Here is a 285,752-nt window from a genome sequence, read left to right as displayed (position 1 = left end):
CAACATAGCTGGGATGATAGGTATGCATCAACCATACCCAAGTGAGATGGGATTTCTCTAACTTTTTGCCAGGGTTGACCTTGAGCTACAATCCTCCAGTTTCTGCCTCCTGAGTATCTGGGATTCCAGGCATGAGTCACCATGCCCAACCTTTCTATGTGGTTTGTGATGCCACCACGTGGCCCCATTCTGGGCTTAAGAACTCTATCTCCTCTTGAACCCCTGTACAGTAACTTTCTGTACTTGTGTTAGGATCCTTAGTCCCTCTATCTCTAGTGTCACCAATTCCCTATATTAGATTCCCTTTGCCTGAAAGAGCTAGAAGACTTTGTTTTCCTGGATGGACCTTTACTGACGTCCAATGTGACTCTAGAGCTACAATATGAACCTTTTCACTCGAGAAGACAGACTCAGACTTAGATAACTTTTGCTAGGTTACAAAAGTAATGAAGTATAAAGAGCCCACAGAAATTTGGAAAACAAGAAAAACAAGAAAATGTCTTTTTAGATATAAAACATACCTTGAAGCTATAGAAATAAAAACAATATAGTGCTGATGCAAATATCAGTGGACTTAATCAATGGAACACAATAAAATCCAGAAACAACCATGGCAGTAGAAGCATATTCTACTTGCTATTGGGGGGCATTTCAAATACAAGGGGAAATGCTGCTAGAGAGACTAATTGACCTACTGATTTGAAGAAAGACTTTAGAATAAACTTCAGATGGGTTGAGTTGCTAAACCATATGAAAATAGTAGAAATAAGCTGGACGCCAGTGGCTCATACCTGTAATTCTAGTTACTCGGGAGGCAGAGATCAGGAGGCGCGTGGTTCAAAGCCAGCCCCAGCAAATAGTTTGAGAGACCCTATCTCAAAAAAAAAAAAAAAAAAAATCACAAAAAAGGGCTGGTGGAGTGGTTGAAGGTGAAGGCCCTGAGTTCAAGCCCCAGTACAACAAAAACAAAACAAAACACACAAAAAAAGGAAGACTGAAAACACAAAAACCATGAAGAATAAAGCCAACAGATTTACACTATACATAAAACTTGAAAATGTTAAAATGCTTAGTAAGGAAACGAATTCAAAGCTGTAGAGAAATTTTGGGTTCGCTGGCTTTGTTTGGACCCCCAAGGCAGTTTGAAAATGAAGAAGGAAACTGGAACTTGGTTTCCTGGGTGCTCTCCTCGTTCCCCGAATGAGAGAAACTATACCTTTACCCCTCCACCAGTTCAAGGCACAAGAAGCCACCTCCCAAAGGCGGCAAGATCCTGCCTGCTTCCTCATGGGTGGTTTTCTCTGGGTCTACAGCTGCCAAATAAGATAAATATAAGCCAAACGTGTTTAGAAAGTGTACTGTTTTGAAAGAAAGTTTACTTTGCCTACTTACTTGGCTCATGAATGCTTGGGGCAGAGCAAGGAGGACAGAACAAAGAAGGTTGTGAATAACTGAGAAGTTGGGCAATGGGCATGAAATCTGTGTGGCAAAGAGAAATCACCAGAGCAGCAGGACAGCATTTGCTACTTAATTACTTTCTATAAAAAAGGGAAAAAAAGATGAAGTTTTTTGTCTTACAGAAAACTTTAGTACAGACAGGCTTTGCTTACTTTGCTCCTCTCATTATATGCTGAGTCTTTGAACAGTTTAAATTATTTTGTTTCCAGTTTGGTTACCTTTTTCCACAGTTTTTGGTTTTTGTTTGTTTGTCTTTTTTTTTTTTTTTTTTGAGGTAGGGTTTCACAATGTAGCCCAAGCTGGCCTTGTACTGAAAATCCTGCTTCAGATTCCCAAGTGCTGGGATTGCAGGCATGTAGCATCATGCCTGGCATATTTTTCCTGTATTTTTAAAATTACAGCTTATATTATTTAAATGATTACAGTAAAAAAGTATAAGTCCACATACAGGAAGTTTCTTGTCCAATTGCTTTGGGTTTTTTGATAGTTTCTGTTTGATTATTCTTTTCTTGTCCAATTGTTAATTGGACACCTGGCCCTAACTCAAGACATTAGTAACCTTTGTGTCTTTATTTGATGTAGCTGTTCAAATAAATAAGATTTATTTTTGTTGAGAAAAAAAATGAACGAGAGTGCCGTAGATCTACGCAAAGAATATCCACAATGCTTTTACAAATAAAGACAAAAAGCAATAACTTCCAGAGCATTTATAAAATAGGGTCTCTGTACAAAATAGAAAACTCAAAAGAAATTTATACACGACATGTATTTATGTGAGCTAAAAGGCCTCGAAAGACCCTTGATATGCCATGAGCAGTAGCTACGTTGGGGAGTGGGAAATGAGGAGGGAAGGGGGAAGAAACTCTTAGATTATTCGTGTCTATATTAATTTCTTCTTCAAGAAACACATGCTACTATGTAGTTTTTCATTCCAATGAGAAAATGGAGACATAGCTAGTGAGGCACAGAGCCAGGATGGCATGGGAGCTGCCTGATCATCCTGGCTCTCTGGTCATGGAGAAGATGGTGTGGTCACTACAGGAGAGCACACACACTGTGACAGAAGAGTCTCTGAGGCTGGTGCTGGGAATGATTCATCAGGCAGGTGGAAAAGGAGAAGAATATTCCAGGAAATGGAAGCTATTCCAGGAGTGGGATATGGGGTGGGGAAGGATGGCCATCAAGGTATGAGGGACACTATTGGGGTAGAGGCTGGGGGTGGGGTAATTCCCAGGGACTGGAGAGAAGGGGCAGAAAAAGCAGGTGTGCAAGGGCAGTGGACTGAGACCCCAGTGTGGTGGTGGGGGGGAGGGGTTTGAGAAGCCAGTGCTTTGAGAGATGATCTAAATCAGAGATTCCCAAAAGATTCCTAGGACCCTCCCAGGAGATCTGTGAGTTCAAAAGTATTTTCATAATAATACAAAATTTTTATTTATTTTCATGAGTGGGCAGTGGAGTTTTCCAGAGGCTGTGTGATTTTTTGATGACATAATCATTCTGAAATTTTTTTAAAATGAATTAATTTGTTTCTCTTTGGTGGTACTAGGGTTTGAAGTCAGAACCTTGAGCCACACCCCTGGCCTTTTCTGCTGTAGTAATTTTTCAAATTCAGTTTCAATTTTATGCTTGGACTGTGTTCCTCCTATTTACAGTTCCTGCTTATCTGGGATGACAGGCCTGTGCTGTCATTCTAGATTTTTATTGGTAGAGATGGGGTCTCACTAACTGTTTGCCCAGGCTGGCTTAGCCAGGATCCTCTGGATCTCTGCCCTGCCTCCCGAGTAGCTAGGATTACAGGCTTGAGCCACCACGCCTGGCTATGAATTAATATGTTTAACATTTCCTAGCTTGGATTTCTAAACAGCACATAGTGATGGATATAACTCATGGAAACAGAACTCTTTGGAATCCTTGATTATTTTTAAGCCTCAAAAAACCTTGAGAACCACTGAATAGAGAGTAGTAACAGTGGGAACGAAGAGGAGGGCAGTGTGGCAGCTAGAGAGATTTCCAAGTCAGTCCTTGAGAGGACATCTACTTTATCTTGCTGCGTATGGTGAAATACAAGAGAACAGGGATAAGTGGAAGAAAGGATTGTTTTCAAAGGAGCCAGGACTTACTGGTTTAAAAGATTCTGATGCTAAAATGAAGAAATAGCTTCTGGGAAAAATTTAAGTCCAAAGCACCATTAGGAAGACAGTGGTATAGAGATAAGCAAAAGTTTGTTACTATACACTTTATTTTGTGCGTGTGTATGTTTTGCTTTTTGTGTGTGTGTGTGGAACTGGGATTTGAACTCAAGTCTTTGTGCTTGATAGACAGGTACTCCTACTGCTTTGAGTCATGCCTTCAGCCCTTTCTCTTTTTAAACAGTGCTAGTGATGAAACTCAGGGTCTTGCATGCTAGGTAAGTGCTCTACCACTTGAGCTATGTCTCTAACCCTAATTGCTCCTCAAGTAGAACTAGTGATTAGATTCTAATGAGTAGAATATTATGATGTCAGTGTGAGATAACAAACATTCACTTTGCCATTTAAAGTGTTTTCTTTCTTCCTTCCTTCCTTCCTTTCTTTCTTTCTTTCTTTGTGACAGGGTCTCACTATGCCTATATATCCCAGGCTGGCCTAAAACTCACGACCCTCCTGTCTCTGCTTCCCAAGTGCTGGGATAGCAAGCTGGGTCACTCTGTGTCTGGCTCTTACTTTTTTCTTTTTTTTTTTCAGATAGGTCTTGTGCTTTTACTAGGGTGTTGGACGACATTCCTCCTATCTCTGCTTCTGAGGTGGGACCACAAGTATGTCCGGCTTCCCTTTCTTTTAAAGGAAATATTCTCAGCCTTGTGTCAGGAGATCTCTGAGAGTCCTGAGAGCTAACATACTTGTGAGTGTATGTTGTGTGTGTATGTATGTGTGAGTGTACGAGAGTATGTATCTGTGTGTGAGTGTGTGAGTATGTGTGTATGTGTGAATATATGTCATTTATCCAGAAAGAAAATCTAAAGTGTTCATTACATTCTAGAGAGGATGTAATTTTTTTTTGGTGGGGGGAGCAGAGATTTATTAGGACACCATAAAGAGAAGAGACAAATGGCAGGCAGCTATACAAAGGAGAGTAGTGCCTCTGCATTCTCTGAGTGATGACCCATTAAAAGTTGAGAACTGGTGATGTAAAAGTAGTAGATAAATGACTTGAAGAGGGAGAAAGGCCAAACACCACAGCTGAGCAATAGTCCACCAGGAAACTGCTTTGTGGGGGAATGACATGGCTTTAGGCATGATGCAAAGATTATCAGAATTTGGGCCCATGTAAGTTACTAAAACTACAGAAAATTCAAGTTTCTTTCTTCTTTTTTTTTTTTTTTGGTGGGGGGAAGTACTGGAACTGGAACTCAGGGCCCATCACTTGCTGGGCAGGCTCTCTACCACTTGAGCCATTCTGCCAGTCTGTTTGTGTTGGATATTTTCACTATGGGGCTTTGAAAACTATTTGGCCAAGCTGACTTTGAACCACAATCTTTCTGATCTTTCTCTGCCTCCCAAGTAGCTAAGATTACAGGTGTGAGCCACCAGTGCTGGACTTTTCTTTTCTTTATTATTATTTTTTTTAATGACAAGGTCTCACTGTGTAGCCCAAGCTGGCCTTAAACTCTCCTGCCTCAGTCTCTCAAGCACTGGGACTGAAACCGGAGATATGAACCAGAGGCCAGCTTCAGGGGTTCCACATATCAGATCTGGCCACTCACCCCAATATGCCAAATAAAGAGACAAGTAGTGGTGAAGGGCAGAGAAAGGAGGCTATCTCTCAGCAGGGGAACACTGCAGGAAGACCCCCATCTTCAGGATACACACGTGAGCTTTTGGTTTAAGTAGAGGAAGAATTGGGGCAGGGGGTGAGATGTATGGATAATTAAACATTATCTCAGTTCCAGTTTTGCAAGGAGTTCTGCCTGGAGAAGTTGTTATCTCTGCCATCAATAGAGGGGAGCAATCTGATTCCCATGAGATGATTATTCCTGCTCCAGGGTACAGCATCATCATCATAGATAACTGGGGGGAGGTCTGTCCTGGCCAGGTTCTGCTATCCCTTCTCTTGGGGATAATTTCATTTCCTCGTCATAAAGATGTTATTGATCAGTCCTGTCCTTCCTAGAACCCAAGGTGATTGCAGAAGAGAGACTCAGAGTGAAGGAGACAGATGCAGTAGAGGCAGGGATGCCTAGCTTTTCTCCTGCTTTTAGTTAACTCATGGGCCCAACTAAAGAGTCAATGTTTTTTAGCAAAAGCAGTTTCTAAGTACCTGTTACAGGATGACAGGCGTGCACCACCATACCTGACTGAGAAGTCAAGTTTCTGAGACCTTTCCACCAAACATCTACCCATGTTGTGGTGAAGAGAAAAAGTGTGAGGTGCGGCTGATATCTTGCAGTTCCCCTTCTCATTATACAGTAGGTGACAGAACCTACTTGGAAGTATTAGAAATTTATAAGGGAATTTGTGCCAAAGGCAGAGCTGGGTGTGGAAAATGGACTGGAATCAGGAACCAGGCTTTCTTTCTTTCTTTTTTCCTTTTTTTCAGTACTGGGTTTGAACTCAGGGCCTCATGCATGCTAGACAGGCACGCACTCTACTACTTGAGCTACTCTGCCAGTACAAGGACCCAGTGGCCAAGTGTTTTATGCAAGGTAAGAATGATGACTGCCACGTGGCCTATGAAAACAGGAACTTTCCCTTACCAAAGATTTCATTTGGGGAGAAAGACCTAGAAAATCATATGATCTCTACATTAATGAAAACACTATTGATAATAAGATTAAGAAGATTTAGTTGGGAAAATCCTAACAATACTTCCTCCAAATTCTATGCCAGCTTTTGCTCTCAATTGCCAAGTGTGAATTTTCCAATGTAATATCTTCAAGAAACATGACAAGTTTAAATATAACCATTCCACTTGTAGCGCTTATCTCTGAATTCTGTTTTATGTTCTCAAAATGGTTAAAAACAAGTAATATCCTTTAAAAAAATGTCCATTAATCTCTCAACTGCTTGCTACTTAATAGCTAGGAGCTTGACCAAGCTATATGATCCCATAAAACCTTGGACTATTTGGGAGCCAGTAAGAAGATAAAATCCAACAGATGTGAGTTTAGATTAGCTGTGACCTAATAGTTGGTAAGCTAGTTAACATTTCTAAACCTACATGTGCTCACTTGTAAAAGGGGAATGCAAAATTCATTCAACAAATACGTTTTAAATGTTTACCATGTTTCAGGCACTGTTCTAGGCACCATGGATACAGGAGAAACAAAACAGATATGCTCCCTACTCCCATGGAATTTATCACAAGGCATGGAGACTGGACAAAAGATTACACAATTAAGTAGTTAATTCTGATTGCAATGAGGCCTCCTACCTCAGCGGATGGGAGGATTAAATGAGTCAATGTGCAGCCAGGCAAATTCAAAACTGGTGTTATACTACTATTCATAAAAGTTAAATGGGCAATTGTAGTCTTACTAGCAGTCCTAGACAGCTTGCAAGTGTGTTGAGTATTAGCTCCTCTTTTATTTTTTGCAGGTATTTAAATGTAGACATAGCAGTCCTCGCATTGTGACTCAGGCGTATGTCTCTCATCAGCAAGTTTCCTCCCCTCCATTTTGGGGACGTGGTTTTACCAATCTAAGAAGAGAAGCTAAACTTTTTCATTGTTGTCAGGAAAAACAGCGTAGGCTGGGAATATAGCTCAGTGGTAGAGTTCTTGTCTAAGACCTGGATTTGATCTCCAGCAGAAAGGAGAGAGAGAGAGAGAGAAGAAAGAAAGAAAAGAAAGAGAGAAGGGGAGGGAAGAGAGGGAGGGAGGAATGAAGGAGAAAGAAGAAAGAAAGGGAAGGAAAGGCAGGGAGGAAGGAATGGGAGAAAGGGAGAGAAGGAAAGGGAGGAAGGGAGGGAAGGAAAGCAAGAAAGAAGAAATGAAAGAAAGAAATGTTAACACCTCTTCCTGGTTTAAAACTTTCACAGCAACTCATTGCTCTCAGATCAAAGTCCAAATTGCCTCCCAGGCATAGGAAGATTCTGTTGACCTATCTTGGCATATGAGTCACTCCCATCCCTGTATATACACCAAGCTAGACATAGGGCTCTTTTATGGATTAAAGCCTCAGGACCCAGCTCAAAATATATTCTAGCACCAACAGATCCAGAGTTTCTGAGTGGGGGAAATACCTGACCTTCTTCCACTGGGTCTCCCTCTTTCCCTCTGAGAATCCTCAGACCTAGACAGAGGTGAACTTGGGGCTTCATCTCAAGCTTTTTCCTCCCATCGCTATTGCATCACCCTGCTTTACAGATGCCTCTCAGAACAGTGCACCAGCCATTTTTCCTTACCAGGGTTTTACAAATAAACCATGTTGGAAATCACAAAGCTTCCTGATGTTTCATGGACTCACTTTCTTCAGTGTTGTTTGGGAACCCAAGCTCCATAATGCCAGGTGCCCAATACTTTCTCATGTTGTGCAGGTGAATTACTTAAATCTCTGAGGAGAGGGTCACAGAAAGATGGGAATAGAAGGAAGGGAAAAAACAATTTTTACTTCTCTCCCACCCTTAAAATCCTCCAAAAGCCAGGCACTGGTAGATCACCCCTGTAATCCTAGCTACTCAGGAGGCAGAGATCAGGAGGATTGAGGCCGAAGTCAGCCCAGGTAAGACCCTATCTCAAAACTACCCATCAGAAAAAGGGGCTGGTAGAGTGGCTCAAATGATAGAGCACCTGCCTAGCAATTATGAAGCTCTGAATTCAAACCCCAGTGTGGCCAAACAAACAAAAAATCCTCCAAGGAAAAAAGAAAAAGAAAGAACTCCATCTTTTAAAAGATGAAGAAAAAAAAGAGCCATCACTCCATCTTTTTTTGTGAGAAATTATGCTATCAAAAGCATGTGCTTAATATATATATACAGTTCGGCTAATAAGGAAAATAAATAAATGTTCCTATTGTTCAGCTTTAAAGCAATGGAATTTAATGGTTCCTTAGAAGGCTTCTGGGTAACCGCCCTTCTCAGTGACCTTCTGGAGGTAATCACTATTTCAAATTTGACTTAATCCTGTCTTCTTTTTCTTTAGTTTCCCAAACAAAACACTTCAATTTGAGGGCTTTGCTTTGTGTGTGTGATTTACTTATTTATTTATTTGGTGGGACTGGGGTTTGAACTCAGGGCTTCACCCTTGCAAAGCAAACACTCTACTGCATGAGCCACATCTCCAGTCCATTTTGCTCTGGTTATTTTGGAGATGGGTCTCTTGAACTATTTTGCCCTGTACGTTGAACAGTGCACTAACCATTTTTTTCCCAATCTTAGCCCCCCAGGTACCTAGGATTACATAAGATTACAGGTGTGAATGACTGGCACTTGGTTTGATTTTTTTTTTTTTTTTTTTTTTTTGATACAGAGCCCCTCTCTAGCTCAAGCTGGCCTGGAACTTGTGATTCCCTTACCTCTTTAGTGCTGAGTTACAGGTGTGTACCACCACACTAGGCTTTTGAATTTTGTATAAATGAAATTACCTAGTACCTATTTTTATGTTACTTTTTTCACTCAATTTTTTTTTTTAAGTAGTGAGGTTTGAACTCAGGGCCTACACCTTGAGCCACTCCACCAGCCCTTTTTTGTGACAGGTTCTTCTGAGACAAAGTCTCAAGAACTCTTTGCCTGTGGTGGCTTCTAACCTCGATCATCCTGATCGCTGCCTCCTGAGTAGCTAGGATTACAGACGTGAGCCACAGGTGTCTGGCAATTGTTTGTTTTTAAGACCCCTCTACTACTGAGTACATTTATAGTTTCACCATTTTCATTGGTGAATTGTGTTTCTTTTGTGAATATGTGACACAGTATATACCCAACCTCCTGGCAACAATTTGAACATTTCCACCTTTTTGCTATTACAGACAATGCTAACTGTTCTTCCACCTGCCCCAACTTCAGTGAGACAATGAAACAACTCCAAACTGTCAAGTAAAGATAAAGACACTAAGCCAGGCATGGTGGCCTGTGAACATGATCCCAGTATCTGGGAGGCAGAGGCAGAAAGATCATGCGTTAGAGGTCAGCCTGGGCTACATAGCAAGGTCTTTATTTATTTATAATAATAAATAAAATAGTAAATATTTAAAAAGACAAGGACACTGTTCTGAAAATCCCAACTTAACGAGTCTATTGTTTGCAAGCATCTGGAATGAAGGTTACTCATCTGCATAGAAGCCAACAGGGCTGGGAGTGGGGGAGGCAGAAATACCAGAGAAGCCATGTATAGATGCCATGTTAACTGTCTACATCCCAGCCTCCCAGCTGAAGGCCTGCTTTTGGTGAGGGGGACTGAGGAAGACAGAATGAGGGGACAGTAATGATCAGAAAGTCTGTCTTAGGGACTGTAGCCAAACTGATCTCCGACAACCTGAAAACTGGAGAGCTATGGCCTCAGACAGGAGAAAGCACATTTGGTGAGAGGGCATTTGAAGAAAATAGTTACTTTAAATCTGTGATCTAGCCAGGTATTGTGGTGCATGGTTATAATCCCAGTACTCAGGAAGCTAAGGCAGGAGGATCTTGACTTAGAGGTCAGCCTGAGCTACATAGTGAGACCTAGCATCAGTTTAATTATAATAGTAAGTTACTGGAACACTACAAGTGTCCCCAAATATCATGCCTATGGGATACAATACAAAACACAATTAATGTGAGAGAATTTTTTTTTTTTGAGACAAAGTCTTGCCATGTAGCTCAAACTCCCCATCTTCCTGCCTTAACCACCCAAGTACTGGGATTTACAACTGCGTACCACCGTGCCCAATCAAAAATACATTTATTGACATAAAAACATCTTTAAACTATATGACATGAAGAAAGCAGATTGCAAAACAATATGAACACAATAATCTCATTTTAATGAAAAGGTATGTATCTCTTTGTCTATATGAATAAATGCCAAAATGTTAACCATGAGGCAAAAAACAAAAAATAAAAAGCCCTAAATGGCAGAATCACCGACCAGTTTCCCTTACTGACTCCTAGATCTTAAGTGGTCCCCATCTCCACAAAACTTGAGAGACACATAAGCATAAAGCAAGTGAAAAACATGCATCAGAAAAGGGATTACTGCCAGGTGCCAGTGGCTCACACCTGTAATTCTAGCTACTTGGGAGGCTGAGATGGGGAGGACTGAGGTTCAAGGCTAGCCCAGAGAGACCCCCATCTCCAAAATAACCAAAGCAAAATGGACTGAAGATGTGGCTAAGTGATAGAGCACCTGCTTTGCAAGTGCAAAGACCTGGGTTCAAACCCCAGTCTCACCAAACAAACAAACAAAAGGGTTACTTCAGGAAAGAGTCCAACAAATAGTTCTGCAAGATTTCAATGACAGATGAAAATGATAGAAGTACAAAAGATAAAGTAGAGAATACGATCAATGGAACAGAAAAAAATATTTACAGATGTTATAGAAGAAAACTTTCCTGAAGTAAAGATTTAAATCTACAAATTGAAAAAACAGGGCATATCTCAGGGAAAAACTGGTATTGATTGACCATAGCAAAGATTGCTAGTTTTTGTCCAGTATTCATTCTCTCTTCTTTCATAGTAGAAGAATATTTCTAGCTGGAGATATGTATTATTGTCAAACCTGAGTCCAAAAACCTTGGGGAAGTAAACCATTGGTCCAGTTTGAGTCAGGTGTTTCCTCTAGAAAATTAATTTTGACAAGAGGAGTAAAGTGTTATGATTGGTTTAGGAGTAGAATCCTGTCCCAACCAGGACTAATAGTGTGGTAGGCATAAAGATTTGACAAACAGGGCTGCTCCCATAGTCACCGAGATAGGGAAGGGTAGTCTGTAGAAATGGGTCTCTGGGTGTGGGGATGTAGCTCACTGACAGAGCACTTGCATAGCATGTTCAAGACCCTAGGTTTGAGCATTAGCACCAGAAGAAAAGAAGTGAGTCTCTGGACAGATATCCCTTAGGATTTACTACAGCTAGAAAATAGTAGGTTGAAATCTAGGGGCTGGATACTAAATCAATGTCTCTGTCTATTCGCCAGATCTTCTTGGTCAGACATAAAGTCAGAAATAAGGAGGAGGGGACAGGAAGTCCTGGGGCAGGACCTGGGTATCCACAGGAACCTTCTGATTCTTACTGCTACTGAATTAGACAGGAAAGAGATAGGGCTTCTCTGTGACTATATGTAGGATACTATTTAAGAGTCTAAATCGGAGACCTGTATGAAAGGGAGGCCTAGGCTCAACTGCTCCCCTGCCTGGCACTCTATATCTCCCTCCATAATAGGGCCAGGATGAAAGCTATTTGGAACCTCAGAGAACCATACATGAATCTGGTCAAAATCACCCTCTCTTGGGAGTTTATTTTGGCTACATGGGGTGGACAGAAATGTTCCCAAATGTCTGATCCTCAGTCTTCTGCTCTTTTATCTCAACAGAGTCAGCAGTTACATCTATGTGAGTTTCTCAGAACCCTCCACCCCAACTTAACTTCCCTTGTGACCTTCAGTTCCAGAGCATTCCAGATGGTTCCACTCTGTCTCACAAAAGCTGGCTCCAAAGCTAAATACTCCAAATTGACCTTATCCTTTTTCTACCTCTTAGGCTTGAAACCTGGGAAATATTTTCAACTCCTTCTCCCTTGGCACAGGTACCTGGTTAGTCACAATGGCACAGTCACCAGCTGTTGCTAATAGCCTTCACATTCATCCTATTGTGTCTGACTGAGAGATGGCTGTGGGTGTAAACCTGACACATAGATCTGGCAGAACGTAACTCCACCAGGAATAGACTGACATCAATATAGAAGACTGATCTATGTGTGATGTGAAGCCAAAAGGACCAACAGGAGAGGATGGGGGGAATGTACTCAAGAGCAATGCCAGATTCCCAGAGTAACAGTAGATCAGACACACAAGGCAAGAGTAAGAACTGAATCCAGACTGGGGGATATGGATCAAGTGGTAGAGCGCCTGCCTAGCAAGTGCAAGACCCTGAGTTCAAACTCCAGTACCACCAAAAAATATTTAAAAAACAAAAATAAAAGAATTGAAAGCATCCAAAAGCTAAGGTGGGGACAGAGCTCTGGCTGACTTTATTGTAATTGTTGATGTTGTTGTTAATCATTATTATTATTGTTTTGCAGTGCTGGGGATTAAACCCATGGCTTGCCACATGATAGATGAGCGCTCTACCACTTGAGCCCCTCTGATTAGCTTCTACAGATAAAATTTTGCTTGCTAATTGTGGTGGTAGTATTCCCCATGGAAAGACCCCAGTCTGTGTTTTCTCACATATGTAGTAGCCAGGCTTCATGGAAATGTGTGCCCATGGCATTGCTTCCACTCTAGCTTGAGATCATCCCTTATTTGCCTGAAATTTGGAAAATCTTTCACTAGTCTCCCTACCAGATATCAGACCATTACACATTTGACCCCAGAGCCTTCAAGGAGGAATAACCAACATTTATTGCACAACTGCTACACTAGCCAGGCCTTTTGTGCATTTATCACATTTATCCTGGCAGCTGAGACAGGTTGTAAATCTGATGTTTATTGGGCTTTGTTGGATTTTGCTTTATTTTCATGAACTACTAACTCATTTGATACTGGATTGACCCTGTGAAGTAGTCAGAACCCTACTTGATGGATAATAAGACTAGGACCAAGAGGGGTTAAACTGACCACCCAAAGTCACTCACATCCTCTTTACTCAAGGCATAGTCCATCAGTGTCACCAGAGAGTTTGCTAAAAATGCAGGATCTCTAGCTCATCCTTGACCCACTGAACCAGACTCTGCATTTAAACAAGAGCCCCAGGAGATCCACACATTAAAGCTGGTCCAGGTAGCTGTTGTATTAGAAACTGGCCTTACATAGCTGAGTCTGCCTTGATCAACAATATTTGACACAAACACTCCTAGGTTACTTGCAACTCTGAGTCAAATTCAGCCATTGGCAGGGAGTGAAGCTAATAGAATCGAGGACTCGGTGGTGAGAGAAGAATAGAAAAGGGGAATTAAGTCAGGAGGTTGTGCTGTGTGCCAACTGCTGTAGCTCCAGGCATTGGATGCCCTGGAGTTGACAGTGATTGAGGAGCAAATCATGGGAAAACATCAAGGAAAATGACATCCCTGTATGTGGAGGCAAGCAAGCTAGTGTGGTGTGACCAATAAGGACTGAAGAAGGTTCAGTCCACTGGGAGTGGTGGTCCATCCTGAGTGGAGAAAGAGTGAAGGCAAAAGGAGTTAAGTAGGCCTGAGGTATCGAGGGTTCTACACACCAGGCAGGTGAGTACAGGCTTGCTCTGGTGGGCAGTAGAAAGTCTACAGAGGGTCTTGGAGAAGCATCCTATGCTCATTCCTCCACCCTATTTTTCTCTCCAGTCCTTCCTTCCCAGGGAAACATCTGTGTTGACAATCTTCCTTAGGACATAGCAGTTTATAGGTCTATACCCAGTCAAGTCTCTACATCCAGAATTGAGCCCAGCAATTCCTTCTCTCTGAGTCTCCATAAAGCCACCACTTTTACCCAGTCACTTGGCCACTCACCTGGGAAGTGCTCTCTAGCTCCTGTCTTTCTTATGACCTCCACATTCTATTATTTCTGCCTCTGAGTTGTCTCTAGTATGAGCCTTTCATCACCCCTCCATCCTTTCCCTATACTGATGTCTCCACTTAGCCCACACTCACGAATAAGGGCAGGCTTCCTTTGTGTTAATACAAATTCCTCAGCTCTAGCTGTTGTTCATAGCCCTCCACACCTTCCTCTCACCTTATCTTTCCTTTCACTTTCCCAGATGTTCTGGTGAAGATAGCCACTCCCCCTACCTCCCTGCATCCACTCTGTCTCTCAGATTCTCCTTGCTCATTTATGCTTGTCTGTGTCCTCTGCCTAGGGAGACCTCCTCTCTGTGTTCCTTCTGACCAAAGTTCTTTCTGTGCTTCACTTCTCTGTGTTGGCATTAGAACCAAGGATTTGTAACTCTGGGCCTGAATTATAATGACTACCTCTCTTATGCACAAATGTCATAGAAAAGACTGGAATAAAATAAGGTTACACTAACTACAGCTACTATGAATTCTAGGTGATTGGCAATTTTTTCTTTCTACTTTTAAACCTATTTTCCTATTCTCTCTGCTGAGCATGAATCATGATGCAATTATACAAAGAACATAAACTTTATTATGTTTTTTAAAGAACAGATTTAAGCTAGGAGAGGCTCAAGTTCAGGAAGCTATTCAAGAAGGGAGCTATTGGACCAGTTCAGGTGAAGAGTGATTCACCTCAAGGCTGACCTTGAGAGGATAGAGAGGTGGAAAGTTCCATGGTCACATGTCATGGTTAATTCAGACCTGGGCTTGAATTCCAGTTTTGCCTCTCACTCTGTGACCTTAGGAAAATTAGTTAACCTTTTGAGTTTCTACGTTTAATAGTTATGTGACTCTAGGAAATGAATTTAGCTTCTTTGGACTTCATTCATACACCAGCTTTAATATCTACTAAACTATGTGCCAGGGACCATTTACATGCTGAACTCTAGCAGTAAATAATTCAGACAAATTCTCCTTCCTCACAGAGTTTTATGTTCCAGAGGGAGGCAGATAACAACCAGGAAAAATGTGATATTTTGCTTTATTTATTTTTACTTGATGCATAATAATTATACATATTTATGGGGTTAGTGTGATATTCAACACATTTACATAATGTGTAATGAGCAAATCAGAGTAATTAGCATACCAGTCTTCTCAGATATTGTGGGAAAATCCAAGTGGAATGTCCAGATTTCATTTCCTGAGCCATGACTTGCCTCACGTTACATTCGCCTTTTCCTTATCCTTCTCCTTGCTTAGGAATCTCCTCTCTGACTCCACCCAGGAAGCCCCCTGACTTTTACCTGTTTTTCCTCCAGCAGCACAGCCCTTCTGTCCTCTCAAGTCAACAGCCCTCCAGTTCATGGACCTATCTCCCTTCTCTGGGAGGTGGTCCCTCATCCTTCAGATGGCCTCACACCCACCCTAGAACGGAGCCCGAATTCACGAAATAATCATAGCAGCCACTTTCTGTTCTGTGTAATAAATAAGTCTCTCCCTTGTCGTTGCCTCACTATCAGGCTCAGTCCATCCCTCAGAAGACCCTGTCCCTTCTTATCTGTTTCCTGAGACCCTAACCCTTCTGGGCACTATGACTTTTAAAGAGAGACCTGCTTTATTAAAGTTAGATTTCACACATAAGACAGAATAGGAGAATAGACAAGGGCTCGACCAGAAAAATACCATGGATCATAGAAGTGGGAGTGAGAAGGAGTTGGAGAAAAAGGGAGTCACAAAGAACTGCACATTTTCCATTTCTGGGAGGAATGGTCTCTTTTTGCCATCCAGTTGTAATTTGCAACACTTTATTCAGTTCATAGGCAAGGAACAGAATGTTTCACCATAGGACGATCCCATCCCTGGGGAGCTTGCCCTTGGCCTTGGCCTTCTGAACAAAGACATTAACTAACCAACTGTGCAGAAAAAAATTAATGAGGCTTAGGACCTGTGGGTTAATTTTGGTGGTCATGGATCCAGGATCCAGGATCCAGGTTAAAGACAGGGTCTTGGAGGTGGGAGGGTACCCAGATGGTTTGGCAGAACAGCAAACCGTTTCTCTCAATCCAGCCAGCATCTTTGGCCCTTGAGAGGCCCAGCTCAGAGTCAGCTCACAAGGTGGGACAGAACAAGAGTCTTGACTCTGTCCTTAAGCTGTCCATAAATGGTTGTAGCAAGATATTCAAAAATTTGAGATCATTTACAAAGCAAAGTGATATTAGGGGGATATAGGAAAACTGGGGGTGCCCCAGTGTGTAAACAGGGGTCGCTTTAGCCTCTTGACTCGTAACTTCCTGTCTAAGAAACGAGGCTAATGCCATCTGTCATCTTTATGCTTGAGGCATCCAGTAAAGTAACAAGTGAAGGGGAAGAAGGGGAGAAAGACCTCCATGGGCCCACAGTGGTCACTTCCTGTCTGATCTCAAAGAATACTCAAAGCACAGGCCTTTAGACTTCCTCACCCCAGCGTAAAAGCTAAGCAGGACATGGCCTTGCTCTGTGAGCTCAATGATTGCTCACTTACCTCTAGAAAGATGCATGACTGATGACTCTACTGGCCTCTGTGGAGGACAATAGGAGAGCTGTGGAACAAGTGTGGGAAGGAGAATTGTTTTTCTCTGTATTATACTCCTTTGTACCTTTTTAATGTAACACCATGTGATTGTACCATCTAATAACAAATAATAAAAGAGATTCAGGTAGTTCTAGGGGTTGGTTCAAGGTAGGGCAGAGCTAGTTGGGTTTTCTTCTTTATGTGTTCTTTCTCTGACCCTGAGGGACCAGCAAAAGGATAGGCAAGTAGAAAGAGCTTGGAGTACCCGGCAAGTTTGGCCGCAGGGCTGGGGCATCTCATCTTTATCTTTCCAATGAAACTCCAGCTCTACCACAGGCTTCTTGCCAGGCCCAAGGGCCTGAGACTGAGAGGGGCAGATGTGGTTGGCACAGGCTGTCCCCTCCAGTACGGGCCACTGTGCCCACAGGTATGGGCAGCCTGAGCTCACCAGTCTCTGAATTTGCACTAGCTGCCAGAACTGCTGGGGTGGGGGGAAGTTAAGTATATGGACACCCAGAGAGGATTGGATCTGGCTAGAGAAAAGGCACATCCCAGGTTAAACTGGGCAGAGTAGGAAGGCCTCATCCAACCCCAATGTTAGCAGCAAGGCTAGGGTGGCCACTGCCACTGGTTGTTAGCCAAAACTGGAAGCACTAGTCCTGAAGCCAGCCTCAGCCCCCAGATGGCAGTTCCAACCCTACTGGTGCCAACCAGCGCTCAGTATAACCAGTGTGTTTTTGTCTAAGCAAGCAACTCCAGTGTTCCTCATATTCTCCCTGTGGATCCTCCCCAAAATGTCTCCAGTCCCTGACAGGCAGACCCCAAGGTGCCTTTACCCCAAATCCACTCCCAGCCTCCTCCACTCACTCCCCACTGCCCATGAGAAACTCATTTCTCTGCTGGCTTTTAAATAGCTCTCTGGTGACAGGCAAACCTGCAGCTGGAGCCTGCTTCCTGCTCAGTACATGCTTGTGGGGTGTAACTAAGGCAACATGAGGAAGTGGGAAGACCCTATGGGTGTGATCCCTGATTCTGCCACTTCAACTTCCTGGGCCTCAGCCTCTCCTACGTCACAGCATCATTACTAGGATCCCCGGAAGCACAGATTAATCATGAGCACACTCTGTAAGATGAGACAGACACACATACAAAACCTACCATGTTGCTATTATTGAGCTCTTAGTAAACAGATGAATGGATCCTGGTTCCAAGCTGGTGACACCTTGAGGGTCCTTAGTGTGTGGTATTGGCCCCAGCAATCCTACTTTGGGCCTGGGCATCAAAGTGACAGGGAGGGCAGGTAGAGGGAAGTCTATCTTTTAATTGGGAGACGGAGGAAGGTCTTGAATTTCCCAGGGGACAGGAAGTAGGTTAGGGTGGACAGAACTTCAGGGTCAGAGCCTGAGGGGTTCTTAAGCTGTCCGTTTCTATCCTGGGGACACTGTTCTAGGGTTCTCTATGCAGGGAGATGGTGTTGACTTAGAAATGCCTAGTGTCCAAGCAAGGCCCTCTTCCAGATCCTTAGGTAGCCCTGCTCTACTTCCAGAAGGAACAGTGCTGAAAGGGGGCAGTGACTAGGTGCATTTGCTAGTGCAGGTAAAGTGAAAGACTCCTAGTTCTGGGGACAGGCTGAGCTCATCCACTCTGGACCTTGCATCAGCTGCAGGGCTGGCTGCCAGGCCCTGGAAATTAGGCAGAAGCTCCCTAGGAGCCACTCAGCCTTGCCTCTCACTTTCATGGAGAAGACAGCAAAGAGGTGCAGACAAGCCAGGGACTTTTCAGCTCCTCTATTTCCAGGTCACTCCACTGCTCAGCTCTCAACTACCCAGGAAGTAAACAGCCTATGATTAAGGCCAGGCACAGCTGAGGGCCCTGGAGATCACCTAGCCTGCCAGAGGTCTGCGTGTGGAAGCCTTCCTAAAGCAGGTGATGTCTCCTAGGTAGATCTAGGATCTTTGCGGCTGGTTCCTTTCTAACCCACGATACCACTGTAAAACTGATGTCCTTTGAGTTACGGATGTAGCTCCGTGGTAGAGCACTTGCCAGCCAACATGCACAAGGCCCTGGGTTCATTCCCTAGCACGGGGCAAAAAACCAAAAACTACCAACAAGAGCAGGTTCTACAGACACAGGCAGCAAGGACTTCAGGGAGGTTTCTAGGGTAGCGTCGGTTTATCACTGTTGCAGCTCAGGACGGATTATGACAGCAGATTCACAGGAGGGATACCTGGTTTTGTTCTCTCTGGAATCCAGCCCCGGCATTTGAGATTTATAGCCACCCCCTGATACCTCCTCTGTCCCTGGATGCTCTTGGGTGCAAAAGAATATGTGTATGGGAGAGAAAGGAATCTGTTCTAAGTGCAAATGCACTGACAATTCCCCTTTAGCGGCCCTCTTTCTGGAGCTTCTCAACAGGGGTGTCAAGTTCAGGGGTGAGATGTGAGCACCCTCAAGGGTGGCATGGCCTCTGGAGGGCACCCACCAGTCCTCCTCACACCCCAGTTTGAGCTTTCTTGCCAGAGGTATTGCTGTCCTGTGGTTTCCTGAGAGCAGAGCCGAGGGCAACAGCAAAGGAGGTTGGAGCAGACACAGGATAGGGAATAAGAACACAGGACTCAGGAGTCTGAGGCCCTCCATCCCGGCTCAGTCCTCTCTTAGTGCTTCTGGTCTCTCCTGACCTGTTTCCAAGTCTCCTTTCCAGCTCAGGCCTTACCTAGAGCTGAAGAGGTGCTAGAGGAAGGATATGCCCCTCCCCCCACGCACGGACTCCCTGCCCAGCCTCAGTATCCTCAGCTATAGCATGAGGAGACGGGACCAGGTGGGGAGGGGGCTCTCCAGTTCAGGTGTTCTAGAAGTCTATGACCTTATTCTTTGGTCAAAACACCCATCTCTTTCCATGCCCTTTCCCCACCCAGCCCTCACCTTGGACTGTGTGGTGCTGTTTTGCTTCTCATCTCTGAGCTTCTGATCTTTAATCTCAGGGCTGTATAGAGACTGGGTCAATCTCAGGACAATTATTAAGCTTTCTGAAACCCACATTTTCCTTGAAGAGACTGTATCTCCTCGGTTATCATTTAATCCAGAGTGAATTGTGGAGGGTGCTTACTCCTCAAGAGCGCCTAGGAAGGCAAACCTTATGGAACTGAGCAGGGAGAGACGAGTGGGGGGCACAGCAGGAGGTGGAGGCAGCCCTTGTTATAAGACAGCAATGATCCCAGACCTGACCTTAGGGTCCTTAGAGACTAGAAGTGTGCACATGGCTCCAGGCCCCAGGTCTGGTAATACTGGGGTTTGAAAGGCCCTTGAGGGTCATCTAGATCAACCACTCTGCTCCCTTCACCCCATTTTAAAGATAAGGAAACTGAAGCCAGCAAAACCAAGTGACCAGAAAGGAAGTACAGTCAGCCTTCTATATCCTGAACATCCAGGAGAATTTAGATCAAAAGCACTTTAGCAGGGTGCCAGTGGCTCACATCTGTAATGCCAGCTACTCAGGAGACAGAGATCAGGAGGCTCGTGAAAAACCCATCACAAAAAAGGGCTGGCTGAGTGGCTCAAAGTGTAGGCCCTGAGTTCAAACACCAGTGCCACAAAATAAAAAAAAAAAAAAAAGAACTTTAAATCAACCTCAGTATCCCCACAAATTGTCACTACCTCCATAAATACAGCAGGACCACAGTCCCTCAGAGGGTCATGTCGGCAGGAACTCTACCAGGGACCCTTGGGCCAGAACTTGAACTTGCTCCATGCGAGCAGAACCACAGTGGATGGATAGGTAGCTCCTATCACAGCCTTGGCATATGCAGAGAATTCTGGGATTATTAATTCTATAAAGACACGAATGTGTCCAGCCCTATCCTGGTGTAAAAGAGCTAGTTTTCAAGTCACCTGACTAGAGGGTCCTTAGAGACTAGAAGTGAAGATGGGGAGGTGCAGGGGACCCTCCAGCAGGTCTAGAGGAGAAACAAGATGCCAGTTTCTTGCTTGGCATACGGCAAACTAGAATATGTAGTATTTGTTTATGATAGATCCAGAGCCAGTCAAAAAAAGCCTGAATTCTGTAGGATTTTTTTTTCTTTTTTTTCTATGGGACTGGGGTTTGAACTCAGGTCTTCATGCTTGCAAAGCAAGAAGTCTGAATTCTGGCTCTAACACTAACTGCTCTGGGTTTCCAACAAACTCTGAAGATCGCCCAAAACTTCAAGGACAAGTGCCCAGTGGCAAGAATCTTCTGTAAAAAGATTAGAAACCATACTCCCACCAGCTTAACTCAACAAGAAAATTTGGTTCGGGCTCATGTTTTACGGTATGGGGCAGAGCCTCCTTTCCATCAGCACCACCTGAGGGCCCTGGAAACTGCCTCTGAGATGGAAGAGGACTAGGAGCTGGAGAGAAAAATATCAGGATTGAAGACCTCAGTGGCTGAAGGAAGAGGAAGACAGCACTGGAAATGATCCAGGCAGCCGAAACAGATAGACCCTGTGTAACATTTTTACTGCACGAGGAGGACCATGCCCTAGGAGTCTCTCTGTGATACAGAATCATGAAGAACCGGAAGTTGTCACAAAATGGCCCATCCTTCAGAGAGCAAGTTATGCTTTCAGACTCGAGGTGCTCTTTCAGCTATCAAGCCATTTCAGAAAGGCCTGAATGACCTCTTGAATGTCTGTCAACCTGTGCTTGACAAATTTGAGGCCAGGAGAAAGGACTCTAAGAATCAAAAAGCAAGCAGAAATGAATCCAGGGGTGGGGGAGAGGAAAAAAAACTGAATCCACATTTTAGACCCTTCTGTAGGAAATAAGAAGGACTAGTATTATGACCACTCAGAACCCAGAATTAGAAGTTTGTGATTACAGCCCGGTGCTCATATCTGTAATCATAGCTACTTGGAGGCTAAGATCAGGAGGTTTGAGGAGGTTCGAGGCCAGCCCAGGCAAATAGTTGGCAAGACCCCATCTTCAAAATAACCAGAGCAAAATGGACTGGAGTTGTGACTCAAGTGGTAGGGTGCCAACTTTGCAAAGCCCTGACTGAGTTCAAACCCCAGTCCCCACCCACACACACAAAAAAGCTTGTCCTTCAAAAGGATGTGCTTCGAGCTATTGATCCATTACCACTGTTGGAATCCTTGCAAGAACCTGTGTATTTGCCTAATAAATTCCCCCTTTTATCTATTTTTTTAAAGGAAATTTGTAGCTCACACAGCTGGGAGAGGCACTAAAGTAAAGCCAAGACCCAACATCTTCAATACTCTCTTTGTCCCTACCTGACCTCTGCAGACAGGCTGTAGCCACATGGTGGGGAAGGTGGCCATTTGGTGTCCAAATTCAGGTTTGAAAAAAGGGCTTCTTTCTTTCAACTCAATAGATCTATTTGAGAAGGTTCTGATGGGCTTTGTTTGATCCTGGCAGACCTGGGTCACATGCCTGGTCCTATAGTGAAGGAAGTGGATTGTTTACCAGAAGGGATTTGAAAACCAGGTGGACAAATAAAACAGTAATTATTATGGTACCTGCAATGGGTTCACATGTTGGGGAGGGGTGGCTGGCAGGCAGTATGAGGGGGATGAGCCCTTAAAAATGTGGCTGTCTAGTCATAGATATGATCATTATCAGGTACCCTTTGGCTTCTACCATATGTCAGGCTAAGTAATGTTTTCTACATCATTTCTCTGTCTCACAACAACCCTAAGACAGGTATTATTAGCTCTATTTTCAAGGTGAGGAGAGCTGGGTTATAGCTCAGTGGTAGAGTGCTTGCCCCATGCATGAGGCATTGGGTTCATAGTCTCAGCACTAAAAGAAAAATAAAATAAAATAAAATAAACCTGATCTAGATTCAAGCCAGGGACAGTGGTAAACACCTGTATCCCAGCAACTTGAGAGGCTGAGGCCAGAGAATCTGAGTTTGAGCTCAACCTAGGCAAAAATAAAATAAAATAAAATAGAAATAAAAATATTTAAAAATAAAAAATAAGCCAGGCATGGTGGTACACTCCTGTAATCCCAGCACTCAGGAGGCTGATGGAGAAGGACAGTGAGTTCAAGATTAGCCTGCTACACAGTGAGACTGAAACACTGTCTCAAAAAAAAAAAACCCCAAAAGACATAAGTAAACAGATAATAAATAAATAAAAGCAAAGACACTGAGGTTAAGATGTCTCAGGAAGTAAGTAACCCAACCAGCATAAAACTCAGGTCCTTGTGCAGATGTTTTTGTCCAAAGTCAGTCTGCCTCTTCCCAGACCACACTCTGAGCCTGGCAGGTGTGGTGTGGCCTGGGATGTACTCATGGCTTTCATGCCTTTCCCAAGGGCACATTCCTATAGGCCCTTGGAGACAGATAAACCAGGGTCTGTCATACGTGGGCTTCTTCACCAAATGGCAATTCTAAGGCTTGATCCCCTCCCTTTCCCCCCATTGGTGGTAACCCTCCTTGGAATTCTCTAGTCTGGCCTGGTGACTGGAGGAAATGTGGATGGGGTGCTTAGAAGGACACTGGCATGGTAAAAGGTCATGAGGCATCCTCTCACCTGAACTGCAGAAATAGTTGCAACCCTTAACTGTCCTCCCTACTGCCGCTGCCCCTCCAGCCAGTCTGCATGACACAGCTAGAGGTGTGCTCCTAAAATGCCATCCCTCCTGCATCTCAGCCCTGCTCACACCTTCCCCACTGCCCACACTCCTTGCCCTGCCTCTCAGACTCCTCCGACCTAGCCCCTGCCATCTTCCCCAGCTCTCTCTCACTGTAGACCCCACACTTGGACAGACAAGAGGCTTGGAACAATATAATGGCCACTAGCCACATGCGACTGTATACATTTAAGTTCATTTAAAAGTAATTAAATTATTAACAAATCAGTTCCTCAAAACCTCTCGGGCTCCTGCCTTGGACAACACAATATTTCTATCATCACAGAAAATCCTATTGGACAGCACTGCTCCAGACTTTTCTCTTAACAAAGGAAGCCCTGATTATCAGCTTAAAGGAACCCAGGACAGTCTTGACCTATTTGGTGAATCTTTCAACAAATATTCACTCCCTACAGTAATCAGGGCCTTAAATACACAACAGTAGGCAGGTTGGTCCTGGGTGTGAACAGGCAGTTTTGATGGGGAGGAGATGGAGAGAGCCAGACTGGTGGGGGAGGCTCCCTGGAAAAGGGGACATCTCTGTACCTACTTTATAGGTGAGGAGATGCTAGGCCAGCTATGAGGCATGCTCTTTTCTGCCATCTAGGGCCCTAATTTCATACTGTCCCTACAGCTTGGACTGCTACTCTCTTTTTCCTCAAAGAAGAATGGAGGATAGTTCCTTGAAAAGAGTCTCCCAGATAGGACAAGCAGAGTCCCCATAGGGCCACTAACAAAATCTGAGGCAGTGACCTCATCTTGGGGGCTAGATAAATTCAGAGCTCAGTAAAAACAGGCAGTAGGGCCTTTATATCCTTTTTGGGAGGCCCCTTCAGGGAAATGGAGCCTACAAAGATGGTGGGGGTTGCAGGGTCTGAGTGTAGTGCGCCCTGAGGCCCACCCCAAGATGCCAAGCTCCCCACCCACCCCAAGAAGAGAAGCCACTCCTGACGACGGCCTAGAGGGAGCCGTGCCAGGCTAACAGGGCTGACGGAGAGTCTTGGGGTCTCCGGTCTTCCAGCTTCCGCCAGGGCCTTCCGATGCTAGTCCCCTCCTCTCTCAAGTACGCTCTGGTGTTCATCTACCCGATCCATGCCAGCTCCCTGGCCGCATCTCCTGCCTCTTCCTGGCGCCGGGGCCCGAAGTGGCCTCCCTGTTGGGTCTTTGTCAGTGGCAACTAATTGCCCTGAATTCAGCGCATGTTTGTTTGGAAGAGGGGAGCTAGAGTGCTGCCCAGCAGGCACTTCTTACGTGGAAGGCCTCACTTAACGCCTCCTAACCGGAGGTCGATGATTATGCGGGACAATTATCTCCCCACCTATTACACAGGAGGAAATTACGGCTTGGAGCGCGCAATCTGCCAGAGCCAGCAATGACGAACGCGACCGTGAACGCGCTACAGCCCAGCCTGGACCCCGCCCCGCACTTGGATTTCACCGCGTCCTCGGTGTCCTCCCTCCCCAGCTCCCTAAGGCCACCCGCGCCTCCCTGCCCCGCCAGATTCCGGGGTCGCGGAAGATAGCCGGGGGTGTGGGGGTGCGGGGCGGGGCGGGGCGGGCTGGGCGACCCGGGCTGTCGGTGCCAGCCCCCACGCAAGGCGGCCGCAGAGCTGCCCTTTGTTTCCCGGCGCCCGGGACTTCTGCGGAGTCACGGTCACATGGTGCTTCCGGCACGGGGTGTTCCAGGCGCCGCGCCAGGGCCTGGAGACGCCCCCGCCCCTCGCCGCAGCCTCCCTCACTCGGAGCCCCCCTGCCCCAGCGCGCCCTCCCGGCCCACACCCTGCCGGTCCCGCCGCCTAAAACCTCCGGTTCGCGAGGCCTCTCCAAGTCCCCGGCCCCACGCGACATGGCTCGACCACCAGCTGTCTCCTCTGTTCAGCCTTTCCGAGTTTCTTCCCACGGAATGGTCAGCTCCGGTTGTTTCCTGGGGTCCGCTTTCTCCCCTACTCTAGACAATACCAAGTGCTCAAAATCAGGTTTCTCTCTCTCTCCGAGGACCCCTGTACAGTAACTAAGTGGGGATCGAGTTGTTAATGAACTTATTCTCATTTAAAGGGGTAGCAGAGACAGCCTTGAGCCTCTGTGCCAACGAGCAAAACAAAAGAAAAGCCAGCGACTGCCCTGACTTCATCCTTTTGGGCACAGAACATTTAAGGACAAAAGCCCCAACAGGAGTCCCTTTCTGCTGTGGCCTAGCCCATGGTCACTTCTGGCGGGTCTGCACTGTGACACTGGAGAATCATGGAGCCTCCTGGGGACCATCTCAGTTTTTCTTAGCAGATTCAAGAATTCATCCGACAAAATGTTTATTAAAAGTGTGCTGTGCTGATGTGTTGATGAAAGCCTGTGATCCCAACTATTCAGGAGACAGATACAGGAGGATGGCAGTTGGAGGCTAGCCCAGGCAAAGCAGGAGACCCTGTCTGAAAAATAAACTGAAAAGATAAATGAAAATAAAAAGCAAAAGGGCTGGGGGCATGGCTCAAGTGGTTAGAGTGCTTGGTAGCTAATGTGAGGCCCTGAGTTCAATCTCCAGGAAGGGAGGAAAAGAGGGAGGGAGAGAAGAAAGGAAAGGAGGGAAGCAAGGAAGGGGGGAAGGGAGGGAGGGTGAGAGAGAGAGAAAAAGAGAAAGAAAGACAGACAGCAGGGCAACACCATCCCTTAAAGGAAATCAAGAGGTCTTTTCAGATCCCAAGAGAAGGCAACAGATTCCCTTTGCTATCCAAGCAGCATCCTGGAGTCCCTTGCTGCTTGGCTTTCCTGAGAAGGTCAACTTCTTCAGGCTGCTGTATCCCTTCATCCAGGACAATCTGGAGGTCTTATTAGACAGAGCAAACACTGCCATTCTTAAAGCTGGCAGTGTCCCAGTCTTGGAGATGCAGCAGGAAGGGATGGTAGGAAGGGTTCTGGTGTGTATCCGGTAGAGTCCCAGGATCCTTTCTTTCTCTGGGCACCCTTCCCTGTGCCTCTCATCTGGGGCCAGAAGGGACTGGAGTGATGGAGACTGGCAGGAGAGGAGAGGGCAGCCCAAGGTGGTAGCCAGGTGATAAAGGAGCACACTGTGGACCAAAGGTGGTTGTGTAGGTTGCTGCAGCCTCAGGGCTTGGTGGGAAAGAGCAGGCAGGTGAGTTCTCGGCTACCACTGTGTCTGTCCACGAGGGGCAAGGGGTGCCTCACATAGTGCTGGACCATGGCGACCACGGAAGAGAAGAGCTGCACAAAGGAGGAAAGGCATCCGTGAGTCCTTTGAGTTTCACACTGCCAGCAACTTGCTGAGGCAACTGTGTGGCCCAGTGAGAGGGCTTGTGGACATTTTTCTAGATATTTTCCTGCTCGGTTGCCCCATGAAGCTTCATTCTGCTGCCTAAGTCCAAGCCTCTCGCAACTTCCCTGTGACTGCATTGTGGGCATGCTGTTGGTCAGCCTCAGGTTTCCTGGGGCAGATAAAAATATCATTAGGGCTGTGCCTTTTCTCTGGTCCTCTGATGTGAAGAACTGAGTGGTAGGTGACTGATTCTAGTCTGCACTCCAGCAAATGCCAGGTGCAAAGTAGAGTCCTTGGGGCAGTAGGTGGGAGTCTGGACTCTCTGGATCCTGCTCTCCTCCCAGCTGATCTCATTATAGGTACAAATGCTCCCACCTCCACCCTGTACAGACTGAGCCATGGCAGGTGGAACAGGACAGGCTTCTTCTCAAAGTGCCAGGTGTCTGAGATGCAGTTCAGGGCTCAGCCTCTGTCATTTCTACCTACATTGGGAACATGCAGACTATGCTTTCCCTAGACACATACTCTTGGCTAGCGTCAGAACATGGCACTCTATACCCTCCTTGTCTGTTTGGCCCCTTCTTCTTCCAGAACCCACCTCTTTATGGTTCTTGCCCTCTCGACCCAGGGCATAGTGCCGTCCACCATCTACCTGCTGGATGGGAATGTTGAAGACCCGGCCTCGGAGGAACACAGCCAGGGTGAAGGGCTGGGAGCCATGAGGCCCTGCGCTGGGGCGCACTGTGTAAGCCCCATCCTGTGGAGAGACCCCAGCCATAAAACTCATCTTCCAACTACTCAACCCAGCTCTGACCCATGATGTCCAAAACCTCCTTGGGCCTCCTACTTCTGCCAGCTGTCACCCACAGCCTGTGAGCAGGAGAGAAATCAGAGAAGGCCCAGGGTTCCGTGGCTGCCTACCTTTTGGAAGTGGAGTAGAGCTTTCTCAACAGCTTGACGGTCACAGTTCCCTGAGTACCAAGGCTGAGCCAGCAGGCTGCCATCCTACACACACACACACACACACACACACACACACACACACACACAGAGAGAGAGAGAGAGAGAGAGAGAGAGAGAGAGAGCTCAGAGATGTGTCAGGTGCAGTTATTTGCGTTCATCCATCAGTCCCAGACTGAACCCTATAAGCAGAAGAAAGAGGTGGTGCCCGTTTGCCACAAGGGTGCCTGGGCGAGGACTCACAGACTCTGCTCCCCCCAGCCCTCATCCTCAGCCTGCTTCCAGCTCCTGCTCACCTCAGCAGCTGAGCTGCTCCCAGTGGGGGCTGTTAGAGAAAATGATGGTCTCCTTCCTGTTGAAAGAAGCAGATTATAGAACTGGGGCTGAGGTGGGGTTGGGCAAAGGTTTCCAGGGAACAAGTTACAGGGGCAGGAGCAGAGGCAGGGGGTGTATGGAGGCCTGAAGCCCAAATGAGGGCATCCAGTGCTCCCACTATTTTCTAGGTCTGGCACCCTGGTAAGACCTACCAGCCAGGCCTTGTGTGACTTCCAAGTGAGATGTGATCTTGGGGCCCAGATAGGGAGCTTCCCTATTTGGTGCAGACCCTGGAAAATGTTCAAGAAATTCCTTTCAGGCCTGATGGTGGCTGGAGTCAGAGCTGTAGGGACTCCCTCCAGCAAAGTGGACCTGGGGGGCTGGGAGGGAGTCTGTGGCCTGCAAGGCTGAGTTAGGTAGGGGTGAGGTCTTAGCAGGACCTCCTGTATCATGCTGGAGATGCATGTACTTACCTTTAGAGTTGCTATCCACTGTTCCCTGGAAAACAGGAGGTCTGGTGAGAGGAGAGCTGACCCTGCAGGTCCCTGCCCAGGGCCTAAAATCCCACCCTGGGCCTCCCTCTGGCCCCTCACAGCTCACTTCCCCCTTGACCACTAGCCTCTTACATTGTGATCTTCTTGGGGAGCCATGGTGGGCCTGCAGGAAGCAAATTGGGGAACAGAGCTCAGGGTGTTTATCGCCTTCAGGAGAAAGAACCCAGTGAATCCAGAATCCCAAGATGGCCCTGCCACCACCCAAGCAACCCTGAGACAATGCAAGGAGGTCCCATCCCATAGTTAAGGCTGGAGTAGCTTGATGGGTGCTCTCTCCCACTCTCTTGCAGTCTCTTTCTCATGTCAGAGCATGTGCATCTGGTGGAGCACCCACCTGGGCACCACAGATGTCCTTGGCAGAGGAACTGGATACATCAGGGGTTTAGTCAAAGCTGGGGCTGAAATAGAGAAGACAGGCTGGGCTTGGCCTGGTACCAGGCAGGGAAAGTCAGGCTGGTTAGGGAGGGGCTGAGAACAGCTGCCACACCTCTGTGGCCTGGGTTCTGTGGGAGTGCTTCCAACCAGAAGGAGATGCCATCCTGGCCACAGCAGCTGAGAAGCTCCACCTAGCCCTTGGTCTAAGGGGGTAGCCTCCCTAGTAGGTGCTGGGTGGGTCAATCAACCTGGATCAAAGGCAGAAGTGAAGATGTCCCTGTGAGTGTGTATTGCTAAGGATGTGGGAGAGAGAAGGGAGATGGGAACAGAGAATGCATCTGTGCTGTGGGCAGCTGATAGCCTCAGGGACACAATGGTCTGGAAGGAAGGAAGGCACTCACCTGGATCAGGCTCACACTCCACGTAGATGTCCTCATTAGGGTTCTTTGCAGGGCCTGGAAACTAAGGTAGGGAGTGGTGTATGTGACTATGGGTTTGAAGGCCTTTGCCTCAAGCAGTGGAGGGCAGGACAGAGAAGGAGTCATGAATTGGGGGCGGTGTGGCTCTGGGCACCTCACTCTCTTCCTTACCTCCTCTTTTTGGGAGCCAGCATGGATGATTAAAACTGCTCCTCTGCCTGGGAGAGGGCATCCCATCCCATAAGCACCTTCCCCTTCAGAGGCACCCAAGAGGTATCCATCAAGGAATGTCAGTGTCAAGGAAGAGCCCTGGGTTGTACCTTAAGGACAACTGGTTTACACCTGCTCTGGGCCTTTCCCCTGGGCTGCATGGATCTTTCAGGCCTCCCCAGCCCCCCCCCAACCCCTGCCAGATTTTAGCCAGAACTCTAACATGTGAGGTAGGGGATAGGGGTGGCTCACCACTCTAGACAGTGCACCCAGCCCTGCAAGGAGAAGGAGAGGGCAGACAGTCAGAGCAGCTGGGAGGAGGGGGCTGGAGTAGGGGTCCTTAGACCCAGCTTTGAAGTCCCAGGAGGAAGGTATCTGCACAACCCTGTGGTGTCACCTGACTTGACTTGCCAGGCGTTGCTCCAGATAACTTTGGACCAGGCCAAACTCAAAGCCACCCTCAAGGTCATGAGAATTTACCAGCTACTGAGCACAGTAAAACAGAATGTGCCTCAGGTCAGCAGTTTGACCTTGGGCTGGGAAAGGCTACCTCTCAGCCTGTTTCAGACAGGAATACTTCCTGAAGTCCTGCCCTGTACTGGCAGCCCAGGGTTCTGGGGGTCTTAATCCTAGGGCACTGACCATACAGGCAGGTCTCAGTCATAGTTTGGATGAAATCAGAGTGGTGGCCCAAGGGTCATCCCCCTTTGATGGAGGATGGGGCTCAGTTGTCTCAATCTGAGGCCCTTCTGACCTCTTCATTCTGAGGTGCCCCTCACCTGACCCAGAGATCACACCCAGTGCAGAACAGGGTTTGGGGGTCAGGGCCTTTCTTTAGTGCCTTTTTGGGCACAGCAGTCCATGTCTCTGGACTCCATCTCCTCATTTATTCACTGGAGGTGATGTGACCTAGACTGCATGCCTGCTTGGCAAGTGAAAAAGGAGGTACAGCCACAAGAATGCAATAGACCTGAAAAGCATGAGCCCAATTCGAGGCAAGCTCAACTGTACCCCAAAGTGGTGGGGACTCCCCTCCCAGGGTGGAGCCTCAGAAGAGAGGAAGTCCCCCATACCTCGCCTCCCAAAGACATGTGCCTGTTTCACAGCCAGCTGCTGGTTCATTGCTGCCTTTACCTGTGGGCACAACGGGGCTGGTAAGGGAGAAGGGAAACTGAGGCAAGGGAAGTACAAGGATGCTAGGATTCCATGGGATAGAGATATGTGTACCTACACAGCTTTAAAAATCACAACAGCATGCAAGGCAATGCACCAAAGGGATCACACTTCTCTCAGCCTCTGCTCTGTAGTCCTTCTTTGTTGTGAATCTCTCCCTGCTTTTCTTTTTATTCCAGTAAAGTATAGAATGAGAGTGGTGGCTTTCAAAGTCCATAACAGGGATCACAGTGGGAATAGGAGCTGGCTCTGACTCTCCTTCACACTCTGGGCAGGGAGGGGTCCTCAAGCCCAGAGTACAGGGGAGGACAGTGGAGCCTGGCCCCCTCCACTGATCAGGTGGAAGAGTCCAGTCAAGTTGATGTGGAAGGGCGAAAGGACCAGCCAGGCAAGTTGGAGCAGCTACAGCCAGTTACATGGCTCTGGCTTCCAATGCATCTGACATTTGAGTTTTACGGGACCTCTTGAATGCAAATGTGGGAGATCTGACAAATGAGATGCCTCGAAGATTTACTCACCGGGACATGGTAGCCTAGGGTGGGGTGAGTTGTCAGGAGGCCTCTTGCAGGGGCTGGCAGTGGCTTGGATGGATCCTGGGAGCCAGAGCAATCTGGAAAAGACCCAGTGTGTTTTGGGTTGGGGGTTGGGAGTTCCTCCTGTGTAGGTTCCCATTTTTCTCCCGCTCCCCAACTAGCTTTCATTTCCTGCTCCCTCCTTTACTCCTCTCTGCTTATTGGCTTCCTGACAGCCCCGTCTCCATGGCAGCCAGAGGCAGCCAGCTTCCCTGCCCCCACCCAGTGGAGCCCAAGAACTGTGAGGTTGGGATGCCCACCAGAGGGGATGTGCTGAGATGTTAGAGGAGGGAAGGAGAGGCCCCAGGGACCTGGTTGGGCCTCCTGTTTTCCTGCTGTTGCCTAGGTTACACTGCCCACCCCCAGGCTCCTCTCCCCTCCTCATTCTCCTTCTTTCTCTTCTCCCTTCCTCCCTCTTTTCCTCTATCCTTCTCTCTGCCCAGTCTAGTGGCCCCAGTGACTGCCAGCTGAGGCCTCTCCTCCCTGTTCCTGCACAAGCAAAGGGAGGAAAGATGAGGCCTGAGTTTTCTCCTCTTGTGGTGGCCTCCTGCCCTACCCAGGCCTCAACCACCCTGCCTCCCACTTCCCAGCCCTCACCTAGGTACAAGGAGGCCTCCTCAGTGTCAGAGAGGTGCACAGGGGTCAGACTGAAGGGCAGAGCCCCACAGGGGGGCAGCTCATATTTATCCTCCTCTTCTTCCTCCTCCTGGGCCTTCAAGAAGGGATGCTAGGCACAGGAGAGATGGAGGGCAGAACATGTCCAGGATACTAATGGCTTCTGCCTCCCCCTTCCCAACCCCAGCCTCAGCAGCTGGACTTACCCTGTTTCTCCAGGTCCTTGAAGTAGGCAAGGGAGATGGGGCATCTTCTCTCCAAGCAGGGGCATCTGGACAGACAGACTGACCTCACCTCCTCCCAGCCCATCCTCCTCTAGCACAATACCTTGCTCTCTCCCCAATAAAATAAACCATCTGTACTTGGGAGTGGGCGTCAATCCTTCAACTGGAGCCCATTCATGATGGACATTTCTAGCACTGCAGCAGGGCCAATGAAGTAGGCACTGTGGAGTCAAGGGGGCCTCCTAGCTGCCTGGTCCACCTATGCCAGTGTCCTTCCGGTTCTGCCTGGCATCCCCGATTTTGACCAAGACAGGTGGGAGAGTTAGACCCCAGTAAGCAAGCAGTCCTGGGCTATGGTGGCAGGTGTGTGGAGCCACTTAGGGGAGACCCCACTTGTGGGGGACCCTGGTCTGCTGTGCCCCCTTGGCCCACTGTGTCACTTACCTATGCCTCGGGGAGGTGGAAGGGGTGGTCCCAACCTGCAAGCAGACTCTACTCAACTCTGCCCAGAAGGATCTTAAGTTTGTGTCAGCCAGACACTGCACTCCAGAACATTCACTTCCATAACTGAATGTCCCCCAAGAGTTGTATGACATGGTGGCCCTGGGTCCAGGGCAGCAGGACAAGGAGGTCAGGGCAGAGCATTGGTACATAGGGAAGCTGGGAGTGGGGCAGCCCCAGTGCTGACGGGGTGGAAGCAAATGAATGAGTGCATAGAGGTAGGGGGAGGGGAGATTGGCAGAGCCAGCTCTACACCTAGAACAGTTGTGCCAGCAAAGCAAGGGTGGGGTGAGAGGTGGGGGGACAAGAGAAAAGGGCAGAAGAAAGAGGAGCCCAAGTACTCACCGGGCCTTGGTCCCAATGAGCTTGTCCTGGAAAGAACCAGAAAGCAGGAGAGGGGATGGTCAGTACTGCTGGAATGCCTGTTCCTGCCCAGAGTCCTGGGTCCCTGGGGACAGGCAGGTTTGTGTGCCTAGAGCAGCCCTGGGACCAAGTCTCACCATGGCAAGGGTAGATGAGCTCTGCTTCCCCAGAGCCCAGGATCTGCCACAAAAGGGCTAGGGACAGGGGCCCTATTGTTTCTTATCCCCAGGTATCAATATTATTTGCATCTCCTGAATACCAGGAAGGTGGACCTACATGGCCTCCCACCCCAAATGGACTTCATCCAGGACACTCCCAGGCAGGGCCCAGCCCCAGCTCTCCCTCCCAAGACTGTAGTCTAGCCCCTCTCCCCGCCTTCCCTCCCCCTCCCCTCCAAGGAAGTGGAGCTAAGCTCGGTCAAGGTTAAAAGGCATTCTTCAGCTCTCTGGTCAGTCACCTTTCCAAATTCACATATATTACCTTAAGGGATAGATCTCTTGCAGACACTTTTATTAACCCTTACTCTTACTGGTCTATGACCAAAGAAATAAAGGATAGTGAGAAGCTCAGAGGCTCTCATAGTTAGCAGGACAGCATCAGTTTTTGATGGCTGTGTTTACTCATTCCTTGGGAATTTATCGAACATCCTCTATATAGGAGACACTATTCCAGGTGATGAAGATACTGTAGAAAAACTAAACAGACATTCCACGAATATTTCCTCATTGTTTTTGCAAAGTAACTTTATGATGCAAGTACTAGTTTTATCTCTGCTTTTCAAACAAAAAAAACCAGAGTGTATTAGTTTGGACTTACTATAACAATAGCACAGACTGGCTGGCTTAAACAACAGGCATTTTATTTCCTCACAGTTCTGGAGGATAGAAGCCCAAGATCAAGGTGTCATTGGGGTTGGTTTCTGGTGTGGCCTCTCTTCCTGGCTTGGAGACCGCTGCCTCTCCCCATGTCCTCACATGGCCTCTTGTTTGCTCACGTACAGAGAACAAGCTCTAGTATCACTCCTTCTTCTTATAAAGACACCAGTAGTACCACTGGATTCGGGCCCCACTCTTATGACCCGTTTAACCTTAATTGCCTCCTTAGAGGCCTTACTTCCTGTTACAGCCACATTGGAAACTAGAGATATGTTGAATATGAATTGGGGGTGCGTGTGTGGCACAATTCAGTCTGTAACACTGAGGCTCAAAGAAGTTGAACTTTCCCAAGGTCATACAACTGGTAAGTGTTGGAGGTGGGACTCAGCCTGAGCTGACTCGGAATCTGTGTGCTAACCACTGAGCTTCATAATACTTAATCTCAAAGGGAATCTGGACCCTCCTTTCTTACGATGGAATTAGACTCATCAGTATTTGAGGGCTTCCTTAAAGGGTTCAGGACTTCCAGGTGTTCTATCATCCAAGTGAATTTTGGAACACTGGCTTCTGAGAAGAGTTGGAATAAAAGCAAGGGCAGGGTCTGGTGTCTGACTGTTTAAACCAGGAAATGGGGAAACACAGATCATATCATGCATGCTAGAACTTCAAGGGCTCTGTAGTTTTCTTGAGTTTATTATTTTGGTGATACTCTGGCTTTTGGCATAAAGGTGAAATAAAGGTCGGTGCTTATATCTTTGGAGGACGTCAGGCTTGGGGTACTGGAGACAAAGCCCCAGGTTTGAAGCTAGCCAGAACCTTAAGAAAAAAAGACCAGTTGATTCCTGGGACCTGCAGGTAAATGGACCCTTAGGAAGCCACGAAGTGTGGAGTGGTTTAACAGAGAGCCTAGGGGGTACAGTGGGAAAAGTGGACAAAACTAAAACAAAGAAACAATTGTCACCCAAGGTTAGGGACTCACTCCTTGTCCTTCACTCCCCAGTTAACCTTTCTTCCACATTTGGACTACAAGGCAGGGGCAACCTCCTCTACCCAAGGGACCGCCTATAGGATCAGTGTCTGCAGCTCAGAGTGAGCAGAAAGTTCTGGACACTATCCCATTGCAAACCCCAAACTGAGCAAGTTTCCCAGCATACGCTGCCCTGGCCTCACCCACCTTCTTCTGTTCAAAGTTTTGCATAGGCAAATACTGAGGCCTGGGCAAATGAAAGGGAACAGGTGGAGAATGGAGTCTGTGCCATCTTGGCAGGGGCACTGGCTGCACAGATCTGGGAGGAGGGAAGGAAGGAGGCTGCTTCAATGGCCTTATCAGTCGGCACTGCAGGACTGGGCCTCTTGCTAATCACAGGCAGACTTGACCATCCTCTTTCTCCATCTTTGGCACAGGATTGTTGGTGCACACTGTAGCTATTCCCTCAGGACGAATTCCTAGAAATGGAATTGCTAGACAGTCACATTTTGAAGGTTTAATGCACATCAACCTGCAGCACTGGAGTATCCATTTTATAGGCCTTCCAGAGGACAAAATGATTCTTCAAAATTTTCAGATCTCAGCCACTGAGCTCCATGAGAACAAGCAATAATTTACAGGCCCTGGATAGTCTAATTCACCCTTTGCCCCATTTACCTGATCATAAGAATTGCTACAGGGTTTGTTAAGCATCTTAGATCCCAGCACCTGGGAGACTGAGGCAGGAGGACTGAGAGTTCAATGCCACCTCTCAGTGGTAGAGCACTTGCCTAACATATACAGGACTCTGATTTTTTTTTTTGTAATTTTTTTATTATAAATTTTTTACTAGGATATATTTGTTATACAGGGCAGGAGGACTCTGGGTTTGATCCTCAGAGTCCTTTTTTTTTAAAAAAAAAAATCTTAAATCCCTAGACTCTACCCAAGATTGTAAGAATTGAAGGGGCTTGGGAGTCTACTATTATTATTACTATGGCAGTTTGAACTCAGGGCCTTGCACTTGCTAACAAGCTCACTACCACTTGAGTCCTGACCCCAGCCCTTTTAGCTTTAGTTACCTTTCTCTTTTTCTTTCTTTCTTCCTCTCTCTTTCTTTCCTTCCTTCCTTTCTTTCACTCTCTCTCTCATTCCTTCTTTCTTTCTTCTTCTTCTTTTTTTTTTTTTTTTGGTGGTACTGGGGTTTGAACTCAGGGTTTCATGTTTACTAGACAGGTGCTCTACCACTTGAACCACACCTCTAGCCCTAGTTATTTTTCAAATAGGGTCTTGTGTTTTTGCCCAGGCCTGAACTGCAATCCTATTTATGCCTCCTAAGTAGCTGGGATAATAGGCACTTGCCACCATGACCAGCTTTATTGGTTGAGATGTGTGCAGTCTTGATGACTTTTGCCCTGGCTGACCTTGAGCCAAGATCCTCCCAATCTCTATCTCCCTAGTAGCTGGGATTACAGGTGTACAGGGGGTCTATATTATTTTAAACAGTCACTCTAGATCCATCTTGTGTTAAGTGACATTTGAGAAACACTACTCTAAAGGAAACATTCTGAGATGTGACTTTTCCTAGGACATTTTTAAAGTCACACATAGCCCTTACTCACTGGGAACAAAGGAGTCCCCAGCAAAGGAAAAGTGTGATGCAGACCTTGCCCTGGCGAGGCTACTCAGAGTGATGGAAAGGGCAACCCTGAGGACATGCTCAGCTCACTGGGCTTCTACTGTGTAAATGGGGACGGTGACAAAGTATTTCCCACTGGGGGAGGGAAAGGGTTTCTGACAGGGCCACAGTCCTTGTGAATCTGTGCATAGGACCTCATTAATGGACTCCAAGTGCTGCTCAAGGTCACCTCCCTCCTGCCTACCCTCCAACTAGGCCCAGGACCCCACAGCAGGTAGTGCCCTTCTCCTAGCTATGGAAAATTTGTAATTAATTGCTCTTCAGCCTGAACGAGCTAAAATTGGTTTTCCTTACTTTCAATAATGAATCCTAATCCAGAGATGAACTGCAACATCAAGGAAATGCCCTCTGCAGTGGATATCAAGAAGCCCAAAGACCAAGCCCTGAGATGGGCGTCTCCTGGGAAGATGGGACCAGGTAGAACCCAGTGTCACACCTTTACTTCTAGACTCTCAGGACCTTCTTATTGTTTATTTATTTTTTTGGCGGTATTGGAGTTTGAACTCAGCACTCTCAAGACTTTTTAATGACAAGCCCAAATTATTTTTATCATTTAAAAGGCTAACCAATGCCAAGCGCCAATGGCTCATGCCTGTAATCCTAGCTACTCAGGAGGCAGAGATCAGGAGGATCACAGTTCGAAGACAGACTGGGCAAATAGTTTGGGAAAAAACCCATCACAAAAATAGGGCTGGTGGAGTGGCTCAAGGTGAAGGCCCTAAGTTCAAACTCCAGTACCACAAAAAAGAAAGAAAGAAAAAAGAAGGCTAACCAATAAAGGCCAGGTGCTGGTGGCTCACACCCATAATCCTAGCTACTCAGGACGCAGAGATCAGGAGGATCATGGTTCAAAGCAAGACCCTATCTTGAAAAATCCCTTCACAAAAAAGGGCTAGTGGAGTGGCTCAAGGCATAGGCCCTGAGTTCAAGCCCCAGTACCATGAAAAAAAAAAAAGCTAACCAATAAAAACAGAAAAAAATAAATAAAAAAGAGGGAGAGAAAGGTTACCAAGGTTTCCAATAGGAGGAAGCACAGAGAGGGAGGAAGAGATGTTCCAGGAGAAGACAGAGTCCTGGGAGTGGAAGGCCAGGTCAAGACCAGGTCAGATGAGGGGTCACCATGGGACAACCAAGGAATTCAGGGTGGAAAGGCAAACCCCCAAAGGGTACTGATAATGCAATGATTCTTCTCCCAGGGGAATGGGAATTCATAGAGGAAAGCAGACATTTAAGTGGGGTAGAAAGAGGGAAAGGAGAACTTTCTGAACATGAGGTTAGTGCCAAGTGGGTGGCATGGGAGGAGATCTGACCATGCTGGGGGTTAAGGGGACAGGAAGAGGAAAGCTGGGGGTGGAGAAGGAACCTGTAAGGGAAAGGAGCACTGAGTCCTCAAGATAGCTTTACCATTCCCCAGCATTACTAAAAAAAAAAAAAAAAGTAAAGAAGATAAGTGGCATTAATGTCACTTCAGCCGTCTCATAGTGGAAAAACGTAGTTTAACCTAGACCGGATCCCTCACTCTTCAAGTGAGGAAACTGAGGCCCAGAACAGTTCAGAGATTTCCTCTCCAGAGTGTCAGGTGTCAATGTAAAATAACAACTTTACTTTACAGCAACAACAGTGTATGATAAAGTTAAGGTTAAATATAATCTAAGAGTTGCCTAAAAGATTTTTAGGGTCATGTCAAACTAAAATCAAATCCTCTATGTCTATGAAATAACAAGGTTATCTTAATATTGTTCAGCTCTGAGTAACATCTACAAAAAACCATTACAGAGAAAGATTTTATCAAAGAAATTATTTGTGATTTCTGCTGATCTTGTCAAGCTTTAAGTACTACTAAATCAGAGTTCATTTACATATTTGCTATGTGTCTTAAATGACCACCTTGTAACAGTGTTATGTTATACTTTATCTAAATGTGGTACAAACATTTAAAAGGTTAAAAGTATCAATTTATATAAAATAATGAGCTAAAGCTCTCTTTTATCCAAGAGTGTTACATTTAAATCCTGACAGCCCCTGCCTCCCACAGGTCATCTACCTAGGTGTGGCCTTAAAGGGACAGACTCACTCACTGAGTCATAAATGCATCAGCCTAATCTTCTGTTTCCCAACCCCCATACCATAACACAGCTTAGAGCTTTCCTGGCAGTTACAGGATTTTGCAGAATTTAGATCCCTAGGTATGCAGTCCCTGAACAGACACCTTTTATGTTCCTCCTAATATTCCTATTTGGGTCTTAGATAATGTATGGCCACCCATTTCTCTTAGAAAAACTTGCCTCCAACAGACTCTGCTCCTCTGGCTGGCTACCTGCCTTCTCAGGAAACTTCTCAGAGAGCATACAGACCAGATCCTGCCCCACCCTATAACAATTTCTGTTAAACCAGGGCATCTTCTTCTCCAAAAAGGATATTCTACCCTCTCCATTGGGACTTCGATGGACCAGCCCTCATCTGGTCATTCTCATGACACCCACTGCTGTCAAGCTCAATGGGCTCCCCCAATGGCTACACCTCTCAAGAAACAATTAGAAAAAAGGAGAAGGGCATTGGAGGACTCTTGAAATTGTCTAGGGAACAACATTTCACAGTGGTTCTCCTGGCCAATGCCCATCCTGATGCCTATGTTCTTGCTCTCCTATTCTTAAGCTTCCTCCCTTGTATCACACACATGTCTCTATTGCTAATCAAAAATTTAACCAGTTGTACCTTCAGGGATACCAACCTCTCCAAAACGCCAGGATAGTTGGCTGATACCCACCATGCAGAGGTCAGAGGATTGGCCCAAGACTCTTTATGACCTGTGGCTACAAGGGACCTTCATCAACTTCAGAGAAGAGGAAATCTTCATTTTTGGAGCCTGGGTGTACACCATCATGAGGCTCAGCACCCCAACATTGTTTGCCAACTGACCCTCCCTTCCCCTACGCCACCCCTTGCCAGCTCGAAGAAGCCAGAGCGAACACAACGCCCCCCTTCCTTAACAAACAAAAAAGGGAGGAATGTTGGCAGTAATGGCACCGATAGGTTTCAGTTCTTACTGCACCCTTAAGCTCCTGTTTTCCAGGGTCACGGTCCTGCCTCCCAGGGTCACAGTCCAGCCTCAAGTCTAGCTTGAATCCTCCTTCTGCCCCGACCTCCAATCAGCATGAACCATAAGATCCTAACTAATCAGAACATGCTGAGTCCCACTGAGGGGTATTTAAGCCCCTGCCCCTCTCTCCCTCTCTCTCTTGGCTCTCTGCTTTCTCCCTCTCCCACCCGGCAATAAAGAATCTCTTGGCCAGAAAAAAAAAAAAAAAAAAAAAGATAGCTTTACCAGAACAGGTGGTCGAGTTAAAGGCTCTAGATGTTCCAGGTGGAGGCCCTGAGGCCTATTGAACTCTGTGGTTGGGTTTAGGGACTACTGGAGGGAGGTGCCCTGCCTCAGGGAGAGAAGGGGCTGTCCCAGGCTGGTGGATGAGAATTTGGTTTAGTGGAGAAGCGGGGAGCCTAGCTACTCAGGAGGTGATTTGAAGCCAGTCCAGGGCAAATAGTTTAAGAGACTATCATGAAAATACTCAACACAAAAAAGGGCTGGAGGAGTGGCTCAAGTGGTAGAGCCTAGCAAGTGTGAGGCCCTGGGTTCAAACCCCAGTATCCCGCTGGCAGAGCAGTTCAAACAGTAGAGTGCCTGCCTAGCAAGCTCTAGGCCCTGAGTTCAAGCCTCAGTTCCACCAAAATCAAACAAGCAACTACAAAAAAACACAACAAAAAGTTTGGCTTAGCTTCAGCTGGCACCAGCTGGCACCAGCCTCTCTTTCACACCTCTGCCATCTGTAGTGGGGAATGAATAGACTGACAGCTCCCTCCGGGGTCTCTGCCCCCGTCCTTCCCTGGTGTATGATCATTTATTGTTGCAGTTTCAGAGATCTAGGACACACTCAGCCTCCCTCTGCCCTGAAGGAGAGAGGACACAGTGTAGAGTGGAGTTTATCCCTCTGTTTTTCTTGTGAGCAGGTCCCTAGCTTTGGTCAGACTTGCCAAGTGTTGGTAGAGCTAAGAGTTCAGGCTGGCTTTCACTGGCCTCTAGGATAAAGTGCTTAAGCTGGCACCACCCTGCTTCCCTGTGCCCTGCAGGGTGGTGTACCTCAGTGCCACTCACCTGCCCTGCTCTGTTCCAGAACCTTTGCTCATAGTAGATCTGGCTGTGTTGCAGCTCTGCTGAAAGCGCTCTAGTGGCTCCCCAGGGATCCTTGAATGAAAACCACTTGTTGCTTTGTAAGACTGGGCCCTACCTATTTCTCCAGCCCCAGCGCCTCCATTGCTTCTCCAGGAATCATGAACACTGGAGCATTAGCCTTCCCCATACGACTGGGGCCAAGGTAGCCCATTCTGCATCCTTGGATTTAGGGAAATTTGAGTAGGAAGAAATTGACAGTCTTACCCAGTCCTTACAGAATACAACAGAGGGCTTAATACGTGGCAAAATATAGATGAAAAGAAAGACAAAGGAAGGGAGGAAGGAAGGAAGGAAAAAGACAAAACTAAAAAGGACTCTTTTTTATGCATACCACACTCCAAAAATTTTACTAACCAAAAAACCAAAAAGATGACCCTCCTTCTCCCATAGCCCAACCCTATTCCCTCCACTTCTTGTTCTGCAAATCCCTTCCCTCTCTCTTCTCCTTCTATGTAGCCCAGGCTAGCCTCAAAATTTTTATCTTCCTACCTCAGTCTCCCAAGTGCTGAGAAGCCTGGCTGAGGTCGAGGGTAGGGGAAATTGAACAACACATGGCTTCTCCAACCCTTTCAGCCTCACAGCCTCCTTTTTTTTTTTTTTATCTGGGAGCCATGTACTTGCCATTCCTCTGTGGGAACACTGCCTCCTTCCCCACCTTGCTGCAGGCCACAGTTGAGGGGAACCTTTTCTCAGTGAGAGGTCCCAGGCCAGGGCACCCCTCCAGCCCTACTCTCCTGATTCCAGTGGAAATTGAGTCTACACGTTTATTTCAGAGCTAGACTGCAGACACCCCCTCTCAACTATAAGCGCTATAAATGGGCAGCTCCCATGTCTGTGAGTTTCACAGCCAAATCCCAAGTGCCTGTCCTACAGCTTGGCACACAGCAGGCCTTCGATCAATATTTGTCATAGCTGCATATTCAAATCTCACTCATTCTTCACCACCTGCAGAAAGCCCTTCTCTCTGTAAACAGACTTGATCTCTTTGAAAGGCCCAAGTCTTGCTCCTTTCCTGCCCATATGTCACCAATTACCAGGCCTAGATGAAAGGCACAGTAAGGGCCCTTCCCTGACTATCTGCTGAAAACAACCTACTTGTCTAAATGCAGAGTGACCAAGGACTGACTTCTCTGGATACCTTTGATTGACCTTCCCCACCCCACTGGGTCCTTTCCTCTACCTTCCAGAGGGAGTGACTATCCTCCCCCCTTCCCAGGCACTACACCCTCCCCATTCTCCCACTGATGTCCCACAGGCCTGCTTAGACTTCCTCCTTTGGCTCAGAGCCTGGCAGCATCTTCTGTTCTTCCCTCTTCCTTTCTCACAGGACTGGTAAGGGGAGAAGGTTCAGAAAATCAGCCTAACTTTCTACCCTTCCCCTTAAGGGAGACAGGCACTGAGGCTCACGGATGTTTGTCCATCTCCACATCCTTCCTCCATAGGCGGAGGGCCCTGAGATCATCCTCTCTACCTTTCACCAACGGAAAAGCCAAGACCATAGAGTAGATAGACACTGGGCCTCAGGCCAAAAGCCATTTGATTACGTACAGAGGGCCACAACCCACAAGTCCCCTCACTCCCAGTCACTACAGGGACTTAAACAGTCGTTCCACAGGGAAAGGGCGCCTCCTGGTGGTGAGGATAAGCATGGCAATCTGTTACTCAACTCCCAGGACCCTGAGGCTGACCAAGGAAGGGGCATCCGCCAGAGGTCCAGGCCTTAATTACCAGGAAGATAAAACAGAGGAAAGCTCCTTAAAACGAAAGAACCCAACATCTTCTACTCCTTACCCTTGGCAACATTTCCTGAAATGACTTAGTAACACTGCCTCGTGACTAACCGCACCCTGTCATTTGGATCTTCAGGAAGCAGGGACAGGCATTAAATGGCTTTTGACACATGGCAAGTCACACAGGCTGTAATGACACAGCAGTCAGGTGCTAAGCCCTGGAATGCAGAAGCTTGCAATTTAATAGTAAGATTTCCAGCCCCTCCACGTCCTGTGGGGCCAGCATAAGCACCCTGTAGCACAGATCAAAGTCTCTCTGCAGAGCTTGCACAGCACTGCCTGCAGAATGCCAGCTCCAAGCCTCTCCATCCAAGAATGTAGATCCTGTGCGTGACTCTGAAGATTGAGTTCGCAGCAAGTGATGAATGACTGCCTCCAGGTTGTAAGAAAACACTTCTATAACTGAACACCTTTTAGAGACTTTCAGACCTTTCCTGTGGCCTGGTTAGCCAGCTTCTGTGGAAATTCATCAGCTTCTACTCAAATCAGGAAACTGAATGAAGGAGTAGTTTTAAATAATAGTGGTCTTCTCTTGGTGAAGTATTTTATGTTAAGATGAAAATGTTACCACCAAGCCAGGCACCAGTGACTCACACCTGTAATCCTAGCTACCCAGGAGGCAGAGATCAGGAGGATTTCAGTTTGAAGCCAGCTCAGGCAAATAGTTCTTGAGACATATTTTGAAAAAACCCTTCACAAAAAAGGGCCGACAGAGTGGCTCAAGGTGAAGGCCCTGAGTTCAAACCCCAGTACCGCAAGAAAAAGGAAAAAGTATAAAATCTAGGAAAAGATAGACTGTGACAGTCAAATGATGTCTTGATTTTTTTTCTAAACAAGAACATTATTTTTAATACTAAACATGGGAGATGTTTCTTAACAAACGTGATGGAAAGATTAATGTTGTATATTGTCTTCTCTCTCTCTCCAGCATATATTAATTGTACAAAGGAATTTCATTGTGATATTTCCATACATGTGTATAATGTACTGTGATCAAATTTGCCCTGTTATTCTTTTTTACTCCCACCTTCTTCCAGGTCGTCTCATTTTATGTACAAAGCAGATCTGATCTTTATCTTCCTCAAATCCTGTACTTGTAGTTGTTCTTTTTTAAAGTTTCTTAAATATTTCATGTCTTTCAAAATGTTTAAGACCAGCCTGGGCAAATAGTTCTAGAGACCCCCATCTCCAAAATAACCAAAGCAAAATGGACTGAAGGTGTGGCTCAAGAGGTAGAGCACCTGCTTTGCAAGTGCAAAACCCTGATTTAAACCCCATTCCCACCAAGAAAAAAAAAATGTTTAAAATGTGGAGCCAGGCATGGTGGCACATACCTGTAATTCCAGCACTAGGGAGACTGAGGCAGAAGCATCAGAAGTTTGAGGCCAGTGTGGGCTACATAAGCAAGACTTTGTCTCAAAAAAACCCAAAAACAAATACGTGAGCTGAGGATATAGCTCAGTGGGAGAATGCCTGTCTAACGTGTAAGGCCCTGAGTTCAATCCTCAGCAACACACACACACACACACACACACACACACACACACACACAAGCTCGCGCAAAGCCACTTAAAACGTGGTCTATACACAGAACATTCCAAATGGTTAAAAGTAATGTGAGAGTATTATAACCTAAAATATTTCTTCATGCCACAAGTACTTGGGCTCTTGAAGTAGCTCATGTGGTAGAGCACTTGGCATGAGGCCGTAAGTTCAAACCCCAGTACTGCCAAAAAAAATAAGTACTTTACTTTGATGTACGTTTTATTTCATTTGGGACACTTTTAGAAAGATACTTCATGTTTGTAATAATCATTGAAGAGTTGGGAAATACAATTTCTGTTTAATTCATCACTTTTTATAGCAAAACAATATTTTTTTCATAGTGAAAGAATGGGCTATTTATTATTATTTTTTTTTTTTTTTTTTTGCAGTACTGGGGTTTGGAACTTAGGGCCTATACCTTGAACCACTCCACCAGCCCATTTTTTGTGATGGGATTTTTTTTTTTGAGATAGGGTCTCACAAACTATTTGCCTGGGCTAGTTTGGAACCTTGTTCCTCCTGATCTCTGCCTCCTGAGTAGCTAGGATTATAGGCGTGAACCACCAGTGCCTGGCTAAGGAATGTACTCTTTGAGACCAGGGGCTGAGACAGTGGCTGCCCCCAAGTTTTTATGGTACCTATCTCTTCTAAGGGCAGAAGGCTACTTAACAAAAGGCTGATTGTCTTAATAGTAAGACTCAGAAAATCAAGTCTCCAAGGAATTTCCAGATGCAAATGGGCATGCTTAGAGACAGTTAATATGAACCTCACCTTTGCTATCACGAGAATGTGGGGAAACTACTCTTTTTGATTTGGGAGTAGGAGTTGCTCCTAATTGTTTCCAGATTAAATGGAATATTTCTAGGAAAGAAGGTCTCCACCTAACTACAGAAGACTGAAATCTTACCGACATTAGAGCATCATGGATATGTCTTCATAACCATTGTATTTTCCTGTCTACCTTGATGATCAAGTATGCAGCAGTATATACCCAGATCCCCAAAGTCTAAAAGCTGAAAATGGGGTTGGAGACAGAAAGTCCAAAGTGTTCCTTGCCACTGTGGTGTCACTGCTCCCGATACAGGTGTAACCTGAGTCTCCACTTGGGAGCCAGAAATCAGCTGAGAAGAGGCCTCTGGAGAGAGGCTACCCTGGTCACGGAGAGTGGATGAAGTGGGGCCTCAGCATTGCTCATCCCACCCAGCCGACCGATTTGCACTGAAGGGTTTGGGTAAGTCCCTTCTGTAGCCCCGCAGAAGCTCCTTCGGCAACCTGGGAAGTTAGGACAAGAATTGTGACACTGATGCCTACTTGTGAGCAGAATCATTTGAGACAGAGGATGCTAAATACGAGTGCCTTGCTTATTATCTTCTAGTAGCTTCCATCTTTCACTTTGGTTCTGCCACGTAACGGTGATGCCTGGGTGCAAAAGCTCAACAGCCCCAGACCTAGACCCTGGGATGTGAAGGACTCAGGCTTTTCCTGGGCTCCTCCAGGAGACCTATAGGCCACAGGGGGACTCCACCTCAGGGTCTGAGTTGCTTCTCGCTCTAGGGCAGGAAATTTGCTCCAGGAGATGGAGGAAGAGTCAGGGATGCGCACTCTGCGGTCCTACTGACTGTAGGTCCAAACCCGCATCCCGCCCCAGTCCGTTCTTTCCCCAGTAGCCCCAGCCTGGTCGGGAAGAAGGGATGGAACTCAGATTTGCAGAGGGTTCGGACCGGCGGCTCCAAGGTCAAGCCGTGCGTGCAGGGACGGGGAGCCACGCCTGCAAGGAGACAAAACCCTGTTCTTCTGTGGGCAGCCTCACCGGGATAACAGGATCCCACCAAGCGTGACTTCGTTACCCCCAGAGATCAGCAACCGAGGCCCTGCCCCGCGGTCCGCTGCCTGCCGGGACATGTAGTTTGTAGGGGCGGGGCCAGAACGACAGGCACGCGCGCGTGTGCGTACGTGCGTGCTCGCGTGCGAGTGTGTCCCGAGGTGTGCCGTAGCGTTCCCGTCGTTTTGACATCACCTCCGAGGACCCTAAATCCTGGGTGTAGCGGACGATCGCAGGCCGCGGCTCCCGAGGCCCCGCCCTGCGGCCCGCTACCTGCTGGGAATTGTAGTTCGCAGGCGCTCGGCCCTGAGTGGGGGGAGTGGCAGCACTCGGGGCCCGGCGTGGTGCTCTACGCTGTCCTGGTTTTTTAGCAGTCCCTGGGTCTGTGCGAATGTGCTTGGCGAACCTGGATCCTTTACGCCAGCCCGGCCATGTGGCTGCTTGCGCCTGTAGGATAAAGCTCTAGATGGCAAATTTAGGCACCAAGGGGGGAGCGTCCTGGCCGGTGTCCACCCCCTTGGCGAGTGAGGACTTGGCCAGAGGGTCCAGGGTCCTTTTCTTTCTTGAGTGTGCAATCAGTGGTGTCTCAAAATATTGAACAGGCCTGCGCAAGTCTGTGCACATTGAGACTGAATGCCTTACAGGGTTGACTGATAAAACCTTTGTTTTGTTGAGACAGGGTCTTGCTATGTAGCTGGCCTGAAACTTGAGATCCTCCTGTTCAGCCTCCCGAACGCTGGGATCACAGGCAAGAGTCATAACCGCCAGCCTAAAAACATCTTTATTTGTTAACTCTACAGAGGTGAACCCAGGGAGGAAGTCTGTCCTGCCCAAGAAAACATATGGGCAACTCTGGCCCACAGTTTGCTTTGAAAATCAAGAAAATGAAATTGTGTGTGTGTGTGTGTGTGTGTGTATCTGGGGAGGGGGTATTTAGTAACTTAAAGCCAAGGTATGAGTGAGGTGTTATCAGAATCTGAACTGGGGGCTCTGAAGAAAAGGCCCTGGGTCTTCTCTGGCCTCACTTTAAAAGGGAAGGTACAAGCTGGGAGCTGGGGGTGGTGAGCACCTTTAACCCCAGCACATGGGAGGTTGAAGCAGGAGGATCTCAAGTTTAAGACAGTCTGAGCAACACAGTGAGACCCTGTCTCAAAAAAAAAAAAAAAAACGGAGGGGAGAGGTACACTTAGTATACTTATGTGAGAAGCTAGGGGATAGGTTCATAGGCCTTCACACATTTTTTAACAAATGGGGTACAAATGGATCAGTGATGGCCTTATCACTCAAAGTTATAAAGACCTTTTTACAAAGCTCTTTTGTATTTTTGCTTGTTGACAGCTTTATTGAGATATAAATTACATTCCATATAATCCACCCAATTAAAGTGAAAAGCTCAATATTTTAGTATATTCAGAGTTGTGTAACCATCACTACAATCTAATTTCAGAACAATTTTCATTACCCAACTATAAACCTGTACTCATTAGCAACCACCCCTCCCACACCTCTACCTCTCAATCCTTCTATCCCTAGGTACCCATTAATCTACCTTCTATTTCTATAGATTTGCCTGTTTTGGCCATTTCATATAAATGGAGTTATATGATGTGTGGTCCCTTGTGACTGCCTTCTTTTAGCAGAATGTTTTCAAAATTCATATAGTTTGTGGCCTGCATCAGTTCTCTGCACTATTTTCATGAGTTTATAATCATTTTTTACTATTTTGAAATTTGTTTCTTTTTTAATTGTCTAAAACTTTTTTTTAAAGCAAGGTATAACTGGTTGCATGCTAAAGGACTCAAAGCAGGCACTAGGGGAACAGGGTGAGCTCTACCACTGGGTTCCCTAGGCAACCTCTGCCACCTCCTAAGTGGTTCATGAAGCAGGTTATTTTCACCTCACTTCATTTCTGTTTCCTCATTTTATAATGATCATAGTAAGAGGATGTACTTAAGAAAGTAAATGGGAGGATTAAATAAAATCATATGGAATGTACTGCATGCACTCAATATCTGAGTGCATAATACCTAACATAAAACCTAATAGTATTAGCTGTTATGGTGGTGTTGAGGACCTCCTGTGACCCTGGCTGTAAAGGGGTAAACCTGTCCTCTGGGGGACCAACCCCTCCCATCCTAGTCACACAGTATTCTTCCCAGACTCCAATGCTCCTCCTGAGCTCCCCCACCCCCTAGCCTGCCCACTCATGCTGTATGGGACAGTCCCACTTTCCCAAGAGGTCGCCAAAGAATTCCAGATGTTACTGTCCTGGTTGCCTCTGAATCCCCAGCAGTGAATTAGGGAAAACAAAACAAGCCAGGTGCTGGTAGCTCGTGCCTGTAATCCTAGTTACTCAGGAAACAGAGACCAGGAGAACTTCAGTTTCAAGCTAGCCTGGGCAAATAGTCCTTGGGACCCTAACTCAAAACTACCCAACACAAAACAGGGCTGGTGGAGAGGCTCAAGTGGTAAAGTGCCTATCTAGTATATGAGCATGAGGCCCTGAGTTCAAACCCCAGTATCACGACCAAAAAAGTCGAAAAACTTTCCGAATCTTTAGCTTTATTAATAAAATATGGCCATCTAGATGCTAGATATCCAACCATTGCTCAGGGCCTCTGAAATGATGCTGCAAAAGTCATTGGCATCAAGTTTAATGCCAGCATCCTGAGTCAATACCTTTCAAGGAATATTTTGGAGAATTTTGTTTGGCTGCATTAGGGTTTGAACTGAGAGCTTACTAGGCAGGTCCTCTACAGTTTGAGCCACCCCTTTAGCCCCATTTTGGGGAATTTTGAGTAGAAACTGTTAAGTATTGCCACACATCCCTCACAATAAGGAAAGGCAGCAGCTCAGCCTGCGCTACACCTCTGTAATGGAGTTAGAGGAGCCATAGGAACTCTCCTAGTCTAGGGTCTTCATCTTAAAGATGGAAAACTAAAACACAGAGAGGACCAAAGCCAGGCCAATAGAAATCAGGTCAGAAACTTGTCAGGAGCCAGGCGCCAGTGGCTCACGCCTGCAATCAAGCTACTCAGAAGGCAGAGATCAGGAGGATTGTGGTTCGAAGCCAGCTGGGGCAAATAGTTCACAAGACCCTATCTCGAGAAAACCCATCACAAAGAAAGGGCTGGCGGAGTGGCTCAAGGTGTAAGGCCCTGAGTTCAAACCCTAATACCGCAAAAAAAAGTCTTGCTAGGGAGACACTTTTGCCTTTCCAGAAAACTCTCAGCACTGGAAGTCAGTCCATACCCTGTGCCCCTGGGCATGAAGCAGAAAGATGGCTGTCTCGGGTAAGCCAGAGCCCAACACTCAGTGATTGGTGCCGGATGCCTCTCCCCCCCTCTCTTGATTTATCAGCCAGATATTTGTTCTACAAGTAGGAGTTTATTAATAATAATGGCAATAACACATGTCCAGGCCTGCATTCTTTTCAAAGAGCCTTGCTTCATAGGAGGTGTCTGTCCTTGCTTCATAGGTGAGCAAGTTGTGATAAAAGGCTAAGGCTTAAGTGATTATCTCAGGAGCCAGAGGCTGGGGCAGTACTAGAATAGAATATGAAATTGTTTGGTTTTTTTTATTTTTTGGTGGTACAGGGGTTTGAACTCAGGGCCTTGTATAGTGCCTCTACTTGAGCCACACACCCAGCACTTTTCGCTTTAAGAATTTTTCAAATAGGGTCTCGCTTTCATGCTGGGGCCTTCCTGGACCTCATTCCTCTTATTTACACTTCCCACCTAGCTGGAATGACAGACATGTACCATCATGCCCAGCTTAGTTCAGATGGGTTCTTGGGAACTTTTTTGCAAGGCTGGTTTAGAACTGCTGTCCTAATCTCCGCCTCCTGAGTAACTAGGTGAGCCACCACACCCTGGGAACGTGGAATTTTGCTCTCTAATCTGTTAACATATTCAGTAAAAAAATTTGAGTGTCATTTACCTGTGGGTGCTGAGGTTACAAGATGACTTGAGCCAGGCGCTTGCGGCTCACATCTGCAATCATAGCTGCTCAGGAGGCAGAGATCAGGAGGATAGCGTTCCAAACGTTCCAAAGCCGTTCCCGGGCAAATAGATCCTACCTTGAAAAAAACCCATCATAAAAAAAGGGCTGGTGGAGTGGCTCAAGTGCTAAGAGTGCCTGCCTAGCAAGTGTGAGGACCTGGGTTCAAACCCTAGTGCTGCCCAAAAAAAAGGATGATTTGACATGGTCCCAGGGCTGGATGTAACTAACAGTGTGGTGGAGGAGGCACATGTGTGGCCCATGATAACCCACAGTAGTGAGGTAACTTTCTGAGGTGGAAGTGTTTTGTACCTTGGTAGGTATGAGGGTTACACAGGTGTTGTGTCTGTCAAAACTATCAAACTGTGAATATGATTTGTGCGTTTCGCTGTAAATTTGGCCTAAAAAGTATAAAAACTGGACATGTTTTGGGAGAATCATGTCTAGCAGAGCCTTGGTGAGGCCCAGTTGTCTAGAGGTAGGCTAGGTTACCCATGGATACAAATCCACCTTTGCTAGTGGGGTGTGACGAAAAAGCGTTCCCTTAGGTAGTTGTAGGCAGTGGTTTGTCTGGATGCCTGGAGGCCTGGGGTGCACTGAGGAGGAAGCGTCAGAGGTGGAGTATGTACGGGAGTCTGCAGGGTGAGCAGAGGTGGTCAAAGCAGACAGGCCCAGAATTCAAACTCCAGTCCCACCAGGAAAAAACAGTATGGCAGACAAGCAGGAGAAGTATGGTTTCTAGCATTCTTCCATGGAATGTGGCTGCAGAGGTTGTCCAGAGGGCAAGGGGCAGACAGAGCCAGGGCTGGAGCTGTTTCAAGCCTCTCAGTGAGCCTCAGAGAAACTTATTCTGGCTGGAAATCCTGCAAGAAACGCAAAAGGCCTCGTACCACCCTGTCATGTGCCTTAGCTTCATTCTGATGTTGTCAGCTGACATCTTGGTGGATTTCCCCAGGCAGAAGTGTCTTAGCAAAAGTGTCTACCATTTGCTGTCTGGCCCATTTCCTCAAAGTCCAGCTTCCTGGTGCCCACAGAGACTGGTGTCCACAGAGAAGGGTGAGATGGTGCAGGTCAGACTAGCCTGGGTTAGAATCCTGATTCTGCTACTGAATTAGCAGCGTGACCCTGGAGGAGTGACTTGCCCTCTCTGACCCTTCTTGAGACTTGTAGGTCTATTAAGCAAGCATCCTGGTGGTAGATGAAGGAGATCACATTCAAAGCACCAAACGCGAGGTCAGTGCTCCAGGTCCAGTAGCTGATGGCAGCACGACTGAGGCAAAGGACCTCTGGACTGGATGGGGAGTGGACGCTGCAATCCTGCCCTAAGTTTTCGCATAGCATGTTGTCCTTAGCTCCCCTCTCCCCTTTGTGTCCCCAATGCTAGGTCTCTTTTGGTCTCAGAATTGCCCCGAGGGTAGATCCCGGAGGCCGGCCCCTCCCTCTGACTCACGGCCGCCGTCCGGGCCGCTCACCTCCCGCCAGAGCAGAGCACGGCGCGGTCAGGCAAGTAGCGCGCTATGGTCACCGCGGTGTGGTCACGGCCGCCCGGGCCCCTAAGGTTGGGGGCTTAGCGGGTCCCCGGACGCCTGCTCCCTCCTTCTCCCTCCCCGAGGCAGCAATCGGGGACGCACCTTCCCCGGATTCCGGGAGAGGGCGGGGCCGGCTCAAGAAGGTCTTTCTTACTCCTTTTGGGACAAGCTCCAAGCAGGCCTGCTTTGGGGGACCGAAGGGCTAGGGAGTCCGTGAGTCTTACAAAAAGAAAAACCAAGTTCTAGAGTCCTGTTTCCAGGTACTTTGTTAATATGTGCATTGTTTGAGCTCCCAGCCGCGGGGGACCTGTAGGCTGCCTGCCCTGCCTTCTCTTCTGACTGTTCCTTTGTCAACCTTTCCCTCTTTTTGTTTTCTTCTTCTGGTGACAAGGCCTCCTTTGGAAAGACTCGAGTGTAGGGAACAGTGATTCTCATTCATCTTTGTCTCCTGGGTGGGTGCACAGGGTCGGCAACCTAAGAGTCACCCAGGTTCTGCACTGATGTGACCAGAATTAGCAACCTGGGAGGACTCAGGATGGAGAGGGTAGGAGAAGAGGGGTGAATTGCACTTTAACTTTCTGCCCCTTGCAGCTGTCCACTGAGCAGGGATTGCTACCCCAGGAGCTGTCCTTAGTAAACTCTCATTGCTAAGATCAAACTAAAGAGAGGAGAAAGAAATGTACACTTATTGAGCATCTAGTGTTTACTCATTAATCATAGGATCTCATTTATCTGTATGCTCATTTTACAGACTGGCCACAAGGAGGCCCCCAGGAAGTTGAGTCCCTGGCCTGAGGAAGCACAGTTGGTAAATACCCAAGCTGTGCAACTCTTAAACTTGCTACCAACTTATCTGGATAGCCTATAGTTCTCGTGGTTCTTGCTGGGATTTCAACAGAGATTACCCTGTTTTTAAGACTGTCAGTTGGAGCTGGGCATGGTGGTCCATGCCTGTAATACCAAGGCTGAGGAGAGAGGATAGATAGTTAAATGTCAACCTGGGCAAATGTAGCCAGACCCTGGTTGGGAGAGGGTGGGCAGGGGCAGTGTGGTGGTAATTAGAGATTACATCTATAATCCCAGCTACTTTGGAGGTGGAGGTAAGAGGATTGTGGTTCCAGGCCATCAGGCAAAAACACAGACCCTATCTGAAAAACAAACTAAAAGCAGAGAGGACTGGGGCATGGTTCTTTAAGTGACCTTGCTTAGCAGACACAAGGCTGTGAGTTCAAGCCAAAAGAAAAGAAAAGAAAAGAAAAAAAGGTTGCTCTCAGTTGACTATGGAGACACTTGTATGCTAGCCACAGGCTGTGTTCTTTGAGGAAAACTTTTGTTTTCTGGGGTGCTTTTTTTGTTTTTTGGTGAGATTGGGGTATGAACTCAGGGCTTTGTGCTTGCAAAGTAGGCGCTCTACCATATGAGCCACACCTTGGGAAGAATTTTTGACAAGCTTGTAATCCCAGCGTTTAGCAGGCAAAGGCAGGAGGAGCTCAAGTTTGAGGCCAGTCTGGGCTTCGTAGCAAGACCCTATCTCAAAATAACTCAACCAAACAAAAACACATCCATCCTGTAGTCTGTTTTCTTCTGGCTTCCCCCTCAGTCAAATAACCTTGGTTTCAAGGTTGACTAATTGGGAAGGCTTGCTCAAGATTTTTCATCCACCACTGCTAGGGCTGGAGTCTCAATCCTAACACAGAGCCCTGTCTGGAACTAGATGTTGACTGACACTTTTCTAGGACAGGCCATCCTGGCAGCGAGCCATTTGTGTATGACTACATAACTAAATGCTCACTTTCTCCTGGAGCTTTACTCAGATTCTGCTCTTCCTTCCCCATGGTTTCAGAAGGGAATGGGGGGGGAGGGGGCTTAAGTGATAGAGTACCTGCCAAGCAAGCTCCAGGCCCTGAGTTCAAGCTCCAGTGACACCAAAAAAAAAAAAAAAAAACCCTGGCTTTCTGGCCTTCTGCTGCCTGTGCGACTATGGGCAGTCACCTGTGCTTCCAGGGCCCGTTACCTCTGCAGAGCCAGCAAGTTGGACCAGACTGGCTGTGACCATGATGTAGGAGGGATGGTTGCCCTGGTCCAGCCGGAACCATGCTATTTCTATTGCCGTTCCTCAGCGTGCCCAGTGCCCAGACTGTGTGACAGCGGGCATGTGGTGAATGAGGAGCTGACAGGAAATGCTAAGAATGTGTCAGGGCCTTAGCCACTCCCTCAGAACTAAGATTTTAAAAAAAAGATTCATTCATGGCAAGGAGAAAGAGAAGTCAGGGGGAGGAGGAAAAAGTGATGCAGAGCCAGTGACCCCACCCAGGAAATGTGACTAACCCAGCAGCAACAGGAGCTGTGCAGACGTCTTCTGCCGGATCTGGTGAGTGGGAAACAGGGCTTTTCTTGTAAATTCCAGACTCAGCGATGCTGTCCAGGGTCTGCCCTGCCTGATACCACTGGGCTGAGGCTGGGGCCGACCTCTAACCTCCCTGTGGGCATTTGTGAAGAGTGGGGCTGGCAGAACCCCATGGAGCCCCAAGCCTGCTCTTCTATGTCAAGGCTGGTCTCCCAGCCCTGTGCCTCGCCATGGGTGGGGCAGGTGGGTGGGGCAGCCCAGAAGAAAGAGGGAAGTAAGGAGCTGGGGTGGGGCAGGATGGGAAGAAGAGCCAAAGAAGCAGAAGTAGGAGGACTGTCAGAGGTGAAAATAGGAGGTGGCCCTTGGAAGGGGGTGGCAAGGATTCTCTTGGGGAGACAGGTTAGGCCTTGTGTCAGGGTCTTAGAAACTGAGCCAGAAAGAGTGCCCCCAGTCTACTGCTGGGCAGCCTTCTGCCAGGCCTTAGGTGCCTTACTTGACTCCTGTCCTGCAGCTGCCCAGGAGGTTGAGTGGGCTCCAAGTGGCTTATGCTATAGCTACAGGTGGAGAGACTTGTGGGCTGGAATTCATTCTGACAGACACTGAAGGCCCTCAGCCAGCCTGGCAGTGAATTCAGATTTGGTAGTTCTAGTCCCCAAAACAGCACTATGGCGGGACTAGCCAACTGGACTCGAGGGGTTTGGGAAGAGGAGGAGGCAGGCCTAGACATCCAAATTCAAACACAGGAAGCACATTCAACTAGCCCTCAGCAGAAGGTCTGTCTAGGACAGGGAAGGGGGGAGGTGGAGGTGTACCTGAGGTAGAGTAGGAGGTCTCCTTGTTGTTGGGAGAAGGAACACTGGCCTGGAGTGCCCAGAGGCGCCTCTGGATGCCTCCTGAGGAACATAGGCTGGGAGGACCTGGTGGTTTCTAGTGTGGACACTTCAGGAGAAGGATGGGTACTGTTTTATGTCTCACTGAGGGGCAGACAGGGATTGCAATATGAAGGGACTTATGGGGGAGGTCAGTGGAGTCAGGGCTTGAGGAAGGCAAAGATACAACTGGTACCTTGCAAGATTGGGTCACTGTCACAGGATTGGGTCACTGCCAGCTGTTAAGCATTTCCTTAAAGGTGTGCATAACAAGTGACTCCGTCACCAGACCCCTACTATGTCCTCAGAGACAAACGGAATCAGGGCCAGGACAGCCAGCAGGGTACACATCCTTCTTCAGCCCCACAGCAGTCTGATGGGACCCATCAATCTGCTTTCTGCCTTGAGGCTGTTCCAGGCCATGCCAGCCTGCTGAAATCATGGCCTGTGCCTTAGATTCATTCCATCTGCTCTAATCATTGGAGCCCAGAAAGTCCAGTTAGTCAAACTCAGCCTTTGAGCACCCACAGGATATCAGGCAGTGAGAGGTTCAGCTAGATGCAGAGATACAAAATCCAGCTCCTGCTCCAAAGGCCCTTATAGTCTAGGGGTGACAGCGGGTGCCTAACTCTCCACACTATTGGCCGAGGGGGAAAAGGTAACATCTTCAACAGAAGTGGAGATCTAGAAGGGGGCTTCGATGTTGCTCAGTGGTAGAGCACTAACCTATCATTGACAAGGTACTAGGTTTGATTCCGAATACTGCAAAAAAAAAAAAAAATAGAGAAGGAGGGAAGAGGGGGAGGGAGAGAAAGGGAGAAGGAGAGAGAATATAGAAGAGGCTGCCTTGTGAAGTTGGTGAGTTTCCTATCACCAGAAGCATTCAAGAAGAGGATGGACCTGCCTAGCAAGCGTGAGACCCTGAGTTCAAAAAGAAAGAAGAGGATGGTGAGCAGTGTGGTGCTCTAGAAGAGATTCTGTGCTGTATGTGTGTTGGGAAGCAGATCTGAATCAGGACTAGATCAACACTGTTTCTTTCTAATGCTGACATCTGTGATTCTCTGACCTTCCTCTCCTGGGGAGAGTTTGCAGGTTCATTGGGTGTGAACGCTCCCCACTTCACTGCACCCTCCAGCGAGGTCATGAGGCATAAGCTGTTTCTTATCTCTGTGCATCCCCTCCCCCTAGGCTTGCTCAGTGTGGAGCCTGGAGCACAGACTTTGAATGAAACTGAATAACCTCTGTGTAGGCTGCCTGAGGAGTGCACAGGGGCATCAGGTGTCCCTGTTCTGGTTTAGACATCAAGCAGTCAGCCTACAAGTCTGGGCTGAAGTGCATGCTCCCAGCTGAGAGCACTGAAAGAACTCCCACAGGAGGCTTAGGTTACAGGATGGTCTGCAAGATTCCTTGGGCAGCAGGAGCTTGGTGTGGGCCTACAGGGATGGTGGAACTTTGATGGAGTGAGGCTGAAGGTGTGGGCTTGGGCGAAAGAACTGGGATGAGGAGGCTAGAATGAGAGGCCAGATGTCAGGCTGGACCCTTCATCAGGAGAGCCTGGAACAGGGTGGGAATGCAGGGATCTGGTGGGGCAGCAGGAGCTTCAGTACTGTTCTGAAACTTCTCAAACACTGGTGCCCAGGCTGATTTTTTAGCATCGAGAGGTTTAAAAGCCCTGTGGATGATTTCCAACGTGCCAAGGATTCAATGGTTATTCTGACAGAATCCACTGGCAGTATCGTGATCCCTTCAGATATATACTCAGCCCCACTCCAGACCTGTGGAAGTCAACTCTCCAGGCCTGGGGTGTGGGCAGTGTTACCAGTGATACTTGATAAAGCACAGTAAAGAAGACTATAGGGACCATCGCCATAGGTGTAGAGACCTCAGCATCAGGGTCTTGCATTGAGAAAGGAGACTGGGCTTAGCCCTGAATACAACATGGCCATGTGGGGAATTTATAGCAAGAGGAGCAGGATGAGGGTCACGGAATGGAAAATTACTGAAAGGAAACACGCCCACATGTAAGGGAGGTTCTGTCCAAACCGACCTAACAGGATTCTTGCTGAAGGCTAGCCAGGATGATCAGCCATCACCTGGGGGATGGTGGAGGACAAGAAAGCTGATCAGAATCGAGGAAGACTGAAAGTGGAGGGTGGGGACTTCTGACTATCCTGACTCTTTGGCTAAAACTGGATTTTACAAGGAAGTGCACAGATGGACCTAAAAGAAGGCTCAAAAGCAGTTTGGCCAAAGGATCTTGTCAACACCTACATTTGAAGGTAATTCTAACAGGCAGCCAGAACTATGAAGGAGCTGCCAAACCCCTTTCATCAGAACCCTGCAGTGGCTGGGGGAGAGCAAGGGAGTGGTCTGATTTTGAGCCTGCTGATTTCTCATTTCAATAATACAGAAAGAAAAATAGCAAAGCTGACAGTTGACTCACTCCATCTCTCGTTCCTTAGCTCTCCCCACTGGCTTGGGCTAGCTGGGGTTTGGAGTAGCCACGTCACCACTTCCCACCTGAGTCCCAGGCTGGGCTGCCTGCACAGGGGATGTGGGTATTACCACGTGACCCTGTGTGGGCTGGAGAAGCCTTAATTCCCTCCCAAACTCTCTCTCACTGCCTCCCAGCCTCAGGGAAGTGTGATGCCAAAAACCACCCTCCACTATCTTGTAGGTTGGTAGTAGAAAAGGCAAGTGGTAATTTACGTGGCCTTCCACATCCGTTACCATCGCTATGCCTCCCCCTCCTTTTTCCTTACTCAGACTCAACACCACTCTCCCAGCCACCCTCTAGACAGTCTCTTCTCCCTTTCTGCAGTCTCAGTCTCCAACCATGCCCTCAGTTTCCCCAGACCCTAACTGCACCACGGGAGAGGGGGGCCCCTCATAAAAACTCAGAGGTATTTATACCAAACTTTCCGATCTTGTGTTTAGTGACTCCTGCATTTTAAACCCGGCAAAAGAAACCAGCTAGCAATGGGAACTTAGGCAAGACAGTGAGTGACGCTGTAGTGTCTTCATTTTCTGATTTTTTAAAAAGATGGTGTATGTGTGTTTGTAGTACTGGGATTTGAACTCAGGGCCTACACTTTGAGCCACTCCACCAGCCCTTTTTTGTGATGGTTTTTTTGGAGATAGGGTCTTGCAAACTATTTGCCTGTGCTGGTTTTGAACCGCGATCCTCCTAATCTCTGCTTCCTGAGTAGTTAGAATTACAGGCGTGAGCCACAGGTGCCTGGCTGTACTTTTTTTTTTTTGGTGGCACTGGGGTTTGAACTCAGGGCCTCACGCTTGCTAGGCAAGCACTCTACCATCTGAGCCACTCCACAAGCCAATTTTGTTTTTAAATGCTTGACTTTAATTTTCCTTCACCCCACTATGTTCTGCCCCACTAACCTTCAGATAAAGACGACTTTCATCATATTGGCATTGGAGAAGAGTGGCACACACCGAAGTGATAGCTGATGCCTGGGAATGAGAGAAATTCCCTAGAGAGGGAGATTGGGACTGGAACAGCCATTAAGTAGAATATTTGCTGAAAGTTTTTTAAAAATTTTATTTTAGTTTTAGTAGATGCCATTTACTGGTTAAGGAAGTCTCTCCCATTCTTAGTTTGCTAAGAAATTTTTTTCCCATGACAGCGTCTTGTCCAGGCTGGCATGGAGCTCTGTAGCCAGGCTAGCCTCAAACTCATAATCTTCCTGCCTCAGCCTCCTGAGTGCTGGGATTACATATGTGTGCCACCACCGCTAGCTTTGTTTTGTTTTTTTTTTCAAAGAATCAGAAATGGTTGTAGAATTTTGCTAAAAGTTTTTTTCTTGCATCTATTGAAATTACATATATGTATGTGTATATATATACACACACACATACATATATGTATGCTTCACACATGTATGCTTGCTTATAGGCTAGATTACATTGGTTGAGTTTCAGATGTTAAACCAACTTTGCATTCCCAGCATAAACCTCTTTAAGTCATCATGCTTATCATTTTTTATATATGATTGAATTCTATTTGCTAGAATTTCACTAAATTTTATTTGTGTCTATGTTCATAAGAGATATTTGATCTGTAATTTTCTTTGCATATAGTACATTTATCTGGTTTTGTCATCAGGACAATGCTGGCAGCATAGGATGAATTGGGAAGTATTCTTTCCTCTTCTATATTCTGAAAGAATTTGTATGGAATTAGTATTATGTCTTCCTTAAATTTCTGGTAAAAATAATTTCTCATTGAGTTTAACAATGAGGCCATGTGGGCTAAGATTTTTTTTTTTTTGAGGGGAAAGTTTTTTTTACTATGAACTCAAACAATCTTTTTTTCAGTGTTAAAGCTGAACCCAAGACCTCATGCATACTAGACAAGTGTTCTGCCAGAGTCACACCCCTCAACTCCAAATTTCTTTCTCTTTCTCTCTCTCTCTCTCTTTTTGGCAGCACTGGGGTTTGAACTCAGGGCCTCATGCTTGCTAGGCAGATGCTTTACCTCCTGAGCCACTTCACTAGCCTTTTTTTGTGTTGGGTATTTTTCAAGATAGGGTCTTTTGAACTATTTACCAGGGGCTGGCTTCAAACTATGATCCTCCTGATCTCTGCCTCATGAGTAGCTAGGATTATAGGAGTGAGCCACCAGTGCCAGGCTCCAAATTTCTTTAATATATTAGAAATATCTTTAAGGTATTGGGGTGTCATGAGAGAGACAACACAACTCAGAAATCAATAGGCAAAGCAAAATTTACTTCTGCAGAAGGGTGTGCACTGACAGAGTCTGGGAAGCAAGCACACTGAGCAGGAAGACCACTTGGGTTTTATCTCTAACACAATGCTGCCCCTCCCCTGGATTGGGTAGGCTTTGGGTTCACAGTCTACTCCGTTGGCTAATTGGAAAGGGGACAGGTGGGGAGGGGGCTTTGAAGACAAAGAAGTTTAAAAGTTCAGGGAAGCAATAACTGTTTTAGGTTATCAGCTCTGGAAGCAGGGCATCTAGTAGAATTTTGAGGATGCTGAGGATAATAATCCTTTGCTCATACTAGAAAGCTTCATCAGGTTAAGCAGAGTCCATGAAGCAAGTATATGGGAAGCGAGTTACTGAGGCAGTTATTACTAATCAAATCTTTCGACAGAAAAGACCCACCCTGAGCTAATCCTTACAAATAGATATTAGAATTATTCATGTGGAGGGGTAATGGAAATGCCCTATTGAAGGTTTGATATTTGGGTCTATAAAATAAATTGACAATAGACAGATTGGCAGGAGGAAAGGCATACTCATTTATTACTAGCAAGTGCATGGGAGCAGGCTAGATGGTTGAATGTGGTACTGGGGTTTGAACTTAGGGCCTCACGCTTGCTAGGCTCTACCAGTTGAACCACTCTGCCAGCCTTAGATGGTTGAATTTGAATTTCTTTTTTTTTTTTTATGGTGGTGAGAGGCAAACCCAAGATCAGATGGGTATTCTACCACTGAACTATATCCCTAACCCCCAGCTGAAATTTTAATAGCTGGTGAGGCTGAGGGGAGGAAACACATGGCAACAAGGCTGACTAAATGTAAATAAAGCCTCTTGTGTAAAGACCTCAGAAGAATAGACTGGAAAAAGTGTCAAACCTTTTCTTCTAAGCTAGCACTGTCTGATTAGTGATTAATGAGATGCCAGGAAGGGGGTTCTTGAGAATTGCATTCCTACTGAAGAAATTCCTCTTAGTCAGATAAGGGAACTTTTTTTTGCTTTCCCTGCAGTACTGGAGTTTGAACTCAGGGCTTCACACTTGCAAAACAAGTACTCTATCACTTGAGCCACTTCTGCAGTCCATTTTGCTCTGGTAATTTTGGATGGGGTCTCATAAACTATTTGCCTGGGCTGACCTTGAATCAGGATCCTCCAGATCTCAGCTCCTAAGTAGCTAGGATTACAGGTGTGAGCCACTGGTGCCTGGCTTCTATTTTCTTTTTTTATGGTGGCAGTTTAAGTCATTGATTTTGAACTTTTCTAATATAAGCAGTTATTCCTTAGAGAGCTACACCCCAACCTTGTGCAATACCCAGGTTGAGGGTGGATGACAGGTGTGGCTGAGAGGTCATGACAAGGAGAAGACACTGACCTAGGAGTCAGAGAGATCCGGTTTCTACAAGCCACTCACTAGCTGTGTGATCTTGGACTTAGAGCTGTGTCTCATTTTCTTTGCCTGTATAATGGAACCAAGGACAGTCTCCTTCTGGGCTCCCAGAGATGAAGGAGTTGATGAATAAGACAGTACTTGGCTACCTGGAAGGGCATCCCCAGACCAATGTGAGAGATGGCTGTTATGACCTCCGTAATAATAATGGCTTCTCTCTTTCTAGATCTGAAAACAGCATGTACACACCCATCCCCCAGAGGTAGGTCATGTGCCCCATCCCTGTGACCTCCTTCCCATCTTCATTTCCAAGGGTTGCCCCTCCCTCCTCATTGCTCTCATCCCCCAACCTCAGTCTCCAGGCCTGCTCAGGTCTCTGTGCTTGAGCCCACTCTTCATAGGTCTTGGCCACGATTAACCCATCACCACCATCCCTTCCCCAGCCGCTCCCCATTCCCAACCTCAGTACAAGATCCTGGTCTGCACATATGGCGGGTGGAGAAGCTGAAGCCGGTGCCTGTAGCACGCGAAAACCAGGGTATCTTCTTCTCGGGGGACTCCTACCTAGTGCTGCACAATGGTCCAGAAGAGCTTTCTCATCTGCATCTATGGATAGGTAAAGGGGTTGGGGTGGATGGGAGGTCTGGCCTGGGCAGGGCTGGAGGCTGACATGGGCCTCAAGGGCTTTGCTCTGCCACCTCCCACCTGTTCATAGGCCAGCAGTCATCCCGGGATGAGCAGGGGGCCTGTGCTGTGCTGGCTGTGCATCTCAATACTCTGCTTGGGGAGCGGCCTGTGCAACACCGTGAGGTGCAGGGCAATGAGTCTGACCTCTTCATGAGCTACTTCCCACGTGGCCTCAAGTACCAGGTGAGGGCCTCCCCCACCCCTGTGCGTTACTCTCAGAGCCAACCCCCTGTGTGGCTCCTTCGTATCCTGCAGTAGGCCCTGGGCACACTTGGGGCTGGGTCTGCCAATGGGACGGGTTGCAGAGGGCTCTGGGTCTCCCATCAGCCCGCTCAGACGGGTCTTCTGGGCTGCAGGAAGGCGGTGTGGAGTCAGCATTTCACAAGACTGCCTCAGGGGCCGCCCCAGCTGCTATCAGGAAACTCTACCAGGTGAAGGGGAAGAAGAACATCCGTGCCACTGAGCAAGCGCTAAGCTGGGACAGCTTCAACACCGGGGACTGCTTCATCCTAGACCTTGGCCAGGTGGGTAGGTGGCCCAGACTGAAGCTGGCACCATACTTTTAGGGGTCAGGGCCAGGAGGCTGGGAAAGAAGGGGGCGGGGACTGAGAAGCTGTATGCCCATTCCAAGGTTGACCGTCCAGCCACGAGAAGACATCTCTATACAAGTCAGCCCTTAGCATCAGCAACGGATCATTTACAGCCTCCCTACCCCCATCACCAGAATCCACAATCCTCAGGTCTCTTATGTGAAATGGTATAGCATTTGCACATAACCTATGTCCTTCCTCCCATATACTTTAATCATCTCCAGATGACCTATAATACCTTCTATGATGTAAATGCTGTGTAAATAGTTGTTATACTGTATTGTTTAGGGAGTAATGACAAGAAAAAAGTCTGTATGTGTTCAGTACATATGCCATTTTTTTTCTGGATATTTTTGATTCTCAGTTGGTTGAATCTGGTCTAATAAATACAGAGGCTGACTGTATTTGTGAGGACAGAACCAGCCTCTCTCGGATACCTAGCCATTACTTCTAAGACTCTGGAGCTTACTTCCTGTTCTCTTAGAAACCTTCATAGCTCTGAGTTAGCTCCTGCCAGATCATTGGTTAATTTATTCACTTAGCTCATTCAGTGAATCTGTAATGCTCCTCTGAGCCAGCATGGGGACCATAAAAGCTCACCATGGAGAGGTCACTTGCTGTAACTCATGGCGGGACATGAAGTGGGGCAGCAGCCATAGACTGGGGTTGCCCAAGACAGGAAGGGGCCTTTTAGCCTGAATCATAGTTAGTTGTCCCAGGGAGGTGCCATGTGACTAGACCTTTATGGGACTAGTACCATTTCAGGTAAGGGAAGGCACCCTCACCTCACCTCCAGGTGACCCATGGCACCAAGGTGGGGCAGGATGCAGACATGCATGTGGACAGCAGGGAAGAGTGTAGTGAGAGTGAAATCCAGGGCGGGAACAGGAGCAGTGGTAGTGAAATGGCTGAAAATGGTGAGTCCCGGTGCATTGAATGGCAGGCTGGAGTCTGGCTGCAGATTTGAGAAGGAAGATCAGTCCAGAAGATGTAGTGAGGACTAGAAGTGGTGAGATGAGGCAAGGAGACAGGGAATAGACCTTGCCAATTGTTACCAGTTTAGGAGATACTGATTTCAAGAATAGCATTCACCCATTCACCCATTCATTCATGCCTTTGTTCACTTGCTCACTCACTCACTCACTCATTCACTCAAAACGTACTTTGTGCCTAAAAATGTGCCAGCTCTATTTTAACAGTGGGCATATAATAGGGAACAAAGCAAAATAACACATCCCTGCCCTAAAGCAAGGGGAGAGTGGGGCCCTTCCTCTGAGCTGGGGCAGGACAAAGACAGCTGTCCGTGACCAGGCTCCTTGCTTCCCTGCTTCCCTGCAGAACATCTTTGCCTGGTGTGGCGGAAAATCCAACATCCTGGAGCGCAACAAGGCGAGAGACCTGGCCCTGGCCATCCGGGACAGTGAGCGGCAGGGCAAAGCCCAAGTGGAGATCATCACTGATGGGGAGGAGCCTGCGGAGATGATCCAGGTTAGGGGACATTGGGGTGAGCAGCTGGGAGCCTCTGCTTGGAAGTTGCCAAGAGAGGCAGTGATAAGCTGGAAGGGATAGAATGGAGTGGGGATGAGTGTGGCCTGTGGAGGATGACAGGAGCTGCCTGGGGCACTACTCAGTGTTGTGACTTGCTCACAGGGTATCTTTGTGTGATGGAGCATAAGGGGCCCCTCTGGATGGATATAGCCTTGGGACAAGCAGCCTGACTGTGGGTGGGCTGGACCCAGTCCTTGCTCACTATGGCTGGGTGCCCTAGTGCAGGACACAGTGTGCCCCACAAGAGCACGTTGAAAAAGTGTGGGTCAGTTTTAGAGTTTGAATGGTAATCCAGTAGCAGTTGGAGAAAAAATCAGTCAGTGTTTGGGTCTGTGTTCTATAATTGATTCATGTAACAATGAATATTGTTGAAAAGAAATCTAATTTCTTAGATTAGAAATCTAGTCAGAAAAAAAAAAAAAGAAAAAAGGACTGGTGGAGTGGCTCAAGTGGTAGAGCATCTGCCTAGCAAGCCTTGTAAACATGAGGCCGAGTCCAAGCCCCAGTACTGCCAAAAAAAAAAAAGAAAAGAAAGAAAAAGAAATCTAATCTGCATGTGATAGTTTGGTTTGGAAAGTTTTAGGGTGAGAATTCCACTAAACCTGGTCTGCTCTGGCACCTGTAGGTTCTGGGTCCCAAGCCTGCTCTGAAGGAGGGCAACCCGGAAGAAGACCTCACAGCTGACCAGTCGAATGCCCAGGCCTCAGCTCTGTATAAGGTGGGCACTCCAGACCTGCCCTGGGACCAGCCAGGGATGGTGTACAGAGCAGCTGGGGCTGTGGGGCTGAAGAAGGAGGAGGCTTTGGGAAGGTTGGGCCAAGACCCAAGGAAGTTCATGCAGGGCTTGGAGGAGAGGATGGTGGGAAGTGGGTGCATGGCAGGGTCCCCCGAGGAGATAAATACCACTTCACTCCCCACCTCCTCTTGGTGAAGGTTTGAAGCCAGTGTGAGCTTTTCTTGAGTCTGAACATTTATTTGTAATTTGGAGCCTATCATTCTCAAATGGGATTAGGTCCTTTGTACTAAGGTGATGGTGACAGAGGCGATGGGCAGGAGTGGAGCACCCCGGGTTTGCTTTTAAATACTTTGCTCCTCTGTCAGCTTCTCAGGACTGGGCTGAGGCTCCCAGGAGAGGCAGGCCTGGGCAGCAACCCATTCCTTGCGTTGAGGTGAAGGCTGGTGTGTGTGGGGTTCAGAGCTAGTATGGCCCTTCCTCCCCAGGTCTCTGATGCCACTGGACAGATGAACCTGACCAAGGTGGCCGACTCTAGTCCCTTTGCCTCCGACCTACTGATACCTGATGACTGCTTCGTGCTAGACAATGGGCTCTGTGGCAAAATCTACATCTGGAAGGGTACGTGTGGCTCCTCTGCACCACCCAGACCTCAGCAGGCTAACCACTGCAGGGCTCAGCCTGGCACACAGTTTCCTCTTTGCCATTTCCACCGTTTTTTTTTTTTTTTAATGTGTCTCTTTTTTTTTTTTTTTTTTTTAATTCATTGTGCATACAAGGCTTGGGTCATTTCTCCCCCCTGCCTCCACCCCCTCCCTTACCACCCACTCCGTCCCCTCCCTCTCCCCCCTACCCCCTCAATACCCAGCAGAAACTATTTTGCCCTTATTTCTAATTTTGTTGTAGAGAGAATATAAGCAATAATAGGAAGGAACAAGGGTTTTTGCCAGTTTAAAGTCTGGGCTGTGATTCTGAAACTGCAGCCAGCCTGGAATCCTGAGAGCCTGTTCTGACATTGCTGGGCCCTGCCTGAGAGAGTCAGATTCACCAAGTCTGGAGAGGGGCCTGAGCATGCTTGAATCCAACAAGTTCCCAGGGATGCCTGTAAGGTCCCAGGGGCCCCACTTTGAGACCACTGTCCTGGCCAGTCCTAGGCCTTCAGGGCTCTGGGACCCCCGATCCCAAGATTCTGTTTTAGGTGTAACAGAGACAAGTTTTAGATAAATTAGTTGTCATTTTATGCAGTGTGGGGAGAATGTGAAGAACTTGTTTTTTGGAGCGATTATATCAGCTAGAAAGAGAAGAATCCTGCCCAGTTTGCTTTGACCATTGGAAAATGTTGTGACCTTGGAGCCTGGTCACTTTTCTGTGATTGTCTTTTCTTGACTGTGTCTTAACTTCCTGACCAGATTATAAACTTCTGAAAAGCAAGAACTGTATTTGTCTGAGGGTTTTTGTTTTGTTTTGTTTTTGTGGTACTGGGGTTTGAACTCAGGGCCTACACCTTGAGCTACTTCTCCAGACTTTTTTTGCGGAGGGATTTTACAAAACAGGGCTTCGATAACTTTTTGCCCCTGCTGGCTTAGAACTGTGATGCTCCTAATCTCTGCCTCATGAGTAGCTAGGATTACAAGCATGGGTCACTGGCACACAGTTGAGGGTTTTGATGAAACAGTGTGGGGTTTTTTTTGTTTTGTTTTATTTCATTTTGTGGTGATACTGGGGTTTAAACTTGGGACCTCACGCTTGCTGTGCTCTACCACTTGAGTCACTCTGACAGCCTTTTTTTGTGTTGCATATTTCTGAGATAGGGTCTTGTGAACTGTTTTTCCAGGCTGGCTTCAAACTGTGGGTAAAATAGGGGGGCCTGGAACAGCAAGTGCTATGGGCGGGTAGCTAAAGGTCAAGAAATCTTAATTCTTAGAGTGAGATAGGCCCTGTGCTGGGGTTGCCTTTTCTCTCCTGTGGAGGGGGCTCACTTTCTGGAGCCAGTGCCAATCATGGAGGGGTTTCCAGAGGCCCAGGGAAGTGTCTGTAACCCCCAAGCAAGGAATCATCACAGAAAGAGAAAGCAGAGGAGAAACAGGAAACATGGAAGGCCAGGGAAAGAAGTGCCTGATGGGTTGGGTGCGGCTGGTTAATTGGTTAATTCACAGAGGAAGGACCCAGCATAGTGTTTTTAGATCCATTGTAGTTGACTGGAATTCCATAGCCTGGATAGGGAGCCAATCACTGCTCACAGCAGTGGAAAAATGCCTTCACCTGGAGCACAATTTGCACTTGAGGGACTGCCGGCGTGGATGGATTCCATGGAGTCATTTTTCTAAGTGCTTTGTTAGCACAACCATTAGGCCAATGTTGGCTTGCTGGCATTATGAGTCAGTTCACCTCAGGAAGAAATTGTACCCTTTGTCTTATTTAATTTTACGAAAGCAAACAAACAAAAGGTTTGCTAATAGCATAGTGTTATCTATAAGACTGCAGACACAAGAGGTGAGGGGTCCTGAGAAGGAGGGTCCCTGGCCTTACAGTGGGGTACTATGGAGAAAACCTGTCCTCTCTGAAATCTTCCTGGAGTCCTGGTCAGAGTAGAGGGGTTTACTGATTAGGTCCAGGCAGAAGGGAAGTTTTGTCTTAGTTTGGTTGGAGCTGTCAGTTTAAAAAGTCTTAAGCAACTGACTTTGTAACGGCATTTTTGGGAACTCCTAGTCCACTTATGCTAAGTTGTGGACCTTCTCTTAACTTTCCTGAAGAAAAATGAGATAGAGTCTAAAGAGGGTCCCTTCTTTTTTTAAAAATCTCCTTCCTGTGATCCAGGGCGAAAAGCTAATGAGAAGGAACGGCAGGCGGCCCTCCAAGTGGCCGAGGGTTTCATCTCCCGCATGCAGTATGCCCCAAACACTCAGGTGAGGACACACCCACATCCTCAAACCTTACCCCTGGGGCCCCTCCTGTGCCTCCTACCCCCTCAGACTGGACAAGAGGAGCAGGAGCGCCTCTGCTCACACTTTTGGTGGGAAGGCCCATTTCAATCCTTCATCATTTAAAAACACATCCTGTTTTCAAAGAGGATGTTGAGCAGCTCCTGAAGAGCCTGGAGAGCTTGGATGGCTTGTTTCTCCTCTTGGCGACAGTCCCTGGCTGCTACCACCACTTCTAGCCCCGGCATGGAGGCTCCACAAGTCACTCCTGCAGAGTTCATCTGTAATTGTTGGCACCTGCCAAACTCTACATCCAAGTCCTTGGAGCAGTCTGTTTGCTCAGCCTGTGTCCCTGTGACCTTGTGTCTTGTCTCTTGGCTTATTTGGAGGAGCATCTCTGGCCTGAACTACCTGTGGACTCAGGCCTGGGGTGCCACATCTTCCTCCCTGGCAGAGACAGAAATGTCAACCTTGTCAGCCATACTTCTCTCCCGCTATCCTGCAGGTGGAGATTCTGCCCCAGGGCCGTGAGAGTCCCATCTTCAAGCAATTCTTCAAGGACTGGAAATGAGGGAAAACATGTCTCTGTCCATGCTTCTCTGCTCTACACGCCCCCCACCCCCCCACCCCCGACCCCACCGGCCCCATGCCTCCTGCCTGTTCTTTCCTCCTCTGGCCACCTGGTCATTGCTGAGGTGTCCTCTGCAGATGTTTAATAAAGAAAACAAGTGCCTTCCCCAGCTCTCTTCCCAGGCTGCCTGCCCTGGGCTGACTCACTGTTCACCTGCTCATCCCCATGCTGGGGCCAAGTAGGACATAGATGACAATCCCACAGTCTATGAGGGACCAGCACTGGCTTTGCATGACCAAGGCAGAAGGGCCATGAGTCCCAGGGGGGCTGGCAGATACTGCTGTGAGCCAAACAGGGAGGTGGCATACTGCCGGGTCTCAGGATTGCTTTCGGCTGGGGTTCAGTTGGGTCTCACATTCCCAGCCACGAGAAGGTTGAGCAATGGCTCAGGATGCCATCTCTACTCAAGCTAGCATTTCCTCACACTCCCTAACAGTCCCCTGCAAGACAGCGCCCATTGATCATGCTCCCTGAGCAAGAGGACAACTGCGCACCATACACAAAAGTCTGGCTGGTCCCTCACAGGCACATTGTGTTTGCTGATGGGCCCAGGGCCAGAGAGTTAAGGAGTGGGGAGAAGGGAATAGCCAGAAAGAGGCTCCATTCTAGAGGGCATGACAAGGGTGTGGTGTGTGCCCAGGTGAGCCTGGACCAGAGGCTGCCTGAGACCTAGCAGGACCGCAACCACTCTAGCCACCCTGCATCCTAAAAGCTACTGTGGCTTCCGACACTGGATTCTTCTGTCCCCCACAAAACCCAAAAAGTCCAATCAAGTTCATCTTGCTGGTTTTGTGCCAAGAAGCAGAGAGAAATGAGCTCCCCTTCCTGTCCTCTCCACAGACCCAGCCTTTGCCTGACAATCTGCACAGGAGCTTGTGCCTAGGATGGTTTTTAAGAGGGGAGATGGTAAAGGGTACACCCAAATCAGTAGTTCTGACAGTTTTAGATTTATGGAGTATTTTAAGTCTCCCATGGAAGGCCTAGGCTTTTTCCCAAGAAAAAAAAAAAAATTAAGATTTTTTTCATAAGTTTCAGAGGGTCCATATCCCCACCCTAAACCAGGCCATTGATAGAACTGCACTGGGCACAGACAGCTCACACCTGTAATCCTAGCTACTTGGGAGGCTGAGATAGGGAGACTCATGGTTTGAAGCCAACACAGGCAGAGTCCAGGAGATTCCGTCTCCAAAATAACTAGCGCAAAATGGACTGGAAGCAGTAGAGCACCTGATTTAGAAGTGCGGAAGCCCTGAGTTCAAACCCCAGTCCCCGCTCCAAAAAAAAATTCCTGGATGGGCTGGTGGCATGGCTCAAGTGGCGGCACACCTGCCTAGCAGGCACAAGGCCTTCAGTTCAAAAACTAGTGCCACCAAAAAAAAAAAAAAAAAAAAATCTGGTCTCTCCCGAGGCCTAGAGCTGGAAGCACTCTGGTCTGGAGGAAAGGCTGCTGCCTCTCTTACGGGCAAGGGCCCTGGTCAGTCAGAGGCTCCCAGGATCCAGATGGCCTGGTCCCTGATGTGCTGGGGGCTGTGCACTCAGCCTGCTTAATTAGCCTCACTGGTTCAGAGCAAGCAAAAGGACAGCCAGGAAGGAACCATCCAACCTGACACTTGTTCCAGAGTGGAGCCTGGTGGGGAGGGGGGTTAAGGGAGGGGTACATGGCATAAACAATGTATATACATGTAAGTAAATCTAAAAGCAATAAAAGGAGAAAGAAAAAAATTGGGAGAAACATTAAAAAATAAACAACCCCCAAAACCACAAAGTGGAGCCTGAGCTGCCTTCCAACTGTGCCTGCCTTCCAGCACCTATTGTGGGCAGTGTCCTTCCTGCCATCTCTGCTGGTCAGCTGAGGACTGGGGCTGGAGGAAGTTGTGGGAACAAAGCATTAGCTGAGATCCAGCAAACATGACACAAGGCAAAATGTAGGGTTTGTAACCAGCTGCACTGGAGGCATCCTGCTGACAGTATTCTGGGAATTCCTTCCATACTTGGGTGGACATCTGTTGTCCCCAGCTCTGAGAGAGGTCCTATCTCCAGTGGGTCAGGCCTGGAGAAGCCTGCAGGGGCTAGACAATGGTCTTCCATAGCTCCACTTGAGGGAGGGCTCTCACCTGCCCCCATGCCCTAGATCTGGTGCCCCGGTCTGGTATTCAGGGGAAGCAACAGAGCCAGGCTTGCCTAGAAGCAAACGTAGGAAAAACCTCGTATGGACACCACATTAGTCAACCTTAATGAGCCAGGGTCACCTTGTCCACAGGCTAGGGCTCACAAGGAGTCTCCAGGCCTGCAAGTGCAGCTACAGTGAGGATGAACTCCTATGAACTTAGCTGGACTTCAGCCAGGCATCTTCTTCCTCCTGTGGAGGCCAAAGCACTAACCCCTTCCCCCAACCTAGTCCTGGACAATAGGGCTGCAAGAAGGCCCTGCAACACTTGTCTTGGAAAAACACTGAAGACTCTTAAACTAGAACAATGACTTTATTCTAAAACTGCTGGTGTGTAAGTGAATCCTTCCTTCAACCAGGCCAGAAAACCCATCCTCGAGGGAAGCGCACAGCCTCCACAGGAGGCGGCTCCAGCTTGGTTAGGATGGAGCAGTCACGGAGATACCTAGCCTAGTCTAGCTGAGAGCCCGTTTCTAGATAGTAATCAATAGAGGGAGGAAAGAGGTGAGAGGGAGAAGAAGGTTGGAGAAGTGTGAGACCAGGAAGCCCAGAAGACTCTGATTTTGATGATGGCTGGGGGCAAGGGCCCACCCAGCCAAAGTCAGTGGCTTCCTCTAGGTTGTGCTGCCCCCTGCTGGCTGCAGCCATTGCTATTTTTCCCCATCAAATTTCTATCAGACACCTGGGCCTGACTGCTGTTAGGGAGTTGGACTTCTGGCTGCTTCTACTTGGGAATCTACTTCTGTGTGGGGTTATGGGAATGTTCAGATAGGGATGTCCCACCTCATGATCCATTTGCTCCCAGTGAGATTCCTGGAATCCAACCTTGTGGACTGGACCCACGCAGGGAATGAGGCAAGACACTCCTTGCTCAGAGGTAGGTCCACAGGAAGGAGGTCAAGTGTAGCCATCCAGAATGTTCCATGCTGGTGAGGATACTTGGTTCTCTCCATCCGGGTCTAGGTGCTTCCTAGCCAGGGTGCTCAGGGCATAGCTTGCCACACATTCTGAAAGCCCCTGTGGTCCTGCTGTCAAGTCTATCTCTGAGGTTGGTCAGATCAACCCTGAGCTGAGGTGAGCTGGGTGAGGCTGCAGGTCACACACACCTATGAAGGTGAGATCCTTTGAGTGAGGACCCTGTGGCCCAGAGCACTTCTGTGGCCCCAACAAGGAGGCCTGTCCCTTTGACACCCGGGCCAGGTAGATCTCCAGGGTCTTGAGTAGTCGCCGTGGGCTCTTCTTGGCCAATGCTTCCAAGTCTGGAACAGAGAAGATTGGGAAACTGAAGGGTTAAGGAGTTTGGGTGGCCCATAGTCAGGACCTGAAGCCCACAAGCTCTAGTGAGCACTCCAACCTCTCTCCTATGGAGACAAAGGTGGAAGAGTGACCTAGGATGGAGAAGCCATCAGAGAGGAGGCTGAGCAACCAGACAGAGCCCAGGGACCAAACTCTACCTTGTTTAGGTTGATCTCAACTCTGAAGAGTCTCAATCCAACTGCTGGATCCCAGCTTCAAGTTTTTGATTCAGAAAATAATTATCAGAAGTATAAGGCCAGAAAGGGAGGGAAATGGTAGTAGAGAAAGGAGAATTGGCAGGCTCCAGGGGGTAGGCTGGATAGGGGCCAGAAGGGTGAAATGCAGCCCAGAACAGTCTAACAACCATCCTGGAGTCTCTGACCCTGGGGCAGAGGATTCAGGGGTCTTGGCCATCCCAGGAGAAAGAGCATACCTTTGAGGACAAAGCCTGAGTCTAAGATGGTTTTCTGCTGTGTCCTCCAGATCTGTGCGAGGCGGAGGAAAGTTGCAGCATAGAAGCTGTTCACCACTGGGATGACCCTTTGCTGCCGATTACACTCCCTATAGGACAAGAGAGATGACCTGCTCAACCACAGATGAAGGCTGACACCTTGGTGCCCTCCTGTCCTCCCTTCCCAGTGCTCTAGGGGAGCCAGCCCAAATCCAGAAGGGCTTCACTTTTCCCCAGGCAGCCTTGCATCTGGGTCAGGTGGGGAAGGAGAGTTGGGCCAGGGAGACAGGTGCTCTGGGACTCTCTCACCAGCAGGTGAGAGAGAGTTGTGGAGAATGAAGCTGGAGTGAACTGCCCGGCTATGCTGGGTAACTCTAACAAACTGGTAGCTGGGGACTTACCTGGAGAGACACTCCTCCCTCAAGGCTTGGATGGCGATCCGAGTGATGTTCACCGACATCAAACAGAAAGGGAATTGCTGGAATGGGTGGCGAGCAGTGGGTCAGGGGCCACCCCCGCTCTTGCCTTGTGTATTTTCTCTCATTGGCAGTCTAGTGTGGTCTGCAGGCGATCCCAGTGCAGAGGCAGTAGGTGATAGTGCTTTTGCTTCTTCCCCTCTTACAGAGGAGGAAGTTCAGGCTCAGTGGCCTTAAGTAGCTTTCCTAGGGCTGAGGTTATTTGCTCCACAGCTGGCATCCATGACCCTGAGTTAGCTCCCCCCACCCCCTTCTTTAACATCTCCACCCCTTATTGTTCTGGGCCTTCAGCTCCTTGCTGCTTATGGACCACATTACCCCTGGGGCTGGGCTCAACACAGGGCATACGGCTCAGTTCTAAGACTCTACAGGTTCTTAATTTCTGCTCGCCTTCCAGCCTGCAGTTATCTGGCTGCTCGTGAGCACCTCATCCAAAAGCAGACAAAGAAAATGCCAGATAGGTAGAAAGGCAGCCTTGACCTGCTGCTGCATTCCACCTCACGATAGCACAAATGCCCAAGAACCTGAGGATGCGGAGGGAGAACCCCCCTGGGGCCCACCTCAATGCTTTATTTTTAGAGGGGCACACTCCTTCCTATTATTTACTGACAATAAAACCAGCCATGCACAATTTCTAAATGGAAAGGAGCTTTTCCTGGGGAACCTGCAGGTGTGACCTGTTGCTTTCCCCTGTGGCACATACACAAAGACATCCAATGAGAGGGACATGTAGGTCATGGCATGCTTTGTGTAGAACAAAGCCGAAGTCTATTTATACCACCTGCTTCACACGAGAAGACTCCATTACAATCCGACATAGAGCTATCCTGTCCCATATCCCCATGGCTAGGACATGGAGCCACTTAAGCTTAAATGAATTAAGAATTAAACTAAAAATCCACCTCCTTAGCTGTAGCTGGGCATCTTTGTGTTTCTACTGAACATTTCACTTGCAGAGCTCAGTAGTCACATGTGCCTCGTGACTACTGTCCCAGACAGTGCATTTCTAACAGACAGAACATTTCCAGATTTAGAATGAATCTGTCACTGCACAAAGTTCTGACTCCACAGAGACTCATCTCAGGGTCTTCCATGACTTCTGGATTCCAGACCTTGGCATGGTTGCTGCTAGCTTTGTGTCTTAGAAAAGGTCACCAGCTTTGAGACTCAAACTTCCCATCTCTCAAAATCAAAAGAGGGCTGGGCACTGGTGGCTCACGCCTATAATCCTAGCTACTCAGGAAGCAGAGAACAGGAGGATCTCGGTTCAAAGCCAGCCCGGGCAAATAGTTCTCAAGACCCTATCTCAAAAATCCATCACAAAAAGGGGGAGGGGGGAGCTGGTGGAGTGGCTCAAGGAGTAGGCCCTGAGTTCAGGCCCCAGTACCACAAAAAAAAAAAAAAAAAAATCAAAAGGGAAATAAAGTTTGAGTGCTGTGAGAAAAGAGTTAATATGGCAGCAGAATGTCTTCTGCTGCTACAGTTTTTTTCCCTGCTATCCTTAGAAAGTCTTGCTTACAAGTTAGCCCATAGCTGGTATCTGGGAATTGAATTTTGAGGTGGTTCCCACCATTTTCTAACTGATAAGGGTGGCTCATTTTTTCTGAACTGCTTGAGTAAACAAGGTTTATGCTGAAGACCTGCTTTCCCTCTGTGATTCTGGAATTTTGGTATGTGCTGAGCACAGCATGACAAGATCCTAATAAAAACTCTGGGGGTGTAGGGGGATGGCTCAAGTGGCAGAGTAACTGCCTAGCAAGTATAGGCCTTGAGTTCAATCCCCAGTAATGTCACAAAACAAAAAAATCAATTCTCAGATTTGGGCCGACAGAGTGGCTGATGTGGTAGAGTGACTGCCTAGCAAGTGTGAGGTTCTGAGTTCAAACTCTAGTACCAACAACAACAAAAAATCCTGGCACTAAATCTCCAATGAGCTTCCCTCACTGGCAACCTTTATGCAAGTCACACAATTCAATGCTGAAAGAATACAGTGCATCTTGTGTAATTCTTGTGGGAAAGGACTTTTTTTTCTTTTTCTTTTTTGTGATACTGGGGTTTGAACTCAAGAGCCTCACGCTTGCTAGGCACGCGCTCTACCATTTGAGCCACTCCACCAACCCTTTTATTGTTTTGGGTATTTTTGAGATAGGGTTTCACTTTTTTTGCCTGTACTGGCCTCAAACCATGATTCTCCTGATCTCTGCCTCCCAAGCTAGGATTATAGGCGTGAGCCACCAGTCACCAACACCTGGCCACCAGCCTTTTTTTCTTATTTTTTGAAACAGGATCGAGTCCTCCTAGTACATCACCCCATCTGGGCTAGTCTTCGGATCCAACACTAGTGCTCTGGGTGAACTCAAACACTCATCATTACAAAAACTCTGCGAGACAGGTTTCAGTATGTACATTTTACATTGCTATTGTCTCACTATTCACCTCACAGATTGCTGTGGGCATTCATTAAGATCACATACGCACCACACTAAGCATGGCCCTGGCCCAAGTAGGTGTAAGCAAATGCCCACCATTATTATCCTTGCCACAAGATGGGTAGCTGGAGGTGTGACTCAAGGGGCAGAAGGCCTGCCTAGCAAGCACAAGGCCCTGTCTTCAAACTTTAGTACCATAGGGCAGGAGGAAGATGGGTAACTGACGTCAGCAGCAACGAATTTATGCCCTCAAATATACATAATCATTATCTATTTCATTATCATATATACTTGCATGACAGCAGTGCTTCCCTTGATTTCTTTCAGCCTGAAAATAAATATGGGAACAAGAATATGGTAGCAACATAATTTCAGAAAATCTAAACCTAGTGTTCATCCACTCTTGGGAACATTCTTATAAAGCCCACTTATGAAAAAAAGCAGGGAAAAGTCAGAGTTTAGATATATAAAACTGCCGAAGGATCTCTTTCCTTCACTTTTTCTTAGACCTAAAAAGTGTTGCCTAGAGCTAAAATACTGCCTAGGGCTGTGTTTAGGGACTCAGAGACATCAAAGAAAATGAGGCCTGGTGATTTTTGTGTTTCCATCTAAAATTTCAAGTTCAGCATGGTGGTACACACCGGTAATCCCTGCTACTTGGAAGAATGAGGCAAGAGGATCAAAAGTTCAAGGACAGCCTGGGCAACTTAGTGAGACCCTATCTTCAAATAGAAAAAGAAAAAAAAAAAAAAAAAAAAAAGGCTGGGCATGTTAGCTCAGTGGTAGAAAGCTTGCCTAGCATGCACAGGCCCTGGGTTGATCCCCAGAACCAAAAAAAAAAATAAAATTTTATTTGTTTTCATGCCTTTCTTTTGGGCTTAATTTTTTTTTTTTTTTTTTTGGTGACACTGAGGTTTGAACTCAGGGCTTCATGTTTGCTAGGCAGGCCCTCTTACCACTTGGGTCACTCTGCCCCTTTTGGGCTTAATTTTTATTTACTTATTTATTTTTTGCAGGGCTGGGAATTGAACCCAGGACCTTGCATATGCTAAGTAAGCACTTTACCACCAGTGCTTACAACCCAGCCCATGGCTTTTTGAGACAGGGCTTTACTATGTAGCCCAGGCTACCTCAAACCTCCTGAGTACTGGGATTACAGGTATGCACTACCATGCCTGACTTAACTATCTTTGAATACCAAAGCAGGAAAACCAGAGAATCTTTGCAGCTGCTGCTGACCTGTCCTCACTCATGAAAATTCCAATTTGGGAGTTGTGGGGAGGCAGCTGCACCTGCCCCAGATGACTTTGGAGTGAGCTGCTGGCTGGGAATCACTGTGTATAGGGCCCACCACATGTGGACTCTAGGCCCCTCCACCATTTTTGAGCTCTGGCTTTGTGCAGAATCAATTTAGCTCTCTGATCCACACATTCCTCTGCTGGAAAAGGCACCATGGCTGCCCTATCTCTCACATTCTGTCATGTTGGCTGAATGAAATGCTGTATGGAAACTTCTTGAAAAGCTATACAAACCATTGTCTGTGAGTACTCATTATCATGAGGTGCTTCCTTGTCTCCCCGCAAGGAGCCTGCTATGCCCTGCCTCTCTCAGTGTGACAGTCCTGCTGCACTGCTTCTCAGGAAAGCATGGCTGAAGCACTTCCCCCCAGCTGGGATGCACGGAGTCTGAGGTCTCCCAGCACTTGTAGGTTTTGGCCAACTTCCCTTTAGTAGGTGGCACTGCAGGTACCAAAACTTCAGCTCTCTTTTTAGGAGAGAACAGGAGTGGTTGCTAGTTGGGCTGTGTCCCCCGACTGTCACTCTGCTCTCAGACTGCACCCGTGTTTTGGAGACACATAAAGGCTAGACAGCAAGTTTTACGTTGAAACAAGGGAATTAGCAGCCGGGTGTGGTGGCAGACGCCTGTTGTCCCAGCTATTCAGGAGGCCAAGGCAGGAGGATCCTAGGAGTTTGGGACCAGCCTGGCAATAGAGCAAGACTTCCTCACAAAAAAAGAAAGAAAAGTTAATGGGTGAAAGTTTGAGGATAAACAGGACGATATCTGCATAGTCTTAAAGTAACTTTCCTTAGGTAGTTATTAATCACAAGGGGGAAATCATAGTTTTATAATGGAGAAACCCAACCAACACCATCTTAACCACTTAACCAAGCGATCAAGGTTTAACATCACTGGGAATAAGACATGGACAATATGGGCACGTTGGTATGAGGTCCCGAGAAGGTTATGACACTTCTGCAATGCTGTTCTTGCCTGAAATGCATAACCTCAATCTAAATTTAGGAAACCATCAGACAAACCCAAACTGAGGGACATTCTAAAATAACTGAGCAGCCTCCTCAAACATATCAAAGTCATGAAAGACAAGGAAGAACTGAAGAACTATTTACATGTTGGAAGAGACTAGGGAGACAGGAGAATCAGGTTCAGGAGACTAACAGGAGAAAAATCAATGAAACCTGAATCAAGGGTGTAGTTTAGTTAATCATTTCTTAGTTTTGATAACTACTATGGCCACACCAGATTATTACTGGAAAAGCTGCGAGAATGAAATGTGGGAGCTCGCTGAACTACTTTTGCAACTATTCTATAAATCTAAAATTGCTTTAGAATAAAAAGTTTAAGTGCACTGAGCAAAGTCTATGTCTTTGTAAGACAAGGTGACCCAGTGGCTAGGGGTGTAGGCAGAGTCTTCTCAAACACACACCCTTTCTTTTGTTCCAACATTCAGCTTTATTGCTCCCATTTATTTATCTCAAATGTGTCAGGGCCAATCTCGTTTTGTTCTTTGTACCTCTTCAAGTGGTCTCTAGACTCATCCCCCGACTCCTAGGCACTGCAATCCAAGGCTGATAAAATCTGTAACTGGTGGTTTGACTCCATCTTTCACCCTGTCCCAACTTCCAAAATTGTGCCACTGTGTTCCTAGCACAATGGTAGCACTCACTATGTAATGCTGAGGTGTAACAGTAATGCTGCCATTATCAACAAATGTCTTATGAATAAATATTCAACTGTCCTCTGCGAGGACAGTTTCCGGGCAGTGCTGTCAAGTGCTGATGGCTTTTTCTCCCACAGCCCTCCTACTGCTGGGCCTGGAGGAGGGGAGATATGCTGTGCTTTCAGACCATTCTCCCCACCCCTCCCTAGCTGCCTTCAGCTTTGATTTTTCATGTGATAGCATCTTCCCATTCCCTCTTAACCCCAATCTAAACCAAGGCCTGATGTCCCTAATCCCCACTGAAAACCTTCCCATTGAGATGCCCTGGAATACATCTCACCTGAGCCTCTCACCATTCAGTGCCATCTGACCCAGTGGTCAAGGCCTGCTCTGCATGCTTTCTTCCTATGCCTTCCAACCCGGATCTCTTCTGGGCTCCTCTTACTTTCCTTCCCCCTCATCTCCTCCCACCTAGTGCTGCAGCAGCTCAGACTATACTCATTCCCCAGGCTCTCACTACAGTTTCATGACTGGTTCTCACAATCCCTTGCAGGGTTCTCAGAATCCCTTAAAGGCTGTATCACAGCACAGGATTTCGGGCCCCACTGAGTTTCTGATTCATGGGGTCTGGAAAGGGGCCCTATAAAATGCTTTTCTTTTTTCTTTTCTTTGAGACAGGATCTTGGTAAATAGCCCAGGCTGGTCTTGAATTCAAAAACCTACTGCATGGGAGATAGTGGAGTGTATCAAGTGGTAGAGTGCCTGCTGAGCAAGCATGAAGTCCTGAGTTCAAACCACAGTGCCACCAAAAAAACAAAAAACAAAAAACTCCTGCCTCAGACACCCAAGTGCTGGGATTACAGGAGTGTGCTACCACATCTGTCTCAGAATGTGCATTTTTAACAAGTTCCCAGGTGATGTTGATGCTGCTGGCCCAGGGATAGTCAGATCAGCCACTGATCTATGTGCTGACAATTCCCCAATTCTAATCTTGAGCTCAGAACTTTCTCCCTAATTCCATACTTACAAATCTAGTTGCTTATCAATATCTCCACTTGGAAGTCTGACAGACCTCTTAAAATACATATGGCAAAACTGAACCCCCAAACTTTCTCTTTCTTTTTAATTGGTGGTATTTCTTTCCAGTTGCTCAGACTAAAAATTTATCATTGACTCTTTTCGTTGTCCTAAACTTATGTACAATTATCAGAAAAACATGCTGGCTCTACTCTCTCGAAGCCACACACTGGGGATTCTACATTCAGAATGTGATCACTTTGCATCATGTCTGAAAACACCCTGGTCCAAGCCACTATCACCTCTAACTTGGCTTATTATGAAGGCCCTCCTTAGAAACTACTCTTAACCTAGTAGCTAATAAGATTCACGTAATTTGGATCATATCATTTTCCTGCTCAAAACCCTTCAGTGGCTCCTGATTTGACTCAGGGTAAACCTACAGTCCTTCTGATAGCCGACAAAGCTTTCTGCCATCTTGCTCGCCACCTCCATGGCCTCCTTTCCTCCTTCATTCCTTCTACTACTGCTGGGTTCCTTGCCATACACACTCCCTTCTTGGGACCTTTGCACAGCTGCTCCCTCTGCCTGGAATGTTCTTCCCCTAGACATCAGCTTGGCTAACATGCCACCGCCTTCAAGAATTGATTTAAGTCTCACCCTCTTATGAGAGCTGCCCTAACTTCTCAGAAAATCCTGAAACCCCTCCTCCTATTCTCCTAACTCTACCCCACTTGTCCTTTGCCTTAGCACTTATCACCCTTTAATATACTCTGTAATTTATTTGGACAATTAAGATTATTGTTTCTGCTAGAAGGATCTCAGTTTGTGTTGTTCACTGATATATCCTAACTACCACAAGAAACAGCCAGCACAGGGGATGTTGAGCAATTCTATATTCAGTAAGTGGATGATTTCTAGGTCCCATGAATCTGGGAGAGACAAATGAAAGGAAATAGGTCAGGTTTGTTTTCTACAATGGAGGGAATGCCACCTCTTACCTCTTGGGAAAACCACTGACTCTGTCCCCAGAAGACAGGTTTGGTGGAGACTGATAGGCTGCTGAAGCCACTACTGGTCCATTAGTAAATCCATGGATCGTCTGAAAGCTAATTCTCCTCCTTGAGGGTCAGGAGAAGCTACCAACACTGTGCAAGGATTCCTTGAGGGGGCAGAGAGTTGAAGCAGCACCTTGCTGTGTGCCTACTGTTCTGTACATTAGCCATTTAATTTTTCCAATGAGCCAGCTAAATTCTCCATGATTTCCATTCTGCACATGAGGAAATCAAGGCCCTGAATTGTTGAGGAACTTGCTTGAGGCCCACAGCAAAGGAGTAGTGGAGCTTAGATTCCAGAGCAGGTCAGATGGACAGGGGAAGTCCATCCCTAGTTTGCCTCCACCATGCTGTGAGCCCTCGGCAACAAGAGACAGTGACCTATGAGGTCTTCTTGCCTGCTCAGGTCCTGGCTCCACAGCCCTCAACCCAGCTTCCCACCTAAGCCCCACCTGGATATGGTGATGAGACAGGCGGAAAATCTCCTGGGCCATCAGTAAAGTCTTTGAGTCCATCACCAGGTACAGCAGATGCAGTAGGGCAAGGAAACCAGCCCCTCTCAGGTCTGTGGCTGGATTTGCTCCTGTAACAGAAATCATGAGCAAACAGTGTGTGACAGTGAGCCAGGCTTAATGAAATCCTGCTCCCTTGAGTTTCTGGGACTTGGTTTGGGAAGCTGACCTAACACCGGTCCTCTTTGCTGGGCAAGAAGAGCATGAGAAGTGCAGGTCTACTTCTGCCACACTACTGTGACAGGCTCTATCGGACCAAACAAGCCACCACCCAGGGGCCACCTTCAGCAGCAGTTTTCTCCCTGCTCCCACAGCCCTGAGTCTCCCCACACAACAACCAGTATGATCCTTTACCAAAAGAAGGCCAAACTTCTGGTTCCAGGACAAGAAGAAGTATGCTCTTCTCCCTATTCCTCCCACTGTGTACAGCCTCTGAAGGGCAGAGAGAAGACAGCCTCACCTAGGGGCCTTGAGAGCTGAGAAATGACAATGGCAAGTTTCCGGCTTTTTTCCTAATATATCCTAACTGAGTACAAGAGAAGGCAACAATCCAGCAACACCAATGGGAGCAATGCTATGGTTTGAATGTGTTCCCCAAATTTCATGTGCTAGAAACAACCCCCAAATTCCTATGTTAATGGCATTTGGAGGTGGGGTCTTTGGGAGGTAGTTAGGATTAGATGAGGTGTTCAGGGTGGGGTCTCCATGATGGGACTGGTGGCCTCATAAGAAGAGGAAGACAGACCTATGGCACAAGCTTGCTGTCTCACCATGTGCCCTCCACATGTTCTTTTATCTTTCTTTCTTTTCTTTTTTTGTACCACTGGGGTTTGAACTCAGGGCCCTACACTTGGCAGGTAAGCACTCTACTCTTAAACACTCTGCCAACCTTCTTTTGACCAGATGCTGGCACCATGCTCTTGACTTCCCAGCCTCCGGAACCAGAAGTCAAACAAAGTTCTATTTTTATAAGTTGCTCAGTTTTAGGTTATTTTGTTATAGCAACAGAAAACAGACTAAGACAGAACAGATTAAAAAAAATCCCAAGAAACTGGCCATTGTGACACATACTTGTAATCCCAGTACTCAGGGGGCTAAGACAGGACGATTGCTAAGTCAAGGCTAGCCTGAGCTATATAGCAAGTCCCTGTCAAAAAAAAAAAAAGAAAGAAAGAAAGAAAGAAAAGTCTGTTCTCTCTACTCAAAGGGCCAGGAAGTAGGCAGCCTAGCAAGACAGAACACTTTAGACGATATCCACCCTACTTCAGTCCAACAGCACAGAGAAACACGTGACCTCATTCCTAGCCTTCTTCAGCAAAGGCACAGTGGGGGCCGAGACTTTCACCTGTGACTGAAAAGGTACCCTAGCTTCACTAGGGTGGCATCAGAGAAGGTCAAGTAGCAGCTTGGACAAGGGGCACCCTTATCCTCTTCGCAACGTCTGTGGAGGCCATGGTAATGAAGGACCCCTACTCCTTGCAGCCAGTGGTATCAATGGAGGGCAAATGGGATACTTAGGCTTCCACCCAATGACGTGCTGTCCTTCCTTTCCCAGCTGGCACAGTATTAGAGGAGGTCCGCTAAAATAGAAGACATAAGCTAGGCACCAGTGGCTCATGCCTATAATTCTAGCTCCCAGGGAGGCTGAGATTAGGAGGACTGTGGCTCAAGGCCAGCCCAGGGAGACAGTCTGCAAGACCCCATCTCCGAAATAACTAGAGCAAAAATGGACTGAAGGTGTGGCTCAAGCAGTAGAGTGCCTGCTTTGCAAGCGCAAAGCCTTGGGTTCAAACCCCAGTCCCATCAAAAAATAAAATAGAAGATATAAATAAGATCCAGAGTTGCATAATAGGATACTAAAAAATGCCTATGATCTAATTGAAAATCCTGTATTATACCAAGAACTAGGATAATCTCAATTTGAATAAGAAAAGACAATGGACTGACAGCAATACTGAGATAACACAGATGTTGAAGTTTTAATCTGACAAAGATTTTAAAGCAGCTATGGCAGGCCAAATAATGCTCTACTTCCAAAGACATCACACCGCAGTCCCTAGAATCTATGAATTTGTTGCATGGCAAAGGATTTTAAGATTACAGATAAAATTAAGGTTTCCAATCATCAGAAAGGGAGACTAGCTAGGGTTATCTGGGTGGGCTTAATGTAATAAGAAGGGTCCATGAAGGCAGAAGAGGGAGGCAGAAGCACAGAGTCAGAGAAAGAGATGTGAGGGTGGATCAGGTTCAGAGATGCTGTTTCTGAGTTTGCAGATGGAGAGATGCAGGAGGCCTCTGGAAACTGGAAAAGGTAAGAAAATCGGTTTTCTCCTGCTGGTCTGGCTGGGAGAGAACAAACTGGCCTCTCACTCTGGGCCTGAATCAGGGGCAAGGAGAGGAAGATGAACTGTTACCCCTCTTACCCTGGAATCCCAGGTCTTCCCAGTGGTCTCCAAGGAGGGCGCAGTCAAACTTGGAGCCAGTCAACTTCCTGTAGATGGTCTGGAGGACTCGGCCATGCATTGGGTCTTGGCTATCCAAGCCACCTGTCCCAAAACACACCAACACTCTGCTATATTGCCCCTCAGAGGAGGACTGGGTGCTTCTCAGAGAACAGTACATCTGGATTTGCTCAAGACAACCTTTTCTCAGCTCCCATTCTTGCCCACCAACATGGTATATACGGAGCCCTGAATTAGTCTCAGCCACCATGTGGCTGACAGCGTCTGTCTTGTGGCTACCCTCATGCACTCACACTGAGCAATGGTCAGGACCAGGTCCCTTTCTTCCCGAAGGCCCTGGTGGAGCTTTGGAGGCCCGAAGAGGCAGTGCCGGAGGGCGGCGAGCCCAGTCCTTCGAATAGTTGGCTGGATTCTTTTCTGGGGAAGAAGGTGCAAGCAATGTGCAGGGTGCTGGCTTCCCCTGCCTCAATGAACTTTTAGTAGCCTCAGATCACTTAGCTCCTCCCAACTAGGTGGTTGGCCTTTGGGCCAGAGAAAGGGGGCAGAAGCTATGAGGCCCTTGCTGAAACTCCAGAGACTCTTGAAGTTCCCACTTCTTTGCAAGGAGAAAGATGTCCCCAGTGTAGGCATTACCAGCTAGTCCTCTGTGTTGCCTTGGGTTTTTCCAGAATTGACTATTCCATGGATTCCCAGGGAGGCTACAGATGATCCCCATGGGGTCATCTTCACTCTGTTTCTCTAGGGACATGAATTACAAAATCTAACATCCCTCTCACCTTCTAGGATGAAAGGGTTGGTGGGAGGGGAGTTTAGTGGGATTCACTGGAATTGGATTCCTCTGAGAGGCAGCTAGAACCTTCTGTTCATGACCAGTACTTCTTCAACTAGGTCATGCCGGCTTCTCATGGTCAGAGCCACTACTGCCAGCCTTACTATATTCTGATTTTGCCTGGTCCTCTCATAGTGTCCCATGAGAGGACAGAACAAACTATGGCTCTGAACCATTGCCTGGCCTTTGTCTGAAGGCTGCTGGCACTGAAGTAGGCTGCACAGGGGGAAAAAAAAAGAGTATTCTGATTTTGGTAGCTTCTGGCTTTCTAGATGTTATTAACCAACTTGATTTCTGTCTCTTTAGCCTCTCTCTCCTAAGCCAGGATTTAGATTTGAAATTACATTCCTCTAAATGTATTACTAGTCATTCAAGACATCCCAGAGAGCTTCCCAGCTTTTATTCCCCTAAATAATCCTTTATTTCCAACCCTATATTTTTCTTAAATTCCTGAATAGCTCCTAGCTCCTTCTGGGAATTTTCCTCCTCCATTGGCCACAAATTACTCAGCTCCCTGACCAGTTTTCCTTGCCTCCCAAGGAGGGATTGTAGCCACAAAGGCTATCAGGACCTGCATGAAACATGGGTCCTTAGCTACTGTACCTGAAGATTTCTTAGGTGATACAGGGTTCTCAAGTTTCTATTTTGCTTACCCAGTTCCCTATCCTGGCAAGATGAAAACCTGGCTTCTGGGAAGAAGGAACTTGCTGGAGAACCAAACCCTCCTACTGCCATACCTTGAAGGAGGAGAGGTCTACAGTCTGGAAATGCTGCAGGGCCTCACCAAAAGAGATGAGCTGCCCAGGCTGGTCTGTACTGGCCCGGCTTCCTGGGGCATAATGGAAGATACCTGAAGATTTATAACAGTCGTCATTCTGTCAGCAAACATTCACCGAGGGTTATCACCTCTAAGCCAAGCACTGGCTTCCAACTGAACATCAGCTACTAATAGCTACAACCAACCCTTTTGTAAGGAGCTGGTATTATCTGCCAGGCTGGTTCCCTTTTTGGACTAGACTTCCAGTCTTGCTAGCTGATCTCTGCAAAGAAGAGGGACAGATCTGCTCTGTAAGAAGCTCCTTAAATACCACTCATCTCCTAGGGAACAAGTCACTGCCTGAAGTAGGTACCCATACAGGAGCATGTCACTGGTTTGCTTAGGGCCTTTCTTAATTTCTACTGTGGCCCTTCTACACACTGCAGAGGGCCTGCCACCCTACCCCTTGTTATATTCTATAGGGAATTATCATCGAAATGACCAGTGATGGTTGATAGCATTCACTGTAACATGTCTCCAGGCCTCAGTGGGACTCAGGCTAGATCCAGGTCCTAGTTCCACCCTCCAATAGCTCTATCCAAAACTCTCAGAAAGGGACTTGACACAAGTTTTACCCAGACTCCAGAGACTTCCAGCAGATTACTATAGCCCCCGCCTTATGCGGGAGCCCTGGCTGCCTGCCTTCATCCTTTTGTCCATCCTATCATCCTGCAAAGGCTGGATGTCTTCCCTGGAAGATGGACAGGCATAGCAACCCTTTCCCTGAGTGTTCATTCCTGTTTCCTCCGGAGGTAGGATGTCATCATTTTTGGACTTGGGAGAGACTTTTTCCTATGTCATGTAGCTAAAAATGAGAACGCTTGGGAATTCTGTCTCCTGATGCCAGAGTCACAGATGGATGAGCCATATGTGTGGATGGAGGCTTTGCTAGCAGCTGTGCTGTGTCCAGACAGCACCATTCCTGTGGTTACCTGTGTCTGGCTGGATGGTGTCCACAGCTTCCCATTCTTCTTGGGCTCTGAGCACCTCTTCACTCACAACTGCAACAGGGGGAAAGGAGATTCAGGTCTGTCTGGACCCACTATTGCAGACTCCAGCCCTGTCTGCTTGCCTCAGGCCTTGAAATTGTCCTACCCCTCTACTCACATTGTGGCTAGAGTGAGCTTTTGAAAAGGCAGATCGGATGTCACCATTTGCTTTTCCAAACCCTCTAGGGGTTCTCTATAATCCTCAAGAGAGAATATTTTACAGCACAGCACCTAAGTCCCTTCTCAGTCTTTATCCTTTTTACCGCTCTACCTCTGCTCTGAGAGCTACTGAAGTCCTCAAAGTACTCTGCTCTGTCCCTGCTCATCCTCTGTGCAGGACCCCAGGACTCTCAGTTCCAACCCTTGCTGCTGTTCTTACCCTTCAGTTAGTTCACCCATCTGGATTAGGAGCCATGGCTCTGCAAGGTGCCGATGCCCAGTGCTTATGGGAGTGGTGAAATTCTCTCTCACTACAGTGAGCCACACAAGGGCAGGGCTCCCCACAGCCTAGCATAGTGCCTGGCGACAGGTGCTCAGAGAATGTGTGATGAATGCATGTGCAGCACAAGGGAGATACAGGAGAAAAAAAAAGCAGGAGGACAGGCTCTCTAGCCACCATACAGCCCTTTTCCCCAAACCACAGCAGTCACTACCCAGACCAAATCACCAGTGGCATCTTTGTCACTGGCATTTCCATTTCACTATATAAGACATCAACAGTGTGTAAGATGAAGTCTTCACTACCAGAAATAAGGATCTTTCCGGCCACAGCTTTTAAAGTAGGCTAGGACAACTGGTTTCTACCTCATGATCTTGACCAAGGAAGTCAAATGACAAGAAGTTATCTGGAGAGAGCTGTGGTTTGGATGCGGGTTGGGTGTGTCACCAAGGTTTCCTGTGTGAAATTTAATACCCTTTGTGAATTATGAAGATGGTAGAAACATCTGACTATGGTGCTTCAGGGTAGCCTTTGGGAGGCTGGTAGAATTAGATAAAGTTATTAGGGTGGAGCCCTTATGATTGAATACAGTGACTTAATAAGAAGAGACAGAGCTGGGGTGGTGCTCAATAGATAGGGTACCTGCCTATAAAGCACAAGGTCCTGAGTTAAAACCCACTACTGCAAAAAGAAAAGAAGAGCAAAGAGTGCAACTAGAGGGGACATACATGCATACTCCCTGTCTCTTGTCATATGATGCCTTACACTAACACAGAATTCTGCCAGCAAAAAAGGCCATCACCAGATGCAGCCCCTCAACCTTAAAACCTTAAAACTGAAGGTAAAACAGGCCCTGTCTGGGGGAATGGGTATTAGTGGGAGGGGGGAGGACACAAGGAAAGGGTGTAGGAGGGTGAATATGGTGGAAATATATACACATGTATATAAATGGAAAAACGAGACCTGTTGAAACTATTCCAGGAATGGGAGGAGGAAGAGATAAGGGAGAATGATGGAGTGATGGAGGGGGTGAATTCAACTATGATAAATATAGTAAAAACTTTTGTAAATGCCACCATGTACCCCTAGTACAACAATAAAAAAAAAAAAACCCAAAAAACTGAACTGTGAGCCTAAACAAAGCTCTTTTTAAAATAAAGCCACTCAGCCTCAGGGATTTTGTTATAGTAATGAAAAATGGACTGACAGAGAATATGCTTGCAGATTAAATAAAATGCTACCAAACACTAACAGCAAATGAGGAAGAGAAAGTAGCTGGGGGAGTGGAAGTATGGCTCAAGCTATAGCATGCCTGCTTTGCAAGCAAGAAGGCCTGAGTTCATACCCCAGTCTCACCAAAAAAGCAGCGGCTGGGAAGCAGTATAGGAGAGTTGCTGAAAGCACAGTCAAGAGCCAAACTGAAGGTAAAGGGTTTGCTCTGCTGCTTATTAACTGTAATTCTTTGGACCAGTTACTTAGTCATCTATAATCCCTCATGAGCTCGTTGTAGGGATGAGGAAATTCTCCAACTTCTTAGGAAAGTATGGAGCCCGAAGGTAAGTGTTCAATGTTAGCTGTTAATATTGACCCAACCCTGGGTCAGTGGACAGTGGCAGCAGGGTCCTAAATGTCTGGACCTCTAGGAATTTCCATCTTGCCACATCCAGCCTGGGTTAGCAGACCTTGAGCCTTAAGCCTTCCAAACTAGACAACTTCAACAGAATATGGGACCTTGGTTGATCAAGAAAACAAAATTCACCTTTAGCGTTCAAGACACTGGGAGATAAAGATGAGGGCAGCTGAGGATGCAGCCAGCCACAGAGCACTTGCTGAGCATGCCCAGGGCCCTGGGCTCCAGCCCCAGCACTGCAAAAAAAAAAAAAAAAAAGCTTTTGGCTGGGCACAGTGGTTCACACTTGTAATCCCAGCATGAATTGATCATGATCCCAGCATGATCTCTACTCAGGAGGTAAAGATCAGATCTCAGTTTGAGGCATGTCTGGGCAAGACCCATGTCAGCCAATAAGCAAAGTGTACATTCCTGTCATCTCAACTACTCAGGAGGTGTAAACAGAAGGATAGCAGTCCAGGTCAGACAAAAACTTGAGATCCTACCTGAAAAATAACTAAAGCAAAAAGGACTGGAGGTATGGCTTAAGTGGTAAAGCACCTGCTTAGCAAGTTCAACCCCCAGTATCACCAGAAAAAAAAGTGACTGACCAAAAAGGAAAGCATGGAACACCCACAAGTAATGCTTCACTCCTCACTTTATTGTTTCTTCGCCCTTCATATCATAAGCTACAAGCAATCAAATCAATCTTTCACCATTGTACACCCTCACCTATAAACAATTTGATCAAAGTCTGTGAGCAAGGAGCAGCAGGGGTGGGAATTGGCTATAACAAGTTAGTCAACAGAAGTTCAAGGTTCCAGCTAGCAATATCAAACTGGTACTTAAAATCTGGAGATAACTGTCCAAACTGTGGAGGAGCTTTTTTTTTTTTTTTCATTTTTCTTTTATTATTCATATGTGTATACAAGGCTTGGTTCATTTCTCCCCCCTGCCCCCACCCTCTCCCTTACCACCCACTCCACCCCCTCCCGCTCCCCCCCCCAATACCCAGCAGAAACTATTTTGCCCTTATCTCTAATTTTGTTGTAGAGAGAGTATAAGCAATAATAGGAAGGAACAAGGGGTTTTGCTGGTTGAGATAAGGATAGCTATACAGGGCATTGACTCACATTGATTTCCTGAGCGTGTGTGTTACCTTCTAGGTTAATTCTTTTTGATCTAACCTTTTCTCTAGTTCCTGGTCCCCTTTTCCTATTGGCCTCAGTTGCTTTAAGGTATCTGCTTTAGTTTCTCTGCGTTAAGGGCAACAAATGCTAGCTAGTTTTTTAGGTGTCTTACCTATCCTCACCCCTCCCTTATGTGCTCTCGCTTTTATCATGTGCTCAAAGTCCAATCCCCTTGTTGTGTTTACCCTTGATCTAATGTCCACATATGAGGGAGAACATACGATTTTTGGTCTTTTGGGCCAGGCTAACCTCACTCAGAATGATGTTCTCCAATTCCATCCATTTACCAGCGAATGATAACATTTCGTTCTTCTTCATGGCTGCATAAAATTCCATTGTGTATAGATACCACATTTTCTTAATCCATTCGTCAGTGCTGGGGCATCTTGGATGTTTCCATAACTTGGCTATTGTGAATAGTGCCGCAATAAACATGGGTGTGCAGGTGCCTCTGGAGTAACCTGTGTCACAGTCTTTTGGGTATATCCCCAAGAGTGGTATTGCTGGATCAAATGGTAGATCGATGTCCAGCTTTTTAAGTAGCCTCCAAATTTTTTTCCAGAGTGGTTGTACTAGTCTACATTCCCACCAACAGTGTAAGAGGGTTCCTTTTTCCCCGCATCCTCGCCAACACACGTTGGTGGTGGTGTTGCTGATGATGGCTATTCTAACAGGGGTGAGGTGGAATCTTAGCATGGTTTTAATTTGCATTTCCTTTATTGCTAGAGATGGTGAGCATTTTTTCATGTGTTTTCTGGCCATTTGAATTTCTTCTTTTGAGAAAGTTCTGTTTAGTTCACATGCCCATTTCTTTATTGGTTCATTAGTTTTGGGAGAATTTAGTTTTTTAAGTTCCCTGTATATTCTGGTTATCAGTCCTTTGTCTGATGTATAATTGGCAAATATTTTCTCCCACTCTGTGGGTGTTCTCTTCAGTTTAGAGACCATTTCTTTTGATGAACAGAAGCTTTTTAGTTTTATGAGGTCCCATTTATCTATGCTATCTCTTAGTTGCTGTGCTGCTGGGGTTTCATTGAGAAAGTTCTTACCTATACCTACTAACTCCAGAGTATTTCCTACTCTTTCTTGTATCAACTTAAGAGTTTGGGGTCTGACATTAAGATCCTTGATCCATTTTGAGTTAATCCTGGTATAGGGTGATATACATGGATCTAGTTTCAGTTTTTTGCAGACTGCTAACCAGTTTTCCCAGCAGTTTTTGTTGAAGAGGCTGCTATTTCTCCATCGTATATTTTTAGCTCCTTTGTCAAAGATAAGTTGCTCATAGTTGTGTGGCTTCATATCTGGATCCTCTATTCTGTTCCACTGGTCTTCATGCCTGTTTTTGTGCCAGTACCATGCTGTTTTTATTGTTATTGCTTTGTAATATAGTTTGAAGTCAGTTATTGTGATACCTCCTGCATTGTTCTTTTGACTGAGTATTGCCTTGGCTATTCGTGGCCTCTTGTGTTTCCATATAAATTTCACAGTAGATTTTTCAATCTCTTTAATGAATGTCATTGGAATTTTGATGGGAATTGCATTAAACATGTAGATTACTTTGGGGAGTATCGACATTTTTACTATGTTGATTCTACCAATCCATGAGCATGGGAGATCTCTCCACTTTCTATAGTCTTCCTCAATCTCTTTCTTCAGAAGTGTATAGTTTTCCTTGTAGAGGTCTTTCACATCTTTTGTTAGGTTTACACCTAGGTATTTGATTTTGTTTGAGGCTATTGTAAATGGAATTGTTTTCATACATTCTTTTTCCGTTTGCTCATTGTTAGTGTATAGAAATGCTAATGATTTTTCTATGTTGATTTTATATCCTGCTACCTTGCTATAGCTATTGATGATGTCTAGAAGCTTCCGAGTAGAGTTTTTTGGGTCTTTACGGTATAGGATCATGTCGTCTGCAAACAGGGATATTTTGACAGTTTCTTTACCTATTTGTATTCCTTTTATTCCTTCTTCTTGCCTAATTGCTCTGGCTAGGAATTCCAGTACTATGTTGAATAGGAGTGGAGATAGTGGGCATCCTTGTCTGGTTCCTGATTTTAGAGGGAATGGTTTCAGTTTTTCTCCGTTAAGTATAATGCTGGCTGTAGGTTTGTCATATATAGCTTTTATAATGTTGAGGAACTTTCCTTCTATTCCTAGTTTTCTTAGAGCTTTTATCATGAAATGATGTTGGATCTTATTAAAGGCTTTTTCTGCATCTATTGAGATGATCAAGTGGTTTTTTTCTTTGCTTCTGTTAATGTGGTTTATTACGTTTATTGATTTTCGTATGTTGAACCACCCCTGCATCCCTGGGATGAAGCCTACCTGGTCGTGGTGAATAATCTTTTTGATGTGTTGCTGAATTCGGTTTGCCATTATTTTGTTGAGGATTTTTGCATCAATGTTCATTAAGGAGATTGGCCTATAGTTCTCCTTTTTGGAGGTGTCTTTGCCTGGTTTTGGGATAAGTGTAATACTGGCTTCATAAAATGTGTTTGGCAGTTTTCCTTCCCTTTCTATTTCATGGAACAGTTTAAGGAGGGTTGGTATCAGTTCTGCTTTAAAGGTCTGATAGAATTCAGCAGAGAATCCATCAGGTCCTGGACTTTTCTTTTTGGGGAGACTCTTGATTGCTGCTTCAATTTCATTTTGTGTTATAGGTCTATTCAGGTGATTAATTTCCTCTTGGTTCAGTTTTGGATGGTCATATGTATCTAGAAATCTGTCCATTTCTTTTAGATTTTCAAATTTATTTGAATATAGGTTCTCAAAGTAGTCTCTGATGATTTCCTGGACTTCCATGGTGTTTGTTGTTATCTCCCCTTTTGCATTCCTAATTCTACTAATTTGGGTTTTTTCTCTCCTCATTTTAGTCAGGTTTGCCAGGGGTCTATCGATCTTGTTTATTTTTTCAAAGAACCAACTTTTTGTTTCATTAATTCTTTGTATGGTTTTTTTGGTTTCTATTTCGTTGATTTCAGCTCTTATTTTTATTATTTCTCTCCTTCTGTTTGTTTTGGGATTTGCTTGTTCTTGTTTTTCTAGGAGTTTGAGTTGTATCATTAGGTCATTGATTTGGGATCTTTCAATCTTTTTCATATATGCACTCATGGCTATAAACTTTCCTCTCAAGACTGCCTTAGCTGTGTCCCATAGGTTCCAGTAGGTTGTGTTTTCATTTTCATTGACTTCCAGGAACTTTTTAATTTCCTCTTTTATTGCATCGATGATCCACTCTTCATTAAGTAATGAGTTATTTAGTTTCCAGCTGTTTGCATGTTTTTTGTCTTTACTTTTGTTGTTGAGTTCTACTTTTACTGCATTGTGGTCAGATAGTATGCATGGTATAATTTCTATTTTCTTATATTTGCTGAGGCTTGCTTTGTGCCCTAGGATATGATCTATTTTGGAGAAGGTTCCATGGGCTGCTGAGAAGAATGTATATTGTGTAGAGGTTGGATGAAATGTTCTGTAGACATCTACTAGGTCCACTTGGTCTATTGCATATTTTAGATCTTGGATTTCTTTATTGAGTTTTTGTTTGGATGACCTATCTATTGATGATAATGGAGTGTTAAAGTCTCCCACAACCACTGTATTGGCGTTTATATATGCTTTTAGGTCTTTCAGTGTATGTTTGATGAAATTGGGTGCGTTGACATTGGGTGCTTACAGATTGATGATTATTATTTCCTTTTGGTCTATTTCCCCTTTTATTAGTATGGAATGTCCTTCTTTGTCTCATTTGATCAATGTAGGTTTGAAGTCTACTTTGTCAGAGATAAGTATTGCTACTCCTGCTTGTTTTCGGGGGCCATTGGCTTGGTAAATCTTCTTCCAGCTTTTCATCCTAAGCATATGCTTATTTCTGTCGGTGAGATGAGTCTCCTGTAAGCAACAAATTGTTGGATCTTCTTTTTTAATCCATTTTGTCAAACGGTGTCTTTTGATGGGTGAATTAAGTCCATTAACATTAAGCATTAGTACTGATAGGTATGTGGTGATTCCTGCCATTTAGTTGTCTTAGTTGTTTGAAGGTTTGATTGTGTGTACCTAACTTGATGTTACTCTCTACTGTCTTGCTTTTTCTTATCCTGTGGTTTGGTGCTGCCTGCCTTTTCATGGTTATGTTGGGTGTCACTTTCTGTGTGCAGGATCCCTTGCAGAATCTTTTGTAATGGTGGCTTTGTGGTCACATATTGTTTTAGTTTCTGCTTATCATGGAAGACTTTTATTGCTCCATCTATTTTGAATGATAGCTTTGCTGGGTAGAGTATCCTGGGGTTGAAGTTATTTTCATTCAGTGCCCAGAAGATCTCACCCCATGCTCTTCTTGCTTTTAATGTTTCTGTTGAGAAGTCTGCTGTGATTTTGATGGGTTTACTGTGGAGGAGCTTTTCCTATCCCCTGGGAACCAGGCAGACTCTCCCACCTCTAAAGATGATCCTGCCATAAAGACTATCTGCCCTGGCCAACAGAAGAACACAGAGGTAAATGATACTTTTTCTTTTTCTGCATTTTCATTAGCTGATATTTTATTAAAACAACAACTTGATATTCAACATGTATCAGTAATTTAAATAGTAAAGGATACATCGTTAGGATAATTAATGCAGCCCACATTGGCATAGTTCTTTTTCTTTTTTCCTATTTAATTGCTTTTCCTTTATTTTGCCTCTCTTCCATTTACTCATAAACCAAAGAGTATTGCTAATTTAAATGGTCTATTAATTTAAATTAGCCGAGAGCAATCTGAAAATATATAATTATTTAATGATTAAAAATATCTGGTATTGTCGGGCACTGTTGGCTCACACCTGTAATCCTAGCTACTCAGGAGGCAGAGATCAGGAGGATCAAGGTTTGAAACCAGCCAGGGCAAATACTTCACAAGACTGTATGTGGAAAAAACCCTTCACAAAAAAGGGCTGGTGGAGTGGCTCAAGGTTAAACCCTGAGTTCAAGCCCAGTATCACAAAAAAAAAAAAAAAAAAGAAAGAGAAAATCTGGCACAGCTGAGCATGGTGGTGAATGCCTGTAATCCAAGCTCCTTGGGAGGGGGGAATAGGAGGATCCCCATCTGAGCAAAGTAAGCAAGAGACCCTATATGAAAGAAGAAAGTAAAAGCAAAAAGACAAAAGGGATCCTTACCACTTGGCTCCCATCCACTAGTTTCTGTTGTCAGGGCCTGGAGTATACCATGGTTCTTCAACTCTGAGATCTGCAGAGGCAGGAGAGCTTTAGTGTGAGGATGGAATCCTCCCAACACCCACACCCACAAACATACACAAGCCTTTCCCACCCACTGTACTGAATATCCTTGAAATTGGAGGCAGAGGCTAGTGGAGTGGCTCAAGTGGTAACAGTGCCTGCCTAGCAAGTGAGAGGCCCTGAGTTCAAGTCCCAGTGCCACGAAAGGGGGAAAAAAAGAAAGAAATTGGAGATGGAAGGATTTGTTTGCCCTGACAGGTTGACTGGAGTCAATGTTTTTTCTCTCTTTTTTTGGTGGGGGAGTGCTGGGATGGAAACCAGTGCCTTGTGCATGCTAAAGCATACTCTCTACCCCACCTCTAAAGCCAATCTTGATTTTTGTTTTGTTTTGGTGGTACTGCAGTTTGAACTCGGGGCTTTGCACTTGCTAGCCTGGTGCTCTACCAATTGAGCCATGCACCTAGACATTTTGCTTTAGTTGTTTTTCAGATAGGATCTCCTGTTTTTGCCTGAGGTGGGCCTCGGATGGTAATCTCCATCTTTGGAGGAGCTGGGATTATAGATATGAGCCAACTCTCCCTGCTCTGGTTTGTTTTTATTTTTTAAACAAGGTCTTCCTGGGTAGCCCAAGCAGGCTTTGAACTCTCAATCCTCCTGCCTCACCCTCCTAAGTACTGGGATTACAGGCAGAAGCTACCATGCATGGCCTAAAATCAGCCTTAAAGTGAGGTACCTAGAAAACGTCTACTGTGATGTAGAAGTTGGGCAAAGTGGGGGACAAGTGGTATACCCTGCTTGAATAGTAAATAAAAATGCACACAAGTCATTGGAGATGGTGGTGTGCTGTTGGCATATCCACTGCATTTTACACTCTTTCATTATGGCAATGATCTAACTGGCTAGAGGTTATACGGTATGTTTGTGCAGCTCCTTCCTCAAAGTGTGAGTGTCTGGCAGAAGGGTCTATGTCCTCCTTGTCTCCCCAATGCTTAGCGCAAGGTCTTGCACCACAAAGCAGCATGTAAACACAACAAAAGCTTGTATTGGCAGGAGGCACTGAAGTGTGGGTGATATGTACAGGAATTCCTCTGAAAGCTGCAAGAGCACTGTTGTCCTCATCATATGGCAGAGAATACCCAGCAGATACTCTTTCACCCTGTAAGACAATCTTGCAGCATACCTTAATCCCCAAAGACCACAGTTTAAATATTGTACCTTTTCTCAGAATCACACACTCAAAATGAACTCCAGAGAAATCAGCTACAAGAAACACTATAAAGGAAGACCTCTGCTCCGGACCCTGGGTTCAATCCCTAGTACCACAAAAACAAACAATAGAGAAGAAAAATGTCTGTTTAATATGTTCTTAAGAAAAACTGGGGCCAGATACCAGTGGCTCACACCTGTGATCTTAGTTACTCAGGAGACAGATATCAGGAGGATCAAAGTTCAAAGCCAGCGAGGGCAAATAGTTCTCAAGGCTCTGTCTTGAAAATACCAAACAAAAAAAGGGCTGTCAGAGTGGCTCAAGCAGTAGAGTGCCTGCTTAGCAAGTATGAGGCCCTGAGTTCAAACCCCAGTTTGCAAAAAAAAAAAAAAAAAATCTTGTACAGATTTCTTAACTCTTGTTAAAGGTCTCAGAACTGTAAGTGAAGTTCAGTGAGGCAGTTTACCCTGGTCTTTCTCTAAAAATGGGTAAAGGAAATGGACAATTTACATAAAAGAAAACATGTATCACTCTTTTTTTTGTGTGTGGTACTGGGGCTTAAACTCAGGGCCTACACCCTGAACCACTCCACCGACCCTTCTTTGTGAAGGGTCTCACGGAACTATTTGCCCAGGCTGGCTTGGAACTGCAATCCCACGTAACTATTTGCCCAGGCTGGCTTCGAACCGCAATCCTCTGATCTCTGCCTCCTGAGTAGCTAGGATTACAGGAGTGAGCCACCAGTGCCCAGCACATGTATCACGCTTAAACATTTGAACCAATGCTCAACCTTGCTCATGAAAGAAAGGCCAAATGAAACTACTCTGAGATATTTCAGTTGTCAGATTATCAAAGTTCAACAAGCATGATAATATGCTATGTGGGTTAGTGCCATGGGTTACAAGACGCGGGAGAGTAAGCTGCTTCCATCACTTGCATCACTTGACGATACCTAACAAAATCATTTATATTTTTTACATCTCAGGCCTGCACTTGCATTCTTGTAATTAATCTAACAGAGATACTCATCTATGTGCAAAATGACATGCTTACATTCACAGTGCCAGTCACTGTAGTACTATTTACAATAGCAAAAATGTTGGTTAAATGCCCAGTAATGGAGCAATTAAAAAAAAAAAGTATATCCATTCAGTAAGATACTATATGACTATAAGGAGAAGTGAGAAACACTTTATAGCACAGTCTTCATGATCTATTAAGGAAACAGCAAAGGACAGAGTATATATTATTTTACCACTGTATTTTTGAAAATACATAAATATATGTGCTTGTCTCTGCATGACTATTTCCAGAATTATACCCAAGGAAGTGGTAACTTGGCCTACAGCAGAAAAAGTGAGTGACTGAAGGACATACTCTGTATATCCTGTGCTTTTCAGATTTTGAACCACGTGAATGTATTATTTCCTTCAAAGTAAATGAAGAGAAACAGTAATTAAAAGAAAACAAATAATAAAGAAAGCAATGCTTATGTCAAGACTCTGGAACCCCACATTAGCCTGTTTGGTAATGCTCCTACTTATTTTTATCAACTAACACTCCTTAAATGTAGTTTTAATTTCTCTAGGTCCCAGAAGCGAGAATGGAGGCCTAAACATAGCACAGCTGACCAGACTCCCCCATGAGTGCCCTCCCCATGCCTGGCACTATTATTCCCACTGCAATCCAATAAACATCTGCTGCAATTCCTCTCATCTCCAGCCCTTGGGTCACATGACTTTCCACCAGAATATGTCACCCCTCTACTTGTCTATGTCCCTTCAGGGTGGGCGCTACCTCTTCAAGTGGCCTATCTTACCACCTGAGGCTATAATGGTGGTATGTCACTTCTTTAAGTCCTACAGCCCTTGCATGGAGCAAAAGGTCCACATAGGGAGCTTCTCTTGACTTCTTTCATGTTTCCCACACCTATTAGCATAGTACAAGGCATAAAATATCTGTCTCAAATTTTTATTGAAATTTTATCTCAAAAATATCTGGTGATTCATGGCTCTAACACCCCTGCAGTTGTCCAAGTACCCAGGATTCGTTTCATCCTTTCCCTCTGCAATTCAGTCCCCTCCAGTGTTCAGAGACTTCCCCCTGGAAGTTCACTGGTTTTCCTACAATGAGGAAAATCTTTCTGGAGTCCCAAAGCAAAGGTTTTGTTTCCATTCTGGCCACTAAATCCCACATGCTCAGTTGAAGAATATTCTTGTATAGACAAGGTTGGGTGGAAGGTACGGAATGTATATTAACTACCAGACTCACACAAAGATACATCACACTGAATCAAGGATCCCAAGGACCTAAGCAGGTGTTTGACAGGGAAGAGGACAGGAAGGTAAATGACCCAAATAGATAAAATATAGATTTCTTGAGAAATTCTTCATTGAAATACCTCTGTTAACCCAAGCAAAATAAATAAATTCTGTAAGTCACTTAGAAAAAAGCTATCAGGAAAGGCATTTGACCTACAAGTGAACAGAATCTCTCTCTCTGTCTCTGTCTCTCTCTCTCACTGAAAACCTTGCACATGCTAGCAAGTGCTTTGTAACTAAGGTATATCCCCAGTCTTTGTATGCATGTATGTATGTATGTATGTATTTATTTGAGACAGGATCTCATTATGTACTCAAGTTGGCCTTGAACTCACTACATAGCCCAGGTAGGTCTTTGATCTTCCTGTCTCTATCACTGCAGTTCTGGGATTACAGGTATGTGTCTTCACACCTGGCACCAGAGTCTCCTTTAATAGAACAAATAGCTATAATAAGGGTTTTCCCTAAAACTCCACATTCTTGTAGTATATTCTCTGTTTCATTAACAATATATCCCAAACCAACACTTTTTTTCCCCCCAAATAGGAATGCTTACCTGTACATCTCTTAATTCTTTCCCATTATGTAAAGGGCAAGATTTTTCATTCATGACTCTGAATCATTTGTTCAAGCTTTGTCCTGAGGCTCAGAAAGGGGCTTAATAAGGTCCACGATTTAAAACTACAAGGAAAGCAAGAGATCCAACCGCTCTATCTTTGCCTTCCTTTTTGGCAGTCATTTAGGTTAAGGGTAAGAAAACAGTCCCTTTGAGCCATCACTAGGGTGTTGGAGGTTTCTGTTGAGTATTGAAAGGAGTCCCTGGGGATTCTGAAGTCTCAGCTCTGGAAAAAGAAAGAAAAACTGGTTTCATCATTTAGTTATTGCTCTACGGGGGGTGGGGGAGTGACTTTAAACATTTTTAAACAGTTGTGAATTTATTGTGAATAAACAAGCTACCTTAGCTAAAAGCCTACCTCTTACTGCCCAGGCCACTGGATGGAAAGGACCATGAAAGAGCCTGGAGGCTGGGTTTTCAGTATCCAGAAGGCAGCAGTACTGTAAGTGGTGGGCTATGTATCTGGTGATGAAGTTACTTATCAAAAGGGTGAGGCTAACTATTGGATGGTCTTTGCTCAAGAGCTCAGATTTGGAGTCTTTGCTCCCATTTTCTGCATGGGGAACAGAAAATATTTCTCCCTGCCCTGCCCACCCCATCCACCACACCTTGTCTAAACTTTATCCTGTTATATTAAAATAAATACTTGCTAAAACTCAAATAAAAAAGGAGCTCAAATTTTGGTTAGGTCCTAGATACAGGTTGGGGTTGGGGACTTATAATACCATGGTTTCTAGGACAGTAGAAGCTCAAAATGCAACACAATATCCTAACCTCCTAATTCTTACCATTATCATATATATATGGCAGCTGCCTAGCCAGTTAGGCCAACTCTCTGTGTGTGTGTGTGCATGTGTGTTGTGTGATTTGCATTGCTGGACATCAAATCCAGTGCATACTAGGCAAACACTACCACTAAGCTACCTCTCTAGCTCCAACTCTGTCATTCATCTCATGAATGCTGCCTGCCTCAGGAAAGGGGCTGGACAGGGATCATATCTTAATCACAGGGAGCTGGACATCCTGGACATCTAGTGCATCAAAAACCCAGATCATAAGTGGGCAGATGGCTCCCACACAACTGAGAAGCATACTTCACAGACTCAGTGACTTAAGGGAGAAGGGTGGCCTCTCTATGAGGTCAGCTCTCCACTATAGGAATATGATTTGGATTCCCTAAGAACTGGCTGCCAACAACAAACTGGGATTTTTGTCAGGAAGCACTGATTAACACTAAGAGGAGGAATACCTCCTGGCTCTTTGGCTGGACATCTGGCTCACTGTAATCTAGGAGGGCAGGAAGTACCCCCTCGGTTGCAGTGAGACTGCAGCTCTCACTGGAGCCCTCAGTCTCAGCCTCTGCCTCCCCTTTCCTTTCCTCCCACCTTAGCCTCTATAGCAGCATATGACAAAAAACCACACAGCCAACCTGGCGGTGACAGGCAGAATGGTAACAGTAATTTCAGAAGGGCTCTTCTGTTACTGTGTGTGAAATGAACCAAATAGCATAGCACGAACAGCTTTACATAGCCAGCTGGAGCACTGCTGGAAGCTGTAATATGGACAGTGTATGCATCTGAGAAAGAAACAGCAAAAACTCTGTCAAATGAGCAAGCACTTAAAGTTATAAAGCCACTCCTACCAATATTAGGTACATTTCTGAAAGCTGACCTGAGCAAATCAGCTTCCTATAAAAGTGGATCCTTCTTTTTTTTTCCCCCTCTTTTGTTTTACTGTTGTGCTGGGTGGGGGTACATTGTGGCATTTACAAATATCAATGTATCTCACAATACAGCAAATATATCATACTTGAACTCAACCCCTCCACCATTCTCCTTTATTCCCTTCCCCTCATTCCTGGAACGGTTTCAACAGGTCTCCTTTTCCATTTAGATGCATGTATATACAGTATTTGCACTCCAATGCCCTTTTTCCACCTCCTTCCCCCCCCACTGCTACCACCCCCCACCCCAGGCAGGACCTGTTCTGCCCTCCTGTTCTCCGATTTTGTAAAAGAAAAAAAATAACACTTTTGTTTGTTTAAGATAGCAACACAGGAAGTATCCTTGAGACATTTCCATGTATATATGTATTATAACCCAAATTGGTTTACCTCCTCTATTTTTTTTCTTTCTACCTTAGTCTGCTTTTTATGGTGGTTTCAGTAGGCTTAAAAATGCTATATTCATTCTTGTATAGGAAGTACATCAACCATATTCACCGTCTTTTACTCTCCCCCCACCCCCGTCGTATGTGATCCCCCCTTAGTGTGACCTGTTTTTCATAATATTGCTGTATTTGTAGTAGGTCTATATTCCACATATGAGAGAATCCTTCTCAACTCTAGTATTTTTTGTGCATCTAATTTCTGCATGGGTTAAGAGGGTGAAATTTTTCAACTGTTTGCTGGAACTTAAGCTCTCATAATGGGTATTTAATTTAGAAGCTGCTCCAACCTTAAATACATATATGCCCATATAGGTATGACAATTCCTGGGCAGCTTCCTGCCTCCTGAGGTCCCCACAGATTGGTTACCATTGGGAACGCAGCCAGAAGCAACGTCGTCCTAGGGGGAGTCGCCGCCCAAAGTTATGGGCTCCTGAGTGACAGGGCTGGGTGATCGCCGCGCGGGTCTCAACAGAGGTTGCCACTCATCGCGATGCCAGTTATACAGAGGCTGAGAGGGGACTTGAGACAGAAACTTTCTCACTACTTAGGCGAGAAGCGGAGGAAGGCAATTTGCCTCCGAGCATTCACCAAGTCCACAACAGAACCGGGACCAGAATCCATGCCTTCTGTCTCCTTGTCGAGATGCTATCTCAGTCCTGCAACTTTCAGCTTTGTGTGGCCCCACGGTGACCCTTCCCATCCCACATCCTCCCTTCTCAGACCACCCCCGGGCTCACCTTACGCGTCCCAAGCGTTCCCAAGGTTTCCCGGCCGGGGTCCAGCATCCCCGGCTGGGCCTCATCTGCGCATGCGCTCAGTGCCTCTCGTCCATCCTCTCCCGCCCCACCACCTAAAAACTACATTTCCCAGAAGGCAATGGGAGCTGCGCTTGGCAAAATAAGTATGAAGAGCCGGGCAGGTCAATTTGCGCAGAGGTATTGGCCTTGCGCAGAAAAGATTGATGCACAAGTGGTCAAAGTTGCTTCCGCCCCAGAAGTCGGGCGGGCACGCTCTCCGGGCGGAGCCTCATCCATAAAACCTCAACTCGAGGCGGCCACAACCGGTTCCTGGGAGCCCTAGTGGCGCGATGTGGTTTATGCTGCTGCTGGTGTCCGTGCTCCTGTTGGCTGTCCTCAGCAAAGTTTACCTGTGGCTTTTCCCGGAAAGATCCCCGAACCCCTTCGCCAGGGATGTCAAGCGGCCACCTGCGCCCCTGGTGACCAACAAGGAGGCCAGGAAGAAGGTTCTCAAACAAGGTTAGCAGGAGGAACCCTGGGTTTTCGGGTCTGCCCCCAGGCCTTTCTCTCGAGTTTGCCTTCCCGTCCCTGCAGAGCAAGACAGTTGCCCCATAAGTCAAAGTGCTGGGTCTTCCTTGCACGCGGGGGCGCCCAGTTTTTAGTTTGCGCCATTCTGAGAGTCTTTGTTCCCGCAGGCTTGGAAAATAGTTGCCCCAAGGGCGCGGGCACCTTGCTTGGCAGGCCAGCGGCTTGGCATAACCTAGTTCCGGCCCTGCCCGCAGGCATTCGTTGTGATCACGGAATAAATAGACCTTTCCCCCACTTGGTTCCCGGCCCTCGCGGTTGGAACGCCTTACTTAGGCTTACAGGGTGAAGCAGACCTTTCTCCCATTTGGCTTTTAACTTTTTATATACCCTCCTGGATATCTCTTCCAATCTATATAGGAAATTGTGTTCTGCCAGTCAGGTGATTTGACATGTTAAAAGTGGTATTAACTCTTAGCGTTGAGTTTCCATTCAACAGGGTGCCTAAAGCGCAGCGCCCTCTCTAGTCAGCCAGGTACTTTGTCACTTTTAAAGTATGTGTGTAATATATATGCCTGTAATCCTAGCTACTTGGGAAGCTGAGATCTGGAGAAATAGTTCACAAGACCTCATCTCCAGAGCAAAGTGAACTGGAAGGGTGACTCAAGCGGTCAAATGCCTGCTTTGCAAGCACAGTCTTGAGTTCATATCCCAATCCTACCAAAAATAAAGTTTAAAAAATATATTTCCTGATTTCAGAGACGATAATGAGTGGAAGGAGTAATAGTATGGATTTCCAAGATCAGTTTTAGCTTGGGCTTTGTCTCTGATTCCTTGCATAGTCATTGGCCTTTGGCAAGTCACTCCACCCATCAGGGATGGTCTATTAGTGGGTTATGGAAATCACATCAGCCGGTTGCAACTACCATTTTTAAGTGCTGTAGAATAGAGAGTATCAAGAGTACATCATACAGTTTCATTAAGTATTATATTGTGAAACTTATGTTTCAGGTATTTATATTATATACTTATGTATATTCAGGGCTATGATATACAATGTATTTTTTATTATAGGTCTCTCTTAAACATTAGAAAAATAAAAGGTTTGCCAAGTCCTTTTGCATCTTGAAAAAATTCCAAATCTGAGTTCTTGGGCAGTGATTTTATTATTTTATTTATTTGCAGAATTGGGGTTGAACTCAGGGGCTCATGCTTGCTAGGCAGGCACTCTACCAGTTGAGCCACTCTATATGGGCAGTGATTTTTTTTTTTTTTGAGGTACTGGGGTTTGAACTCAGGGCCTACACCTTGAGCCACTCCACCAGCCCTTTTTTGTGGTGGGTTTCTTTCGAAATAGGGTCTTGTGGATCTATTTGCCCAGGCTGGCTTCGAACCATGATCCTCCTGATCTCTGACTCCTGGGTAGTTAGGATTACAGGTGTGAGCCACCAGCACCAGCATGGACAATGATTTTTAAAAAACATATCTTGGGCTGGGGGCTTGGCTGAAATGGTAGAGCTTCTGCCTAGCGAGAGCAGCACCCTGAGTGCAAACCCCAGTACTAACAAAAAGGAAAATGAACAGTCATTTTAAAGAACAGGTCTTGTGTTGGAACAGCCCAAACAGTACCATATGCTGCCCAGTTTGGTCCTTTGTTAAGGTGTCCCCTCCCCAAACTTCCTCAATAGGAGAGGGTGCTGTGATTTCTCAGAGCAGTAGCCTCTGAATAGCTTTGTCCTGCTCAGTCCTCTACATCAGGATCTGGAAGAGCCACTACACAATACCCCTTGCTCCAAGGCCACCTACAGTCTCTGCATCTTCCAAAGAAACTCAGCTTGAGAATGAGCTGTCTTCCTGCCCTCTTGTATTCTTTCTCCCTTGCTCTCTTTCAGAGATGTCTGCATTTAGGTTTTCCACCTGTACTGTTGTCATCTTTCTGTTTTTGTTCCTGTAGTAGTTCACTGATTTCTATTTTTTTTCACCATATTCCCTATATATATCAAAACTCATACAGTATAATGTATTCTGGGTTGCAAAAGAGGATTTATTTTTTACACCTGTCTATAAGTCTTTGCTTACAAGCTAAACAAAAATACATACAAGTGCTATTCCTACTTTTTTTACATTAGGTTTTTTTTTTTGGCAGTACTGGGATTTGAACTTAGGGCCTTGAGCTTGCTAGGCAGGTGCTACCACTTGAGCCACTCTCCAGTTCTGGTTCCTACTTTTTTTTTTTTGAAAGTAGTGAAAAAACCCCAGGTACATTAGTGGCCTTAGTTAAGTCAGTTAAGATCAAACCATATCACTGTTTGTGCTGCCTGGCTGGTCCTGAGTATTCCCAGGTGAAATGTTTGAGGTGTCTAAGTGAAGAGCTCCATGCTATGGGAGGAATAGGGAAAGGGAAAGAAACCTAAAACTTGATTGTGGCTGATGTGCCTACTGTAGGTGAGCAAATATAGTAAGCTGGCAGAGGCTACTATGGGAAGGTGAGCAGAAAATAGTGAAAGTTCATCTCTGGTAGAGATGAACCAGTGTGGGTTGTAATACACATGTGCATGGAAGCAACGCTAGGAATCTCTCTGTATAGCTAGCTATCTTTATCTCAAGCTAGCAAAAACGCTATGTCTTTCTTATTATCGCCTGTTTTCTCTTCAACAAAATTGGAGAAGAGGGCAGAACAGGTTCTGCCTGGAAGCGAAGAGGGGTGGGGAGGTGGGGGGGAGGGTAGGGAGGGAGAGGTGGCCCAAATAATGTATACACATAGGAACAAATGTAAAAACAATTAAAAAAAAAAAGAGTTCCGTGCTAAACTGCTGTAGAGGTTTCTTGCTCTGGATGAGCTAGAGAAGTCCTGTTTGGTTTCTCTATTTTTGCTACTTTCCTGCCACAGTCTGGGAAGCCCACTTTCCACTTCCTCTCTGCTGCAGCTTTCTCAGTCAGCCAAGTGCCAGAGAAACTGGATGCAGTGGTAATTGGCAGTGGCATTGGGGGCCTGGCCGCAGCTGCGATTCTGTCTAAAGCTGGCAAGAGAGTCCTGGTGCTGGAACAACATACCAAGGCAGGGGGCTGTTGTCATACCTTTGGAAAAAATGGCCTTGAGTTTGACACAGGTAAGACTGTAGAAAAGGTTTTGGAGAAGGGCTCTGTCTTCAGGAGGCTTGGAGTAGCCACTATGGGGTGATATTGGGCATTTCTGGTTTTTGGAGGGGTCATCTTCTCTCTGAGCACCACTGTCCTTATTTGACAGCCATACATACTGGGCAAGGACCTGGTGGTATCTACTCTGGTAGCTTTCTGCAGAAGTGGGGGGCAGTCTCCCCTGAACTGAACTCCTCATGGACTCGGCCAAGCTGGACAATCTCTTCATGTTATTTCCTCGTCCACCTTTCGAGGGCTCAGTCCCCTTTTCCTTATGCCACCTTGTCTTTCTTCCTCCCAACAGGAATCCATTATATTGGGCGTATGCAGGAGGGCAGTAGTGGCCGTTTTATTTTGGACCAGATCACTGAAGGGCAGTTGGACTGGGCTGCCACAGCCTCACCTTTTGACATAATGGTACTAGAAGGGCCCAATGGCCGAAAAGAGTTCCCCATGTACAGTGGGACAAAAGCATACATTAAAGGCCTGAAGGACAAGTTTCCCCAGGAAGAAGCTGTCATTGACAAATTCATGAAGCTGGTTAAGGTAACATGCACAACATTCTCAGGAGCTCCAGTTTATTCCCAACAAGGCTGACTTTTTCATTAGTGGAGTGACTGGTGGAGAGGAACTGGATGGGGAGTCAGGAAGGGAAGGACAGTCCTGTCTGTCCTGAACTCAGCCCCCGCAGGAGTTCACTTCTACCCTTTTGGGTTCTGGAGGGTGCCTGCTGCTCTCTCTGACTCAGCTGACTTCCATGCATTTACATTCCTATTCTTTATTTCATTTGAGACTAGACTGGGAGTTTTGAAAAGGAGCAGAAATTAAAAGTGAAAAAAAAAAGGAAGGAAGGGAGAGAAGGAGGGAGGGTGGGAAAGCAAAGAAAGAAAGAGAGGAGGGAGGGAGAGAAAGAGAGAGAGAGAAACAGAAAAAGAGAGAAGAAAAACTCAATCTGAGTGTGCAGGATGAGAAAACTCAAAGTTTAGTTTGTTTTTAAATCCAAATTCAGCCAAGTTCAGCCAGGAGTGTTGCTGGGCCCACAGGCCCATTCAGGCTGTTGGAATGGTGACTCTTGCCACAACTCCAGAGCTGAGAGCTGCTCCCCACAGCTAATTTTCTTTCCCAGGCAGTATCCAACGGAAGCATTTATCTCGTCCTGTTGAAAGTCCTCCCGTTGCCAGTGGCTCAGTTCCTCAGCAAGTGTGCGCTGCTAACTCGTTTCTCTCCATTCCTCCACGCATCCACCCAGAGCCTGGCTGAGGTCCTACAGAAGCTGGGGGCCTCCCCTGAGCTCCAGGCAGTACTCAGCTACATCTTCCCCACTTATGGTGCGTACTGATGGGAGGCTCTAGGCAGCCCCTGGAGGACAAGGGGCTGCTGTCCTGGCTCTTAGTCCTTCTTCCTGAGCCTGCCTGGCTGACTAAGATGAAGCAGAATAGACTCCAGGCCTCTGGAGCTTATGGATGAGAAGTTGGACCCCTGCTGAACTCCCTGATAGAAATTCCCTTCGTCCACTCCCTGGTCTTGTCAGCATGGCAGTTTTTAGGGAGTATATTCCCACTGGCCCTGGATCTATAAGGTACCCCACGTGGATGGAGACGGCTCCTCTGGGGACCTTGGGAACATTTGGATCCTGGGATGGACTCAGGTGTGTTTCTTCATAGGAAGCCCTGTTTCTTCCTGAAAGGTGCTGGTTGCCTGTCTTCACCTTTCCTTCCTTCTCTCCTTTCTTCTGTAGGTGTGACTCCCAGCCACACCACCTTTGCGATGCATGCTTTGCTGATTGATCACTACTTAAAAGGGGCCTTTTATCCTCGAGGGGGTTCCAGTGAGATTGCCTTCCATACCATCCCTGTGATTCAGCGGGCTGGGGGTGCTGTCCTCACAAGGGCCACTGTGCAGAGTGTGCTGCTGGACTCAGCTGGGAAAGCCTGTGGTGAGAACCCTGTACTGTGTTGTGGGGTCCCTGGGGTACAGTGAGAGAGACCTGGGTTCTCTCTGCAGGCAGAAGGTGTAGATGAACTGAATTCCTCACATAGGATGAAAGGTTAGAATCTACTACAGAGCTGGAGCTGTGGGATAGTGATTAGTGTGGACATAAAAAGGAAGCAGGAAGGATAAAGGATTGTATGATCCTCAAAGAATAGTGATTAATCACTTATTCAGTAGATAAAAACATGTATTCAGTAATCTGTGACCACTTTCTGGAGAGTCGGGCTGTATCTTCTTCATGTCTGTAGTTCTTAGCAAATCACAGAGGCATTCTGTAGGGCAGTCTGGAGGTCAGGAGTGCACTCTGCTCTCCATGTGTAATGCAGAATGGGGCCTTGAATCTCCTTATCCTGGCTTAGGTTGGTGCTGTTAACTTGCAGACAGTCTCAAATTTCATTGCAGTGAACTCATTGAAGAGGGGCCATGCAAAGGACTCTATTGAGCAGAACCAGCCAGATAAGGGGTGCTTAAAGAAGCCTCAGAAGAGCCAGTCACCAGTGGCTTATGCCTGTAATAATTATAGCTACTTGGGAGGCTGAAAATCAAGATTGTGGTTTAAGACCAGCCCAGGTAAATAGTTCAAGAGACCCCCCATTTCTAAAATAACCAGAACAAAATGGGTTGGAGGTGTGGCTCAAGTGGCAGAGCACCTGCTTTGCAAGCATGAAGCCCTGAGTTCAAACCCCACTTCTACCAAAAAAAAAAAAAAAAAAAGCCTCAGGGAGGAGGCCAAGTAGAGACCAAAATAGGGTGGCTGTGAACAGGAATTTGCCAAAGGAACATTTAAGGAGGAGGAGGTAGTGAAAGAGTAGCCCAGCACACATACAAAAAACACCCACAAAAGGCCACCTATGAGCTCAGAGAATACATTTGTAGAAGGGACTGAGAAGTTGCAGGGTGATAGAAGAGAGGGGGCTGTCAGTTCAATTGTGAGGCTTTCTTTTTGCCTGCAAACAAGCTGAAAGGGGTCCATGAAGCAGGGTGCGTTTATCAGTTCAATTAAATTTATTTCAGAATATATGTTAGGTAATAAAAGAAAATTAAGTGCCAATCTCTCTCTCAAGAAGTTTCTAGTCTCATAAGAAAGAAGTTGAAGGGCCATGGAGTAGCTTATTCAAAGGACAGAGATAACAGAGAATGGTGAAACAGGGAGAACCTCACAGGAATGGAGGGGTTTCAGCCAAGGCATAAAGGGTAAAGAAGCAGCCTGCAAATAGGTGGGATTGGAGGAAGTTATTCCAGGAATGGGGAATAGCCTGTGCTGAAAGGTTACTGAATACTTTGAGGCATCTGAAAATAGGAGGTTGAAACTGCTATTGTTTTTTGTTTTAGGCAGGGGTGGGGGGACTGGGGTTTGAACTCAGGGCTTCTCGCTTGCAAAGCAAGAGCTCTACTGCTTGAGCCATACCTCCAGTCCATTCTGTTCTGGTTATTTTGGGGGTGGGGTCTGGTGAACTATTTGCTCAGGCTGGTCTTGAACCATGATCCTCCTTATCTCAGCCTCCCAAGTAACTAGGATTACAGATGTGAGCTACTGGTGCCTGGCTAGGTGAAACTGCCATGTTTATAAAATATCAAAGAATGGTTGAATAGCTAGCTGTTTGATGTGGTCCTACCTAATAACTTCATGACAGTGGCCAGAGATGAGGCTGGACACATAGATGACTACACCAGATCAGAGAAATGAGTTTCCTTACAGAAGTTGAACATTTTGGACATTGAACTCTAGCAGCAGCATGAGAACACCTGGGATTCCATGGGAAGGGCATCACACTTTGAGTGAGAGTCCATGTGGGTGGGTGGAGAGAGCAAAGTAAGCCTAGAAGCAATTGTGGTGTAGACTGAGTGCCCGAGGATATGTCCCAGACTTTACAGTGTATATGGGGCCTGCCTGGCCCTTGGCAAGCTGGACTCTCCTAGCATAAGCTAGGAGAGATCTGGAAAAGATAAGTGTCCTTCTTTTCTTGGAATTCATGGAATCTCAGCCAAGTTTTTTGTGCCTGCAGGTGTCAGTGTGAAGAAGGGACAAGAGCTGGTGAACATCTATTGCCCCATCGTGATCTCCAATGCAGGACTGTTCAATACTTATGAGCACTTACTGCCAGAGAGTGCCCGTTGTCTTCCAGGTAAAAGACTGGTTTTCCAAGCTCTTGGCATCTCCTCTCTTGAGGTGACCTGTTCAGACAGGGTGAATGCTTCCTTCTTTCATGGCTACTGCTCTGATTGTCCTTAAGCAGAAAAGGTGAGAACTCTGGTCTGTAATGTCACTAGCCTAACATTTATGTTTGGGGAAACTGAGTTTAATTTCCCATGGCCACCCCACTGAAAGTGGCAAAGCTATGAGGACCCTGGTCTGTCAGATTCAAAGTTTGGGCTCTTGGTATTTTGGGCTAAGAAGTATGGGGCTTCCATAGAAAAGGCTCATTAAAAGGGCAGGAAAGCCTATAGGGAACATAACTGAGCCAAGTTAGCTTGGAAGTTACTTCAGAATATTATGTGATTTGAAACTACTGGTATGATCTGAGAAAAGGAGGCTGTTGGCCAGAAGCAGACCAGTAACTGAGGAGGAAAGACAGTGGTTCAGATAAAGGCCTCTCACTGGGGCAGGTGGAGGAAAGGATGGAGCAGCTTGTGATGTGGCTCACATTTAAGCTGTGGCCTTTGTGGTGCCTGGAAAGCAGTGGGGAGGGAGCTGGCCACCCCAGAAAGTAGGTGCTGTGGGCTGCTCCCTGAGGAGCTGAGAAAGGTGACCCACAGAGCAGGTTTGTAGGAAAGTAAGGTCCTGCTAGATATCATGGTGCACACCTGTAATCCCAGCTGCTTGGGAGGCTGAGGCAGGAGGATCAACAGTTCAAGGCCAACCTGGGCAACTTAGTGAGACCCTGTCTCAAAATAAAAAACAAACAAACAGAATTGAGGTTCTGGGTTCCCTCATGGGGGAGAGAGTGAGGTGGCAGTTACAATTGCCTCTGAAGTTATAGGATGGTCTGCTTTCCATTACTGTGACAAAATATGAGGTAATCAACTTAAAAAGAGGAAAAAGCTAATTTTCACTCATGGCTGTAAAGATTTCAGTCCATGATCACTTGGCTCTGTTGCTTTGGGCCTGTGATAGCACAGTATATCATGGCAGGAGTAGAAAAGGCCTGTTCACCTCATGGTAGCGGAGAAGCAAAGAGAGGAAGGGGCTGGGCCCCAGTGTCTTCCTCAAGGGCCTTAAGTGACCAAACTTCTTCCCACCTAGCCCCATGTTTTTTATAAGTTCCATTTCCTCCCAATAACATCATGCTGGCAAGCAAGCCTCTTCCTCAGTGCTGCCAGATGAGGCCTACTGTCAGGTAGAGTACACCAAGTGAGGTGAGGCAGAGATTGCCCAGTGGTAGGACAATGGGGCCTAACATGACTGGATAGATGACTTTGCTTCTGGTTCTTTCTTTCTGTCTCCCAGGACCTCTGAGTGCTGATACTACCTTCTGACAGGACCATGTCCAACCCAGGCCTGCTTTTTCTTTAAGCAGGCCTGTGAAAGTTACCTGTTCTGCCTGTCCTCCTTTCTAGTCCCGTTAGTTCTCACCACTCTTATGTATCTTAACCCTGGAAACAATCTACTGCTGCCAGCCCCTACCACAGAGACCCCAGTATGTTAGGACTTCTTCATTCCCAGCTGTTTCGGGGTGAGGATTCTCATAGTTCGATCTACCTCTCAGATGGGAATCAGATGCCTGGTGGCTTCTGGAACAGGCAAGGTCAGCTGGATTGGGAGTGGAGCTGGGCTGACCAGGCAGCCAGGGTACCTCTGTGAATGGGGACCCTTACATGCTTACATACATTGCCCAGGCTGAGGAGCAATAGGGACTGGCTTGGAGAGGAGAGAATTGTTTCTTGGTCCCTTCCTTCTAGTTGGGGAGAGAAGGGAGGGGCAGGAGGATGGTTGTTTTTCTGAGGGGTCTCTGAAGAACCAGGCTTTCTCTCCACGTCTACCCATACCCCACTGTTTACAGGACCCAGTAATGAGATCCCCTGCAGCTTCAGCACAGTATGCATGAGGCAGGGCCATCCCCTGCTCTTTACTGCAGCCATGAAAAGCCACGTTCCCTGTCATAGCCTGTTTTCCCGCTGTAATTGTTACAGAAGTGGCCTGTTTAAGATGATAGATTTCATGGTCACCCTATCCATAGTTCTTGGTGCTCTGTAGCTTCCATCAGGATTGCCAACTTCTTTTAGCAAAGTGTCTGCTGCAGGAGACAGGCATCAGGTCTGACTCCTTATGTGCCCTGGGCCTGCACATGCAGGAGCTGCACATTTTAGGACATCAACCAGTATTTGTTAAATGAATGAAGCATAGCAGCCAGTGGCTGAATGAGTCATCCCTCAAGCAAGTGCTGGGAATGGGAAAAAGTAAGAATTTCTGGGTACATTTTCTAGAAAACTCATCTGGAATCATCTACTGAGAGGTGGGGGAAGCCCAGAGGCTTAGGTGGTCCACACAGGGGCCTTTGTCTTCCTCCATGGTGCTGTTCTTCCCTCCAGCTCCTAACTTAAAAGACATTACAGAGAGGATTGGGGCAGTTAGCCTGACTGTCCTGCAGGGGCCATGAGCTAGTAGGCAGTCAGCACCTGTGCGTAAAGGTGCCCAGAGCAGAGGTGGATAGGGATGGAAGGACAGGAATCTCAATTTATGTCTTACATAGCCTGGAGGAGATAGAAGAGCAGGCAGGCTCCTGCCAAGTTCATGTAGAAATAGGTGTAAAAATGGTGTGGACCCTATCCCAGCTGGCAACTGAGGATCAGGCTGCAGATCAAATGAGTGGGCTTCCTCAGGCTGTCAGGATAGGGAGTAGCTATCTCTGGCCACAGTTCCCACAGTCCTCAATCAACTCCACTTGCAGGTGTGAAGCAGCAGCTGCAGATGGTACGGCCTGGCTTGAGCATGTTCTCGATTTTTATCTGCCTGAGAGGCAGCAAGAAGGATTTGGGTCTGCAGTCCACCAACTACTATGTTTATTTTGACATCAACATGGACAAAGCGTAAGGAATGGTGGGGGGTGGGGGGGCGGGCAGTAGAAGGTGCTGTGTGGAGGAGAGGGTTTGGCATGGGCCTTCAACCCACAGAGCCCCTGCTTCCACCCTTGGCACAGAATAAGCAGTAGGATATGGCATGGGAAGAGGTGGGTAATTTTTGATGGACTCAGGGTTTTTTCATATCAAGCTGTGCTTCAGTTTTACCCCTGGGGAGTCCCTGGCGATGAACTGTCCTTGGGGTGGTGCTAGTGACCTTAAGGAAAAAGACCTGGGCATTAGCAGCTACACTTTTCTTAACCCACAGGATGGAGAAGTACATCTCCCAGACTAAGGAAAAGGCTCCAGAACACATCCCTCTTCTCTTCATTGCTTTCCCATCAGCTAAGGACCCAACTTGGGAGGACCGATTCCCAGGTGAAACTTAAGGAGTCAGCAGCTCACAGTGGTGGTCTGGGAGTTGGGTCAGGATAGGGCCAGGCAGCACTAACCCCTGCTCTGTATCCCCAGACAGGTCCACAATGATCTTGCTGGTGCCCACCGCCTTTGAGTGGTTTGAGGAGTGGCAGGAGGAGCCGCAGGGAAAGCGGGGTACTGACTATGAGAAGGTCAAAAACACCTTCATTGAAGCCTCTATGTCGGTGGTCATGAAACTGTTCCCACATCTGGAGGGGAAGGTAGGGATAGCATATGCAGCAGCAGCAGTAGTTATGACAGACCTCTTAGTGTCCTTCCCTTGGACAGGAAGTAAAGCCCAAGGTAGCTGAGCCCCAGGGAAGGACAGGATGCCCATCCAGGCAGTTGGTCATTCATGGAGAAGAGACAAGGCTCTCACAGTTCCCATACCCATCGTTTTCCTGCCTTTTTTTCTGCCTCTTCAGGTGGAGAGTGTGACTGGAGGATCCCCGCTGACCAACCAGTTCTTCCTGGCTGCTCCCCGAGGTGCCCCCTATGGGGCTGACCATGACCTAGGTCGCCTGCATCCTCATGTGATAGCCTCCATAAGGACCCAAAGCCCCATCCCCAATCTCTACCTGACAGGTACGTTGACCCACTTTGCCAGGATCTGAGACCTTGGTCTCCCCTGGCACCCAAAGTTTCTGTTTCTGTCCTCATACCATGCTGTCCTCTGCAGCTCTCATACCTGGAGCTGGGCTGCCTTGGCAGGCTGTGGCCCTGGTCCTGATCTGGCCATTTCCGGGTGGCCCCAGCATGGGGAAATGAATACAAGTGCCCTTGCCCTTCCCTCTCCATGTGGGTGGATCCTCATAGGCCTCTGCTCTTTTCTCCTAGGCCAGGATATCTTCACCTGTGGGCTAATGGGGGCCGTGCACGGGGCCCTGCTGTGCAGCAGTGCCATCTTGAAGCGGAACTTGTACTCAGACCTTAAGGACCTTGGCTCAAGGGTCAAGGCACAGAAGAAGATGATGTAGTTTAGTCAGGGATGAGTAAAGAGGAATTACACCTCCCCTGACTTACTCATAATATATTTCTGCATTAATTCCTTGCATGTATAAAGCACTTTCTTATTTTTGAACACAGGCCTACCATAAATCGTAGTTGTTCGGCTGGAGCTCTCCTTTTATGTACTGTTCCTACTAAAGGCCTAGTCTAGGTGCTGATATGCATTAGCCTTAATGGCTCATGTTAAGCAGTGTTCCACGTCCGTTTCCCATACCTCCCAACTCTGAACAATCAAGCTGAATAGTCTAAGGTTCAGATGCACAGAATCCCTGAAGGTGGTGACCAGCAGAAGCAGGTTGGTCCAGTCTTGATCTGAGGCTTTCCCTCTCACTCACTCTTAGTGCTGTGCTGGAGTTCTGCACTGTCAAGAGACAGGGTGACTAAGGAGAGAGAGGTTTTTCATCAAAACTTGGGGATGGTTTTGGTTGTTGTTCCTTAGGCTCAGAGGGTTCCAGGTCCTATTTTTTTCTGGGTCCAATGGCCCTTTTGGAGGGCAGAAAATGCCTGTGACAGCTCAGTGTGGTTCTAGAGGTTAGGACTAATGACAAGACCTGTTAGTAAGCTGTATGTTAGAAGACACTGGGTGTTGGTGGCTCATGCCTGTAATCAGTTTGTGAGACCCTATCTATCTCAAAAAAAACCCATCACAAAAAAAAGGGCTGGTGGAGTGGCTTAAGGTGTAGGCCCTGAGTTCAAACCCCAGTACCAAAAAAAAAAAAAAAAAAAAAGACAATACCCAATTCATATGCAACCAAGCCCTAGGCATATCTTATGATTGGGTGGCAACTAATTCTCAAAGTGCCAGTGCCAAGATACCCTCAGGGAGCCTCGTAGCTAAGCCTCAAGCCTTGTTCTCTAAAATATTCAGGAAGGGAGACTGGTAAGTTTTCACTGGGACTGAAGAAGGCTCAAGGATCATTCCAGGTTAGGGATACAGAGGAGGACATCACTGAGGCAACAATTTCCCACAAGAGCCCTGCAACCCAGACAAGACCATGACCAACCTGCTAGGGAGGGGTGGAGGAGGGAATGGAGAGCCACGACTGCGTACAAAGCCCAGAAACAGCATTTGTAGTTTGCTGGTGCATATAAAAGTTGAGTATCCTTGGGCTGGAGTTCTCTGAATGGTAGACTGCCTGCCTAGCAAGTGCAAAGCTCTGAGTTCAAACCACAGTACCACCTCCTCTCCACCCTACCCCCCAAAAAAGCTGAGTATTTGTTTTCTGAAATGCTTGAAACCTGAATTGTTTCAATTTTTGGAATATTTGCATACATATGAGATCCTGGAGATGGGACTTAGGTCTAAATACAAAATTCATTGATGTTTTCTATACAGCTTATATATATATACTTAGACTGAGAATAATTTTATAAAATATTCTAAATAATTTTGTGTATTTTGATTGTGACCTGTCATATGAGGTCATGGTGGCACTCAAAAAAGCTGTAATTTTAGAGCATTTCAGATTAGGGATGAGCAGCCTGTGTGAAGGATGGATAGGTAGGGGAATAGTAAAGGCTACAGCTTAAAAAAAAATTACCTTTCACTTTGTTAAACTGAAATACCAAGGGCCTTATTTTAGTCCCTGTAAATAAATTTAATGGTTTCACTGCTTTGATATTTCAAATTTATTTTGGTTTCTGTTCAGTGACACAAAACTACATTGAGACGGCATTTACAGAAGCTCAGCAAAGCATTTTATATTGAGAAATGCCTATCATTAGACCACAACATGCTTTAAAAAAATAAAGTAATTATAGTTAAGTTACAAAAAGCTGAAAATACAAAAATTGCTAAATAGTGGCAATCTACTACTTGGACAAACAGTTTTAACAATCATTTACTTAACATGATAGTCTTGTGAATTAAAAGAATACCTATCAGTGTGAGGGGGCTGCCTTTGTTAGCAGTTTGCAACACTTACACAGCTCAGACCCAAACCCTTTACAGGAGTTTGTAGGTTGGAATATTAAGGAAATTCACATCTGATTCATAGGACTAAGTGAATTCAGAGTCACTGTTGGCTTTGGGTGTACAGGTGAATTAAACCTCAAAATCCCCAGCATTCTTACTCAAGCATGGCCATGCCAAACTCAACCTTCCTAGCAAGGATTTTCAGGAAACAGCCTGGCAGAAGCACAGGTTCTGGTGTCTAAAACACTCTCCTAAGCTCAGATGTTTCAGAAACTAAGTAAAGTGCTCCAGCTTTCATCACACATCCAGCATGTTTCAAGTTACCCTGTGAAAACAAGGACTGGAGAAAAAAAAAAAGGACTGGAAAAGAAAATGAGTATTACCATCAAGGGAATTTTGGAGGTATAAGAGTTCTATCACAAAATGTTTTATCAAACATATCAGTATATATAGCTTTTGTCAGGTATTTCCAAGTTGCCTTGGCCTTTCTGGATGGACTGACTTTCAATTCCCTCAGAGTCCAGAGGTGGACCATAAACAATAACAATAAACAGTAATCCATAGCAGGAAAACAAGTTCCTCTATTAACATCCATGACTCAAGCAGATTCTTCTTAACAAATCACTGTCTAACCTAAAGCTGGTGCAGAAAAAGAACCCAGCTCCATGTGCTTCACACAACCCCACTTCCACCCCAGCTCAAGCCAGCTCATGCTCACCCACACAATCTCTAGGTAAACATGTTTTTAAGTATTTTTGAAAATGACAACTATCCTGAAAAAATAAGTGTTCTTTTGGTGGGAGATAGTTCCTTCTAGTGCAACTTCTAAAGTAAAACTAAAATTCTCTTGTACTTTTTCAGCATAAGAAATGACACTTTTTAGAGGCTCAAATGATTGAGTAGGTGGGCTCCATGACAATACTTAAGTGTCCACTTTCTTCCTGCTTTCCTCTTTAAAAGCCAAAGCCAACCTATATAATAAGATCATAGCAATCAGTAGCCAGAAAAGAGTTATGAAAAGCTCTCATTTAAGTCACATCCAAATGTCATGAAAAAAGAGAACCTCTGCAAGAAGTAACAACTCCTGAAGTCCATAAGAAGTATCACTATGCTAGGCAGATAGAACAATGCCAAGAGCTGTCTCAGAGCTTGTTTTCTTGGGGAGACCAGAGCAACACCAGATACTGAATGCTCTGTTCTGCTAAAAGCTCCAAAATGAGTGAGTGGCACTATTAAGAGTTATCAGAGTAGCTGAGCTCTGGTGACTCAATTAAGGTGGCTCCTGCAAATAAAAAGTTAATCAGAGAAGTGAAATGGGTGGGGTGTGGGCAAGGGAAAGTAAGGAAAATGGAAAGATTGTAGCTGGAGACTTTAATTGGACAGGACTTTTGTGATGAGAAAAATGATAGAAGCTTGCAGTGTGGAGTTCAGATGATGAGAAGGGCAGCTTGATGAACAGAAATTCAGACTTAGTGACAGCAATAACTACTTCACATATAGCAGGACTGGATAAAGATAGATAAAGACTGGAGTTGCATGCAAGATGAAGAATGAATTTTTGAGACAGGAGATCTGGTTCTGAGGGTCGTCTTCCCTTCCAGCACAGGGTAAGGCAAAGGGGGAATGTCAATATGCGTGGTCAACAATGTCCAATTCTATCAAGTATAAGACTAAGCATTGAGAATGAGCCATTAGTGAATAACCTGGTAAGTGAATAACCTTTGGTAACACATAGAAAGACAGGGGCCAAAGTGAGTTTGTAAAAGTCAACTAAGAATGAATGACAAGGTAATGGAAGCAAGAAACTTACTAGAGCAGCAGAACAGTGGAATGATAAATGGAATGGGTATGAATGGACATGAAAGCTGGAGGGAAGGTGCTAGTGTAAACAGGCAAACAGAAAACACTAGAGGGGGGAAATAGAAATGACTTGTCCTAGGGAATGTTGGAGGGGTCTGTGAAGATTCCTCAAGTTAGAAGTAATATAAGACTTGTGCACAGGTTGTTCTCTACCTCTCAGAGACAACCTACTTTCACCTCAGAAAGTGCCTTTCTATTCTAATAAACTATTCTTAATAAACTTTGCTATTACTTTCACTAAATTAAAAGACTTGTGCACAGCAGGCAGAATGATGCCAAGAAGAGTACATGCTCTTTCCTTATCTCCATAAAGTGTGTGTCTGCCAAGATGAGGATGGTCTCTTCAGACTGACTTCTTGGACAGTACAGAATTCATCTTACCTCCCTCTTCCCACATCTCTCCATGTCCCTGAGATTAGTTCAGGCATTACTGAAAAGACTGAAATAAAACTTCATGCAACTGTGTGATCTAAGACACTACTCTCAGTTATCCCAGGAGTACTACCCCTGACATGGGATGGAAAGAGAATTCTTAAGCATACCCTTGGCATCTTAGAAGAGAGGACCATTAACCAGATTAAGGTAAAATGTGCAGAGTGAAATTAGTTTCTAAATATAAATCTATTTTAGGCAACAAAGGTAAAATAGTTTGTGGGGAACCTGTTTCATAAAAGCTCTTTGAAAGAAATGTAGACCAAAATGCTCCGATGTGTTTTATGGCACGAAACACGAACTTGCTCTTTTTCAAGAAGTTCCTATTCAGTATAATTGTAGCAAAGAACACACTGTTAGAATAATCATAATCATATTTATAAAAAAATCTGATGGAGACAGTGGCTTTACTTCCCCAAACCTCTGGTTCAGTTTTGTGCTAGTACAAGCAAACACAAGCTGATTCATTTTTTTCTCAAGTGAAACAAAGTATCAGAAAAATATGGAGAACTTATGCTACATGGGTTAGATTTGCAGGCAATAAAGCACTTTTTAACTGCTGTTTTGGTTTGCTGCTAAAGTCTTTGAAGAGAATTCTATGTTCAAAGTATTCCTCTGCCCATCAGCATTTCACCATTCTCAACATCTTTTGTAGGGTACATTCCCTCCAAAGAGGCCTTAATAGAAAAGTACTTCTACTTGCAGAATTTCCCCCTACTTCTGCAAAGATAAATAGTGCAATGTCATAGTCAAGGGCTAACTTTACTAAAGAACCAAAGACAAGGGAGGGTGGTCAGCAATGTAGCTGTCCAGGGCTGGGGTCTCCCTTTGGTCACAGCCGTGTTTCTACAGGCTCTCTCCACTCACACTCAGCGGAAGAAAGAATGGATGGAGGGAACACAAAAGTACAATATCACTGGAGTACAATGTCACCAAAGTGCAGGTGCAAAACCCAAAGAAATCCCCGGCCTCCGCCAGCCCACGCTTGCCACCAAACCCCAGAGGAGGTCACAGTTCTTTTCTCTTCATTTCTCTTGATTTGGAAACAAATCAGCAGGGAGGACAGGTTCTCGAAGGCAAAAAAAAGTCAAAGCTGAAACGAAAGTGACACAGTCTAATGGTAACATTCATTGTTTTGCAGAGGAATATATCATACTGTTATGATTTTGAGGAAAACAGCAATTAATAAAAATAAAAGCACATGGGGCAGGTAACATAGCTCAAGTGGTAAATCCCTGCCTAGTAAATGTAAGGCCCTGAATTCAAAGCCCAGTACTGATCTAAATAAATAAATAAATAAATAAATAAATAAATAAATAAATAAAGCACACAAAATCACTCACATTAATGAGTCTTAAAGTCAGCTTGAAATAAAAATATATACTAGAAAGATAAACCCTCCATGGAAGGTATACGAGATCCTGGCTTCTGATTTAATCTTTCTGTATGGTTTTGAATTGGTTATATGTGTATTATAATGAAGGAGGAAAAATCCTTAAAGTTGACAGGAAAGTAGTAGGCTAGAGCTAACTGTGCAGCTGAGCTATCAGGCAAAGATATTCTGAGCTGAGTGGCTTATTCTATAGCTGGTGTGAGTTATATCTATGAATTGTATTCCCTACAGGAAGTCTGGGACAATTCACACCTAGACCACTACTATTCTTTGCCAGTGCCCTTCCTATTGTGACACAGAACAGGACAGAAGGGCACATGCTGGCAACAACCCAGTGTGAGTACACACTTCCTGCTTAGACAAGTTACCTTTGGGGAGAACCTTGCTCAGCTCCGTTCAGCACCTGTTGCTGTGGGATCAAAGGATAGCTTTTCTCTCTGGCAGAGACAAACTGGCTGCGTTCAGGAGGTCCTGCCCACAGTGATGAATGTGGGGCTGATCTGGGGAGTTGGAAGCCTCTGTGCTTCTGGGCTCATTTGTTTTCAGGGAGTATAGTCTGGTGCTTTGCCACCACTTGGTGTCCCCTAAGAACTTCCTACAAATGAAGATGCATAGGCTCCACCCCATACCTAGTGAATCAGCTTTTGTTTTTTATCAGTTACTAGGGTGATTCTTATGCCTATTAAAAGTCTGCAAAGAAGAGGGAGGGGGGAAGGGGAAGAAAGATGGAGGGGGTAAATCTAACTAATATATATTAAGCACATAAATAAACATAACAATGTATCCCCCGTACAACTATTATATGCTTTTTTTTTTTTTTTTTGGTACTTGGGCTTGAATGCAGGGCCTACACCTCAAGCTACTCCACCAGTCCTTTTCCGTGATGGGTTTTTCGAGATAGGGTCTTCAGAACTATTTGCCCAGACTAGCTTTGAACCACAATCCTACTTATCTCTGCCTCCTAAGTAGCTAGGATTATAGGCACATAAATAAACAACAATGTATGTTATGTATATAAGCTACTGGTGCCTGGCTATATGCTAATAATTTTTTTTTAAAGTTTTCAAAGAACTGGTATAGCGCAAAAATCTTAGGATTGGGTGTTTAGGGAATTGCTAAAATCTTGATGTTATCACTAACTTAAAGTGGAAATTTAGGAAGAAAATCACACTGTCTTTGGGCAAGCTTGTTTCTTCATTTGTTAAGGGAGAGAAATACTAAAAGGTATCTTGTAGCTCTTTGCAGCTGTGTATACAGCATGTAGATGGTTCTAGTTTGTGGTCTGTATGGGTGAGGGCAATGATAGCATCATCCCCAGAATTGGCTGCTGCTGCCATGCCAAATGCAAACTCACTGGCTTCATGTGGGTTGCACAACCCTCCTACACAGCTGGCTCCTCCTTCCTTACCTTTAGGTTCAGACGTTGGTAGTCACTGGCCTTTGGCCTCCGGGTGACTTTGGATCTTTTTCCTTCTAGGGCAAAAGCAATAATCTGGGGAAAGGAAAAAGAAAACAATTAACAGGTGGCTCCGTAATAACATATTTCAATCTCAACCAGAGGCAGTCACCTACTACTACATTTGTTTATGACCCTAGCTACAGAAAAGAGGATACCCACAACGAGGGCTATTTAAATTATAACATTTATCAAATGATTGATTGACTGTGCTGGGGATCAAACCTAGGGTCATAAGCATGGTAGGCAAGCACTCTTCCAGACTAGCAATGTAGCTCAGTGGTGGAGGACTTGCCGAGTTTGTGCAAAGCCCTGGTTTCAATCCCTAACACCACTAAAAGAACTTGTAAACCTCCCAATCTCAACCTCCCAAGTAGCTAGGATTAAAGACACAAGCCACCTTCATTCTTTATACTCTCATTGTGAACACTTGGATGTAGAATAAGAAGCACACAATTATGCTCATTCTTTATAGCAACAGACCTGATAGCCACCGTTAACTGTTCAACTTTAACCAGGCTATGGAAACTATCTTCTAAATTCTCAAGGTTCAACAGGAGATGCAATCGTTTTGTCATTAGAGTGGTTGCTTAAAGGACATGGATAGTATGTCATGCCAAATGCTGCTAAAGAAAACACATATTATCTGTACAATTTATGGGCTTCTAACTATCATCAATTGCAGAAGAGGGTCACTGGGCTATTTGCCCTTGATTCTGAGATTATGTAACAAAGTTTTCTTTTTGCCACCTCAGATGGAAGAAGCTAGAAATGATATACTGTCTCAAGCATGGTAAAAGGGTACACCTCAATCTGTCAAGTATTTAGGCTGTGAAGGATCAAAGTGCAAGGTTATGAGAAGAGATTCCACTTTAGGTTGTCATAATTATGTCCTACCTTGGCACCTTACCGCAACAGCTCTGAGAACAAACAGGTCACAGGATGAAAACACGTGACTTACAAAACAAGAGCAAAGAGCACCTAGCAGGGTCTGAGGAAAAACGGAATTTGGTCTTAAAATCCCCACTGCTCACAGGCAGATGAGTAATGGGTACCTGTCCATGCACCGAACTTTTAGGGTGGAGTAAATTCCATTCCCCTCCCTAAGACAATGTTTGACTTACCTTCCGCTTGTTATGATAGGCAATATAGAGGACAGCCACAAGAATGGCTGCGGTCACCAGATATGCAAAGAAATGGCTGCTCTCTGCGCTGGCACTCCCAGAATTATCCTTATAAACGTCATCCTTCTCACTACTCATAGAATCCAAAAGTGTCCCTTTACGGTTCTCACTGGAGACAGGGCCAGACACCTTTTCTTTCTCTTCTTTGGGCAGCGAGCCTTCTTCAAGCTCTGTATCACCTTCTTCATCCTCCTTTGGTTCTACATCCTCAGTAGGCTCTGCAGACTTATCTTCTACCTCCACTGTCAGTTTCTCCCCAGATTCAGTTTTCGTAGTATGCGGAGACGTCTCTCCTCCATCCAGCTGGATCTTGTCGGTCTTGGGGGTCGCATTACCAGAGGAGGGTTTGGAGATGGGCTTGTTGGACTGGTCTTTTGTGGACTGCTGCCCTGTCCCCGCAGGCTTGGCAGAGTCTTTGGTGGAAGATTGACCGGGCCCCTCAGGATTAGCGGGAGGTTGTCCGGGTCCGGCAGGCTTGGCAGAGTTTTCTTTCTCAAGAGGCTGCTCGGGTCCCACAGGCTTGGGGGAGTCTCCCGCGGGGGGCTGCCCGGGTGCCGCCGGCTTGGGGGAGTCTCCCGCGGAGGGCTGCTCGGGTGCCGCCGGCTTGGGGGAGTCTCCCGCGGAGGGCTGCCCGGGTGCCGCCGGCTTGGGGGAGTCTCCCGCGGGGGGCTGCCCGAGTCCCGCAGGTTTGGGGGAGTCTCCCGCGGGGGGCTGCCCGAGTCCCGCAGGTTTGGGGGAGTCTCCCGCGGGGGGCTGCCCGAGTCCCGCAGGTTTGGGGGAGTCTCCCGCGGGGGGCTGCCCGAGTCCCGCAGGTTTGGGGGAGTCTCCCGCGGGAGGTTTCCCGGGTCCCGCAGGCTTGGGGGAGTCTCCCGCGGGATGCTGTTCACGCTCCGTAGACTTGGCGGGGTTTTCCGCTGGCGGCGGCTCTGACTCCGCAGGCTTGGCAGGGCTTCCTTTGGCGGAAAACGCAGAAACTTCTGACTTAGTATTTGCCTGAGGTAGCGGGGTCGTGGAGGGCAGGTTGGAGCTTCTTCCTGCATCGGGGGTGACCACGGAATTGGTAGGGGTGAGCATATCCGCCCCTGCGACACTCACCAAGAGCAACACAACCAGGAACCGCATCCTGTACCTACTGCGCTTCCGCCCTCTACTGCTCTCGCGAGAGCCGTGCGCGCGACTCCGAACTCGTAGCTCCGCCTCTTCCTGTGAGCGTTTCCTTTGCCTGGAGCCACGCCGACGGGAGGAGGAGGGGCTGCGGGCTGCCGGCAAGGACGTAGCGTCTTTGCTCTGGTGTGACTGTTCTTATAGTCGCGAATCCATCTCTTCCTGCTTTCTTTTCTTCTCAGCAGCCACAACAGAACGGCACTCCTTCTGTCCTTTCCCCTCGCACTTCCGAGACTCTACAGGCCTGGCAGGATCTCCCGTGTCTCTCACGGTGTGAGGTCGCTGGGCCAGGTACCTGTTCTCTTCATTTTCTGCTCGCATTTGTTGTTGTTGTTCTGGGGTTTGAACTCAAGGCTTCACGCCTATTAGGCAGCCCCTACCGCTTGATCTGGTAGTTTTGGAGACGTGGTCTCACTTTGTGCACAGGCCAGCCCGGAACCGCCATCCTCCCACTCTTTGCCTCCCTCCTTGCTGGGATGACACGTGGAGCCACCTGCACTGGCCTTCTCTCATTTCTAACGTATCTCATTCTAGTGGGGCTTTCTCACGACACCAAAAAGCCTGCTATGTTCAGGTCTTTCCCATCTAGTAACAAACCCAACCCATCACTTTCATAGCGGTAGTCTTAGCATCCCAGCCCTCCCTCTCTGAGTCAGGATAGATAGGACAAGATGACAGAGAAATCCGAAAATAAACCAGAGTCAGGACATAAAGCTTAAAAGAAAAAATCACTAAGAAGTTTAAATTTTTATATATGAATAAAATGTCATGCTGTAACAGTGGCCACTTCACCTCGGCAAAGGTTTCTTTTTGCTTCCCCTCTCTTTGCTGGGCATCCTATATTCTAAACAGTATTTAGAATTCTTAATCTAAATGATTAAGATGTTGACTGCTAATCTTTCTTTTAGAGCAGCGGGAAAAAAAAATTAGTCCTTTTAAAGAAGTACATGTATTCAATCACACCCCTTTCTTTTAGATGTTAAGTGAGTTACAATCTTCTTAGATGAAGAATACAACCCCAGAATAGAAGGTATGCCATGGTGAATTAATTTTTTTACCAGAAAGGAAGGCTCAAGATCACAAAAAGTGCCTATGACACAAAACCCATTGTGCCCACATTTGGGTAATAGTAAAGCCACACTAAAATCCATTGTCCTCATGTTTGGGTGATAACATCAACACAGGAGTTTAGCAAAGTGATTAACTGTAGTGTTAGGGAAACGCCCCCCCCCCCCCCCCCCCCCCCGAAAGAAAGCTCAGGAGAGAATTTCACGTCCAGCAAGCAAGTTTAATGACAGGCTAAAGCTGCCAGGCTGCCCATGAGAGTGGTGCAGCAGCTGACTCTGAGGCAGGGAGGTTTCTATATATACTTTGTATGAGAGAAGGAGGAAGTGGGTGATGTGAAAAATTTACTGAGGTTGTTGGGGTGGAAAGTTCTCGAGCAAGGGGTCTCTGGTGCTCATCTTCTGAGACTGATGGTTGTTTTCTTTAAGGTGTGTTTTCCAGGAGCAGAGGGGTGGTTTTGTCATTAATCAGAGGGCACAATGGAGATCAGAATGGAGATCCAGCTGGGCCCAAAATGGAGGCACTTTTGCCTGCGTATTTCTATTAGTTACCATTAACTGATGTGACTTTTTCTAGGAAAAGTTTCAACTGGATTCTCCAGCTTAGTCTAGAAGGTATAAATACACCTGAGCCAAAAACTGCAATTTTGAGCCCCTGATTCCATCACCTCCATGTCAGACAGGAGATGCTCCTCTTCCCTTTTTCTATTTCTCTCTCCTTTTTCCTGTTTTGCTAAAGAAGTTTTTGCTAAATTTCCACCTTGTGAGTTTTTCTTTTTTATGAAACCCTTTGAAATGCTTTTCATTGTGAATTTTAAAGGCCTTGTATATGGAGAGTTATAGGGGGATTCAGTTGAGGATTTACCCCTCTCTTATTGGGGAGTCTCCTTGTCCCTTTCCTTTCTTTGTTGACATCTCTATTGGGTGGAAATGGCCTCCCAAAGTCATCATATATCTTTTCTAAAAAGACATTCTGTGTATGCCTAAAGACCAGGCTTGTCAGATAGCAGCAAAGAGAATGCAGGGACTGAGACTGGAGCAGAGCCAGATCAAGGACTAAATGATCTGGAAGTTGTCTTTTTAGGGCTGGAGGCATGACTCAAGCAATAGAGTAAAAAGTGCCTGCCTCCCAAGTGTAAAGCTCTGAGTTTAAACCCCAGCACCACCAGGCAATCCTAGCTATTCAGAAGGCAGAGATCAAGAGGATTGCAGATCAGAGCCAGCCCAGGAAAACAGTTTGTGAGACTCTATCTCCAAAATACCGAACACAAAAAGAGGGCTGGTGGAATGACTCAAGTGGTAGGGCGCCTGCCTAGCAAGTGTGAGGCCCTGAATTCAAACTTTAGTATCACATACACTAAAAAAGAAAAAAGTGTCTTTTCTTTTTTTTTGCTGGGAGAATCAAACTCAGGAACTCTTGTATGCTAGGCAAGCAGTCTACCAGTGAGCTAAATCACCAACTTTTATGTCTGTTTTCTCAAGGGCCTACACCTTGAGCCACTCCACCAGCCCTTTTTGTGATGGTTTATTTCAAGATAGGGTCTCACAGCTATTTGCCTTGGGCTGGCTTCAAACTGCAATCCTGACCTCGGCCTCCTGAGTAGCTAGGATTACAGGCACAAGCCATTGTTATCCTGCTGCATCCTTTTTCTGATCATAAAAATATACAAGTAGAAGGCAAAGCCTTAGTCCCACCCTTTGGGAATAGTTACTATTAATGTTTTAGTATATTTTCTGCCCAGCAAACATTTAATGTTTTTGATTAGGTAATTTTTTTTTTTAGGTAATAGTCTGACTTCTGGCTCATAATACTACTCACAGCCTACCAAATGTTGGGATTACAGGTGTATGCTACCATGTCCAGCTCAGATAATACATTTTTAATGGTTCAAAAATAAAAACAGGATTTTAAAAGAAATATACAGGACTGGGGTGTGGCTCAAGTGGTAGAGCACTTGCCTGGCAAGTTTGAGACCCCAAGTTTAAACTCCAGTATCAACCTCCCAAAAGAAATATACATTAGGAAATTCTGGCTCTCTGTCCATCTCCAAATTGCCACTCATGTAAGTTTATTGTGTTTTCATCTAGTTTATAATTTTTTTATTGCTTACTTACTTATTTTGGCAGTAGTGGGGTTTGAATTCAGGACCTCACAATTACTAGGCAGGTGGTCTTACATTTTTGCCCAGGCCAACCTGGACCTTGATCCTATTTATACCTCTATGTAGCTAGGATGACAGATGCGTACTGTTATGCTCAGTTTACTGGTTGAGATGAGGATCTTGCTAACGTTTTGCCAAGGTTGGCCTTGAACCGTGATCCTCTCAATCTCTACCTCTCAAGTAACTGGGATTATAGGCATGAGCCACCACGCCTGGCCACTTCTGCCTTTTTTTCTATATTCCTTTTCTCCCCATATTGGGATCATTAGTTAAGTAGTTTTTTATGCCACTATTTACAGTTAATGACAGTTATGCTTAAACATTTTGTGGCTTGAAATTATTTTATGAACATTTGCCAGGCAAGATGTTTTGTAGACAGTGATTTAAATATCAAGAAATTGGAGTTGGGCACCAGTGGCTGACACCTGTAATCCTAGCTACTTGGGAAGCTGAGATCAGGAGGGTCATGGTTCAAGGTCAGCCTGAGCAAATAAGTCACCAGACATCATGTTCAAAATATCCAGAGCAAAATGGATGGAGAGGTGTGGTTCATGTGGTGAAACACCTGCTTTAGTGTGAAGCCCTGCATTCAAACCCCAGTCCCACCAAAAAGGAAAACTGAAACCAACAGAAAAGCCATTTTGATCTCCTATATCCTTACCTAAAAGCCACCTCCCCTAACCATTTTAACTGTCTTTCCACAAGTCTCCAGGTGAAACCCTGGCTCAACTTTCGATGCTCTACTTCCCCCATACCCTAGCTCTTCAACGCCTCATACATTATACCATCATATTAATTATCTCTGTCTTATAGTTTTGATCTTTCTTTCTCAGCAAAAAGGCACCTTCATGACTTCCTCCCAGTCACGCCCCCCCACCCCCCGTCTCATATCCAATCCACCTTCAAAGCCTGTTGATACTACGTCCCAAATTCATCTTGAGTCCAACCTCTTCCCTCTGTTCTCACTGTCCCTATGCTGGTACTACTTGGATTATTGCAACAATCTCCTAAATGATTAACTTCCACATCTAGTCTTCTCTCCACACCCAAGTAGATTCTTATTGATACAACCAGAGTAATATTCAAACGTTCCCAATTCTGATTATTTCTTGCTCCTACTTAAACCTCTTTATTGGCTTCTTGTTACTGGATACAAAATCCGCTCCAGAGAGTGCACCCTCTACTGGAGGGGTCAAGAAACCTCATTGTTATATCCTTGTACTGTGGCTCTCTTGAAATCAGGTGTTATCAGAAAATTCCTTGATTTTTAAATTTCCCTTCCAGCATTTGATGTGAAAAATTGCCCAGGACTTCAGGGCAGACCTGTGCTTCCAGAACACAAGAGACAAGTAAGGCTAAGCTGGTTGACCTTTCTGAAGACACCAACCTGTGTGCTAGCCTTGCTGAACATGAAACAGTTGTGCCAAAAGACATCCAGCCAGCACACTGCATACATAGAGCATGGGGCTAAGCATCTAGTAAGATGAGAAGCCGTTTTATTATCGATTGATTTATCTTCCTGTTATTTGTAATTTGGAGTCCAAAAGTCCCTAAGTATATGATTATGAATGGAACAGTGGGACAGAGAAGAGGTATTGGCAGTTTTCCATTTTCATTTGTGTGTGAACTTTCAGGAGAAATGCAGACTGGAAAGCATTAATGTGAGTCAAAATGGCTGAGTGAACAAATTCCAGCAGTTCACCTATAACAATTGTATATCTATTACATTTTTCTCAACAATGTCAGTATTTAGATTTTTAAAAAGTACAATTTTTATAGATGGCAAACTAACTGGTATTTGTAGTATTTTTATCATACAGTAGATTCTACCCATCCACTATACTTTCTTGAGTTGTCCTACATAAAACACGTATTTTTTTTGGCAGTACTGGGGGTTGAACTCAGGGTTTCATGCTTTTAGGCACTTTATTACTTGAGCCACCCTGCCAGTCTTTTTTTTTTTGTGTGATGGGTTTTTTCGAGATAGGGTCTTGCAAACTATTAACTATTTGCTGGGGTTTGGCTTCAAACAGTGATGCTCCTGATCTCTGCCTCCTCAGTAGCTAGGATTACAGGTGTGAGCCACCAGCACCCAGCAAAGTATATCTTTAATCTGTCTTCTGTGCTGTTCCTGTAAGTTTGCTGTTAAAATACATTATAAAAAATGAACTTAAACAGTTACTTTTATGACATGGCAATTCCACTCCTAGTTATATACCCCAAAGAACTGAAAACAGAAACATTTTAATGTGAATCAGCATTATTCATTAAAGCCTAAATATAGAAAATGTTTGCCAACAGAGGAATGGATAATTAAAATGTGGGCTGAGGGTAGCTCAGGGGTACAGTTTGCTTAGTGCAGGAGGCCCTGGTTTCAAACCCCAGCACTGCCAAATAAATTTTTTAAAAATGTTACAACATATGTAGTGAATTACTACATATGTTAGCCTTAGCACACATTTTGAATGTTTAACTTTCTCATCCTAGAGCAGGGCTGTCACCCTTCATAGTTTTTATTTCTCCACCTTGTCCTAGTTCCTCAATGTGATCCGTCCTGTTATCTATATAACCATCCCCTGTGGACCACTTCCCCATGGGACAGAAGCAAACAAATCAAAGTTAAACATTGCAACTGTATTGGAATCCAACTGGTCAGTGTTTGTTCAGGGTGTGATAGCAATTAAGGATAGTGGTTTGCTTTTGAATGGTCCAATTTAAAGAGTATCAATCTATTTAACTTGCCCCTTATCCCCACGCTACCCAGGTATGTACAAGTAAACACTGCGGAACTTGTGACGACTGCTTGCTTCGAACCCACCTACTAGAACTTCTTGTGGGAAACCTGCTTGAGGAACACCCTGGACCCCAATAAAGGCTTTGATCCATAGAGCCCTTCATTTCTCTCTTATTCATCACCCTGTGGTTGAGAACTAAGTGTCCCAGATGGCTTGCACTTTCCGATTGGCCCTGCTAAGGTGTGCTGCCCTTTTCCCTCTCTAACCTAACTTCTTTCCTGGTCAGGGCTTTCCTAGACAGTCGCTATCATGAAAGGAATAAAATGAACACAGGTCAGAGAACAGCCACAAGGCATCATCCATCAGTATAAATATGTTTTCTGTGACCACCTGGTCATGTGTTCTGTGGTCATAAGTATTAGGCTGCCTGCCAGGATATAGAATTGTCTAGCAAAAGGCACACTGCAAACATTCATGACCATTTCCTGGGAGTCCTGCTAGGGCAGGACTAGTTTACTTGATTATAAAATAAAGATACCTCCTTCCAGACTCTGTGACCAATATTAACTGGTCTATGTATATCTGGGACCAGAAGCTGGCTGGGTCTTCACAGCAGCCTGCAATGATCTTCTTTACTTATATTTCCTGTGTAGCTGGGATGACAGGCGTGCACCACCGCACCCATCTTTTTATTGGTTGAGATGGGGTCTGTTTGCCCAGGCTGGCCTCAAACCTCAATCCTCCTGATCTCTGCCTTTCATGTAGCTAGGATTATAGGCATGAGCTACAGTGCCCAGCTGGTTGGGCTTTTCTGATCTCACTGGGCGCATTTTATTCCCTTCCAACTGATGGAGTATAAAAATCTAACACGGAGCTTGATAGGAAGGAGGTGGCCTGATTCATCAAAAGGACTAAAGAAACACCCAGAAAAGGTCTTGCAACTGCAATTTTATTTTCTTTTGTGAAAATAAACAATTGGGAGTTTAAATTGCTCCAAAAAACCATAGAAACAAAATGAAATACACACAGAAGAAGCATGTGAGGTGATGGGGGAGGGCAGAGGGTCTCAGAACTTTGGCAGATTGTGCTAGCACAGAGCCAGGTAACAGGAGCCAGACCACTGAGCTAGGTCTTGCCTGCCACACTGGGGCTGTTGGGGGTAGATCTCAGTTGGTAAAGGGGAGAGGAACACAGACTTCTTCAATGAGGAAATGGCAGGCACCTTGAGTCCCTTTAAATGCAAGAGTAGGGGGACCATTTCAGAGAACCTATTTCCCCACTGCAAGTTGGAGGCTGGCAGGTTTGGGCCTACAGAGGGAGGGGGATGCTGGTGGAAACCAATCAGGCCTAGATGTCTTGCACATGGTCATGGCCTTATGCTGGGCAGAGGACAAAGGGGGAAGAACCCATGATGTTGAGCGCATGGTAAAAACTTGGGCTAAGGAACAGGAATGGATCCAGATGAAGAGTACCAGGCTAGAACTCCAGGCATGGCACCATGCAGAGTGAGTGTGGGAAGCTGGGGTGGGTTAGGGTGATGAGGAGAGAGGAGGGCAGAAAGTAAGACAGAGGTAGAGAGGTGTCTCCTGCCCAGGTACATCCACCACAGCACACACAGGAAGAATAACATACTACTTTTCAGTTCTCCTTTCTTGTAAAGAATTTTTTTTTGTTGTTTCTGTTTTTTTTTTTTTTTAAAAAAAAAAAGCCTGAAGATCAGCTACTGGTTACATCTACAAAATGTAAAGTGCTGTTGTTACCAGTCACTTTACAGAACAGTCCAGAGTGGTCAAATATTGACCAATAAAGTTTCCTTTTTTTTTTTTTCTTCTGAATCATTACTACTCGATGAGTCACGTGACAGCCTGCATAGATCAGGGGGCAGCTTAGTGGGCAGACTTGGTGACCAAGGAAAGAGGCTGGGCCTGTAGCACGGGGAGGGCCTGGTGGGCATGGAGCGTGGCCGGGAAGGAAGGGGGAGTAGTGAGCAGAGCGGCAGGCATGGAGCCCAGGGGTAGGGGCCGGGACAGGAGGGGTGGCTGGCTGCCCATCTGGCTGGAGGAGCTGGCTGCAGCCTTAGCTGACAGGAAGGCAGCTGAGTGGAGAGCCAGCTGAGCCCGGGTCTCTGGCTTGGTAGTGAGGGAGAGGGGCTGGGCTTGCTCTGAGTGGGTTGCAGCAGGGGCAGCCGGTGAGGCCAAGGCCGCAGAGGGGGTGGCAGGGGAGTCCAGCATGCTGCCGTGTGAAGAGGCGGGGCTGTCGCAGGGTTTCTCAGGGGGAAGGTACTGAACACATGGCTTCTTGTTCTTGGAGGCCACAGCACCTAGGGAAGAACATAAGAAAGTAAGCAGGTACTGGGAGGGGCAGAGGCTGAAGAACAGCCCTGGCTCACTCTATGTCCAGTCAGCCTTCCATATCCATGGATTTCACATCTGAGGATTCAACCAATGGTGGATGGGAAATACTCAGGAATACAAACAAATAAGCACTGCATCTATACTAAACACATGCAGATTTTTTTCTTTTGTCATTTTCCCTTAAAGAATATAGTATATAGGTGGCTCTGTAGTGCAATGGATAGCGCATTGGACTTCTAGTGACAAAGAATACAGTATAACAATTATCGACATAGTGTTTATGTTGTGTTGGGTGTTATGTAATCAAGAGATGATATGAATATGGAGAATGTGTGTGGCTTCTACGCAAATACTATGCCATTTTATAAAGAGGACTTGAGTATCTGTATGTTTTGGTATCTGGGGAGTGAGGATGCGGGGGTCCTGGAACCAGTTCCCTAAGGATATATTCTATCCTCATTCATCTCAGGGATGAATGACTGTAAACACAGGAATATGTATGACAAGGAGTTGAAATTACTTTCAAGGCTTTCAATATTAGGAAACACTTTAAAAACACTTAAGAGTACAGAGAATGGATGATGCCTAAGCTGACAGAGACCCTCCCCACCCAACATTCAGTATCTGATAGATGGAAACAGCTCAGTCTATCACATCGTCATTTTCCCTAAATCTCAGAGCTTTCAGGATGAACCTCTACTCAAGTTGCTTTAAAATGTTTGGCCTGTGGTACAATCAGAGGTAGTGTGCATTTGCTGAGCAGGATGACGTGTATACATGTAATAGACTTTGTACCATCTATATATTTTACTTATGTGTACTCCTATGTAGATGAATGCATAACTACATGGATAGAAGAAAGGAAGGAATTAATGTAGGAAGGAAGAAACAGATCAAATGCATGGTACAGAGATAGAATACTTGTTAGAGTGTACTCTCTGTGCTAGGTGAGGTGCTGGTATATAAAGTTTAGATTTTTGGCTCAAAGTGGCTTCTAAACCAAAGCAAACTATTTTTTCTGGTTCAACCAAAGAAATATTGGAGGAAAATCTTACTCCACTGGATCCACTTTAGATAGGTGGTATCTCGGTCTTTAACGTGCCACCTTCCTAGGGCCAATTTCCACTGTATCTTAGACACTGGCAGTGATTCTAAAACCTAACCCCCAAGATGCAACTCAACTGAACTGAGATGTGCCTGGGCTCTGTAGAGAGAGAAGGAAGGAGCGAATCCTACCTCCACTTGACAGAGTAATTGGGAGAATCCCTGAATTCCTTAGGGCCTTTTCTTTTTGGTGTGTGGTGTGTTGGTGTAAATGTGTGTGCTGGTGGAAATGTGTGTGTTGAACCCAATCCCTTGCACATGCTGGGCAAGTGCTCTACCACTTGATCTGTGTCCCCAGTCTCTGAGTCTCTTAATTGGTCAGCTCTAAAAAGGCAATGGCAACACTATGTATACTGAGACTGCTGTGGGACAGAGGCCCCGCAGATGGCAGCCCTCGTTAAGATAGCACTGACTATCCTGGATACCACACACAGGCAGGTGTACTGGGACTGTGGGAAAGGGAAGCAGAGAAGACAGGGACCAAGGGCTTACCTTCTGCCTCTTGGACTTGCTGCTGTGACTGTGTCTGTGACAGCTGCTTTTCTCTCTTCCTCTTCTTTTTCTTACCCTGAAAAATATGGTCACAGGAAGAGGTGAGCAGGGACAGAATAATACCAACTTGTCAGGGGGACTCCAGATCAGGGGAAAAGAGGGAGTATTGCCTTTTTTGGGGGGAGTATTGGGATTTGAACTTAAAGGCTTCACATTTGCTAGGCAGGTGCTCTACCACTTGAGCCACTCCTCCACCTGACCTCTTCAGCTCTTGATTGCTCTTGGATGAGGAACTGGAGAAGTGGGAGCCCCAGAGGAGCAGAGCGAGCCCCTACAAAAGATGCCTCCCTCCAACTTGGGTGCCCAGGCCTCATCCTAGCACTGCCCTTCAGGCTGGCTTTTCTTTCCTTCCTTCCTTCCTCCCTTCTTTTTCCTTTCCTTCCTTCCTTTCTCCTTTCCCTTCCCTTTTCTTTCTCTCTCCTTCCCTCTCTCCCCTCTCTCCCCCTCCCTCATTTCTTTCTTCACTTTTTCCCATCCTTCCTTCCTGTTTTATTTTGTGGTACTGGGGCTTGAACTTAAGGCCTTATGCTTGCTAGGCAGGCACTCTACCACTTGAGCAATTCTGCCAGCCCCTCTTTTTTTTCTTTTATCCTTGATTCAGGGTCTCGCTATGTAGCCCAGGATGCCCTGGAACTGGAGATCTTTCTGCCTCAGTCTCCTGAGTGCTGGGATTATAGGCATGCACCATCACGCCTGGCTTTAGGCTGTTTTTCCATCTCTCTCTAGAACAGTGGTTCTTGATCTTTTTTGAGGGGTCCTAAGTCTTTCTGAAAGTCTTAAGCAGCTATGAATCCTCTTACCAGAAAAAATGCAAACAGAAACATACATACAAAAATCTGCCTAATTTAAGAGAGTTAATAGATTGCTCCAAGGCTCAGACATCAGTCGTTGATCCCCGTGTCAGGAGCCCATGCTACAGATGGTGGGCGCTAGCACTGTGCCCAGTGTTAGGGAACCAAAGGTTCCTCAGCCAGTTGAAATAGGAAGGGCACAGTTTAAGTGGGTCCTCAGGCTATCTTGTAGACCTCCTGAGAGTTAAAAAGGCTTTCTTATTTCTAAAGAAATATGGCCTTTTCCCTTAAGAGTTCTCTAAACATGTGCTAACTTCCCTTCTCCCCTCTGCCTCTTGTAGTTATGGTTCCTGGGGTCTGAGTGGCTCCCTGCACAGTGTGGGCACTCACGTAATTGTCCCGGGCTGACCAGGTTGGATAGAGCTGGGAGTGAAGCTGCCGCTCCTTCCGGGCCAGCTCGTAGTACTTGGCCTGTTCCTCTCGAGACAGGTTGTGCCACTGAGGGAGAAAGAGTCAAGACACACAAGAGTGGTCAACGCAGGGGATGTGGACCTCTCTAAGCAGGAGGCAAGGGTGGAGCTTACCTTTCTTCCCAGGATTTGGTTAATGGCTGCACTTTCCTTCAGGGTGCACTCAGCCACCACCTTGGCCCTCATCTCCTTCATATACAACATGAAGGCATTCAGAGGCTTCTTCACGTGTGGTTTCTTTTCCTCCTCCTTCTTCACGGTGACTGGGGATTTCCTGGGAAGGTGCACGCTGTAGGTTAGCACATATCAGCTATCACCCAGCTCCCTCATCAAGGCCTCATACCAAGGTTCTCTGCCAATCACAATAGGCTGGGGTGCTAATTCAAGTGACCACATGGCTGTCTTCTGCCTCTGATCATCTTCCTCATGGAGTTCACAGAGAGTCTGAATTATCTCCATGCTATAGTCTCTCTCTCTCTCTTTTTTTTTGGGTAGCACTGGGGTTTGAACTCAGGGCCTCACACTTAGTAGGCAAGGTGCTCTCCCCTTGAGCCACTTTGCCAGCCCTGTTTTTTGTTGAGTATTTTCTACATAGGGTCTCACAAACTATTTGCCTAGGCTGCCTTCAAAACTCAGTCCTTCTGATCTAGGATTACAAGTGTAAGCCACTGGCACCCAGCTCCATGCCTTACTCTTTGAAATTATTTTCTGACAAAGGAAGAAATGTGGCACGAGAGGTGAGACAAACTTTCCCTAGAGTTGGCATGTACATGGGGTGAGGAAAAAGGGGGTCAGGGTCCTCTGGGAAGAGGCAAGGGGGCTCTCATGGGTCATGACTTTCCTGTGGTCTTTTTGGCACAGTGGGCAAAGCAGGGGCCTCTGCTTCTTTCCACTTTACCACCCAGCCGCTATGAGTCCTTGAGAAAATATTTTCTACTCTGCTGCCTTCACATTTTCATGAGATGACAGACAGGGTGAGGATAGAACCTAAAAGCCTTCTCAGGTTCTCTTTCAGGCTCTAGCATCTGGCTGTAAAACCGGATTAGAAAGTCTCTGAAAGGATGGGGACACAGAAAGCTGAAGGAAACCATCCCCCAGGGAGAGGGAGAGGATGGGGCTCAGGCAAGCTGCTCGACTGCCCGTTGAATGCTACCAGGACAGAAAAACAAACAGCATTTGCTGCTCAGAGTGGCCAGTCCCCCACCCCATTTGCCTCTTACTTACACGCTCACCGCGGGGCTCAGGCTAGGGGGTGCTGGTTCCTGCTTGACGATGGGGGAGACGATGGCGGGGTGGGGAATCCCTGAGGTGGGCAGTCCAGGATGGGTGGGAGCCACCATGTGAGGGGAGAACCGACTGGAGACCAGGCTGCGTGTTAAGTGGAAACAAATTATAACAGGGGACACAGGCAAGTACATACCTCTGCTATAGCAGAGTATTGGGAACCAAAGGGTATTGGTTGTCATCTGGAGAATCAGGTTTGAAAAACACCTAACCACACTCTCCTTGCCCCACAAACATAGGGTACCTAAATCTGGTGCTGGAAGCAGGTAGATAGAATGAAAAGCACAAAAGGGTCAGAGAGCAAGGTACCCCAGAAGAAGCATGTTTTGTGCTGTGGGTTGCACTCCGTCATTGGGGGTTCCACTGTCAGGTGGAGCCACCCCCAATACAGAAATCTCCTTTTACTGTCTGCTCTCCTGACATCATTTCAGGGGAAATTAATCTTTGCCTAGTCTCTGGCACACTCAAAATATTTCCATGCCACAAAGCCTGGCCCATGAGGAGGATGTGGCAGGAGGGTAGAAGGCTAGGGCTCTGAGGTTCTGGTCTCAAAGAAGGGAAGAGAATAATTCCATAGTCTCTCATTTTGCCCCAGTGGATAGGGAACATGAGATGGCCATTCAAAGAGAGGTGGGAGGAAAGGGGAGCCCTGGGCTGTTTTATGATTCAAATTGGTCCAGTCGCTAACTAGCCAACAAGCATTCATGGCCCCAGCCCCAGAACTCACCTGGACATCGAGGCATTCATGGCAAGGGCAGGGTAAGGGTGCCGGAAGCCACCAGGAGGGAGGGAGTACATGGGCTGTCCTTGCCTGGAGAGCCAGGAACAAGGAAATCTGGTCAGAGATTGGGAAGGTTCAGGATGGGATGGAAAGGGGTTGGGGAGAAAAGATGAAAAAGTGGGGCAGGAAGTTGGACGAGAGCAGGGAGGCTAACCAAGTCCCAGGGTGGAGAAGGAGAGCTCAGCCGGGGGAAGGAGTGAGGGTTAGAGAGGCTGCAGGTTTCCTTACTGTGGGACGAGCCAGCCGAGGGGATGAGGGATTTGTCCAACAGCTCCAGGAGATAGTGGGTAATATGGTGACAGCTCAGATGGGTGAGGGGGCCGGGGGATTCCTGCTTCCAAAGACAGATGTGTCAGACTGGTCCCTCACCCTACCTTAGCACTTTAAATAACAAAAAATGGGAGCCCCCTTCTCCCATAGTCCCAGGTGTTCTCCCGGAAGGCAAGGGGCTCTTCGCTCTCAGCTTTCTTGCCCTTCCCCCTTGCCTACCGCCCCACCCCCCAGCAGCTCTGGCCACATGGGGAAGGACAATCTGGGGAGAGAGGGCTAATATATCTTCCTACTTAGCTACCCAGCTTCCACCTCTGTGGGCAAAACTTCCAGCTGCCTATTGGACAGGAATCTGTGTCTTTTAAGGTCAGGAAATCCCTGACAGAGAGCAATCACCCAGTTACCAACTAACTAACCTGGAAAACCTGCCTCATTCATGGAGAAATAAACTCTGGATTTCTTGTCTTATCCTGTTTTTGTGGTGCAGGGATCAAACCCAGGGCCTCACACATAACAGGCAAGTGCTGTGCCACGGAGCTGTACAATCCAGGCCCCTAAACTCTGGATTTCTATTTCCTATCTGTCCTTCTAATTATCTGCAACTTCTAATAACCATTACTTCTCCAAAGAGGGGCTCCCAAAATACTTTGAGCCATGGCAATTCTGTGGGAAGTTATGAAGACCTTGGTTCCCTAGGATGGACAGGTCTGATGGACAATTAACACCACCACTAAGAACAAAAAGGGCAGCTCAGCCTTTCTGCTTTATAGCTGTGCTGAGAAGTCAGCTAGGTGGACGGCTACGAAAATGTCCAGCATAGGACACTTGTTTTGGTTTTTAGGGAAGCATGGCTCGAAGCTGGGCTAGACTTTGACAGAGCACCCCTGCTGTGGAGCCAGCCCTGTGCTTTTATCTTGTTTCATTCCCTTTAATTCTCACAATGACCCTTTGGTGTAGAAGGGACAGATGAAAAAACTAAGACTCAAGTGAGTGGGCAAGGTCACAAGCTTCTTGAGTACTGAAGGCCCGATTTGAACTTGGGTCTGCCTGATTCAAGGAATGTCCCCTCCCACCCCCACAGGAGCACTGCCTATGTGACAGAAGACTCACCTGTCTTTGGATCGATCTCCGGGGAGAGGTGTGTGGGAGGGGAGCCGGGGGAGAAGTGGTCGTTGCTGTAGGTGATGAGGGGTGTCAACGGGTGCATGTGATGTGGGTGCTGGACAACAGGAACTTTGTTAGACTGAAAGACAGAAGACAGAGTAGGAGCAGTTGCCAAGAAGACGGGGAGCAAGACTGGCTATGATTTACCAAGGGGACTGTGTGCCAGGTATTTTCCATGCAACATCCCACCCAGTCCTCACAACAGTCTGGGAGAAATGGGAACAAGGGAATTAAAGAGGGGAGTTCACCTGCCTTCCACCAGACCTCCCTATCCCTCATCAGCATTCCCTCATAGCCACCACCCAGTGTGGACAAGCTGCTCAGTTCTACCCTGTGCTGTGTAATCTCAGGGAACCTCAGTGGCTCAGCACATACAAATCAACTCCACTAAAACAGGAGGTCTCAGGTTCAGATCTGAGACTGGGGACAGAGCAGAACTTCCACAACCTGTTACCACATCCGGGCTTTACAGACCAACAGCACTTTCAGCTCTTCTCTGTAGTACATGCCATTTAAAATGCCATTGGATGTGAGGAATTGCCATTTAAGTAGTAAAAAGAAACACTGGCATGTCATGACGCACCTTGATTTCAGAGATGTTATAATGGGAAAAGCCTGTGCATTCTAGAATTTTTTTGAGACAGGGTCTTGTTATGTAGCTCAGGCTGGCCTCAAACTCACAATCCTGTGTCAGTCTCCTGAGTGCCGGACACATTCAGCTCCACAGATGTTTTGATTGGGCTGTGGAGAGGTAAGTAGTGCAGGAGAAAACACTAATTTGGTAGCTCCCCACAGAGCTGATAGGAATTCCAGTTCTGCCATTTACTAGCTCTGTGTTGCTCAATGTTTCTGAGCTCAGTTTCCTCACTCTCCAGAATGGAGGTGATCAGAGCTTCTTGCCAGGTTGCAAAAGGAATAGGCATTGTGCCAGGCGCCAGGCTTTCAGTATGGGTGCTTAGTAAGGTGTCACTATTTTTATAATAAAGGTCCTTATTATTGAGCCAGCTTAGGTAAAAACAATTTTAAAAATTAATTCAGAGCTAGAGGAGGAGTGGTAAGAGGTTTGTATAAAAAAGATGGTTTGAAGTGGTCCCAGATTCCACCAGCCACTCTTTTCCTCTCACTTGGTGACTGTAATGCACATCTAACCTGCATACTTCCCAGGACCCCTGTGCTCACAACAGTTTCACTGCATTTTCAGGGAGCTGGGCAGAGATGAGAGGTGGAGAGCCCACTGTTCAAACTGGAATCACACCAGGCTGGGCTCTGCTGATGGAAATACATTTCACCTTCAGCAACTTCCTATGGCCAATCTGATGTAACATAATACACTTTAAAACTTCCCTCTTAGGCTTTCCACATGTTCACTTACTGACTGTTGATAAGATCTTATAGAACAAATGAAAGCATAAAAAATATTTTTTTTTTCTTTTGGTGGTCCTGGGAATTGATCCAAGGCCTCACGCATGCTAGGTAAGCACTTCACCACCTGAGCTTTGCTCTCAGACCTTTGGTTTTTTATTTTTTGAGACAGCATCTCACTATCTTTGCCCAGGCTGTCCCCAAACTTGTGATCCTCTTGCTTCTGCCTCCAGAGTAGCTAGGATTAATAAGGCACCACACCCAGCTATAAAAAATAATTCTAAGATCAGATTTCTAGAACCCAATGCACCTAAATGATGTCTTTGGTTTTCTTAGAAACAGCTTTGTCTAAAGGATGATTTTCTTTAGGGGGTGGGGGAGGGCAGTACTGGGGTTTGCACTCAGGGCCTCATGCTTGCTAGGCAGGTGTTCTGCCACATGAGCCACTCCTCCAGTCCAAGCAGCATTAAGCATGCCATAGGATTAACACCAAAGTGAAAGTATGTGATAAAAGAATTACACAGAAACTGGGAGCCAGTGGCTCATACCTGTAATCTTAGTTACCATGAGTTCAGGAGGATCGAGGTTCAAAGCCAGCGTGGCAGAGTACCTGCCTAGTAAGCGTGAGGCCCTGAGTTCAAACTCTAGTATTACCAAAAAAGAATTACACAGAGCAATCATAATTTTAAAAAAATCATGATTTAAAAAGACTAACTAGAAAGCACACCAAAATGTAAACAGTAGTCATATTTGAGGCAGAACTGAGTAATTTGTTTTCCTTTCCTTCTTACCTTTTTTTTTTTTTGTAGGTACTGAGGTTTAAGCTCAGATACTCTGAGAATCCCAAGGAGTGCACAGCTCACCTTGATTCTCTGCATGTCCATCATGTTTTGAAACCTGGTCATTGTCATTGCACAGGGTGTGGTACTGGTGACTGTCTATTCAGTCTCTGGTACTTTGATACTTGGGCTTTGATACTTGTGCTATTTGTTTTATCAGGGCTTAAATGAACTGTATGAGTCTTTATTTTCAATAAGGATTGATTACAGTAAAGGAGGTTTCATTTGAAAAATTCCATTCATGCATATGGATTAATAATTTGAGAACGCAGATGCTTGACTGTGGCATGAGTTCTAGTCACTGGGGACAGTGATGACATTGGGAGTGATCAGTGCTCTACCACTTGAGCCATGCCACCAGCCCCTCCAGTTTTTCCTTAATTATTATCTTCTACTTAAAATATATCCCATGGAAAACAGAAAATTTTGAAGAAGGAATTTCAAACTACAGCATCAAGCATTTAGCAAACACAGTCACCTCTCATTTTGCTGTGCGTGTCTCCTGTCATTTAGACTTCCCATGCATTGATTTCTGAGACAGCATCTCACTAGGTAGCCCAGGCTGCCTTCAAACTTGTGATATTCCTGCCTCAGTCTTCACGCATCTTTTTTTGAAGACAGGGTCTCATTATGTAGCCCATGCTGGCTTGGAACTGGAGATCCTCCTGTCTTGACCTCCCAAATGCTAGGAATCATAGGAATGTATCCCTAAGCTGGGCTACATGTATCAATTTAAAACTAATTTTTTCCTTCAGTACTGGGGTTTGAACTCAGAGCCTATACCTTGAGCCACCCCACCAGTCCTACTTTTGTGGTCAGTTTTTTGAGCCATTGGTGCCTGGCTTAAATTTACATTTTTTTTCCCCTTTATTGTTGCGCCGGGTGGTGTACATTGTGGCATTTATAAAGGTTCTTACAATCTATCAACTATATTATACTTGAATCTATCCCCTCCACCACTCTCCTTTAGCCCCCCTACTCCCAATTCCTGGAAAGCAGGTAACAGAAGCATGATGTCCTGGATTGCCCATGTGCTATTGAGTTTAGCCTCCTCAAAAGCAGGAAAACGGCACTGAGGGGTGGGCAGAGTTAAAACACAAAGCAGAGAGTTGTGCATTACATTCAGTAATCTAGGTATATTCATCTATTTTATTTAGTTATTTGTGTATTTATGTATTTATGTACTTTTGCAGCACTAGGGTTTGAACTCAGGGCCTCATGCTTACTAGGGAGGTACTCTACCACTTGAGCCACTCCACCAGGTATATTCATGTGAGTTATTATTGCCTCCACTAGGTGGTGCCATTGTCCAGAAAATGAACGAGGAGGAAATGACCAAGTAAAAGTGGCCTCGGAAATTGCTAAGGGAAAATTGTTCTCCAGAGGCTGACCAAAAGAGCGGTTTCCTTACTGTGTCTTCTCTCCTCAGTGGTCCTCAGGGGCAAGATGTTCTCAGCATAAATGGATGCCAAGGATACCTAGCTCTTTCTTAGCCCAGGTATATTGTCCATTTCAGTCTGCTTCTACTTTCTTTTTCCTCCTCAGCCAAGCTGTCCTGGAACTTGTAATCCTCTTGCCTCAGCCTCATGAGTGCTGGGATTGCAGGTGTGCACTGCCACACCTGGCATCTGTTTGGTTTGTTTCTAGAGTTGGCCAAGCCAAACATCTTCAAGCTTCTGATTTGCAAGGAAGCAATGTGGCCCCTCTCTCTCTTCATGACTTACTTTCCAGCCCAGGGTAAAGATGACTCCTCCCTGCTCCCCCACAAATCACCATGCAAAGTCCTGCTCACCCTCCTGCTCTTGCTTTGCTTCTAGCAACGTGTCTGAGGCTTCCACGAAGCCACTTGACTCCTATTGCTCACTCACTAGTTTCTTTTCTTCTTAACCCTGATTCTAGACATCAGAAGTATGCCATTTACAGCTCAGAAAGTGGAGACATCCCTTTTACCATCACTCAGAAAGAAGTCATGGACTCAACAACAGGTTGCCTAGGAAAGACAATGGAGGTCCAGTGGGTGGCTAATGGTACCTGATTATATATTCAAGACACCTGTGCTATCCACATTCAAATTGTCTGTTTCGCTGGGCACCAGTGGCTCATACCTATAATCTCAGCTACTCAGGAGGCAGAGATTAGGAGGATTGTGGTTCAAAGCCAGCCCAGGCAAATAGTTCTTTCGACCCTATCTCTAAAAAATCATCACACACACACACACACACACACACACACACACACACACACAAGGACTGGTGGTGTGGCTCAAAGTGTAGGCCCTAAATTCAAGCCCCAATACAGCAAAAAAGAAAAAAAAAAAAAAAGTCTATTTACTGATAGAGCCAACCTTCTTTTTGGGGACCAAAGTGTTTTCAAGAGACTTCACATAAAAGCAGAGTTTGAGGGAAAAGGAAACTGGAATTGCCCCTCAGATGAGGGCCTGATTACAGCAAGGAAGGCCCCATGGAGAGGAATGGGATTTGAAGTGGCAGAGAGGACCTGTTCCCCTTCAGGGAGCAAGTTCTGCTGAGAGTGCTCAGCTGCAAAATGGGGTCGGCATGAGGACCTCCAAGTCCTTTGTGGCTCCAGCTGTAGCATTCCACAGTGCTCTCATTCTATCTGGCACAGGTGACCGGCCAGGCCATGGGTCACTAGATTTGCTTATTGCACAACCCAGTTAACAAAAGTGTCAGTTTTGTTACCTCGCCCTATTTTTTTTTTTGGCTTGTGCTCTTATTAGTATTTCAACTTCAGGTTTGTCACAGCAATCTTCCCAAACTAGTATATTTCCTAAAGTTCTTTTTTTTTTTTTTTTTTTTGGTGGGGGGGCGTGGTACTGGGGATTGAACCCAGGCTCTCAGGCTTGTTCTTCTACTTCAGCCACCTACCCAGCCCTTTGGTTTTTTGTTTGTTTTTTTTTTGAGGCAGAGTCTCACTAACTTTGCCTAGACTGGTCAGAAACTTGAGGTCCTCCTACCACTGCCTCTTGAGTAGCTGGGATTACAGTTATGCATCACCACACCTGGCAACCCGGCAACTAACCTGTAAACCTACTTGATCTGGGCTCAGCTCAGGTAAATGGAGGGAGGCTGCAACACTGGAAACAAGCAAAGCAGTGAAGTCCCTGTGTTGAATGCCCCACAGTGAGGAGTTCCCAGTTGCCCACCGGCATACCTCATGTTCCATGCAATGAAGGTTAATTTCTTTCTAGTGTTTTTAGAGTAAAACATCGGGTTTTTCTTTCTTTTCATTCCCTGATCTGTACCAGCACCCACTTTTGTAGATACTAATCTGATTCGCTGGTTAAGCTTCTATGACAGAAGACAACTTCTTCTGCATGTGTCCCATTTCACCTCCTACAGAGCCCTTCCTTACACAACACCTTTCTAACTCCATATTCTGACTTATAGCTTAAGTTCTCTCTCCCCCTACCGAGAACCATGAAGTATCGGAAGACAGCCACCTGTTCCCAAGGCGCCTTTTTATTTTCCTCACATGCCATAGTTTCAGGATTCCTCACCATATTCGGCGGCATCTCTAAACTACCCCCATGTCTATCTTAAAACCAGCAAAATATTCCAGAAGGAGCCAGCTGGCACAGAAAAGAAAGGTGAAAGATTTAGATACAGTAAGAGCAAAGAGGAATTCAAATTTGAAAAAGAACTCTCTCCCCATACGCTTTATTTATTTCTTTTGGCGGTACTGTGGTTTGAACTCAGGATCTCATGCTTGCTAAGCAGCACTCTACTGCATGAGTCATGCTCTATTCCTACCCAATCCTTTCTTTTTTTATGGTACTGGGTTTGAACTCAGGGACTCACACTTACTAGGCAGATGCTCTACCACTTAAGCCACTCCACCAGCCCTTTTTTGTAATTTTTTCCAGATAAGGTCTCACAAATACTATTTGCCTGGGCTGGTTTTAAACTGTGATCCTCCGGATCTCTGCCTCCTGAGTAGCTAGGGTTACAGGTATGAGCCACCGGTGCCTGGCTCCCCATACTCTTCAACAAATATTATTTTCAAGAGAAAGTGCAAGCTCCATGCTGATTCTGTCACCCCATCCTATCAAGGAGAGGACATCTGAACACATGTCTCTGGTACAGAATTTTCTCCTATGGTGACAAATAGAACACCACACTTTTATTTATTGCCTAGTTGTTTGGGGAGGACAGCCACAGTGACAGAACTGATGGAGCAGAGGTGTAATGGACCTGGGTCTCTTATGACATTGCTGAGATGTTAAATGAACTGGCCCTGGAGAAAATGAACCACAACACCAAGTAAGAACAAACACTCTGGTCTGGGCGCTGGTGGCTCATGCCCTGTAATCCTAGCTACTTATGACACAGAGATCAGGAGGATCTCAGTTCGAAGCCAGCCTAGACAAACCCTTCACAAAAGAAAGACTGGTGGAGTAGCTCAAAGTGGAGGCCTAGAGTTCAAACCCCAGTACTGCAAAAACAAAAGAAAAGAACAAACACTCTGTACCCCCTACGTGCCATACCACACACTCTTCTAGGTCCTGTGGAGGCGGTAGAGAACATTGTCTACTTAGACAAAGATAAGCATTTATGCTTTCGCTGGGAGACAGACAATAAACAAGATAAATTATACATACATATTGGATGGTAATAAAAACTAAGGAGAAAAACTAAGCTAGAGAAGGCAGATAAGAAATGAGGGGGTGGTTACATCATACAGGATGCCCAATGACTTGAATAAATAACTGAAGGAAGTAGGGAGCTGGACATGTAGAGTGGGGTGGGTGGTGGCAGGGAATCACTTTGGCAGGAGGAACAGCAGTGCAGTGGACTGAGGGGGCATGAGAAGTTACTTGGAGGCCAGTGGACCTCTAGGTTGGGGGTGTAACTCAGTGGTAGAGCATTTGCCTAGCATGCTGGGTTCCATCTTCAGCACTGTAAAAACAAAATAAAAAACAAATGAGGCTGGGTATGGTGATGGACACCTGTAAATCAGTACTTAGGTGGTGAAGGCACGGGGATAGAGAAGTCAAGACCAGCTCACAGCATAAAGAGGCCTTGTTTCAAGAACAACAGCAACAAAAACCCAGCCAGATGTGTGGTGGTTCATACTTATAATCCTAGCTACTTAGGAGGCAGTGCGAGGAGGATTGTGGTTTGAGGCCAGTTTGGACAAAAGTTAGCAAGACCCCTCTCAAAAAAAAAAGAAGCTGGGCTTGTAGTACATGTCTGTAATCCCAGCTTCTCAGGATGCAGAAGTAGAAGGATCAAGATTCTGAGGCTGATGGGACACAGCTGGAGAGAGTGCAGCTCCAGTGGTGGAGCACTTGCAAGCACAGGCCCTAAGTTCAAAACTCAGTATACCTACCTGCAACAGAACGCAAAAGCAAAACTGTCTTGGCTCCTGACACATGGCAAGTACTGTGCTGCAGGGTATGAAAGATGCAAAGATAGGCTGGGGGTGTGGCCCAAGTGGCAGATGATAGATGAGGCCCTGAGTTCAATCTCCAGTATTGGGGGAAAAAAAAAAAAAGATGCAAAGATAAGTCAGAATCTCTTCAGGGCAACAGGAGAGATAAAATGCTCTGAAGGCTGGAATGTACCTTCAGGTCCTTCTTTTCTGAGCAGTGCTGTTTGTGAGGGCTTTGCAAGTTGGATCGAGCACATACTTCTTTGAATAAATCTTTCCTTATCAAAATTTTCACTTTCCCACAGCTGGCATTAAGGACGGCAAAAGAGAACACTACAGTTAATTTTTGTGCGTTTGGCACAAGAGTCTTGCCCCTCTGCATGGACACTTGAAGGAAAACAGTGTTGTGTGACTGACTGACTAATTAATTCATTCATACTAGGGTCCTGCTACGTAGCCCAGGCTGGCCTCATATTCATGATTCTCCTGCCTCAGCCTCCTATAATCTCAGCTAGGATCACAGACCTGCACCACCACGCATAGCGAAAAAGAACATTTTTAAAGCCTTGCAATTCAAGTAGTTTTACAGAAACAAGGCACTCTTTTGGTCTACAAATTTAAGCTTTCTTTCTTTCTTTTTTTTTTGGCAATAGTGGAGTTCCAACTCAGGGTTTTGCACTTGTGGGGCAGATATCCTACTGCTTGAGCCATGCCTCCAGCTCTTTTTGCCCTGCTATTTTGGAGATAGGGCTTTTTGCCCAGGCCTATTTTACACTTACCTGTTCTTTTTGTTGAGATGGAGTCTCACAAACTTTTTGCCCAGGATGGTTTTGTATGGCAATCCTCCTGATCTCAGCCTCCCAAGTAGCTAAGATTACAAGCATGACCCATCGGTACCCGACTTGAAGTTTTTGTTTTTACTGCTGGTTTTTGTTTTCATTTGTTTTGATTTCCTCTTCAGGAACAGTTCTTGTAGACTTTTCTTTAAGTTTCTCTTCTGTTTTTTTATCAGTGTCATCAATGGCAAAACTCTTGATTTGCCACAGTGTCAGTTCCACTCTATGAAGATTAGTTAGCGGGAAGGTAGGAATAAGAATTTCAAAGAGGCTGAAGCTCAACAGCAGAAACCAACAGGAGTGACACAGACAAAAATCCTCATTGCCATGCTGGGTACCAGTGGCTCATGCCTGCAATCCTAGCCAAAGGCTGAGATCAGGAGGCTCAAGCTTCAAGACCCGTGGGGCAAATAGTTCATGAGACTGCATCTCCAAAACTATCAGAGCAAAATGGACTGGAGGCGTGGCTCAAGTGGTAGAGCACATGCCTAGCAAGTGGAAGCTCCTGAGTTCAAACCCCAGCTCCACCAAAAAAAAAAAAAAAAAAAAAAAAAAATCACTGCTTTTTAAAACCAGTGGGTGAAAAGCTGGTGAGAAAACAGAGCATTTGTGTAGCTCCAAATCCCCTTTCTACAAAACACTTATTAGTTACAAAGGAAGAAAGAGTAACATCACAGTAGAAATACTTGGCAACACTACCTAATCCCCTACCCAACATCTTTATTACTGGGACAAACTGCCTCCTGGGAGGAGGATGGGACAAGTAGACAGCATTAGCACAGTGGTATTCTTGCTCAAAACGCACAACTGAATAGAATCTATCTTGAGGATGTATCAGATCCACCCTCAGGGACATCCTACAAAATAGCTGGCTTGTACATCTCAAAACAAAACAAAACAAAAAAAAAAACCAAGAGAGAATGTTTTTGCTCTTAGGAAACACAACTCACAAAGTAAAAGGTCACAATGTCTTCAAGTTACTCCAAACTTTTCAGAAAATAAAAAATATACTCTGAGGGAGAGAGCATAAAACAAAGGGCAAAATTTGAGAGTTCCCTGTATTATTCTTGAAACTTATGGGAAAGTTTAAAACTATGCCCAAATAAAAAGTGAATACTGTATAACAAGAGCCGTGATCTGTAGTGGAGGTGGTACAGGGCAGAAACAGGCTATGTTATGAGTTTTTAAAGTTTCTGGGTCCACAGAAATACTGATGAGAAGGTGGAGAAGCGATGCACAATTCAAAAAGAGAAATTCCAGCTAACATTTTCACTTGAGAATGAGCACACTAAGCAACATGCATGACAGCCCCTTCTCAGAAGGAAAGCATCAGCATGGGCTTGGCAACCGGTAGCTTGACACAAACTTGCTTGTCCAACTTGCTTCTGAGAATCACGCAATGGTAATGCTAAATAGTGAGTCTCCAAGTTTGGTCCCTGGGCTAGCAGTCAGCATCACTTGGGAACCTGCAAATTACCAGCCCCATTGTACCCCGGGAAGGGGAGTCCTGTAATTTGTGATTTTTATTTTTTTAGGTGGCACTGGGGACCAAACCCAGGGCCTCACTCATGCCAGGAGGCAAGCGCTCTACCACTGAGCTACACCCTCAGACCCCCTTTTTTAAAATTTTATTTTAGTTTTTAGAGACACAGTCTTTTATGTAGCTCAGGCTGGCCTTAAACTCACAACCTCCTGCCTCAGCTTTCTAAGTGCCTGGATTACAGATGCACACCAAAACACCTGATCAATTTGTGTTTAAATAAGTTTTCTAGATCATTCTAATGCTTGCTAAAGATTAAGAAACACGGTTCTAGAAGTGAGTGAGTCTCACTATGGCTGCAAACTTGAAACCACCTGAAGAGCTTCTCAAACTCCCAATGTTCACACCATACCTAACTCCATCAGAACTCTAGTGGTGGCCCTAGCAAGCCCTCCTTGGTGATTCTGACGCATGCTCAAGTAAGAGAGAAAGAACAGTGACTAAGATGCTACCATGTTCTAAATATTCTCAGAGGACCCTTCCGCCTCAAGCCAGCAGCCAGGAGAAGTACTAATCCTGATCTGGTGAAACACGCTGCAGGAGGACAGAAAGGGAGCCCAAGGAGATTGTTCACAAGCAACAGTGTCTGCTTAGAGGAAGCCCCGCAAAAATTTCTAAATGCTAAAGATCAACAAGTCAGGATGCAGCCACATGGTTAAGGTTTTATGTTTTAGCATTCCTGCTTCCCTTGCCTTGTTGATATCAGGCTTGCCCTTGTGATGTGCTGGGACCAATGGACCATAAGCAAGTGTGAAGTGAGAGGAAGCATTAGACATGCTTTCCGGAAGGGTGTAGCTCAGTGGTAGAGCACTTGCCTAGTGTGTGCAAAGCCTGGGGTTCCATCCCCAATACCACAAAACACACACACATGCTTTCTTCTTGTGCATCTGCCATAGGCCATGAGAAGGGCATTTTGAGGACAGCCACTGGTCTTGGCACAGGAGCCACCTGGAGAAACTCAAACTTTGTCCCTAACCTATTAGAGCCACTCCAGCTGACCACTGAATTGTCAAAGAAACAGATAACTTAAGACCTAAAGCCTGCAAAAATTTTTTTTTGGGAAACATAGAAAAGTATAAAGAATGACATCATACCCAAAATTTGCTATTTAAGAGTAATTACTGTTTTTATAGTTTTTCATTTTGTTCTTTTTATCTTAAATAAACATCACTCTTCCCTGAGTGTTCAGCCTGATGGCCAATACTGCAGAGTTTGCACCTGAATCTACCTGAGTTTGTAAGCCAGTTCCCAAAATAAATCTCAATCTCTCTGTCTCTCTCACTCTCTACACACGCACACGCAATGTACACACACATACACATTCTGTACAGTCTATTTCCCAAGGAATCTTGATTAACATGGAACTTTCTACTTTGATTGTGATGGACACATGAGAGGAGAGGGAGAGGGACAGACAGAAAGGAAAAAGGTTTAAATTGGCTGGAGTATAAGTCAGTGGTAGAACACTTGCCTAACATGCATGAGGCCTACTACATCAAGAGTTTAAATAAAAGGTGACCAGAAAGAGAGGTGACAGAGTTTCGAAGCTGGAAGTCATTTTGCCTTTGACCATCCTCATCTGGATTTGTTTCCCACACCTCTCTCTTAACTCCAAATCCGTATTCCCTATGTCTTCCCGTCTTCAGATTCTGGATGCTTGGCCTAAGAGCTAAAAATCGTATTAAAAAACAAGCAATAATCTGACCCTACTCTAAAGAACTAGTTTAATAATTCTACACTTTTTTGAAAGATTGCAAAAAACCTGTAAGATTTTTCTCCTGGCCTTGGGCCTCATTCGCCTGTGACTTGGTAGAACTGATTAAGCAGCTACCTGACCATCACATAGAAAGCAAGTTACAGATGTACACGTGAATGAAATGCTGTGGGGTCATAGGTCTGTCTCTTGTGGCCTTTGGCATCTCTCCCAAGTGCTCTAGCCAGGGCACGCTCTACTTTCATCATTTCAGAACTGTGGGATTTGGGTTTAACTTGAAAAGTGCGTGTATTTGTTTTGGATGGTTAGGCAAAGCACTCCAGGGAGAGAGTGCAGGGAAGACAGAACCCGGGCCCACACGTCCATTTTTTGTCCAGAAATCTGGACAACAGTCTACAAGCAAAAGGATGACAGTGATCAAATATTGCAAATAGTTGCAAAATGTTATTGTTACTGAGTTTTTAGAATCTGTGTTAAAAGTGTAAATGCAAGTAGTAATAACACTTAAGTCCACCCCCACCCTGGCCCAGTTATGACTTGTTTACACACACTTCCTTGACAGACAGATTCCACATGACTCACTAAATCTCTGCAAGTATGCAGGCTCTTCGCTCCATTTGTCCTACTCCCAGGCAAATCTCTTCTTAAAATAGTTTACTCCTAATCTAAAATAAAATTTCACAATCCAGAGTGTTTTAATTTCCTTAATAAAAAAATCAGTGCTGGCCTTCTGTGACTACTTCCTCAGAAACCTCCAGGTGCTGCTTACACCTCGCTTAGAGAGAAACTTACACCGTACATTGGGCTGGTTTTAGCTCCTCCTTCCACTTTGCTTAGGATTTTGATATGCAATTTCGGCAGCGATCCTCAACTCTGGCTGCCCCTTAGAATCTCTGGGGGAGTTTAAAAAACTCAGATACCAGCCCCACCCCAGACCAATTAAATCATATCCTTGGGGGATTAGATGCTAAAGTCTATGGACTCATTATCTCCGATACCTTTGCAATCTGTCCATTTGTTCTGGCACCCAATTCAGGCCCTCATTACTTCTTAGTTTTGCTAATTAAACAGGATTTTAATTGTTCATTCCCTCTCTCCTTTCTTAATAACAGCAATGGCAGCAGCAGTGATGGTGGTGATGGTGGCAGCAAAGTGATGGCAGGAGAGAAGCAAGCGGTCAGTGAAGACTTACTTTGGCACACAATGCTAAACTCATTACAACACACCAGCTCATTTCTGCACAACTCTATGACATCAGCCCTCCTCTAATCCCCATTTAATAGATGAGGAAACTGAGGCAGAGAGAGATGAGGTCATTTGCCTGAAGCTGAATAAAGAGAAACAGGCAGAGCTGGGACTCAAACCTGCTGCATTTTACAGCTTCCAACACAAACACCCTCCTCCCAGGTAGCTCAGGTTTTCCTCTCAGGGGTTGGAATGACCCACTTGATTCTAAATTGAAGACGGAGGTCTTCTCTCAGAATTCCAAGCTCGTGTTACGGTTTTTACCCCCTAAATGTCTCTTAAGTTTTTGAGGTCTGTTTCTGCTTTGCCGTATTACAACACAGAGTATGACAACATGTAATTTGCTGGAAAATTGCCCACTTTGCTATCTACAATGCAATGTGTATCAACAGTTCATGCTTCTCTGCCCTCAGACAAAGTGAGGCACCCCCACCCCTGCCCCATGCTGCATGCTTTATCTGCAGAGCCACACCTGCAACGGCTGGGTGTTTGGCAGTGGCAAGTGGGAGTGCAGAACCTGCTTGAGAGTTCAGGAATTCATACATTTTTTTCTGTCACGTACAGTGAGAAAATTAAGTGATGAGTAGTTGATTTATTTGAGGATAAAGGTCTAAAAAGACCTATGAAAGAAAGTGAAAGAAAGGAGCTGACACTGAGTGTTAATACTGGAACCAGGGAACCAGAGGGTAGTCAGCACCGTCAGATGTCCCCCGTGTTGAGAAAGCAGGGGAGTGACTACATGACGGCAGTTAGAAAGCTGAGCCAGACTATTCACAATAGCCAAGTTATGGAAACAGCCAAGATGCCCCAGCACTGACGAATGGATTAAGAAAATGTGGTATCTATACACAATGGAATTTTATGCAGCCATGAAGAAGAACGAAATGTTATCATTCGCTGGTAAATGGATGGAATTGGAGAACATCATTCTGAGTGAGGTTAGCCTGGCTCAAAAGACCAAAAATCGTATGTTCTCCCTCATATGTGGACATTAGATCAAGGGCAAACACAACAAGGGGATTGGACTATGAGCACATGATAAAAGCGAGAGCACACAAGGGAGGGGTGAGGATAGGTAAGACACCTAAAAAACTAGCTAGCATTTGTTGCCCTTAATGCAGAGAAACTAAAGCAGATACCTTAAAGCAACTGAGGCCAATAGGAAAAGGGGACCAGGAACTAGAGAAAAGGTGAGATCAAAAAGAATTAACCTAGAAGGTAACACCCACGCACAGGAAATCAATGTGAGTCAATGCCCTGTATAGCTATCCTTATCTCAACCAGCAAAACCCCTTGTTCCTTCCTATTATTGCTTATACTCTCTCTACAACAAAATTAGAGATAAGGGCAAAATAGTTTCTGCGGGGTATTGAGGGGGGGAGCGGGAGGGGGTGGAGTGGGTGGTAAGGGAGGGGGTGGGGGCAAGGGGGAGAAATGAACCAAGCCTTGTATGCACATATGAATAATAAAAGAAAAATGAAAAAAAAAATTAATTCAAACTCAAAAAAAAAAAAAAAAAAAGAAAGCTGAGCCAGGTTGCCATGGATTGGCAGGGAAAGGAAACGGCAATGGAGGTGTGAGGTGGGTAAGAAACGCTACAAGGGAGGTACGGGGGTGCTCACAGGATGAGAAAGCTGGACATCTGATTTTTCAGAGATGGACTGCTCTATGCAACAGGAAGGATGGGAAATTCAGGGTTATTGTGGCAGTTTTTAAAGGGGAATAGGGTCTTCTACAAGGAGTGACAGAAGACAGTCTGTAAATAGAAGAGAGGACAGGTGGCTCTTACATTTTGGAATCCACTGCAGGGGGCTAGGGAATGGGACAGGATGTGTGGGGGCAGGAAGAAAAGGGAGACAGTTACAGAAAGATGGCTGAGCCGAGAGGGGACAAGCCACGTTTGTGGTGGGGTGGGTGAGGGTTGGACAACCTCCACTGCGGCTGACTCAAGCCACTAGAGGGCACTTGTATCTTGTGCTTGCCATCCCAAGTGGGACACTAGGAGTCAGAGCCATCCTGGCCTATTTATTCCTGGAGTGTTCAATGGGCTGTTCATGCCTTGGTGACCAGAGACAGAACCTGCCACCAGAGGTTTGCATGTCTTGATGGCTGGTGTGACCACTCACTCACTGTTCCCTACACTGCCATCCCTGGCTGCCTCCCTGGCAGATGGCTGTGACAGTCATCTGAGAACTACACATGACATCGTGATGTAAACCACAGAGGACTCTGCCACTGAAAGCTGGTCCCATGATGGCTCCCTCACTGAGCTACTATTCATTTCTATGTACATCCTTTCTCCTCAACTAGGCTCTTAGGCTTTTAATGAGCAAGGACTATCAGTGTATCTTCAAATGCCCTATGAAAGGAAATAATACGCCTGGAATTTGCTTTAAAAAACAGTGTGGTGGGAGGGGAGTGTGGGTGAAGGGAACATGGGGGTTGTTCATGATATAATGTGCTCTACTTTTATGTATCTTTAAATTTCCCATAATAAAGTTTTAAAAATCATTATGTAGCCCCAATACCTTATACTTAGTACAGGTGGTAAGAAGGAAGTCCTAGCTCTCTTTGTCTGTAAAACAGCCAGGTTGAGGCAGGAGTAGTTCCTCTGGCTGCACCCTCTCTGTGACTCTGAGACACACTGGACAGTGGGCAGACACCAGTGAGCTTGTGGGGTAAATGGAAGGCAAATACTGGCTTAAGTTCCTAAAGTCTACCAAAGTGGAGTGCAAGGAAGGTCTATGTGTCAGCAACATCTCTTATCTGCTTTAGTTTTCAGTCCTCTGCATATCCAGAGGAGGTGAGGAGCCCTGCTTCTGTCTCCCAGAACCTTGTCCCCCACCCCCTCACTTTCCTTTTTAGCTCAGTGCAGCCACTGGGTCTGGCAGAAGAGGCTCAGCTGCCTTATGGAGCTTTTGTTCACACAGGTTTTAATGGATTCTTTCCTGTAACAGCTGGTATAGAAGAGCCTCTTCACGTGCGGCCTTACAGCCACAAGGGGAGGAGGTAATTCTGAATGGGTCCCCTAGGACAGAAAGCACCTCTTGCCCACATGAAGTGGTCACAGGGATCCAAAAGGTGGCAGGGAAGGATCTGAGGCAGGTGTCCATGAAGAGCTAGGGTTAAAGGCCAAGGCCACGAGTCTCAATCAAGCACTGGAGGTGGTGTGTACCTGTGTGCTGAGGGCGTGTGTGGGGGGAAACACACGGAAGGATGTACAAGACACAACCTCATTGCTAACCTCCTGAGTATTCACACACTGAGGAAATACTGTGAGACCCCAGAAGAGCAGCTTCTGTAAGTTGGAAGTCAGGCAGAGGTAGGGGACAAGCCAGCCAGACTGGTGTTTCAAGGTAAAACAGACTTACCAAGTGTGCGGGAGATGGTGACCTTGTGTCTTTGACTGTGGCACTGGAAGGGACATCAAGAAGGGGCCATTTCATCTGCAGATACTGCACAGGGAACAGAAAACACAAAACAGCTGGTGAGATGCAGCCTTACAAGTGCCCAAATCGAGCAGAGAAAAATTTCTATGGTGAGGTTGCCAGGAGTGGGGAGGCCTGCTTCTGGAACCCTACACATTCCCCACAGGGTCAATTTCCAAGTACCTCTTAATAGAGCACAGCGCACACTCATAGTCACTCTACTACCACTGTCCCCTCTGTCACTTTGGGGGCACAAACACAACAACTCAGCCAAACTTTAAGTGGGGAAGATAACTGTTAATAGTCCAGCATGATCAAGCACAGACTTCAAAGAACCTATTGGCAAGGCTTGAGTCCTCGGCTCTAGTTCTGAGACAAGCAGGACCATCAGGAATCAGAGGCTCCCATGGCAGTCCTGCCTGGTCCATTTCCACATCCATAGCACCACACACAGCGCTCCCCAAGAAGCACACTGTGTAGGCCCAGCTGGTGAACCAACAGATGAAAGCCATCTTCCTGACACTTGCAGGGTTGCAGATAATCACCTATCCACTCAAGGACGGAATGCTGGTCTCCGCTAGTGTTTCTCTTTTTCAAAAGGCTCACCTGGTACCCTACCCTCTGCTGTGTGGCAGTGACACACACACACACACACACACACACACACACACACACACACACACACACACACACACACACACACACACACACTTTCTCTAAAGGAAAAGCCTTGCATAGCCTTGGCAAGAGCCTGGAAGCAGTGAGTCAAGCATGAGGGCCTGAGAAGGGCCTACCTGGGCTGAGTCCAGCATCCAGGGGATTAGGTACTCACTTGGTCAGTGTAGACTGTATGGCACAGGACAAGTGACTTGCCAACTTGGAGTCTGTTTTGTCAACGGTAATGATCACTAACATTACTGGTTGTTAGAACAACAGGGCAACAGCAGGAATTGAACACAGCACGTTGTGCATGGCCGACATTTGATAAATGGCTGCTATTATGTTCATAAGCAAATCATTAGTCTTTGCCAGGAGCAAAAGCATACATGTTGTCCCAGTGTCAGCACTGACAGCTTCTCTGTAGAATTCTTGAGACCACTTTGAGAACTAGAGCCCTCCCAGGAAGTAGCAGCTCCAAGAAGAGCTTCAGAGAGGCAGAACAAGCTCTTTGAATCACCAAATGCTCTCTTCTTGCAATTTCAGGCCTTGTGCTCCAGTACAGGAGCAGGAAAGAGGATGCGCCTCCTTGCTCTCCATCAACCACAAGCTTTGGCCCAGAAGACAGGCTGGCCTTCCTACATAGGTGCTAACCCAAGGACGCATTTGCTCAGACAAAATGTGTGGCATAGAAAGCAGGCATGATAGTCCAAGGGGGCTGCGAGGGAGGTGGGACTGAAGTAGGCTCTGGAGCTATGAACGCCAACAGACTTTACACTCTGGGCTGTCTGGGCCAGACACCACACACTCTCACGTGGAGACTCACTCTGTCCTGTCCCCTGCTGACCTTTCTCTTCCTCCCTTCCCACCCCATCCATTTCTTGCCCTCCCCACAGCCTATACTTCCTAGATGGATTAACAGGGATTTCACTGCCTTTGCCAAGCTAAAAACACTGAGCAAATAATGAGATTAGTTAAAACTCCTTAGTGAATAATCTTTGTGCCACATTTGCAAAGCATTTTCACACACAGAACCCAGTTTACTTTTCACAACAGCCCTGCTAGTACAAGTAGGGGGCCACCCAAAGTTTTCAGATGTAAACACAGGCTAAGTGGCTTGCCCAACTTCACCTATAAGAATTTGAGGTTTTTTGTTTTATTTTTGAAATCAGGATTACACTTTGTAGCCAAGACTGTCCTCAAACTCGTGACCCTCCCATCTTAGCCTCCCAATTGCTGGGATTACAGGTCTGCACTACTACACCCAGCCAGCCTAGGCCTTCTAACTTCAAATCCCACGCCTTTTACTCACAGGGTGCTTCTAGACAGCTGACCAGCAAGACAGCTTCTTTGAAGAACCTCTTCCTAGCACCACTTTTATGAACACCACCAGCCCCCAACATTTTTTTTTTTTGCTCTGATGGGTTTTCCTTTACTTTTTCTATTTGGCTGCCCAGAGGCAAATGGTATATAGACAGTGTTCTTCTGCAGAGATGCTTGAGGTGGCCAGAGCTTATACCTAAGCACCAAACATCTTCTAGAAGCAACAATATGAATATTTGTTTAAAGAACTGAACTATAATAATATCAGGTGCTAAAGGGAAATGTCTCAAATCCATCTTCCCCGACATGAAATACAATAGAAGGGTCTCAAAACGCCATTAGCCCACCAGGATCCGGTTTCGCATTTACTAATAAGAACACACACTCTCTTCAGTCTTGTTGGCAGTACAGGCATTCCTTAGATCATACGGGGGCGGCCCAAAGGAATCTGAATCCTTACTTGAGACAATGCTGGTTTTCTGTGGTACTGGATTTTGAACTCAGCACCCAGTGCTTGCTAGGCAGTTGCTCTACCACTTGGGCCACATTCCCAGCCCTTGTTTGCTTTAGTTAAGTTTTTGGATAGGGTCTCTTGATTTTTCCCTGAGGCCCACCTAGGACCTTGATCTTCTTATGCCTCCAGCATAGGTGGGATGACAGGCAGATGCCACCATGCTTGGCTTATTTGTTCAGATAAGGGTCTTGTTAACTTTTTGCCGGGGCTGGCCTTGAACTGGGATTCTACTATCTCTGCCTTCTGAGTAGCTGGTATTATAGGTGTGTGATGCCACACCCAGCTCTGGCTTTGGGGTCTTAAATAATACTACCAGGTGGTCTGGGTTGTTAGGCATAGCTGGATAGGACTATAGCACAGGGTTTCTCAGCCTTGGCATTATCAACATTTTGGGCTAGGTAAGTCTTTTTTGTGGAGGGACTGTTTTGAGATGTTTAGCATTATCCCTGGCCTCTACCTACCAAATGCCAAGTAGCCTCCCATCCAGTTTGGATAATGAGAAACGCCTCCAGACTTTGCCGAGTATCTTCTGGGGGCAGTGGGAGGTTGATCCTCATTGAGAACCACTGTTCTGGTGGCTGAGTTCTTGGTACGTAATTCACTGCAAATTCCATGAAGGTTTGTCTGCTTTGATGCTGGGGATGTCAAGGTATGACTATACATATAAGCATCACACATATATTCATGGCAAAGTATTTATTAATAACTACTGTTTTTAGTTGCTTAAGGTTTTATCTACCTAACAAGATGCCTAAGGCTTCTAGTGGAAAGATAAGACCATCTTGATGCAATGGCCTCTTTTTTCCTCAGGTACACCCTCACGATTTTTTTTTTTGGAAACAAGGTCTCACTATGTAGGCCAGGCTGGCCTCAAACTCATAATCTCCCTGCCTAAGACTTCCAAAAGCTGGGATTACAGGTGTGAACCACTATACCCATCTCACCACTGATTTTAACTGAGACCTGGAAGGTGACATTCTTAAGCCTTGAAGTCTGGTCCCTCACAAATATATGTCTGGCAGCGTGGGGGAAGATGGCTCTGGGGTTAGAGTACATCTCGCCCAAGACCCGTTCTGCTCCAGCCATCCCTGGGCACCCGGGGAAGGTGTGCAGAGGGAGAATCATTCTGGGAGGTAAGAATATGGAGGATGATCAGTTTCCTTCTACTTTTTTGCCACACAATGCCTAGAAGGTTCCTGGCTTGCAACTCTGAGGAGAGGGGTTTCTAAAGAGCTTTCCAGGACCATGAATCAGAGCAACAGGAGCCATGGCACACTCTGCAATCGCCACCTGGGCACCAGGAATTTGGGGGTGATGGGACAGTCCTGCATTCCTAGCTCAGGGACAGTGAACGTTCAATGGAAATAAACCTCTTCTTGGCAGAGACTCTCATGCGAGGCCAGTCCCACCCTCACCCTGGGTAACTGTGCATGGGTGGGGCATGTCACTGGGATTAAGTGACAAGATGGAACTTCAGGTCCTTTGCTCAATAATGGTATGTGGGCAAATTAAAACTTCTGCTTTCTCCAAGCCCCACGGAGGCTCCATTCAGCTGGCCGGCCAAAGCTCGGCTTCCGACTAGCCTGTCACAGCCGGCCATTAGCACACGGTGAGGATGCATACGCAGCACGCTCCAACTATCTCCCTTTTGGGGTGCCCACTGGAATGTAAAACTCTGGGCCTGTGCGGCATGAATGCCACTGGCAGCCAAGCAATAGTGGTAGCTACTACTTCTGGGGCACTGTCTGTGGGAAAAGACATGGTTCTGATATTCAGAACTAGAAAGAAAGAAAGGAAAAAAAAAAAACCAAACCCTAATGGCAGGCACATATGCTGTGCCTGGGGACCTGAGACAGACAGCTATGCAGTTCCCAATCTGAGGAACTTTTGGGGGAGACTGGTTCTTCTACTGTGGTTCGCAGTTAAGTAGAGCAAGGCTGTGGTTTAGAGCACGTCTTTACCTTGTTAGAGGAGGATGAGTCTATTCTTACTTTCACGGTGTTTGCATTGAACAGCTGTTGAATTCTCTCAGCAGCCACCAAAATGATCACATGGCAGCGTGTTTGACTTATCCCTGAGATGTACGCATGGCACTGGAGTTTATTACACTGGGGCATCTCTGCATTGCCCACGTGAGCCCTGTTTGGTCAGTGGTTTGTTCTTCCTTGTACTACGCTGTGGAGTGCCAATCAGAGTGCTTCAAAATTTAGATTCCACATTCCTAAGTAAGGGTCAACAAGTCTTTTTGTTGCCGTTTGTGACATCTGTTATCATGTGTTGCTGTTAGTGTTATTGTGGCTTTATTACTTAGAGGACCTCCGCTCCTCTTTTTCCTTAATATTCTGGGTCCCCTTCATTCTTGCTCCTTCCCGGAGCCCACCTTGGGCCAAGCACCTGGCCAGGTGGGTTGTTTCCGCTGACTGGGGCCTGGGGAAGGGTCCCTCTGAAGGATGCTCTCTCCAGAGACTGGAGCCCCCTTTCCTTCAGGGAGGTTCAAAACCATCCTACACAATCCCACTCCACTTGGAAACTGAGCAGCAGATTAATTGCAGCTGTGCCCTGGAATTTCCCCAACACACAAATCTTCGTGATGTAAAACAGCTGGGAGGAAATCCCAGCATGCCCTGTACAGAGGCAGAACTGCCAATGAGCTAGGGAGATTAACCCACTGCCTCCCAGAAGGTAGAGAGGGCCCTTGCTCCAGCAAGACACACCCTGTCCCATGACTGTGTTCTGTATAGCCACATTTCCCTGTTTGCGATTCTCAGAGAAAACCCTACAAGCAGGGCCCCAGCACCAGAAAAAACCAAGCTTCAAATTACAGAATCCATACCAAGGCTCCCAAAAGGGTTGCATTTCCAGTGGTAAGAAAAACAAGTCACCCCCCTCCAAATTGCTCAGGTGAGAGACTCCAGTCCTCTGAGCCTTTCTGCCATGGGAGAGTTCTGTGCTTCAGTAGCACAAAATGAGATCTAAAGTCAGGCCCTCCTTGAATAGAGAAGTGAGGTTTCCCAGAACAAGGTTACCAACCCGAACCCCACAGGCAGATGCTGTCCACCACAGTGAGGTGACACTGAACTCCCAACATGCTCTCCCTCTTTCTTTAAAGGCAATTGTTAAAAGAAGTATTACTGGGCGTGGTGGCTCACGCCTGTAATCCCAGCTACTCAGGAGGCAGAGATCTGGTGGATCAGTCCAAGGCCAATCTCGGGCAAAAAGCTTGAGGCCCTATTTAAAAAATAAGTACAGCAAAAAAGAAGGCTGGGCGTATGTGGCTCAAATAGTAGAGCACCTACCCAGCAAGTGTGAGGCCCTGTGTTCAAGCCCCAGTAATGCCCCCTCCCCACCAAAACAAAATTGTCTTACAAATCAAAAATGTGAAGAAACAACATTTTTTTCCTTCTCCACACTGCCACATGGGGACACTAATCATTTTGTCATCAGACTACTGCAATGGCTTTCCAAGCCAGAATTTAGTCTGCTAAAAATGAACTAACCAATCAGATCCTCTCTACTTAGAACCCTTCCTCAGTTGGCTTCTGTGCTCTATGGATAAAACCTCCAAACTCGCCAGCAATCCAATGCTAACCTATCCTGGGGCTTCAACCCTCACTGCTCCCCAACTCCAGCTGCACATGACTTCTTGCTAGACTCCCAATGTAGCTCTCCTGGTCCCTACTTTACTCATGGGAAATTAACTGCTTTGAAAACCCGGACCCAAGGTCACCTTCCCTAACATAGTCACTGGCACCTCTGCACCCCAGCTATACTCAAGATTCCCACCCCAGGCAGTCACAGGGGAACACTGTAATCCACCGTGTTGGAGTGGCACTCTCTGCTCCTCAAAGGCTTCTCCTGCTTTCTAATTCCTTACCCACAGACAAGCAATTGTGATGTGCGGAAACCCTGTTCCACGTGACGTGAGTGAGCGAGCTGAGCCTCAGGCTCCACATCTGTAAAGCGGGATTGTCCTGCCTCTTCCTGCCCTTCAGTTCACTCACCAGTGAATAACTGGTTCTCCATAACTGACTTAGTATTGCTGAGGATTTGTGGAGGTAGTACGAAGGGGAGGCTGTGATGCCCAACCCTGCAGCTTCTGGAGGCTTATTCAAGATTCTTTATCTTCTATGGAAATGGATATGAATTGCTTTAGTTTGAACACACACCAACCCTCAACAATTAATTTCAGCAGCAGCTGAAAGTCTTTTCCAAGAAAGAAGTGTTCAGTTTTTAGAGCCACTGAAGAAAAGTGAACATATTAGGAGCCTGGTTCTCAGACGAGACAGAGCACACAGAATTCTGAGAGCAAAAGACCAGGCTTACACTCTCATTCCTTGTTTTCTTTTATAAAGGGAGTTTTAAGCATTTCCACGCACATTGTGGATGGCACTAAATCCAAACACAGCCCCTTTGTTCTACCTGAGAGTGGATGGTTGTTCTTGAGGTCTGACAGGTGAGTCCTTGCAAACAAATCCAGTTTACACACCCACAATGTTCTATAATAAGTTACTTCTGAAGTTAATATGGGAGCCAGAATTTTCTGTGGAAAAGTTATTCAGAATCACACTTTGTAATGTTTTAAACCAGCAAAATGACTTTTTTCTTTCCCACTTGTCACAGCATTTAGTTCACAAATATTTTTGAAGCCCTACCCACCCTATGCACTGGCAACAGAGGGGCTCCAAAAATATTTAATGACTGCTTCGTAAACTCATCAGTAAACTAAAAAATAAAAGCGCGGGGTGGGGGGGGGGTTGGTGAGGTTTCAGTTGTCCCATAAATAGCTACTACCCCGTCCCCACCATGTCTCAAATGACCTCAAACTGTTCTTTTCTCCTCTTCCAGAGAAGCTGGCAATGTTGCCTATCAGAGCTTGACCAAAGTTTGTTTTAGGGACTGTAAGTGCGGCTCAAGCATCTAGCAAGCATGATGCCCTGAGTTCAAACCCCAAAACCACCAAAAAAAAAAGAGAGAGAATTGGCTCTCCCTGGAGGCATTTTTTAGCAGTGGAAGAGCAGAGTACAGGAGACAAGAGACCAGGGTTCCAGGTCCTTTCTAACCTCTCTGGACTCATCTCACCTTTAAAATGGGAGTATTTTACTTCACCAATCTAAAGGCAGGGCCTGGACCAGATGGCCACCTAGGGAAGAAAAAAAGTCACATGCAGCTGTTTATGTAAAAACAAAGACTGTGGTGAAGTGCTCAGTAAATGTGGAGTGAGGAATACTGGTTGAACCCTACTTATAAGCTGCGTACCTGAGAAAGGACCTCACCCTTCAGAAAATCTGTTTCTCCCCCATGGGGTGGGAGCAAGAACATCCATGACCTGGTAGGGTAATGGATTCATTTGTGGTGCCCACAATGGAGAGGAGCAAGTGGGCTCCTAGGCCCTTAAGAAATATGAGAGCCAGGTGCCAATGGCTCAAACCTGTAATCCTAGCTTCTTCGAAGGATCATAGTTTGAGACGAGTTTGGACAAATAGTTCACGAGACCCCATCTCTAAAATAACCAGAGCAAAATGGATCAGAGGTGTGGCTTTTGGGGTAGAGCGCCTGCTTTGCAAGCAGGAAGCCCCAAGTTCAACCCTTGTCCCACCAAATCAACAACAAAAAACAGAAAGGAAGGAGGAAAGGAAAGGAAAGGTAAAGGAAGGAAGGGAAAAGGAAGGAAGGAAGATGAGAAGCAACATTACTGGGTAGCTGAGGCAGGAGGATGGTTTGAGGCCAGGAGTTCAAGCCCAGCCTAGGTAACACAGCCAGATGCAGAGAGAGAGAGAGAGAGAGAGAGAGAGAGAGAGAGAGAGAGAATGAGAATATGTGGTTAGTTACTCAATTTCAGTTATTTTTGTTCATAGAATCAAGAGCTGAACTTTACCCAGAGGCAGGGAAGAGCTAATTAACAAATTAACAAAGCTGGGCTTCACGGGGAAAGGTCTCATTCAGTGGTGTGCTGACAATTTTTTTTTTCTATTTTCTTTCTTTTTTTGGGTCGGATTGGGGATTGAATTTAGAGTCTGGTGCTGGAGCCATGCCTACTCCAACGCTGATGGGGAGGAAGGCAGGAAGGCAGGCAAACATCAACCCTACTTTGTAGCATTTGCTGGTTCCATGGTGTAAACATTTCAATATGGCTGATTTCAAGGTACGACGGTGAGTCACGGAAGGCAGTTGGAAAGAGATGCTAATAACTGGCCTGGTACCAGCTGCTGGTGGTAAGGACACACTACACACCACTGTCTGTGGGCAGGAGCGAAGGGGTCTCGGATCTGTCCTGACTTGCTGGAATTGCTGGCTCCATTCGCAGCTGGCTAGAAAACCAACATGCAGCCCTCAGCTGTCATGGGCCGGCGGTCTTGGTGCAGAGCTCAGCACTTGGTCAGGTGCATCTCACTGGGCCCCCATGCTACTTTTAGGAGCACGCAGGGGAAGACTGTCCCCAACACACTGCTAGGGCCACTCTGGTGACCCTATGGAAGGAACCTCTACAGCAGAGCCCTGGGCTTTTTTTAAAAGTCAAAGTTCAACCTGCTTTTGGGTCCTCATTTCTGTAGCCGAGAGCTATATATAGTCCAGAGTCCCAAACTACCTTTGCATGCCTGTGACTCTGGATTTGCTGATACCCAAAAGAAGCATTTACACAGAACCTAGCTTTGGGTGCCTGGCCCTCCTTTCCCTAGCTGAACCCTGCCTCCCCACTCCTACCTCCTCTCCCTTATGGGTCACACCTTGTCTCTGTTGTATCTAGGATCTACTGACTCCCTCCCCTCATAGAGATCAACTACTCTGGCTCCTTGGGGGCAGAGCCCATCTGCTGGCTCAGACAAACAGCCTCTGTCCTTTAGCCTTGAGTTCTTTCCTCTGGTCTACATAATATGACCTCAATCTCCTAGCAAGACAGGAGAGCTGGTTCTGCATCTGTTCCTAGTGAGCTGCCTCACTCAGATAATGACTTCACAGTCCACGTGGAGAGGTGCCATAATTTACTGCTCACAAATAAGGAGGCACCTCTCAGTCTTTTCCTGCAACGAACACTAATGACCTTCCTGAACACTCATCGTTTTGCTCTTATTCAAATATATTTCTAGCTGGGAGAGGAATGATTAGGTCCAACGCATGCAGTTAGGTTTTAAGAAGTATTACTAAACTTCTCATAGTCAACACTGCTACCAGCAACAGAAGAGAGAACTTACTTTCCCACAGTCCTGACCACACAGGGTTATTAAACTTTCTGATCTTTGGCAGACTGGTGGGTGAAAAACAGGACCTCATTAGAGTTTCAATTTGCATTTCTCTTGTAATAACTGAGGCTGGAAATGGCCAGATGTACAGGTAGTGATGTGAAGGAGAGGAAGTAGTGCATGGTCTTCCAGTCTGCTGAGGACAGCAACAGGGAGATAGTGTGAGATCACTACAGGTGGAGAGGCAGGCTGGGCTGAGACTATGTGGAAGAGGTCTGTGTGGCTCCTCAAAATTGACAAAGGACTGTGTAACCTGTACTGTGTTTGACCTTCAGTCAGGGAAGAGGGGCGATCTCATGGGAGCTGAGGGCTTGGTCTGTGGGGTGTACGAAGAGTGAGGAGAAAGATGAGGTGGAGACTAGGAGGCTGCAGCTGGTGGCTGGGCAAACACTTTCTAGCTCTCCTCCTTCCTTTCCCATTATCTGTACAGGCTGCTTCCCCCTCCTAGAGGCTCTTTAGCCCCGGAAGGCTGGCTTCAGTTCCAGTGCACCTACTGTCTTTATAGACACTCTACTGTCTTTTGCAAGGCCATGTACAGCAGCTGTGGGGAAATACATTTCCTGCTGGAAGCCCTCTCTTCCCTTCTCCCCTGTGGATGGTTCCAGGTTCTGCAAGCTTTCTGGCTGATCCATGCTTATGGACACAAATTAATGTCTCAGACAAAGTGGTCACTGAGAAAAGTTAGTTACAAAATCTGAAAGGACAGTCACCAAAAGGTCAAGTTTTCACTTTAGGCAATTTAATTTGTTTTGTTTTTGTACATTTCTTCACTTAAAAGTTTTACAGTGGCCATGTATTATTATCACAGCAACAGTAAGCAAAGCTATTAGAAGTAACCCATTTCTGCCAGTCCACCTTTCACTTGCTCTTAGAAATATCTTTCCAAAACGTAAATCTACACAAATAAAGTAGGAGGCTCCACAGCCTTTCAGAACTGATCCAGGTGCAGTGGCTGCTCTGCACAGAGCACCTGTAAATGTTTAGTGAGTGCCTCCCATAGAAGGTGGTTGTTTCTGGGCATGATGTAAATCTACAAATGACAAGGTCAGTAGAAGAGAGGAACCACCGTGGAAAAACCTAAAGTCTTCATGGGAGGGGGCATCTGAGCTGGGGCAAGTGGGCAAGACACACTGCTGCAGTCACTTTACTGTTTAAACATTTTATCTGATTTGATCGTACTGGCCCCTGGATTTAAATTAAGCAGACACTGTTGTCCTCATTTACAAATGGGGACGTAAGCTGGGTGTGGTGGTTTATACTTGTAATCCCAGCACTCAGGTGTCTTAGGCAGGAGGACCTAGAGTTTGAGGCCAAGCTGGGCTACACTGTGAGACTCTGTCTCAGAAGAAGCAAAGAGAAAAAAAAACTTAAAAAGGGGAAATTGAGCCTGCTGGAAGCTCCCGGATTTATCCAAGGTCACCAAAATTAGCAGATATTAGCATGGCTTTGGGCTTTATGGATTAACGTGAAGGGTACAAAGACATGATATATGTCTTCTGAAAGCTTCAACCTACTTTGGGAACCCTGGAATAGCAACCATGGGCACAGGTGTTGTGCATCCCTCTTTGTGCCCATGGCAGGCACGGGTACTAGATCACAATGTGCTTTCTGCTTCTGCCACGCAAGGCCTCAGAATGCTCAGCACAGTACTCCAGGCAGCTACTAACAGTTGGTAAAATTGCTCTGTGCAGTGCAGACTATTTATTCTCTCTGACTTAGGCCTGACAGTAGAGAACAGATATTCTGTCTGGAGAGAAGCAGAAGCCGGGCCTTAGAAACCCTTCTCTCCTGTCCTGGCTGGAACAATGAGGACTAAGTTCCTGGAAAGGGGTGAGGGCTCCACAGAGAATGGGACTAGATGACAAAAACCAGTCATAATTCGCAGAGTCCACTGACCAACAGCAGGCCTGGGAATTCTGAAGGTTATGGATTTTCCCTTGTGGGAGGAGGAACTGGAAAGCATCCCAGGTATTGAGGAGAAAGGAAGCAGGGTCTGTGTAGACTCAATAGGGGACAGGAAGTGCTTATCTGGGACCAATAAAACCCACAACACAAAAGAACAGCCAGGCAGCCTGAAGCTGCCTTCCAGCACACAGAACTTCAACGGCCCCTCTCAGCTTTCTCCATGGTTCCTACCGACAGGTGGCTGGCCAAAGTCAACAACCCCTAGGCACAGGTGGGCAGTTCCTGGAGAGGTCTCTGACCCCACAGGAAAGGACTCTGAGAATAAGGACCACACCAGCCACCTCTACATAGGGCCCTGGTTCCTGATAAAAAGAGCTTCCTGCTCCCTGTCCTTGCTCATGTGCAAATGCCTGTGCATGCATGCCTTCTATATTTTAGGGGAGAAAAAAATGACTCTGCATTCACTCTGAAGGGAGGGCACAGGAAATGATGATGGATCAACAGATTAAGAAATTGAGACTTAGTATGGGCATTGTAAGACACACAGGTCATGTGCTTTATGCCAACACCCAAACCTATGCTGCTACGTCCTCATTTCATGAGTCTTGCTTACAATACCAGTCTCAATGAGTACCTAAAATGTTTATTTTATAGGCATTAAAGTATTTATGTATCTTGTATGTGTGTAACGTAAGTAAAACTTGGGGAAAGTTGCTAGAGTCAGATGTCTATTGTCAGCTGGGTGCTATAGCACATTATAGGTAAGGGTAACCCTCGGAACTGGAAGAGGATCTTCACTCACCCCCAAAAGTCCTCATGTGCCAAGGCATGCCAATGTTTTCTACCCAAATTGCTTCTCACCCAAACCCACTATCCTCTTGTGCACCAGCTCAAAACCTCCATCTTCTCCCTTATTTTTCAGCATCTAGTCAGTCACGAAGTCCTGTCCACCTCTAGCTCTGACCTTAAGATGGCTTTCTAGAGCTCTCCTTGCCTTGCTTTAGTTCCTCCAAGTCAGTGGTACTCTGCTGCCCACTGACTGCCTGCTCACCACTATGCTCGCATTTCCTCTCTTCCTCCCTAGGCTTCTTGGGAACAGGAATCCAATCTTATGTGATCCTCACAGCCCTTGGCACTGCATGTCATCTAAGAAAGGTACTTAGTGACCACTGGAGGGCATTTAAGGAATAGCTGAATGAGATGTACAAGTGTTCCTCTCTGCCAGTGGAGATGGAAGGAAATGTCATATACAAAGGTACTGAGTGGCTGCACCTGAGGTTGACCTGCAGTGAAACTGGACGATGGGTGATTCCACTGCCAGTGAGTGGTCTCTCAGCCAAGTAAGATTCCATTAAATATTTACTGATCTGGGTGTAGTGGTACATGCCTATAATCCCAGGCCTTGAAAGGCAGAGGCAGAGAGATCTTGACTAGGAGGCCAGCCTGGGCTACATAGTAAGACCCTGTCTCAAACAATCAAAGGCTGGGAATGTAACTCCACAGTAGAATGCTTGCCTCGCACATGCAAGACTCTAGGGTTTGATCCTAGCATTGAAAAAAAAATTACTGATATAATAATCTGCTTCCAAGGATATTTACATTTCCTCTATAGTTTATATATTGAGTCAAAAAAACCCAACACAGTCAGCCCTAAGCACCTGCAGGTTCTACATCTTCAGGGTCCACCAACCACAGGTTTTACCAATCATGGGTTCAACTGACTACAGAGTGTAAGTATAGTCAGGCCTGTCAGTGTACAGGCAGTGTCTGCACCAAATATGTACACCTAAACAACACGCTACAATAACTATTCACAGAGCATTTGTGTTGGGCATATTAAGTAATCTAGAAGTGATTTAAAATATATGGGAGGAGGTGCCTAGACCATTCTCGAATACTGCAGTATTTTATATAAGGGACTTGATTTTGGTGTCCGCATGGGGACCTGGGACCAATTCCCCTCAGATACCAAAGGACAATTGCATGCCTCTCTGTAGCTAGGGGCTATGATGCTGGCATTGTGCTGCCCTGCTCTTCTATGGAATCCAGCACATTCCAAATTCATCTACTCTCTGATGTTTATATTATTCCAGGTATGTGCAAAAGCCATGAAAATATGCTCTCTGTATAGAGTAAATAGATTTCTTTAAAGATGACATTTATTGATTGGTTACCTTGCACCAGGCACTGTACCACACTATCACCATGTGTTATTTCATTTAATTCTCACGGCCTTATAAGGTGATGCTATTATCACCCCCACTTAACAGATGAAGGGACTATGGTGCAGAGAAGCTGAGTAACTTGCCAAAGTCCTGTCTCATCCAAAGAGAATACCATTAACCTTTTCATTATACCAGTGCTTGAAGAGAAGAACACATGCCACTCCTGCAGCCTGTCCTGGAATTCCTCAGACACAAGCACTCAGGCCATAGAGGTGAGTTGTCCCAGGATGGTCACAGAAGCCACTATCAGAGATAGGATTAGAACGACCCAGGTGTTCTGGCCCCTGGCTGCCAAGAGCTATGACAGAGGAGGTTATTTTTAACAAGCAACATATAAACTATATAAAAATAATTGGAAGGGGAAGAAATATTAATACAAGCAAACCAACATTCTGAGTGCCAATCTGAAGTCATAAAACACACAACAAAAGAATAATTGTATTATTCAAGATTTCATTATGGCTAAACCGGAAGGCACTTGGAGTATGCTGGAGAGCTCCACACTGCCCCCTGGTGGTTCCCAGGTCTCCACTGGAAGCATGTTGGGCTAATGACTAAGGGGAAACAAAGGCCCCAGATAGGGATACCTGCCCTACTGAAAATCCCAGCAGACAGTCCATGACCTGGTAGGTCAGTCAGCAAAGATCTTCTGGGCTGGGCACAAAGCCATAGGAAAATCTCTGGGTTCCACTCCCATTTGTTTATAGAATTTGAGATAAAGAAGTTATGAACTCAGTAATGAGTTAACTACTTTTAGTCTGTCAAGTTGGCCAAGGCCTTTTTTCTCTTTAATTACCCTGGGCACTTTTTCATGTCTTGTTGGTGGGAGAATAAATTAGTAAATCCTTTCTTGTGCAATTTGGAGGTATGTATCAAGCCTTCCAAAGGCTTACCACCTCTAGGAATGTGTCCTAAGGAAATAATTAAGGATGTGAACAAAACACAGCTGCAAGAATGCTCACTGCAGAGCTGTTTATAATAGCCAGAAGATATTAAATACTTATTCTACAATTATGACATTTGAATTTATGTAGATGTTGAATATTTACAGACACGCAGAAGTATTTGCTACACACTCTTTTGGTTTTGTTTTTTTGAGCTCAGGCTGGCCTTGAACTCATTATATAGCTCAGGCTGGCCTCAAAACTTGAGTCTCCTGTCTCAACCTCCTGAGTGCTGGGAATAAAGGTGTGAGCCACCATGCACATCTTCTACTGTATACTCTTAAATGAAAAAGCAGGTTACTGAGCAAGTACAGAGTTCTGTTTATGTAAAATGAATACCTGTATATGTGTGTTATCGAGAGATCTGGAAGGATAAATGTTCAGAGGTGAGCTGAACTTTCCTTTGGGATGACAAGATTATGATTATCATTACTTTTAAAGTGTAAAAACAAATAATATGCAATGGGAATAAGACATAAAACCAACTGGGAAAAAAAATTCAATAAACTTTACATTCAGACCTCCAGCCAACTGTTTCTGAGCTTCCAAGTATTTGAAAGCTCTTTGAAAGGGAAGGGTCCATTCTGTAGGCCTTGCCTGTTGACACCTGCTCTTGCATGGAAGGTTTGAGTGCCACCTGGCCCAGAGAGGAAGAGCTGTGGAGATAACCTAGTCTTCCCAGACCTTGCTGAGAAGGCTGCCTGGAGCACGCATAAATGTAGGGACCCCGTCCTCTTCCCCCAATACAATTTAATTGTTCTAGGGTGGGGCTCCAGCATCCACTCTTTTTATTTTATTTTATTTTTTTGGTGGTACTAGGGTTTGAACTCAGGGCTTCATGTTTCTTAGGCAGGTGCTCCACCACTTTAGCCACTTTACCAGCATTCCACTCTCTGTTTAAAGCTCCCAAGAAATGTCGACATGAGGCCAGAGTTGTCCCAAATACTGACACACACCCCATTACCAAGGTTTGAACTCAGGGCCTTGTGCTTGCCAAGCAGACCCTCTACCACTTGAGCCATACCCCCTGCCCGACACTTCAGTTTCCTCCCTCTGAGCTTCTCTATCTTCAAAGGAGACCTCCACCAATTTAAAGACCAGTTTAAACATTTTTTCCCCAGGGCCTTGTACACATTAAGCATGCACTTCACTTTTGTACCAGTTCCCATGGTCTCTCCTCTGCCTAAATGGTTGCTCAGAATACTATCTCCTTTACAGAGGATCTGTTATAAGGCTCAAAGCAGAAGTTTCTGGTAAATGTGGAAAATCTGTAGTCTCAGAGCAGTCTTGGGCAGGGGGTGTGTGTCATAAATGAACAACAATCAGAAGGTTGGACAGGAAGCACCTGCCCTGGGATTCCTGATGTTTTATGGGACAAATTCACCATCGCAACCAATAGTCCTTTAAAATTCCTGATGGTGTCGGCACATTACATGCCTTTCTTCTGGGTTGGGAGAGGGGCCACAACGCATTCCCCAACCTCTGCAGCCAAATGCAGGGCTAGGTCTTTATGGAATTCCAGGCATCCAGGCTCAGCAAGGAGGGTACATTTCTGAGCACAGAAGCTCTAAGAACATTTCTCAAATCTCATGTCATTTCCTGAGTGACCTGGTAGCATCCTATTTCTAGGCATAGCCTATACATGAGGTTGGTTACAGAACTGAAGTTCACAAGCAGCTGTTTGAGGACGGAGACTAGGAGGTGACCAGGCCTTGTTAAGGGCCTGCATCTGTTGACCCTAAGACACCACATCTCTGCCACGTGCTTTCCAAGGCCCCAGCAACTACCCACTGATTCTAAAAGGCAATCAGGTCCCCTCTCCATATCCCAGGCTCCGTGACACACACAGAGCCACAATGGCTAAATGTGGCCAGTTTCAATGTTTTCTGGTAAGCTCATTGGCCAAATTCTCCGCTTGATCCACTTTGATTTTCAATGTTGCGCACAATGCCCCACACTTATCAGTCCCTTGAGGTCAGGGGTACTCACTCAGTCACTCAAATACATGCTGAATTTAAAAAAAATCAAAGCCATGGCTGAAATGATCACTGGTTTCTTCCTCCTCAAATCACTCCCCCCCCCCACCACCAAAAATGGTCAAGAAAAATTGGTGCACTTGGCCAGAATCTCACAGTGGGCAAGCTGCCATGTTACTGCCATTTTTTCCTTACATGCACTTTTTACAAACCCCAAAATCCAATGTTATCCCTTCTGCTCCTTCAGCCTCTGCCATCTGGCTTTCCTGTCTCAGACATGATTATCACTAAGACCACTCTGACCTCTGAACTACTAAACTCCAGTGCAGAAATGCCCTGTCTAACCTGCTGGTTCATTTATGAGCAACTCACTTCCAGGTCTCTGCTCTCAAGCAGCCTTTCTGCTTTTGGGACCTGCCTTTCAGCTGGTTTCACTCTTGGAAAGCTAATGTTCTCAACCCTTCTCCCACCCATGCCCAGTGGGTTGGCACCCACATAGTGATCGTTCAGATCTCCACAACTGGCCTGGCCGCTCCCATTTCCAACTGCTTCCTCTACACCTTGCCACACTGATCCAGAGTCTCAATGTCCTATAAACTAGGACTCTTCTGAAAAGTGAATCAGGTCTCAAAGTCACCCTGACAACTATACAAACTTTATTGATGATGTTAGTTTCTTCTTTCCTCCCCTCATTCCCTACATGCGACAGAGGACCAAGTCTTGTCATTCTAACTCCAGACTGTCTCTAACTCATCTCCCTCTGTCTCTAACTCATCTCCCTCCTTTATTGTCCTTGTGATCTCCCTGAGACTCTGAGCTGATCTTCTCCTGCTGGCACTCCCAGGTCAGCCCATCATTCCTGCTGCTGACTCTGCCACCACCTTGTCCAAAGCTTAGATAGTTCCCTAAAGCTTGTAGAAAAAAAAAATGTTTCATGGGCATTGAGACCCAACCTACATATCCCATCTTGAGCCACCTGTTCTCAACCTCGAACAGCACCTTCCAACCTTTTCCTGACCATCTCAATCACTCAGTACTTTGAGTATTTCCCTACTTATGCCCATGAGCCTTTCTGCCCAAAGGCTGCCATGGTTTTGCCAGGGGCTGGGTCACCACTCTAGACACCTTTAGTCACTGGGTCAAGTGTAAGTAAGGGGCTCCTGAGGGTCCTTACCTCTCCCCAGTTGCATTTGAAAGGTATGCAGCCATCACAATGTAGAAAATGGGCACACACCCACCCTTCCTATAGTGGAAGTGGCCTTTGTTATTCCTATAGTTCCAGCCACTGACCTGGCCTAAGTTTGGGGTAGGGATAGGGTATCTGAAGCTTCAGCTCTAGCTAATACTCTAATACCTAGTGCTTCTCTCCAGTTGCCCATCCTCCAGTGTCCTTGAGTAGTATCCCATGGGAATTTGCTGGAGGACCTGCTCGAGGATGGCATTAGGACCACAGCCCATATTTCTGCTCTTCTATTGCTTTCAGAGTCCCCAAGAGGTTTTCCCCCTAGTTTTTAGAAATCCACCCCCCACCAATGTACATAATGGCTCATTCTTCTGTATGGTTTAATCTCTTTCCTTTTGGCTTAAAAGCAAGTTTTCCTGAGAGACTTAGAACCTGGATCTTCAACAAGTCCTTAATGAGATCCTTGGAACCACTGCACCTTTAGCCTGGACTCAGGACAAGCTCCTTCTTCCAAGCTGGCAGTCTCTGCACCCTGCAGACGCCATCCTCCTTATTCCACTTGGCTTGTCAGAACCCAAGGGACCAGAGGGAATTCCTCAGGAGAGGAAGCCTAAGCCTACATCCTGTTCTTTTTGGCTGGGACAACACCTACTTCTACTCACTCTCATTGCTGGGGTTGGCTCTTGGTTACAGTTAACATGCCTTCCTGTCCTTACAACCTCTATTAAGACACATGGGTGCTGGTGGAAGGAATCATCCACAGCCCCCACACCGCTGTCCCAGGGAGTGCTGACAGCAGGCCTTCAGCAGCTCTGTGGGCCCACACATCACATGCTTCATAATCACAAACCCACAGAAAATACCCTTTCTCTTCATGCCTGTGTACAGGTAGCCACTGCAAGTGGGGAATCAGGTTTGGCCTGTGTGATGCACCTTGGTAAAAACCAAATGTCCACAGGTACAGGCCTGTGAGCCTTCTGTTATAACAGTTAACTTTTATGGTGGGCTTTAGGGGCTTAAATAATTCTACCAATATTGCTGGAAATAAATTTTATAGCTTGGGCTTTGAAATACCCCCCCCACACACAAGGAATAATTCTAGAAGTAGGTGATAACTGTAATCATGCTCTTCAGTATACTTCAACTATTGAACAGTAAGTGCAAACCACAAAGATAAAATTAGAAATGGCAGAAAGGTTACTAGGAGGTAGACTCTCAGAAGATGTGTGTGCAGGGGCTGTCATGAAGAGATACAATACAGGAGAGGGCTGGAGGTGTGGCTCGAATGGTAGAATGCCTAGATCTAGCAAGTGCAAGACCCTGAGTTCAAGCCCCAGTACTACCAAAAAAACAAGAAAAGTCTGCTAAAAAAAAGAATAGTCTTCTGTAATAATATTACAGGAGAACAAATGCTAAAAATTGTGATAAGGCCCCTAAGCTCAGGAGAACTACGTCCTTTGGTTGAGGACTGCTTTGGGGATGTTGCCACTGGGATATTGCCACCTGTTTGATCCAGAAGGGGCTGGAGTGACACCAAGCTTCCTGCAGATAGAGTGAGTGTGTGGGTGGGTTATCATTTATTTTGTATCTGTGGAAGAGAGCACAGCAAGATACTCAATATACTCATGATGGCCACTGAAACATCTTTCACACAGGTGTTAACAAATGGCCAGGGCCTCACCTGGACCTCATATACAAGGTCCCTTTAAATGGCGAACTGGAACCATTAGTGTTTCTTCTTTTGTTTAAATTCTAGCCCACCACCTATAAAGTGGGAGTGGCAACTCTGCCTACTGCTTTCTGCTGTCTGAGAATTAAGTGAGGACATACACAGAAAGCTCCTGGTTCTTTGAAAGCAGTCACAGCCATTAGTCATTCTCAGCTTTTCTCCTTGTTGTTACTGCCATACTGTGAATGGAACAGTGTTTGGCTGAACGAAGCAGGATGAATTTGCAAGGCCTACGCTCCAACCATGTCTGTGCAGTCCTGGAAATGGGGAAATGAGATAAGCCTGCAGTTTGGTACAAATCCTGAGAGGTCTGCTGGGGGCACAGGGAGATTACTGTGAGTTCTCAGAGGCCCTCCCCTGGCGCATACACAAAATCTGGTGTCTTAGCCACAAAGTTCTGGAGACTTCCAGAATGACCAGGAACTTCTGTGGAGTCCAGCCAGTACACAAGACACTCTCAGGCAATCCTCCCCTCTTCATTCAACATCCCAGCATTTCAGGATCAACACCGGCACTTCTTTGTCCATTGTTCACAAAAAATGAATCAAGCCACGACTTGAGGCTTGAATTCAACTTCAAAAATTGTGTGGCTCTAAGGGTCTCTATCCAAGTTTTTCCCAAAAGATTATTCTCTAAGGAAAAAAGAACGCGAAATGGCTAAATCTCAAACATTTTCCAGTCTCTATTATCCCACGGCTCTCTTTACCCCTAGAGACACAATTTTCAATAGTAAGCAGGGCTGAAGTTTGAGGGCATGGCCTGGAGAAGTTGTTTAATTTCTACCACCAAAGACAAACTCGGATTCTTTCAGGCCGGATTTTCCCTCAGGCCAGCCCTCAGCTTTATGGGGCCAAACCACTGAAATAAATGAATGCAAAAAATCTGCCTCACAGCAGTGAACACCAAGATTTTCTACAGATACAAATTCCCAAGCAAACCTAGCCCAAAGATAATAAAAATGCAGGTTGGATTTATTGGTCTTGTTAAAGGCTGACTGCCTGATTATCTTTAGGGTCTGAATCTGTTTACCTGGAAGGGGAAAGCATTACTGACATGGCAGTTTTTGAAAGTCAACACAGGCCCACAGTATACTAATCAATTTGCAGTGAGCTGACTCTCTCATTCCATAAATACTCACTGTGCATCTACCGTGCTGGAGTACTGCAGGGGCCAGAGGACAATGTGGCCAGGGATATGTCCCAAGTGATAAGTGTCATAGAGCATTGAAGCAGGTAGTGAAGGTTAAGAGGTGAGGTGGGATTTGAACTAGACCTACTCCAAGAATGGGGAGTCCAGCTGACAACTTACACGGAGCAGGGCTCTATTCTAGAACCAATGTATTAATAAATAAGCAACATTTCTAAGTAATTTAAAGGATCAAGGGCACTGTTTTCCTAAAGACAACTATAGAGGAGAGTATGGTTAAAATTGACTTGGGTTAGTGATGGTCACCCACTGGGGAAGGGGAGCACTTAGGCAAGCCCACCCTAGTATCTGTGGGGTTTGGGATATGATGGTGCCCATGTTTGCATACTTAAAAGTTATAACTCAAGCTAACAAACTGTTGAATATGCCTGTTTCTTGACAGATATACCTTCCTAATGATAAAGGAAGGCCAGGTCCAGGCACGGAACCCCAGACTTCTGAGTTCCACAGCACCATGTAGTGGTGGTAGTGAGTCTGGGAGGGAAAGAAGACTGCTTCTTTCTCCACTTCCATCTGTCCTGGGACCACACATGGGAACACCCTCAACGCCTCCACCCCAAACAGACCCCTGGCCCCTCAACCTAGGGCACATTAGGGGCTCAGTGCAAACCCAGAAAGACAGACTGGAGGAGGAATCCTGGACAGGCTCTGGAGTGTCAAGAGTCCCATTCTCTGCTCCATTACTGCTGAGGGTGGCCAAAGCAGGGCCTTCAAAAAGAAGGGCCTCGTAAAGTGAGAGTCTCACTCCTCAGGACTATGGCTGATGTTGTGTGCTTCAGGAGGGATTTGGTTTGCTAGACTGTGAGGCACACTGTGCCGTGTGGTTCTGATTATGACAATGATCGAAGCTAACCTTTATTCCAGATAACAAGTACATTAGTTCAGTTTCCACCTAATTCTCCCATCAGCCATTTGAGTTTAGTATTGTTATTATTCCCATTTCACATGAGGAAACTAAGATTAGAGAGTTTAATGTATCCAGGTTCACATGGCTAAGGGTGGTTAAAACCAGGATCTGAACGCTAGATGCTGACTCTTGTGACCAAAAAATACTCAGAGGAAAATCATTTCCTGATCCTGGGTCCTGGAAAATCAAAGCCGGAAGGAACCGTACAATTCATTATGTTGAACCCTTGGAACGTGGATGGCTAGTGGGCAGCCCCCCATGGGGGTAGCAGAGTGTTCCCTCAGAGTTCAGGGGGGCAGCAGCACCTGCTGGGCACTCTGGGCAGTGAACGAGGGCTCCCCCGGAAAGAATGGAAAGCAAGTCAGGGCTAGGATAGCTCAGTAGCCACATGTGGCCCCAAGGTCCTCAGTAAGCTGGAAAGGTGACCTCACTCCAAATGGGGCCTTGGAGTTCTTTTCTAAAGCTGTGGCCTTTGATGCTTTCTCCAAATCCCATAAGCAAAGTGGCTGCCTTGGGTGGGGAAGCCCCAGAATTCAGTTACTAACTTTATTCAGTTTTCCAACAGCAGAGTGGGAGCTGGACACCTACCTACTCTCCCGGGTGGTCTGGGATGCCCTGGGGCTGGGCTCTGGCACTTTTTGGCCAGACAAGGCCTTGCAGTTCTGGAAGGACTTTTTCTTTAATTATTTTTTAAATTTAAACTAAGGCATAACATATATATGGGCAAGTTCACAAATCCTGTGTACAGCTCAATGAAGTTTTAATATGTAGATATTACGTAGCCACTGCCCAGACCAAGATAATAGACTGTTTTAAAGTTGACTGTAAATTGCCGAAGACATGAACACACTCGCCTTGTAAAGCATTCAAATGTGACTTGTGAGCCGACCCCTCCTAGCGTCCCCCATACACACACAGGACACAGACCCTGCACTGTGTCCAGAAGCAGGGTCTCCCCACCACCGTTGTGCTCCCCCATGCATTCCCAGGCCTCTAGGCAGCTAAGCAGCCTGACCAAACAGGTTTGGGGGCTTTCTCCTCAAACATTCCCTTCTGCCCACCCCCTCCCCCACCCTGAGCTTCCTCCACAGTGAAGGCTGCCCTTCCCTTCCTTGCAACTCCAAGCTTTGGCTGCCACAAGGAAAGAGCATACTTGGGGCTGCTGGGCACACACAAGGTAGAGGGGACTGGGGACACGCCAACCTCCTAGAGGCTCTAAGAGGTGGGGTACAGGGCCCTGGAGCAACGCTGAAGCCAGAAACTGCCCAAACTGGTTACATTCCAGCAAGATTAGCACAAGGCCAGGCCTGCTCCAGAGCCCACCCCTCCTCCCCTCCTGGGCCGTGAATAGGATTTTTAACTATCTCCCTCCTACTTGCTGCCCAGCCTCACACATGGACAACACTCTCTGCTGTTTGCAAATTAACCTTCCATTTGCCAGGCAGATTCTCAGAGGCTGAGGATTAACACCCACCAAACTAGACAATTGGTCCCCAGGGAGGAACCCAAAGAGCTCAGACAAAGGCTGCAGACACCACCACCCCAGTCAATCACTGCGGTGACCACTGAGCAAACATGCAGGGCCTTCAGAACTTGAAACAAGACACACAGGAATCACTGCAGCCGGCTCCTTCCTGGCTCTGGGCACCTGCCCCACACAGGAGTGTAAGGTGTGCTCCCTAACATAGGTCTTGTAATCCAGTCCTAGTCTAATCTGGGAAGTTCTGGCCTCCAAGGTCAGGACTAAAGGGCTGGTTTCAGGAGCTGGAAGAGAAAAAGGGCTTCAAAGAATCAGCCCACCTTCCTCAGCCTCTCAGGGGTACCACAGGAAGCAAGTGACTCGGTCCCCTGCCTGTCTCAGCCTGAAGCAGACTATGGACATTATTGAGCACACCAATGCCATCTTCTCCCTCTCATGGGTGCAGGTGCGCACGCACGTGCACACACACATGGACTTGGAAAGGCAGTGCATGTCGGGGGGCACTCAGCTCCAGCTGCACCATGAAGACCCGGCATTTTTGGTTTTACAACCTCTTCCGGGTAACTCTCCAGCAACCTCGTCCTCAACTAGAGACTCTCCCAGTACATGTTCATCCCCGTTAGCTCTGTAAACGTCAGGATCTGGACCAAAGTGGAAAAGGGGACACTCAGTCTAAGTTTCTCACAAGCTTCCAGGTGATGCCCATCTGGCAGGTGGCTATCTGTAGACAGTTGTGTTGGATTTCTTCCTCATATTGAGACATGCCACCATGACCACCTGAAGTCCATTCTCTCTTGACCTGCTAGTTCTGGATGCTCATGAGAAAACCTCCCAGTTTCCATCCTTGTTTTCCCCGCACCCACCTCTGCCTCCCAGTCTAGGCCAGGGAGGCTGTTTTCCTGAGCCCAGTTCTATTCACAGTACTAATGCCAGACAGGGTGGGGGTGGGGGCAGAGCTCAGCTCAGACTGATGAGGCTATTGGGTGTAGGGGTGGGAATACAGCCCACTGCGGAAACAGAAACCAGAGCTCCTGCCTTAGGGCAGTTAACATACAAGAAACTTAAGGACAATTAAAAAGCAGCAACCACAATTAATACGGTTTACACAGGCAAAACTCATTAAGTGTGGCTTGCAGAGCTCAAGTTTACCTCTGCCAGGCAAACCCTTTCTTTATAGACAGTGCACATTAATTGTGAACGAGATTCCAAGGGGGAATATTTAAACAGCTATAACATCAACTTTAAGCCCCAGATGAAGGGGAGCCTATCACTGATTTAAAATGGATACGCAAAGAGCTTCACCCAGGGAGCCCCCTGCTGGCCTGGCTTAAAATCCTAGCAAAGTTCAGGTGCAATGAACTCTGCCCCTTAGGATTAGGGTATATATAGCTGAGTGGTGATAGAATGCTTGCCCAGCATGGACAAGGCCTTGGGTTCCATCACCAGCACTGCCAAACTACAACAACAACTTGCCCTTTCTGATAATTCAGAGGCCTTTCTCATTCACACTGACATCCACCCTAAGTCTGAAGAAACTGAATTATTAGGCAGTGCTGCCAGGGCCCTATAGGCTGCTAAGGGAATCACTTCCTCATCACCGCTGCAGAGGCAATTTGAGCAGGGCTTATGGTTGGCAGTGGCTGCAAGCCTACAAATGACTGTCATCATCAGACGATCTGGGAACAGCCCCACATAAAGCAGTCTTTGGGCTGCCCACGCCCAGCTGGGCTTCCTGCTTTTCACCTGCTCCAAGCCGTAAGCTCCTCAAAGCAAGAGGGGCCCAGACCTCCTTAAGGCTGAACTGCCTGCCTCAAAGATCCAAAGGCTGCTACTCTCTGAGCCCCTGCAAGTCACAGACAGCATGGCCTGCCCGCACCCCTTACAGCTGTGTTACTCTGTTCTAAAGTGACTTTTCTGAGCCTAAGTTGTGGCACGGTATGATCCAGTTCCTAAGGTGGTGGTGTGGTTTAACTGATGAACGTTTTAGCGAGCAGACAGCCTAGATTAGGTAAACTCTTATAATCGAAATAAAAAGTAGGAAGGGTGTAAAAATAAAGAGTAGGAAAGGTGATGCCCTTGCTTCTTTGAGGCTCCAGGACACATTGTTCTCCTGACACTACGTTCTCAGTCTCTCTCTCTCTCTCTCTCTCTCTCTCTCTCTCTCTCTCTCGTTTGTTTTTGGAGGTACTGGGGTTTGAACTAGCTTCAAACTTGCTAGACAGGTACTCTACTGCTTGAGACACATCTCCAGAACCCTTTCATAGCCTTTGACATCAATTCAACTGCTTATCTTGGTGTCCTGATAGATGGGCAACCAGAAGTTCCTACACAAGGTCATGGTCTTTTTTTTTCTCATCTTTCTCATCCTGCAATGCTCAGCTCAATGCTTGTAATTACACAGGAACCTGACTGATAATTGCTCCATTGACTCAGCAGTGTAAGTACCAACACAGGACAATGTGAGGATGCCACCATAACCATACCTCCTACCAACAGCAAGCAAGTTCCATTTTTGTCCTTAGAACAATAAGAACTGCATTTAGGTAAAACAGGAGTTGCACTTCTGACCTGGTGCCAAATTCTTCATGATAATGACCGCTAACATGTATTTTTTTTTTTTATTCAAACACTAAGCAACATATCTGCCACACAATGAGTCGTCACACACTGAGTATTTTAATATGCTTTCCAATACTTCAGAAACATGGATCCCCAACATTTCTATTCCATGTGACACAGCCCCAAGTGCATTGTTCAGTGGCCCATTGCACTGTCCATACACATCTGATCTTGTTTTACGGAAATGGGTCATTAGGTCAGGGACCACCTTCTTCCAGGTCGAGACATGCTTTCGTTGGGAGTGGTACAGGTCTAATTTTAGGCATTCTCAGAATTGCAGTGCTGTTTCCTCAGGCTTAACGTCCTATAGTAGGCAACAGAGGTCAAATTTTCAGGTTTTCTGAGGTTTCAAAATCAGAAAGCCCTTCTGTTTCCTTGAGTTGTCAGTCACTCACCCTAGAAGTTTCAGCCTGCCCTTTGGGGTTCTGAGAAGGGTGGGCTAGCTCGTTGGGTGTGTCCCTGGACTGGCTCCCATGGCAGGGATGGACCTGAGGGCACTTACTTGGATGACAATGTGTGGAAACATTTCTAGATTCTTCTTTGGAAACAGGCTTTTATTCTACCACCCATACAACTCTTTTTGTGTCCTTTTTCTTCCCCTGCTTGCCTCTGCTTGGTTACTCTTTTCCGGAAGACAAGGAATCCCAAACTCCCAAGGGAAGGACCACTTTTGGAGAGGTCTGTGAAGGAGCCCCCCTGAGCTTGGAGCAGGCTGTAACAGGAAGTAGGCAGTAGAGCTCACCCATTTTGTATAATAGCCAGGAAAGCTTCAGGTTATCAGAAGGCTATGCAACAGTGTAGGTGAATAATGGAGAAGTCCTGTGACAACATAGAGGTGGGCCCCTGCAGCTGCCATGACTGTGGCTTCAATACAAGAAACCACTGGAAATCCAGAGGTCCTGACTAGCCTATGGGGCGGGAAGGGGAGAACCAAGTTGAAGGATTCCTGTTTCCCTGCATGCATCACTCACTTCCTTCAGAGCCCTTTCTATATTCCCTACCTCCTTCCAACTGTTTATTGCCTGTCCCCAACCCCCCCAACTCCCACACAACCAGCAGCAGCAACTCCAATAGAGAAGCATCTAGACTTTCTTCTAACTGCAATCTAAACTTGAATGGAAACTGCCAGCTAGTCTAGGCGCAAGCAGAAGACAGCTTCTTATCATGACATTTTCTCAATCAATGCCAGTCACAGAACCATCAAAAGCAGAGACTTGCAAGAGTGACCCCACTTCAGCTCTTATATCCAGCTGGTCTCTTGTGTGCCACTGAGAGGGGCAAATGATGGAAGGCTGAGCCCATTCACCTGGGCTCCAAATGCCCAGACTGCAGATCCCTCCTCGCGATGAGCACAGTTGCTAGAAAAGGCCTTTATAGAAGCAGTATTAAGCACCTACTGTTTATACTATATACTGTATGAATTAAAAAGCAGAGAGTTTTTGTTTCTTGCCTACAAGCTTCTCTTTGTATGCAATGGAAATGAGTGCTGATTATCATCCAGACATAATATCTGGATATGGGTCATTACACAGGGCAATGACCTGCCCACTTCGTACACTGACATACTCTTGATTATTCCAAAACATTATTCAGACAACAAGATAAATTGGTTAAGTTTTCTTTCTACTCCTAAATCATTAAATTAATGAGAGAGAGAGAGAGAGAGAGAGAGAGAGAGAGAGAGAGAGAGAGAGAGAGAGAGAGAACCCTCCTGCCATATGTTTTACTCCTAAATCCTGGCCAGTTTCTTTCTCCAACCTTCCGAACCTTCCGTTCTGTGCCCTAGGGCCATGTTCTAACAGCCCCAAACAAACTCTTAGCTGCTGTTTAGGATCTGGCTGTTAATTACTTCTTTAACACCTTCTTGTGACTCAGTCTGAACACAAAGCATCCTCCAGAGACTATACTTTCTCCATAAGTAGTTTCAAAAGGTCTCTCAAAGGTTATCTGTTCCCCAGATGTGCCTAATGCCTAATTCCCTGCATTCAATTCCTTGGAGGGCCTATACAATTTGGTGGGAGGATTGGTTTTTTTTTTTAAACTTATTAATTTTGGGGGGTGGTATGAGGTTTGAACTCAGGGCTTTGTACTTGCTAAGTAGGCGCTCTACTACTTGAACCATGCCTCTAGCCGTTGGTGTTAACTTCTAACAAAAATAACTTTTACACAAAAAATAAAATAGTGTAACACAAAGTTAGGCAGGCTTATTAAAAACTTCACCTTTGAAATAGGCTGTGCTTAACATCTTATCATCTATCTATCTCTATTTTTTTTTTTAAAGAAGGCCAAATTGGCAATTTATGTGTGTGATAGGAAGAAAAAGTAAAGAGAGTAGATGACGGAAGTCTTACAGCTTTGGTCATTACAGATGCCTTCCAGTGGTGGATTAGGTAGAGCTGCTGGCCTGGTTATTACCATCCCTTCCAAACTCAAGAGTCCTGCGACATTATACTGAAGACTCTATCCAATCACGTGGGAGTATTCACACCACACAAACGGGTGAACACTAATCAGGGCACACCCCTCCACCCCAGCCAGAGCTGGGGGCTGAAAATGTGCCAGCACCTCACTGCTTCTACACCATTTTCCTCTTCTCCTTCTAGCATTAACCTTCAGGATGCTCTTATTGAGCACACAGCCTACTGTTTAGACACTGGAACCCAAAGAACTCGTAATTTTGATAAAATAATACTAATGCACAAAAAGAGCAATAATTCTTTTATTCTGTGCCTAGTAGTGCCCTAAGTCTTCACATCTTTAAATGCAGTGGGGTGCAGAATCAGAACCCTGAGCTCATATTACATGTGGTTTTGACCAAGCACAGTAAAAATAAAAAAATAAAAAAAAACTTCAAAAACAAAAATTTTAAATTTCTTCATGCATTCCACAGTTTAGCTGATGCAGAGAAGCTTGGACAGTCCTGTGTTATCACCAGTTGTGTTTAAGTCTTGATTGATGGTACTGGGGCTTGAACTCACTGCCTTACACTTGCTAGGCAGGGGTTCTTACCACTTGAGCCACTTTTGCTTGCACTTTTTATGTGATGGGTTTTCAAGATAGGGTCTCTCGAACTATTAGCCAGGGCTGGCTTCGAACCCCAATCCTCCTTATCTCTGCCTCCTGAATAACTAGGATTATAGGCACGAGCCACTGGTGCCCGGCTTGTGTTTTGAGACACTATGTGATCTGCTCAGTGTCCCCTGTCCTTAATTTGGTGAGCAAATGGTGCCAAAAAGCAAGATCAAAGTGAATGTGCTTAATTTAAGTGACAAAGTGAAAATTTTGGATTTGTTGAAAGGCAGCACAGCTTTAGCTAAAGTTGGGTGGCACTGTGGGGTAATAAATCAAGCACCAGTGGTCCATTACTGAGCTTTATGCATCCTGAGCACTCAAGGTTTTTCCTCCACGATGGTCTCCTTGTATTGTAGTCACAGATAAGCAGAAATTCCAGATTCTTATGTCCTACGTGGATGCATCCAGGCAAGATATGTAGATGTTCTGACAGTGATAATAAGAGTATATTAAAGGTTAGGGAAAGGAGTTATAATAGGCCATGATGGGTCAAGATGAAGCTGGGGGCAGAGGGAGTTCTCTGTTATAAGATGTGTTTCTAAAAGATCGTGCTAACCTGTGGGAGGTGGAAAACTCCAGAGTTCCTGATCACCAATAATCGATGAGTGGAGAGGGGATTTGGGTGGTCTCCGAGCTAGGGTGTGAGAAATCTGTACATATTTGCTATGGAAAAGGAGGGAGGGAGGGGGGAGAGAAAGGGAGGGGGAAGGGGGAGAGAGGGAGGGGAGGGGAAGGGGGAGGGGGAGAGAGGGATGAGAATGAATGTTTAATCTGAAATACAATGTCAAGTCATACATGCCCAAGAATCCAATCTTTTTATGTCTTGGTCTATCTCACTTGCAACCACATACCTACTGATACCAAGGATTCAGTATTATTCCTTTCACAGATGAGGGAAATAAGGCAGAGTGGCAAACAAACAAACAAACAAACAAACCTTGCTTCCCTGGTCACAATGGGGAAATGATGTTTCCAGACCCAGAACTGAGGGCTTTTTCCCCTCCCCGCAGAACTCCTACATTTTCTACTGTCTCATGGAAAGGCCTGGGTGGGGCAAATGAGTGTTACAGAGGCTTTGTACCAAGAAGGGTTCTTAGGAGTGACAAAAGTTCTGTGGGTTCTGAGGAAGGCTCTAAAGACCAAGAGAAGCAGCTGAGTGGCAGGTGAGGCCTGCTTGAGGGGAGGGGTTTTGAAACACAACAGGCCCTTTTCACAAATCCCCCTCACCTGGCACTGTCAAGGCAGACAAATGCCTTCCACCTGTGAAGGAGAGGCACCGTATTCACCAGCACCAGCGACTTACGCCTGTAATCCTAGCTACTCAGGAGGCAGAGATCAGGAGGATCCTGGTTCGAAACCAGCCCAGGAAAATAGTTCTAGAACCCCTCTCTTGAAAAAAACCATCACAAAAAAGGGCAGGAGGAGTGGTTCAAGGTGAAGGACCTGAGTTCAAACCTCAGCACTGGGAAAAAAAAAAGGATACAGAATTCAATTAGGAGAAGAAATAACGTTTTCAGATGCTCACAGCTGAATAAACAGGGAAAAACCCAACCCTTATCCATCAAAAACTGGGTGCTGCCAGAGTGAAACCCAAGGGTCTCTCACCATTACAAGGGTAACCAAACAAGAAATGGAGCAGGGCAGAGAGGGGTCACTTCTTTTAAGCAGTGTTGGCAGCTAGTCCTGCTGGGTTCCCAATTAGAAATCCTAGAGGGAATCACTTTCTGCCTTCAGCCTTCGGAGAAAGACTGAAATGAGTGAATAATAAAAATTTAAATTTCTTATAGTGGCTTCATAGGATGAAAATAGCCATATCCTGCCAGCACTCAGACACTAGGCTGGGCCTTTCCTTCTGATACTTAAGAGAAAGAAAACCGAGTCCACTCCCCTTTTGCCTACTTCCTTCAGTTTTTTTCTTTTCCAGGGAATGAGTCAAATCAGTCAACAAGTATTTATGGAGCACCCACAGGATTGCAGAGCCGGCGGGGGGAGACGTGGGCTGCTGGAAGAAGCCCAGGATAGCTCTCCCTCGAGACAGCTAAAGGAAATGTCAGTCCTCAGGCCAGGTCTGAACAGAGCCATAAAGAACCAACTGCCACCCTGGGTGAGTTTATTCTGGACCAACCACTCACTTCTGGCTGAGCTGCCTCTGTTATCGAAAAGGCCAGCGTGGGCGAATCAGCCATGTTCCTGCACATTTTTGGAAAACTGCAAGCACAATGCTGACAATCTTGATGGCTTTGGGGGTGGGAGTTGGTGGTTGGCTGAGATCCTCTTCCCCAACTCCCAAAGAGCCCCACAACAATCAAAATCAGTTAAACAAATGTTGTCAGATGTTCACCATTTTCTCCTGTGCAAATGTAAATATGTACGAGCTGGATGGGAGAGGCTAGGAATATCTAGAGCCAATGGAAACAGCCTGGAGGGTGAGCAAGGGCTAATCCTCTCCAGTTTAAAAACTGGGTTATATTCACCTGGCTTCAGACCTGATACTCGAAGGGTGCCCCGTGGACCAGCAGCATTGGCACAGCTTGAGATTCTATTAGAAATGTGGTTCTTCTTCTATTAGAAAAGCAAACTATGCATTTCTGCCAGTTGGGGGAAGAGGGGATTCCCATGCACACACAGTTTGAAAAGCACCCTTATAGATAACTAAGCAACTGCTTGTTATTCGGCCTAGGAGATTCCCTAAAGTCACATTTTGGGCACACCTGCCTTCCATATTACAAGGGGGCAGTTAATCAGCTCCTCAGACTTTCTTTAGGCTTTTCAAAGCCTAAAGATTTGTAAATATGTTATGAGTCTTGATTTGAAAATAAGTCATCAGGAAGAACCCAAGTCAATTGAATGTTGTCTGACATAGGAAGATATGTTCTTGGAGCTAACAGAACTGAACACTGCCCTCTATAAGGTGCCTGTTCACTTCTATGTTACACTCAACAAACAGGGCTCGCTGGCCTAGATTCTCTTCTGCTTTAAATACCCAAGCTATGCTTAAATAACCTGTATGGTTACAATTAGGATCTCTGCATCTGGGGAAGTCACCACAAACCCCCACACACAAATATGGTGATTTTAATAACAAATAACACATTTGGAGATGGGTATAAGTATGCTGGCAGAAGGAGCCACTGAAGATGTTAATTTGCATGTTCACAAAGGAATAGAATCCAGCTGCAACATTAATGCTTAACTCTACAGAGCCAAGGACACACGAACAACCTCACCATGGGTATGCTCTAAATTTAAAGCTGATTTTCAAACCCTCACAATTCCGGTAAAAACTTGAATTCGGCTGCTTGAAGAGGAGAATGGATTTGGTTTTTCTATGAATCCTAAAACAGTGCAAGTAGAAAAAGTTCATGTAAGTTTTGCAAATTAAATATAACTATCTGGATAAATTTCATGCAGCTTCTTAAAAAAACTCACCTGGGGGCAGAAAAAATGAGAAAAATTTGTCTGCTTGGAAGATAGATCATCTGAAATAGGATGTGATTGTGTGAGGTCACAGGAAGAACAACAGGTTGGTGTTAATTTCAACATCCTTGAACCTGGTGAGCCTTGTTCATTTGATCAGCTTCTCTATTAATAGGGAGCCTGTTGAGGTGCTCATGATACACTCATTCAAGCATTTGCAAAGACACAGCGTTGTCTCGCAGAAGGCAAACCCAGTGGGGCAAAGGAAGAGAACATGGTAATAGCATAATCAATTAATTGTTTCAGTTATGAAGGAAACGGCCACAGAAACCTCCCACTCAAATGGAATGTATCTTGCTGAAAGCTCTTGGCATTCACTCTTTATAGAGATGGTGGGGAGCCAGAATCTATGGTGACATCAGCCATGGAGCAACACTCCTGTCCTAAACAAGTTAATGAGAGGGAACTATTAGTCACCCTCATCTACCAACTAGATGCCGGCCAAACCATTGGTGGGGGTACAGGTATCAGGTAATGAACAGGCAGCATTATTTCATGAGATAGGGAAAAAGTGCCTGGACAATTACATGCTGGGGAGCCCGTAGGATCGCAGTTCTGCTTGGCTCGTGTGTTATTAATAAATGCCACTGGCAGTATCCATGAGTACGCTTGTCAAAGGGCCTACTTCCTCCTCTTCCCTCCTCAACAGCCAGCTGTGGAAGCCAGGGGACCTGAGCTGAAAGCTCAGGCAAACCTGTCACCTCCATAAGCCTAGGCTCCTCGCTAATCTCCACTCAACAGTAGTTTACCTCAGCTTTGCCCCGTTCTCACAACTATGTGGGCATCTACTGGGACAGTGGGTATGAGTCCTCAGGACTCTGAAGCCACCTGGAGAATACGGGTGGAGCTATGTGTTGGGAGGGTCACCATCATAAATAGCATGTGACAATCCCCACAGTGCTTCCCTCCCAGACTCACCAACAACTTTGCCTTTTTATATTTTCACACATTAGAATTCATGAAACAACTGAATCCATTTTGATCTAATTAGGTTTTCCACTGAGGGTGGTGAAAAGTTCCTCTAAGTCACTGGAAGCGGAAACTCCGCCCCACTCACTTGTACTGAGATATCCATCACTGATTTTCTCCCACTGCAAGACTGAGCTCCCTGGATGGCTTTGCTACATCTGGAGGCCAGAATCAAGCCCACCACCACCAGCAGCAGCAGCGATAAATAACACTGTGCATGGAGCCCACCATGTGCTGGGTCCTGCTCTAAGCTACTTGTCAGAAGGAACACCTGGCTGCCATTGAGATGGAGACCTTCCTCTGCAAAGGAGAGCTGGTCCATCACTCAACCAAAGCCAGCATTGCACTGCCCAAAGGGGCATGCCCATCTATTAATGGCTTCCATCTGACAAACCCACTTCAGTGTGTGGGCAATGTTGGTTCATTTTAAAGAGGCCACTGGGCCTGATCCTGTAGCTTAAAGATTAGCCATATGGTTTCTGGTCCCTGTCCAGTCTTCCTGTTTGCTTTGTAGCCAGTCCCTCTGAGATGGAAGAGGGAATGGTATGATGCCTGGTAGGGAGACTTGCCCTCAGTGCTCCACCTCCAGGAAGGATCCCGTAGGGGCCATGCTCCTAAGCCAGTTCTGGGCCATAGCCAGCCCCAACCCCATTCCCTGTGGGAACCCCACACTCAACCACCGATTTATAACTGTCTCCTGGTATCAGGGAGTACAGCTTAGGCTTTTAAGACTCCACAGTGGCCAGACCTATGTGGGACTTGGACAGGAGCCTCTTGTGCCTAGCATCTGTCATGATTCCCTACTCTGGACTTGGCCCTGCTCCCTGGCCAAAGATGGTGGTCAGCGATGACCTCCATTTGTTGCACCCATTGGGAGTCCTCAATGCACTCGCCCTTCAACAGCATCTGACTCAGGTGCTCCCTCCCTCTTCCTCATCCTCCTCTCCCACCTACCTCCCTGGCTTCCTTCACCAGTTCTCATACTTCTAACTTGTAAAAGCTGCAATGCCCACAGCACAGCCTCTGCACTCTTTCTTCTCAGCTCATTCCTCAGGGATTTCCTCCAGTCTCATGGCTTGCTGGTGACTCTCAGGTCTCTCTCTCACACTCAGACCTCTTCTCTGACATCCAGACTCAATCACCCCACTGCCTATCACTCAGTGTCCTCACTGGACACCCAAGAGCATGTCAAATACTTCTGAGTATCTCCTTCCAACCCTGCTCCTCCCACTGTCTTCCCTAGGTGGAGTACTGGCTCCTCCTTCCCCCCTGTTGCTTGGGAGACGTTCCTGACTCTTTTCTTCCTCTTGCAGCCTACATTCAGTCCACCCACAAATCCTGCTGCTCTCCTTTCAAAATGGATCCCAATACTACAACTTTTCCCAGCCTCATGTCTATTTCCACCATCTAAAGTCACACTGCCCCACGGCTTGTTTGACTTTCTACCCCTGCCTCCTTTCTGTCTATTTTTATCACAGCAGCTCTACTAAATGAGGGCCAGACAAGTGGATGATAGAAAAAAAGAGGACTAGATCATGTTGCCTCTCTGCACAAGAATCCCCCAAGGCTGAGCATCTCAGGGAAAGGCCCAAGTCCTTACCACGCTCTGTGACTGGCCGCCTGTCCCTTTTCTGACTGTGCCTCCTCAATGCTCCCCCATTAAGGCCATCCATTCCGCTCCAGCTACACTGTTCTTGCTTCTCTAACATGCAGGTGCGAGCCCACCTAAGGACTTTTTCACTGGCTATTCTCTCTGCATAGGATGCCCTTCCCTGTGTCTGTATGGTTTGCTCCCTTTGGTATGTACTGAAAAGCCATCTTCTATAAGCCCCTCAACAAATCTTTACAAAAACAAACAGGTAAACTGAAGGCTTTATCCTGAACCCTCCCTAGTAGGCTGGGACTTCACAGTTTGTCTCACCCCTGTCAGTTCTTTCCCTGGGGCTGGGTCCTGAATGCTGTTCACTGCGTCTCACACCTCCAGGGGGACACTGTTCACACTGTGGTCCTTGACTGGAGAGAGGGGTCTCTCTCAAAGCCAACCCTGAAGCTTATGCTCTCCATGAGAACAGGGACCTGTGTAGCTTGGGTGTTGCAAAATGTATTACTGATTGAATGAAGGAAACAGTGCTCTCCTTCTACCTGAACCACCATCCTGCCACACCTGGGCCTTGGGCCTCACTCTGTTGGTAGCTCTCTTCCCGTAACCCGCACCCTACCCTTCCCCTCCTGGATTCCTCTCTGTCTTTCCTTGCTCAGCTTCCAGACCCAGATAATTTCAAAACACTGAACCCCCTGTGAATAATGAATGTATAAACATGGCTTTCCCATTCAGAGCCATGGGACATGTCTTCAGTGTCTTCTCAGACTCTATACAGAGGTGAGCACTATGACACATACTGCCTCTTCGTGAGTAAGGTATAAACGACCCTTCTGCAATTCAAAAGCAAGGTGAAAGTCCCATCTGGGTTACTAAAAAAGCCTCTCTTCAGCTTTAGCCATTCCTGGTGACAAGTTACAAGTGAAATCTCTGTACAGATTCTGCTGATGGTTGGAGACACCAGGGTGCTCCCTTTAAGTGAAAACAGGGACTCAGGGGATCTCAGCAACTCAATGGTAAGCCATAACACCTACAGAAGCAGGTGTGCGTGTGCATGTATGTGTTTCTGTCTTGCTGGCAATCAAATAGAGAGGCTTGCACATGCTAGGTAAGCACTCTACCACTGAGCTACAACCCTGACCCAGAATTAGTCCTTTCAAAACTGCATGCTAACTGATCGTCAATAAACTGCAAAAACAAGCTAAAGAAGGAATAAAGGGAGCCGAACCAAGATTGCACAGGCTAACATAGATAGATGAGGCTCAGCAAGGAGCCAATCAGTCACTTATTGCTGCTACTTGCACTGGTACTTCGGTGCCCTGAGGTCTGTAGACTTGTGGGAGGCCCCACTATGAGAGGATTGTAATCTAAATGGGGAAAGGGAAGAAAAACATGCCCTTCCATTCGAGAGTTTAAGAAATGCAGCCTGCTAGGAAAGTCTGAGGTAAAATAGCTGTCTCTAACAATAGAGAGGGAGAGAAGAGGGGAGGAGACCTCAGGGAGACTTCTTAAAGGAGACAGAAAACCAGAGATGTGCAAAGAGGAGAAATGGAAGCAAAGAGTCCTACAAGAAGAGGGCTGGGTAGAAGGCAACTGGGGGACAGGGGAATGTCTTTAGGAAGACAGCCGGGGGACAAGGCAGGCCTTACACTGTCACCTACAAACTGCCATCACTGATGACAAGGCCATTCAATGGTAAGGAGAAAAAAGAGGAAGGCAGAGACAGACCTGAGTGACCAAATGGACCATAAAGCAGAAAGTTTAGGGGAGGAGGAAAAGGAGGCATGGTGTGTTCACTCTGCTGTGACCAAGGCCTCAGCTGGGTGGAAGAGAAAGTTAGGCTAATAAAGCCTCAGGGAACACGGGACCATTCTTTGTTATTTGAAGCAGCCCACAGAAGAAGGGAGAGAATTCTGAAGTGTGATGTGTTCTAAGTGGAAAAGTGTGGACCTGGCTGGGATGCTTGCACTGCACTCAGGCTGGGTCTTTATCTGACGTGGGTCGATGCTGGCAGCATGGCGGAACCAGCAACCATAAGGTTCCAGCCTATGGCAGGAACGGATGAATTACGGAATCGTAAGTGTCCAGAAGGAAAAAGACCTGCTGAGAGACATCTGAATCCCCCTCCCCTCCTGCAGCTTGTAGGTAAATGCTTGTTTTGACTTTAAGGGATCCAGTAGTGGAAGAAATTCTCACTGGCTTCTTTAAGAAAGTCCCCTAGACTTATAGATATATTCTGATTCTGGCGATTCAAACATCTTTCTTTGTAAAAGAAAGAAAGCATGCCAGGCACTATGGCTCATGATTCCAGCTACTTGGGAGGCAGAGGTCAGAAGTAGCTCAGTTTGAGGCCACATGGGCAAAAAGTTAGTGAGACCCCCCCATCTTGACCAGGAAAAATGTTAAGATCCTATCTGAAAAAACTAACCTAAAAAGCAAAAAGGGCTGGTGGAGCGGCTCACGTGATAGGGTACCTTCCTGGCAAGTGCACGTCTCCAGTACTTCAAGAGAGCGGGAGAAAGTGAGAGAGAGAAAAGTGTGAGCGAGCAAGCTCAAAAGAAAATCTGAAAGGAATATTCACTGAGAAACAGAAACAAGCTATTCCTGGACCCATGGAGTTACTTAGGTCCTAGGGAAGTACAAATAGTGTCCTAACAGGGAGTTTAGTTAAAATACTAAAAATAAACAGTGACCACATTTTAATTTCTTTTTTTTAAAGTTTTTAAGGAAACCAAGGAAATAAAAATACACATGAAGCCTGAATTATCTTTCAGGAACAAGGTCTGCATAAAAATGCACAGTTCTCTGAGCCAAAGAGGGAGATGAGTCCTCTCCCTCCTGCTCACCCCACTCCACTCCTTTAGGCTCTTTCGCTAAGTCAACTGACAAACTTCTACAGAGCACCACCACAGAGAAGGCCCCTGAGGACAAGGCACTCCAAGAATCAAGCCAGGCAATGCTCGTGTTCCAATTTCAGTTCCCACACTGAGAAAGAATGAGGGCAAAAAGTGCTGAGCTCCAAAAAGACATGCTGGGTAAAAAAATGTTGAAAAGGAAGACAAACCCTTTAAAAGGGTGACCTTGGGTGTGCCCTTCCCAATCAAGCTAAATGTTACTGCTCTGAGAACTTGTACTTTCTGATTTCCTGATTTTGCAGAATCCACAGCTAGCATAACGAATTCAAACCCTCCAGCTTCCTTCCTTTCTCCATTTCCTTAAAAACAAAAACAAAAGACACAGATTTAGTATTTCCATTAAGACACAACTTAACAAAAAGCATCACACAGTTTCACTGTTATCATGGCTTAGGGGGAAAAATATATCTCTTTCTCAATCTCTCTCTCTCAAGATTAATTTTTTCAGATTTCAACAGGCACTAAACTCTGCCCCTGGAGAACTTAGTCCACAGTATAAGCACTGTTTTAGACAACTGAGGGCTTTAATTGTCTGTGTGTTTCTCCTACATTTCTGTCCCCTTTAACATGGGACAGGGGGAAATGCAGCCCCTCTGCTCTCCTCTAGATTTGAAATCAAATTGTTAAGTGTGGGGTCCCAGGCTGAGGTTTATAGGATCCTAAGCCTCTGTGGCAGTCCCCAGGCTTCCTCTGGCTTACACTCACAGCAGCCCCAGGGAGGGAAGGACAGGGACGACAGGTATCACCTCCACTGTGCAGAGGGAAAAGGAGGCTCCCAGGGGTATCTGTGCAAGAAGGTGGCCACTCAGCACCATGTGTGGCGACTGGGCAGTTGAGATGACATACTGTATGTGTCCAATATGCATCCAAAAAAGTATGAAAACACCACAAAATGTCTCCGTAATAATTTTTATGCTGATTGCACACTGAAATGACAATTACTGATGAAACTGGCTAAATAAAATTCTGCATGATCAAAGGCCCTGCTCTGTGGCTCACGGTATAATTCCAGCTACTTGGGAGGCAGAGATGGGAAGAGCAAGGATCCAGGCCATCCCAGGCAAAAAGTTCTGAAGGCCTAATTTCAACAAAAAAGATGGTCATGGTGGTCACTGGTCATCCCAGCTAGGGATGATCCCTAGGAGGATCCTGGACCTGGTCCAGGCTGGAGTGGGGCAGAAGGAGGATAGGACTAGAGCTTATTTGGAAAAATGACAAAAGTAAAGAGGGCTGGGGGAGTGGCTAAAGTGGCAGAGCACCTGCTTAGCAAGCATGAGGCCCTAAGTTCAAACTTAGTACTGCCAGAAAAATGTTTAGAAATATGATTAAAATTAACATACTTGTTTCCTTTTTTCTTTTTAAGTGGTACTGCGGTTTGAACTCAGGGCCTACATTTTAAGCCATTCCATCAGTCCTTTCTTGTGATGGTTTTGTTTTGTTTTTTGAGATAGGGTTTGGAAACTACTTGCCTGGCTTTGAACTTCGATCCTCCTGATCTCTTTCTGCCTCCTGAGTAGCTAGGATTATAGGTATGAGCCACTGGCACCCAGCTCCTTTTTATTCTTTTCTAGGTGGCTACTAGAAATGTTTACTCCTGAGACATTATACTTTTCTTCTGTCTTTTTTTTTTTTTCCTTGTGTTCTTCTTTCTTGTGTTTTAAGTGCCAGGGATGGACCTGAGCCCAACCCACTGCTCCTACAGCACACGAGAGTGAAGCGTTTCTGAGGATGTGATGCATTAGGCAAGCTTTTGCACACAGATGAAACAGTCTGCATGGTACCCAAGGAAGGATGCTGCCTGTTCATCTGTGGCCATGGCAAGGCAGGGTGGGGAAGGACGAAAGTGACAGCAGCAGGTGGAAGAAGCTATGAGAACCATGGGGCCTCCAACTATCTGGGAAGAGCCTATAGGGGCCAGCAGGGGAAACCTCAGGCTCCTTCCATGTTTTCCACACAGTGATCAAAGAATTATTTTTAAATTTCTATCAGTGTGGCTCACTAGTAGTCCTTGCCTATCATGTGTGAGGCTCTGGGTTTGATCCCTCACAAAAACAACAAAAAAATGTGTGTATAATAAAGTCCTATCCCAATCCTAGCCTGGCTTAAAATCCTCCAATAGATTTCTCTCTGTCTACCCAATCTAAAGTAGCACCTGAATCTAACCTGGCATTCTGTTTCAGGTTTTTTGGTCTTTCTTTTTTTTTTGCGGAACTGGGGTTCAAACTCAGGACCTCATGCTTGCTAGGCAGGTGATCTTAAAACTTGAGCCACTCTACCAGCCCTTTTTTTGCGATGGGATTTTTGAGAAAGGGTCTTACAAACTATTTGACCGTGGCAAGCTTTGAACAGTGATCCTCCTGATCTCTGCCCCTTGGGTAGCTAGGATTACAGGTGTGAGTCATGAGTGCCCAGTCTGTTTCGGTTCTTGATAGGCATATATTGCTGTCGAGGGTTGTTTTGTTTCTTCACTGTCTGTCTCCTCATGGTAGAATGTGAGGCACACGCCTGGCCTGTCTGGACTTCTGACTATTCTCAGGTTGTAACACAGTGATGGCTGGCGGAAGGCCGCCCACCTTGAGTGTTGAATGAAGAACAAAGAAGCCAGACAATGGTGGCTCCCACCTGTAATCCCAATACTTGAGAGGCTGAGATCCTCTTGGGTAGAGGCTAGCCCAAGCAAAAGTTTGTGAAATTCCATCTCAACCAAAGCTGGGAGTGGTGGTGTGTGCGAGTCATTCCAAGCTACATTGGAGGCAAAGAGCGGGAGGGTCAAAGTTCCAGGCCAGTTCAGGCAAAAACAAAACAAAACAAAACAAACAAACAAACAAACAAATTCATGAGACCCCATATCTAAAGGAAAAAAGTTGGGTGTGGTGGCTCCTGCCTGTCATCCCAGAAACAGCAGGATTGTGGTCCAGGCCAGCCTAGGGAAAATAGTGAGATCCTGTTTCCAAAATAACCAGAGCAGAAAGGGTTGGAGGTGTAACTCAAGCAGTAGAGTGCCTGCCTAGCCCACGTGAGGCTCTGAGTTCAAAAGAAAACAAAAAGAAAGCACGAATGACCTGTGAGGTGGCTGAGGGTCCCACTACGTTCACAACGTGCGTTTGATCCCCACCCCAAAAGTGGTCATCCTTTTCTATGTTTCAGAAGAGGCAATCGAAAACTCTTTGTGTCTGTAGTTTTTGCCATTTTGCTTCCCCAACACCTAGAAAACAGGCTTCCACATCCCAGCTAAAGCCCCTAAGCCCTCTTGGCGTCTCCTCCCCTTCCTCCAAAACCCCTCCCAGAACAAAGGGCGAGGACAGGAGCCATTTGTGCGCTGGCCTTTCTTCCTCACAGGCTTAGGGACTCCCTGTGAATAGGGCCCATGTCTTACACATCTGAATCTCCACCCCTCTCACAGGGGCATTCAGCAGGGACCTAATTATTGCTTGCTGCCTGAACTGGATAAGACAAGGAGAATCTTTCCTTCCCTTGACCCCAACAGCCCAGAGCCTGTCCAGGGCACAAACACCTCTTACCTGGAATGCCACCATCTGCCCTAGCCTGCCTGCCTCACCTTCCCAGGTCAAGTCAGCCAGGTTGTTCACACTTTTCATCATCCCCATCACCCCCGCTTTGACGAGCAAGTGTCCTCCCTCCCTATGTGAGAAAACTGACAGCCTGTATAAACCCCTTATGTCTCTGGTTCTTACCTGGCCCTTCCTTTCCCAGGACTGGGCAGCTCTCCCAGCACCTCCTCCTTCCCTCATTATCCTTAGCCTCATCTGTCTCCCCCCACCCCAACTATTTACACAGCTGCAGAATGAAGGGACGCTCCATCCCCCTCCCCGGGCCCAAGGTTAATATATGTGTATTTCCGCTCCCCACAACTTGGGGGCAGTGGGAATGCTACCCCAGTCCAGTCTCCTGTAAACAGACTGTATGCTGCTAATGGCACTTTCTGGGGTGGAAGAGCATGTTGAACCACTTACAGCCTATGACCTTGCGGATGCCAGCTCAGGACTTCCTACAACCCAGAAAGAAGCAGCTGCTCCATATGGGGTGAGTCCTGTCAAGTAAGTGACAGACTGAGAGGCAGCCACACTGTAGACCTGGGAGTCACCAGGGTTCCGACCAGGACCCATAACTGTAATGGAGATCCTTGATGTGAGTATCCAAAACTTGGCTGAATGCTGTGGGCAACCTGATGGAACCAGACAAACTGCTCCACTGAGTATTTCAGAACTTTAAAGGTCTTGAAAATATTTTGGGCCTCTCCAGTCCTGAGAGGTTCCCCAAATGACCCTCTCCTGGACCACACTCCAGGACAGATGGGAAAACCAAACCAGACAGATCTAGAAGGCAGCTCTCCATAGCCAGAGCTGGAAAGTACCTCTGCCTAACATGGACCTTCTAACATCAGAGTAACAACAGAAGAACTTAAGACACTGACCTGAGGTCTGAGGAATGTTAGATAGGGGAGGCTGATGCCCTGACTCCATGGTGGCCCACAGGTTTAGGGAACACAGCATTTGGACATTTCAGTCACTGCAAATGTCTCCTGAAGTCCCTCCTCTCAGACTTGTCCCCCTCATTCTGCAATTCCTAGAAAGACATGGGATCTGATCTTTTCTTTTCTTTTCTTTTTTGGTGGTACTGAGGTTTGAACTCAGGGTTTTGCACTCCCTAAGCAGGCACTCTACCACTTGAGCCATGCCCCAGTCCTTTATTCTTTAGTTATTTTTCAGATAAGCTCTTGAGTTTTTCCCTTGCTGGCCTGGACCATGATCCTCCTTGTTTACACCTCCTGGGTAGCGGGGATGACAGGCATGAAGCACCATGGCCAGCTTATTAGTCCAGATGTGGTCTCACTAACTTTTTGCCCAGGTTAGCCTTAAACAGTGATCCTCCCAATGTCCACCAACTGAGTGGCTGGGATTACAGGCATCAACTACCACCTGTAACTTCTGAGACACCATGGAACTTCTGAGACTTTTGTCCCTTATAGTAGAATCATGACACTCTGCATTCTGACTAACTTTCCCCAAGGAGCTAAGACTGAAGCCCTTGTTACCCTTTACCTTGCCACCTCCAATCAAGCACCCAGAGCATGACACATTAAGTAGATACATACAACCTCGTCTTTCCTTTTTCTACTTGCAGAATGAAAAACTTTCCTTTTCTAGAGATAACCTGAGGGGAGTGGGGGCTGAGGGTGGACAGAAAGCAATTACCTGACTTGTCTTCTGGGGTTGCCCCAGACAGAAACCTGACAAACCCAGCACTTGCATGTCACCTTTCCCTTGAAAGTCACTCAAAACTTTGGGTCTCCAGGGACATACCAGTTGGTTTGCACAATCCAATCCAGAGGCCTCTGGCTGCACACCTAGGAGGGGAGCCCCAGGGGTCTGACCCCGGCTGGAGGCCCCTCTGCAGAGAAACCTGGGAAGGACAGACCTGATTCTGCCTGTGATGTCTCCTGGGGTACAGGACAACCACGGTGACACAACAGAGTGAGGAAAAATCTGCTTGTCTGCACAGTGCCACAGGGCCACATACCCACTGACAAGACACAACTCTTTTTTTTTTTCACTTTTCTTTTATTATTCATATGTGCATACAAGGCTTGGGTCATTTCTCCCCCCTGCCTCCACCCCTCCCTTACCACCCACTCCGCCCCCTCCCTCTCCCCCCCCAATACCCAGCAGAAACTATTTTGCCCTTATTTCTAATTTTGTTGTAGAGAGAGTATAAGCAATAATAGGAAGGAACAAGGGGTTTTGCTGGTTGAGATAAGGATAGCTATACAGGGCATTGACTCACATTGATTTCCTGTGCGTGGGTGTTACCTTCTAGGTTAATTCTTTTTGATCTAACCTTTTCTCGAGTACCTGTTCCCCTTTTCCTATTGGCCTCAGTTGCTTTAAGGTATCTGCTTTAGTTTCTCTGCGTTAAGGGCAACAAATGCTAGCTAGTTTTTTAGGTGTCTTACCTATCCTCACCCCTTACTTGAAGACACAACTCTTTCAGGATTGCTAAAGCCATCTTGCCCTGACCTCCACGGAGTTGCCAAGTTTTTGCTGAAGTCATCTATCAAAAAGGTACACATTTAACCCTGCCCTTCTGACACCTTGGCTAGTGAGAGCCCCACAGGTAGAAGGCCCAACAGTCTCCTTCCAGTGGAGCTTCATAGGGTTCAGGCTGCAGGAAGAACATCGGCACCATTGTACAGAAGAAGAAATTGCCCATGGCCACACCACAAGGAAGCCCAGCCCTGAACAAGTGGCCAAGGCTCCCAGATCAAGGTCCTCCCCTCTTCCACACTTAGGAGCTACACTCTGGAGGACCCCAGGTGGGGATGGTACACCAACCCTGCTCTTGTGGCTGAGTCCTGCATTATGGAATAAGGAAAAGAGGCCTGGGGGAGACAAGTAGGGACAGGCAAAATCTATAATTAAAATAAACTTTTTTTTTTTTTTTTGCTTTGGATTAATATTGGTGTGTTATTTCTACTTAGCATGGACCCAGGCCTAAACTAAGGGCAAATGAAAACAACTCTGACAGCCATTTCCTTGCTTTCTTTTCTCCACCCAAGAGGCACCAGGGGTAAACAGTATGGTGGCAACAAGTGGGTCAAAGGTCAGCTCCTCAGCCAGGGCTGGTTTCCATAGAGACAGGGCCTATTCATCCAGCACACAGAGCCCTCTTCACAGCCACTTACACACAATTGAGCTATTACTGGGAGCCCAGGAGAGCTGTGTCTGGAGCACAGTGCACTAGACAAGGCAGGGTTTAATGGAGCTGATTAAATGGTAGTCAGGGAATTACCCAAAGCAGGATTTGGGAATAACCTTCAGAAACAAGTTAAATCCCTAAGCCTCATCCCGTTCCCAACATCTCTCCCCTTCAATAGTGTCCACAGCCCAAGTCTCCCTTATGCATAGGACAAGGCCAATGTCTACACACTCATGCTTACATCCCCTTTCTCCACACACTGAGAGGACATAGCCCTGTTCTGAGATTCTGCAGCCTCTCCATCATTTTCACAGCATCATGGTAGGGGTTTTGTTTGTTTCAAGACAGGGTCTTGCTATGTAGCCCAGGCTGGGCTGGAACTCACGATTCTCTTTGAGCTCCCAGTAGCTGGGTGGGCAGGCCCATCCCACCACATCTGGTTTATCATGGCACTTTTGTGTTTTAGGATATCCACTCAAAGACAAAGAATTAAAACTTAAGTAGTGATCCACTTCAGTCATAAAATAAATTCCAGCAAATGGAGAATGTGGTTCAAATCCAGTATTTTTCAAGGTGAGAAATTCTTTGGCATCTATTTGGGGGAATTCTTGAAACCTCTTCTTTGAAAGAATGGGGGCATTCTTTCAAAAGATGCCATCTGTAATCCACCAGAGACTTTGCCAACATTCCCACAACCTTTAAATCAGAGCAGAGTGACAGAAGTGAAAAGTGAAATTACTAAAAAGGTAAAGAGCCTTCTTAAAAAGATTATTCTATTGCACAAAAACTTTGAGATGAATGTTTATAGCAGTTTTATACTGCTATACAAAACCACTCCAATCTGCAAACAGTCCAAATCTCCCTCAGCAGGCGAATGGATGGACAAGCAAACACAGGCTTGGCCACACAGCAGAATAATACTCAGTAAAGAAGAACTAGGGATCGCTACATTGTGATGGATTTCAAATGCATTTTACTAAGTGAAAAAAGCTAGACCAAAAGGTCCCATGTCGATGTCACTCTGGAAAAGGCCAAACTATAGAGATCAGATTGGTGATTGCCAGGGTTTGGGACTGGCTGTAGGTGAAGTGCTGACTACAAAGCAAATGCCCTGAGGAAAGTTTTGGGTGATAAAATTGTTCCATATCATTATCGTGGTGGTACAACTTGGCAAAACCCAAAAAATAAATTTTATGGTATATTTTGAAAAATTCTGTCAATTTAGCCCTTCAGAGAAGAAAAAAGAAAACAGGGTACTAACTCTTCAGGGATAAAATAATAAACGTCTGCATTGTTCTCCCAAGTTATACCTGCCAAGCTTAAGTGCAGTGAATTCTGAGGCTGTGGTCCCCCGACCAGGGAAGAGAACGATGAATCTATCCAAGAACTGCAGCACTGATGGGTAGTGATAGACACTCATGGCAACCAGTGTTGAGGGGAGAGCAGAGAGCATTGATATTTGTATCTTTTGAGGACTTGCTCTTCCTGAGTATGATATAGGAATTAAAAATAATAGGGGAGAGGATGTTCCTTAATGAGAAATAGAAAAAAGAGCCAGGCATAGTGGCACATGCCCATAATCCCAGCACTTGGAAGGCTGAGGCAGGAGGACTGAGTTCAAGGCCAGCCTGAGCTACTCTCTAGACAATATCTCAAAAAGCCAATAATAACAATGATGATGACCGGACGGCAATAATAACAACAATAGAAACACAGCAGTTATGATGAAATAAGTGCATGGTGAACAGGGTGAGCAAATGAGATCGTTGTGCAAGGGGGTTAACACAATCTGTCCAAAGGTTATCTGGACTTAGCAGAATGAGACAGGGCGATAGCCCGTGTCCAGAACAGCACCGGGAACGAGGAGGTGTACAATCAGTGTTTAATGAATAAATCTGAGGGTACAAGCACAGAGGAGAAAATCTGATTAAGGAGGAACGGATAAGAAACACACTGGGAGCACTTATACAATCACTTGTTCAGGCTGGGTTTCCTGAAGTGTTCTTGACAGAGATTTTACAGTAACAATCACAGGCTGGGGATGTGCCTTGGTGTTAGAGCACTTGCCTAGCATTTGCAAGGCCCTGGGTTCTATCCCAGGACTGAACAAACAAACAAACAAGACAAACAGAGGCAAGCTCAAATGAGCCTGTGTAGGCCTTCTGACCTTCCTGACCAGATTGCCATGTTGACTGTTGACTGGCGGGAGGTGAGGGGGGAGAAGGATATTGATCAGATTCAGAGGGAATGTATTTCTCTTGTGGTACAATGTGACAGGCACTCTTCTAAGTACTAATACTAGCTCACTAAATTCTCTGAGGTATGAGCTATCAAGAGTCCCCTTTTACAGATAAGGAAACAGCACAGGGAAGCTCTCTGACTACCCCGGGCTAGGATCTGACCTACCCTAACCAGAGCCTACAAATCTAACCTCTGTACTCTTCTGGGAAAATGGGACTAGCCCATCAAGACAAAGGTTACCAGAGATGAAGCCCTACACCCACACACATCCTGCTGTTCAGAGTGGGTGGAAGAGTGTGTGGAAGGGGGATATGGCGAACGAACAGCCACACACGTCCACGGTATCCTCGGGGTAGTCAGTTCTGCAATGTGGGTGCCCACTTCCGTGGCTGTTGTCTTCAGGGAATGGTGCTGTGGTCTTGGACACACCCTTCCAGAAGGTCTGCTGGGAGGCTGTCATGTGGATGGGGAGGAATTCAATATGCTCTGTGCTGCCCCATCACTGCAGGTGTTCAGGCAGAGGCCAGACAACAAATTGTTGGACCAGATAACCCTGTGATCTCAGCCAACGATTACTTATTCTCAGATGGAAGTGGTTCTCAGGTCTCCTAGCACCATGTGCGAGTGGAAAAGTCTAGTTCCAACATAAAAAAGAGATTCCAACAAAGGTATTAGGAGACAGTGTCAGACAAAGACATGCTTGGGAGTTCTGGGTGAGGACCCAGGACTGTGCCCAAACGCCCGGGGCACTTAACAGACCCACCCTAACAGGCTCTACTTCCCCTGGGCCGGTGGGGAGGTGCTCCTTCTGGCCAGTTTAGCAACCTTCTCCATCTGCAATTTCCCCCAGATGTTTCAAAGGATTTTCAACGTACCCTATAATGTTTCTGGGAACATTTCTATGTTCTTTCTTTTTAAGTAGAGCATTAATCCTGAGGGGACCAAAATTTCAAAAGTCAAGGGATCCATCCAAGCTTAGACTAAGTTTTGGAAAGCTTTAGACATTTGTTCTTTTATGAAAAAAATAACAGCAAATTAAAGGTGATAGCCAACCATCCCCTCAGGCTTTCCTTCTGGCAACGCTGTAGCAATGTAGGCAGAGGAGAAACAGTGACTTGAAGCTATCACATTTTTCTCAAGGGCTTAAAATTATACTGGTTGTTTTCAATAAAAAAGCAGCCACACACAAAAAAGACAACACCAGGTAGAAGTGAAGGAGAAATGGGTACCCCACATATGCCCTGGCTATAGACTGGTTCAGCGTCTTGCAAGGAAATCTAGCCATAGGATAGTTTTAAGTGTTCCTATTCTTTTATTTAATAAGCAAAGTCTGGGAATCTACTCCAACATAATAATCTTAAATTCATAAAAAGCTTCATACATATAAGACATGCACGTACAATTACTTATGCGAGTACAATGCCAGAAAACTCAAATTTCTAAAAATAGGAGAACAGTTAGACGAGTCAATCAGAGACCGTGCTTATGATAACATAAATGAAATAAGCAGGACATGGAATTGTGCCTCAGAATGCAGATACTGATGTTTAAAAAAAGAGAAAGTACAAATCTTCTAAAGAATGGTCTGCCAGAAGTTGGACCAGCATGTTTAAATGGCTATTTGTGGGTAACAGGATTATTAAATGACATTTTGAAAAGAAAGTCTGACCCCAATTTTTAACATTCCTATGATAAACATGCTTCTTCCTCTTTCTCTTCCCATGACTTAAGTAAGAGAAGCATCTAGGTGCTGGTGGCTCACGCCTGTAATCCTAGCTACTCAGGAGGCAGAGATCAGGAAGATCATGGTTTGAAGCCCGCCTGGGAAAATAGTTCCAGAAACCTTACCTCAAAACTACCAGCAAAAAACCAAAACCCAAACCAAAAAACTACCAGCACAAAAAAGGGCTTGTGGAATGGCTCAAGTGGAAGAGCGCCTACTTAGCAAGAGTGAGAGTGAGGACCTGAGTTCAAACTCCAGTGCTGCCAGAAAGAGAGGGGGAGAGGGAGACAGAGAGAGAGAGAGAGAGAGAGAAGCAAATGTGCCCCCTGTCCCTACTTCCCCCAGATGGGGGTGAATCTCTTCCTAGTCTCCTTCAGCAATGATAAGCCACACATAAACACACATGTACACCTCCCTGCACCTTGCTAACAGAATTGGGTTATAGGTTATTTTTCAACAGCTCCTCTGTTTCCTTCAAATCAAGGTCCTAGTTCCTTTCCTTCTCTTTTCTTTTGTGGGACTGAATCCAGAACCTTGCTTTTGCTAGGCAAGGGCCATACCACCAAGGTCCTAAATTTCTAAGAACAGCAAAGAAGGAATTTAGAAAGCTATTCCCTCCCTAGCCCTTCTCTCAAATCTTCTTCCTTGCTTCCTCTGACTAAATACCTACTATTCTGAACCCCCTTGGGGATCCCAAGTCAAACCATATATATACTCTGAAGGGAGCCATGCCCTGCTCCTACCTTCCCTTGCAAGGTCCACTGCCTCAAAGAGGCTGCCTTTCCCCAGCACAATGTCCCTACCTGTGGCTTGGCACTGACTCATCTCTCCCACAAGAAATGCAATCCCTTTAGGGCTGAGACCTTATCATTTTCACATCTCAGTCCCCAAGATACTGCCAGAAGGCCAGGAGCTGCTTGGTAATTATTTGTTGAGTGAAAAAAACAAATACCAGAATACCACAAAAATGCTTACGACTGATTTGAAACCAACCAAATATCCAATATTTATTGAGAAACTTCTCCATAAAGATAAATATCCCTGAATGCAAAAGAGCTTATAAAGAGGAAGGGAACTAAGACATACACGCATTCAACAACAGCCGCACACCAGTGGCTTGTGTCACAATGGTAGAAACAAGGACTAAGAAGCAAGGTTTTACTAAAAACTAAATTTATATTATTTAAAGGATGTCCTTTACTCTGGGATTAGCCCCCTTTCTGTTATTATTATTAAAACGTTGTTTTGGAAATGAAATTATAGATCGTGGAGGGGAATCATTTCTTGTAATAATTTTACTTGGTGAAAATAAAAGCTGGCAATGCCCTGCCAAACCCTCACCACCACCCTGCAGTGTTTTCCCAAAGGAAACCTGCAAGTGGAGTCCAGTGGCAAATGTTCCACGAGTTTACGGAAGAGTGGATCGGATCACTATGGCCTGCGGGGGGGCTCTTAGGTGAGTCCTGTGAGTTTATTTTATAAGCAGAGGGGAGATAACCCAGTGATGAGAGCTGAAGGTGCAAAAGGGTACAGGCATGAGGAGAAATCTAAAGATGTTTAGTAAGCAGGTTTTTGTAGCGTTGTTACAAGGTAGACAAAGGAAAAATTAGAAACGGGGTAGAAGTGCAAATTTACTAAGCCCTGATTCACTCTGAGGACCCAGTGCTTGTCTTGTCTGAGGCGCTGTGTTTCCACATCTGATGATCTCAAGGTCTTCCTGAGCTAGTGTGTCACCCCACTCTGCAGAAAGGAGACCACGGATTAGTTTCAGGGCAAGAAAGGGTCGAGGGTATGTGAGCCAGGCCCTAACCTGTGTACTCCGCCTTAGAAACAAGAGCCTGTGTTCGTTCCATGGCTGGTAAGGATGTTTTCACGGTTTGTACGCAGGAGAGGGGCATGAAGGAAGGGGCGTATTAGGAGATGTTTAAAATAGGGATAAATAGGAAGGGAAAAGTGGAAACCAGGCACTACTGCCATGACCCAGGCTTGAAGGACAATTTTAGAGAATCGACCGACAGGATCCAGGCTACATGGAACATGAGGGAGGATCACAAGACTGGAACTATGGGAGAAGAAAGAAGTTGAGAGAGGAAACTTTTCTAGTCATAGATCACCACCAAAATATGCTAGTGGCAGACATAAGCAGGGCAGTTTAGCTTGGGGTTAAGAACACAGCTTCTAGGTTTGCCCAAGTTCAAATGCTGGCCTGGCCACTGACTTAAGGGTAACCTTGGGCAAGTATTTATCATGTCTCAGTCTCCTCAAGTATAAGATAGGGCTAAACACAGCACATGGCTGATGGGGGTTCCTGAAGGACTACAAACATTATCTGCAATGCCTTAGAAAGTGTGTATGCCATAGTCAAGTCACATGTCCTTCTGTGACTTGCTGTCTGTGGTTGCTTTCATGCATTTTAAACTGGGCTTTTTGTCCTTCACCCTCCTTCACATCTGTGGTATACAGGGAAGACACCCATGCATGTGCTTCTTGTAGCTGGTCTTCCTGTAGCTCACCTGCTCAGACTTCCCCAGATATGTCTCCCTTCCCCCACCTGTATGCCAGACCCTGTTCTGACACTCAACTCCCCACCAAGCACTTTGATTCCTGAGAGTCTTCCAGATGAGTAAGAATAGAATATTTATCCCTTTCTTCGGGGAAATTTTCAAATACATACAAAAGAGAGTAATTCAATGACTGGTTATGTCACCGCCCAGGCTCCATAATTCCTAACTCACAGCCACTCTCTTTCGTTCACCCATCCTTTGCCTACACCCTACTCAGTCTACACCTAAGCCCCAAACTATTTTGAAACAGATGTCAGATCTGTTTTGAAACAGATGTCAGATAGCCTATCATTGTATTGATCACTATTTGAGTATACATTTCTAGAAAAGATTTTAAAAATTCCTATAAAATGATTGTTTTAACTTAATTGTCCAATATTATGAAATATCTAGTCATCCTTTTTATATTTTCCTGATTGTTTTTATAAATGATTTTTCTCCTATGATATATTTCAACCAGAATCCAAATGTGGTTCATACACTGCTATTGGTCAATACATGCCTCTTAATCTTTTTTAGTCTCTCTCTTTCCCTCCTTCCTCTCCCTCTCTTTTCTTGTAAAGGAAACCAGGTTATTGGTTCTGAAGAGTTTTCTATAATTTGGATTTCACATGTCCTTATAGTGTCATTTAACATGTTCCTCTGAACCGTGTACTTCTCAAATAATTTAATAATTACATCTAGAGGTTTCATTTCGGGTTCAATGTCATTAAATTTTATTTAGAGGAGAGGGAACAAGATTGTTTCTTCTTCACTTATTAGCTGGATTATCTCTGCAAAGAAAATCCACAGCATAGAGCAAAGCTGCATGATTCCTTCTCTTTCTTAACCAGGTTGAAAGTAATGACTTAGTTCCTTGTTTGTCCTCCAAATGAGATTAGCATTGAAATTTATTTGTCATTTTTAGTATCACTCTGAACTTCAGGGTTTAAATAAATATATTACTGATGCTCAAATAATTTCATCTTTTCCATCTCGTTCAGATTGGCTCCTGACTCCTGTTGGCCTAGCGGCCCCCCGGGGTTGAATGCCTAACAGCAGACACGGGTCTCTAGTGATCGCTGAGCATCTTTTTCCTGTTTCATATACAACCATGTATTCTGGGCTCATCTTGTACATGCTATCAGCTAGTTCTCCCATCGGCCCTGGTTTGTTTTGTTTTGGTTGAGTGGGAAGCAGAATTTGGAGAACACAATTTGAGGGCTGAAGTTGGTCAATTCTCCTTAGATAACCACTGTTTCTATGCCTTTCAGTGCACCCAGCTAAAAAAGATATTGTGTGTGTGTGTGTGTGTGTGTGTGTGCGTGTGCGTGCGCGCGCGCGCGCTGCTACTCTCCATTCAAGGCTGCAGTATTTTTCTCTCAGCCACAATGATCTTCTGATAGTAGCTACTTTCTCCCATCTTGACCAAACCTTGTTCTCAGTGACACTAATGTAATTATTTATTTACTCCATTCAAAACAAAAACACTAACATTACCTTCAACAATGTGGTTAACAAAAACACTTTAAGGGCTGTTGGCAGTTCTTTTAGTTCTTATGTTATATTCCACTAAGGATATACAAATTATTGTATTTGTACACTGGGTTTTGCCTAGGTCTCAGAGTTCCAAGGGACTCAGTCCTTGGGATTTAAGCAGTTCAGTCTTTAGCTGAGCTGTGACAACCTGCCTCTTTTTGGACAGCTCCACCCCAAAGCTGGATCTGACACAAACCAGAGCAGAGATGAAAGCACAACAGAAGCTTGACTTCAGTGTTTGCTCCTTAAGAGTGCTCAGCCAGTTTGGACCTGGGTGGGCTTGAAGCCTGAGTGTGCCTTGCCCTTTGTACAGCAATTTGGATGACAACAATTTGGTCTCTCCATGTAGTCTGAATTACTCCTATTTTGCATCAGGAACCTCCATAGCCCCCGGCATGTCTTGTGGTAACTCTCTCAAAGGTGGCTGATGGGTGTCTTTTCAGAGAGAATAAAATAGTTCCATAATCTTTTTAAACACCAAAATACTTTTTTGGGGGAGGCTGATACTGAGAATTAAATGCAGGGCAGCAAGCACTTTACTAATGAGATATTTCCTGCCTGGGCTGGCCTTGAACTCATGATCTTCCTGCCTCAGCTTCCTAAGCAGCGGAATTACAAGGCAGCACTAGGGTTTGAACTCAGGGCTTCATACTTGCTAGGCAAACGTTCTACTGCTTGAACCACTCAGCCAGCCCTCCTAAAAAACTTTCTCTTAATAACTCTGTAACTTAAAAATGAAGACAAAATCATTTATCCACTTCCTTTTGTTTTTTTTAATTATTGTTTTAAGTTAAAGAAGTAACATACTATTATCTAAATACTACCGCACATACAGGTATTAATGTACCATTACCCTGATTGAACAGTTATGATTTTCTTCAGTTATCTTCAGTTATCTTAGAGCTTTGTACCCTTTTTTTTTTTTAAAGAAAGTGTAACTGATTCAGTTGAAGCATTTAACCTTAGCCATTCATTTCCCCAAACTCTCCAGAAGTAACTATTGTCCTAAAGGCACTGTTTATCAGGTCTCTCTGCAAGCTTCTGTAATTACATATGTAATTATCCAAAACCAGTTTATAGGTTCCATTTGGATGTCTTCTCCAACTTTTTACTCTGAAAACTCCACATTTCAGAAAGCTGAAGGGAAAAGAGGACTCTGACCTTCAACCAGACTCACCATTATTATTATGTCCCCAAGTTTGCTTCTTGTTCACCTCCCTCCCTACAGACATATTCTCCTCCATATTTCTATTTTGCTAGAATATGTGAAGGTCAGTTACAGACACTGTGATGCCTTCTACCCAGCACCCCAGTCTGGAGGTTCTAAACACACAGAATTCTCCTATAGAACCAAATGCAATCATCATGCTCTTAAATTTTGTTTCGTGCTGGGAATCAAAACCAGGGTTTGCTAGGCAAGCACTCTACTACTGAGCTACACCCTCAGCCTTCTCGGGAGTGTTAAACGGTCATCTGAGTGGCAACACATTTGAGGTATTCTCCAATCAACATTAGACTTTGGGAGTTTATTTGTGTTGACACATGTAGCGCTGGCTAATTCACTGCATTCTGTTGTATGACTGTATGTGGAGGACCACACACGTAGCTTAGCTTTAAGCTACTGCAAACAGTGCAACAAGGGTTATTCTTGTTCGCAACTCTTGTTTTTTGGATGAAGGACACTTTCTGGGTCTCAAGGCATGTACAGCTTCAATTTCCCAAATCATTCTTCCAAGCAGTGATACCAATTAAGTATCACTTATTAACATATTTACTCCCAAACTTTCACTTCTGCCATGCCCTTGATATTTTAATTTGCATTTCTCTGACAGAAAGTAAAAAACACATTGAGTCTTTTCTGAAACATCTTATGTCACCCTTAGGACTCTATCACAAGGCCCTTTGAAATTATTTCCCGTCCCTCCCTTTGCCTACACGGTCAGCGCCATTTAATCTTCAGAAGACTGGACCTTATGAAAACCAACTAGTGTTCCTAAATTGGGAGAGCAATCTCTGGGCAAACTTCAGGATATGCTCTGTTGGGGTTTGAAACCATTAAAAGAAAAGTATAGGACACATTTCACAACATTTCCATTCAAAATGGCTAAAGTTAATTTTAGCCATTTTGAAAAGCAAATTTTATAGGGGATAAAAGACATATACAAGAAAAATTTCCTCCCTAAATACACAATGGGTACTTTTCTAGGCATGAGGAGAGAAGGACACCATTTCTGATCCCAAGGAATCGAGGTCTAATGGAAGAGAGAAACAAAATAATTATTTTAATACCAACCCGATATATTCTAATTTAAAGTTAATATGGGGTATTAGGGAAGGGGTATAGAAATAAATCATGGTTAAGGAGCATGCAATCCTGTGGTAAATAAGGGCACTGAGAAACTCTTGAAAGCAGAAATGGAACTAGCCAGGGCACCGATGGCTCATGTCTGTAACCCTACCTACTTGGAAGGCTGATGGGGGGCGGGGGGAGAATCGCAGTTCAATGCCCACTTGTGCAGGGAGTTCTTGACCCCATATCAACGACTAGCTAGGCTCAGTGATGTACACCTGTCATCCCAAGCTACATAGGAGGCTGATATTGGGATGATCTCTGTTCCAGGCCAGCCTGGACAAAAAAAGTGTGTGAGACCCCATATCAATGGAGAAAAGCAGGGTATGGTGGCACACACCTATCATCCCAGAAACAGGAAGCTTAAAATAGGAGGACCTCGGTTCAGACTGGCTTGAGCAAAAAGCATGACTTTATCTCCAAAATAACCAAAGCAAAAAAGTGCTGGAGTATGGCTCAAGCAGTAGAGTGCCTGCCTCTAAAGCAGGAAGCCCTGAGTTCACATCCCAGCACTGCCTCCCCTCCAAAAAAAAAGAGACAGAGAAAGAAAAGGGCCTCAACAGATCAATGTCTGAATCTGTATGGCTCAAGGGCACTGCACTGGTGGGAACAATACAGGACACAGCCTGTGAAGCTACGTGATGCTATGAAGCTCTGACATCAGAAGGGACACCGTGTGAACAGCATGTGTCTTTCCTCCTTTGGGCTCATTTACTTTAAACACGGATCTTAGGAGTGAAGTGTGTAGACCCTTGATTTCCTCTCCGGTCAAGTTACTTAAAGATACCCATTCCACTCACCCAGCCAGGTAAGGCTTTCAGGGTGCTCCAGCTGAAAGATTTGACAGGTATAATTCAATCTTCTGTACTCGATGTTTGCAACGATCAAGATCAGGAAGTCCTCAGCTGATTTGGTAAGTGATTTATTTAGGAACCTGACTGCCGAACAAACATGCCCACCGTGCACAAGCGTGTAAGCTGATGTCAGTGTGAGCCTGAAATGAGGGCGGGAGGTGTCCACATCACGTTCAATACACAGGGGATTCCTCTTCTAAACTGAAAGACGTTTGGCTCCGATAAATCACCAGGTTCTAGGCACAATGAGGTCATTAAGAAGGCGGCAACTTGTTCCTCTGGTGCCTGGGACCGAGAGAAAGCAAGCAGGTAGCAGCATGGTATGCACCTGCAGGTTCGGCTCAAACATCCTCTTGGAGGCCTTTACTGCTGCTCCGGGCTTGAGCTGCCTTTCTCAGAAATTCAGGTGGTGATGATTCTGTTTGTCACTTCTCACATGATTCTAAGGACTCGTTTTCCTGTTTGTTCCTCTATATTTTAAGCTCTGGAGGGCCAGGACACTATCACATTCTATTTGGTACTCACAGAAGGTGTGGGGAGGGTAATTAACATTGGTCTGATTAATTTCACAACATACACGCATTCTAGAAGCAAAACAAAGCATGGGAAACGTTTGTGGCCTGGTGTGTTTGTCTCTATGTTATTTTACATTCTGGGGCAAAAGGAAGAGGGTAAGATGACTGACTTAACTCAGTGTCACTAATGGCTCACTGGGAGTTGTCTGGAATCCACCATTTCCGAAAACGCTAAGCACAGCAGGGCGCAGGGTTCCCAGATGGCAAGGGGGCTGCTGGGTCTTCACGGGCAACGGAAATGGGCAAATTGCATTTTGCACAGTCACATACCTTCCCAACAGATCCCAACTATTATTTTCGCACCAGTCAAGTCATTCCAGGGTGGAGGAGGGGCAGATAAAGGTGCCTGGAGCCAGGGTGCAGGAGAGGCCCGGCTGGCAGAACCCAGACTCTGTGAGCCTCCTTTCATCCCTTTTCAATAAAATCTGCATTCCCTTTCTCAGAAGGGCGGCCCTGGTCCCCACCTAACACAACTCTGAATGTGGTGGACTCGGTGCCCCCAAAGCCAAGCTCCTCGAGGAAGCTGAACCCAGGCCAGCATTAGCACAAGAAGAGAAAGAGAGATTGTCCCCTTTACATAGCTCAACATTTCATTCTCTTCTGAGGCCTCAAAACCCTAATTTGACCACAAAAACCTGGCCTCTGGTGTTTCTGTTATGAGTATCGGATTCCTTCAGCTGAACTTGGCTGTTCACTGCCTGAACAAATTACATTAACAATACAGAGAAATGTATACAGGGCCTTAAAAACACTGCTGAGTGGGGACCAAAACAAAGACGGTGGTGTCCTAGCAACAAACCTCACCTCCCCACCCCAGCAGCCCTGGGCTCTGCCAGGGATTGTAGGCCATTGAGCTCCTCTCTTCTCTGCAAACAATTAGGGACAGAGAAGTCACAATTACAGATGGGATTTACAGCCAAAGGAGCAATCTATAAATCACCGTGCTCCCACCCCCAGCCATTCCCAGCCAGATAATCAGAGCCAGATGTTCACCACAGCTGCTTCAACGTGGGTACACTGTTGGCCTATGTGACCACGCTCCTGCCCTGAGAACCAGCAGAGGCTCAAGCCAAACAGTCCTGCCAAGCCAGAGGGGGCCTCTGCACCCTGGAGCCCGCCCAACTGTATGAGAAGTTGGGTGGTGTGGGAAATGTTTGTTGGCGCAATGACGGAGGTACAAGACTCTGCCCTGGTGAGGATCTGTGGTTCCTAGAGCTCCTGAAGAGCTGTACAATTTAGTCATGGCGGCAGCAGTGACAAAGAGTACCAGTTAACAATCTCATTCAATACTAGAGCAACAGTGAGACTCTGGTTTAGAGTACTTTCGCATTATTCTCTAGGCGGTCAAAATAGGAAGAGACGCCATTATTTTATTTCTCCGTAGGTGGCTGTATTTTAAAACTGGACTGAACCAAATCAGGTTTTGAGAACCTAGGACCATGAAATAACAAATTCCAACAATGGCAACAGCTAAGTTATTCAAATGCTTCTGGGTTGTTTCTGTTCACAGATCTCCTTTATGCAAGTTTATCTTTATTTTTATTTTTTATCGAGAGATGACATAAAGTGTACACATTTTAAACTTACAGCTCAACTTCTACACATATATAAACTCATGTTGCCACTATTACGTCAAGATATGGCGCATTCTAGAATCCACTCTAGAAGGTTCTTGAATGTACCCTCCCAGTCAACATTCTTCTGCCCACAAGGTAACCTCTATTCTAACTTATATCACCATGGATGGTTTTTACTGTGTCTTCTAAATACTCATCTTATGTGTAGTTTTGGTTACTCTCAGGGTCAAATGAAGACCCCCAAAAGTATCAATGAATAATTAAAGCCTGAGAAAACAAAATTAACCCTGTCTCCCAACATGGGATATGTGAGACTATTTCACAACATTTTTAACTCCTCTTCACAGGACCCTGTTTCTGGTTACTAAGACTGCCCCTGCCCTCAAGGGGCAGAGAACCCCCTTCCCCGGCCATTTGTCTTCGAGCAGCACCCGTAATCGAATCTGGTAGTAACAAGCTATGTTTACCCCACTTGCCACCCATTATCCTTTACATGCTGACAGCCACCATCTTTCACTGCTCAGGAAGTGCAGCGGGGCATGGAGGATGTGCCGAGGCTCTTCACGGGAGGAGGAGGAGGATTAATGGGGCTGGAATGCCTGAGCTCCTTGCAACCAGACCGGCTGCAAAGGCAAAGCACTCCCTCACCATACTTCACACCTTTCATCACCCCAGGTCCTCAGGGGCTAAGTCAGGGGTGTCCAATGGTGAGGACAGCAGTGGGAACAATAAACCAGGGCAAGAGGGGGCCTCCAACTGTCCCTCTACACACAGTGGAGCCCCCCTTCCAGTCTTTACTTTGGAAATCTGGGCAGAAAAGCTGTGTAAGATGGGGGTAGTGGGCCGGAGTTGCAGGACACTTCAGCTGAAATTATACAAACAGGCTGGCACAACAGAAAGCAATCTGAGAAAAGTCAACCCAATCCAGGGTGCCAGGAGGGCAAGGGCAGGTTTTCTTTCCTTGGCTTTCTGCCCACCGTCTTGACCTCCCCTACATCATGGAGGTGCCCACCTTACTGCCTTGGCACCACCTATTTCACTTCCTGGGGTAGTTATTTTTAGCTGCACTTAGCACCTGTTTATTTCCATGGCTTTAAAATTCTAAATATGTTGGCATATTATGACACAGGACACTTCCAAAGGATCTAACGCTATCAGCCGGAAGTGGCAAATCCTTAAGCACTCAAACACTCATCCAAATATTTGTGGGTAATACATAAATACAGTGACCTTACCTTCCAAATAAACATCAGGGCATGGGATTCCTCAAAGGCTATTTTAGGGTTATTCTTCATCTGAGAGACAATCAGAAAGGTACCATTCCATGTGGAAAGAGTGGCGTTATCTTGGTTTGTGGGGATTTGTCTGATTATCTGTGATGAGGACTGCTAGAAAATTCCACAACTTAACATTAGCTACTCCCAAGTGCAACATTTGGAAGTTCGGTAACTACTGGCTCTGCTGCTCCAGTCCACAAAGGAATGGGGTCCATTCACAGCACTACCCCAAAGCTGTGCTCTGACCCCAGCCTATAGGGAAACTTCTCTCCTTCTCTTCGTTGGTCCCTTTAAGCATCTTGTGGGCTGAGCCTCCCCTTGAGTGGCCCCATTTCCCCAGCTTCAGTGCTGCACACCCTCCTACACACATCCCCACCCACTGACTTCTTCCATTCAGACAGATTCTCTTCAGCTGGCCAAGAAGTCTTTATCCTGTTCTAATCCTGGGAGTGGATCTCAAAGCCAGTCCACTTCCAACTCCTCTGATGACACAGGAGGGTCTTCTGACAGTGGCCTTGCTCAGTACACTGTCTCTGTGCTGCAGAAGGCTGGCCCAACCTGGGAGTGACCTCACCCTTTCTCAGGGACTGAAGATGCTGATGGCTACCAAGGCCCAAATCTCACTGGACCAGGAACAACCTTCAGTAGTCATAAAAGACTACATGTGTTTACAATCACTTAATGTGGCCTGCACTTTCCTGCCTCTAAGCTTTTACTTTTGCTGTTCCCCTGCCTGGATGCTCTTCTTCCTTTTACTTTTCAGGTATAATTCAAAAAACATCTCCTCTAAAAAACCCCATCTACCCCAAGCTGTGATGAGTCTGCCTTCCTCCAACCCATGGATCGAACATATGATTGCTTCCTAGGGCTACACTGAGAGTGGTCTTGACAGTAACAGCAGCCATAATGATAATTATTGGTGCTTCCTATGAGCTAGGCCCAGTGCCCAGCGTTTTACAGGGACTAAGTCACTGAATCTCACAAGCAAGCTTAGGAGGTAGGCAGCCCAGCCATCCAGACAGGATAGGTAGCCAGTTCAAGGCCATGCCAGCCGGTAAGTGGTGGGGCTAGGATTTAAATGCAGTCCCACTCTTAGCCCTGTACAACATGGCTCTGTAAAGGGTGGCTGCAGCCCATCTGAGAAGAGCTGCTGTCACCATGCAGAGATTCTAGCCCAGCAATGCTTTTCCTCCCGATTTCTCAAGACAATTAATTAGGGGTTGGACCAGTGGGCACAAGTCACGCCTGCTGTGACACAGCACCCATCTGATGGGCACAACTATGTGGCTTCTCCCCTTTCGTGACTTGGAATTATGCTTTAAATGTTCGTGTTTTCAGACAACCCTCCTGCCTAAATAACAAGGTAAGCGACCATACAGAGCAGGTTCTGTCGTCCATCACATTTTGTGAAACCCTACTCAGCCTCTTGCTCCTCCTAGGAAGGAGGGAAACCCTTCCTGAGTACTGCCTCATTTAATCCTCACGACGACCTGCTGAGGTCACTAATACTTACCTGGTTTTATTTTACACAAATGAGGACCATGAGGTTACAGTCTCTTACCTAAAGTTATAGACTTTAGCAGCAGAGTCACACACACGCCTTTCAACTCACAGAACTGATGTAAGTAACTGTTCCTACACTCCATCTCAGTGGTTCAGACAGGGAAATAGATTCTTAAATTAGTCAGTAAGGGGGCTATTTATGTTTGAAACTCAGTAAATAATGAAGCACTCGATCCCTGGATATCTAAATTCACAGAGTCGGGGCAATGTGGTTTGCTTGAACACCAAACACTGCCCTAGAGATGAGGGCTTCTTCAGCAGTGTTCCCTGAATCCCTACTTCTGTTCCAGAGGTCCAAGACTGAAGATGTCTCTGGGGAACAGAGTCACCTTGCTATGTCGCAGGTGCAGGAGCTGCCTGGGTCCTACTGCTCATTAGCAATGTGACCCTTGGGCAATTCACTCGATTGGTTGCACTTGAGATTCCCTCCTTGTACCTGGAGAAAATGAGGTGATACTGATAGGAGTCACCATCTCACAAGGCTGTTGTTAGGATTCAATTAGTTGAAGTACATCTGAAGAATGATGCCTGACATGTGGCCAGCACTCCAGGAGTGGTGTTATTCTTGTTTGTCATCCCCCATAGAAGGAGGAGTCCCTAACAAAGTGTTGGGAACAACCTGGATGAACCTAGCTGTCCATACTGTCATCTGACCATCCTGCAACAGTCTTGTGAAAACTTCCTCCTCTGGATGAGCCTTGGCTATGCTACACTGTTTATGGTGGGTGTTCATTTGACTATCTCTGAACAGCAATCATTTTACTTGTTCTTTTACAATCTTTATTGTCTTGGCTACTATGCCAATGCAAACCCCAGTCCCCCTTCATAATCTTATGAACTTGTTTGCTAAAAGTCTTTCCTACCTATCAGTGACCCTAATATACCACTGGAGATGCCTGCCAAGGACAGAAACTGTAGAACAGCCCAATCAGGACTGCATTTGGGCTGGGCAGGAGCTAGCATGGGGATGAGGATGCTCTGGTGCATCCTCATAGAGAAGGGGGCAGGCAGGAGGGGGGCCTCTCAGAGAAAGGGGAGAGGCAGAACTGGGGCACTACATGGAGCCAGTAATGGTCATATAGCTAGGAATGTCCCCATGGGGTCTGATACTAGCCTGGGACTGAAGTACTGTTGAATCAACCGTGACCTTGTAAGGATTATGTCTGGTTCCCCCGTCTCTAGAATTTTAAATACATGGAGATCTGACTGCCTTAAATTTCACCAGGAGATGTTCAACTCTCAAATGGGGATCCCTGAAAGAAAAGTGGTAAACAGTTTCCTAATTTGCTGATATTCTGACCTTCTTATCTGGAACCAACCTAGAACTGCTGAGGCAAGCTAAAATTAGGGATAGTTTGGGATTCATAGAAACTCCACATCACACTTCAGATTGACCATGCCGTGGCCCAGAGATACTTGGACCGTGCTCACCTGGCCTGGGGGCCACCCATGCCCCTCCCCACCCACTGATTATTGGATGGGAACCACTTGGTTCTTCCCTTCCTATAGATCAGTGTTAGTTTTAAAAGCACCTAGAGAACAGAAGCACGCTCTCTGCCTCCAGATTCCACCTGTGCCACCATGCTCCCTTTTGTATTTCCCTTCCCTCCCGCTTTTTTTTTTTTTTGTGGTACTGGGGTTTGAACTCAGGGTCTACACCCTGTGCCATGCCACCAATCCTTTTTTGTGATGGTTTTTTTTTTTTGGCAAATAGTCTCACAAACTCTTTGCCTGCTCTGGCTTCAAACCAAGATCCTCCTGATCTCTGTCTCCTTAGTAGCTAGGATTACAGGCATGAGCCACCAGAGCCCTGCTTCCTTCCTTAACTTTTAATAAATTCCATTTACACCCACGTGTTCTGCAATGGACTCTTCCCCGCGGAACACAAAGAATTTGGAACACAAAGAATTTGGAAGTCTTCTGATCATAAGATTCCACCCAGTTGGCAGTACTGCTATGTTAGACTCTCTGGAAATGGGCTGTAAGATACTTTTCTGAGGGAAAAACCATCTCAGAATGTGGGAATGCAGCATAGGTTGTGGGAATGCTCTGTGGAGCATTGCTTCAATTGCCTGGGTACACCCTCATGTCAGCCCTGGAAGTCAGTCCTTTTGTCCCCATGCTGTACCTTCTGGTCCCTGGGAATCTGCATTTCAACAAGCATCTGTGATGATTCAGAAGCAGGAGTTTGCAGACCACACTTTGAATATTACTGTCCTGGCATTTTAGCAGGGTTAAAGCCCCCAAACATCTTCTCTATAGTTTCTAGTCCTTCCTCTGACCCAAGAGGCTCCTCAGGACATTGAGGGTTCAAGCAGCACCTCTTAGGAGCATAAGTGATGGGCACATTGTAGGAAAAGCAGCAGCTTATCAGCAAAGCCTTTCTACCTCCCACAAGTACCCAAAGAGGCCAGGTGCCAGTAGCCTTGGGCATGACTATGTTTGCAGCTTCAGACATAGGAAGGTGGAGAGGTCACTTGGGCTTTCATGTCCTTATGGTCTCTGCACTGGAGACCCCAATAACCTTTCTCTTGGGGTAAAGCTTAAGGAGCTCAAGCTCCTCAAAAGACCTCATTTGCTTTCCTGACTGACAGGCCAGCTGGTCCTGAGGGCCCTCCTGGTGATCAGAAATGATTTCCTTGCTACCTGACTACATACACAGCACTGATCTGTCCCACTTGGAGGAAACGCGTAACAGGGTGTTTTAATGTGACACGTTCCAGATTAAAAGAACTATGTAACTCTGTTGTCCAATGATTTCTGTAATATTCTACAGCAGATGGGGAAGAAAAGGAAAAGTCAAAGACACAGGAATGGGCTGCACCTGCCAAGCCCTGAATATTTTGAAAAGCAACCTTGTTCTTACTGGCTTCCTCAAGATAAAAAATGATCTGAAGATATAAAAAAAATGTGGCCAATAAACTTTTTCTTCTTTTGAAATGTCCCTTCCCCCCAAAAAAAGGCAGTTGCTCTCATTCCAGAGGCCATCATTCACTGAACCTTCTATTCAGCTTTACATGTGTGGCCAAACTAAAACTGCACTGGTGCGGCAAGATCAACACACAACTAGAAGTCACTCTGAAAACATGGAATGGTAAGAATTTGGCTTTTCAGCCATAAATTGGATATGGCTCCTTCCCTGACTTCTTTTAGATCTCAGCTCAAACATCGATTTCTCCTTAAGGCCTTCCCAACCCCCAAGGGATGCCCAGCTGCATCTTTGCCTCTGCTCTCCAACAGTCTTCCTCTGCCTTGTCTTCTTCTGAGCACTCACTGCCTCCTGACAGTGTATAAGGGCTCAATGTCACTCTTCCCCTACAAGGTAAGCAACTCAAGAGCTAGAATGTTTTTCACTGATAGAGGGTCAGCTCTAAAGGGTGCCTAGCATGTCATAGTGCTCAAGTGTTCATTCAGTGAAAGCCCCATTCCATCTGTCCATGTGTGCATCCATCCCCCATACCCTCATCCATCCACTCAACATTTAGTCACAGCTGACCATAAGCAAGACACCAGGATGAACATTTTGTATATGGTGTGGAGCATACACACAGATTTTGTTCTTGGGGTTGATGGGAGATAGCAGGCAAATGCTATCACACAAAGCTATGGGAGCTTAAGGGTGCAATGAGAAAGAAAGGAGGAGGGACCAGTAGGGAATGGGAACATTCTGTTGAGGAAGCGACATGTAAGCAGAGACCTGGGAGCTGAGAGGGAACTACTGTGTTGCGCACATAGCAGATGGTCCCTTGCAATTAAAGTCATGTGACAATCAAGTATCAGTTTTCTCTATAAGATTTATAGAAGACATAGATGACAAGCTTGAAATATTTGCTTCTTCATCAATTACAAAGGAATACTAAATTTAATTACGAAAATATGCATGGAAATCCATCTTTGTTTCTGCATCAATGGGATGCTGCTTACATGTGTCTGAGGAGTAAATGTAGCCCAGATGCTTTTGGTGATAGAATATCACAGTCTCTTACACTCACTGCTCAGAGGCACATTTCTCACCTGGAGGAAGGGGTCAACAGTCATGTTCAGAAGCCAAAACTTAATGTATATTGTCCTCAAAACAAATCCTTTGAAGACTGGATTGTCTCGGTTTTTTTTAACTAGAGAAAAATGTTACCTAGAATTTTGTTTCCTAGTATTAATTTTCTCCTCCTAAAATTATAAGATAAAATATATAATATGAATATAAAACAAATAAAATATAAAATTATAAAAGCATAAAACCACTAACCCATGGACACACAGCCCCACAGAGCCAAGGAGAAGTGCAGCATCTGTCTAGTCAAGAACCAATGAAAAAGCCTTTGGTGACAAAAGGGCCACCTTTTGAGTGGAAGAACTTCCACTGACTGGCCCATACGGTAGACAAGTCATGACACTGTCTTTGGGCCACATGCCCTCATTTGCCACGGGCTTCTGCCCCAAGCCCCTCAAGGCAGGATATAGAAGCCGATCAAGAGAGAGCTAATAGCCCTCAGGGCCTCCACCTGGAACTGTCTCTTTTTTTGTGAGTAATAATGGTTGAGCATGAGTAACAGGTAGACATCATACAAAGAAATGGACTGCCAGTCAATTCCTGGTAATAGGGCCCTGAGGGAAGCATCAGAGTCGATGATAGTTCAATCACTGACTTATTAATTCCTAGATCCAAATAAAGTGATAACATTTAATTTTTATATAATGTCCACAGTTTAAAAAACGTACCAGAGTGGAGAGAACCACTTGGATATTAATATGAATAAATGAGAAAGGATGTGGGCTGAGAAGCACTACTGACGCCTGTCTCTGAGTGCAAGTGTGAACAATCCACAGCACACCGAGCCATCATCTGGGTATTCAACCAGCCGCTGAGGCCCTGCTAACTTCAGCGCTAGTCCTGATCTGCACTGAGAAATAGCAACAGTAAACTACCCTACAGGTAGGCCTTGTGTGATTTTCTTTTTTAAAAAATGTTTATTACGATAATATATATACATTATTTGAAAACAATCTGAAACATTAAGAAAATTTGGAAAATGAAGTTCTCCTAATAGTTTTCTACACACAGAACAAAGAAAAAAAAAAAAAAGACAACTAAGTAATACCCTTACAAATTTGTTTTTCTGATCATTTATAATAGTTAGAAAACCCAAAAAATGAGATATAATTTCTGCTCACTGGGTTAATTTACATTTTAAAACACTTTTGGCTTCTTTTTTTGTTGGTACTAGAGTTTGAACTCAGGGCCTCACTTGCTAGGCAGGCACTCTACCACTTAAGCCACCACACCAGCCGTAAATTACATTTTAGAAAATCAGTGATGGAATGGAAAAACCACTGGCATACTGTTCACGGAAATTAATTTCAGAAAGGCTTTTTCGGGTGGCATTCTTTAAAAGACTTTATTAAAATCTGAAATGCACATGTATCATTAGACTGAGGAAGTCTGATTCTATTAGGACTCTCTGCTAGGTTGTAGGCACACAGAAATGTAGAAAGGACTTCATTTTTTATATTAATCAACATGAGAATTGTCACAAGGTGCAGCCTACTGTGAATGCAGCTGAGAAGAATGAAGTCGCTCCAAAGGTGTCTCTCAGTGTCCTAGTAAGGGGAGGGAAGGGGCATCTTGTCAAATCTGAATAATATAAACCTCTTTGTTTTAAAAATACACAAAATAATATACAGTCATAGTACATGTACATTTTTCAAATGAACCAGAAGTTCTGGCTGAATAGTTAACAGTGTGGAGTGGCGCTGGGCAGAGAGAAGTCAAGGGAGAACTTTACTCATAATGAATGTCTTGCTATCATCAGCATGCACTCCTCTGTAAGTGTAAAAATTCAACTGCCAGTGGCTCACGCCTGTAATCCTAGCTACTTGGGAGACTGAGATCGGGAGCACAGAGGCTCAAGGCCAGCCCAGACAAATACTTCATGAGACCCCACCTCCAAAATAACCATAGCAAAATGGACTGGAGGTGTGGCTCAAGTGGTAGAGCACCTGCTTTGCAAGCGCAAAGCCCTGAGTTCAAACCTCAGTACCACACACACACACACACACACACCCACACACAAAAGCGTAAAAAAGAATGATGATATAAAAACTCTAATCCAGCTAAAAGCCAGTGGCTCACAACTGTAATCCTAATTACTCAGGAAGCAGAGATCAGGAGGACTATGGTTCCAAGCCAGCCAAGGGAAACAGTTTGAGTACCTTATCTCGAAAAAGTCCAACACAAAACAGGGGTTGTGGAGTGGCTCAAGTGGTAGAGTACCAGCCTAGCAGGTGTGAGGCTCTGATTCAAATCACAGTACCACAAAAAAGAAAGAAAAGGAAAAAAAAACCCTCTAATCCAGTCGATGTGCATTTGAGTGTGGCATAAGAGAGGGAGGGACCCAAGCCACCTCTTCTTCTGTATATGCCTGAGCCTATGAGTTGTCTCCCATGCTCCTTTGTTTGTTTGATTTTTTGGTGGCACTGGGGTTTGAACTCAGGGCCTCACACTTGTTAGACAGGTGCTCTTACCACCTGAGCCACTCTGCCACTCTGCCAGCCCTCATATTCCTTTGATCTGCTGTCACATCATTACCAATTGTTCTGGCTGTATGGGATGCTTTAGCATCTTTTTCAAAACGTTTATAAGTATCTTTTAATTTTTTTTAACCTTCTAACTTTTTAATCCATTTGGAATTTATTTTCTCTCACTATTACATTTTCCATTTAGTTTTTAGTCTGATGCATCTGTAAGCTAAACTTGGATTTCAATTACTCTGGCCACTTATCAACCCAAGAATTAAGATATTTAAACATATGACACGGAGTTGGCATTTCATCTGTGATAGGGATATGCAGTTCTGGTCATATTCACTAACGGGGTACACAGTACACACAATACCTTGGAGAAAAGTTGTAGCTTTCCAATATTAGAAATGCTATTAAAATTCAGTGACCACTTAAACTACAGAGAATGTGCTCTAACCTCCATGAGAGTTAGAAGGCACTTTAGGTTTCTCTAGGCCCTCAAGGCCCGTGTTTGTCCCTCCGCTGAAACCTCCTGGTACCTAGAGTGCCTCACAACTGCAGTATGGCGCCGGAGTTCCGAGTCCCACAGCCTGCTCTTCTGTTACATCACCCCGCATAGAATGAAGGTGGACACCCCTTACCTCTTAGAGGTGATGAAACCTACTTCACACTCTACACAGAAATTAATTTAAAGACCTAAAGTGTAAGAACTAAAAATTTAAAACTCTTAGAGGAAATCAGACATAATTTTTCATGACTTAGGATTCTGCAATGGTTCCTTAGATAGGATACCTGAAGCATAAAGGATAACAGCAAAATTAGATAAATTGGACTTCATCAAAATTAAAAGCTTTTGTGCTTCAAAAGAAAAGTAAAAAGACCATGCACAGAAGGGAAGAGTATTTGTAAATCATACATCTGATAAACATCCAGAGCCCAAAGGACACCAAACACTCTTACAACCCACTGACAAAAACACGGCCCAATTTTAAAAGGTCAAAAATCTGAATATACGTTTCTCTTAAAGACATACCAAGCCGGGCACTGTTGACTCACCCCTGTAATCCCAGCTACTTGGAAGGCTGAGATCGGGAGGATGGAGGTTTGAGGCCACCCCAGGCAAATAGTTTGCAAGACCCTATCTCCAAAATAACCAGAGCAAAATGGATTGGAGGTGTGGCTTAAGCAAGAGAATGACTATTTTGCAAGCACAAAGCCCTGAGTTCAAACCCCAGCCCCATCAAAACAATAAATAAAAGAAGACATACCAATGATCAGTAAGCACATAATAAAGTGTTCAAATACTGCAATGATGTACCACTTCACACCAACCAGGATAGATATAATCCAAAGGACAGGCAGTAACAAGTACAGGGGAGGATGTAGAGGAACTGGAACCCTCATACATGACTGGTGGCAATGCAAAATGGTGCATCCGCTTTGGAACAGGGTGGTAGTTCCTCAAAAGGTTAATTATTATATGACACAGTAATCCCACCTCTAGGTATGTACCCAAAATGACAGGAACCTTATACATGAATGCTCAAGGCCACACTGTTCATAATAGCCCAAAAGTGGCAACAAACCAAATGTCTATCAACTGATAAATGGATAAACAAAATGTAGTATATGTGCAATGGAATATTATCCAGTCATTAAAAGGAATGTGTACTGATTCACACTATAGTATGAATAAGCCTTGAAAGTATTATGCTAAGTGAAAGAAGCCAATCACAAAAGGCCACACGTTGTATGATTCCATTTATACAAAGTATCCAAAACAGGCAACTCCACAGAAACAGAAACTAGATTCATGGTTGTCAGGGATCGGAGGGAGGAGATACAGGAGTGGCTACTATTGAATATGGGTTTCTTTGCAGGGTAATGAAAATGTTCTGGAATTAGACAGTGGTGACGGTTACCCAACTCTTTGAATATACTAAAACCACTGAACTGTGCACCTTAATAAATGGGTGAATTTCTGGTTTGTGAAATATAGCTAAACAAATAAGATACACATTTAAGATATGAAGAAAAAAATTATCTTGCATAATATTGCTGGAAATGAGCCTGAATCTTCATATCCAACTGGTAGACCCCAAACAACAGTTCCCACCCGTGGCTGCCCATTGGAATCACTCAGGGAAGCTTTTAAAAACACACAGATGTTTGGCCCTCCTTCCCAGAGATTATGATTTAATTGGTCTGGGGTGGAGTTTGGGGACTGGTATTTTGCAGAAGCTCCCAGTCGATGCTAATGTGCAGTCAGAGCTAAGAACTGTTGCCCTAGAATTTGAGCTCTTAAAAGAGTCCCTGGTGTTGGTTTAGATATCTGTTATTTTACCCTGTCTCATAAACATGAGACAAACAAAACTGTTAATGGCCCCCAGTTTCTGGCTGCTAGAACTCAGGAGAACTGGGATTTTATTTTATTGTCTCTTTCACATTCATTTTTTAAAGAAGACCAGCAGATTGCCATTTTATAGACAAAACAGAGGACAAAATGGTTAACGTGCATACTGAGGTCACTATCCCAAGTCGGGGCAGGGATTGAATTGCAGTTTCATCCTTGGGAATCTAATTTAGCTCTTTTTCTACTTACTCCATCTTCAGCCACCAGGCACATTGGGGACACCCTCTCAGCACAGGTGGTAAGACAGGCAGCACCCTGGCACTGGCAGAAGCGACAGGAAGGCTGGGTGGAGCCTCAGAGTCTGGGATAATTGCAAACTCTCAAATCAATCTTCTGATGTACCAAAAAGCAACCTCCCTCCTCTTCTCTATGTCCCTTCCTACCCTCCTCCCCTCCCAAAAAAACAACCTGCTTTCTTTACAGGGCTAAAAGATGGGGTTTATGTCACCTCTGGTAAGCCACCTTAAAGTGCTCACTTATATGGACCCTCCTCACCTCATTTTCATTATTCCCCCTAAGCTGGCGAAACCCACGTCAGGTCTGCATTAGGCTCCCCATTCATTCAGGAGCCCCAAAGCTGTTTCCAATTGGCAAAGTCACGGCCAAGTGTGGGTTGTTCATTAGTATGTTTGTGGGAGGCTGACCGGGCCTCAACCCAGCTCCTGCCTGTGGGAAATTCTTTCCCAATCAGAGGACCCTCCAGGTCACAGAGACTAGGACCAAGGGAGCCACCACCACCTCCTCTGCTCTGCACCCCTTGCCCTACTCACTGACTTCAGTACACAGGCAGTGGTGTTTGGGTTCTAGCCTTGGTGAGCAATGGCTGTGTGATATTCTCAGCAGTTTGCTGGCTCCCACATCCCACTTTCTCACTTACTCAGCTGTTTCATAACTTGAATTCTAATCTGAGTTTCTTCACAATGTCTCCTTTCACTAAAAGCTAATAAAACCCCAAGCAGGAAATTCAGGAGTAGTGGAGATGCCACGTGACTGTAGCCGAAGGTTGTTGGTCAACTTGATTTGGTTTTCAAGCTTGTCGGCCATCTGGGGCTTCAGTCTCTCACCCACCTTTGCAGCAATAAAGAGGATCTTTGTCTCTTCTTGCGGGGACCCTTTCTGAGGATGCCTGCAAGGCAGTCCTACAAAACATCTCTACATCTGCCACCTCTACTCCTTCCTTGCTTGGCAGGGGGGGCAGGGCACCCGGCTCTGCCCTGCTGAGCTAGCCATCTCTACCAGAGCCAGGGTGACCCACCGCCCAGACCATAGCAGGCTTTCCCAGAGCCTGGTGTCAGACCAGCCATCTGGCCAGGTGAGGCTCTCAGCACTGGCCACTTTGCACCTAGAGACTGCTCAAACTCTCAGCGAGGAAAATTTTTTGTTATAAGCAAAATCTCACATAAAGCTCAACATAAAAATCAGATAACGCGAAGAACAAAAGTGCTTTGCTGAAAGTCTTCATTACAGCTGAGAACTGTCCTGTATTAGACACATGATCTAGTGATTTATTTTTTAATTTTGTTTCGATTTTCAGAAAAGTGAAAAAAAATCTTGGTTTCCACAGATAAGTGGCAGCAAATGAGAACAGGTTTTTAGTAGACTACTGTTTGATCTTAGGACAATCTTTAGTTAAATCAGTGTTTGCTAATCTTTCTTTCATTACTGACCCCAAAGGAGTCTTTGTAGACATTTTGCCTATTTGTACCTACCCACCCCCCCGCAACACACACACAGGAAGACTATGCATCTGTTTATGTACTGGACCCCTTTGAGGCCATGCACCATTGTTAGAATTACACAGAATGCATTAGTTTAATTGATCCAAGGCTTGCAAGAGTGGTAGAAACATTTTGTTTCATAGTAGAATAGTTAAAATGATAATATTAGGACCAACAATGGAAAATTCTCATGCGGTAATTATTTGTCAGATACTGTTCTAAACACTTGTATTTACTCATTTAAGTCATGCAATTTCATTGTTATCTTCTTTTTCTTTTCCTTTTTTCTTCTTTTTGGTGGAGCTGGGACCATGGGCTTCATACAAACTAGGCAAGTGATCTACCACTAAGTGATCTACCACATCCCAACGCTGTTAGCAGGGATCTGAGGCTCAAAGGTTAGATGACTTGCTCAAGGTCACACGGAGACATGCAGCTCCATCATGTCCAGTTAGTTCATGCCTGAATCACTAGGCAACAATAGACATCTGCTTGTGTTTCCTTATCACAAGTACAAAAAGCTGGCAGACGCACCCAAAACTGTAATAGGCACACAATGAGCTGTGATGACACCCTGAGCCGAGCCCACCAAGGGCAAGTGTGACCATCTGGATAATGTACAAAAAGAGACAGATGTGTGCCTCAACATTTAACAAAACTGATGCCTGACTACAACTGCCTAACTGGTACCACATTTACAAAACATTCCAGTAGAGACAGAGAGGCAAGGGGCTCACTTCATGCCCCAACATCAGTCACCCTAGCTGTGCAGTCTGCACACTGGCGGTCTGCAGTATGTTGACATGTTATACTTAATCAGGCATTTTTACTTTTGTTTCTCATATTTAAAGGTGGAGAATAGGATTTTTACAGAATAATCAATTTCAACATTTGAGAAACCCCCAAAGCAGTGAAACCACAGCAGAAAATCAGAATCACTGCCGACAGCCCAGGACTCTTGGCTTGGGCAGTGCCAGCTTCTGCAGGGCATCCCATCCCACCCCCAATCTTCTGTCCATATCCCCAATTTACCATAATTAAAAAAAAAAAAACCTGTCTTTAGAAGTCCATATTTTTAAAAGTTAACTTGAAAGTTAAATTACTACTTTTCCATTTCTGAGAATCTATCCAACAGAAATACCACATTTGTGCACATTTATATGTACAAGTATGCTCAGAAAGCAAACACCCTAAAAGTTCATCACCAGAGAGTTGCTGAATAAGCCAGGGTCCAGCCTGGGAATATTACGCAACCTTTAAGAACAATCAGGGACCATCTATATGGAGCTCAAATAAATAATACACTACTAGGGAGACACCTGGCCTCTGACATCTGAACTCTCATCATGAGTTTAGGAATCTTTGCCTGCTGATGAGGCATGGTAAGAGGCAGGGTCCACTTCCTACTCCAGTAGCTAAAGATGCCAGCAACATAAACAACACAGGGTCGTCATCACTAGTTTTGTGACAATCATGACCATGGTCTAGGCTGCTGCCTGCTTTCATAGATTGAAGCCACAGCCTACCCAGTAAGTCTGCGAACCACACCAGCAGCCTTCAATGAAATCTCTTTTCTGCTGATCTCAAGTAAGCTAACAAGTATTGTTTGTATCTAAGGACTTTACAGATAAAAATTATTCAGAGTTGGACTCTTCTTATAGCTTTTTTAAAAAAAAGAAAACCAGCAGCTGGGCATGGTGGTACATGCCTGTAATTCTAGCACTTAAGAGCTGGCAAGAAGACAAGTTTTAGGCCAGCCTGGACTATGTAGTGAAACCTTGTTTAAAAAAAAGAAGAAGAGAGGGAAGAGGAAGGGAGAGGAAAGAATGGAAACATATATATTGGTAGAGACAGTTAAGGTTTCTTGAGCACTTACAGCTCCAGACTTTTTTTATGTCTTATCTTTACAAGAACCCATCAAGTATGGACAACAGTAAACAGCGGCACAGAAAAGAGTATCCTGCTCAAAGTTAGAAAGTTGGAGGTAGCAGATGTGGTTGGTAAATATGGATGGTGTAGCTCTGAGCACACAGTTGCAACCACTACACTATACATCAAATGCTTTGAAAAAAAGACTAACTATCCACATCTGTTACCTCGTAGATAAGGCTGCTGAGGCTGAAGAAGGCCTCTGGTATGTTCCTTCAGTAAGAACCATTTACGGATTACTTTTAGACAAAGCAGCATTTTGTAGTAATTAAACTCAAATCAGCGTGCTTGCCAACCAAACCCCTTGCAACTGAGGAAGTTTTCTGCTGCCATTGCCCAAGGATTGGAGGAAGAATCAGCTCCAAATCTCACCTCAGTCTACCGTGATGTGGCATGTATGCTGGTTGCTTAAATTATACCACCTACTGACCCTGGGCTCCAGGGCACCTGGAAGGACAGAGTCCACACAACATTCTTCAAGTTCAACTGGTCTTTTATTCACATGATCTCAGTTACATCCACAGGATCTTCCGACTACGCTTTGGGTCTTCCTATTCATCTACCTAATTCTTGGTTTTGTTTGTTTTTGTTTTGTTTTGTTGTTGTTTGAGACAAGGTCTCGCTCTGAAGCCAACTCTGGCCTGGAGAGCCTTCTGCCTCAGCCTTCTGAGTGCTGGGATTACAGATGTATACTGCCACACAGGCTACATATTTCATTCTCCAAGGTCCAAATTAGAGATGCTTCTCCAGGAAGCCTTTCTCTTCATTGCTTGGCTAAGGTAAAAGTTTACAAATTCCCACTTGATAAGGTCCCTGGTGTGTGCCCACATTTCCTGAAGGTTATCTATCCTTTGTGGTGGAAAGATATCATTTTCAAAGAATCTTTCTTATGCAATTTATTCACCCTCTTCTCTCTTCACTCAGAGATCGTTATCCTTCTACTCAAATCCCCATGCTGGGGTCTCAGTCAAGTCATTTCCCTGGCCCAGGGAGGACATGTGGCCCACTGCACCCGTTCTTCATGCTTCTCTTCTTTCTCCCCCCCGTCTGCGCACCGGTAGACTGGCCCACAAGCAGATCTATTACTCGGACAAGTACTTCAACTAGCACTACGAGTACTGGCATGTCATGTTACCCAGAGAACTTTCTAAACAAGTACCCAAAACTCATCTGCACCCAAAACTCATCTGATGTCTAAAGGGGAGTGGAGGAGACTTGGTGTCCAGCAGAGTTTGGGCTGGGTTCATTACATGACTCATGAGCCAGAACCACATATTCTTCTCTTTAGACGACCTCTTCCAAAAGAACAACAAAAATCAAATATGTCTGGGATCGTCAATTAAATCTTTTTCAAATTTAATGTGTGTGTGTATATAAGGTAGTATTCAGTGAATACTTGAAAAATGTACAAATCATTCATCCATACCTGTGCATGAGCACAGCAACAGAGCTCAGTTAAATGCAACTGCAAGTAGGTTACTGTAAGGTGTTAAATTTCTTCTAGACAGTTTTTCTCTTAATGTAAGTGCCTGTTTGACTTTACCTGTTACTTTTGTTAAATAAAGTTTGTATGTTGCATTAAAAAAAAAAATCCCCATACTGGGCTTGGGCTCCCACACCTCCCATAGCTCCTCCCCCATTTTTTCACACTAGCTCTGCTCCCCACTACCACACACAGTGGCCCTAGACACATGATTCTGAAATGCTTTCATACAACAGAAAAGTTGCAAGACTATTAAAATGAACTCTCAGATGCCCTTTCTCAAAATACTCCAAATTTTAGCATTTAATTACATTTGCTTTGTCCTTCACTCTCCACGTACATTTTTCTGTGACCCACTGGAGAGTAAGATGCACATAGGATGCCCCTTTACCTGTAAATACTTCAAAGTGCATTTCCTTAAAAATATATTCTGCTATATGACCAGGCTAATTACCCAATCAGGAAATTAACATTGACACAATACTATCACCCAATCTATAGACTTTATTCAAATGTTGCCAGCTCACTATTCACAATAGCCAAGTTATGGAAACAGCCAAGATGCCCCAGCACTGACGAATGGATTAAGAAAATGTGGTATCTATACACAATGGAGTTTTATGCAGCCATGAAGAAGAACGAAATGTTATCATTCGCTGGTAAATGGATGGAATTGGAGAACATCATTCTGAGTGAGGTTAGCCTGGCCCAAAAGACCAAAAATCGTATGTTCTCCCTCATATGTGGACATTAGATCAAGGGCAAACACAACAAGGGGATTGGACTATGAGCACATGATAAAAGCGAGAGCACACAAGGGAGGGGTGAGGATAGGTAAGACACCTAAAAAACTAGCTAGCATTTGTTGCCCTTAACGCAGAGAAACTAAAGCAGATACCTTAAAGCAACTGAGGCCAATAGGAAAAGGGGACCAGGAACTAGAGAAAAGGTTAGGTCAAAAAGAAATAACCTAGAAGGTAACACCCACGCACAGGAAATCAATGTGAGTCAATGCCCTGTATAGCTATCCTTATCTCAACCAGCAAAACCCCTTGTTCCTTCCTATTATTGCTTATACTCTCTCTACAACAAAATTAGAGATAAGGGCAAAATAGTTTCTGCTGGGTATTGAGGGGGGGAGCGGGAGGGAGTGGAGTGGGTGGTAAGGGAGGGGGTGGGGGCAGGGGGGAGAAATGAACCAAGCCTTGTATGCACTTATGAATAATAAAAGAAAAATGAAAAAAAAAAAAAGAGAAAAAAAAATGTTGCCAGCTGTCTTAATAATGTCCTTTAGAGCAAGAAAAAAAAAATCTAGAAAGCCATGTACAGGATGCCATCTAGACTGCGCATTACTGAGAGCTTGCTAGCTGGGGGACCTGTCTGACCTTGGCTCCCTATTTGTGGAAAGAGCCCTAGCCCTGAATGGAGACTGGCCACTGTCCCCACACTGGGCAAGGTACTGTCATCTCTGGGCTCGCCCAGCCATCACTCAGGAGGACAGACATTTTAGCCTGAGTGCTCTACATAGGAGGTGATCAGCCAGTGGGGTCACGATTACCATGGCAATCTTTGCTCCATGGTAGAGATACAACTGAAATTAAAGTTATCAAGTGCTTACTCAATTAGGTCAGTCAGAGCACTACTTGCTTTACACTAACCATCTCATTCCATCCCCATCGTTAGCCCTGTGTGCAGAAGATGAGACTGAGCTTGGAGGGGCTGGGTGACATTCTCAAGTCTTTCCAAGGTGTGAACTCAGGATTAGGATTGGGACATTCATACTGTCACTTGTAAAATGAGGAAACTTCTGTAGGCTGAAATAAGGCCCCTAAGTTAGAGAGAAGCTGAAACACCAAAGAGGGGCCGCACTGAACCCCAGGCTGCATCCACAATTGGGCCACAGGGCCACATGGCTGTAACACCCCACTCATACACAGCACAGAAGGCCCTAGGCACAAAGAAATGGACTCTGGGACCACAGTGAAAAGAAAAGTGCACAGAGTTTTATGCTATAAAAACTGCTCTTCTTGCTGGCTCAGAGTTGAATGCTGTCCCCTTCCTATGAAGAGCTTTTAGCTTCTCTGGACCTGAACAAACACGAAGTTTTTGGAGGAGATAGTCATACCAATAAAGAAACCAACTTCAGCATGCACTCAACCAGACAATACCTGCTGTCCCATCTCATAGCTGAGGGAGCCACGGCCAACCAGGGCTCTGAGGCCTGGGCTCAGCTGCCGCAGGACCCAGGTCTTTGAGACCTGACAGTGCCCGTGCTGTATAGAGAAGCTGTTGGGACCAGAAGGCTTGAAACCAGCGTCCTGTTAAGCAGATCCACATTGCTCCATTAGCTGGGGAACAGGTTAACTGCTTCCTTGGAAAGAAGGCTCCTGGCCACCACTCAGGGTATGTGACAGGTACAAAGCTTTTCCCTACCAGTCCTCAGCACAGATACTGTCGCTACTCTGGCTGCTGCCAGTTTGAAAGTGTTTCTAGGTTGTGCATTGTGCTTCCCCAACTTATTTGTGAGGATCTGAAAGACACCTTTAAGATGTCTACCATCGTTATAAAAGCATGTTTCCTTTTCCTCCTGTATTTCTTAACCCTTAAAACTGATGTAGGGGTGGAGGTGTGGCTCAAGCAGCAGAGTGCCTGACCTAGCAAGCGCTAAGCCCTGAGTTCAAACCCCAATCCTGTCAAAAAAATTTGATTGACTACACCAAAGTAATTATGCCTGCAGCTGCCTGTGCTCCTATTGCTACAAGCTGGGGCCCCTATTTCCAGGGAAGCTCTGCCACTCTCCTTAGGAAACTTTATATGCCAGAGCCTGAGGTGTTACATCGTCAGGGGAGTAACAATCTCTTACCTTACAGTGCTTCCAGCACTTTAAATGCATGCATGTTTATATTGTACAAATATGTGTATATACGTGCATATATAACAGCTTAAGTCAAATGGATTACCACGTAGCAAGTACTTAGCTCAGTAAGTTCCGTTCCCAATAGATAGAAGATTCTATTTCTTCTGCTACTATTGCGACTATTGTCGCAAACGAGATTTTGTAAAAATCAGAGAATGAAAAGGCTCCTTAGTGTCTTGGCCCATGCTTTTCATTCCCTCGTGTTTCCAGCATGATCCTAGGGTACCTGACCCTAGAACCTTGTGGTTTCAAGGGTAAGAGTCACAGGAGGTCAATTAAGTTTGTGCCCCAAAATCCACATCGAAGTTAGCCCAGGGAACCACCTCTTCCTGTGGCAACCTCTGCAGAGGCCTGGGGTGCTCCTTACAAAGCATCTGAACCTCCAGACACAGGTCCCTGGCCACCAAAAGGCCCTTCTTGATGGCCACTTCCTACCTTGAAAATGTCCTTTGTCCCTCTGGGATCTCAAATTCTACTGTCCTTAAAACACTGGTAACCCCCTACTCTTCAGTAAAAAAACTGCACCCCAAGTTTGCTGGGGCCTCTTCCAAGGACATTAGTGCACCCTAGGGCTAAACGGAAGCAGCAGCAACTGAGCTCACTCATGCAACAAGCACTTATTGAGTACCTCGGGTATGCAGGCCTATAAAGATAAAAAAGACAAGGTCTCTACTCTTAGCAGGGGATCAGCCCCATGTATACAAAGATAGAAGCTGAAGGTCAGAGCCAAAGATAAGCTCAAGCAGGCCTGAGCTTGCTCACTCCTCCCCTGCTGCAAGGTATTCCCACCCCTTCCTTCAGGAGCCCCCAGTGCACAGACTGAAGGAACCCCTAGTGGCTGTCCAGTGTCACCCCTCTGGGCTTGCTCCTGGGCCCCGGGCTCCTGCAAACAATTGGGGGCTCCTGGAGGCAGGCTGGGCAGGCACATTCTCATGTGCAGGGCCTACTGCGTCCTCTCAGCTGATTGTGTCCCAGCGGCCAGGGTCTCCGAGGCGCATGAATGCTCCTGAATGGGCCCATTCAGCCTGATGGACAGGAGCTGAAAGCTGCATACACACAAAAGCCACTGGGCAGCCGGGAGGGCTCCAGCCCAGGTTTGCCCATGGGAAGGGAGGCCATCCTACCACAAAGAGCAGTGTGAAGACTTCTCTACATTTTCAATGACATCCTCTGGCCGCCAACTGCAGAGCATGCCCCTCCCCCATGATGACAACCACAGAGGGTGGCACTCTGTGGAGAAGCTGCCAGAGCTACCGGCAGAAATTTACATCCAAGAGATAAACCAATAGACAGCACACTTTTCTTTACTGGCAAGAAGATCTGGGCCAAAGGAGCCAAAGGGTGTCTCCATGTGTCCATCTTGTACAGTTGTTAGCTTCATTCCTGACACCCATGGTGACCTTTAAGGACTGTGGCTGACCTGAGACCGTTTACCATGTCACTAAGAAAAATGATCTTCAAAGGACACAGCTAATATTTAAATGAGGACTGGAGAGATACCATCCCATTCTTGTGTCATTCATTTGGCATCTTCCAGGAGGAAAAAAAAAAGTCCTTGAAACAACATTTGTATTTTTAAATAGGATCAGGAAGAAGAGAACCACCCACCTGGAATTCTTTTAACTGCCCTGGGGGGAGGGGCAGACTCCACTCAGAGAATCGGGGAAGACTATTTACACTGTGGTGTGCAAATACGTTAGGTTCACAGTCAGGTGGCTACCTCCAAGAAGATGGCTCTTAGCTTCTGGGATCACACAGCTTTAGAAAAAAAAAATCCCCCAAAGGTAGTTAAAGATAGCGCCTCCTCACAACACAATACTATGATGAGCAATTAAAATTAAATTAGCTTGTCTTAATAAAAAAGATGGATTACAGTCTTAGGCTTCACAACCTAGAATTAGCAACTCATAGGGAGAGCAACCCAGTAGCAGTTTTACTAAGTTTTAGAAGTTCTAGCTGATTTTGTGAACTGCCCAAGACAACCTGGCGATCTGCACTCTGGCATCATTATTGTTTTTGTTTACACTTATTTTCTAAATAATGGAACAATTCAAACAGATTTTTGTGGGGGGGTGGGACTGAGGTCTGAACTCAGGACACTGAACTCAGAGCTTTTCGATTACAAAGCAGGAGCTCTATCACTTGGGCTACACCTCCAGTTCATTTTGCTCTGGTTATTCTGGAGATAGGGTCTCATCAACTGCTTGCCTGAGCTGCCTTCAAACCACAATCCTCCTGATCCCAGTCTTCCAAGTAGCTAGGATTATAGGTGTGAGCCACCAGCTCTAGGCTCAAACAGATTTTGAAGAGGACAGAGAAACACATAAAAAGCACCAATTAAGTCCATCATCCAAAATGCACAAATGTTAACATTTGGTCAAATCTACTTTAGGTTCATGGAAATAAAATGTTACAGCACCAGATGAAGCCACCTGGTCTCCTTCTGCAGAAACAACCATGTGTCCATGTTTTTTATAGGTTCACCATTGTTAATGGGACATAAAGGTGATATTGCTTCCTGTTTCTTTTTTTTTTTTTTAACCTTTATATGCTGAAATAATTACAGATCCACAGGTAACTGAAAAAAAAAAACATACAGGGAGGTCCCAGGCACTCTTCACCCAGCCTCCCCCAAGGTTCACATCTGGCATCACCAACTGGAGCACACAATCAAAACCAAAATATTGATATGTGCACAATTCATGGAGCTTGCTCAGACTGCACTGTTTTTAAAGCACTCACGTATATGTGTAGCTCTTTATCACATGTGTAGCTTTGTGTCAACACCACAGCTGAGACACTGAACAGTACCATCACCATAAAATACCTTTACACCACCCCTTTATAGTAACACCCACCCCTTATCTCCTCTCCTCAGTTTCTAGCCCCAGGCAACCACTGATCTCTTCGTTCTCTCTATAATTTCATTATTTCAAGAATATTTTATAAAATCCAGGCATGGTGTCACATGCCTGTAATCCCAGCACTTTGGAGGCTAAAGCAGGAGGTTCAAGAGTTCAATGCCAGGGCTCGATGATAAGAGTACCTGCCTAACAAGCACAAAAGTCAAACCACATTACTGCAAAATAAAAAAAAAAAAAAACCAACTTCAATGCCAGCCAGGGACAACATAGTGAGTTTAAGGCAGCTTGGGCTACATACATTAAGACCCAGTCCCAAAAACAAACAAACAAACAATGTTATATAAGTAGAATAATACAGTATGTACTCCTTGGAGAGAGGCTTTTTTATTTCTGAGTAGCTGGGATTACAGGTATGAGCCACTGCAACCAGCTATAGATAAAACTTGTATGTAAAACATAAAACTATTAAACTTTTGAAAAAAAAAAAGGCACATAGAGATATCTAAATTCCACAATCCATAGGATACCAGGAAGACAGGAAAATTCTTTTTTTTTTTTTGCCCCTAAGGGTTTTGTTTTAGTTTTGGTAGTACTGGGGTTTGAACTCAGGTTCTCTACTGCTTGAGCCATGCTTCCAGCCCAAGAGTCTTTTTCTTTACCACTTCCCTCTCTAGAAGACTAAAATTCCAATATTAGACAGTCATATGTTTGGCTTAAGAAATCATCCAGAAAACTCTTTGGGGGAGAGGTAAGAAGTTAGAACACTGAATCCTGGGAATAATTAAGAGTATCAAGTCCCCTCCAGCTGACACTTGAGAGGAGGCTCTCTGAAAGGAAGCGAAATGGCAAAAACACTGAGCACTTGGAGTACAGAGGGCAGAAGGGGTCAAAAGGAAAGGGCATTCAGACAAATTCAGTCTACTTGACAACACTAAAGACACTGGCTCAGCATCTTCGGAGTAGAGGAGTGCACTGAGCAGTGTTCACCAAACTACCCCCAGCCAGCATGTGCAGGCATTCACACAAGGTGTCCACCAACCCATGGGCAAAGAAGAGTTTACACAGATGTGACAGAGCATGGGGGGGAGGGGTGATGTTTCTCATTAGCATAAACCTAGCTCAGAACAATTTATAATCCTAGCAGGACAACCATGGGGGAAATAAATGTTACTTACCTAGTGTTTTCCTTCCTGGGTTTATGATTTCTTTTACACAGGTATTTTACGGAACTACTCAGACAAATGCCTTCTTTGGGACTCATTCTAATTCTCTGTGTGCAGCACAGTTGAAGACCAGAGTGTTCTAGTCACAGATACATTGGGTAAACACCAAAACTTGAACCAACCCAAAGTGAGTGTTTTCAACCCTAAAACTGCCTAAAAATAAATTTATCATCTGTGCTAATTCAGAAGGCACAAAGGGAGCCATGGGTTGTGGTGATCATGTTTCTTGAATTATAAATTTGCGTTATATTATATGAGGACTATGCATCACAGAAAGAACAGGAATGAAAAATTTAAACCCAGCAAGTGTGGCCCATGAGCTCAATGGCCACCCCTGCTTGCTGGTTCCCTCCAAGTGAGGCACTCAGAGGAAGCTCCAACTCGGCATGGTGCCTCCCATGGCAAGGAGGAATCAGCACAGCTCTGAAAGCTCCCTCAGCTTTTCCATGTCACTTTGGGTCATTAAAAAAACAGGATGAAGGGGTGTAGCTCAAGTGGTAGAACATTTGCCTAGCGTGCACAAGGCCCTGGGTTCAATCCTCAGTGTCTTGGCTGGAAGCTTGGCTCAAGCAACAGAGCTCCTATTTAGCAAGCAAGAAGCCCTAAATTCAACTGCTAATTACCAGGGGTGGGGTGGGGGGAGGTCCCCTGTATTCACTCCTGACTAGATAAGCCTGAATCTCCTGGCAACATAGGATTTAAGTCTCTAGTTCAGTACAGAGTCAAAACAGGAGACAAGGTCTCACACACTGCAGGTGGCACATACAGTGAGGACCCTCCCAGCTCTGATCAACAATCAACTAGTCACAAAAACCCACCAAAGACCATGGGCTGCTGCTGCTGTTCCTTAAGCTGTTCTAGCCCCAGGCCTGGGGTTATTACAACTTCAGTGCCATGTGACCTCTCAGGCTAAGACCCAAGCATCCTTTCACTCAAATGCAGCCTTCAGAAAAAACCCACCACAAAACCGGGACAACTGTGTCTGGAGCTTGGGGCCACTTTGAACCCAGAGAGCTTCTGCCAGGCACCCAGGCTTCTATATGGCCAAGTGGGAGTCTACCCTGTGGCCAAGTCCCTGCCTATGTGACTCCAGGCAACTCACTAACCTTTCTGTGCCTGGGCTGTCTGTGCTGTGGATTGCTGAGTTCCTACGTTGCCTGGTGCAGAGTGGGCACAGAGCACAGGCTGGCTCCTGTGACCTCACTGCTGTTACAAGTGCACACTCACCTGGAGCTGTCTCAGGCATCTCCTAGTCCCTGTCCCTGCTCCTCCTAGGATTGTTACTACATTCCTAAGGAAAATGGAATTCTTCTTCAGGGCTGTCCCAAGTGGAGTCAGGGGACCAAGACACCAGCAGAACCTGTCACCGAACTATACTGTTAGAACTTGGAGCAGGTCTGTGACCTCTCTGAGCTCTTTTCCTCATTTCTGAAATACCAGGTCAGATGGTAAGAAGGAGTTTTTTGCCTTGCAGGGATGCTGGGAGGATGAGGGGAACTTATGTGAGAGGCCAGACACCTGGCCAGAATAGGAGGTCATGGGCCAAAGCAAAGAGTACAGCCTGGCTTCCTAACATGGGCACAGAACCAAGCCTTCAAAGACAGGAAGGCAGAGTCACTGGGACTCACCCATGCACCAACGTACCTGGAAATGTCACAGGGGCACTGTCTGAGTGCAAGCTCAGCAGCACCCACAAAGACAGGGTTCAAGGACTGCTGCTTCATCTTTACACACGCAATGATGGACCACAAAAAGGGTAGACTGGCAAGGTCATCATCCTTGGCAATCGCCAGGTGAAGAACTGGCCTCTATTCTTCCTGCTCCAAGGGCTGTAAATACAGAGACTCTCACAATCACCACCATTCTGTACTACTGGGGACTGCAAGGGCTTTGTCCTGTGAGCTGGCTCTTAAATTTGCTCCTTGTCCTCTAATCCCCCTTCATACTCAATTGGGGAATTAGCCACAAAACTCCTAAACCTGCCTCTGGGTCACCTTCACCACAGAAGATTCCCCAGTTATTGGACAAACTGCACTTTCCAGAACACAGCCTGCCTCTGCAGGCTCTGAGACCAGGCTTAGTCCAGCCCTTCCTTTGAAGGCTGTCAAAGCCATTTCCTTTCTGTCCCATCCTCAGTACTCATCTGCTGACTGAGGGCCCCACTCCTCCTCCTGTCTACCCAAATTCTACAGGGCCAAAGACTGGCTAAAGATCTGTTCTGCAGAAAAGGCTCCTCCAGATTTCCAGCCCCAAAGATACTTCCTTGTCTTGTAGTTCAATTTCTCTCCCAAAAACATTTCTTTATCACACAAACTGCCAAACTCCACGTGAACAGGTCTGGTACCTCCACACCCTATGTCAAAAACTGGCCTCACTGCATCTGACTCCCACTTAGGCCTAGTCCTCCTCCCCCTAGTACTGCACACACCATCAACTCTATTTCCACAAACATGCCAACTTTACAAATGTTTCAATGGCCAATATGCCTTCTATCTTCTCAAGCCAGGGCCTCCCAGATCCTCACTCTCATCTGGTTGTATAGGTCCTGCTCAAACTGGACCTAGAGGCTGGAACTCGGCCTGAAACTCCAGAAGCAGGGAGAGCAGTACAGAGTGGATGGGGCCATTCTGTACCATGAGCTGCTCTGTAATTCACACAGGCAACACACCTGCAATGGACACTGAGGTCCTCACTTATCTTATCTGGGCTACTTTTGTCTCAGCAGCTAGCTAAGCTCATTGAAATGCCCAGGAGTCATGATCTCTTGCATACTTTGGGGTACTGTGCTCAGGCACAATTATCTGTTTATTCAGTCAGTGACGTTCCCCCAAATCAGGGCTGAATGTCTACTCACCGTGGCTATGACTATGAATGAAAACACCTACTACCCTAGTCAAGCAAGTGGGATTGTAGACTCTGAGGGTCATAAGGCAACAATGCTGAAGAAGACCATCAAGAAGGAACTAGAAAAGCCAGAAGCAAAGTCCATCATATAAAACAATTATTTGACTACTGCTTGCAGCATTCTCCCCTAGGGCTAAGATATAACTGCTGAACTAGGGGTACTATGGACTGAACCTTTCCTTCTAGTGACTCTACATTTACACAACAGCAGAACAAGTTGGATATCCAGCAATGACCTCCAGCCAGCCATGGTGGCACACGCCTATAATCCCAGTTACTGAGGAGGTGGAGACAGGAAGATCGAGAGCTTAAGGCTAGTCTACACAGAGTTAGCAGGACTCCAGCTCAGAAACAAAATACAAACAAAACATGGCCCAAATGGTAGAGTGCTTGTCTGGTATGCACAAGGCCCTAGGTTCAACCTCTACTACTACCAAAACAAACAATAAATAAATAAAGACATCCATTCACCATCTGCCTTTCTGAAAGGCATTCATGACTTTTCATATTTTCCTCCTGGGTACAGAGGAGCCTGTATTTCTCAGGCTTCCTTAGAGTTAAGTGAGGCCACTGTGAATTCTGTTCTTTATCATCCCTGCCTCCTGGACAGAAGGGGAAGCTCCAAAATGGAGCTAGGAAGCCCTAGAACAGCGGTTCTCAAAGTGTGTTCCTTGGGCCAGAAGCATCAGCAGCATCTGGGAACCTGCTAGCAATACAAATCTCAGGCCCTCCACTGTGGAGAAGGGCCTAGGAATCTGTGTTTTAACAAGCCCTTGGTGATGCTGAAACACTCTTCAAGGAGAACCAACCCATGTTCTGAAAGACAGCAGAGCCCTCAGAAAGATCTGGGGCAATGCTGCTTCACACTTCAACTCCAGCACGAGTGATAGATAAACTTGTATTGTGTCAAGCCATTTAGAGAGTTATTTTGTAAAGTGCTGGTTCTGTCCCAACTAAAACAATAATCATCACTGGTCTTGTCTAGTCATTAGGGCCATTTCCCACCTGGGGCTTCCAAGCTTCCAGGGCCAGCAGTACGAGCCCATGTATGCAGAGAGCCAGGGTTATTCTAGCTGGGCTGTGAGGCCAGCATAGGAAACCTTTGTACCCACTTCATTCATTCATTCGCAGGCCGACTGGTATGTTAACAATGGGCAAAGCAGAAGTCACTGGCAGCCAGGATCAGATAGCAGCCAACTGCTGGTGTTAACACACTCCTGCCGCCCTCAGTCTCCTGGCGCCAGCCTGAGGTGCCCACCTGCTTCTCAGCTGAGGGTGTGGAGAGCCCGCATCTAGATCTTAACTCACAGAGAATAAACGACAGGGACCCTGGGCCTATAGCTCCGCCAGTCTGACAGTAAAACTCGCTCCCCCTGCCGTCTTTCCCTTACCTTTCCATCAAAATTCCACTTAGTCCTCAAAATCCACACATCCTGCCTCCTACCCACACCCAATGCTCCTCCCCCCATCCTTTGGCACTACACACCAGACATCCTGGGGCCTCCCCTTGGGGTTTGACCTCTTTTACACAGTTGTGTGTCTCCCCATTCACATATGGTTCTTGAGGCAGAGGAAGTCAGCATGCCTTCCACATACCCCTGGCCTTGGCACCCGATAAGACACTCATTAAACTGGTACCCATCAAATGCTTGCTTAATGATGGATGAGTGAGGTGCTGGGAGGAGACCACACCCACATGAGCATCCTCGAAATACACCTTGACGAGATGCACACCTGCCCCAGCACCAACAATCTTACACTCAACATGCAATCTGCTCCAAGTAGAACTCCCCGCTCTCTGCTCCAGCCAGCTTTTTATACTTCAAATGATTATTCAGCCACAAACAAAAAAATGCTTCCCCTTGGCTCCAGAAGCTGCCTGGGGCTCCCCTGCTGTATGGAGCCATCTTTCCTGGCCTCCCCATCACATATTCTTTTTGCCCATAGGCTATTTGTTCCCTTTTGTTGTGGTCCCAAGCAATGATCCAGGTACATCATAGAGACCCAGACCTCTTCCACTTTCCTTTGCAGGGCCTTTCCCAGGGGTGATTTGGGGTTTTGTTTTTCTTTGTTTTGTTTTTGAGACAGGGTCTGGCTATATAGCCCAGGCTGGTCTTGAACTCATGATTCTCCTGCCTTGGCCGAGCATGCACAGGGATTACAGGTATGTGCCAACATGCAGTTTATTCACTTATGCCTAACTTTTGGCCACAAACCAAAATGGGCAAAGAACGCATCTCCTCCCTGGCCCCCTCTTGCTGAGCAAACCTGCACAACAGGATATCTAGCCCTCCCCTAAGGTGCTCATTGACTTCCCCAATCCCTCAAAAGAAACCCCCCTGACACCATTAGGCTCCCTTGCTTTCCTTCCTCAGTAACTACGGAAGAGAAACAGTTGGTGGCCCCGTCAGCAGAGCTGTCCAGGATGCCAGGGTGAGAAGAACATTTGTCAGGACCCTTTACAAGCTGGGGCTGGAGCTCTTGCTTCGAACCTGCCAGCGATGAAGCAGTCTAGCTGTTCGCTATTGCTGGCTGTGTGATGTGATGCCAGGCAAATCCTGCTATCTCATGGCACTTCGGTTTCCCCACCTGGAAAACGGCTAATTATAGATATTAACCTGTCTCCTACAGCCGCTAGAGACTGCATGAGGGAATAAACACAGACACTTGGAACTGCGCCTGGAGCATAGGAAACACTCCACAGGGGTCAGCTGTTGTTACTCTTATGATGGTTATTATTTCCTCAATCCTCACTTTTGGAGGTCATGAGCCTGTGAAGAATGTGAAAGCAAGAAGAGACCATTGTGAGCCAGGTGCTGTGGAAGATTCCACTGTGTTTGCGATGTGGACCAAAAAGATTCAACAGGATGGGGATTACAGAAATCTGCGGGGGGATTCCAAGGCACATAATGAGTTGGGTCTGGCCCTAATGAAGCTGAGATGGCCATGGGTCAGGAAAATGGACACACCCAACAGGCAGCTGGGCCCTTGGCTAGCACACTGCTGTCCCTAAGTTAACCGTAAAGAGCACTGGGGAGGTCAGGAGCCTTGGGACTCAGCACTGAGTCCCCTGGACTGGACTGCATCTCTGTGCCCCTCTCTCAAAAGGGGTCTCCTTGATACTCTCACCAGCTGTTGTCACTCCTGCCCGCTCAACCCTGGAGATGTTCCCAGGAGTTTGTTGAGCCATGTCCTAGGCGGTGACACCCACACAGGACAGCAAGACTCGCCCCACACATGCAGCCATTAAAAATTAACTGGACAGACCTTCCTGAGCTAGAGAAAGTCACCCAGAGAAAAATGTTCCAAAGGACAGAGTGCTAATAGTCTTTTCTCATCTGGCATCTAACAACACTTATGACTTAAGAGAGGATATTTTTCTTTCTTCAAAAAGACGGATGAGAAATCTTTTTTATGCACTTGCCATGGAAAATGCTTAGCTCATCAAATTCCACATGCTAAAAGCAGTGAAACGAACACTACTACAGGGTGCTCATCCTACCAGCCCACTGAGCCCTCATCAAATCTCTGGACTAGTAATGGAGGATTTGGGCCTCTGGGCCATGGGTGTGTGCAAAGTCTGAGACTTAGGCAAAACCTAAGAAGAACGGAAAGTCCCTTTCAGAAAACAGCTGTTGGCCACACTTTCTGGGTCCTATTAGATTTTTTGAGCGAGAAGGATAAAACAAGGCCCAAATCTGAGATATTCCCCAGTGAGAGGGTCTCAAAGTCTAGTCTTAAACCAGCAGTAGCATCACGTGAGAACTTGTTAGAAACACAAGTTTTCAGGGCCCCACCCGAGACCACTAATTCAAACACCCTGGGGATGCAGCCCAGTGATATGGTAGCAACCTGTCCTCATGACTCAGATGCATCTGAGAGCCATCACTCCAGCACTTAGGTTGTTTCACTGTAAGAGAATCAAGAATCTGTTCTGTGCCCAACTAGTAGGAAACAACAGGTGTTCCCAATTTCATTCCCTAGGTCAACATCATTTTTGAGTACAAGATGAGTGGCTCTGCTGATTCCAACATGACAGTAAAGGCAACAAATCTTTTTGCTGTTAAGAGGCAAAAGAAGTCAATGCCTGCCAAGCAGGGGTGACTGTGGAAGGAACGCAGCCTGGTGTGAGTTGAGTGAGTGAGTGTAACATCAGCTCAGTCCTACAGGACCCCTCCTTTCTCACCTCAGGGCTGTAAAACGGTCCACCCCAGCTGGTGGCTTCTTCCTCTCATCTCAGTCCTTTCTTCTTTCCACCCAAACACCACTTACCTGTAAACATGTGGCAGCCAGGAGACCCAATTATAGTGGAGTTGGCTGAGGCTCCCAAGTGACCCCTATCTTGAGATCCCTAAGACAACCATCTCCATGGTTCTCAAAATCTCAGACCTGACAGAGGTGGGCAACCACAGCCAAGCCAGGGCTTCAGTGACAGCTGTACCGGCCTCAGATTCTAGAAACATAACTAGGCCTTGGAAAAGACAGACCTAGATTTTCATGTTTATAAAATGAACAAATTACTACCTAATGAAGGCTAGCTAAAAGCTGATGTTCCTAGCTGGAGAAAGTAAATCCTCTGGAAAGGAGGGTGAACATTCCTAGATTCTGGGATTCAGGACTACCCTCTCTCATACAGCCTTTTTCCCCATAGCCCCATCTGGAACCTTTAGTGCACAGGATGGGTTCCACAGTGAGTCAAGGAGAGAAAGACAGATAGAAGGACAGAGATGCACGAATGTATGCTCAGGCAAGAGCAGAACTGATCAGTGATGGCATCTGAGAGAGAAGGAAATGGCTAAAAACAATGTTTGCCACCAAGAAAAGAAGCCAAAACAGTAACTATCTAATGATAAGTGAAAACACAGGAAATTCTGAAAGTGTGTAAGAAGGACACTGGGGTTTTTTTTGTTTTTGTTTTTGTTTTTGGTGGTACTGGAGCTTGAACTCAGCAGGCCCTACACCTTAAGCCACTCCACTAGCCCTTTTTCATATTGAGTTTTTTCAAGATAGGGTCTTGAGAACTATTTGTCCAGGCTGGATTCGAACCTCAATCCTCCTAATCTCTGCCTTCTGAGTAGCTATAATTACAGGCATGAGCCACTGGCGCCCAGCTTTTCTTTTTCCTTAAAGGATTAAAGCAGTGCAAAAGTTTCTTCCTTTTCTTTCTAAAGAGCTCATTGTCCAACACATGGAGACACTCCCAGGGCTCCAGAACTGGCCCGACCACACACCACTCCACTCCTCACCTTCTCAAAGGCCCTGGTTTTCTCTGGGGCGGGGGTGGGGGGGTGGGGGGGCACGCTTTCTCTCTCTGATCTGCTCTCTGGTTAGTGTCACTAGTTAATAAATGACAATATCCATTCTACAGAATGCAGCCAGCCCAATGCTGACTATAGCTACTTTCCTTAGTCTTCGATGCCTAGAATCATGGGGAAACTATTACACAGTGAAATGAAGACACCACAAAAACTTACATATACTCTGATCATAACTACATAAAACAAAGATTAATCAGAATAAAATAAAGGAAGCCAGGCACAATGGCTCACATCTATAATCACAGCTACTCAGAAGCAGAGATTGGGTAGCCTGGTTCAAGGCTAGTCCAGGCAAAAACTAAAAGACTCTATCTGAAAAATAACTAAAACAAAAAGTACTGAAGGTATGGCTCAAAGGGTAGAGCAACTAGCTAGCAAGCACAAGGCCCTGAGTTCAATAACCAAATGAAAACTTTCGTTAGGGCTAGGCATAGTGATGCATGCATGTAATATCAACTATTTAGAAATTTCAACTACTTAGGAGGCAAAGGTAAGTGGACTTGATCTGAGGCTGGCCCAGGCAAAAACCACAAAACTCTACCTGAAAAATTACTAAAAGTAAAAAGGCCTGGGGCATGGCTCAAGTGGAAGAGCACCTGCATAGCAAGAGGGAGGTCCTGAGTCAAACCCAGTACCGTTAAAAATATAAGAAAGCAGGTTTATTAGGTGGCAGGATCATAATCTTCTTTTCCCTTTTTTTTTTTGGCAGTACTGGGGCTTGAAATCAGGGCCTCACACTTGCTAGGCAGGCATTGTACCACTTCAGCCACACCTCCAGCCTTTTTTTTGTGTTGGGTATTTTCCAGATAGGGTCTCGTGAACTATTTGCCTGGACTGGCTTCCAATACTCCTGATCGCTGCCTCCGGAGTAGGTAGGATTATAGGCATGAGCCACCAGAGCCCAGCTTTCTTTTTCTTGTAATACAGCAGACAATGACTTTACACCTAAAAATTTATATATATATATATATATATATATATATATATATATATATATTTTTTTTTTTTTTTTTTTTTTTTTTTTTCTTTTTGGTGGCACTGGGGTTTGATCTCAGGGCCTCACACTTGCTAGGCAGGCACTCTATCACTTGAGCCACTCCACCAGCCTTAAAATTTTTTATTAGGATATATTTGTTTTACGGGGAATGAATTTGTTTTACAGGGGAATTGTCAGAGTGACAATTCCGATTAGGCTTATATTGTACATTAGTCACATGGCCCCCCACTGTCTCTCCCCTCAATCCCCTTCCAGCCCCACTTAAAGCAACTGCAAGGTTTCTTTGTTCCATTTCATATTATATATGAAGTCCATCAGCCATATTCCCTCACCTTAACTTCCTCCACTCCCCCTCACCCCTCCCACCAGTACTCCCCATTATCACTGTACCTACTGTACCATACTGTTTTTCATTATTAATATTTAAGTTGATGTTCAAAGGGGTGTCTCAATGAATTCCCACTGTGGGTATTCTTTACTTTGGTCCGTTCAACTTCTTTTAAATTTTTTAATGTATGGTAACTACATCACATGTTATAGAACGAATACTTAGGTCCCACTCTCCCCTCTAAATCCTTAGGTTGAAATCTGATTTCGAATGTGATGGAAGTGGGAGGTGGGACCTTTAGGAGGTGATTAGGTCATAAGAGCAGAACCCTCGTAAATAGGATTAGTGCCCTTACAGAAGAGGACAGAGAACTAGGTCACTCCCTTTCACCATGTGACAATGCAACAAGAAGTCAGCAGTCTGTAATCTGGAAGATAGCCGTCACCCAAACCTCACCATGCTGGTACCCTGACCTCAGATTTCCATCCTTCAAAACGTTGAGAAATAAATGTCTGGTTTATAAGCCACTCAGCAGCCCAAATGCACATCAAGCTTCCAAGAATTCACTAAATTTCTTCTAAAACATGTAACCTGCAGAAAACCATTATTTTGCCAGGTTGGAAAGGGTGGGTGAGAAGGTCACAGCCTATGTGAAAACCACTTTTCCCAAGACACCAAAGACTTTAGAGCCTCGGTCCCGGAAGTGGATGAGACTCACCGAGGGGGCCTCTAGGCAGTGGATGGAGAAGGTAACAGCTAAAACACAAGGAAGACTTCTCCACAAGTGGAGCTATCCAACAGCAAAGTAACTGCAAGGCCCAAGTTCCTGACAAAGGAACACAGGCAGAAGGACACTGAAGAACTGTTTACTTGCAGGAGCTGTGAGCTCAGGTGCTGCAGATCTCACTTCTGACCTCAACAGCCTGCAAGGTAAACAGCCAGTGGAGAACGGCACCTCCACTCCACCCCTATCTCCCAGGGCCTGGACCACTCACAGAAGCCACACCAAGACTTCTGAATGGTTCTTCCTTGCTGCGAGATAAGCCAGGGATGTCCGACACCTTTTGGCTGACCCTACAAATATTCCTATTTTCCACTTCTGCCATGAAGCAGGGAAGGCACGAGTGCCTCTCACTCCGACAAACAGGAGGAGATGATTTCCTACAGAGGCTGGTAAATGTTTATCAGAGGAAGTGTGCCCTCATGTGAATCATCCCGGCCAGCCTTCTAAATTCCTCTCCCTAATTTTAAGAGATCTGTCAGGTAAATCTTTCATTTTCTTCAGGGACAACAGCCAAAAAAGAACACTCACCTGACCACATCTGGTGGCATCAAGGGAGAGCTGATCCAGCTGGGCCTGCCCTGGCCAGTCAGAAGGCCTCAATCACACTTCCATGTCCTGGCTCAGGTTACAGCCAACTCTGCTTACCAGACCTACAGACTCCCTCTTCCTGCCCTTCCCACCTTCCTATTTTATTTTCCTTTTTTCTCTGTTCACTACTATCTCTGCAGACAACGAACGCAGACAACAGAGAGGCAATGAAAAAACTCAACTGAGTTACCTGCTAATGGCGAGCTCCTGATCCATGGGGAAATCAGAGGTTGACAAGTAGACAAAGAATGAGGTGGACCTCACTGTTATTGATTTGGTGATCTCGACTAACACCCCTCCCCACCAGTCCTAACTGCCACAGCGCAAGTCTATGACCAGCAAGGTGGGGAGCCTTTGCTGCAGTGCCTCCTCATGGCACAGGAGTTATCAAACGTCCTGCTGAAGGGTGGTCGGCACCTGAAGTCTTTCTGTAGAATTTGCACAGATGGGCATAGTCAGAAAGGAAACCCATGGTTTATGTTTTATCAAAATTCAGGTTATTTTTTCAGCTAGGTCAGCTATGTGCTTTCAGGAGTAAAGCAGGCCTCAGACTGATTTAAACCTGATCCCCCTCCAAAGACCACTGCACAACTGAGCAGGTGCTTCCATTCACACATCTCCCGCCCCCTCCAGTTATGTGGCAAAGGGCTCACAACTCCCAGACACTGAACCAGCCAGCACTCACAGACAGCCACTATGAGCCATGCTGAGCAGGACGAGGACAAGGCACTGTCTGGGCCACACACAGTTCAGACCACACTGCCATAAGGCAATACAACAACAACGATACATATAAACAAAACATATACTTAAACATAGGTGATAGTTTCAGACAGCCATGTCAAAAAGGCCTGAGGATTTAGTCTAATGTGAGGTCCAGAAGAAGAGATGGGGCTGAGCAAGGACCAGAGAGACTACTGACGGAGAAGAGGCTGGATGCCCCGGAAGGGGAGAGTACAAGACCTCAGAACAGACTGAAGCTAGATGGGCATGAATGAAGACCAGAGAGAAAGGGGTGAGGGCATAATGCTGCCTAATAGGGGGGATGGCAAGGTCAGTGAATTCAGACTAAACCCACAGCTCAAAGTAGAGAAACACACATGGGTACAGACAGGTCACAGAAGCAAGAGAAAGTCCACTTCTAAAATGGACAATGGCCAACAAGATGAGATGTTCCCATCACCACTGAGCCTCATTCCACCAGCAAGGTGGACCACATCACCTCCGTTTTAGAAATCCCATTAGCACTGAGCCTTTCATGACATTTCCAAATGGTCCAGTGGAAGCCAAAAAGTAGAGAAAACCCACATGTTCATCAACTGATGAATGAATAAACAGAATGTGATATATCCATTCAACAGAATAATTGGCCATAAAAAAGAAATAAAGTCCTAGTACACGCTACAACACGGATGAGCCCTGAAGACAGTATGCTAAGTGAGAGAAGCCATTCACAAAGACCACATACTCTGTGATTCCATTTGTGTGATTATGTCCAGCATGGAGAAAGAAGGTCAGTGGTTTCCAAGGGGAAGGAAGAATGAGAGTGACTATTAATGGGGTAACAAAAAAAATTACCTAAACGGATGGCTCATGCCTATAATTGGGAGGCTGAGATCACGAGGATCAAGGTTTGAGGTCAGCCCTAGCAAACAGTTCTCAAGACCCCATCTCCAAAATAACAAAAGCAAAATGGACTGGAGGTGTGGCTCAAGCAGTAGAGAGCCTGCTTTGCAAGCATGAAGCTCTCCAGTTCAACAAAAAAAAAGTCCTAAATTTAAATGGTGGTAATAGTCCCACAACTCTGAATATACTAAAAACCACTGAAATGTATCCATGCACCCATTTAAGGGGATCACTTTTAAGGTAAGCAAATCCCAACAAAGTTGTTATTTAAAAGATGGTTTGAACCGGGTGCAGGTGGCTGTAATCGTAGCTATTCAGGAGGCAGAGATCAGGAGGATCATGGTTTGAAGCCAGCCCAGGCAAATAGTTCAAGAGACCCTCTCTCAAAAAAATCCATCACACAAAAAAAGGGCTGGTGGAGTGGCTCAAGGTGTAGGCCCTGAGTTCAAACCCCAGGACCGCAAAAAAAAAAAAAAAAAAGTTGGTTTGATAGTTTTGCTAAATGTAACTGCTATTCTCCTGCCTCCATACATAGTGTATACTGGACTCAATTTAATCTTTATTAATAATTCAGGATTGTCCCTTTATTGATCAATGGGTACCATTGGCTGTAATAAAAACAATGTGAGCCTCCCACAAGTGCTTCCTAATACTGCCCACATGGTGCCTTGTGTCTGTTTCTGTGTCCTGTCTCCAGTGTTCTCTATCAGGCTGTCTGCCAGCATGGACCTGCTTCCCCCTCACTACCCCGCCCCGCCCCACCCTGCAGCACGGCTATGCAGGGCAGGCCTGTACTTGTACCAATGCTCAAATGAGTGGTACCAATAAGTCATCTGCTGAGGCCCCCAAGCCTGAGAAGAAGACAGCCTTGTTATAGTCATTTTCCTTTTGGGAGGAAGATTTATTTGGTGAGCTTCATTTTTCTCTAGAAATAATATTTGTGTGAGAAAAGGAGGAAAATTTGGATCTTTTAAGCTACTGTTGCCATTTATTATTCATTAAAAAAAATCCTCCTGAGTTCAAACCCTAGTCCCCCCAAAATACTTCTCTCTCTCTCTCTCTCATGTATGTATGTATGTATGTATGTATGTATGTATGTATATATTTCGGGGCACCTATTCTGCCTGGCACTGTCCAGGTTCTGGGATGGCACAGCGAACAAGCTCTTATGGAGAGAACATTGTCGTGGTAAGGCAGATGATGACCACTGACGGCAGCAAATGCTATAAATAATAAAACAGGGAAGGGGAACAAAGAGGGCTGGGGGTAAGGCAGGACGCTACAATTTTAAATAGAGTGGTCAAAGGAGGCCTAACTAAGGAGGTGACAATTAAACCAAAGTTGGGAAGGAGAGAGCCATGGTGTTACCAGGAAGAATGCTCTAGGCAAAGGAAGCACAAAACAAGTGCAAAGGCCCTGAGACAATAATGTGCTAAGTGAGTTTGGGAACAAGAAATGTGGACAGAACAAAGTTAGTGAGGGAATGGAGGTCAGAGTCACGAGCTCAGATAGGAAGAACTCTACCTTCTACTGCATGTGACAGAAGAAGCAGTACTCCATTACCATAATCTCTCTGGTACCTGTGTGTGACCCTGTTGGGTGCAATGAGCTGGACACCCAACTGAGAACAACGTGGGGTAGGAGGGATGGGATGGTTTACTTGATTGTCAACTTAACTAGGTTGAGAGCTGCCAAGGGGGTTAGGAAGGCTCACTTGTAGGTGTGTCTGCGAGGGCATTTCCAGACAGGACTGATAAGTGGGAGAGCAACTAAGGGGGTAAGACCTGCCCTGAATGTGGGTGGCTCCATTCAATAGGCTGGGGCTCTGATGGAACAAAAGGTGGAAGAAGAAGAAAGAAGCCAGCCAATGCGGGCAAGCTCCACCATTCCTGAGCAAGTGTGTCTACTGCTTCTGCCAACACCTGTGGACAAGACTCCAGCTTCTCAGCCTTTCAACTCCAACTCACACCAGTGACTTTCCAGGGAGCTTCAGGCCTTCAGCCTAGGACTGGGGCTACATCATTGGTCCCTCTTGTTCTGAGGTTTCCAGCTTCTTGGACTTGGCAGCTACCAGGGTCTCTGGCTCCCCAGTATGCAGACAGCCATTGCTGGACTACCCAGCTTCCAATCATGTAAGCCAATCCAATAAATCCCCTTTTATAATTATTACATTCTATCATTTCTGTTTTCTAGAGAACCTTGACTAAGGCAAGGTACTCACAGGGGTCTCGTGGTGGACACACAGCTGGAATCAATGACCAGATCAATCAATTAACAGGCCTAAGGAGGGGCACCACCCAGCTCATTGGTTGGTCCATTACCTATGGCAATAGTGAAGACTGAGAAACAGATCTTCCAAAGTACTGCCAGGACTCAAGCAGCAACAAGGGATGTGTTTAAGTCACTGTGGGGTGGGGGGAGATAGGCGAGGATAAAAGCTACACTGCATTATGTGTTCTCAAGGTTTTTTATAATAATCTGGCAAAGATGCCATAATCCCCATTCTACAGATGACAAGACAGAGGCCTAGTGAGGCCAAATTACATGGCAAACACTGCAAAGCTAGCAACCAGATAGATGCTCCAAATCCAGGTTGGCCTCACTTCCTGAGTCCTTCCATCAGCTGATCGACATGGAATTGCAAATTTTTAAGTGCATGGTAACTATATTGTAGGGCAAATGTCTACAATTTACCTTGTACAACTGTAACTTTATATCCTCTGAATAACCTCTCCCCAAGTCTTCCTCTCTCCATCCCTGGCAACCACCATTCTATGTTCTGCTCCTCTGCTTGACTATTTTAGATTTCTCACTTAAGTAGGTTCATGCAATTAATGTGTGTCCATATGTGACTGGCTTATTTCACTTAGCTTAATGTTTTCTAGGTCCATCCAAGTTGTCAAAAAAGAGCAGGATTTCCTTCTTTTCTAAGGCTGAACGATATTCCACTGTACGTATGTTCCACATTTTCTTCATCCTTCTGACTATGGGTGGACACCTAGGTTGTCTTCATACAGTGGCTACCGTGAGTAGGGCTGTAAAGAACATGATAGCATATATCTCTTTGAGACTCTGATTTCAGTTCTTTTGGATATATACCTGGTAATGGAATTGCTGGATCATATGGTAATTCTTTACTTGTAATTTTTTCAGGAACTTCCATAGTAGTTGTACCTCAGTACTTGCCCTTGCAAGTTGCTCTTGTATCATGAACTAGCTCTTTTTGGCAGCACTAGGGTTTGAACTCAGAGCTTTGTGCTTGCTAAGCAGGCACACACCTCCACTTGCCACACCTCCAGTTCTCCATGCATTAGTTCTGACACAGGCAGTCTCAAGTTGCTGGAGTCAGTAAGGAGAAAATCTGGAAGGTGGGAAGGTTATAGGTATGGACCAGGCACTATCTGACTATAAAGATAAGGACCTAGCTGAAAATCTTAAGCAAAGAAACTAGAAAAGGCAGAGCTCAAGGGATAGAGCACCCAGTTAGCAAGTTCAAAGCCCTGAGAAGAAAGAAAAGAAAAGAAAAGAGAAAGAAAGGAAGGAAGGAAGGAAGAGAAAAGGGGAGGAAGGGAAGGAGGGAGGGAGGGAGGAAGGAAGAAAGGAAGGAAGGAAACTAAATAAAGCGGCAATCAAATAAAAATAGAAACACATGCACTAGCTTTGCCAACTATATAAAACCAAGATACACTATAAATACTGATCCTTTGTGGTTAGAGAATAAGGTATTTATTCACTTACTCAGATGTCCTGGTGCCAAAGAGACAATAAACACGTGACTGGCTTGGAGAAGATATCACCACCTTAGTCTTGAGTGTGCTCTGCGATTTGTATTAAGCACCTTCGCTTCTGCTATGATACCTGAATCCATTAGAGGCAGTGGACAGCTATCATTCCCATCCATCTTCTAGAATCTATGCCCAACAGTGGGGTCTGAGCTGACTGTACTCAGCAGTCAGTTCTGGCATGAATGGGAAGGATAAAACAGGGCCCCTGGAAACCCCCATGCCCACCAAGCTATGAGCTTTCCCCCACAACCCTCACCACATCTTCCTGGGCTCTGACAGGGCATCTCTCCTTATTCCCTACCTGTCCTCTCATCCCTGTGTGACCTGGAGCCCTTCTCTGATTCCCAGAGCACTTGGCTGGCGCCCTTGTTTCCTGCTCACTCTCACTTTATTCCTCCTCCCAGCCCAGAGAAACAGACTCTACTCCCAAGGTCTGGACCCAGAGCCTTCGTGCCTGTGATACCTGAATACTGTGACCACCTAAGGTGGATGCTCGGGGTCCAGGGCTTAGGAGCTCAGCCCGGCAGTCAAATTATTGCCACTAGCCCTGAGGCCTGACAAGCAGGTGACTCAGAAGGCAGAGATTACAACTGCCACTGAGTCCTGAGGCTACAGGACAGTTTAACAGAACTGAAAAGAATTCACTGTAGCTGGCTCACGCCTGTAATCTTAGCTACTTGGCAGGCAGAGATCAGAAGGATCACAGTTCAGGCATAGTTTGAGAGACCCTATCTCAAAAAAAAACCATTACAAAAAGTTGGCTGGCAGAGTGGCTCAAGCGGTAAGATCACCTGCCTAGCAAGTGTGAAGCCCTGAGTTCAAACCCTAATGCCACCAAAAAAACAAAGAGCCACCAGTATGTGAAAGATGCCACTCAGCTGTTACAATGGTGGAATGGGTAGGTATGCCTGGACCATTCAGTGGGGCTGGAATCAGGGTCAGTAGTCAAAAGAGGGGGCTGAATTCTTGTTGCACAGACTGTCAACTAATGCTGAACCGTAGGGTTTGCTGTAGATTCTCTGCTCACTGAACACATACAGGTGAACAAAGCACCCAAGAAGCACCTGGATACTTACAGGGCTTATAGTCAGATGAACACATACATGAGCTCCTCTGCCACCCTGCCACATCAAGTGATCCTCACTGAAAAGGAGCACATTGTTCCTAAATCAGAAAAGGAGGTGGCACAGAAGAAAAAGATGTCCCAGAAGAAGCTGAAGAAATGAAAACCTAGGTCACAGGAATATAAAATAAATTCAAACAAAAGTAAATTCTAAACTTTTCTCACTATATAACTTTTAATTAACATGTTAAATACGACCTAGCAGTAAGTCTTTTTTTTTTTGGCAGTACTACAGTTTGAACTCAGGAGCCAGCCCTTTTTTTCACCAGCCCTTTTTTGTGATGGGTTTTTTCAAAATAGGGTCTCATGAACCATTTGCCTGGGCTGGCCTCAAACCATGATCCTCCTGCTCTCTGCCTCCTAAGTAGCTAGGACCATAGGTGTCAGCCACCAGCACCTGACCCAGCAATGGTAATTTTAAGAAGGAGTGCACAGTTCCTGGAGTTACTGTAATACCAGGCTGATACTCACAGTGACCAAAGCAAGCTCCTATTCCATCTCTATGCTCCAAAAACCCATTTAATACACTGCCCTCGGACAGAGGACACATAGATATTAAACTGACAAGAACAAATACTGTACTTGATCTTAGCCAAAAGGCCAAGAAGCGACGCAGTAAGTTTTATAGTCACCTTAATTTTGAAGTAGTGATAAGGATATTTCAAGACATCTATAATAGTTCTAACATGTAAAATATTAACTCTGTAGTCAGGCATGGTGGTGTACACCTCTAATACCAGCATTTGGGAGGCTGAAACAGGATTGTGAGTTCTAGAACAGCCTGAGCTACACAGAGTATATTTTTTAAAACATTAAAAATTAACCCTACACTTTCTAATGATGACAGTCACAAGTACTGCTAACACCCCTATGGCTTGTCACCCACACTCATAACTGAAGGAAACGAAAAACTGCAGTTAGTGAAAATAAAATGCAAATTTTTTCAACTCAAGTTTTGGAGCCCTGATCCCCCCTCCCCAAATTCCATCTGTGAGTAGACTCAGGTTAAGAACCTCATGTTTACCACCGAGGAATTTGAAATTAGATTCTGTTCAGTCTGCTTCCCATCTCTGTGCAGGAACGATGGTAGAGGCCAAGGTTTACCGGACAGCAGGGCTGGACAATGAAGGGGTTTAGGAAATCTGGGGATGAAGTGCTGGCAACTCTACCATCAGCCCATTGTCTGCTGCAGGGGGGCACGCATCACCCCAAGAAGCAGGGGATCCTTTCAATTCTTTCGTTCAAATATCCAGTGAGGAGCTAGAGCAGTGTTTCACAACCTTGGCTGCATATCAGAAGCCTCTGGGGAGCTTTTAGAAAATTCCATCAAACCCTGAGCCCCACCCCAGACCAGCTGAATCCCAGTCTTTGGGGGTGGGGGCTGGGCACGAGCATTTTTAAAAAGCTCCCCAGATGATTCTAACGGGCAGCCAGGGTTGAGAGCCACTGGACCCCATGACCTTTGAGGTCTTTTCCTTCTCAGAATTCAGCAAGAGTGGATTTTGTGTTTATCTTAGTGGTTCTTGGAGCGTGCTCCAGGGCTGTCTGGAGTCTGGTTTCCTACAGGTTTAGGCTAGGGCGCCCTTTATGGGGAATGAGTAAAGAAATTCTGATGAACAGAGTCTGGTGACAAAACAAAGTTAAAAATGCCTTTTTGTCTCTTCATTAAAATATTAACTCAAGCCAGGCACCTTGGCTCACTCTGTAATCCAATCTACGTGAGAGGCTGAGATTGGGAAGATCGAAGTTTGAGGCCTGTGGGAGGAAAGAGTTTATGAGAACCCCATCCCCAAAAATAACCAGAGCAAAATGGAGGTGTGGCTCAAGTGGTAGAGCGCCTGCTTTGCTAGCATGAAGCCCTGAGTTCAAACCCCAGTCCCACCAAAAAGGGCGGTAAAAAAAAAAACCTGACATGAACTTAATAAGCTTGCTCGCTCTAAGCTTTGGTCACATATAAAGCACCTTCACGCCAGGAACTCAAAGATGAGCCCAAATCAAATATCCAGAGTTCTCCAGGCTCACAGTGTCACTCCAAAAACAAGCTGACAATTGCAAAGCAAAGTGAGAAATACCACAACTGATTACCCTCAGAGTCAGAGAGCCAAGGTACCAAAGCCATAGAAGCTGCCCCCAAAGGAGAAAGCAGAAGCCTTCCATGAGGAGGAAAGAGCTTGGGAAGGCTGACCCACAATGGTCTGAAGTGGTTTTGTCCAGCTAGAAACAGAGATAAAGAAGATAACTCCTTCAAACACCAAGAAAATTTGAGAACCACTGCTCAAGCAAATCTGGTATTTGACAAGGAGTAGTCTGGTCTGAAGACAGTACCTGATTTCCAGCTGGGGCTGCTTCTTCCCACACCACAAGAGTAGCCTCACTCTCTGGTACAGGGGTCTCTGTCCCTATCTGTGCACCACATAAAAGGTAGCCTTCAATAAATGCATGCCTAGACCCCCACAACCACAGATTCTGAGCACAGGGGGCAGTCATGTGTACTTTCAAAGCAAAACCAAGAACAAAAAATGCAGGCCCCAGGAAATTCTGAGGCCAGTAATTCTTAAGCCTTGGAGAACCTCAGAATTTTGGTCAAAAAACTCTCTTTTCTGAGGGCAGTCAGCCAGGCCCACAGCTTGGCACTTGGCTTGACTTGCCCAGCCTGCCTAGTTAGACTCTCAGCCTCTGTCTTCCACTCTGGGCTCCAGCTGACCACATGAGCTTCAGTTCTGCCTCAGAGGACTCAGTCAGTTCTTACTCCTCCTTCAGTCCAGTGTCCTGGCACCAACCTGGCCAGAGGATGTCCCTGAGTGCAGACCCCACCACAAGTGGATCACCACAAACCCTCAGTCTAATGTGGAAAATCATTTCTCATCCAAGAACTGAATGTGCTCAAAGGTACAAATAATGGCCTTTCTGTTCCACGTGCTTTGTGTGATAACCTGGCTTCCCAGAGGGACCACCAGTACCACAGGAAATCTTCCCCTTCCTTTCAAGCAACCATCCCTATGCCAGGAGCAGGAGAAGCCAGCCCTGGACAGGCAGGTAAGGTCGGAGCTCAGGGAACCAGCCCCACTGGCCGTGCCCTGTGCACCTCCCCTTGCTCACAGCTCAACCCTGGCTTCTCTCTACCTTAAAGAAAACTGCAGCCTGTGAGCTGACTTCTGTTCCCCTCTAGCAATGGCTGATCATTTCAAGTTCTGGTGCCAAAAACCAAACACCAAAATTACATTTTATAGACTTTATTTACCTTAAAAAGTATCCTGAGTACATTCATGCCTCCAAACCACCAGAGAATCTGAAAATTTACCAGGAAACTGGGCAACTGCAAAGTTATCCTGGAGACTCCAGTCAACACTTCATTAAATGAGAACCATCCGGTTCATGAGCTGAAGCTGGCGTGGTAACCAGGAGGACGTGGGCAGGGGAAGTAGATTTTTTCCAAGGGCAAGACGGATGTTAAGCCCTCAGCTATAGGAATGCTGGCATAGTCCCAAAAGCCAGTCCACTGAAGACATTCGTATGTCTGTGGACTGATGGACTGCAATATATGAATTCTTCCACACAGACAAGGGACACCCAGACAAACTCCCAATTACCTCCCTTTCTCTTAAACAGAAATGATTTCTGAGTTCTCACTGATCTTCTGGAACAAAAGACTTGAAAAATAAAGGCTAGACTCAGACCCAAGGTCAAGAGTTTCCTGTGCAGTTTTTTCAACTCAACTTTCTCCCTTGGGCACTCTCTGCACTACAGTGACTACTACAGACAATGTTTGTTTAAACTTGGAACTCACCTGTTTCGCTCTGTAACATGAATTTCAAGAACTGGGGTAAGGAAAGCACTTTTAATATGAACATGGAAACAAGGATGAGATAGGTTTAACATACTGTACTGCAGACATGCTGAGGCGGTGGAGAGGAGGAACAATGGGTCAGTGCTAATCCGTCTGTGTTGAAGGAGTGGCTGCCAGTCCCACTGGGGTACACATCGGAGCTGAGCACCATCACAGTTAGGGGTCATGGGGAAATAGGCTTTCAGGAGTGTGGGGACCTTCAGGTCCTTATCCTACACCAGTAGGTACCAAGGAAATTCCTAGAAAATTGCACACAGTGTAGCCAGCAAATCTTTGAGTAGAGTGTTAGAGAACAGAGCAGGGGATACAAAGGGGTGGCACAAGGAGTTTTTAGGAATTTGGAACTATAGTGGTGGTGGTGTCACCTATACATGTGTTACAACTCATAAAACTGTACCAAAAGAGCCCATTTTTCTGTGTCAATTTAAAATTTTTGTAAAGGAGAAAAAAACTTTAGGTAGAGGGATAAAAGTGTCGGCTGGAGGAAGAACATGTGACTATCCCCAGCCCCGTATGTGAGAGTGTCCAGCAAGGCTGGCCCCCAAGAGCCTTTGTTGCTGTCATCACTCAACCAGAGGGCTCTGAATCCAAAGAACAAGTGGCCAGCAGTCCAGAGCACCTGGGGAGAGGATGGAGCAGGGACCACAGAGCAGCAATGGACACACCCAGGGAGGAAGGGCGTCTCCTATACAGCAGGACAAAGGAGCACAGGGCAGAGGCAAGGCTACCAGCTGCTGTGAGGGTAGACTTAAAGAAGAGCCTGGTGTTGCCCTTCTCTCTAAGCATCCCTTCAGTCAAAGCTTCCCAAGGCCATAGGCCAGCGAACCCATTTCCCTGCTCACTCCGTCAGAGCTTCTCAAGTGCAGGCAGTCCTTCTTGCTCTGAGGGGTCTGCCTGGAGAAGACAGCACTAGGCATGCAGACCACATCATGACATAGGTAAGGACTGAGGAAAAGCCAGTGCAGAGACAGGTGTCTGACTCCCTAGACCCTGAGTAACCCAGAGCAGCCAACAGCTAGGCTGCAGCCTCAGCAGGAGGGCCTGGAATGCACAGGGTGGATACCAGATCCTAAGGTGAGGGTCTGTCCTGCAAACTGGGGAATCAGGGTTGCACCTGGGGATAACACAGACTTAAAGGGCTGCCTGCGACCACAGCAAAGGACACCTAGGCCAGAAGCAGCCCAGGAAGCTATAGAAACAGGAACACCAGGAAATACTTCCTGCCTGGAGCCCCATCTCCCTCCTCTCAGGAATCCCCTTTTCCTGAAGCAAAGCCCACTGCTATTTATTTAGACAACGCTGGCCCTGCACAGCCCTCCGCCACTACAAAGTCTTGTTCTTAAAAACTCCAAGACAGAAACTTCTGTGAGGGAAGACAATTTATACCAGAGATGGAAAAACTGTCAGATTTAAAAACAGAGAAGATCCTCTTTAGAGTGGAGTCTAGGGTGCCAGGAGGCCCTCCAGCAGGTGAGCTGGGTGTATGGGATTTTGGGCCATCTCCAAAGGACTAGGCCTTCCCAGAGGCCTCACTGAGAGACAAATTGTCACGTTATTCTGCTCAATTACCCACTTATTGAGGGGCATAACAACATTTTCTTAAAGCAGGACATGTGGATGAAAGACACAACAGTAGAAAATGCCAGAGGTTTTTGTTTGTTTGTTTTCCAGAAAGGAGACAAGAAACTTTATCATCCCCTCCAAAAAAAAAAAAAATCCTAAGCTATAGTTATTTTGAAAATTCAAACACAGGATTTTCCTTAGGGTTAGATGTGGGCTTTCTTCCTGTCCCCAAACATCTCTCAGCAAGAGGTATGGTCAGTAATTATTTCTAAACAGGTTCACATCCTTCCACAACAAAACCCATTTAAAAGCACAGAAACATCCCATGGGCGTTTGGGCTTGGAGCTCTAGACAGCCTTCAGCTTCAGAGTCACGTGCATGTTGTCCTCCACATCCCAGTCAAAAGGTTAGTGAGGTCCCAACAGAGGACAGTTGATGTCCTATGTTCTAAAGCCCCAGCCAGCAGGGACAAAACTGGTTTCATAAGCCGGTTCACTGGATTTGGCTGTAGGAGTCTCAAACTAGGCTGCAGGGGCTCTAAGCAGATGCAGAGGGCCGTGGACCCCGCCTCCTGACAGCTTTCCCAGCCAGCCTGCCTTCTGCCTACAGTCTCTTCCACCACAGAGGCTGACTCCTCATTCGTAATAGGGACTCTAACGCTGGCCCTCCTAGGAGGTAGCTCCATACCTTCCCCCTTCCTGTGGAACATTTACTTTCTCTGTCCTGCATGCAACTCTTCCTATCCCAGAAGGCACCTCTAAAATCCATGCCCCCTTTCTGTACAAATGATGAGTAATTATACTAATTACCCTTTACCTCCCACTAACCCCAAGACCTCCCCTGAGCAGGGAAGGAGGGAGGTAGGAGGGGGAGGCAAGAAAGCCGCCAGGGTCTCTCCATCCTGTCCCAACCCACCTCACTCCCTGGGCCCACGCAGGTCAACTGGCTGCCATCATACCTGCTTTCCACAACCTCCACAAGCACTACAGACCCACAATGGTGCTGGGGACCCCAAACTCTGTGACTTCTATAGCTCAGGACTTCATAGAGCCAAGTCCAGACACTACTGACCATTTCCAAAGTGGAGCCTCCTTACTGGAAGGAATGCCGTGGGTCTCCCAGCTCAGTGTCCTTACTATGCAGACCTCATCCCTCAGGTAAACAGAAGCCATCATCATGCCCCTATGGGAGGTGGCACCACAAGGCAGGGACTGGGAGAATCTGATTCTAAGCCTGTCCCTGCCTCTGCCCTGCCGAGTGCCGTCAGGTGAGGATGCTGGCCTCTTTGAGCCTTCATTTGCTCTTGAGTAAAGCAAGGATAACCTCAGTCCCCACCAGCAGCATCATTCTGAGGACTAAATGAAGTATCGAGTGCAATGTTCCCCCGGAACAGAGAGAACACTCAGGAATGAATTGTTCTTGCTGCAAAATGTAGTCTCAAGAGAGCCAGATTCTAGTCCCGCCAGGCTCCTCACCAGCTCCATGAAGTTAGGAACTCTCTTCTCCTCCCTGGGCCTCCATTCCCGTACCGTAACTAAAATCCAACTGGTATCTCTGAGTGTCTTCTAACACATAAAATCTTTCTTCATGGATATACACATGTTTGCTCCCGGGGTTTCTTGATTGAAACCATGGACACTTGGAGGCACATAACCTTTGCTGGGACTGTCCTGTGTCTTGTAAATTGATTGGCAGCGGCGTCTCAGGACTCTATCCACTAGATGCTGGTAGCATGCGCCCAAGACTTAGACACCAAAACCATCTCCAGGCATTGCCAAAGCTCTCTGAGGTGGGGGTGGAAGTGAGCCCCCAGCTGAGGACCACTTTGGATGCACGCTGTGCTTCAACTAACAAGATACATTCTCTAATGCGGTAGACAGTGAACTACTGAATTCCCATGTACCATGCCCGTGAATGGAGTTCATGGAAACTCCACAGGGATCAAGACAAGAAATACACACAGGACTTCTGAGTGTCTTTACATCCGTGGCACGGTTGCTGTGCTCAGTCACTGTGCTCGTAAAGATGCCGTAGACTTTACTTGGCAGACATATACAGAGTCCCATTGAGTGCAGCAGCTCCCCGGGCCCCCCGAGTTCCCCACGTCTGTTCAAGAATGTGCTGGGGAACTTGGCCTGGGGGACAAGAACACAGGAGGGTTCTGTGTGCTCTCCCTGAACCTCGCCTGCAGCATGCTGGAGGAAAGGAAGCTGGGCGGCAGCAGGCTGTGGTGGTCATTCCTGAGGTGGGGAGGCATTTTGCCAAATGTGCGATTCCCTTTGACTTAGTGGTCTTAACCAAACTTCTCCACATACTACTTTCCTAGTTCAGACGAGCCTGGGGCTTGTTGAACAAGTTTTGTATACACTGACAGGACACAGCACGTGTAGCTGCCCACCTTGCCGGGCTTAAGAAAAAAAAAGAATGATGACAAAAAAGTTCAAATGGCCAGGTGGAGGAGGGGTGGTGAGTGTCTGCTGGAGAGAAAGGTCTGTTTATCCAGGGTGTTTAAAAACAAGAATCCTGAACTCCCCTTCTACCTCATTATGACTTCTTTAACATTTGTTTTTAATTTATCCAAGATCATAATCTTCACTGAGGGCCACGTATGAGCCAAACTTGAACTTGAAAACCAAGCTGGGCCTTTTGTTCTGCCTGTGTTAATTAGTGTACAAAGGGGCATCTGATTTCTTTCCTCCCGACAGTCGGAAACACTGGTTGCCATTGATGTAACTAACAACGTTAGGAGGGGGTACAGATAGGCCAGGTGGGTAACGGGCCCTGGGACTGGGAATCAGGAAGTGAAGGTTCTAATCCTGGCTGACTCAGTGTGCCATAAGATGAATTATTTCAATGTGTCACATCTTCAAATAAATGGATACTTTCCTGCTAACTGGATGTGCTGAGTAAACAAATGAGAATTATGAAGATCCACAGAATTCTCCTTATTTGTATTTGAGTGGTACCATAAACCAATGTATGGTTCCCAACCAAAGTGGGTTCTGTGGAGCACTAGTCCCATGAGTTGTGCTTGGAAAAGAAGGTCCCTATGTCTCCTTCACTCATTCAACCAATACTGACTGCGAGCAGTCTATATGCCTGGTGCAGAGAATGCAACAGGGAAGAAAACAGATGCACTTCCTGCCTTCCTCAGTGACTTTAGGATCCAGTGGAGACAAGTGTGTAATGGATAATTAGGCCACATGTCTGCCAACAGTGAAATATGCTCAAGTGCAAAGAGCTGAGAACTTACAGCAGGGAACCATGTGCAAGGCTGGAAGGCACAGGAGTTAGCAGTACTCCAAACACAAGGTCAAATGAGCCCAAGGAATCCTGCATAAAGCACTCTCCTGTGAGAGTGTGTTACGGCATGTTAAAGTTCTAAGAAGTCCTTCAGTGCATCCTACCTGCTTCCATCCCAAGGATGTTGCTCTGGGAAGTGCCGACAGAGACTATTGTTCTCATAGCCTGTAAGAAACTTCGGTTTAAAACAAAAGCCCTTGTTCATATAACTGCAAAACTATCATGTGTCCTCTTGAAACAGGCAAAATACCTTGGAGTTGCTAATGTAATTCTAAAGTATTTTCCTTGGCACAGTCCTATAAAAACATATGGCTTCCATAACTCTGCAGATACTCTCAATATCACAGATGAAGGGAAGTTCACAGACACAAACAGGAGACCAGATTCAAAAGTTCTACCTCCAGCACAGACCTCTGCTTCATTTATTTTTAAAAGAATGTACAGCCTCAATTCTGGGGTGAATTGAAAAAAACTTTCATAATAAGCAAAATGAAAATGATCAGCCACCAATATCAACTTATCAAAACTTAACACACTGAAAGATACCAGAAGTGAACAATGATTTCTCTTGTTAACCTAAAAATGTCCAGGAAGAAGACAAGTTTTTACTATTTATTTTATTACATTCTGTGCATGAAAAGGAGAGAAACATAAATAAATAATATCAGATAGTCACACATGTACAGAAAGAAGGCAGACTTGGAATGCAAGGCACTGTATTGGGGTAATGATGATCCAAAGGCGAACGTGACAGCAAGGGTCCTTAGGAATATGAATTCTTGAAAACTAACCACCCAAGAGTCTGAGAGTGTAGCTCAGTGGTAGAGCACGGGCCTAGCATGTACAAGGTCCTGGGTTTAATCCCTAGCGCACACACCCACACTCACACTAAATGTAAGTGCAAAAATGGCACAGTATGGAAACTGAATTTTACAGGGGCCAGTGAGATCCTGAAATCCCAGGACCAATGCAGCTGATAATGAGTTCACCTTAACAAAGCCCTTATTATGTGCCAGGTGTGTTCCATATGCACATATACAGCCTTATTTAACCTATGAAGTAGGTTCTATGAATATATCAAATTTATGGCCTCAGCCTCAGTATTGATTGGAAATCTACAATTCAGTTCTGGCTTCAACCTTCACAAGACTTCAACGTGTGATCCATGATCAGATGTGATCATGAAGTGGCAACCGTATCTAATTAGTACAATGTAAGAAATAAGGACATGAAGCACACTGGACTCACTGTCATGATCTGCGCATACCTCTTTAAAAATAGGTAGGCGATATAGAAAACTTGAGCGATATCCCTCATGAGCTTTATCTGTTAAAATGCTATCAGTTGGTAGAAATGTAATTTTTATTGAAAGAATATAAGCATAAAAGGCATTAACTTCATATACAAAACAATTATGTATAATTACAATTATTAAATAAATAGGTTAACAGTACTACCAATGTTAAGAGTATACTAAAAAATTATATGATTTTAGAGCAAGTAAGTGCTTATGGTTTTATTTATTTTTTTGCTTATGGTTTTAAATCATAGTCAGCACATTACATTATCTTTCTAATCCCTACTGAGTTGCTGCTATGCTCAGAACATGAAGCAGGTAACCTTTAGTGGCTATAGATGCACTTCAGTATTGAGGTGGAGAGCTCTAAATAACCTTTTCCATTAAAAGGACTCAGAGCTCCTTTTAGAAATGGTGAGGGGTTGGGGATTTAGCTCAGTGGAAGAGCGCTTGCCTGGCAAGTGCAAGGCCCTGAGTTTGGTCCCCAGCACCGAAAAAAAAAAAAAAGGAAAAAATAGAAATGGCGAGCTCCAGGTCTGGGACAGGAAAGGTACAAATGGACCTGGGACATCCTGCTGCACCAACACTGTGTCCAAAGGACTCTGCAGCCAACTGGAAGAGGTGCCAACTGGCTAAAGATGGGATCATTTGAGTATTAATAGGGATAATAATTGCAAAAAGACTAAAAGACATTAAGTAGGTTTAAATCTATAAGTTCATAATTTTTTTTTAAGTTCATTGGGTCACCTTTATAGGATGACAGAAAGTACCTGGAAACTAGTAAATAAATAAAAGTAGTTAAGCATTTAGGCTTTTATCATATGATCTAGAGCAAGGGTCTGCAAACGTTTTCTGTAAAGGCCCAGTGAGTAAATCTTTCCAGCTCTGTAGGTCACATATGGCTTCAATCACAACTACAAGACTGGGCACCTTGTAAATCAAAGCAGCCCTAAATAATATGCAAATGAATGGGCATAGCTGTGTTCTAATAAAACTTTATTTACAAAAATAAGTGGCAGACTGGAGTCAGCCTCTGGACCTTAGTTTGCTGACTCTAATCTAATGTAACTAAATGGTTGAGGTGGGTAGTTTCACTTTTCAAAAATATCACAGCTGACAGATGAAGCCGGAATGTTACAAATAGACGATTACCACTTTGAAACTGCTAGTGAAGTAAAGGAATAGGTGGCAGTCACCAACCAGTATCTGTAAACATCAGAGAGAGAGAGAAGCAGACCTTAAGTGTCTCCGGATAGAAGGACAACACCCATGAAAACATAAATAAGAAAGATGGCTAGGGATGTAGGTCAGCAGTAGATCACTTGCCTAACTTGTACAAGGCCCCAGCGTCCCAACACTACACAGGAAAGAGGAGGGAGGGAGGGAGAGAGAGGGAGAGAGAATGAACACTGAAGCTTGATCAAGAATCTAAGTCTAGCTGGGCACCAGTGATTTATGCCTGTATTCCTAGACAATCAGGAGGATAGAGGTTCGAAGCCAGCCTGGGCAAATAGTTCACGAGACCCTATCTCGAAAAAACCCATCACAAGAAAAGGGCTGGGTTCAAGGTATAGGCCCTAAGGACATGAAGTACTGCAAAAAAATTTAAAAAGAGAAAAAGAAAAGAAAGAATCTAAATCTAGGCTGGGGCTTAGGGATAGAGCCCCAGCCTAGCAATCACTGAATTCAAACTCCAATCCTGGCAAAAATAAATAAATAAGAAAGAAAGAATCTAAATCCAGAGCTGGGCCTAATCCCAGGATTTGACAGGCAGAGGATTAGGAGTTCTAGAACAGATTGAGCTACATAGCAAGATCCTGCCCCAAAAACAAACAAAAAGAATCTAAACCTAACAGTTTTCAAGATGTGCAGGAGACAAAGAGACAGACTGAAAGACATCATGGGGTTGCATTTAACAAAATCCAGACTGTGAGAAACTCCACAGGAGTCATCCAGATAAAACCTAAAAACCTAATTAGGAAGTTCTTTACATTCTGTGAAGAATACAGAGCAGAATTATCAACTTTGCTATCTCAGTATTTCACAAGGAAAAAACCTCCAAAATCAAGTACTATAATTTCTTGATAAATCACCTTTGATTCAGACATAACAAAAACTATTAAAACTATAAAGAAGCTGGGTTTTTTGTTTTGTTTTGTCTTGTTTTGCAGTGCTGGGGATCAACTCAGGGCTTGCCACCTGCCAAGCCAACAGCTAGCCCGTTATTTTTTTTTTTTTTAATGAGGTACCCAAAAATATCTTGCCTTTCATCCTATGTAGCATTCATACTATGATAGCAACTTGAAAAACTATTATTTCTGCACTACAATGTCAAATTTTTAAAATGTGGTAATTCATTGGGCAGGCAAAGTGGTTCAGTGATAGAGCACCTGCTAGCAAGTGTGAGGCCTTGAATTCAAATCCTGGTACTGCCAAATATATGTATTGAGGATCACTCCACATTAATAATCCTACCACAGTAACAATGGTTTGGGCAAAAAAAAAAAAATCATTAAGAGCTACTAATGGGTGAAAGTTTAATTAAAAATGGGTCACTTATATAGTAACCTCTGCAAGATTCTGATTAATTAGAAAAAAAAGAAAAAAGCAATTTTGGGGGGGGTGGTTGAGGCAGGGTCTCCCTATGTAGCTCAAGCTGGCCTCAAACTCATGATCTCCTTGTCTCACTCTCCCAAGGGCTGGGATTACAGACATCTACCAACATGCCTGGCAGACATAATTTTAACCAAGTAATCAAAATTAATCACACAGAAGAAGTCAAGAACATGAGAGACACACATGGAAGAACTGTTCCAGACTGGAAGAGACTAAAGGAACATGGTAACTAAGTGCGATGTGTGGTGGTGGACTCTTCTGGGACCTTGAAGTGGTTCACATGGTTCCTCAAACAGCATGATAGGTAATGATGGTGTGCACGTTCCCCGTTTTGTTTTTGTTTGGGCTGGGGATTAAACCCAGCACCTCACACACATGCTGAACATTCATTCTACTGCTAAGCTACAGCCCCAACTTCCAATTTTTTAAAAATGTTTTCCATTGTTACAAAATATATTAAGACAATAGGCAAGGTCAGACTAAGGTCTGTAGATGAGACAACAGCACTAAACCTGTGTCAATTTCCTGGCGTGGGTAACTACTGTGGTGAATGTCCCTGTTTTTACAGCGTGTCTTGTCCCTGTATTATATTCAGAATTCACATATGTTATCTAGTGGCACAAAAATAATCTAGCTACTTGAGAATTGTGCTTCTTACGTAAAGGGACTTGGACATCCAACTTACTCCAACATGGCTCAGAAAGAAGTTACAGAAAAAAAGGATAAAGAAAACACAGTATAATGTCATGCAGAGAAATTTGGGGAAAATTCTTTGTGCTATTTTTACATTTTCTCTGTCTGAAATTACTCTAAAATTAAAAGTTAAATGCATATATATAAATAACTCATGCACTATGTTACTTAGTATTCCACATATAAGTTATTTTAACTTACATAACAGGCTTACAAAAGTATAGATACAGAGACCATCCTGATGATAGCAACTTGATTGAGAACTCACACAAACTCACTTTCACAGGAAAGTGATATGTAAGTCTTTGCAAAGGGAACTGCCAACCATGAAATTCAAAAACCTGCACTAAAAACTGATGCTGACACACCAATAACTTTTAAGCATGACTTCTCCCCTGACATTTAATCATTCTTAATAAAGGTATTTTGAATAATTTTATTAAAACACTGGTTAAACTGGGCATGGTGGCACACATATGTAATCTCAGGTGGAGGCAGGAGGATTGAGAGTCCAAGGCCAATTTGGGCTCCACAGCAAATTCAAAGCCAATCTGGACTACATAGTGAGACCCTGATTCAAAAAAAAACTGATTAAAATCTTTGGTCGCTAAACATCCTACTACTACTGCTGTAAACTTATAATAATACTATAAATTATTTTAATAACATTTCACATTTTTTTTATCCCAAAGATCCATTCTATGACACTAACATTTCATTTCAACCTTGGTCAGTCAAATCCTGATTTTTAAAACGAGGCCCATTAAAATGTAGTTCAGCGAACCTCAAAGATCTATAATTATCCCTATTTTGCCAGAGCAGACCGTGGAGCACACAGCAAGCACAGACTCATACACGCTCTCCCAAAGGGAAGGGGACAGCCTGTCAGTGGGCGTGTTCCTCCACCCCTTAAGCCCTGGGTTTCTTTCCACACCATCCTCCACCCTCTTTCAGTGTGGGGCTTGAAGGCACAGCTTGATAACCACTGGCTCCAAACTCCAGTCTCTATGTCCCAGCCCCTGTGACAATGCCCCTCTCTCCCACTCCACAGCTCCAGCACCACGTCTCTCTCCCTGACGAGCATTTTATAACAAACACTGACGTTAGCAAATAGAAGGACAAAGGGTTTTCATCTCACATCCTCTGATACTCCCACCATACTGCTCCTCTATGCATCCCACTAGAAAAGTTTAAGTAGCTAATATAATTAGTAGGTAATGGCTACATCAAATTTACATACACGACAATATTCATACATGTACAAGAAAGTAGGGCTACTCAGGAGCAGGAAGTAGTAGGCAAGAGACTAGGTCGACATGTGCACATCATTATTACATATCAAGGAACATTTAAGGAACCAAGCTTACCACTTCAAGAGATAGGAAGATAAACAAGAGAATTTGGAGGGGGAGAAAGACAGATTAAAAGGAGCTACAGAGCACAGAAAAACAAAGATTAAGACAGCAATTAACATCATCTCTGAGACTGTAAAGAGACCAGCATTAAGGTTCCAACTCCACCCAGGAGTTAAAAAGCACTGATGAATAAATGACTGCAGAGAGATGTTACATCTTTTACAAAATCTTGCTCCAAATGGCATCTTCACATTAATTTTGGCTGTCAAATTCCCATGAGAGGAAACTGAAGCCACATGGCACCAGATCCTACCCCTCAAGTCTGAAAAGCTGGCTCTACCAGCTTCTCACCTCATCTCCCAGTCTCAGCTTCCTCAAGGACAAAACAGATTATAGTATCAGATACCTAAGAGTTCGGGGGAAGTTCCAATAGTGTGCCCTGGAACACTGAAGATACCTATAGGGCTGCCTTTTCACGTTGACGTTTAAATAGTCATGCTGTCAATATTCAATAAACAAATCACTTATGCATCAGGTGTTATATTCTAGATAAGGAAGCATCTTGAGGTGCACTATCTCTGGGCACAGCTCACTGTGGATGATCTCCCCAAATGGTAGAGACGTTAAAGCTTCAGTAAGCACACCTGAGCCCTTCTCCTGTGTCCACCACCACAACTGATTGCTTTTTCTTTCTTTTTTTTTGGTGGGACTGGGGTTTGAACTCAGGGCTTCACACTTACAAAGCAGGCACTCTACCACTTGAGACACACCTCCAGTCCATTTTACTGATTATTTTGGAGATGGGGTCTTTCTGATCCTCCCGATCTCAGCCTCTCAAGTAGCTAGGATTACAGATGTGAGCCACTGGCACCTGGTTTCAACTGACTGCTCTTGTTCAGGTCAGCCATCTGGTGAGCTTGTACTCCATACCTGTGAGGTGAACTGGATGGCTCCTTCCAGCTCAGGGTACTCCAGGACACTCATGTGGGTCCTTGATAAGAATCTCAGGAGGAACCCACCCCTACGTGGTATGTCTCACAAATCCAGCTCCATTTATGGAGGGAAGTAACATCCCAAACATCAGAATTCACTGGAGCCAACACATCTGGACTTCGATTTGATCTGATTTTCATATCACTCATTCCTACCTTCTTAGTTTTTCTTCCTCATCATCAGACCGACCTATTTCTTAATTATAGTTACCAGCTAGTTACACCTTTCCACACATTTCCTGTACACATTTCTACAAATAATACCCCATTCACCTTATGAGGTCTAAGATATTTGTCTCTCTAGCATTGAGTGCCTTCATCACTCAGGTTACAGGGAAGGCTTAGCCAGCACCCCAAGTGCCTCCCCAACTTCTACTGACCCATACTCATGCTATCATTTTTCAGGAAGACACCACCTGGAATGTAATTTGGGAAGTGAAGGCAAAAATACTCAACTTCATGATTTCTAATTTCAAACCAACTTAGACACACACTGCTATACGCCCACAGACACAAAGATACTGAGAGGGTGAGAAGGAAAGACCAATACCGCTTCTGTGATTCCAAAAATAATAACTGTATTAAGTCAACTTCTGCTATAATGATCTTTTATAGATAATTGGGACTGACTTGTTTTATATGTAGACAGCTTAAAGAAAGCAGGTATTTATCAAATATTTTATAAAAGGAAACATAAAGATATAATATTTGTATGTTTGGTTTACCAGAGCTTGGTTTGTTAACCAAACTATGTTGTAATACAAATTGCAGGGCAAGTGAGTGAGTTTACTCCTCTGGCACTCTTCTACACCAAAGACACACCTGGTATGTTCTTCCAACTCTCGCTGATTTCAACAAGGAAAACCAGTCTCCAGCTTCTAAAGCAGTCAAATGTTGGTAAATAACCACTTTTTCCTGAAGTTCCTGGGGCAGCAGGCTAAAGGTTATTCAGTCCTCTGCAGCTGGCCTTAGCAGGACAACATCAACTCCAGCCCCTCACTCACTAGGACAACTGTTGATTGGGAAGGGATGTGCCCAGGTCCAATTTGTAAAGCTGGAACAAATCTACACACCCTTCACCCCAAGTGGGAGTCCCACCAGGATTTCTGAACTGAGAACAAAGATCAGTGCCTCTCCCCCAGAGGAAGGCCAGTGATATCAGGCCTGTGTATAGAGTCACCAGGGTAGAAAAAGAAGAGCTAGACTTTGGACTCAACCAAGTTTAAATCTTGGCACCTGCAGTGACCAGTAGTATGACTTTGTACGACATACTTGACCTCTACGAGTCTGTGTGCAGCAAAATGGGAATAATAAGTACCTACTTCCTAGCAAGTCAGAATCTATGAAAAATACAAAGATTCTAGCAGCCATTGCCAAGTACTTCCCAAATAGGGTGAAGTCACTTCAAAAACAGTCAGAAAGAGCAGACATCTCAACATGCAGTTGCCAACCATGAAAAGATTTAAGACAAAATCATTCTTTTTCTTTTTCTGCAGTACTGGAGTTTGAATTCAGGGCCTTGCACTCGCTAGGCAGAAGCTCTATCACTTAAGCCACACCTCCAATCCTTAAGACAAAATCTTAATATTAGTTTGATGGCCAAAAATTACTGTCTTAATTAGCAACATGGGAGGTTGAACATAGTTTCACGTATTTGGTGCATTTAGAGTTCATTCTTTTGTAAACAGAATGTTTATGTTTACTTTTTACAATTAGGGTGAACACTTGAAAACTGATTTCTGAAAATGTTGTGACAGTCTAAGAGCACGAATGTGAATTCATTTCCTGTCCTGGGAACTCCAGAAAACTGGTATGATTTCCACAAAAACTCCTAAAAAGGGCTATGCTTAGGAAAACGTCTTGATGATTTTGTTTTCAAACACTGACACTGAAGTGTACTTCTAAATTAAATCCTCATTTCCCATGAAAATCTGTAGGTGATGGACACAGTGAAAAGATTTTAGGGTCTTGAAATATGCTTTAGAACCTTAAAGGTACCTACCAGCTGAGGGCTAGAGGTGTGGCTCAAGAGGCAGAGCACCTGCTTTGAAAGTGTGAAAGAGTTCAAACCCCAGTCCCTCCAAATAAATAAATAAATAAATAAATAAAAAGGTACTCAGGGCATCTCTAAACACCTGAATCACAGAATGAAACCAGTGCCCCAGAGATGCTCCCTGGGCCTCAGAGCCAACACAAAGAAAAAGATCAGGTCCCCTTCGCTCCCCTCAGAGTGTCTCATTCGCAAGTGCCAAGGTTTTGGAAACTGCATTTGTTTCATTCTTCCCTAAATCCATTCCAGTTTGGGAGACCACAAAACACAGGGCCAAAAAAAAAAAAAATTACATTAGCCAAATTGATGCCGTTCTCTATATGCTCTTTAAAAAAAAAAGAAAGAAAGAAAGAAAGAAAATTGGTTTTTGTTTTTAGAGTTGTTTTTTTTTTTTAACTCGGGGCCTTGTACTTGGTAGGCAGGCACTTTACACTTGGGCTACACCCCCAGCACTTCTTGCTTTATTTTTCAGCTTAGGGTCTAGCACTGTTGCCTGGAGCCAGCCTGGGACTGAGATCCTCCTACCTACACCTACTGCACAGGTGGGACTGCAAATGTGGACCGCCATCCCCAGCTTGTTTCGGGTTTTGTTTGTTTGTTTGTTTATTGTAGTGGTTTGAACTCAGGGCCTCACGCTTGCTAGGCAGGCACCCAACCACAAGAGCCACTCCAGCCCTGTTTTGTATTGGGTATTTTCAAGATTAGGCCTAGCCTAACTGCCTAGGCTGGCTTTGAACTGCAGTCTTCCTGCTCTCTGCCTCCTGAGTAGCTAGGATTACAGGCATGAGCCACTAGCATCTTGCCCTGGCTTGTTTGTTGAGATGAGGTCTCACTAACTTTTTGCCCAGGCTGACATTGAACCTGGATCCTCTCAATCTCCAAGAGTAGCTAAGATCAGAGATGTGAGCCACTTTCCCAACACTTCTATATGCTTTTTAGTGGTCAGTCCTCCTTGTCCTCGACTACTTATCACATCCTTTATCAGTCCCAACTGCAAACAAGTTGTGTTTTGATTCCCATCTCTATCTCCCTTCAAAACCAGCCAACTCCACACAATAGAGGAAAGAACTTCCCAGGTGTGTGGTGTCTTTCAATCAACACACAAACATTTCTTTAACAGGTTGCTAAGAAGCTCCAACATTTCCAGCTTCATGATAAAGTAAAGAGGAACAGACTATAGCCTCCCTGCTGCCAACAAAATTCCAGGACCCTCACCCCAGCCAATTTGCCCTTGATTTTACTGAGAATATTTAAAACACATCCAGGGGCAGAGTTGTTCAAGCAGTACCAGCACCTGCCTAGCAAGCGTGAGGCCCTGAGTTCAAACCCCAGTATGGCCAAAAAAAAATTAAAAAACCATCCAGTGCACACTCCCCTCCATTTCTGTCAGTTCCAACCTCTGAATTTTCCCACATCCTCCTCTGCAACTTGAGCTAGTCTGTAAAACTGGGAGAACACCTGCCTTCCTACTGAAGCTCTCAGTCTCTGCTCCTCTTCCTCCTGTCTTTTCTGTTTGCCTTCAGCCCTGCCCTAGAAACAAGCTCCTATGCCAGCAAGATGAATATGCCTTCCTCTATAGGCAAAGACCTTCCTTTCCCTCTTTTTCCACACTTTTTTTTTTTTTTTTTTTTTGTGGTACTGGGGCTTGAACTCAGGGCCTTCACCTTGAGACACTCCACCAGCCCTATTTTTGTGAAGGGTTTTTTGAGCTAGGATCTTGAGAACTATTTGCACAGGCTGGCTTCAAAACTCGATCCTCCTGATCTCTGCCTCCTGCACCACAGTCAGTCTTAAGTAGGTTGTCTAGAGCCTGGTTTTCCAGCGTCTTTCAGGTAAAACTGACAGAAAGCGAAATGTGCTACCATGAGCTGCTCACAGCCCTGAGCCCTCCTCCGCACTTGCCAAGCGTCCCTTCCATCCTCCTTCAATGACATGCTTCCCTGCTGTAAGCATCCCGCCCCTTGTTCTTCCACTCCCCTGAATCATCCAGTCACTGCAATATTCCCTAAGTCCACAGTGTCCTAACAGCATCTCCTAAAGTTCAGGGAGCATCTGCCCAGCACTGGGGAAGCAGAGACGAAAAGCCAGATGCCACCTGGAGAAGTCAATACCCTGGTCACCTGAGCTCAGCACCAGCAGTTAACTGTAACCTTCCGTCCGGGTACCACATCTCCCCACACAAATGCAAGCAGTCATCCCTGTCTCTCCCATCCAACCCTTCTTTTCCACTCTGACACACTTTACCCTTTTACCTCTCTCCTGACTACTGAAAGTCTCCTCATTATTCTAGCTCCTTCCAGGTCGTGCCCCTCCAACCCACCATTATCTTTCTAAGCAAGAGTATGACATGAATGAGTCACATCACTTCTAGGTATCCCTGTGTGTGTGTGTGTGTGTTGGGGATTCGGGGATTGAACCTATGGCCTCATGCATGCTAGGCAAGCACTCTACCACTAAACCACACCTCTACCCTTGGCCTAATGGTTGATGGTTCTCTGCTGCCTCTTGAATAAGAACAGATTCCTTTCTTGGCATTCAAGGCTTCCCGTGCCCTGGCCTCCTATGTTTCAAGACAAATGGAAGAGAAAAAGCTGACTATCCCCAATAGCCCTGGACTCTCCTCCTAGTCTTTGATCTCCCTGTGCTGGTTTCCATCTCAAGACGATGAGAGTAAAGAATGACTTCTACTCTTTAAATACCTCTGTACTACTTCATTTTTTTCATAATTACCAAAATTTACTTTGGATTTTAACATGAGTTTCAAGGACTAGTTTAAAATCACCCCTCTAACCTGCTTTCCGTGGTCATCCCAGCTCAAAGCAGTTTTTCCAAATTTCTCCTCAGTCAAAAAATGCTTCTCCAGACTTAACTGCCTCTTGGAATAGACCTCCTCTTACAGTACTAATACTGTTTTGTTTAAGAGCTAGAAAGCTAGTATTTTTATTTCTTTTTTTCCTTGCCTCAAATTCTGAAGTTTTTATTATCATATTACTGTTGTACTGGGGGTATGCTGTCACATTTACAAAAGTTCTTACAATGTATCTTAGTTAAATTCACCCCTCCAACATTTGAGAAGAAGGATTGCAGGATACTTTTATCCTCCCTCTCCCCACTCCTGGAACAGTTTCAACGGGTCTCATTTTTCCACTTCCTAACATTTCCACCATGTTCACCCTCCTACACCCTTTCCTTATATCACCCCCTCCCACAGTGTTGCTTTTTCCTAACTTCACTGTTCTATCTTTTAGGGCAAAGACTGTGTCTAATACAACTTATCTCGTCTAGTTCCTTAGCCACCGGCCATGATAGGTACTCAGTACACATCAATAAACAAGTCAAGGAGTTGCAAATTGATCTTAAGGATACAAATCTAAATGTCCCCAGTTTAGCAAATGAAATCTGTCTGTCAACTGGGATTACTTACAGCCTTTCCATTACAGAAGATTTTTCCAGTAGGTTAATCATTGAAATTCTTTTTCATTCCACTTTTTGTTTGTTTGTTTGTTTGTTTGTGCTCCTGGGGACTGAACTCAGGACCTCACTACTTGCTAGGCAAGTACTATATCACTTGAGCCATGCCTCCAGCCCCTTTTTGCTTTAGTTTGTTTTACAGATAGGGTCTCAGACTTTTTCAGGGGCAGCCTTATCCAGCAATTTTCCTACTGTGCCTCCTGAGTAGTGTGATTACAGGCGTGCACCCCAACAGCTAGCTTGTTTTTTGAGATAAGGTCTGGATAACTTTTTTTGCCCAGGCTGGCCTCAAACCGAGGTTTTCCTATCTCTGCCTCCCAAGTAGCATGAACCACTACACCTGGCCTTCATTCCACAACTCTTTTTATTAACATTACAGGATACCATAAAGGCCAGAACACTCTTTGTTAATAGTGGTTATGAGTGTGTGTATGTGCATACCAGCCTACCTTCTTCTCAAGAAACCCTAGAAATGAGATCTCTGAAGAATGAAAGCAAACCCTAACTTTCCAAAATGATAACAAGTCAAGTCAGATATTCCCTGCCAGATCCACCCATCCAAAGGAAAAAGACTGACAGGGTTCAAGTCCCTCCACAGAGTTTGAAACCAAATGTCACCCTAGCAATCCGAATGCCAAAACATCAGCTACACAGCAGAGCCCTCCCAAAAGCTTGCTCCATGTGAAAAGCCCTCATTAAACTCAGAGTTATATTTAGCGAAAAATGGAAGAGAAGTTATATTTAGATGAAATGACTTAAAAGAATTTTGCCAAAAGCAGCATGTTCATACTCATCTTTAAAAAGAAAAGGTTTTCCTTATCTGTTAGAACAGACAATTCCTCAGAACAACCTCTTTATAGGTACATAAAGATTTCTGCTTGTCTAGAAAAAACGGAGGGCCAACCACATCAGCAAGACTACCCAGGAGAAACTGGGATACAAGGGACTTAAAGAAAAGACCAGAACAATTTCATACACAAATCTGACATAGATTGACAAAAACATGAGCAACCTGTGCTTGAGGTGCACTTTAGTAACTTCTAAATTTATATCCTGGATGCATAAACTGTAACTGCACTGAGTGACTCTTCCTAGACATGTTCCTTTCACAAATGTCATTTGCACTCACACTGTGGTCACAAACACTATCACTTTGTAGCTAGCTTGCCAAGCCATATCCAACAGTTTGCTCTGGCTCTTCTTCATCTTAAAACTATTTTTGATATTTATTTTTTAATATACTGACTTTTTCATTTTTTTAATTAGCATATACTGATAGTACGAAAGGGTTTTACTGATGGTAATTCCATCGATGCATACAGTGTACTTAAAACAAGTTCACCTCCTCCATTATACCTACCTTCTTCCTCCCCCTTTTTCAGTGTTAGGTGGGTTCCATTACATTTTCTTAACTAAATTCTACTCGAAGCACACCAATATAGTTTTGTGAACCTGTGAAGTCTCTCTAAGAATGAACACTGTCGAAGCCAGGTGCTGGTGTCTCATGCCCATAATCCTAGCTACTTGGAAGGCTAAAATCAGGAGGACTGAAGTTTGAGGCCAGCTGGGCAAACAATTTGCAAGACCCCATCTCCAAAATAATCAGAGCAAAATAGACTGGAGATGTGGCTCCAGTAATAGAGTGCCTGCTTTGTGATAGCTCTGAGTTCAAATTCCAGTCCTACCCCAAAAAAAAAAAAAAAGAATAAATAAATGTATAATTTGGGGGTGACTACTAGAAATAGTGAGTAATGGTTCTGGCAGTTTATTCCTCTTCCTAGAGGCTACAGGTTTCCAGAAAGGTAAGATAAGCACACATGAAGTGGTGCACACCTGCAATCCCAATATCCACGAGGCTAAAGCAGGAGAAGCTGAAGTTTGAGGCCAGCATGGGCCAAACAGCAAGATCCTGTCTTAAAAAAAGCACACAGTTCTGAGGCTTGCCAGTCAGCCCAACCTAAGGGAACTTCTTCTCTGAAAGGGCATTCCACAGCATCCCAGCCAGGCCAGAGTGGAGGGCAAAGATGACACAGCATGGACAGACAGCCTGACTGCAGGACCTGCCTGCTCCACTGGTCCCAGTAGCAATTATGCCAATGGGTGAGGTGGCTGAGGCTGCCTACCTGCTATTCCTAAGGTCTGGGAACACTCTGAAACACTCCAGCCACTCCCCACTCTTGCTTCTGGTTTGGTATCCAGAAAATGCTAGAGCAATAAAGAACTGAGATCACTCAATTTTATACCACTTATAGGTATAGCCTACAACTGTGCAATTTACAGGTGAAACAAAAAAAGACCAAAGAAGCCAAAAAGAGAGACTGGATGATATGCTCCAGGTACCCCTTCTCTGCAGCTACCTCCGTCCCTTTCCTCACCCACATGTATCTACATTCATCTTACCAGGCTAGGAAAACAGAGGGCCACTCGTTCTGATCCATGGTTTGCCTCCAAGGAAAACCACATTAATTACATTGATATGTTCACCCAGAGGGAAATCACCATCTCCCTTAGAGCCCAAACAAGTGCTTAAGGTCTCCTTATTTGCTTTTTTACTGGCCATGACGCTCAAGACTAAGGTCAAGCTAGAAAGAAATATCCCCAGTACATCAATGAACTTAAAATGAACCAGGTGGCAGGCTTAGGAGAGGCACAGAAACACCAAAGGAATTGAATTTGATCTGTTTCAGCAGTTCACCTGGGAGACAAGATGTAGGTATGAGAGCAGGATGGGAGTCTAAGTCCTCAGAAGAATAGGTGTGTCAGGGGGCTGGTGACATGGGAATTGAAGAGAATGGTGCAGGATGAGCAGGGACAGTTAGAGGCATGCAGGTGGGGAGAGTTTCAAAATCCCACACAGGCCTGGAATTTAGTCATCTGGAATCCCCAGTCAGCAAGAGTTAACCTTTGTAAGTTCTTATGCACATAAGACGATAGAAGGAAGAAAAGACACAAACAGAAAATCTGTCTCACTTGGGCTCTTAGTGGCCAGGCAACCAGAGACTGTGGTCAGTCATGGCCCAAAATTCTGAACCTGAGAGGCTGGAAGAATCAAAATAGCCTAAAGAGAAATGGGTGTGGGGAGGAGAAAGACATATTTGGGACACTTCTCATGTCTTTTAATTGATAGAACCTGGCTCATGACTGACACCCAGATGTTAATTGCTCTTGCTTCCCACTCTCCAGACACCCTGATGATAAAATGGGAAAGAAACACACTTCAGTGGCATACCTTCCCCCAACCCCCCCCCCACAGAGTTCTGGCCAGCTCCATTTCCATCTGCAGGTTTACTCTTTTCTTTTCTTTCTTTTTTTTTTTTTTAAGAATTATCTGGGATAATATGACAGTAGGCTGAGGATGGGAAAGCCTGGTTAGAAATAATTAGTCCATGACACCCCTTTTGTCCCCTTTTGGGGGGTTTTAAGGCAGCACTGGGGTTTGAACTCAAGGCCTCATGCTTGTTAAGCAGGTGCTCTACCACTTGAGTCACTCCACCAGCCTACACCATTTTTCTTGAAATATGGTTGAGAAAAAGCATCGACCATAGGCCAATATCCAGCTTTCACACTAAAAATGACACATTCAGGACCAGCATGGGCCAAAGCTGCCGGGGCAAAGCCATGAGATCTATGTGGCCCCACACCCAGATGCATCAGCGATTCATAGCCCCCAACACTCCATCTAGTAACGAGAGCGCCCCCACTGAACCAAATGTGGTGGCCAACACTGACAAGCAGGCACGGTCCATTCAGCATCATGCACCTCTCAGGCAGCCCTTTAATTATTATTTAAGGACAACTTTAGCAAAAAAGTGAGTTTGCAGGGGGGATTGTGGGGGGGGGAAGGGCACTCCAGAGGGGCCAACACTCCAGGACCCCAGCAGGCACTGGGGAAGCAAAAAATGAACGGTGTACGAGTGAGTGGCAGCACGCACACAGCCTGGCACACAGTAGGTAGGTGTTCACCCGAGATCTGCCATCACATCCAGCACCTGCGCGGAGAGCCCGGGGATGGAGTGGTGGCTCGGGGGACACAAAGGCCTCGCCAGCCAGGAACTGTACCCCTCGCTACGCGGGGGAGGGGGGCGGGAGCTTAGAGCTAGAGAAGGGGTGAAGGAATCCGCCCTCATTTGCACGTCGTCTGGGGCCCGGTCAATTTGCTTAATCACCGCTCCAAATGCCAGCGCGCAGCACACAATGCGCGCCCATTAACAGGTTTAAAGTGTGGCAGCGCTCGCTTTAAATGAGAAAAGCCGGCAACAAAAGAGGGAAAAAGCCAAGTTCCTCAACTTGGAGAATGCCTAGGGTCGCCCTCGAAATCATCTCGCGGAGTTTAAAATCCAGAGCTCGGCAGAAGTTGGGGCCCCAGGGTGAGGGCTGAGGGTGGACAGGGGGGTGTCGTGAATAACCCGCCACAGAAGGCGGGGTTTGCTACGAACCAGCTCACAGTCGCCCAGGGAACTCGGGGACCAGGGGACAGCGATGTCAACCCAGCTCCTTCCGAAAGCTGACCCATCTCTAGGAAGGAAAGCAAGACCCCCACCCCACCCCAAGCGAGCACAAATCCAAGTTTTCCTTTGGAACAAGCAAAGAATTCTGAAGGCTAGGGTACACCCCAGAGGTGGATCTCCAGGCCTCGACCCGCAACAGGAGAGAAGTTAAAAGAACTTTACTTTCATCCAAGCACTGGCCAGCGCAGCCTTACGCGCGGCAGCCAGAGTAGTTTAACTCCGCAAACAAGTTCTGCCCAGGATCAGCGCAGGAGGCCCCATCCCCCACTCCATGGCCGAGCCCGGGGGCGCATCCCGCCGCCCCGGCCCAGCCGGGCCCGGCGCCCACCCGCCCCGGCGCAACCCGACCGGCACTCACCGTGCGCGCTCCTCCCGGAGACAAGGGTCCGTTGGAGAGGTACGGGCTGCTCAGGTCCGGGATCATCAGGAATGGGTATCCCGGGTACGCGGGTCCCTTAAAGAATGGGCCGTCCTGGGGCCTTCTCACTGCCGACAAAACCAAGGCGGGGTGAGGCCCGGGCGCCGGGGACAGCGCCGCCGCAGGGGACCCGGAAAGGGGATCGGGAAGCCGAGCGCCCCTCGCGCGAGCCCCAGGGCGGCTGCTGCAGAGAGGGTGGGAAAGCAGAGGCTCGGCCACCGGGGCTCGGGGGACCGCGGGCCGCCAGGGTAGAGGCGCGCAGCGCTGCGGGGCCGGGGAATGGAGACTGGTCCCGCGGACACGTACCTTCGGCGAAGTAGTCCCGCGGCTTCTGGAAAGCGTCTCGGGAGGGCTGCGGGCGCCTCTCCGCCTGTGGAAGAGACACAAAGGCGAGGCCGGGTGAGCGGGAGAAGGGCTGGGGTCCCCCGGGGCCGGCCATGGGCGCCTCCTTACCTCTGAGTCCGAGCTGCTGCTCTGGTTCTCCGACTCGTTGACCAGGGACGACTTGACCTCGTCCAGGTCCCGCTGAGCCGAGGCGCTGTCGCTGCTCGGCTCCTGCTCCTCGCCCCCCTCGTCCTGAAAGGGGATCAGCTCGTCGTTCGCCCCGAGGTCGTCCCCTCCGCTGGCCGTCCCAGCTCCCGAGCCGCCGCCTCCCCCGCCGCCACCACCGGCGCCGCCACCGCCACCAAGCTGGGGCATGGTGGGGCCGCGGGCCGGGGCCGCTGCGCTCCGAGCCCCGCGCCTCCCGCGCCCTGCCCGGCCCGGCCCGGCCGGCGCCCCTCCCTCCCTGCCTCCCGCTCCGCTCGCCGCCGCCGCAGCAACAAAGTTTGACAGGGCGTGGCCCCGCGGGAAGCGGGCCCCGCGCGGCCCGGCCGGGGCGGGGGAGCTCGGCAGGGGCCCCTCCGGCAGCGCGGAGCCTAGGGCTCCCCAACTCGCAGCCGCCGCCTGCTCCGCCGGGGCGTCCCAGCGCCTGGCCCGCCGGGGAGGGGCGAGCGGGGAAGGAGGGAGGGACCGCCCGGCTGGGCAGGGGGGCCGGAGGGAGGAGCCCCGGCTGCAAGCTGACACCCGCGCGCCTCGCGGAACCCGGAGCGCTCCGGCGCGCGCACACTCGCATTCACACTCGCGCACGACTCCCTCGCACCTTCCGGGGGCTACGCCTCTCGCAGCGCAGCGTGCAACGCCCTGACCTCCCAAACTCGACCCGATCGCCTCCCCTGCGCCTCACGCGTAACCCCGCCAACCTCCATGGTCCTCCCCGCACCCGTCCGCATCCCTCTAACTTTCTTGCAAACAACCCTCGGAACTCTGTGTGGGCTCACACCCCCTCCCACGGTGTTGTGCGCGCTGGCGGGCGGCACTGCCCCCTGCGGGAAAGCCTCAGCTGCGCAGAGCCGCCGCCTACCGCGGCTCTGCCTGGAAGTCCTCGGAGCTCCGAGCGCGTCTGCGGGGTCGGCCCGGCCGGATGCACAGAGCCGGGGATTGGGGAAATTTATGGCACTCCGAAATACGCCTGGCGGCCTTCCGTTCTCCTTTCCTGTGGAGGTGTAACGGATTCCTCATCCCAGACTAGGTTTCGACTTTGTCCAGATATCCAGAGTCGCGTTCCATTGAAGTTCCAAAGATCACCCGTAGTTTGGGGCAAGGTGCTAAATCGAATAATCACTGTCTCTTGAAAGGACTTAGATTCCATTCATTACAAGGGAAAATTGGCATCCGGTCACAAAGCTGCCTTGGTAACCAGTGAACATGAGAAAAATGCCCAATAGGTAAAGAAAGGGTATTTTTGTAATGATACTAAGATACGGTCCCTCAGGACTGGGAGTGTAGTTTAGAGGTAGAGCATGTGCTTACTACCATGCATGAAGCCCCGGTTTCGGTCTCCAGCACACATCCACACACCCACACACCATCATCATCATCCCTCTCCAACCAGTAGGGGAAAGCTGGGAGGAAGGGAGGATGCTGTCTTGTGTCACCCACAGTAGGGAACTATTGGTTCCCAACTGACATCCATTGGTTCCATACTGACATCCGTCTGGAAGTGAGTATGGGAAATATCTAAAACTAAGCACAACTGGCAGGAGAGTTTTCTAGAGGTACTGCTACAGGGAAGTTCAAAGCATGAGGACACTAGTAAAAGCACTCCACATCCTTCTTACAATGACAGTTCACACACTAGCCAGTCCACAGACAGGCCCCTGCTCAGGAAGGCTTAGAATGATTTTGAAGGAACATCCCTAAATGAATATACGGCAGTAGAAATGGCACATACTATTTCATTTTTGTCTTTAAAAAAATTACATATATTTGTTTCTGCATACAAAAAATGTAAGAAGATGTACACCAAATTATTATCAATGACTTTCTGGAGATAGATAAGAAGAGAGGGAAAGTTTTGTTTCCTGCCTCCTACATGTTTTATTATTTACAAGTAGACAATAAATGATGTACATCGTTTATATTTTTTACACAATTAGTATATTAATATAGTCTCATAAAATGTTTTTTAAAAAAGGTATATCTTGAGAAGTATCTTATCTTTTTTATTCTCAGACAGGGCCTCACTATGTAGCCCAGACTGGCCTCTAACTCATGATCACTTGCCTGAGCTGACAGGCTGAGCTCAGTAGAATCTTGAATAAAAGTAAAAGTTCCTCTTGTCCCCCAGGACAGGACCTTTCTAATTAATCACTTTCAGTTAACATCCTCCAGTTTACCACTGCTACTGGTTTGATATGCATACTGTCAGACATTTCCCCAGGCAGTTATAGGTGCAGATTTGCATAAATAGATTTGCATGAATAAAGTCAGTGAGTTTTTAAATTTTTTTTTCTCCTGTGAGAGGCAAAACCTCAGTGGGTTGGGGTTTCTAAATACGGGGTCCTGAATGTGCTAATACATGGGGTTGGTAGCTCCAGGCCACCTCGAAGTGGATTGCATTTGTTACCTCCATTAACATCATCCACAGAAAATCATTGGGTTCAACCTCCGCACTTTCTCAGAGGTTCTCAATGCCTCCTCCTCTGCGAGTTCTGCCTTTGATCTCTTCCAGGCCTGTTTCTAAAATAACCTGTGGCTCTCCTTCCATTAAGAAATTATTTTTCTAGCTTAAAAAAATCACCTGGGCTGGAGGCATAGAGCACCTGCCTAGCAAGCTCAAGGCCCTGAGTTCAAATCCCAGTACAATCAAAACAAACAAAAACAAATTAAAAAGTCTGTATACCTGACCCTGGTGTAGCTCTGTGGTAGAACATGCATGTAGCATGCACAAAGTCTTGGGTTCAATCTCCAGCACCAGGTGTAACATTCTTTAAAAAATAAATGAATAATAAAAAATTTTTAAAAATCACCTGAGTATGATGGTACACCTGTAATCCCAGCATTCAGGAGACTGAGACCAGACTGGGCTACATAGCAAGACCCTGTTTCAAAAAAACAAAACAAAACAAGCAAACAAAAACACCATTAAAATGGAGCTGGAGTCCTAGCTCAGTGGTAGAGTGTTTGCCTAGCATGCAGAAGGTTCTGGATTCCATCCCCAGAACCATAAAAAAAGAGAGAGCCTGGCACCGGTGGCTCATGTCTGTAATCCTAGCTACCCAGGAGGCAGAGTTTAAGGAGGACCGAGGTTTGATGCCAACCCGGGCAAATTATTCAAGAGACCCTATCTCAAAGAAACTCTTCACAAAAATAGGGCTGGTGGAATGTCTCAAGGTGAAGGCCCTGAGTTCAAGCCCCAGTACCACAAAAAAGAAAGAAAGAAAGAACTCAAGCGTAAAAGCACCTGCCTAGCAAGCAAGAAAAACGAAAAAACAAAAAAAAAGGGCAGGTGGCAGGTACACAGATAATTTTTACTTTAGAGTTGAATTTTAGAGTTGAATCACTAATAACATCTGACAATATCTTGTATTTCCCATCACAAATAAATATATGACATGAAAAGAACCTGAAATTTTAGAAATTTATTACAACATTTGAGGGCTGACTGGACGAGTGGCTCAAGTGGTAGAGCACCTGCCTAGCAAGTGTGAGGCACTGAGTTCAAATTCTAGTATCTCCTTAAGGAAACAAAACAAAACAAAAAACTCTTAGATTGAGGCAAGAGTATAAGAAGGAGGCACAAAAAAAGAAAAGTCAAAGTTTTTCATTGGTCTATAAACATAGGAGAAGCCTATTTTCTACGAATAATAACAAATCACCACGAACTTACTGGTTTTAATGACCCATATTTGTTCTCTCAATTGTGAGAGAAACCCAAGGACAGAAACCCAAGATGAGAGTTTCGCTGAGTGGAAATCAAGGTGTTCGCAGGTCATGCGCCCTCTACAGGTTCCTAGAAGAAACTGTTCCTGGCCTCTTGCTGGCTTCTTGGGGCCGCTGGCACTGTAACCTGTGACCACATCATTCCGATGTCTGTGTCTGCGGTCACGCTGCCTTTTCCTTTTGTCTGTCTCAAATCCTATTCTGCCTCCTTCTTATGAGGAAGGACACTGGCAATGGCAGTTATGCCCTCTTCACTAATCCTGGATAAGCTGCTCATGACAAGATCCTCAGTTTAATCACACCTGCAAAGACCCCTTTTTCTTATTCACGAATTCTAGGGATTAGGCCATGGACATATACTTGGGAGTGAGCCATGACCAGCCAACCACACCTGTCAACCGCGAAGAAATGCAAACTGAAGTAGCATAGAGATATCGTTTTCTCATCTATCAGATTGGCACAGGAAGAAAAGAATGGTAACATCCAGCACTGGCCCCTGTGGTGAAAAGTACACACAGCTCTAGGTATGCCATTGTAATAACGTTTTTGAGGGGAAGCTTGGCAATACCTTCAAAAACCTTCCATAGTATAAATGCGAGGGGCACTGGTGCCTCACTCCTGTGATCCTAGCTACTCAGGAGGCAGAGATCAGGAGGTCTGAGGTTCAAAGCCAGCCCAAGCAAGTAGTTCTTGATACCCATCTTGAAAATACCCCACACAAAAAAAGGGCTGGAGGTGTGGATCAAGTGGTACAGTGTTTGCCTACCAAGCTTGAGGCCCTAAGTTCAAACCCCAGTACCACAAAAAAAAAAAAAAAAAGTAAATGCTTTGACTCATCCATGTACTCTGGGACTTTATACTAAAGAAATACCCAGGTAGACAAATAAATCTGTAGGAGTGTATTCATCACAGTGAAAAGCCAAGAGCAATCTCAATGTTCCCACCAGCAGATTGTGACACAAAATCATGGTGCAATCCAATGGAACACTATGATATGGTGGAAGCATGTTTATCAATGTGGAAAGACGCTCATGGTAATAAGTGAAAGTAAAAAATTAAAATGAACATAGGAGGCTGGGGATATAGCTCAGTGGTAGAGAGTGTGCTTAGCAGAACACGACCCTGAGTTCAATCCCAGCAAAAAAATAAAATAAGTATATATAGACTGCTTCCCACTTTTTGTTTGTTTGGTTTGGGTTTTATTTTTGGTTTTGTTTTGTTTTGTTTTTTGGTGGAACTCGAGTTTGAACTCAGGGTCAAACTTGCTAGGCAAGTGTGCTACCACTTATGCCATACCCCATCCCTTCTTTGCTTTCGTTATTTTTCAGGTAGGGTATCTCATTTTTGCCCAAAAACAACTGCAGACCCAGATCCTCTTTCCTGTAGCCTTTAGAGTAGCTGGGACAAGAGGTCATCATGCCTGGCTTATTGGTTGAGATGGAGTCTTGCTAAATTTTTGCTGGTCGGGCCTCTTCTATTACTGCTGTGCATCTCTGCCTCCCAAGTAGCTGGGATTATGGTCATGGGCACTGTACCCAGCTGTTTCCAGTTCTAAGGAGTATTGATATCAGTCTAATACCTCCATCAAAAACAACTATAAAACTCCACACACCTGTAGTTCCAATACTAAGGAGGCAGAGGTAGAGGCTCATGAGTCTGAGGCCAGCCTGAGCTACATAGCACAATCTGATCTCAAAAAAAAAAAAAGAAAAAACCTGTAATGTCTGGACAAAAATTCAGACAATTTCAAGATATCACTAAGAACCAATTCAGCCAAGACTTGAGGAGACAATATGCCAAAAAGATAATATTCTGTGACTTATGAAATTCAAATTCCCATGTTGATAAAGTTTTATTGGCACATTGCCATATTCATTAGTTTATACATTGTCTACGGTGAGAGTTTAGTGGTTGCAACAGAGACTACATGCTCTCATTGCTTCATACTGCTGCTCAGAGCACTACAAGTCACGGGTACAGTGTTTGCAGTACCATGTGTGGCTCTATATGGTGACATTTTCTCTTATTTTTTCATGACCTGTGTGTACCCATCCCATCATGTCAAAATAGGAAAAAAAACCAAAAACGATAAAAGTGGAATATAAATGTTGTTTTGGGGGAGAAGAAGGATTTGGAATTTTTTTAAAGTATAGTCTTGCTATGTTGCCCAGGCTGACTTTGACTTCTAGGACTCAAGCAACTCTGCCTTGACTTCCCAAGTGCTGGGAGTACAGGCCACCATGCCCAGATTGAATGTTGTGGTTTTAGGGCACAATAGAGCACAGATTATTTTGTCATCAAATTAGATGACAAATCATTGTGTTTATTATAACACACCAGCTATGTTATACATTATGTCAGTGTATATCAACCTTACAAGAGCAAGCCAGGTGCTGGTGGCTCACACCTGCGAGCCTAGCCACTCAGGAGGCAGAGATCAAGGAGGATGGGGTTCAAAGCCAGCCTGGGCAAATAGTTCATGAGACTCTATCTCAAAAATATCCAACACCAAAAAGGACTGGTGGAGTGTCTCAAGTGGTAGAGTGCCTGCCTAGCAAGTATGACTCTGAGTTCAAACTCCAGTACCATCAAAAAAAAAATTAGATCAAGCACTCATCACAATTTTTCCAACTGAGAA

General features: G+C 45.8%; 6 protein-coding genes, 2 non-coding genes and 2 pseudogenes across 27 annotated transcripts; 4 read left to right on the top strand and 6 right to left on the bottom strand.

Annotated features, from left to right (window-relative positions):
- The first annotated feature begins 21,011 nt into the window (after positions 1-21,011).
- On the top strand, positions 21,012-24,799 carry LOC109686188 (DNA-directed RNA polymerases I and III subunit RPAC2-like; annotated as a pseudogene).
- Positions 24,800-25,575: 776 nt separating this feature from the next.
- Positions 25,576-46,031, bottom strand: Sh2d6 (SH2 domain containing 6). 7 transcript variants are annotated; one of them, XM_074050095.1, is made up of 18 exons: positions 44,834-46,031; positions 34,872-35,143; positions 32,805-32,830; positions 32,403-32,437; positions 31,941-32,005; positions 31,717-31,846; positions 31,066-31,157; positions 30,448-30,508; positions 29,627-29,649; positions 29,147-29,207; positions 28,705-28,768; positions 28,443-28,473; positions 28,290-28,314; positions 28,029-28,106; positions 27,798-27,853; positions 27,463-27,546; positions 27,140-27,298; positions 25,576-26,489 (listed from the first exon to the last, which is right to left on the bottom strand). In XM_074050095.1, exons 2-18 carry the CDS (start codon positions 34,893-34,895, stop codon positions 26,373-26,375), a joined length of 1,131 nt encoding a protein of 376 aa, XP_073906196.1. In that variant the 5' UTR covers positions 34,896-35,143; positions 44,834-46,031; the 3' UTR covers positions 25,576-26,372. The 7 variants fall into 7 exon arrangements, with proteins under 7 accessions (XP_073906196.1, XP_073906195.1, XP_073906198.1 ...); XM_074050094.1 differs by lacking the exon at positions 44,834-46,031 and adding an exon at positions 40,514-42,337; XM_074050098.1 differs by lacking the exons at positions 25,576-26,489; positions 44,834-46,031 and adding exons at positions 26,582-26,710; positions 40,514-42,347.
- A 5,107-nt stretch (positions 46,032-51,138) lies between these two features.
- On the top strand, positions 51,139-67,838 carry Capg (capping actin protein, gelsolin like). 7 transcript variants are annotated; one of them, XM_074050111.1, is made up of 11 exons: positions 51,371-51,536; positions 52,028-52,084; positions 60,845-60,880; positions 61,062-61,234; positions 61,334-61,488; positions 61,662-61,829; positions 63,234-63,383; positions 64,069-64,161; positions 64,665-64,797; positions 66,994-67,082; positions 67,603-67,838. In XM_074050111.1, exons 3-11 carry the CDS (start codon positions 60,858-60,860, stop codon positions 67,666-67,668), a joined length of 1,050 nt encoding a protein of 349 aa, XP_073906212.1. In that variant the 5' UTR covers positions 51,371-51,536; positions 52,028-52,084; positions 60,845-60,857; the 3' UTR covers positions 67,669-67,838. The 7 variants fall into 7 exon arrangements, with proteins under 7 accessions (XP_073906214.1, XP_073906212.1, XP_073906210.1 ...); XM_074050113.1 differs by lacking the exons at positions 51,371-51,536; positions 52,028-52,084 and adding an exon at positions 51,139-51,250; XM_074050109.1 differs by lacking the exon at positions 52,028-52,084 and having other exon boundaries at positions 51,372-51,536.
- On the bottom strand, positions 66,573-100,829 carry Elmod3 (ELMO domain containing 3). 8 transcript variants are annotated; one of them, XM_074050106.1, is made up of 14 exons: positions 100,694-100,829; positions 97,727-98,012; positions 94,858-94,955; positions 93,583-93,652; positions 87,386-87,492; positions 85,131-85,199; positions 84,119-84,231; positions 82,846-82,969; positions 82,514-82,636; positions 80,031-80,161; positions 72,044-72,120; positions 71,625-71,752; positions 70,679-71,154; positions 66,573-67,658 (listed from the first exon to the last, which is right to left on the bottom strand). In XM_074050106.1, exons 4-13 carry the CDS (start codon positions 93,594-93,596, stop codon positions 70,949-70,951), a joined length of 1,092 nt encoding a protein of 363 aa, XP_073906207.1. In that variant the 5' UTR covers positions 93,597-93,652; positions 94,858-94,955; positions 97,727-98,012; positions 100,694-100,829; the 3' UTR covers positions 66,573-67,658; positions 70,679-70,948. The 8 variants fall into 8 exon arrangements, with proteins under 8 accessions (XP_073906207.1, XP_073906208.1, XP_073906206.1 ...); XM_074050107.1 differs by lacking the exons at positions 87,386-87,492; positions 94,858-94,955 and adding an exon at positions 94,721-94,798; XM_074050105.1 differs by lacking the exon at positions 94,858-94,955.
- Positions 100,830-101,043: 214 nt separating this feature from the next.
- Retsat (retinol saturase) lies at positions 101,044-113,564 on the top strand. Its single transcript, XM_020163360.2, has 11 exons — positions 101,044-101,212; positions 104,146-104,328; positions 104,661-104,902; positions 105,483-105,684; positions 106,095-106,292; positions 108,355-108,474; positions 111,238-111,376; positions 111,675-111,784; positions 111,878-112,044; positions 112,249-112,408; positions 112,661-113,564. The coding sequence occupies exons 1-11, from the start codon at positions 101,044-101,046 to the stop codon at positions 112,798-112,800; spliced, it is 1,830 nt and encodes a 609-aa protein (XP_020018949.1). The 3' UTR covers positions 112,801-113,564.
- Positions 103,201-103,325, bottom strand: LOC141415323 (small nucleolar RNA SNORA40). Its single transcript, XR_012440297.1, has one exon. It is a non-coding gene; the product is annotated as a small nucleolar RNA SNORA40 (small nucleolar RNA).
- An 878-nt stretch (positions 113,565-114,442) lies between the features above and the next one.
- Positions 114,443-122,235, bottom strand: Tgoln2 (trans-golgi network protein 2). The gene is made up of 3 exons (XM_020163362.2): positions 121,012-122,235; positions 119,840-119,923; positions 114,443-118,131 (listed from the first exon to the last, which is right to left on the bottom strand). The coding sequence occupies exons 1-3, from the start codon at positions 122,191-122,193 to the stop codon at positions 118,126-118,128; spliced, it is 1,272 nt and encodes a 423-aa protein (XP_020018951.2). The 5' UTR covers positions 122,194-122,235; the 3' UTR covers positions 114,443-118,125.
- Positions 122,236-129,129: 6,894 nt separating this feature from the next.
- Tcf7l1 (transcription factor 7 like 1) lies at positions 129,130-279,561 on the bottom strand. Its single transcript, XM_020163375.2, has 12 exons — positions 279,305-279,561; positions 279,158-279,221; positions 278,792-278,919; positions 153,265-153,348; positions 136,913-137,045; positions 135,761-135,863; positions 135,479-135,562; positions 134,692-134,835; positions 133,582-133,741; positions 133,388-133,495; positions 132,147-132,222; positions 129,130-130,516 (listed from the first exon to the last, which is right to left on the bottom strand). The coding sequence occupies exons 1-12, from the start codon at positions 279,548-279,550 to the stop codon at positions 130,083-130,085; spliced, it is 1,764 nt and encodes a 587-aa protein (XP_020018964.1). The 5' UTR covers positions 279,551-279,561; the 3' UTR covers positions 129,130-130,082.
- On the top strand, positions 210,968-228,141 carry LOC109686170 (cyclin-dependent kinases regulatory subunit 2 pseudogene; annotated as a pseudogene).
- On the bottom strand, positions 253,161-253,350 carry LOC141415131 (U2 spliceosomal RNA). Its single transcript, XR_012440153.1, has one exon. It is a non-coding gene; the product is annotated as a U2 spliceosomal RNA (small nuclear RNA).
- Positions 279,562-285,752: the final 6,191 nt, after the last annotated feature.

Source organism: Castor canadensis, chromosome 12 (genome assembly GCF_047511655.1).
Source record: "Castor canadensis chromosome 12, mCasCan1.hap1v2, whole genome shotgun sequence".
In the NCBI taxonomy this organism is placed as follows: domain Eukaryota; kingdom Metazoa; phylum Chordata; class Mammalia; order Rodentia; family Castoridae; genus Castor; species Castor canadensis.
This window is presented reverse-complemented; position numbering and strand designations above follow the sequence as displayed.

Excerpts from the sequence above, each read along its gene's own strand:
- Tcf7l1 (XM_020163375.2), bottom strand. The coding sequence starts at position 279,550 with ATGCCCCAGCTTGGTGGCGGTGGCGGCGCCGGTGGTGGCGGCGGGGGA. Across the intron at positions 278,920-279,157 it reads GCGGGACTACTTCGCCGAAG|TGAGAAGGCCCCAGGACGGC; the intron begins GTACGTGTCCGC and ends TTTTGTCGGCAG. Across the intron at positions 135,563-135,760 it reads CTCGGCTGGCTCGTCCCACA|GCAAGGACAGCCCATGTACT; the intron begins GTAAGGAAACCT and ends CTGGCTCTCCAG.
- Retsat (XM_020163360.2), top strand. The coding sequence starts at position 101,044 with ATGTGGTTTATGCTGCTGCTGGTGTCCGTGCTCCTGTTGGCTGTCCTC. Across the intron at positions 104,903-105,482 it reads AATTCATGAAGCTGGTTAAG|GCAGTATCCAACGGAAGCAT; the intron begins GTAACATGCACA and ends TTTCTTTCCCAG. Across the intron at positions 112,409-112,660 it reads CCCCAATCTCTACCTGACAG|GCCAGGATATCTTCACCTGT; the intron begins GTACGTTGACCC and ends CTTTTCTCCTAG.
- Capg (XM_074050113.1), top strand. The coding sequence starts at position 60,858 with ATGTACACACCCATCCCCCAGAG. Across the intron at positions 63,384-64,068 it reads AGCCTGCGGAGATGATCCAG|GTTCTGGGTCCCAAGCCTGC; the intron begins GTTAGGGGACAT and ends TGGCACCTGTAG. Across the intron at positions 64,162-64,664 it reads AGGCCTCAGCTCTGTATAAG|GTCTCTGATGCCACTGGACA; the intron begins GTGGGCACTCCA and ends CTTCCTCCCCAG.
- Sh2d6 (XM_074050095.1), bottom strand. The coding sequence starts at position 34,895 with ATGCAAAACTTTGAACAGAAGAAG. Across the intron at positions 29,650-30,447 it reads ACATGTCTTTGGGAGGCGAG|GGCTGGGTGCACTGTCTAGA; the intron begins GTATGGGGGACT and ends TTCTCCTTGCAG. Across the intron at positions 28,474-28,704 it reads AGGACATCTGTGGTGCCCAG|GCCCACCATGGCTCCCCAAG; the intron begins GTGGGTGCTCCA and ends TGCTTCCTGCAG.
- Tgoln2 (XM_020163362.2), bottom strand. The coding sequence starts at position 122,193 with ATGCGGTTCCTGGTTGTGTTGCTCTTGGTGAGTGTCGCAGGGGCGGAT. Across the intron at positions 119,924-121,011 it reads CCTATCATAACAAGCGGAAG|ATTATTGCTTTTGCCCTAGA; the intron begins GTAAGTCAAACA and ends TCCTTTCCCCAG.
- Elmod3 (XM_074050107.1), bottom strand. The coding sequence starts at position 97,780 with ATGAATGAAAAATCTTGCCCTTTACATAATGGGAAAGAATTAAGAGAT. Across the intron at positions 84,232-85,130 it reads CACCATCCAGCCAGACACAG|GTATCTTCCATTATGCCCCA; the intron begins GTAACCACAGGA and ends ATAAATCTTCAG. Across the intron at positions 80,162-82,513 it reads GGAAGACCTGGGATTCCAGG|GAGCAAATCCAGCCACAGAC; the intron begins GTAAGAGGGGTA and ends TTTCTGTTACAG.